Source organism: Sciurus carolinensis, unplaced genomic scaffold (genome assembly GCF_902686445.1).
Source record: "Sciurus carolinensis unplaced genomic scaffold, mSciCar1.2, whole genome shotgun sequence".
NCBI classification, from domain to species: Eukaryota; Metazoa; Chordata; class Mammalia; order Rodentia; family Sciuridae; genus Sciurus; species Sciurus carolinensis.
In genome coordinates, this window is record NW_025920210.1 from 212,212 (window position 1) to 471,548 (window position 259,337).

The 259,337-nt window shown below is 58.8% G+C and overlaps 9 protein-coding genes across 10 annotated transcripts; 6 read left to right on the forward strand and 3 right to left on the reverse strand.

The window, feature by feature from the left end:
• Positions 1 to 1,844: 1,844 nt before the first annotated feature.
• Rnf187 (ring finger protein 187) lies at positions 1,845 to 9,100 on the reverse strand. Its single transcript, XM_047537952.1, has 5 exons — positions 8,831 to 9,100; positions 7,920 to 8,345; positions 6,558 to 6,650; positions 3,398 to 3,619; positions 1,845 to 2,853 (listed from the first exon to the last, which is right to left on the reverse strand). The coding sequence occupies exons 1-5, from the start codon at positions 9,098 to 9,100 to the stop codon at positions 2,851 to 2,853; spliced, it is 1,014 nt and encodes a 337-aa protein (XP_047393908.1). The 3' UTR covers positions 1,845 to 2,850.
• A 10,087-nt stretch (positions 9,101 to 19,187) lies between these two features.
• LOC124975096 (H2B.U histone 2) lies at positions 19,188 to 24,544 on the forward strand. The gene is made up of 4 exons (XM_047537993.1): positions 19,188 to 20,468; positions 21,348 to 21,431; positions 21,765 to 21,896; positions 22,647 to 24,544. Exon 4 carries the CDS (start codon positions 24,082 to 24,084, stop codon positions 24,460 to 24,462), a length of 381 nt encoding a protein of 126 aa, XP_047393949.1. The 5' UTR covers positions 19,188 to 20,468; positions 21,348 to 21,431; positions 21,765 to 21,896; positions 22,647 to 24,081; the 3' UTR covers positions 24,463 to 24,544.
• A 2,423-nt stretch (positions 24,545 to 26,967) lies between these two features.
• LOC124975090 (histone H2B type 3-B) lies at positions 26,968 to 30,251 on the reverse strand. The gene has a single exon (XM_047537983.1). The coding sequence runs from the start codon at positions 29,402 to 29,404 to the stop codon at positions 29,024 to 29,026; it is 381 nt and encodes a 126-aa protein (XP_047393939.1). The 5' UTR covers positions 29,405 to 30,251; the 3' UTR covers positions 26,968 to 29,023.
• On the forward strand, positions 29,579 to 31,272 carry LOC124975089 (histone H2A type 3). The gene is made up of 2 exons (XM_047537982.1): positions 29,579 to 30,244; positions 31,140 to 31,272. The coding sequence occupies exon 1, from the start codon at positions 29,714 to 29,716 to the stop codon at positions 30,104 to 30,106; it is 393 nt and encodes a 130-aa protein (XP_047393938.1). The 5' UTR covers positions 29,579 to 29,713; the 3' UTR covers positions 30,107 to 30,244; positions 31,140 to 31,272.
• An 8,597-nt stretch (positions 31,273 to 39,869) lies between these two features.
• On the forward strand, positions 39,870 to 40,444 carry H3-4 (H3.4 histone, cluster member). The gene is given in 2 exon segments (XM_053743340.1): positions 39,870 to 40,220; positions 40,222 to 40,444. Coding segments are annotated over 2 exon segments (411 nt in total). The 3' UTR covers positions 40,282 to 40,444.
• Positions 40,445 to 45,059: 4,615 nt separating this feature from the next.
• Positions 45,060 to 51,397, forward strand: Trim17 (tripartite motif containing 17). The gene is given in 9 exon segments (XM_047537978.1): positions 45,060 to 45,105; positions 45,108 to 45,346; positions 45,348 to 45,498; positions 46,179 to 46,273; positions 47,714 to 47,944; positions 50,095 to 50,117; positions 50,212 to 50,315; positions 50,710 to 50,970; positions 50,973 to 51,397. Coding segments are annotated over 9 exon segments (1,437 nt in total). The 3' UTR covers positions 51,260 to 51,397.
• Positions 51,398 to 52,192: 795 nt separating this feature from the next.
• Trim11 (tripartite motif containing 11) lies at positions 52,193 to 60,595 on the forward strand. Of its 2 annotated transcripts, none has more exons than XM_047537979.1 (6): positions 52,193 to 52,686; positions 54,585 to 54,680; positions 55,256 to 55,486; positions 58,078 to 58,100; positions 58,192 to 58,292; positions 59,396 to 60,595. In XM_047537979.1, exons 1-6 carry the CDS (start codon positions 52,279 to 52,281, stop codon positions 59,941 to 59,943), a joined length of 1,407 nt encoding a protein of 468 aa, XP_047393935.1. In that variant the 5' UTR covers positions 52,193 to 52,278; the 3' UTR covers positions 59,944 to 60,595. The 2 variants fall into 2 exon arrangements, with proteins under 2 accessions (XP_047393935.1, XP_047393936.1); XM_047537980.1 differs by having other exon boundaries at positions 55,259 to 55,486.
• A 27,262-nt stretch (positions 60,596 to 87,857) lies between these two features.
• Positions 87,858 to 228,240, reverse strand: Obscn (obscurin, cytoskeletal calmodulin and titin-interacting RhoGEF). The gene is made up of 87 exons (XM_047537974.1): positions 228,110 to 228,240; positions 224,040 to 225,042; positions 223,149 to 223,418; positions 222,610 to 222,870; positions 222,018 to 222,326; positions 221,372 to 221,638; positions 220,648 to 220,926; positions 220,022 to 220,297; positions 218,605 to 218,880; positions 205,230 to 205,505; positions 202,057 to 202,332; positions 200,642 to 200,917; positions 199,183 to 199,458; positions 197,728 to 198,003; positions 196,008 to 196,283; positions 194,592 to 194,867; positions 186,208 to 186,483; positions 182,390 to 182,665; positions 176,925 to 177,200; positions 165,785 to 166,060; positions 163,693 to 163,968; positions 161,931 to 162,206; positions 160,345 to 160,629; positions 159,948 to 160,214; positions 159,532 to 159,801; positions 158,542 to 158,808; positions 158,022 to 158,288; positions 157,730 to 157,842; positions 157,487 to 157,640; positions 157,149 to 157,310; positions 156,961 to 157,065; positions 156,051 to 156,317; positions 155,544 to 155,813; positions 154,770 to 155,036; positions 154,356 to 154,622; positions 154,008 to 154,274; positions 152,746 to 153,018; positions 151,949 to 152,215; positions 151,530 to 151,796; positions 149,997 to 150,269; positions 149,350 to 149,616; positions 148,550 to 148,816; positions 148,192 to 148,455; positions 146,232 to 146,495; positions 145,294 to 145,557; positions 144,734 to 144,997; positions 142,893 to 143,156; positions 142,166 to 142,429; positions 141,618 to 141,881; positions 140,477 to 140,743; positions 139,576 to 139,842; positions 139,177 to 139,449; positions 138,345 to 138,617; positions 137,718 to 137,914; positions 137,458 to 137,533; positions 132,006 to 132,278; positions 131,083 to 131,358; positions 130,311 to 130,598; positions 129,899 to 130,177; positions 129,150 to 129,523; positions 127,897 to 128,767; positions 126,906 to 127,184; positions 125,056 to 125,134; positions 124,710 to 124,828; positions 124,240 to 124,437; positions 123,568 to 123,600; positions 123,288 to 123,386; positions 122,957 to 123,175; positions 122,525 to 122,585; positions 122,236 to 122,306; positions 121,609 to 121,731; positions 121,302 to 121,441; positions 120,634 to 120,834; positions 120,411 to 120,490; positions 119,861 to 120,034; positions 119,129 to 119,285; positions 118,646 to 118,762; positions 118,399 to 118,563; positions 118,138 to 118,296; positions 117,737 to 117,914; positions 117,159 to 117,272; positions 109,673 to 109,840; positions 109,367 to 109,469; positions 108,956 to 109,085; positions 97,538 to 97,649; positions 91,982 to 92,024; positions 87,858 to 89,488 (listed from the first exon to the last, which is right to left on the reverse strand). The coding sequence occupies exons 2-87, from the start codon at positions 225,019 to 225,021 to the stop codon at positions 88,333 to 88,335; spliced, it is 21,390 nt and encodes a 7,129-aa protein (XP_047393930.1). The 5' UTR covers positions 225,022 to 225,042; positions 228,110 to 228,240; the 3' UTR covers positions 87,858 to 88,332.
• Positions 228,241 to 228,685: 445 nt separating this feature from the next.
• On the forward strand, positions 228,686 to 230,275 carry LOC124975076 (basic proline-rich protein-like). Its single transcript, XM_047537953.1, has one exon. It carries the CDS (start codon positions 228,686 to 228,688, stop codon positions 230,273 to 230,275), a length of 1,590 nt encoding a protein of 529 aa, XP_047393909.1.
• Positions 230,276 to 259,337: the final 29,062 nt, after the last annotated feature.

Consider the following 259,337-nt stretch of genomic DNA (forward strand, 5'->3'; position numbering starts at 1 on the left):
AAAGGGCACCTGATGTCCACCCTGCCTAACTCAAACGAGTGCAGGGACATCCTTGTGGTCTGGCAGGGGATGTCTGTGTATGTAACACCAGGTGGGCTGGGACTGCTGGTCCTCAGGTCACTGTACCCTTCATCTAAGGGACACTGCTGGACACTGGGAGTGACATGCCCTCTGCACCCAGCAGCAAAGGCTGGAGGCTAGGCTGGGCTGGGCGGCCACTTCCTCATCTCCACCAACCCCCAGGGAGGAGCCATTGTGGGTGCACAATTTCTGTTGCTCAAAAACCTACAGGAAGGGCTGTGGTGTGGCTCAGTGATGGAGCACTTGCCTAGCATGTGTGAGGCACAGGGTTTGATTCTCAGCACCGCCTGTAAGTAAGTAAATAAAATAAAGGTCCGTCAACAACGAATAAAATTATTTTGTAAATAAAATGTACACGAGTTGAAGAACCCCTCTCCCTGGGAACCTGGGCTTTGGGGGCATTTGCTATGGACTGTCTGTGTCCCCACAAAACTTACACTAAAATCCTCTCCACCCTGAGATGGTGATGGGGGGTGGGGGGTTGGGAGTTAAGTCATGAGACTGGACCCTCATGATGGGAGCAGTGTCCCTATAAAGGGATCCAGGGAGCCCCTGCCCTCCACAATGTGAAGACACAGTGAGAAGGGCAACCATGAGCCAGAGCAGCCCTGGCCAGGTGGGAAGCTGTTCCAAGAGAGGAAGGAGGCCCATTCCCCAGCAGGGCATGGAGGACAAGCCTGCGAGGCAGGCAGGCTACAGCAGGGGCCAGCTCCTCCACAGTGCGTCCAGGGCCTGAGGCCCAGGGCTGGGAGGCGGGGACAGAGAGGCCGGCTTCGCGGGCCCAGGGCTCATGGAAACAGGACGTGAGCATGGAGTGCTTCTGCGAAACCTGCGCCTGGGACGAGGACAGATGCCCGTGTCCACCACACTGTGCAGAGCTGGCCTCAGGCTCAGGCTGATATGGGCGCAGCCTCAGGCCTGGCTGGCAGGTGGCAAGCTGGGGTGCGGGCTGGAGGCCTTCCCAGGATCCAGTCGGCCTTGCTGGAGACGGAGGCTTCAGGGGGGCCCCGGGACACCCAGTGCTGAGCGTGCACCCTAGGGGTCAGGGTTGTCCATTAGAGCTCTTTACCAAGGTCAGATGGTTCTCCTGGGCTATACTGAGGTCCTCAGGGTGAACCAGTCACTATCCGAGACACAAACAGGCAGCTTGTTCCAGTGGGCTCAGAATTCCTGCCACTTGTGAGGGAGAGGGAGGGGTTTCCACCCCACAGCTGACTTAAGAATCCCGACTTCCACATCCAGCCCACACACGCCATCTGACTTCAGAACCCCACAGGGGCGGGCTGCTTTCCCACTGCTCCTGCCCTCCCGGCTCTTCCTGACACCCATGGGCCTTGTGGCCCCCTCTCTGGGCTACAGGGAACCCCCACCCTCGATAAAGAGCCACCTGGCCATCTGACAGTTCCTCACCTCCACCATCCCCAGGTGATGTCTGGTCACTGGCCTGCCTGTAGCAAGAATCCTGTCAGCTGGGTCCAGCCAGAGCCCCTCACCTGTGTCTGCTCCCATCACCTTCCAGCCCTGGACCCTGCCTTGGCCATCAGTTCCCACTCACCCTCAAGTGCCTGGAGTGGAGCCCCATCTGTCTTCCCCGCAGGAGACCCTGCTGCAGTGAGCCACGCACCATCTCCAAGGTGCCAAGTGAAATCTTCTCTTTAACCAGCATGGACAAGTAACTTTTCTCCCACAGAGGAGACTGGCCAGGGGCAGGAGATGGGATCATGCGGACACACAGACCAGATGAGGGGCGCGAAGCAAACAGCTGGAGCAAATCCACTTTATTCGGCACCCAGAGCCTGGACCACACAGGCAGGCCAGGCTGTACCGCACCCAAGGCCAGGGACTTCATCCCCAACAGGCCCCGAGCACCGCAGCCTGCTACCCGACTCACGCACTGGGGCGGATCTCGTCGCTCCGCACCTGCACACCCTGACCTCGTTCCCACTCGCCTGGTCTGGGTTTTTGTCACAGGGACTAGTCTACACACAATGCCACGGGAAACCACACTACTGCTACGCCACAGGTTTTATGAATCCACCTACCGGAAGAGACAGGAAGCAAGAAGCCAGGATGAGCAAGGCGGGCTAGCAGAGAAGCCCCTGCACCAGGGAGAGGACCTTGCAGGGGTGAGGGGTCAGGAAGGTTCGGGCTCTGTCAGCACTAAGGGCCTCAGGCCAGAAGGGAAGGAAAGAGATGGGGAGGGGGCAGAGGACAGAGCTGCAGGACCCCAAGGGAGGAGGGAGGACCTAGGAAGGGTGGAGAGCACACCACTTACTTTCTCTTCCCAAGAGTTGCACCCTTGATGGTAACCCCAGTGTGACCTTCCTGGTGTGCCCAGGGCCCTGCCCAGGGGCATCCAGCCTCCGGAAGGCAAGGAGGTTCACAGACCAGCCCCCCCAAGCATGGGATGGTGCTGGCGCCCTTGATGCCAGAGGCCTGCACACCAGGCCCCAGACACAGCCAGCTGGAGAACAGGGGCCATGGGACACATTGGGGAGTTTTCCAGGACCAGCCTCTGCTAGGGACTGACGCGTCCCTGAATGCACTCCCGCCTCAGGGAACATGGAAATGACACTTGGGTGAGACTTGGAACCAGGTGCACACCAAAGGCATGGGCACCCACAATGCAGTCGGTGCCCGTGGAGGTGAGGGTCCGTCCAGGATTGAGGGTGATGCCAGGAGAGGGGGCCGGCGGGGCTGCTGCAGGTCAGCTGTGGAAGGTGGAGCCCTCTGCTCTCACTCTGGGGACCCAACGCCGGGCCAGCGCCATCACTGCAGGGAGAGGAGAAGGGAAGAGAGACAGAGTGAGATGCAGACAGAGACGGACGGCTACCGTCCTGGGCACAGCCCTCTCAGAACCTGTGACTGGCCACAGCTACACCAAGCCCAGCCCTGTCTCCCCAAGGCCACAGCCCATCACCAGGTCGCTGCAGCGGCTGGGCTCAGCCGCCTGAGTTCTGCTGGAGGTAAACCACGGCCTCACGGGGAGAGCTGCTGGCTCTGGCCTGGCGGGCCTCAGTGCAGAGGCCCAGAGGGGCTGCTGGGGGTCTTGAGTTAGTCCAGGCCTCAGGGCTGACACCAAGGGGTGTCCGGGCTGCTCCTGCATCAGAGCCCCAGGGCGGGGCCAGCCCTTGATGCTTCCACATCTGGGGTGCAAACACCCCACCCATGGGGGCCAGGGGAGCACTGGAGCAGCATCGAACTCCCTCGTCTTCCTTGCCCGCCTCCTCATCCTCGATGTCCAGCCCAGGAGGCCAGGCCTGGACGGCAGGCTGTGGCTCCGGGCCTCCTGCGGGCCCCGCCCCACAGCACACACCTGCAGCAGCATGCTGAGCCCCAGGTTCCGGTGCTTCTTCTCCAGCTCCGACACGGCCTGCAGCAGGGACCGGAACCGCTCAGCCGGGTCAGCCTGCTCGTCCTCCAGGGCTCCCTCGTCCTTCCCCGCCTCCTGCAGGAAGTGCTGCTCCTCCTCAGCAAAGAAGGCCCGCAGCTTCTTGTAGTCGGTCAGGGCCTTCTTCCTGCGGTCCATGACATGCCCCTGCAGGGTGGGCAGGTGGCAGAGGGGACCCATGTTCCAGGGCCCCCATGGGAACCTCGGCCCACCCCCCAGTGCCAGGAGAAACCTGTGCACTCTAAAAGGAATTGAGAACAGACACCTGAGGCAGGCTACCTGGGCATCACGGGCTAAAGGCACAGGTGTGAGACCGTCTGACCGCCACACCCTTCAGAGCAGAGGAAAATCCACAGGAAAGGCGCCCGCTGCCAGGGTCTGAGCTCGTCATTGTGGGAGGGTGAGGTGGGGGCCTCAGGAGCCCGCGAGGTCCCCGGGACCCTGGCCAGGCAGGCATCAGTGCTGCTCTCAGAACCCCAGTGGTTTCTGCGAGCAAGTGGTCACTGGAGGCAAGCCTGACCGAGCTTCCCCAGGGGTGTGCTGCCCACCACCAGGCCTCGCCAAGGCTGAAGAGATGGGGCTACTAGACCGAGGGCAGTCAGCCCCCAGAAAGGTGAGTTCAGTGAGCCTCTTCTCTTTGAGAAGTCCTTGGTGGGAGTGTCTTGTCAGACACTCTAACAGCAGCACACCCTCCCTTCAGCAAAGGACGACGGCTCGTCTGTGAGGACGACGTCAAGGCGGAGCGGGCTCGGACAGACCCGTCAAATCGCTCACCCCTGCCTGCTGACCACTCGGCTGCTTTCTCAACCTGCTCTTCTTCATCCACTTGGTACAGGACTGTCACGACTTTGCTTCCTGAGGTCTCCACGTCCTCACAAGGGCTCCGGGACACACAAGATGCACGCCAATGAGTAAGCATGCTCTTCTGAGATCCACCTTAAGTCAAATCCACTCCCGGGCCCAGCCTGGGGCCCCAGGAGAGAGCAGGGAGCCCTCTCTCTCAGTGTCCTGGGAGGAGCAGTTCCAAGATGCCCCCGAGGACCCTAGAACGTGCGGTCTCAAGGGTATTTGATGAAATGGCACTGTTTTTGCACATGACTCGTGTGCATCCTCAGATGTACTTCATAACACCTAGTACAGCCTCAATACTGTGAAGAGGTTATTCTGCATACCGCTCAGGAATCACGACCAGAAACCATTTGCATGCCGGATACAGGCGCACTTCTGCTCTGAGTTGGGCGGCATGCAGGGCTGCAGGTGCCCAGCACAGGGACAGCCGTGCTGTAAAGCACTGGACTGCATCTGAAGATGGGAGGACCCCAGAGGCAAGGGGCCCATGACCTGTGGGCATGTGACCCTCACTGACTCAGGACATGCACCACCTTCCCTGCTGCACTGCCTGGCACCAGGGGTGAAGGCCAGCGGCCACTCTTCAGTCACCACCTCACCTAGACACAGGAGCAAGGAAGCTACGCTGACCTCACTCAGCCACGTCTCCAACCTGCTCTGGACTCGCCACCCGGGCAGCTGTGGTTGCGAGGGGCAGATGCTTCTATGGCTGAGGACACAAAGGTCAGCAGGCCCCTGCTGGCCGGTCAGTGTGGTGAGCCACGAGCTCTTTCCTCTGAGTTCAGGATTCTCTCACGGCCCCTACCACCCTCTCCTCAGTCAGACAGAAGTCCCAGGCTGCCGACACTCGTGGGCCAAACCAATCCTTTGGGACGGCTGCAGGGTCACTGAGAACTCCCAAGAGCACTGCAGCTTGTCCTGATTAAAAGACGGAATCCAGAGTGACCCCAGAGTGGCGTGTGCTGCCGGAGATCCAGCAGGCACCATATGCCCAATGTCACCTCTCTGCACTGTCCAAGGGAGGCTGAGTCACGCTAGGAAGACACCCCATGGTGCCGGCCTGGAAGCAAAGTCGCTCTGGCCTCTTCTCTCACCCCTGCCTCCCGACAAGTCAAGGCATGGAAACAGAATTTCTCTTCCCAAGGCAGGTCCTAGAAACCAGAGCCCATCTTCCCCAGAGCAAGCCATACAGCCTGAGAATATCACCCTGCTCTTGCTGGTCACATCTCACGGGAGTCCCGCAGACCCGTCTCAGAGGGTCCTGCCCACCCTGGGAGGGAGGACAGCAGCCAGGCCTGCTGCTGCCCGTCCATCACAGCCAGCTACTCCCACTAGTCACACCCTTCCCGTCCAGTCCCATTTCTGCACTGCTGCCCCTGCTACATCACACCTGACCACAACGGGGAGTCCACCCTGGGCCTCTGAGTCTTCAAGCTCAGGGTTACCATGCCATGTGAAGCAAAGGCAGACCGACATGCCGCGCTGTCTGCTGGCCAGCGTGTCTCTCGATGCAGGAGTGCTGGCCATGGCTCTTTATGGTGGACAGAAAGGGGATCATCCCTGTGTCTCCACCTCTGGCTCCATGAAGGGAACAAGGGCAGAGCCAACCCAGGGCACCAAATGTCACCCATGGACAGGACAGGTGGCCTCTGCCTCAAGGGGCTGGTCATGTCCAAGAGCTTCAGAGCCTTTATAGCCTTCAGAAATTTTTTGTTTCTACATACTTAAAAAGTTGTGAAACCTGCAGAAAACGGTCATAGGTTTTAATACGTGTGAAGAAAAGTCACCTATGAGAGGTTAAGTTAACGTGCAGTTCTGCTGGAACCGAAAGAAACTACAGTGTAAGGTCACCTTGGGGACAACACTGTGTGGGCCCCGGAGGAAGGAGGCAAGTGCCACGGACCGAACGGTGTGTCTCCCAATTCCATGACTTCGGACTTCCAGCCTCTAGAACTGTGAGCAACGCATGTCTATTTCTCAGGCCCCCGAGTCTTTGGTACCTCACTTCAGTAGCCAGGACACGGCAAATCACTACACGTACAACATGGGGGAGAGTGAAACCCGGCTGGCCCTGGCTAGACTCCATTTGGAAAACACCCACGAGCATCCGAGAAAGCCACCTGGAATTCCTATGGTCCACTCAAAGGTTCGGCCAGCCAGGCAGAGCAGCTGCCTGGCCCGTTCGGGGCACCCAGGTCCACCAAGAACCCAAGCCCACCACCTGCCCCTGACTTGCCTTCCACACAGCAGCCGCCGACTCTGCCTGGCCATGCAGATCCCGGGCATCATTCAAGTCCTTCCTCATGATTTCCACGGACCCCTTGTTCTCCTAGGAGAGAGAAGCTGGTAACGTGGGGATGAGTGGAGTACTAGGAGCAGCAGCTCAGTGCTGGGACTTCACACCTGCCAGTGCCAACACGTCTCCCAGAGTTAACCCCCAAGCACACGGGCTCCAGCCAGACAGTGCTGAGGAAGGGGCTGCAGGCGCCAACGAGCAACAGCTGCCCGCACTGCACCCTCTCAACCCAACTGGCACCAGCCAAGGTAGCTCTGGGGGCCATCTTTGAACCCTGTGTTCTTGAATGGGGGCCCCTAGCCAAGTTGTGTCCATACCAACAGCCTGCCTGGCCTCTTCTATGTTCTGCTTGGCCCTTGCTGGGGTCACTCTGGCCAGGAAGGGGAAGCCAATAGCAAAACAGCCCAGCGTCACCACAGGACACCTACTCCTGGGGTTGAAGGGCAGCCATGGGCCTCACCTCCACCACTTCCACCGTGAATGGACAGTGACCCCAGACCCCAGGATCATGGTGCATGGTCCCCAGAGGGGCTGTCAGCAACACTCAGAATCCATGCCACGCTGGCCTGTCTCTTCTGTGCTGGGCAGGAACCAAGCAGTATTGTCTTGGTCCCCAGGGCCTTAGCTATCTATTCTCTCAGAAATAGCTCCAGGGCCTCAGGGCCCAGCTATGGACAGACTCTGGAGGTGAGTTTCTGCCCAATGGCAAGGGCCACAAGAGAACAAGTGGAGAAAGTTCCAGATCCAGGTTGATGGCAGGACCTCAGAGGTCTGCAGGATGGACAGTGGAAGAAAGGCCCAGTGCCCAGGACAGAAATTTAGGGCTCCATCAGCAAGGGGGTAGGGTCTGGTGCACTGATGTCACACAGCAGTGCAAGGAGGGGAGGGGTCCATCCACTGGTGCTCTGAGAGCAGGGCCGGCGGTGGGAGTAACGGGAGGACAAAGAGGATGGGGAAAGTTCCTGGCCTACAGGTGGAGAACAGCGCTGAGGCACTGCAGGGTGGGGAAGAGAGGGAAAATGAGCATCCTCTGGCGGGGGGGGGGGGGGGGGGGGGCACGGAGGGACAGGGAAGGGTGCAGTAGTGAAGCCAGCCAGGACTGGGGTAAGCACAGGGCTTCTCACGGACCCAGGAGGGCACGAAGCTCCACAGGGACCAGGGGGTAGAGAGGGTGCAGGGCACTGCAGGGACCCCTGGGGTGAGCAGAGCGCAGGGCGCCGGGAGGAGACGCTATAGTGGCCCGGGAAAAGGAGAAATTGGGGGAACCCAGGATGGGCAAGACACACGGTTCCCCCGCTGCACCTTGCCGCGCAGGGCCTTCCTCCAGCGCGGCTCCCACTCGGGTGGCTCGGGGCCGGCGGCCATGCGGCAGGCGGCGCACAGCGGGTCCCCGTCGGCGCGGCACAGCAGTTGCAGCGCGGCCTCGCTGGCCGGGCCGTCGCGCGCTGGCGCCGCGGCCGCTTCCTCCAGCGCCAGCAGGCGGCGGCTGAGCGGCGGGCGGCTGGGCTCCACTGCGCGCTGCCAGCAGTCGTCGGCGCACTCGGGGCACGGGAAGGGTCCGTCCTCCTCTGCCCAGAAGCGCACCACGCACGCCCGGCAGAAGCGGTGGCCGCAGTCGGCGCGCACGGGCTCCCGGGGCGCGCGCTGGCACAGGGCGCAGGCGGCCTCGGCGGGGCCGGCGGGGAGCGCCAGGGCTGCGGGCGGCGGGGCCGGCGAGGGCGCGGGCGGCTAGGGTGCGGGACGGCCGGGGAGCGGCCGGGTAGAGCAGGCGACAGCGGACGGCGGACGAGGACCCGGACCGGGACCGGAGGACGCTGACGACGCCAACGCCGGGGACGCGCGTGTGGGGCGGGTCCTGGCAGCCGCGCGCTCCTCCGTCCAGGTCCTGGCAGCGGTGCGCTTCAAGCCCAGGTCCTGGCAGCGGTGTGCTCCAAGTTCAGGTCCTGGCAGCCGCGCGCTCCTCCGTCCAGGTCCGGAGAGCGAAGAGCTTCAAATACAGGTCCTGACAGCGGAGAGCTCCAAGCCCAGGTCCTGGCAGCCGCGCGCTCCTCCGTCAAGGTCCTGACAGCCGTGCGCTCCAAGCCCAGGTCCTGACAGCGGTGTGCTCCAAGCCCAGGTCCTGGCAGCCGCGCGCTCCTCCGTCAGGGTCCTGACAGCGGTGTGCTCCAAGCCCAGGTCCTGGCAGCCGCGCGCTCCTCCGTCAGGGTCCTGACAGCCGTGCGCTCCAAGCCCAGGTCCTGGCAGCCGCGCGCTCCAAGCCCAGGTCCTCCGTCACGGTCCTGACCCCGGTGCGCTCTCCTCCAGCGGGGGCCCGGCAGCGGTGTATTCCATGTTAAGGATCCTGGCATCGGCGCGCTCCTGAACTTCACGAACAAGAGTCCCGATAACCGGAGGACCCCAAGCCAGGTCTTGGTAGAAGTGCGCCCTGAATCCCGGGTCCTGGCAGCGGTGCCCGCCACTGTCCAGCCCACAGGCTGGCCCATGTCCTCAAAATGTGAAATCTTAAGAGGACTGTCACTTTTCATAAATGAACAATGGGTAGAAGGGGAATGACACGTTATTGTTTGAAGTTCCATTTTTAAAAGCTGTTTTGTACGCTGCTAGAACCTGAGCCACGCCCTCGCTCCCGGGGCTCCACGCCCACGCGTGGGGGGCGCGGCCGGAGCGCGCGTGCTCCCGCCCCACTCCTCCAGCCACGCCCTGGGCGCTTTCTGCGCGTTCCCTCCTCGCCTGCACGAGCCGTGCGGGCTCTCGAAAGCCCCAGTCCTGCTCCGACCCACCCGAGCACAGCTGCCCCCGTGGATGTATCTTGAGAGGACATTTCCTGAAGGGCCCTCCTCCCGTGCACCGCCCTGCGTGCCCCTGCCCTGCGTGCGTCGCCCCGCGTGGACATGCCTCACTTGCCCCTTCCTGCCTAGACCTCCCCTGGGTGGGCCCTCCTCCCTTGCACCGGTTCTCCACAGGCCCATTTTTTGTGTATCGCCCCTTGTGGACGTGCCCTTCGAGGACTTTGCTTGGGCGGGCACTCCTTGTGTGGACACTCCTTGCCGAACAGCAAGTCCCGCGTGGACTTGCTCCCATCCTTCTTGGACACTTCCCCTGCATGGATGCGCCTTCCATACACCCGCTCTGCCTGGGACCTCCCTGCGTGGACCAGTCCTGCTTGGAATTCCTGGCGGAGCCTCTCATCTGACCCTTGGGGAGCCGACCTTGGTGACCACTGTCTGACCCCTGTCGTGGAGGACTCTGACCCAAGGAAGCTCTCTGATTCAAGAAGGAAGGGTGCCTTCTGACTTTTTTCAAAACATTAACTTAAGGGAAGCAACCTATTTTTCTTATTTTGAAAACAAACACGTAGTTTTTTTAAAGATGAAAATTAGAACTACATAGAATGACGCATGACCTATGTGATCCTACAATATGTACAATCAGAAATTACACTCCATTTATGTATGATTTATCAAAATGTATAAGTGCATTCTACTGTCAGGTACAACTAATTAGAGCAAATAAAAATTCTTAAAGTGAGTTTTTTATTCCACGTAAGTGCAAGTTATTCCAAGGTATCACTGTTTTTGTGGGGTGTGTTTTATGGTGTGTGTAGTTTTGGAAAGGCATTACCTGAGTAGTTGAAAATGTGAAGAGCAAACCCAAGTTAGTTTTGTGTAGGGTGGTTAGGAGGCTTCCAGCCCAGCCTGGTTTGTCCATTGAACCAGGAATGTCGTGGAGGGAGAATGAAACCAAGCAAATGCCTAAATAAATTTAGTTAAGCCAGAAAACTGACTAAAGTCAAATTCCCTACAATAACTGCCCCTGTAGTGAGCACGTACAGACTGTTTCCTGTCATTAGTCCCTAAACAATGCAACAGACAACTGTTTAACGACGTCTACATAGCATTAGGTGTAAAAGTCATCTAGGGATGGTTCAAGGTTCATCGATGGATTGTGTAGGTGGTATGCAAACACTGTGCCATTTGTGAGGGACTTGAGATCTGAGGGCGTGGGAGTCCTGGACCCACCTCCATGGATCCTGAGGTTCTACTGTACACAGAGTGGTTGCCTGTGGGTGATGGGAGGGAGTGAGGACAGTGGGCATAACCATGTGTCCATGTGTCCTGTCAGCCCTCAGTATTCAGGGTTTGTATCTGTGAAATCGATCAACCACAGATCAAGACTGTTGTGGTTTTTTAAATTGGGCCTGCACTGAACATGTACACACTTTGTTCTTTATTCCCTAAACGATACAGGAGAGCAACTATTTATGGAGCATTTACATTGTGTTGGATATTATAAGTCATCTGGAGATTTGAAGTATATGGAAGAATGTGCATGTTCTGTGCAAACATGAAATCTTACATGAAGATTGAGCATCCCCAAGTTTGGGTATCCTTAGTGGCCCTGGAACCATCCCCTGCAGATACTTGATGATCTCTACATACACATGCAAGATTTGAAATTTCTACCTGGTTTCTTAATCTGATTTGCATTTAGGCACTCCATAGGTTGCCTGAGTAACATGGACCACCATGGGCATATCCACACTGCTCTCAAACTGTCACCAAGGCTGGGAGTATAGCTCAGTGACAGAGCACTAGCATGCACGAGGCCCTGGGTTTGAGTCCCAACACCCCAAAAATAAATAAATAAATAAATCACTGCACCAGGCCCAAGTTCCCTACCACACAGAATGACAATCACTAACGAGTGTGGAGACAGGAGTCCACGTTTCTAGTCCACCTCCCTTAGGAGAAGACTTGGGATATTAATGGGATAGGGGAGCAGGGTGGTCCACAGGGTGGGGAAAGATGATGGGAGATGAAGTCATTGGTCTGCACACGAGCAGTCGACCTTCATGGGATGTGTGTTCAGAAACAGCCCTGTTAGTGTGATCTGAGGTGGAGATTTCAGCCTCCTGATATCAAGATTCCCATGGGACACCCATGGGAAGCCCCAGTGAAGAGCTGGGATTTCACCAAGGGTGGCCTCCAGGTCCCTGAAGAGTAACCTAGGCCACCCTCATCGTCGTGACACAAGGTCAGCAGTACCATCCACAGTGGGGGACTAACACTGCATCACGCAGCTGTGTGACCTCCGGAATTAATGGGCCGTTTTGTTTTTGTTTGGCACTGGGGATTGAACCACATTGGCACTGAACCACATCCCCAGTCCTTTTTATTTTTTAATTTGAGACTCACTAAAGTTATGGGGCACAACTTAAGAACAGACGGATCACCACTGAGAAGTTCAAATATGAGAGTCTTCATTAAGCTAGCCGGCTGACTGTCTCCCACAACCCCCAAAAATGGCTATCGGGAGAACAGTACCGATTATAGGGCTGCAGGGGTTTTTATGCCAGAAGTCAGTACATCAGTCATAGGTGTCTGTTGCTATGATTCAAAACAGCAAACTAACATCATGGGATCTAAAATCATTAGCAAAGGGGGAAGCAGGTCAAAGTGACCTTACTTAGGTACAAACTGAAGAGCGGTTACTAACACCTAGGCAACCACTGTTGACATCATTGTTAACACGGTACACTGTTTAGGAAACTGGGAATCAAAAAGAGAACAGTTTTTCACTGTACAAGAATTGCCATTTCATCATTTTGTATTGCCAACCATGTCATGCTAAGCACCTATTGGTGGGTACAGAGGCAGGGTTCCCATGGGAGAAGCATTTCCTACATAAAATGAAGTCTGTTTAGTCATTGCCCATATAGTCTGGCCTAGAGCAATTCCATAGAGTTAAATATGTCAACCCCTCACAACTAAGTTGCTGAGGCTGGCTTCAACTTGTGATCCTCCTACCTCAGCCTCCCAAGCTGTTGGGATTACAGGCATGGACCATAGTGCCCAGCCAGAATTAGTGATTTTTAAAGTCAACTAGAAGCAAGAAGGTACAAACAAATGAAGCTAGAGGGTTTATTCAGGTTTTCCAATGGTTTCAAAATCCAGAATGCAACACAAATGGGTTGATTGACACCAACTTCCAGATACGTCTCTTTCATATCTGAACAAAGTGGCCCAAATAACATTTCTAGGGAGTCAAACGTCTGCTTGCAGATGATGTGTCAAGACCACCTGGATGCAGGTGGTGGACACACACTGGAAACAGGAGCACATGGAAGAGCAGGCGGATTAGGCTCCTGAAACAGCAAGTGCAGCCCAAGACCTTCAGGCGATCTCCTCACACAGCGACACGCAACTCCTCCTCTTTCCAAGTTCTTCCTGAAGCTGGTTCCCACTCCCACAGTTGCTTCCCAAGAGGTACTGGCTATACGGACTTCCATTCACAGTCACCCCAGCAGAGCAAACAAGAGCTCCTCTCTTCTAAATGTCTGGACCAAAACTCCAGGGTAGGTGTTGTGCTGGCCACAGCAGTCATCTCCAGCAAACTGAGAACTCAGTGCCAGGTCTCCCATCCGGGGTGGGTAAGTGTGAGGCTGGGTGAGGCTCGGCTATGCAGACCTACACCACAGTGAGTTGTTTGTTTCATGTGGCTATGAAGACAATACCACAGACTGGGAAAGTTTTAAACAAATAAGGCCCATTTGGACCCAGAGTTTTGGTCCAAGGTTGAGAGGCTGCATTTGATGATGGACTTGCTGGTAGAATCCCAAGGCAACACAGGGTGTCGTACAGAGAGCACATGAGAGACACCACCAGAGTGGCATTTATTGAAGTCCCACTCCCAAGATGACTCATTAGTCTACTGTTTTAGTTCGATTTTCCATTACTTCCACCAAAAGACCCTACAAGAACAACATAGAGGAAGAAAAGTTTATTCGGGCTCATGGTTTCAGAGCTCTCAGTGCATAGACAGCTGGCTCCATTTCTCTGGGCCCAAGGGAGGAAGAACACCATGAACACCATGGTGGAGGGCGTGGAGGAGGAAAGCAGCTCAGAGCATGGCCAGCAAGTGGACAGCTCTGCTCACCAGGGACAAAATATAAACTCCAGTCACACCCCAAGTGACCCACCTCCTCCAGCCACCTCTCACCTGCCTACAAGTACTACCTGAATAATCCATATCAGTGGCTAAATCCACTGATTAGGTCACACATCTCATAATCTAATCACGTCACCTCTGAAAAGAATTGCACTGTCTAACACAAGTTTTGGTGGATCCCTCATACATAGACCGTAGCACCCACTACTCTATTGAAGGAAGGAATGGGTGAATCCAATCAAGAGATCAGACCACTCTCAATCTTAAAGGTCCCACCTTATAATATTCCTAATGGCGATTACATTCAACATGCTTTTCAGCGGGGAGAGCTCTTATTCAAACCACAGCAGGAATAGAGGGGAGAAGGAAAGGCTGGGAAGGATGTGAGGAGGCCTGAGAGCCCTTGAGGTCCAGGAGACAGCAGAGGGGACCTGCACCCCTGAGGCACATCCTGACTTTCTGGGAGCCCAGGCCACCCCACATGTCCCTGCCAGCATGGAACAGGAAACCACAAAACCACACTAAAAAGAGAGAAATGAATTTTTCAAAATAAATGACTAACTAAAAAAGGATGAATGATGAATGATGAGTGGATTTGAACAGTACATATAATGGATATCCCTAGCACAAATTCAACATTCAACTTTAAAAACTGTATCAAAGCAATTAGGAAAGTTTTCAATTTTAATTATTTCATTTCGTTTCATTTTCATTGGTCTCTTTTAAACACCAATTGATAAAATATTTCTGGTGTAAAAAAGATTTCCTTTCAATAAACTAAGAAAAAAAATTCACTATATACCTCTGGTGTTTCCAAACAGAAACAAATAAAATTAAAAAATTAAACAATTGAATCACTAGAATTGATGGCAACCCTATTAAAACAAAATGGAAGGAACAAATTAGAATTTCTCTCACAAGGTACTAAAGTAAAACGGTGAGAGGACTTAGAGAAAAGGACTGATGTCCCCAAGTGGAAGAACGGAAATAAGCTTGAGATGAAGAGAAGAGCGCGCCTAAGTAAGATGGCAGGTCCCTGTGGGGAAGCACTAGAGGAGCTGAGGGGAGGACTCACAGGAGGGGAGGACTCACAGGAACTGAGGGGGAGGACTCACAGGACCTGAGGGGGGAGGACTCACAGGAACTGAGGGGGAGGACTCACAGGACCTGAGGGGGAGGACTCACAGGAGGGGAGGACTCACAGGAACTGAGGGGGAGGACTCACAGGACCTGAGGGGGAGGACTCACAGGACCTGAGGGGAGGACTCACAGGACCCGAGGGGGAGGACTCACAGGACCTGAGGGGAAGGACTCACAGGACCTGAGGGGGAGAATTCACAGGACCTGAGGGGGAGGAGTCACAGGAACTGAGGGGGAGGGCTCACAGGACCTGAGGGGAGGACTCACAGGACCCGAGGGGGAGGACTCACAGGAGAGGAGGACTCACAGGACCTGAGGGGGAGGACTCACAGGAGGGGAGGACTCACAGGAACTGAGAGGGAGGACTCACAGGACCTGAGGGGGGAGGACTCACAGGACCTGAGGGGGAGAATTCACAGGACCTGGGGGGAGGACTCACAGGACCCGAGGGGGAGGACTCACAGGAGGGGAGGACTCACAGGACCTGAGGGGGAGGACTCACAGGACCGGAGGGGCAGGACTCATAGGAGGGGAGGACTCACAGGACCTGAGGGGAGGACTCACAGGACCCGAGGGGGAGGACTCACAGGAGGGGAGGACTCACAGGACCTGAGGGGGAGAATTCACAGGACCTGGGGGGAGGACTCACAGGACCCGAGGGGGAGGACTCACAGGAGGGGAGGACTCGCAGGACCTGAGGGGGAGGACTCACAGGACCTGAGGGGGAGGACTCATAGGAGGAGAGGACTCACAGGACCTGAGGGGGAGGACTCACAGGACCTGAGGGGGAGGACTCACAGGACCTGAGGGGGAGGACTCACAGGACCTGAGGGGGAGGACTCATAGAAGGGGAGGACTCACAGGACCTGAGGGGGAGGACTCATAGAAGGGGAGGACTCACAGGACCTGAGGGGGAGGACTCATAGAAGGGGAGGACTCACAGGACCTGAGGGGAAGGACTCACAGGAGGGGAGGACTCACAGGACCTGAGGGGAAGGACTCACAGGAGGGGAGGACTCACAGGACCTGAGGGGGAGGACTCACAGGACCTGAGAGGGAGGACTCACAGGACCTGAGGGGGAGGACTCACAGGACCTGAGCGGGAGGACTCACAGGACCTGAGGGGAGGACTGATTACCACCTTGCTCCTCAATTCCTCCTATAGTTGCTCTGTTTGCGTCCTGGTCTTCTCTTCTTAGGACTCCTGTCCCTGTTAAGGTCTGCCCTTCATTCCTCTCTAAGGTCACGCCTCCCAGCACAGGCTTCTTTTCAGGTGAGGGCGACAGCTCTCACACTGGTGAATTTCGGGGTGAACATCTGTGGGAGGCAGGGTGCCTCGGCTTTGGGTGCGGGGGCTGAAGGCCCTCGGACAAAGCCGTGCGGGCCCGGGAGCCCCGCGGGGCGGTGACCAGCTGCGGTCCGCCCACAGCGCCTCCCCGCCTGGCTCCCGCACCTCCAGCGGGGACCGCTCTCCGCGGTCGGCGCCACCGCGCCCCTGCCGCGCCGGTCTCTCCTCCCTGCGTCCGTCTGCCGGTCAGTCGGGCCCGCCGGCGCCGCGCTCGGCTCGCTGGTGGACACGCCTGTCCTGAAAAGGCGCGCGTTCTCGTGCGGTCTCCCGGGCCTCAGATGCACGCGTTGCCGGTTTCCATGTCTTCTCTCGTGCGGTCTCCCTGGCCTCAGATGCACGCGTTGCGGGTTTCCATGTCTTCTCCAAGTGCGGCCTGAGCAGGCGCGCGTTCTCGTGCGGTCTCCCTGGCCTCAGATGCACGCGTTGCCGGTTTCCATGTCTTCTCCAAGTGCTGCCTGAGCAGGCGCGCGTTCTCGTGCGGTCTCCCTGGGCCTCAGATGCACGCGTTGCCGGTTTCCATGTCTTCTCCAAGTGCTGCCTGAGCAGGCGCGCGTTCTCGTGCGGTCTCCCGGGCCTCAGATGCACGCGTTGCGGGCTTCCACGTCTTCTCTAGTGCATCTGGAGTGTGCAAGGTGGAAGGCGCAGGGGGCTGCTCTGAGAGCATCTGGAGTGTGCAAGGTGGAAGGCCCAGGGAGCTGCTCTGAGAGCATCTGGAGTGTGCAAGGTGGAAGGCCCAGGGGGCTGCTCTGAGAGCACTCTGGACTGTGCAAGGTGGAAGGCCCAGGGGGCTGCTCTGAGAGCACTCTGGACTGTGCAAGGTGGAAGGCCCAGGGGGCTGCTCTGAGAGCACTCTGGACTGTGCAAGGTGGAAGGCCCAGGGGGCTGCTCTGAGATCATCTGGACTGTGCAAGGTGGAAGGCCCAGGGGGCTGCTCTGAGAGCATCTGGACTGTGCAAGGTGGAAGGCCCAGGGGGCTGTCCTGAGAGCTTCTGGAGTGTGCAAGGTGGAAGGCCCAGGGGGCTGTCCTGAGAGCTTCTGGAGTGTGCAAGGTGGAAGGCCCAGGGAGCTGCTCTGAGAGCACTCTGGGATGTGCAAGGTGGAAGGTCCAGGGAGCTGCTCTGAGAGCATTCTGGGCTGTGCAAGGTGGAAGGTCCAGGGGGGTGCTCTGAGAGTATCTGGAGTGTGCAAAGTGGAAGGCCCAGGGGGCTGCTTGAGAGCATCTGGAGTGTGCAAGGTGGAAGGCCCAGGCGCCTGTCCTGAGAGCATCTGGAGTGTGCAAGGTGGAAGGTTCAGGGGGCTGCTCTGAGAGCATCTGGAGTGTGCAAGGTGGAAGGCCCAGGGGGCTGCTCTGAGAGCATCTGGAGTGTGCAAGGTGGAAGTTCCAGGGGGCTGCTCTGAGAGCACTCTGGAGTGTGCAAGGTGGAAGGCCCAGGGGGCTGCTCTGAGAGCATCTGGAGTGTGCAAGGTGGAAGTTCCAGGGGGCTGTCCTGAGAGCATCTGGAGTGTGCAAGGTGGAAGTTCCAGGGGGCTGTCCTGAGAGCATCTGGAGTGTGCAAGGTGGAAGGCCCAGGGGGCTGCTCTGAGAGCACTCTGGGCTGTGCAAGGTGGAAGGTCCAGGGGGCTGCTCTGAGAGTATCTGGAGTGTGCAAGGTGGAAGTTCCAGGGGGCTGCTCTGAGAGCATCTGGACTGTGCAAGGTGGAAGGCCCAGGCGCCTGTCCTGAGAGCATCTTGAGTGTGCAAGGTGGAAGGCCCAGGGGGCTGCTCTGAGAGTATCTGGGCTGTGCAAGGTGGAAGGCCCAGGGAGCTGCTCTGAGAGCACTCTGGGCTGTGCAAGGTGGAAGGCCCAGGGGGCTGCTCTGAGAGCACTCTGGACTGTGCAAGGTGGAAGGCCCAGGGGGCTGCTCTGAGAGCACTCTGGAGTGTGCAAGGTGGAAGGCCCAGGGGGCTGCTCTGAGAGCACTCTGGACTGTGCAAGGTGGAAGGCCCAGGGGGCTGCCCTGAGATCATCTGAACTGTGCAAGGTGGAAGGCCCAGGGGGCTGCTCTGAGAGCTTCTGGACTGTGCAAGGTGGAAGGCCCAGGGGGCTGCTCTGAGAGCACTCTGGACTGTGCAAGGTGGAAGGCCCAGGGGGCTGCCCTGAGATCATCTGGACTGTGCAAGGTGGAAGGCCCAGGGGGCTATCCTGAGAGGACTCTGGAGTGTGCAAGGTGGAAGGCCCAGGGGGCTACTCTGAGAGCATCTGGACTGTGCAAGGTGGAAGGCCCAGGGGGCTGCTCTGAGAGCATCTGGAGTGTGCAAGGTGGAAGGCCCAGGGGGCTGTCCTGAGAGCATCTGGAGTGTGCAAGGTGGAAGGCCCAGGGGGCTGTCCTGAGAGCTTCTGGAGTGTGCAAGGTGGAAGGCCCAGGGAGCTGCTCTGAGAGCACTCTGGGATGTGCAAGGTGGAAGGTCCAGGGAGCTGCTCTGAGAGCACTCTGGACTGTGCAAGGTGGAAGGTCCAGGGGGGTGCTCTGAGAGTATCTGGAGTGTGCAAAGTGGAAGGCCCAGGGGGCTGCTTGAGAGCATCTGGAGTGTGCAAGGTGGAAGGCCCAGGGGGCTGCTCTGAGAGCATCTGGAGTGTGCAAGGTGGAAGGCCCAGGGGGCTGCTCTGAGAGCACTCTGGACTGTGCAAGGTGGAAGGCCCAGGGGGCTGCTCTGAGAGCACTCTGGAGTGTGCAAGGTGGAAGGCCCAGGGGGCTGCTCTGAGAGTATCTGGAGTGTGCAAAGTGGAAGGCCCAGGGGGCTGCTTGAGAGCATCTGGAGTGTGCAAGGTGGAAGGCCCAGGGGGCTGCTCTGAGAGCATCTGGAGTGTGCAAGGTGGAAGGCCCAGGGGGCTGCTCTGAGAGCACTCTGGACTGTGCAAGGTGGAAGGCCCAGGGGGCTGCTCTGAGAGCACTCTGGACTGTGCAAGGTGGAAGGTCCAGGGGGGTGCTCTGAGAGTATCTGGAGTGTGCAAAGTGGAAGGCCCAGGGGGCTGCTTGAGAGCATCTGGAGTGTGCAAGGTGGAAGGCCCAGGGGGCTGCTCTGAGAGCATCTGGAGTGTGCAAGGTGGAAGGCCCAGGGGGCTGCTCTGAGAGCACTCTGGACTGTGCAAGGTGGAAGGCCCAGGGGGCTGCTCTGAGAGCACTCTGGAGTGTGCAAGGTGGAAGGCCCAGGGGGCTGCTCTGAGAGCATCTGGAGTGTGCAAGGTGGAAGGCCCAGGGGGTTGCTCTAAGAGCACTCTGGACTGTGCAAGGTGGAAGTTCCAGGGGGCTGTCCTGAGAGCATCTGGAGTGTGCAAGGTGGAAGTTCCAGGGGGCTGTCCTGAGAGCATCTGGATTGTGCAAGGTGGAAGGCCCAGGGGGCTGCTCTGAGAGCACTCTGGGCTGTGCAAGGTGGAAGGTCCAGGGGGCTGCTCTGAGAGTATCTGGAGTGTGCAAGGTGGAAGTTCCAGGGGGCTGCTCTGAGAGTATCTGGACTGTGCAAGGTGGAAGGCCCAGGCGCCTGTCCTGAGAGCATCTTGAGTGTGCAAGGTGGAAGGCCCAGGGGGCTGCTCTGAGAGTATCTGGGCTGTGCAAGGTGGAAGGCCTAGGGAGCTGCTCTGAGAGCACTCTGGGCTGTGCAAGGTGGAAGGCCCAGGGAGCTGCTCTGAGAGCACTCTGGGATGTGCAAGGTGGAAGGTCCAGGGGGGTGCTCTGAGAGTATCTGGAGTGTGCAAAGTGGAAGGCCCAGGGGGCTGCTTGAGAGCATCTGGAGTGTGCAAGGTGGAAGGCCCAGGCGCCTGTCCTGAGAGCATCTGGAGTGTGCAAGGTGGAAGTTCCAGGGGGCTGCTCTGAGAGCACTCTGGACTGTGCAAGGTGGAAGTTCCAGGGGGCTGCTCTGAGAGCACTCTGGAGTGTGCAAGGTGGAAGGCCCAGGGGGCTGCTCTGAGAGCATCTGGACTGTGCAAGGTGGAAGTTCCAGGGGGCTGTCCTGAGAGCTTCTAGATTGTGCAAGGTGGAAGGCCCAGGGGGCTGTCCTGAGAGCATCTGGAGTGTGCAAGGTGGAAGGTCCAGGGGGCTGCTCTGAGAGCTTCTAGATTGTGCAAGGTGGAAGGCCCAGGGGGCTGCTCTGAGAGCATCTGGACTGTGCAAGGTGGAAGGCCCAGGGGGCTGCTCTGATAGCATCTGGAGTGTGCAAGGTGGAAGGCCCAGGGGGCTGTCCTGAGAGCACTCTGGAATGTGCAAGGTCGTGGTCCCAGGGCCTGTCCTAGAACTCTGGGCGTGTGGAGGTGGTGGGCTCAGGAGGCTATTCTGAGAGCACTTGGAGATTTGGGGCCTATCATTTCTGTGCTTTACATCAATCTCATTAAAGAACTGATTCAGCCGTGGTAGACCTGAGTGATCTGGCAGATCTGTTGGTAAGCCCAGAAAGGTCACAGGAAGATTCAGCAGAACTTCTCACAGCTAATCCTGCCATGTATTGGGCTGGCCACTAGTGAGGAGGAATAGTACAACCAAATATATCACAGACCCTAAACATTTTCCAAAATATATAGAAATCATACAACTGAGTTTCCTGGATGCTCCCATGGCAAGCATGCACATCTCTAATCTTGACCTAAGAGCCAGTTAAAATGGAAACAACCATATGGTTCTGGTTGTTTATTCTCCTTATTATAAAAGCATACATGATGTGAATTTGTTCTAGAAAAGATGGAGGAAAATGTGAACGAAATGAAGACATCCAGTAACTCAACTGGATCTGAAGCAGTATTTCGATTTCAGATCTGAATTTATACTACTCGATCATTAAGTGTCTATAATATGCAGGAAAGAAAGGAAGCTTTGAGGGATGGAGGTAGGGGTTGGAAAAATAGCCTATTTCCCAAGAAAGATGGTTGGGGAAAAGCTGATAGATGGTGTGGGCAAGCTGTCCTTTAAGGCAATGCAAGTGTGCCTGACTTTGAGCTGCAAGCAGTACAATGTTTGCACTGAGGTCCAGCAACAAAGGAAGGCAGGGGAGGGAGCAGGTAGGAGTCCTGAGAATGGCCTGAGCTAGAGGCAGGAGGAGTGACTTGGAGCAGAAAGGGGCCTCGTGGAGGCAGAAGGGGCCCTTTCAGTTACGTCCTCTACCTTAACATTAGGGTTCCAGGGAGAAGCACGCAACACAGTTTTCCTTTCTGCTGTGTTTCACTTAATAGGTGTTATTACCCCATCATCAAATAGCCTTAAAAATGTTCGGTGAATAATGTGGGCTGTGATTCAGGGTTGTCAACTCTGTTTTTTTCTTATTATAGATGCTGTTGATGGAACTTTCTACCAGCTCTGTTCAAGCCATGTTTATTTCCTTACGAGACTGATGCTTGACAGTGGAATTTCTGGTAGGAAGTCTGTAATATGGACACATACTAGAATATATTGCCATCTTGTTTTTTTCTTTTAAGCAAATGTATGAAAGAAAGTGTATGCCTGCACTGTGTATTGTATTTTTTATTTTTCATCATTTTAATAGGTGAAAAGCAATATCTCATTTTTGTTTGTTTCTGTTTTTTTGGTAGCAGGGATTGAACCCATGGGTGCTTAACCCCTGAGCCACATCCCAGTCCATTTATTTTTATTTTGAGCCAGGGTCTCTGACGCCGTCCAGGGGAGTCAATTTGGAGCGGGAGACAAACGAATAGTGAGGCTTCTGAATTTGGATCGGTTTATTGTAGATTCAGGAAACCCGGGGACTGGAACCTCGAACCTCGCTCGAACCTGGAACCCCCAACTTCAAACCTGGGGCCTTGAACTTGAACCCCGGCGCTGGAGGAGAGCCAGCTTATATCCCCTCCAGGAGATGAAGGGTACGGCTGACGCCAATTATGCAAAGATTAGGCGAGGAGCTAGCTGCCCAATCATGGTAAAGGTCAAAACCAGCCGGCATGATCAGGAGCACTCGGGAACACCTGTGCACGCATTGTCTGGGGGACTTAATTGGATACGGCCAATGATAAATCACCTGGGTGTGTTTATGTTAATCAACCTCCTCACCACCGAAGTGATCAAAGCAACCTCTGGCTGGCTGCCAGGCGCCATCCCGGAGCCATCTGCACGGCATAGCCCCCAATCAGGTCTCCATAAGTTGCTTAGGACCTGGCTAAGTTGCTGAGGCTGGCCTTGAACTTGTGATCCCCCTGTCTCAGCCTCCTGAGCCACTGGTATTTCAGTGGTGCACCATCAAACTCAGCTATCATTTTAAATTTGCATCCCTTTGATATTAGTGAAGTTAATGTTTTTCATGTTGTCTTTTCATAATCTTTACTATTTTGTAAGTTGCTTTTACTTGCTGTTTTTATATTTTAAGAATATTAATATTTTGTTTGTCTCCTATTGCAAATAATTTTATCCCAAGCTTTGTGTGTGTGGAGAGCATATTTCTATAGTCTTAAAAATGCATTGAAAGCCTTTCCCCTAGCTGAGAACAATTAATTTTCTCCCAAGTAGTTAGTACTTTTTCTGTCACTATTTGGCCATTTTTCTCTCTGCTGAGTTGTGATGTTATCTTTATTATATATTAAATTCCTGGATTTTTGTTTTTGTTTTTGTTTTTTAAGAGGAAAAAAATATGCTGAGAATATCCACAGCAGCTCAAGAAACCCAAGATCTCAGGCTGCGCAGAGGACTCAGCCAACAGAACAGCCTACAGTAGAGGGCGCTGCCTGGCTAGCAGGATTATTCATTTCCCACGCTCTGACTGGCATCTGCCAGGTGCCATGCTGTGTTCCACCTGGAGATGCGGAGGTGAAAGGCCCAACTTTGTCCTGAGAATCCCAGCTTAGTCCGTGTTCCTGCGGGAAAGAGAAAGGCTCATGCTATATGCGAACGTGCTGGAGCGGAAAGAGGAGCTAGATGAGGCGGACCACGCGACTGCTGGCTGGCTGGGTCCTGAGAAGGAAAGAACCATTAAACACACTTGCTGCTTCCAGCACGTTAACTCACAGCACGCCTATCAGGTAGGCACTGATACCTCATTTTAAAGATGAAGAAATGGAGGTGGAAAAAGGTAAATACCTTGCCCAAGGTAGAGCAGCTAAATGACCTCCACTGCAGGACTTCTCGGGCTGTAATGCGCACAAGGTTCTTTCTAAAACGCAATCTGATTCACCCCGTTTGGGGTGTTGCCTAAGATTCTGCTTTTCTAGCCAGCTGTCCAGAAGATGTTGAAATAAGTGAGAAATGGGAATGGGTGACCCCCGTTTCTGTACTGGAAGGCACTGTGACAGGGGAGGCAGCCAGGGGTGGGGGCCTCAAGCCTGTATTCCGATGCGCAATCAACAGTAATCGTGCCTGCCCCTGGAGATGTTAGGACACCGGTGAGATCCCATGTATCAAGCACAGAGCAATCTGGCTGACATTTCAGAGCTTTCGTGGACATTAATAACAAAAGCAGCTTGAAAAACTGCCGTTTCATTCTTATCCTGGGTTAGAACTGCCGGGCTACGCACTTTTAATGGAAGTATCTAAGTGCATTCTTAGTATTTCCCAACGAAACGTCTGGATTTGCTCTTGAATTCTAAAAGGAGTGCATCTCTTTGATCTTAGGGGACGGCGATGATGGGAAATAAACAGTTACTGCAGTGGGAACTGCCATTTCCTCCGTCTTGGGGGAGGAAAGCATCAAGCTCTAGTTGTTGCCCGCGTATTTGCCTCATAGTCAGAGAAAACAGAGACCAGGGATTGTCATTTTCCTTTTAACCATGTCCAGAAGACACTCAGATCTCCCCCGGGTTTAAAACAAAGGGTTAGAACAAAGACGCACAACCAGAGCGCAGGCGGGCGGCCGACGCGCTTTTGGATTGGTTGAGATACCGTCCAATAAGAAAGAAGAACCGGCATCTCCTATTTACATAAATTCTTCTCCGCTCCCGCCGCGGCTCAGGCCGTCCAATCAGATGCTAGAGATTTGGAGCCTTCATTTGAATATAAAGATGACAAATAGCTCTACCCTCATTGCATTACCGTTTGTGTCCGCTCCGTCGCCACCTCGTTATGCCGGAGCCTTCCCGCTCGGCTCCGGCCCCCAAGAAGGGCTCCAAGAAAGCCATCACCAAGGCGCAGAAGAAGGACGGCAAGAAGCGCAAGCGCGGCCGCAAGGAGAGCTACTCCATCTACGTGTACAAGGTGCTCAAGCAGGTGCACCCCGACACCGGCATCTCGTCCAAGGCCATGGGCATCATGAACTCCTTCGTCAACGACATCTTCGAGCGCATCGCCAGTGAGGCCTCCCGCCTGGCGCACTACAACAAGCGCTCGACCATCACGTCCCGCGAGGTGCAGACGGCCGTGCGCCTGCTGCTGCCCGGCGAGCTGGCCAAGCACGCCGTGTCCGAGGGCACCAAGGCCGTCACCAAGTACACCAGCTCCAAGTGAGGCGGTCCCAGGCGCCCCAAACCCAAAGGCTCTTTTCAGAGCCACCTCTAAGCTCAAAGAGGAGCGTGCCACCTGCTGTTGTGACCTGTGATCCAGTGGGGGGTTGGGGGGAGGGTGGACTGCGCAATGGGGGACCCAACTCCTGAGATAAGATTGGACCTCTTGTTCGTCACGGTACTTTCTTTTCCTTCCTTTCTGTTGCTATTTTGCTTTAAAGCAAGTCAGCCTCGGCGATAGGAAGCTGGAGAGGGCACAGTACAGGCGAAGGCACCCGAGGAAATCAGGCTGCGTGGGGCGTGCACCGGGCTCCTCCAGCTCCCTCTGCCACCCCTCCCACACCGCGCGTGAAGCTGGAGGGTGTCTTGGGTGTCTACGCCGCCCTGGCGGGGGCGCTTGAAAACATCTTCCCTTGGTCTTCCTCCCTCCCTCCCTTGCCTGTATTAGGCACCGCGAACGTCCATGGGAAAGCACACTGCAGCAGCGTGTCACGTAATCGGTCCTTTAAGCCCCGCTTTCGGCTTGAAACATCAGATCTGGCGCATGGGCAGCCGCTTCACTCAACTAGAATTTCCCAGCAAGAGCTCCTGGTGTTCTTTCATGCACATATACACACAGATATTTCCCCATAGCAAACGGTGAAATTTTTCTTTTATTTTAACCTTCAAAATGTGTGTGTATGTATGTCTGTGAATTTGTATGTACCTTGCAAACATATCCAAGCCTAGCAAATGGTGAAATGCCCTTTTTAATAAAGCAGATTTGTACCTTTTTTATTTAAAAAAATTCAATACATTATACGCAAAGTAAGTATGGTGTCTACTTAATGGTATCAAGTAATAATTAAGGCATGCAAGCCTAACAGGGAGGGAGGTGTACTCCCTCTAATGCAGGTGAAACATTGGTGGCTCCTCAAACAAGAATACGCAGGAGCTATCCACGCTGGAGACCAGTTTCCACAAACGGATTTTTCAGCTGGGTTTTCACGCTGGACAATGGCCTGTCTTACTGCCACAACACTTCCAATGACAGCTGCACTCTGTCCATGTTTAAACTCCTTCTTCGCTTCCTTGTGTGTGTAATTTCTTCTTAAAGAAACAGTTCTTTGTCTCTCTCCAAATTCTTTGCTCTATTCCCTAATTAGCAAATTAGAATTGAAAGGTCTAGCTGAGGTGGGGGAAGGGCAGACTCGTCAATGCATTCCAGACTGGATGCCTGCAAAATCCCAAATATTTCTAGAACCCTGCTTTAAGCAATATTTTAAACTGTGTCAGATCTAGAGAATGCTTCATTAAGTCCTGGCTGTCTTAGCCTCTGAGGATTTTCACATATGTGATGAGCACAGCTTTAGTTGACCTGATTTTTTTTTTTTTTCTCTGTTATAACAATGTAAATACAGACATGGGTTCCATAAACAATCTCTCCCAATTTTCTTGATTACAAACATCTCAATAGCAGTTCTTTGGCTCTCCCTTAGCATTCCCAAACTAGAAAAGAGGGACAAATCCTGCCCATTCTGAGCCTGGGCCTGCCAGTGTAGCAAATAGAATCTGTCTATTACTTCACGTTTTAGCCAGAGCAATTAGAAACCTGAGAAATCACTCCATGTGCTGCATTACCCACAACCAAATGTATTCTTGTAGAATTATATTTGGAAATTATGATGCTGTGTTTCATTCATTGACTCTTTGGCACTAAACAGTGTCATCTACTGTTAACACAATCACTCTCTGCTGAGACAAGTTTCATTTTATTAAATCTATGCATTCAGCTCTTGAGGCAGAGAATTGCATGGAACTGTGGGCCTAGCTCTAGTGACTACAAATACTTTGAAACAACTCTGGGCTGGGGATGTAGTTCAGTGTTAGAACACTTGCCCAGCCCTGCAATAAATAAATTTGATTTTTTAAATTTTTATTGCCTTGACTCTCAGTTTGGGTTGTTACGAGGCTGAGGGTTGGAGGCCTCAGTCATCTGGCACCTGTTTCATAGTGGAAAGGACTGGATTCAGTAGTTTTGACTATAGATCTCATATCTTTTGGGAGAATTAAGACTGTTGACTGTTATGGGGCGCAACTTAAGAACAGACCCATCACCACTGAGAAGTCCAAATTTGAGAGTCTTTATTAAGCCGGCCAGCTGACTATCTCACACAATGCCCCAAAAATGGCTATTGGGAGAACAGCCCCAACCATAGGGTTGTAGGGGTTCTTATACCAAAAATCACATCAATCATTAAGTGTCTGTTGCTATGATTTGAAATTACAAACTAACATCATGAGATCATCAACAGAGGCGGAAGTGGGTCAAAACGACCCTTACCTAGGTACAAACTGAAGAATGATTACTAACATCCACACAATCACTGTTCACATGGTACATTGTTTAGGAGAAACAAGGGAATCAAGAGAGCAATTTTTCTTTACATAGGAATTGTCATTCTGTATTGTTAAACATGTCACACTAAGTAACTGATGATGGGGACAGAAGTGGGGTGTTCCCATGAGAGAAGCTTATTTCCTACATAACATGGAGTCTCAGAGCAAAATGGAGTCTGTTTAGTCATTTCCCTTAGAATCTGGCCTATAACATTCTCATGAAGCCAGATCTGTCAGCCCATCACATTGACAAGTCCTCCTTACTTTCAATGATGGATCACTGTTTTAAGCTTCAGATTATTACTAAAGGCAAAGAATTGAGTAAAATATCTACTGCAGAATTTCCATTTCATATATAGTGTTTGTGTGTGTGTGTGTGTGTGTGTGTGTGTGTGTGTGTGTGTGTTACTGGGGATTGAACCCAGAGGTGCTCTACAACTGAGTTACACCTCCATCCTTTTCATCTTTCATTTTCAGAGAGGGTCTCTAAGTTGCCCAAGTGACCTTGAGCTTGGGATCCTCCTGCCTCAGCCTTCCAAGTAGCTAAGATCACAAGTGTGTGCTATAAGACCCAGCGCAGGGTCACTTAACTGCTGAGTCACATCCCCAGCCCTTTTTTGTATTTCATTACAGACGGTCTCATTGAGTTGCTCATGGCCTCACTAAGTTGCTGAGGATGACTTTGAACTCCAGATCCTCCTGCCTCACCCTCCCGAGTTGCTGGCATTGCAGGTGCTCACTACTGGACCAGGCCTCTGCCCAGGTGTTTTTAAAACACAGAGTAATCTCGTTATATGAGGTATTTAAACTTCAGGTGACAGACTTTTTTTTGCAAGAAAGGTAATAGATAAATCATAATACCTATAATCACTGTAGGATAAAATCCCAATGCAGAAGGAAAATGGAAAAAAAAATCAGTTTGGGCAGAAATTAAGAATCTCCTGAAATATCCGGCTGATATAGAATTAGATCATGTATTTTATGAACTGATTATGGCATCAAATTGATGTTCCAATAGGTATATTTAAAAGACCGATGTGACCATTTTGCTTTTTAAAAGTTCTATGTTGGGATGTGCATCCTTGCAGCAATTTGAACTTTTTATAAAAACAGTGTAGATAACAACTTTAAAATGTGTGAAATTTCCCAGATCCTCTTATGTGGACCCAAGCAGAAAGGGGGAGACACAGCCATTGCAGGGAGGACATCTTGTGGTGACATTTCCTCCCCTTCCACCAGTCTTTCAGTCTGCCTCAGTTCAGACACATGACAGGCTCCCTGTGGAGACACTGGGTGATTAAAAAAAAAAAGTGTGTGTCTGTCTTCTACTGAATTTTATTTAAATTTTTTCCTTGCTGGAGACCATGATACAAACTCTCAATACTTCTAATTCTCACAACGGTTCAAAGAATCACTATGAATAAAAAAAGTCAAACCAAGAAAAAGATAAGCATTGTCCCTTCCAATACGAAGACTTCATGCCAAAATGCTTTTCCGGAAGCACAATGGCACTCCTTAAATAAATGACAAGAATGTGAAGAATCCAGTTACGAACACTTCACAGAAAATCGTGCGGCCAAAGGGGAGGCAGTTACATTTGTTCAAAACGAGGCAATTCTGTTCCTCTTAAACAACCTCCCCCACTGAGGGTTAAAGCTGCTGGCAGCTGTGGTCACTTTCCACACCCAGCTCGCCAGGCTCTGCAGTGGCCCGCCCGCTTCCACTTCTCTCTGCTTTCTCACGCTGCGCTGCCCATCTTGCCAGGCAGGCATCCTACAGGCTGCATCTGCTCGAGGGTAGATGTCTGGTCCCGGCAGGGACGGAACGGTGGGAAGGCAGCGTTACAACACCGAGGCCTCCCCAACCCGTGGTCTAGCGCACCTCTGGTCTCGCCAAGTGTGCAGGGGGAGAAGAGCGCCCCGAGAGCCTCGGGGGAGTGACCCTCACCTGCTCGCCCGCCTTTCCGCAAGGCCACGGTTTCCACCGTCCCTCTATAACGGGCTGCTACATCCACGTTCCGCTCACCGCCATACACGCACGACTGACAGGACGCCCAGGAACCGGGAACCGCGGTGGCGTAGAGGCCACACGTAGGGTTAACAACCCTCCGCCGTGTTCGAAACCCTTTCTCGAGTGTGTGGGTGGCTCTGAAAAGAGCCTTTGGGTTTGGGGCGCCTGGGACCGCCTCACTTGGAGCTGGTGTACTTGGTGACGGCCTTGGTGCCCTCGGACACGGCGTGCTTGGCCAGCTCGCCGGGCAGCAGCAGGCGCACGGCCGTCTGCACCTCGCGGGACGTGATGGTCGAGCGCTTGTTGTAGTGCGCCAGGCGGGAGGCCTCGCTGGCGATGCGCTCGAAGATGTCGTTGACGAAGGAGTTCATGATGCCCATGGCCTTGGACGAGATGCCGGTGTCGGGGTGCACCTGCTTGAGCACCTTGTACACGTAGATGGAGTAGCTCTCCTTGCGGCCGCGCTTGCGCTTCTTGCCGTCCTTCTTCTGCGCCTTGGTCACCGCCTTCTTGGAGCCCTTCTTGGGGGCCGGGGCGGACTTGGAAGGATCGGGCATGATGGCGGATCTCTGGTCGACTGCGGCGACGACCCCGCCGATTCTATTTGTACGTCTTGGATTCAAATGAAGGATCAGGAACTACTCACTTCTGGTTGGACAGAGCATCGCCTGACGTCATCGCTCGGAAAGGCGTAGCCAGTTAGAAGGAGATGCCGGTTTCCTTTTCTGATTGGCCACCGATGCCATCCTATCGGCCGGCGCCGTTCAGCTACCTCCGGATCTTATAAAAGGGCTCGCTGGGGCCTGCGGTGTGAGAGTCTCTGTCGGATTTTTCGAGTTTTCTGCTCTTCTGGGTTTGAGTCGGAGATGTCCGGGCGCGGCAAGCAGGGCGGCAAGGCGCGCGCCAAGGCCAAGTCCCGCTCCTCGCGCGCGGGGCTGCAGTTCCCGGTGGGCCGGGTGCACCGCCTGCTGCGCAAGGGCAACTACTCGGAGCGCGTGGGCGCCGGCGCGCCGGTCTACCTGGCGGCGGTGCTGGAGTACCTGACGGCCGAGATCCTGGAGCTGGCGGGCAACGCGGCCCGCGACAACAAGAAGACGCGCATCATCCCGCGCCACCTGCAGCTGGCCATCCGCAACGACGAGGAGCTCAACAAGCTGCTGGGCCGCGTGACCATCGCGCAGGGCGGTGTCCTGCCCAACATCCAGGCCGTGCTGCTGCCCAAGAAGACCGAGAGCCACCACAAGGCCAAGGGCAAGTGAGGCCCTGCCGCCCGTGCACGCCCCGTGGACACCAAAGGCTCTTTTCAGAGCCACCACCGATTCTGGGAAAGAGCCGCACTGAGCGCGCAGCCTGTTTTGGGCCTGAAGCCGGGTTCCCTTCGACCCCTCTGCGCATTAGTGCGTATTAGCCCACGCAAAGGGCGCAAATTGGGCCTGGGGAGGGACACGCGCGTGCATGAAGTGGGCTTTGGCTTTGGCTTGAGCAGGGGAAGTCGCCAGACCTGTCCACTTGTTTATAAATCCTACCCCATATTCGTGGGGTTTTAGCTCCTCCTTAAGCGTCCCAAGAATTACCAATGACCAGTACCTGGATTCCAAAAAGTCAGGATGGCATTTTTTTCTCCAGGGCCAATTGGGTTGGTTTATCTGGTATTAAAAAGTGTTTTTATTAAAATTTGCCGTTTGAAATTCTGATAGGTAAATCTTGGGGTTTCCACTTAGAATGAGAGTGACCAAGTTAAAATAGCTAAATTTTAACGAAACAAAGTGCACCAAAATCGGGATCTAATTGATTGAGCTGGGACTTCAAAAGGGCTTGACAAAGGATTTGTTTGCTAGAGGTACTCTCAATACTTGAAAAGAATCAAGTTGTTAGGTCTTAAAGGAAGTGTAAACATTTTTAAGATTTATTCGTGACTGGACTAATTAAAGGAAGTTTTTGTTTGTTTGTTTGTTTGTTTTGTGGTTCTGGGGATCAAACTCAGGGCCTTGTGCTTGAGAGGCAAGCACTCTACCGACTGAGTTATCTCCCCAGCCCTAGGAAGTTTTATTTTAAATTTGAGTTGGTCAAACATTGAAGATTCACTTAAATTGCTTAAGTTAGAAAACAAAATAATTTGTACACTGAATTAGGTGAAATTAGGTTTCTGAGTTTAGCACATTTAAGGTAAATTTGCATTTTAATACACTTTTAATAAACAGCAAATTACAACTGCTAGAGACAGATAAAGTCGTATTCCTGTGGATTTTTAGGAAGATTACTTCATTATCTCCACTTTTTGTTATAAAACAGGACTGACTGGAGAGCTCCAGGCAGATCTGACAGAAATGGCCTACAGTACTACTCGCACCTACCTACCTACGGGCCTGAGGAGCTCTGTCATGAACCATCATGATCCTTGGATGATGCCTGCCACAAAATCAGAGCTCAGTAAAGAGTACCCTTTCTTCCTTATTATTACCTGTACTGTTTTTATTAATTTTATTGTAACAAAAACATGAACCAGCAATATAATTCAGGAATATTATATAATATGGATATATAATATTGCACACAATATGTATTTATCCTACTAAAATTGAATCAACTCAAACCAGGGTTCCCTAGATACCATCTGTGGAGTTACCACAAATCTTCTTGCCTTTCCGAAATATCCCAGTGCTAAGAAACTATGTGCATAAAAACTGATAAGCAGCTGCTCTAACAGTGTGGGTTTCAGCAATACCATTCACAGAAAGTATGTCGTTCATGCAACATGTGCATACTCACCACTTCAGTGAGCAAGGCTGCCAAGACTGACCTAGAGAGTCCTCTTGTGTTTCTAGTGACAACCTGAAATTCTGTCTACATTTATGACTGTGGGTCTTTGTATCTGAAACCCTACAGTGGCATTTAAGAAGAAACTTTTTCAGGGATTGGGGTGTAGATGTTTCAAGCATCACCATGGATTTTCCATATTTACAAAAAAATTATTCAAGTGAGTTATTAAGAGGAAGGCAATAGGGGTGGTCTACTCAGGGTAGCTTTTCCCCTTTCACCTTTCTGAGACTGAGCCATCCAATACACAGCAACAAGCCACAAGGGCTATTTAATTTTCAATTAAGATGTAATATAAATGAGTAATTTCTCAAATGCCCTGGCTTTGCATGGTCAGTAGGTACCATGTTAGAAAGCAGAGATACAAGACGTTTCTGTCATCATGAAAAGCTCCAACTGGTCAGCTCCTAAGATCTGGGGATCTACCAGACTATCAGCTTCAGAAATGTGAAGAACTGTCTAAGAAAGCACTTATTAGGTTCTTGTTAAAGAAAGAAAGCGCCACACGACCAGCGATCCATTCCTAGGAATATGCCCAAGAGAAATGAAAATATGCATCCAACAAAAACTTGTAAGTAATGTTCATGGCAGCATTGTTCACAATATCTGAAAGGTGGAAATAACTGATGAATGGATAAACAAATTGTGGCCTTATCCACACTGCAGAATGTTACTCACCATTAAAAAGGAATGAAGCACTGATTCATGCTACAACATGGTTGAACCGCAAGAACGTCGCACCAAGTAAGTCAGACACAAAAACCCAATTGTAAAATTCCATGTACATGAAATGTCCAGAACAGGCAAATTCAGAGAGACAGCAGGCAAATTAGTTGCCTGGAGCTACAGGAAGGGAGAGAATAACAAGGACTTCCTAAGGGTACAGGATCCTTGGTGGTGATGAGAATGTTCTAGAACCAGGAGGAGATGATGGTTGCACAACACTGAATGTACTTCATTCCCCAGAATTGTTCACTTAAAAATGGTTCACCATGTGTCACGTGAATGTCACCTCAATTTTAAAAAATCTGATCCTAATAAATGAATGTGTATCAAATAATAAGCAGAACCAGGAGGACAGAAGAGAAAATCAGACAGAGGCGCCTGGAGGGGTGGGACAGGAGACCAGGTGTCTGGAAGGAGACAGGCCCGTTCCAGTGCTTTCTAGGGCACTGCTGCTCCAGGTGCACCATCCCTGGGAGACCACATAGAAGGAGGGACCTTGAGTTGTTCTGGGTGGTCACAGCAGTGCCTCTGGACCTGCCCACATGCAGCTCACTTCTGCTGGCTCCGCCCACTTCTGTGTCCTATAGGAGCAAGGAGGCCTTTCAAGGCCCACTTCACTGGCCCACGTCTGCATCAGGATTACCTCAGTCGCTCTGCAGCGCCCCCTGGGACAGGCATTCTATCAGTGAAGTTAAGGAAAGGTACAGGGTTCCAGAAGAAGCAGGCAGCCTGGCCAGCCTCAGAAGCACCCCAGGGACAGGGCTTGTGGTGCGTGGGCTCCAGCCTGCTTTGCTGGGTCTGTATTCCTCTCCGGGGGCTGGGTCCGTGCCCCTCCAGCCCTCATGTTTAGAGGGCTCTGTGGGTCTGTCCTCACAGGTTCATCCCACCTCAAGGATGAAGGACAGAGCCACCATGGGACAGCAGTTCCACTTCTGGGAAATGAAGTGTGTGTTCAGGAGACAGCTGCACTCAACAGCCAAGACAGGCGACCCTCCGTGTGCCCACCAGGGAGAGAACGACTCAGGAAACGTGATGTCCAGACAGTGGGACACCATGCAGCCTTTCAAAGGATGAAACCCTGATACCTTTGACCACATGGATGAACCTAGAGGACAATGCCCTTGTCCTCAGTACCCACAGGGGACTGACTTCAGGACCCTATGGATACCAAACTTCAAGGGTGCCCACATCCCTTATATGTGAAGTCATGCCATTTTTGTCTAACCTAAAAACTTACTTTAAATCATCTAGGATGACTTGTAGGATGACATAATACAATATAAATGCTACATAAGTAGTTGTTCTACTATACGGTTTAAGAAATCATGGCCAGAAAAAAGACTGTACATGTTTAGGACAGACACAATTTTTACCAATATTTTTGAAGCTGGGTTGGTGGAACGCGCAGGTGTGGAGGGCTAGCTGCACACAGTGAGAACTGCTCGGTCATAGAACGGGAGGGAATCCTCCCTCCTGACATGGATGCATCTGCCAGGGACAGAAGGATGGCTAACACGTGGTCTCTCCTGGACCCTGCAGCTGAGCCACCCCTGATCCTCCAGCTGTGGAAGGAAAAAGCCGAACACACAGAAGCTGAGCAGAGCTGTGCTGTGGGCTGGAGGGCCTCGTGCCAGGAAGAGTTAAAATCCCCCTCAAAAAGAAATCACTGCCCACCCGCCTCCTCCCAGTCTCCATGTCCCTGTGGACTCTGAGTTACAGCATCGCTTTAGCTGATACGGAGTCTCCAGACAGACAGGTCGGGCTGTGCTCACCTGGCATTGCCCCTTGGTGACTTGTCTGTCCTACAGCAGAGAATCCAAGTTGCCTCGGTCCCCGGAGGCCTCTGTGTCCTGGGTGTTGCTCAGTGAGCCTTGGGCCACACAGCAAGCAGGACTGCCCCAGCTCAGCAAGCGGTCCACAGCCACATTGGTGGTGCCTCCACCCATGCCCCCGTCCCTACAGGCACACACCTCTCACCGCCCGCTGCAGCTGCCTCTGCTCAGGTGGCTGAGGCCCCAGCTCCCTGCTGCTTAGCTCAGGCTCTGTCTGTGGAAGATGGGGGCTGCTTCTCCTGCTGCACTGCCCTCGGGCCCATGGGGCTTGGGCTCTGGCCTCAGCTTACCAGCCCAGGACAGGACTCCCCTCACCACCTGCCGTCAGAACTCCTCCAGTCAGTGGACAGACTGATGCTGGCTTATGGGCACTTGCTGCCCACTAGGGGAAGAACTGGAGGTCAGCAGTGGGTCAACTGGTGGGTCAAGTGTGGGTCTGCTAGACGGTCAGGAATGGTAAGCTAGAGGGTCAAGGATAGGTGGAATGGGGACTCAGGACGAGTCATTGGGTGTTTAAGGACGGGATTGGTCAGGAGGACTGGTCATGTGGAAGGTCAGGTAGAGGGTTAGGATGGGTCAGCTGGAGGGTCAGGGATGAGGCAGTGGTGACTTAGTAATTTGGGTTCACAGAGCCCCAAGGCCTCACCCGGAATTGCCACACTGTCCCTGTCCCTCATGGGACACTCCGGAGATCTTAACATCAGCCAGCTGGGCTGATGTCGGGAGCCACAGGCCTGGGGTAGGAGGACTGACAGGCATTGCTGCCACTCACCACAGGCTCTGGCTGTTCCTCCTGGGCCTCCTCTTTTCCTGTGATCTTATCCTGCTTGCTTTTGTAACAAAATACTGTAGGCTGGGTGATCTATAGTCAACAGAGTGCTTTGCTCAATGCTCTGGAGGGCTGAAAGTCCAAGATCAAGGTGTCGCAGACGTGGTGCCTGTGGGACTCTCCCCTCAGGATGGCGCCCTGCTGTGCCCTCCGTGGTGCTGCAGGGAGTCACTCAAGTTCTTATGAGGCACTGTTAGTCTGATTTCTGTTGCTATAACAAAATGGCACAGACGGGGTAACTTATAAAGAGTAGTTTACGTAGCTCACCATCCTGGAGACTGGGCCAGCCAAAACATGGTGCTGGCATCTACCTGGCATCAGGTGAGGGCTTCCTGCACACCATGAACTGGGGAGGGCCTCCCATGACCCTCACAGGTGTGCCAGAGAGCACACCTTCCTACAGAGCCACGCCCACCTTGACCCACTAATGCCCCGGTGACAGCTGGGCCCTCCTGACCCTGTCCCTCCACCAACACATGACCTTGGGGATTGAGTTTCCAACACAGGAGTTTCGAGGGTCGCCTTCGAACCAGAGCAGGCACTGATGCCAGCCTGCGGCTCCACCCTCATCTCCCCATCACCTCCCAAGGCCCTGCTTCCTAACATCATCACTGTGGGGTTAGGTTTCAACATGCAAATTTGGAGGGATCACAGACTTTCAGACCACAGAGGGTCCTGGCTCATCACCTTGCTAGCTGCTGCAGAGACCACCCGAAAGTCCTGCTGGAGCCAGCTCCAAACAGTCCAGGTGCATGTTTTCCTCTCCACTCAGCTGCTGCTGCCCTGTCTTGCATATTAACTGCACCGGCTGAAGGACAGCCTCCCAAAGGTACCTCCACATCCCAGTCCCCTCCCCGTGGCCGGGACCCTGGAAGAAGGTCTTTGCAAGTGTAATAAAGTAATAGACTTTTAAATGAGTAGATCGTCCTGGGTTAGCAAGCCAACGACATGTCTTCATAGAAATGCCCAGAACAAGAGACACAGACAGAAGAGGGGATGCCAGCTGACCAGCAGGGACTGGAGCCATGCAGCCACAAGACACAGAGGTCTGGAGCCTCCAGGAGCAGGAGGCAGGAGGGGTCCTCCCCAGAGCCTGCAGGGGGTCAGGCACAGCCCACACCTCCATTCCAACCTCTGGCCTCTAGAACCATGAAAGAATAATTCCTATGACTTGAGTCCATCCAGTTTGTGGTAATTTGCCACAAGAGCCCCAGAGTGTTGGGCGGCTTTCCATTGCTGTCATCTAAACTGAGACAAAAGTCCATGCCTGAGGCCCTGTCGCTTTGATCCTGAGGTGGTGCAGACGTCGTGTGGGAGCATCGCATGCCACCATTGTGGCAGGGGAGGTCAGCTCACCTCGTGGCAGCCAGGAGGTGAAGAAGAGACAGAGGAGGTCTGACCTCTCCAGGACATGCCCCAGTGACCTGGCTTCCTCCAACGAGGCTCCTGCTGCTGAAGGTCCACCGCCTGCTGTGGCACCACACAGTCAGTCGCAGAAGCAACTTATTTCAAGTCGACGCCTTCTGGGGCGTGTGGGATCCACAGTGTGATACCCAGGAAATGAACGTGTCCTCATTTCTTACCTGAGCTACTTCAGCAGGCTCCCTGCTAATCTCCTAGATTTCAATCCTTCCCTACTTCTCACTACAACACATGTGATATTCTCAGAAATGTAATTTCTCTGCTTGAGAATAAAATCTACCTTAAATCAATGAATGGAGGAAGCTAAAGAACACACACACACAGCTCAGCAGATACAGAAAAAGCAGCCGGCAAACTTCAACACCTATTCATTGTTTTTAAAAAATCGGCAAACCAGCAATAGAGAATTCCCTCAACCTGATGAAGCACACCACAGGAAACCTGCAGCTAAGGTGATAACAGCGACAGGTTACTCTCTCCCAATGATGAGGAACAAGAAGGAGTGTCCCTCTCACCACCATTCCACCAATAGTGTTGGAAATTTTAGCTAGTGCAGTAAGAGGGGAAAGGAAAAAAGAAGTAAAAGGCATCACGAATTGGAATAAAAAAAATCAAACCAATTTTCAGATGAATGATCGTGTCCACGGAACACCTCAAAGAATCTACAAGACAACTCTGAGAACTGGTAGGTGAATTCTGTAAGGCCGCAGGACACAGACAAGAGCCATACAGATGTCATTCTCATGGCTATCCATGGCAACAAGCATGTGAAAACTGGAACCAGAGCACGATACCTCTTAAAATCAACCCAAAGTCAATGAGACAGGCATTCATCAAATAGAATGCATGGAATGGACCATTAATGGACTTGCATGCTGGAAACTGCAAAGCAATGGAAAAAGAAGTAAAAGAAGGTGGTCGGTGCAGATGTGCACCTGGAGGGTGGGCTGAGGACCACACAGCAGACGTCAATCCTCCCAGCCCCGTGCACAGGTTTCATGCCATTCCTGCCACAGTCCCAGCAAGGACTTTTGTAGGCACAAGCAAGCTTGTTGTAAAGCTTCCTATGGGGTTAAAACAACCTTAAAGAGGAGGGCAGCAGTGAGAAGACTCCCTCTGTGGACATTATGGCTACAGAACCCTGTGCTATGGCTTCTGTGGAGAGGGTGCAGAAACCAGTGCACAGGACATGACACTCAGGAGCAGCTGCAGCCTGGTATGCACAGCTTGCACTGCACTCGTAAAAGCAGGCAGGCACGTCAGCAAATGGGGCCCAAACACTGAGCATCACATAGGGAGAGATAAACTTACACAAACATCAATTCAGAATGGACCGTGGACTTCAGTGAAAACAGAACTGCCAAAATAGCAGATAAAGAATACAGAAGGCAGGGGCTGAACAACACGCTCCTAAACATGACACCTAGCACATAATCCGTAAGGGAAGCACTGATCATTTGGACATAATCACAAAAAGAGTCAGGTGAAAGAAAAGGAGACTTCCTGCAGATCAGACAGCCGGAAGGCCTGGGCTCCAGAGCACCCGGAGAACCTCAGGCTTTCACAGTCAAAAGAGTGAAAAAGCACACTTGGTTTTTGAACAGGCCAAAGCCCTTTCATGTCCTCTTGCCTGACTACCCTGTTGGCATGAGGATGGAAGAATTCCCCAAGATGTGCTATGCAGAGAGAAGTAAGAAGAAGAGTGGGAGGGTCTCAGAGCAAAAGCAGGTGAGAAGTCCCAGGCACAGTGTGCCCAGGAGGCAGGGAGCAGACAGGAGGCTCATGACATGCAGTATCACTGAATATGACAGAGGCAGGCCCTAAATAGTCCTGATCACAAAACAGGCACAGGATATTCAGGATACCAGCATACAAGAGGCACTAAATATCTATGGTCACTAAGTATGCAGAGGTGCCAAATATCCAGGACCACTATTGTACAGTTATCTTCAGTTATCTTTTTAAATGAACAGTAAACTCTGAATAAAGTAACAACTGAAGCCAAGCATGATGGTGCATACCTAATTTAATCCTAGTGGCTCAAGAGGCTGAGGCATGAGGATCACAAGTTCCCGGCCAGCCTCAGCAACTTAGTGAGGCCCTAAGAAACTTAGGGAGATCCTGTCTCAAATAAAAATTAAAAGGGCTGGGGATGTGGTTCGGTGATTAAGTGCCCCTGGGTTCAATCCCCAGTACCAAAATAATAACAACTGACTGATCATTTCTCATCCTGATACAAGACCCCTCAAAACAAACAAAACCCTGCATCATATGTGATGACAAAATACATCATTCCCAAGTGGTAGCAAAATCCAGCTTGCCCTGGAGCAGAGGCCACTGGAGCCACCAACAGACAGGAACACTTCGGTGGTCATGTTGAAGAATGCTGGAGACAGAATGTGGACCAGATGGAGTGTAAGAAGTTCCAGGGGTCTCAGGAGTTTCAACTATTAATTTGTTCAATTTCTGGAAATTCCCCCTGGGTGAATGGCCCATGGGGAAGCAGGATGCAAGGGGGCTGAGGAACAAATACGAGAACACCTTACCCAAGATCAGCCTATTCCAGGAGGGCCCCAGAGGGAGGACTGAAGCTGACCAAAGCTGGGCAAACAAGCAACTTGCCCATCTTGTTTGATCCATCAGTGAGAAAAAGCAGTTCAGCTCATCATGGATGCAGCAAAGTGACTTGGGCTAGAGTCGTGAACTGGGTGGAGAAGTGAGCAGGCTGAAGTTCTTACACGCTAGGTTGGACAGAGTTGCAACTGTGGAGGAAAGTAACTAGGAGGTGGGGTTAGTTTCATAAGGTTTTTATACAGGTTGGTTGGCCTCTCAGACCTGGCAAAAGGTTACTTTCTAGTATAGTTTTTTTTTTTTTTTTTTTTGCTTTAAGTGCCCTTCCTTCATATTTTAACTCCACAGCATTGTCTCGTCTGGCCACATGGGGAAGGAGGTTCTTTGATGGTCATAAGGGATGGAAGATTCCTTTAAACTGTGGCTATTTTACGGGTTCCTGAACTCCCAGAAAAATTCAACTTTATCACATGTAAAACTGCAAAGTAGAGTGCTGGCTTCTAGAAGGTTCTTCCCGCCTTGACATGCGGGGAAGGGTAAGAACAGGGCTGAAGGAAGTGAAGGAATCCAGGAGAGGAGAGAGATACTGGCCACACACAACCTGACTGACACTCGACAAGCCGACGCTGCTTCTGGGAGCTGGGAGAAACTGGTGCGAATATAAGAGGCAGGCTGCCGACCGCAGAGCCCACGGACCAATCAGAGTGTAGTCTGCCATCACGCCATCCGGTGGCCAGCCAATGGGAACACAGGAGGTTCTATAAAGGTGGGCTGGCTCAGAACATTTGATAGTCGAAGACAGACAGAAGGAGCAGTACCAGAGCTATGGCTCGAACCAAGCAGACGGCTCGCAAGTCCACCGGAGGCAAGGCGCCGAGAAAACAGCTGGCCACCAAAGTGGCCCGCAAGAGTGCACCTGCAACCGGAGGTGTGAAGAAGCCACACCGCTACCGCCCGGGCACCGTGGCGCTGCGTGAGATCCGCCGCTACCAGAAGTCTACTGAGCTGCTGATCCGCAAGCTGCCCTTTCAGCGCCTGGTGCGCGAGGTCGCGCAGGATTTCAAGACCGACCTGCGCTTCCAGAGCTCTGCGGTGATGGCTCTGCAGGAAGCTTGCGAGTCCTACCTGGTGGGGCTCTTCGAGGACACCAACCTGTGCGCCATCCACGCCAAGCGCTGTCACCATCATGCCCAAAGACATCCAGCTGGCTCGCCGCATCCGCGGGGAGCGGGCCTAGGCTCCAGGGTCACCCACCATCGTTTGTTGTCACCCCAAGGCTCTTTTCAGAGCCACTCACTGAGTCGGAGAAAGCGGCTGTGCCACTCTAGTTCCTGGGCGACAGGTGTAGTTCGGCTAGTCAGGTGCAGGGGTAGTTCAGACTCCCCAGCCTGCCCACAGAGGAGTCAGAGTGTGTGCGCGTATCTTGTTTCCGGTGCTGTCCCTGAACCCACTCTTGCATGTTCCAGATGCTAGAGCCAGGAACTGGTCTGGGTCGCTGTTGCACAAAGCCCCAGGAAGTTGACTGAGATCAGGACATGCCACCCCAAAATATGCACTCACAGCAGAAGTTTTCTGTCATAAAAGAGTCTCTCCTGTACCAAAAAGAACTTATCCTTACAGATGGCACCAAGGTGGATCTACACAAACCATCCTTATTTACCATCAGTCACCCCAGTGCCTTTCCTAGTCACCTCCTCACAACTTAGGACAAAGACCCAATCCTGTCTAGTCACCTCCAAACTTACCACCCTGTTAAAGTGGTATAGAAGCTCCATGTCTAACCACCACTGTTTTCTGTGGAACCCCACATGCATGTAAAATGAACAAGATGAAATAAATGTATATGACTTGTGTTTAATCTGTGTTTTGTCAGTTTAGTTCACAGGCCCCAGGCACTGACCTAAGAGTACAGGAAAAACTTCGTTTTCTCTCCCATACAAGGTCGAAGATTGCACATAGTGTATCAGAAATAATATGAGTCGTGAGTCTCTGAGGTGTGGGTTTTGTAACAGAACAAAATCCTCAGAGATATGGCAGGGTCAGAGAAAGCTGTCAAATTGCCCAGTCCTATAAGATGGTGGCAGCCCTGTAATGCTAGGCCTGAAGAATCTCCCCTCTCCTCCGCACCCCCCAGTGGGTCATGGAATGAGGATTGGGGTGAGGTGTGGGGTTGATAGAGACTCCACTACTGGAAGGGCTACATCCCCTAGAAGATGATTTCTCTGCATTCTTTCAAAAGGTCAAACAGGGGTCTGATTTGGAAGCTGCAGGGCCCAGAGGCCATTTCTACCAAATTCCCACGTGGTCCAGCCAGATCTCCTTCAGCGGGCATGATCAGGGTGGTCGTCATCACCAGGGGCCTGAAGGAAGGACTCCACTTTGATAAGGCGAGCAGACCTTGCAACCTTAGAGGCTCTTCCACAGCCTAGATTCCATGGCTCATGGGAAGTGATACCAAAAAAGGATGCCACATGCAGTTCACTTTCCCCCACGTTGTATTCTGTAAATGCTGCCCTTAAGGTTTAAGGCACTGCCAGTTGTGCTGGGTAGGCAAGGCCTTTGCCATCACTTTGCTCTGGAAAGCCCTTCAAGCCAAGAGAAACCCCCCGGGCACAGTGCAGCAAGTGCAGCACGGTGCCAATCCAGCAGTGTGTGCCTGGCTGTGTTCTCTCGTTCTGGGTTGCCCTCTTGAATTTTTTAGTTGCTTTTCTAAAATTCTATGACTTTATTTCCTGTTTGGGTTTTTGTTTGGTTTTTGAGGGTTTTGTTTTGTTTGATTCTGGTGTGTTTTTTGCTGCTCTCTAAATGAACTAAACCCTCAGCCTGGAACCCTCTCCCTGACCTGAAGGACAGGTACGTGGAGGTCTGAGACTGGGGCCGAGTTACTCTTCGGTGCCTGCCAGGAGGAGTGCTGAGTGACAGACCTCAGCCTTGCAGCCAAGTGAGTGCAGGCCTGAAGCCCCTGCAGCCCCCTGGGCTCAGGGGAAGCCCTGTCTACGCCTGCAGTCCTCTAATCCAGAACCAAGCGATCCCCGCCCAGAACAGGCCGTCCACACCCCGAGCCAGGTTGTCTGCGCAGCCTGGAGGTGCCTGGCCTCACAGGCTCTGCTTCCTGCCCGCCCTACTTCCTCAGTGTAGCCCCAGCCTCAATTTCCTCATCTGACCCCTCCACCTCAGGACACGGATCCAGGCAGAGCCAGGGATCCAGGCAGGGCCAGGCGTGGTGAGTGTTTGTGGGCATGGCTTGAGGGTCAAAGCTCTCTGTGGGCCTGACAAAAACCTCTTCCCGCCCCTGCCCCGGCCCAGGGGACCCGCCCCTCCGCGCCTAAGCCAGAATCCCAACTCCTGCTCCACCTGCTCCCACCCTGCACCGCAGGTGAGGACACAGGAGAGCTGGGGTTCCCCTAGACCCCCTTCATCTCCTCCCCACTCCGAGCCCTGCTGCACACTCCCCCAAAAGCGCTCCCAACCCACTAGGCACGACTCCTTGCCTCTGCTGCCTGTTCTACTGACTCCCACCTTCCCCCAACAGGGAAGCTCTGGCAGCCTCAGGTCACCTCTTGCATGTCCTCCTAGTGGGGCGCCCGTGCCCTGCTGCCACCACCACCACAACCTGCAGCCGCCCTCCCCCAACTGAGGCGACCTCCTGCTCCCTTGCCCAGCACCCCGCCACCGCAAGCTCCAGCCCCTTTCCTAGCCCACCTCCCTCAGCCAGCAACTTTCCTCCCCCACAGCTATCTCTTCCCTGCCACCCCACCCCTCCCAGGCTTACTTCCCCTCTGGGATCCCCAATCCTGGCTAGCGAGGTCCCTGCGCTACTTCCTCCCCTTCCCTGCAAACCCTACCTGGGCCAGTGAGGCCCCGCTTCTGTCTCCTCCCCTTCCAGCAAGCCCCGCCCCAGAATGGAGAGGCCCGCCTCTGTCTCCCCCTCCCTGTAAGCCCCGCCCCACAGGTCACAGGCCCCGCCCCCGCGGCCCCTGCCTCTTGCTGCCTCGTTCGCCCTGCTGACGCCACAAAGCCCTTGTGCCGCCCTCCCGGGCGCCCCCAGGCCCGGCGGTCGCCCCATGGACTCCGCCGCGCAAACCCAACCTTTCCCAGCCGAGAGTGTGCGGGCTGGGCCGGGGCGCCGGGCACAGTGCAGGGCCCTCCTCTGTGAGTACCGGCTCCTCCAAGACCACCCTCCCGCGGTGTTTGGTCACGACTCACGGCCCACCCCGCCCTCCAGCCCCAGCCTTTCTGCCGCTGAGGAGGGTCACACGTGGGACCACGGGTCAGTCTGGACACACAGGTCCCTGGATGGAGCCCACATGGACAAAGGGACAGTAGTGTGACAGTAGTGCCCAGAGCCCTGGGGGCCGCCCCAGCCCAAGCCAGACACCCATGCTCACCTTTCCCCTGCCCAGCCGTGTCCCCCGAGGGCTCCGGAGGACTTGGAGGCCGGGAGCTAACGTCACCTGCTCTGCTTACAGAGGGCTCTTTTAAAATTAACGTGGCACCCACTCCAGAACATCCGTGGAATCCAGAGAGCCACTGCTTTAGGGACTGCAGAAGAGTGGAGCAGGAGGGAGCACTGGCAACTGGGGTTCAGATCCGTTCTCTCTGCCGGCCCCAACAAGGCCCCTGTGAGGTAGGAGGGGAAGGGTCTCCCCACTGTGAGTCCTGCGTGTGCAGCCTTGGAAAGATGCCTGTGTTTCCAGGTGCCCTGTGCATTCGCAGTACCTGTGCACCAGCACACGTGCACATGCATGCATACCTGTGGGCACACGTGCTTACGTGGACCCGTGTGTTTCAGTGTGCATATGTATGTGTGCCCGTGCAGTGCATGCACGTTTATGTGCCTGTGCCTGTGTGGTGTGATTGTAAATGTGCCCGTTATGGGGGTATTGCATGTTTGTGTGTGAGCACGTCTGCATACCTGTGTATACTTCGTGTTCGTGCGTGCACATGAGCACCTGTATTTGTGTGTGTGTGTGCACAGGCATGTACATGCTTGTCTTTTCCATACTGCACCTCGCTCCCTAGTGGAAAAGCTGTTTTTTTCTTCCTGAAGTTCTCCTTCCTTGTTGGACTGGGTTTTGTTAAAGGGAAAAAAAAAAAAACTTTATTCTGACAATGGTTAAAAGATCCTTTATTGGAAGCACTTGCAATGGGAGTGTTGTCCAAGGGGAGAAATGGGCTCACCTCCAAACAGCAAAGGCAGGCAGGGATGCACTAGCTCAGGGAACGGAATCCAAGTAAGGGGAAATCTGGAGGGAAGGGGGCTTCCAGCTAAACTGACCTAGCAGGGCACCCCTCCCAAAAGGCAGGTCAGGGTTGGACACGAAAGGAGGGGATGAGGACTTGACCAAGGATCCAGGTGGGGCTACTTAGCAGGATTCTCTGTGAAGACTGGGCTGGGCAAGCTGAAGATAACCCAGGACCAGGCTGGAGGATGGGCTGGAGGGACCCTGTGGCATTTGGCCAGAGAAGGTCTTCGTAATTTCCAGGAGGCATTTGTGGCTGTTATTAAGGAATCTAAAGATAACAGCTGCCAGGTGTGGTGGCACCTGTAATCTCAGCAATGGGGGAGGCTGAGTCAGGAGGACCGCAAGTTTGAGACCGATCTTAGCACCTTAGTTGAATCCCTCAGCAGCTTAGCAAGACCTTGCCTCAGAATAAAAAATAAAAAGGACTGGGGGTGGGGCTCAATGGTAAAGCGCCCCAAGTGTAGTCCCCAGACCGAAAATAAATTTTAAAATTCAATAAAATGAATCAAACAGCTGTCAACTCTCTAGTTGGTTCTCCTTCCTCTTCAGGAAGAACAAGGGGAGGACGGGGGTGGGGGTCTTGCAGCAGCACTTTTGCTTCTTTAGTCCCCTTAGCTCACATAGTTCTCATGTCACTGTTGTGTTTTGGGTGTCGGGCTCTTGTCCCCATCTATGACGGAGACTTCGGGAAGCTGGTCGATCGCCACGTCTGAGCCAAGCTGCTCCCCAGGGTCCTCACAGAAAGCCTGGCCTCCCCTCTCCAGGAGCCATGGACGCCGTGGAGCTAGCCAGGAAGCTGCAGGAGGAGGCCACGTGCTCATCTGCCTGGACTACTTCACAGACCCTGTGATGACCACCTGCGGCCACAACTTCTGCCGCGAGTGCATCCAGACCAGCTGGGAGAAGACTAAAGGCAAGAAGGGGAGGAAGAAGCAGAAGGGCTCCTTCCCCTGCCCGGAGTGCAGGGAGGTGTCCCCCCAGAGGAACCTGCGGCCCAACCGCCTGCTCACCAAGGTGGCCGAGATGGCGCGCCAGCACCCTGGGCTCCACAAGCGGGGACCTGTGCCAGGCGCACCAGGAGCCCCTCAAGCTGTTCTGCCAGGAGGACCAGATCCCCATCTGTGTGGTCTGCAGGGAGGCGCGGGAGCACCGGCTGCACAGGGTGCTGCCGGTGGAGGAGGCTGTGCAGGAGTACAAGGGGGCAGCGGGTGGGGAGGCCGCTGGGACGCAGGCGCCGTGGGCGGGGCTCCGGAGCCCACGGGCAGCCCTGCGGCGGACCGAGCGCGCAGGTGTCTTCCCGCTCCTGGGGCAAAAACAGGCTGGCCACACGGGCTGCGTTCGTCCCCTGGACACCGGCGGACAGCGCCCCTGATCTGAACAAAGAGGGGAATCGTGGCAGTTCAGAGGGGCAGCCTAGAGCCTCCCAGGCGGAGGGCGGCGGGAGGGGGCCAGCTGCACCGGCTGCCTGCGTGGCTGACTCTGGTCCCACCGCCCACCCTGCCAGGAGACCCCTGCTTTTCCTCCTGAGGCGGGGAGGGGTCTTCCACCGGGCGGTTCTCCTCCCTCTTCAGGAGGAACAGGGAGGACCAGGGGGGCCTGGAAACAGCACTTTTGTTCTTAGTTTCCTGAGCTCAAATATGCCTTAGGTCACAGTCGTGTGCTGGGGTCTCGGGCGCCAAGGTGGGGTGCTGGTGCTGTGCTCAGAGGTGTCGGGGTGTGGGCTCTGAACGTCACTGCCGGCTTGCCTGTCCTGGGGTGGTGTATCTGAACTCCACGCTCTTTCCTAGGAGGGTCTTTGGAGTCAATGCAGCTCTAGAGGCCACAAGTCCAGATTCTGGGCTGGGGGGGATCACTGACCCCAAGTTCTGTGGTCTTGTGCACTCCACAGTTGAAGTTAGAGGAGACATGGGGTACCTCCGGGAGGAGATGAGCAAGACAGAGAAGCTGCAAGCCCAGGAGGAACAGACCTTGGCTGAATGGCAGGTGGGTGCCCGTGCAGTGGGTCTGCAGCCCCTCTCCACTGCTCTGCACCTCAGGTCTCCACTCTTGCCCTTGCTTGAGGTGGGCGGTGCTGTGAAAGGCTTCCTGTCTCCACCGCAGGGGCTGCCGCATGAGAAAGGTCTCTTTCTGCCCCTCTGGTGTTGGCGCTGGTCCAGGAATTAATCTGACATGAGATAGGTGAACAGGAGGGGAAGAAGCAACTTTAATTGTGTAGACATGGGGAGGAGGAGCCTCACACAACAACGAGACTCAGACGGTGGAGCCTCTAGACCATTTGAAGCTTGTCAGAGGACATATCACAACACTTTAAAGATTTATTTAAAAAAAGATGGAGTTACACTATGTCAAAAAACAAATCTTGAAGCGTACTGTAATTCAGGCACTCCTGGGCTCAAGCCATCCTCCTGCCTCAGCCTCCCTGGGAGCTGGAACTTCAGGCTATACCACCAGGCCCAGCTGGTTTATTACTTGCATTTATTTCCATGGGGTTGAACCCAGGTCCTCACACACACTAAGCAGTTGCCCCCATTACTAAGCTTCATCCTGGCCCCTTTTTTTTTGATGCTACATTGCCCAAGTTCAAGGGTAGCAATCCTCCTACCTCAGCCTCCAGAGTAGCTGGAAATACAAACATGCATCACCACCCCCTGGCTAGGTTAAAGATCTTAATTGTCTTTATCTCTGATTCTAGAATCGGGCAACTCTTTGTTCCATAAAACAGGGTAAGCGTGGGCTGAGCCAAGAGGTTGGTTTTAAAGTCAGAAAAGGGTTAGTAAAGCAAGGAGAATAGCACAAGAAGTGGGTCATGGCTCGAAAGTCCTTTTCCTTGCTGGGCAGGAGGAGGTCAAACAGGAAAGTACCAGACTGGTCAACACCAATTCTGCTGCCTTTTTTGATTGTTTTTGAGGGGCGGGGTTGCACCCAGGCCTTGAGCAGGTTAAGCAGGTGCTTGGCTACTTAGCTACAGCCCAGCCTCTGGTTGCTTCTGTGTAAGGATCACCTCATGATCGAGCAGCCTGTTGGGAAGTTTGTGCAGTCTGTGTAACCCTGGTTTCTCAGGTCTGATAAACAGCCTTGGTGCTGAGGAACCTCAGCGTGGGTGACTGCATCTGACTTCCCAGCCTGCCTGTGGGGCCCAGTGCAGGAGGTGGTTCCTGTGATGTGTATGTGACATGCCTGAGTGAGCCACTTGGGGGCACTTGGAACCCTGAGCAGAGCACATGGATGTTTGGGTGTGGTCACTGCCCTCAGTCTCAGGGGCAATCCAGCGATGGTACAAGGGCCTCTAAGTCCCTGGTTCCCCACCTCCACCTGAGTTCAGTGGGTCACTAGGGAGCCGGGAGAGATGTGCACCCCCCAAGCAGGGCCATCCCGCCTGGGGCCACGTCTCATGGCTGAGTGTGGGGGATCCTGCACCTGTAGGACAGAGTGAAGGAGCGGAGACAGCGCATCGTGGTGGAGTTTGAGAAGGTGGCCCTCTTTCTGGTGGAAGAAGAGCGGAGACTCCTCCAGGCCCTGAAGGAGGAGGAAGAGGAGACAGCGGCCAGGCTGCAGGACAGCAAGGCCTGTCTGGACCAGCAGGGCCGCTCCCTGGACCTACTGCTGCTGCAGCTGGAGGACCGAAGCCAGCGGGAGCCCCTCCGGATGCTGCAGGTGAGGCCAGCAGGGTGGACACCTGAGCCACAGGATGGGGGTGTGAGGCTGTGAGCTCAGGTCAGGTGCTGCCTGATGGGCGGAAGGTGGAGAAGAGCTGAGCCAAGAAGGGCTGTGTGGCCCAGGCTGCCGTGGCAAGCACAGGTGGACCCTGGTGTCAGAAGTGCTGGGACCAGGACTGTCTCAGGCTCCAGGTCTCTTTGGATGTGGGATTACTTTCATAGACATAATGAGATATCACAGGGGACAGAACCCCTGTCTAGACAGGAAATGCATCTGTTTCACTAAAGGTGGTTCCATACAGTGTTTTTAGTGCACCTTAACTTTAACTGTGACCTAGCCCATGAGGGCACGCGTGGAATGTACCACTGTGGTGTCAGGTCAGTGCTCGGAAAGTTTAAGATTTGGGAATATTTCAAATTTTGGATTAGTGATGCTTAAACCTGTGCCACAGTGGCTTAAAAATAGAAGTCTATGCTCACAGTCCTAGAGGCTGAAGTCTGGAGCCAAGGTGTGTGGGGTGGGTTGGCGCCTCCTGAGGCCTCTCCCCTGGGCTTGCAGAGGGCCATCTGCTCCGTCGTCCTCTGGTCATCCTGTGTGTGTCTGTGTCATGACCTCTTATGAGCACACCAGTCACATTGGATCAGGGGCCACCCCAATGAACTGTCTCCAAATACAGATGACCCTGCTACAATGGTTCAGACTGGTGTTTCCATCTTATGGTGGTGCAAAAGCAACTGCATTTGGTAGAAATGGAGCTTTGAATTTCGAATCTGGGTCTTTCTTGGGGCCAGCAATATCATGCTTTGGTGAGCCGCAACTCCAGCCCCAAAAGGCCAAGAGTGAGTCAGGACAGTCTACAGCAATTTGCATTCTCAGCTGGGGTGCTGGTTGGTCAGGTGTGCTAACTGCATTCTCCTCTTACGGAATCTTCAACTTCTAATGGGTTTATCAGGCCATGGCCCCACGTCAGTACAGGATCATTCTGAGGTCCTGGGGCTAGGACTTCAACTTATGAAATGTGGGTAGAGCCCAGTTCATCCCCCACCAGGCTCCAACCCAGGAGAATGACCCAGGGAGTGGTCTGGGGCCCTTGGCATCCATGTGGGCAACTGGGGCAGGGACTCACTGTCGCCCTGTGGGAAAGGCACAGACTGTGCACTGGGACCAGCACAAGCACAGGGCTGTGGGCATGCACTGTGTGCTGTGGCCCTCCATGTGGCCAGTGGGTGATGTGTGCTATACATGGGTAACTGGCTGGCCAAGCACATGGAGTGACTGGACTCTGTGGCAACAATGTCTCTACAGGCCATGAGACACATGCACATGCACAGAACTAAGCCAGGATCATGCAGGGCGACTCCACGGTGCTGTCTAGGAGGCCCCAGTCGGCATCTGCGTGAGAGTCCCATGCCCAGTTAGGATGATGTTCTGGAAACTAAATTTATGTGTCTTAGTTCATTTTCTCTGCTGTTATAGAATACCTGAGACTGGGAAACTTGTACAGAAAGAGGTCTGTTGTGGCTCACGGCTCTAGTAACCTAAGGGCATGGTCCTGGCTCAGCTTCTGGTGAGGGCCTCATGGTGCAAGGTGCCCAGGAGCGAAGTGGCCAGGCCCCCCTCACGACACATGCTCACCCCACACGTGGGACCTGTGCTCACCCCTCGTGACCCCATGACCTACTCGCCTCTTAAAAGCTCCACCACCTCCTAACACCATGATGCAGGGAGCCGGCCGCCCCATGAGCCTTGGAGCGGATAGTGCTTGGATCTGCAGGTCCCAGAATCTCCTCTCCACCCTACCCTGCAACCAATCACACCTGCTGCCCCCGCTTCTCCACATCAGGGCTGTGTCCCAGATGGGTGCCCCATCCAGACCAGGAGGGGCAACGGCAGTGGTCCCCCCTGGCTCTGCATCCTGGACCCCAGGTGTCTGGCCGTGGGAGGAGGGGGTGTGTGAGGTTAGCTGAAGCAGAGGGTCTCCTTGTGGGAGGAGGAGGGAGGATGCCAAGGGGAGGGTGGAGCTTGATTTCCAACTGAAAATGACATCCTTGGTCTGTCCCAAAGAAGTGACCAAAGTGGCATCACCGTGACCTGAGGGTAGGCACGGCTGCAGCTGCCCACCCGGCTCTCCTCCTTGTTGTCTGCAGGACATGAAGGATGCCCTGGCCAGGTATGCAGTGTGGTGCAGTGCAGGTGGTGGCAGAGGTGGGCGAGGGAGGCCTCTGGTAGGCCCAGAGGGGACAGCGAGTCTGTGTTCACTGGAGGAAGAACAACCTGAGCATGCAGTACCCCGAGGTGGCCCTACCCATGGTGCTCAAGACTGTGTGCAGGGTTCCCGGGCAGATAGAGATCCTCAAAGGTTTCCAAGGTAAGGGGGCCCGGCCTGGACCCCAACCCCAACCCCAGTCTTGCCAGCAACGCCCCACCCCACTGTAGACCGCAGGCCCCAGGGCCAGAGCTGCCCACAGGGGCTTGGGCTGTACTGTGAGGTCAGGTGCAGTCCTGCCCTTCCACCTGGTCATCTTACTGGTGGTCATCTCTGGATTAAGCTTGTCCCTTTCACCCTCATTTACACACGGCCACAAGCCACATGGAGTGGGTGATGGGGCTGTTAGATGGCCCAGACTCGCGGCTGGACTCAGGAGGGGAGGCCTTTGGGGAGCCAGGGAGAAGCGGGGGCCACTCGGCCTCAGCCGCCAGCTGCCCCCCCACGCCTGGGCGAGTGCCCTCCCGCTTGACCTCCATCTGCCCACCGCCTGCAGAGGACGTACTGCCAGACCCCACCTCAGCATACCCGTACCTCCTCCTGTACGAGAGCCGGCAGAGACGCTACCTGAGCCACCCGCCAGAGAGCAGCGCACCCCAGGGCAAGGACCGGTTCATGGCCTACCCCTGTGCCGTGGGCCAGAAGAGCTTCTCCTCGGGGCGGCACTACTGGGAAGTGGGCATGAACCTCACCGGGGACGCGCTCTGGGCGCTCGGCGTGTGCAGAGACAACGTGAGCCGCAAGGACAGGGTGCCCAAGTCCCCGAAAACGGGTTCTGGGTGGTGCAGCTGTCCAAGGGGAAGAAGCCCCTGTCCACGGTGCCTCCCCCAGTCCCAGTCACACTGGTGGAGCCGCCCAGCTACATGGGCATCTTCCTGGACTTCGAGGCTGGGGAGGTGTCCTTCTACAGTGTGAGTGACGGGTCCCACCTGCACACCTACTCAGAGGTCACCTTCCCCGGACCCCTGCAGCCGTTCTTCTGCCTGGGGGCTCCCAAATCTGGTCAGATGGTCATCTCCACAGTGACTCTGTGGGTGAAAGGGTAGGCTCCAGCGTGGGTGGGGCAGAGGCCCTCGGGGCTACTGGTCTCCTCAGAAGGTGCCTTCCTGGCTTGCGGCCACCTGCCAGGCTCCTCCCTGACTCGGAGAGTCACCACTGTGCAATTCCTCAAAGTATAGCCACGATTAAAGGGGTCAAATGTTGAGACTGCACTGACAGATGCTTCCTGAGGGAACCATGGAAGGCGGGCGCTTCCTCCTGACCACTCTAAATACACTCCGGCACAACAGCCTCCCCGCGTGTGCAGCTCCGCCTCCGGCTTCACCCCAAATTTGCTAACTGCTTGTGTCCTGGCTTCCCAGTGCCCCCCTTCAGCTATGGGGTCCTCCATGGAAAATGGGAAGGGGCGTGGATTTAGGAAGGGCTGAGCCCCTAAAAAGCCTCAGTTGACCACCCCATCCTTCTGGTCCCCTGAAGATGCACATGAGGAACAAAATCCAAAGATGATAAGGATAACTTGGGGGGGGTCTCCTCTCCCCTTGGGCTAGCACCATTCCTAACACTCCCTCTCCGAGAGTCCCGCAGGCAACCCTGTCAGTCACCTGGTACTCCTGGCCTGGCGCAGGGGTGCCCTGGAACCACGCGCCTCAGGGTGGTTCCCACTGTGAGCATCTGGGTGCAGAAGCGAGAGGGTCGTGCACGACACACTCCTTCCACCCCCATCCCGACGCTCCCACAGTGACCCGCCCGCAGGGTGCGACAACACCGTCCCGGGGTGGGCGCCCGCGTTCCCCGGCCCCCAGGGGGCGCTGCGCACCCGGCTCCAGGCTCGGGGAACCGGCCGCAGCGCCAGGTCACCCGAGGGCACGCCCCGAGTCTGTCCGGGCGCGGGCCGCGTGACTGGCTGCCGCCAATCTGCACCCAAAGCGGGTGGTTCCAAAAAAAAAAAAAAAAAGTCCGCTTCCTGTTTCCGCCGCGGTTCCGCTTCCTGCCGACGGCCGGAGCCCCACAGCCCCAGCGGCGCGGCGCCCCGGCCCAGGCCGCCCGACGCGGCGGAGAGCGCGCCATGGCCGCCCCCGACCTGTCCACGAACCTCCAAGAGGAGGCCACCTGCGCCATCTGCCTCGATTACTTCACCGACCCGGTGATGACCGACTGCGGCCACAACTTCTGCCGCGAGTGCATCCGGCGCTGCTGGGGCCAGCCCGAAGGCCCGTACGCCTGCCCCGAGTGCCGCGAGCTGTCTCCGCAGAGGAACCTGCGGCCCAACCGCCCGCTGGCCAAGATGGCCGAGATGGCGCGGCGCCTGCACCCGCCGTCGCCCGTCCCGCAGGGCGTGTGCGCCGCGCACCGCGAGCCGCTGGCCGCCTTCTGCAGCGACGAGCTGCGCCTGCTGTGCGCGGCCTGCGAGCGCTCGGGGGAGCACTGGGCGCACCGCGTGCGCCCGCTGCAGGACGCGGCCGACGACCTCAAAGTGCGTTCCCGGTGCGAGGAGGGGCACGGCGTGGCGGGCCTGCGGGCGGGAGCGCGGCCCGCTGCGGGGCGGGGCAGCTCCGGGCGCACCGGTCCTGGCGGAGGAGAGCACCTTTGCCGGGGCTCGGAGCGCACCGCGGCTGGGGGATTGCGGGGAGGCGGGGCGGGGGAGGCAGTCGGGACCGCTAGGCGGCCCAGCTCATCCCGGTCCTTGGAGGAATTGGAGCGGCAGAGTTGCCCTGGGGTGGGGAACTCAGGCGGCCGCTGTTCAGTGCCTGTGCGGGTAGCAGGGTTCCGGTGGCCTCGAGGAGCCTCCTGTCCTTTGCAGGCCCCTTTGTAGGACTGAAGCACTGGGCACTAGTCCTGGGGGCTGTGTCTGTGGGATGTGGAGGTCCAGCGGGGAAGGTGGAAGGGCTCTTTGAAATGGAACAGGATAGGTGTGGGGTCAATGGCCAGGAAAGAGGCCAGAGCAAGGGAAAGCAGAAGAGGCGGTGTCGCTGGCGGGCTCAAAGTGTGGTGGGCAAGTGCAAAGATCGCCTTGGGGCTACTGCTGATTCCTGGGGAAGATGTGGGGACAGAGGCTTTGCTTGCCCCCAGTCCCTCCATGACTGCCCTGGGATTTCTGGGTGGAGTACTGGGGGCATTTTCCATCTGTCGATGGGCCTCACCCACCTTCTGTCTCCTTGTCTGTCTGCTTTAAACTGAACAGACCCATATTGAAGAGTCTCAGGGCTTCTGGCTTCCTGGGTATTGAAAAGTTTTTAAAGGTTTTATGCTGCCTTTAGAGATGCTAGGCAACCCGCACCCCAAGCCCTCAGGCTTCTTGACTACATCTGCTAACAAGTCCGTCAGGTCCACCTTGAGCTGACCTTAGTCAATACCCAGCCCCATGTCACCATCAGGGCAGGTGTGTTGATCGAAGTAAACACCTTTATGGAGACTTAGGACATCACAAGCTGGAGCCACCAAGTCACTTATTTATAGAACTTGCTGTTTGGTGGTGCATAGTACTGAGAAAAAGTGGAAATGGGAAGTTGGGGCCAAGCGAAGAGCAATACAATTGTACCCATCCCAGCTCCTTTTGATGAAGCTGAAGGCACAGGAAGATGCCGAGGGCTTGGAGGAAATGCCCTGGAAGTCAGGGGTCCTCGCTGTTGCAGGCTGCCTGAACAGGCGTGGCCGGGGCAGCTCAGGTACCACAGACACAGGCTGCTCCCAGTCTACGGGCTGACAGCCCAGGGTCACAGTGTGGCAGATTTCCACCCGGTAAGGGCTGCTTCTGGTCCATGGTCGCCCCGCTGTGTGTGCTCGCATGGTGGAGGGGCAGGGGCTCTCTGGGGTCCCTTTATAAGGACACTGATCCCATCATGAGGCTCCTATCTCATGACCTCATCACCTCCCAAAAACCCCACCTCCTGACACCATCTGGGGTGAGGATTCCAATCTCTGAATTGGGGGGGCGTACACATGCAGACCACAGCATCTGACTTATCACAAAGTCTTCAGGAACCAACGGGTTGTGCAGAGGAGGAAGAGAGGGTGGTGGAGAGCCAGCTTGGTAGAGGGGAGGGAAGGACACTGTCCTGTTCCAGGAAGCTGGACATGCAGAGTGGTCAGGGAGAAGCTGGGGTGGGGCAACCGCATTGAGAGCCAGGTGTCCAGCCCCATGTGAGGACAAAGCACCTCGGCCTTGATCATTGATGGATATGGGAAAAGGGGGTCTCAGCCTGGGTGGCCAGAGGAGGATGCTGCCCCCAGCATCACACCATTCTCTGGGCAGAGGTCAGTCTGCTCCCAGGAGGAACTTGGACGGGAGGTCAGGTGTGGAAGGGCGTGGGTCCTGCCTGGTGTGCCCGGTGCTGAGCTGTGGTCCATGGCTCTGCCTGCCTGTCTCCCCAGGGGAAGCTGGAGAAGTCCCTGGAGCACCTGCGGAAGCAAATGGAAGATGCCCTGCTGTCCCAGGCCCAGGCAGAGGAGACCTGCGCCCTGTGGCAGGCAGGTTCTGGGCTCTGGGCTCCTGGGAGAGGGGCCAGCAGGTGCGGGCAGAGGATCTGGTGGTCAGGCCGGGCTGGGTGAGGCAGGACTGACTCTGTAAGACAGGAGGAAGGCCTTCGTGGTAGAGGAGCCTCCCTCCGGGGGGCCTGGCACTCTTGGGGGTGGGAGGAGAGTCCCCAGGCCGTGTGTTTAGGGGTCAGGGATGGTGGTGTTGGGCCTTGAAGGTGGATTTGGGGTGAGGGTGGGTCCAGATGGTGGCTTTGGGATCCTGGTGGCTGTGGGGTCAGTTTGGGCTCTACCTGTAGCTTGAGACCTGGCTGGGCAGGGTGGGGACTTGATGGGATTCCAAGATGGGATTTGGGGTCTGGGCAGCCCCCACATGATGGGTTTGGGGTCTGGGCAGCCCCAAGTGGTATATTTTGTGTACCATCTGCTGGGATAGTGGGTTTGGGGTGCAAGCAGCCCTTGGTGTTGGGTGTGAGGTGTGGGCATTCCCGGGCAGCAGGACCAGGTGCACGTAGCCCTGGGTGGCAGTGGTCTGTACCCTCACTACCCTGCTCCCCCCACCCCCGCAGAAGATGGTGGAGAGCCAGCGGCAGAATGTGATGAGCGAGTTTGAGCGCCTGCGTCGCCTGCTGGCAGAGGAGGAGCAGCAGCTGCTGCAGAGACTGGAGGAGGAGGAGCTGGAGGTGCTGCCGCGTCTGCGTGAGGGCGCCGCCCGGCTGGGCCAGCAGAGCGCGCAGCTGGCCGCACTCATCACTGAGCTGGAGGGCCGCTGCCAGCTGCCGGCGCTGGGGCTGCTGCAGGTGAGCAGTGGGGCTGGGTGCGCGCGGCGTGAGGCCTGGATCATGGGGGGGTGGGGTGAGCACAGGCAGCGGCGGCAGAGGCGGCCCAGGATTGGGGCTGGTCTGGGGCTAGACCACCGGTCCTGCCTGTGAGATGTTGCAGGGCCAAGCCAGGTGCCCAGCTATTATGCCACCAAAACCAGGTGTAGAGAAGAGAAAGATTGGTTTTTCCTCCCTGCACCCAAACCGATGGCTCTCAGGTGTGGTCTCCCCTGGAACCTGGGAGACCAGCCTTGAGGGACTGCAGGCCCCCAGTTGTGTACCGTCAGTGCATGGTCCCCCGTGTGAGTGGCCTGGTGACACACAGCTCCTGCTGTGAGAAAGGCTGTGTGGGGCCCATCTGTTCAGGAAGTGCCTGTGTGCGTCCCCGCACAGACACGATCCGTTGCAACGTTCTCAACTCACCACTGTCAGATCTGCAGACGGAGCTGGTGCACAGGAGGGACCAGGTGTGCTCGGCAAGGACACACCTCTTACCTTCCGGTTTCCTCAGGCTGACGGGCAGGTTCTGCGTGGCCTCTGGAGGACATGCCTGCTCCTCCGCTGGCTGCCCTGGACCACCCGTGCCCACCTGAGCCTGGACTCCACGGGCTCCTGTGTTCTAAGCATGTGAGCATGCTCCTCACCCAGGGCACCTGAGTCTCCTGCTGCCTCAGTCTGTTTTCAGTTGCTGTAGCAGAGAACCTGAGATGGCAATTTATGAATGAGCTTATAAAGAGGTTTATTTTGGCTTGTGGTCTGGAGGCCGAGAGGTCCAAGGTCGGTGGCTGCGTCTGGTGGGGACCTTCCTCTGGTGTGGACTCTGCAGACACTTGAGGGTGTTTGAATCACAACTGGTGCTCTCGACCCTTTCTTCTCCCCTGTGTTTTGGGATAGTTGGCTCTTTCCTGAACCTGGCCTTCTCTTGCGTCCCCCAAACCAGAGCACTTGGTGCGCCCTTCCCCAGTCCTGGGGGCAGGACAGGTGACCCTAAAGGGCGTGACCCTCACTCTGGAACCTGCTCCTCTGCCACAGGCTCCAGGCCTCAGTCTCCCTGCTGTCAGGTAGTGGTGACGTGCCCCATGGGCATCCTGAACTGCCCTGTTCTGTGCCCAGCACTATGTAGACACAAGGGCTTGAGTCTGGGGACTCCAACTGCCCTGTAGGAGAGGCTCCAAGTAACTGGTGTGGTACCCACTTGGCTGCCACATGGGGTGCCAGACTGGGTGTCTTAAGTGACAGAAATGTGTTTTCTCACTCTTGGAGACTGGAAACCCGAGGTGTCAGCAGGTTTGACATGTTAACTCATTTTCTGTTGCTGTACAATTCCTGAGGCTTATGAAGAGCTTTGATTGCTTAGTTCATGGTTTTGAAGGCTGAAAGTCCACAGAGCATGACTCCGTGGGGCCCCTTGGTGTGACCCACCCCAGCAGAACGTCCGCACAGCAGGGGCAGAGACCCTGGGCGAGCAGGAAGCCAGGGTACGGGGAGGTTCCTGCCCCAGGGTCAGCACCCACCTTCTGGGTCCACTCCTGCCAGCGCCACACACAGCCCCGCCTGCGGCCCTCGGGAACACAGACCTCAGCTGCCCTGGGTCTCCGTGGTCATCCTGTGTGTGTGTGTCCTGATCTTTTCTCGCAGGGACACCAGTCCCGTTGGGTTGGGCCCACACTGATGACTTTGTTTTAATTTCATTTCCTCCTGAAAGTCTGTGTCAGGGCTGCACCTGGACTGTCCCCAGGGCACACTGTCCAGGGCCGGGCCCATGCGGCCAGTTCAGAGGTGGGGTCCTGGGAAGCACCTGGGTCACCAGGGCTCTGACTGCACCGTGGGTTGATGGGTTGGTGGGTTTGTAGCCACGGGATTCCAGGGAGGTGCGGGAGGCGTGGGAGGTGAGCCTGGCTGAGGGAGCCGGGCACTGGGGTTGTGCCTGGAAGGGCATTGCCGTCCCACCCTGCCCCACCCCATCTGTCTGTCTGTCTGTCCGTGTCTCCCAGCGGCCATAGCTGACTCCTTTCCTCCACCACCCACTTCCATCATGGTGTTCTCTCACCTCAGGCCCAAAGTCATGGAGCCACCCAGAGTGGCCCAGATCTGAAACGGAGCCAAAGGTGCTCTAGGTTGCTTAGTCGTCATGGTGGAAGGCAGCTAGCAGTCTGTCTGCAGGTGGCGCGTTCCGAGTCCCAGGGGTCAGGATTGCAGCATGTGGGTGTGAGGGCAGAGTTCTGTCCTGGCCTGTGCACGCTGTGAGACCCAGGCGGGAAGGGCATCCAGGAGCACAGTGGACTAGGACCCAGGGGCCAGCGGGGGCCTCAGAGCCGCTGAGGCCGCAGGGTGAGACCGCCTTGCACAGTGTCACCTGTTCCTGGAAACCTGGCACCGGGGACTGTCACGTGGGGCCTGGCGCCCTCCTTCCTGGCTCTCTGCTCCAGGCCTCCAGACCTCTGCTGAGCATCCCGAGCTTGCCCAGGGTGGGTTTCTGAGTCCACCGCTGCTGTTGCTGCTGCCCAGGACTCACGTGGCCTAGAGAGGTGTCAGGTGTTGTACTGAGCATGTTTTTCTCCTTCCTGCAGGACATTAAGGATGCCTTGCGCAGGTACGAGCCCTTGCTTCACCCAGGGCAGGTGGCAGGTGTGGGGTGGGGCCTAGCTGCTGGCCACTGTGGCAAAATGGGCTGTTCCCCACAGGGTCCAGGATGTGAAGCTGCAGCCCCCGGAGGTGGTGCCCATGGAGCTGAGGACCGTGTGCAGGGTCCCGGGGCTGGTGGAGACCCTGCGCAGGTTTCGAGGTGGGTGGTGACCCTGGCACGGGACCAGCGTGACACCAGTGGCAGGAGTCTCCACACCCAGCTGTCCCCAGCTTCGGCATGCCAGCTGGGCATCCAGGGGCCTAGCTCAGTTCTGACCCACCTCCCTGGAACGCGGGTTCGAGGTCACCCACTGACATGCAGGCGCAGCCCTGCCTCACGTTAGGTACTCTGCTGCAGGGCTCCCCACCAAGGGACGCTGGCCTACCTTGCTGTTAACTGTGAGGTGCAGGCGGACAGCAGCAGAGGGAGAGATGGGCGTGCAGGTGTGGGGAGGGGCGTGGGCCACCCCGCCAACACCATGCAGGTTCCAGCCGGAACTTCCCAGCCGCCTCAGGAGCCCTCCGGAGGCCCTTCCTGGCAGGGTGGATAAGCTGGCTGGTCACTGGTGGCGAGCTCGGCCCCAGCCCTCACCCTGCCTGGAGGTCAGTCAGTGGGCGGCCTGTACTTGGCGGCCCTCGGGTCCCAGGGCTCCCCGGGGCTGTCGAGGGCTGTCGAGGGCCCGCCTGGGCAGGCAGGGTGCACAGCTCAGGAGTGGTGAGGGACTCCTGTGGGGCAGTCGCTCCCCACCAGGGGCCAGGGTCACATCTGTCTCCTCCATGCCGGCTTCATCCAGGGCAGTGCTGTGCTGGGCCCTGGCTGGCCTGGAGATGGGCACTCAGAGGCCACCTGGGGCGTGGCCAGGGTGGGGGTGGCCGCCCTTCCCTCCCAGAGAGGGGTCTCTGGTGCTGAGGGCATGGCCGGGTCCAACGGAGCCCAGGGTGGAAGTTGGGCCAGAGCTCACGGACTTGGGTCTGGGATTAAAGAATGAGTGTAGAAAGCAACGAGGATTTCCTGCATCACCTGATGTAGAAGTGGGGACCAGTTTCTGGAACATTCTGAGTTGTGACCAGAAGTGGCTAGGTGAGTTTTTTCCAGGGAGGTCAGTGGCCTCCTGGGGACAGTTGCTCCCTGCAGCTGGCCATGAGGGTGGACAAACCTTGGGCAGACGGCACAGGTTGGCAGGCGGGTCTTGCCAGCAGGGCCTGAGCAGGGGTGCTGCCTCGGAGACGCCATGCCTGGTGACCTCCGGCTTCTCTCCACAGGGGATGTGACCCTGGACCCGGACACCGCCAACCCCGAGCTGGTCCTGTCTGAGGACCGGAGGAGCGTGCAGCGGGGTGACCTGCGGCAGGCGCTGCCCGACAGCCCCGAGCGCTTCGACCCCGGCCCCTGCGTGCTGGGCCGGGAGCGCTTCGCCTCGGGCCGCCACTACTGGGAGGTGGAGGTGGGGGACCGCTCCAGCTGGGCCCTGGGCGTGTGCAGAGAGAACGCCAACCGCAAGGAGGAGGGCGAGCTGTCGGCCGGCAACGGCTTCTGGATCCTGGTCTTCCTGGGCAGCTACTTCACCTCCACCGAGCCCGCCTTCTCTCCGCTGCGGGAGCCTCCCCGGCGCGTGGGCATCTTCCTGGACTACGAGGCGGGACACCTCTCCTTCTACAGCGTGACCGATGGGTCCCTGCTGTTCATCTTCCCCGAGACCTCCTTCTCGGGGACGCTCAGGCCCCTGTTCTCGCCTCTGTCCAGCAGCCCGACCCCTATGACCATCTGCCGGCTGAAAGGTGGGCCTGGGGACGGCCTGGCTCCCCAGTGACTGACCTCTCAGGGAGGTGCTTCACCTCTCCAGGACCCTCATCCTGGCGTCTGGGTTTCTCAGCCGTGCGGAGAACCTAGAAGAGGGGAGCGTGTCCCCAGCAGTGAGGAACACACAGTGCCTTCCGAGTGCCCGCGAGCCTGGAGTGGCTCTCCCTGCGGGCCCTCTGCAGGCCACTGGTCTCGAGTTCCAGGAGCCTGGTGAGCCCGGCAGCCCCAGGAGCTCCCCGCACCCCACCAGGGACGATGCTGGGCAAGGCCTCGGGCCTCCAGCCCCTCTCAGGGTTCGGCCTCCTGAGTGGGAGGCCGTAAGAGCCTGTCCTCACTGAGCAGGACGCGGGGCAGCAGACATCCCTCGGGGAGGAGCTGACCTGGGCAGCGGCTGTGCGGAGACGCCGTTTGGCTCCTGCGTGGACCTGGATGAGTGGACTCTGGGGGACGTTGCCTGGCCTCACCTCACGCCTCCCTGGCCTCGGTGGCTAGCGTGGCTCTGCAGCAGCACCTGGCCTCTCCAGGCTGCCTGGCTGCAGCCCATGGCAGTACCCCGAGCTCAGAATCCCCGTGGGTGCTCTTGTGTTGGGGCTGGGGTTTTATTCCTGTTTATTTATTCAACAGCAGTTTCCACTCTAAATAAACTTGGGTTGCTGTTGCTGCCTGCTTCTCCTGTGGATGAAGGATGGGAACCCAGCGGGCGCGGCAGGGACCGGGCTCCAGGGACCCGCACAGCCAGGGCTGAGCTGGGTCCTCCCCACGCCTCTCAGGAGTGTCTGTCTGGTCGTTGGTGAATGTTGGCCAAGTGCCTGGGACAGTCCTGGCCTTCTCCTGTCGGGGCTCCCTGGGGCTCGGGCTGAGCCAAGTCCCGGGCAGGCACTTGGGGGTGAGCGCAGCTGGAGCCTCCCACGTCGCAGCAGCCGCTCGACTGACCAGCCGCAGGACCCGCCGTGCTATGCCAACTCCCAGGGCAGGACGGCCACCAGGGGCCTTGGAGATGGCCAGCAGCCAGGTGGGACAACCAAGCCACAGAGACGTGGGTCCCGGGCTCACGGGGAGATAACCCTGAGGCTCCTGAAGCACACAGTCAGTTCTCCATCCTGCTGCCCTTACCGCTGGCCAGCAGGTTCCACAGGGGACATGCAGGCTCTGGCCAGGGCTGGTGGCGGGGCACACCCAGCTGGGCCCAGGGCTCCATCCAGGTCAGTGGGTTTGTCCATAGAGAGCAAAGTGTTGGAGACAACCCGGGTCCGGCTCTCGCTGTTTTTTCGGAGTTCACCCTCCTCTCACTCTTCCTGTGTCTCACCTGGAGCTACGTTTGCTCCTGCACTTTCTCAACGTCAGCTCCTTGGCCACAGACTCTAGGATGGTGTCCTTGTGCCGGCCCTTGGCAGCTGTGCTCCGCAGTTCCTGAGCAGCTGCCGCCCACTGCCCTCCTCCTTGTTTTTTGGTACAGGGGACAGAATCTAGGCACTTATCCACTGAGCCACATCCCAGCCCTTTCTGTGTTTTCATGTAGAGACAGTCTGAGCTGCTGAGGGCCTCACTAAGTTGCTGAGGCTGGCTTCGAACTCGTGATCCTCCCGCCTCAGCCCCAGGAGCGCCGGGATCACGGGGGTGCCCCAGCGCCTAGCACACTCAGCTTCCCGTCACTTTTGAAGTGCTGCTTTCCTGTTTCTCTAGCGTGGGTGCATCATGCTGATTCCTTCTTCCACTGTTCATAAGTCCACTGTTATTTCCGGTATTAACGGGTTCCCCGAATCCCTTCTCTCGTTGACTTGTCTCAGAACACACACTGCCAACACGGTAACGTGGGAATGGACTTCGTTTTATTTTTTTCAGTACTGGGAATTGAACCCAGGGCCTCCCAGGGCACGGGCTCTGCCCCTGAGCTGTATCCCCAGTACTTTCACGTTTGGTTCTGAGACGGCCCCACTAACGTGCCCAGGCTGTCCTCGAGCGTGTGGGCCTCCAGCTCTGCCCAGGCAGTTCTGAGAGGCTCTCGTGTGAGGATGACCGCATGGCACCCCTGGAAGAGAAGGGGGCAGGCCCCGTGAGCCAGGAGAGTCTACCAGTGTCTCACTGGGACCTCTCAAGAAGCAGGAAGGCCAGGGTCAGCGGCCAGAGCGGGCAGCGCCCAGCGACTCCAGGGGCCTCTGGAACAGGGCATGGTCCGGGTTGTTGGCACCTGGTGCTGCATGACCAGAGTGGGCCTGCCCTGCGCAGTGGGCGAGGGCTCTGGGCCTCTGCAGTGAGGCATGCAGCCTGGACAAGCCCGCTGCTCTCTAAGAAGTGGCCGGCCCCGAAGGCGGCAGTACGTCCCCGCTCGGAGCCACTGCAGCACTAGAGGACACCGCAGGGGCTCTGATGGAGGCGGCCAAGGACCATCTGCAGTGCAGGACAGGCTGTGGGCATCCGGCGTCTGCGTGGAGCCTGGCCGCCCGCCTGTGCAGCTGTGGGGGTCCTGCAGGAGGTGGGCCTGCGGAGGATCGGACACCCCCGGGTCAGTGCCCAGCACCACAGGGTGAGTGCCAGGCGGAAGCCAGGTCCCCGGGGAGCTGGGGACCACCTTCCTCTGCTTCCTGGTGAGCATGAGGTGAACGGAGCCCCTCTCCATGGTGCACTGTGTTGCCACCGCCCAGAGCAACAGGGCAAGTGACCAAAGCCCAGTTCAACCTTTCCTCTCTGAAGATGATCGTCTCACATGCTTGCTACAGTGAGGAAGGTGGCCGTCTCCTCAGTTCACCACCTTTTTATTCCGTCATTGTTGACACGGAGCCGTTGGAATCTTACCGTTGAATGGTCTGTTTTTCTCCTTGACTCCAGCGTCTTTGCCTTATGAATGCTGAGGCTCTTTCTGGTGTGCGTATGTCTATGACGGTCGTGCCTTCCGCATGCACGCATCTGTCACTGAAACGATTCCGTTGTTTCTTGGAAAAGTTTTCAGGTCACATTTTTGTGCACAGAACACAGCGTGTAAGCAACCGTTCCTGCCTCAGCACATTCACACAGCTGAGCACCGGGAAGCCAAGCCAGGAATGCAGCTCAGAGCCCCTGAGCTTGAGTGGCTGTGCTGAAGACAGGAGCTGCTCCTACGAGGCGCGCACACTGGGCTGGGGCGGGAGAGTGCAGCCCGGGGACCAGGGCCGAGCCCAGCCCGCGGGGACACGCACCCACCGAGAGCTGATCCCCATCGTCTTACATCCAACATCTTGGTCCACGGAGTTCAGTCTGAGGGTGGGCTTTCCACGTGTATCGTGTCCTTTTAACTACCACGCTGTGAGTGTCACTGCTGAGGTGTGTGCATCTTGTAGACACCACAGTGTGTCCTGTGTGTGTCATTGCTGAGGTGTGTGCATCTTGTAGACACCACAGTGTGTCCTGTGTGTGTCATCTACTGAGCTGTGTGCATCTTGTAGACACCACAGTGGGTCCTGTGTGTGGCATTGCTGAGGTATGTGCATCTTGTAGACACCACAGTGTGTCTTGTGTGTCATTGCTGAGGTGTGTGCATCTTGTAGACACCACAGTGGGTCCTGTGTGTGTCATTGCTGAGGTGTGTGCATCTTCTATACACCACAGTGTGTCCTGTGCGTGTCATTGCTGAGGTGTGTGCATCTTGTAGACACCACAGTGTGTCTTGTGTGTGTCATTGCTGAGGTGTGTGCATCTTGTAGTCACCACTGTGGGTGCTGTGTGTTCATTGCTGAGGTGTGTGCATCTTGTAGACACCACAGTGGGTCTCGTATGTGTCATCTACTGAGGTGTGTGCATCTTGTAGACACCACAGTGGGTCCTGTGTCTGTCATTGCTGAGGTGTGTGCATCTTGTAGACACCACAGTGTGTCCTGTGTGTGTCTTCTACTGAGGTGTGTGCATCTTGTAGACACCACAGTGTGTCCTGTGTCCTTCTTCTACTGAGGTGTGTGCACATTGTAGACACCACAATGTGTCCTGTGTGTGTCATCTGCTGAGGTGTGTGCATCTTGTAGACAGCACAGTGTGTCCTGTGTGTGTCATGGCTGAGGTGTGTGCATCTTGTAGACACCACAGTGGGTCCTGTGTGTGTCATTGCTGAGGTGTGCACATCTTGTAGACAGCACAGTGTGTCCTGTGTGTGTCATTGCTGAGGTGTGTGCATCTTGTAGACACCACAGTGTGTCCTGTGTGTGTCATTGCTGAGGTATGTGCATCTTGTAGACACCACAGTGTGTCCTGTGTGTGTCATTGCTGAGGTGTGTGCATCTGGTGGACACCACAGTGTGTCCTGTGTGTGTCATTGCTGTGGTGTGTGCATCTTGTATACACCACAGTGGGTCCTGTGTGTGTCATCTTCTGAGGTGTGTGCATCTTGTACACACCCCAGTGTGTCCTGTGTGTGTCCTCTACTGAGGTGTGTGCATCTTGTACACACCACAATGTGTCCTGTGTGTGTCATCTGCTGAGGTGTGTGCATCTTGTAGACACCACAGTAGGTCCTGTGTGTGTCATTGCTGATGTGTGTGCATCTTGTAGACACCACGGTGTGTCCTGTGTGTGCAATGTACTGAGGTGTGTGCATCTTGTAGACACCACAGTGGGTCCTGTGTGTCATTGCTGAGAGTGTGCATCTTGTAGACACCACAGTGTGTCCCGTGTGTGTCATTGCTGAGGTGTGTGCATCTTGTATACACCACAGTGGGTCCCATGTGTGTCATCTACTGAGGTGTGTGCATCTTGTAGACACCACAGTGGTTCCCGTGTGTGTCATCTACTGAGGTGTGTGCATCTTGTGGACACCACAGTGTGTCCTTTGTGTTTCATTGCTGAGGTGTGTGCATCTTGTAGACACCACAGTGTGTCTTGTGTGTGTCATTGCTGAGGTGTGTGCATCTTATAGACACCACAGTGGGTCCTGTGTGTGTCATCTGCTGAGGTGTGTGCATCTTGTAGACACCACAGTGTGTCCTGTGTGTGTCATCTACTGAGGTGTGTGCATCTTGTAGACACCACAGTGTGTCCTGTGTGTGTCTTTGCTGAGGTGTGTGCATCTTTTAGTAACCACAGTGTGTCCTGTGTGTGTCATTTCTGAGGTGTGTGCATCTTGTAGACACCACAGTGTGTCCTGTGTGTGTCATCTGCTGAGGTGTGTGCATCTTGTATACACCACAATGTGTCCTGTGTGTGTCATCTACTGAGGTGTGTGCATCTTGTAGACACCACAGTGGGTCCTGTGTGTGTCATCTACTGAGGTGTGTGCATCTTGTTTACACCACAGTGTGTCCTATGTGTGTCATTGCTGAGTTGTGTGCATCTTGTAGACAGCACAGTGTGTCCTGTGTGTGTCATTGCTGAGGTGTGTGCATCTTGTAGACACCACAGAGTGTCCTGTGTGTGTCATTGCTGAGGTGTGTGCATCTTTAGACACCACAGTGTGTCCTGTGTGTGTCATCTACTGAGGTGTGTGCATCTTTAGACACCACAGTGTGTCCTGTGTGTGTCATTTCTGAGGTGTGTGCATCTTGTAGACACCACAGTGTGTCCTGAGTGTGTCATTGCTCAGGTGTGTGCATCTTGTATACACCACAGTGTGTCCTGTGTGTGTCATTGCTGAGGTGTGTGCATCTTGTATACACCACAGTGTGTCCTGTGTGTGTCATTGCTGAGGTGTGTGCATCTTGTAGAAACCACAGTGTGTCCTGTGTGTGTCATTGCTGAGGTGTGTGCATCTTGTAGACACCACAGTGTGTCCTGTGTGTGTTCTCTACTGAGGTGTGTGCATCTTGTAGACACCACAGTGGGTCCTGTGTGTCATTGCTGAGGTGTGTGCATCTTGTAGACACCACAGTGTGTCCTGTGTGTGTCATTGCTGTGGTGTGTGTTTCTTGTAGACACCACAGTGTGTCCTGTGTGTGTCATTGCTGAGGTGTGTGCATCTTGTAGACAGCACAGTGTGTCCTGTTCTTTTCGTCAGTGCCAATCTCTGCCTTTAGGAATCACGTTTTTCACTGATCCCGTGGGCCGCCCCTCGCTGGCCTGAGCCGCCCTCCACTCCCTGGCACTTCGCTGGTGCCTGGACTTGACTCCACTCTCCGGGGCTTGTTTCGTGCTTCCCCCCTTCGCCACTTTTTTGCCTGAAGTAAATGCCGTCTGGCTCTCGCGGCCTTTTCCTGGTGACGGTCAGCGGTTGCTCTCAGGATGCAGTAGGAGCGAGGCGGGTTAGGACAGCAGAGGTAGCCAGGGCAGACGCAGCGAGGGGGGAGCCCGCACAGGGCCAGAGCGACAGGGCAGGCAGAGGGCCGCTGCCCAGCTCCGCTCCCTGCAGTGCGGTGCTGCTCCACACAGTAGGCCCGACAGACACTGCTGTTGTGCTGCCCCGTGTGGGCCGTAGACACCTGAGGCAGACGCAGGGACACGGGCACCATGGGTCATGCCGAGGAGAGCCTGGGCAGGGAGGATCAGGAGCGCAGGAAGAGCAGCGCAGACCCCTGTGCCCAGCCCGGGCCCTGGGCCCTTCTGCCCGGGCAGTCGGGCCGCCTTCCGGTGCGCCTCGGCTGGCCTGCTGCTGTGATCCTGACCCTAAGCTCTGTGCTGACCTCCGGAACCCAGCACCCAGGCGCATCTCCATCTGTCAGTTCCCCTCAGGTCGAGACCTCTCTTCACCTGAGCGTTGAGGTTTGTTCCGTTTTTCTTCCTCCTCCGTGTATCGGTCACCCCTCCGTGTCTGCTGGGACGTGTCCCTGTCCCCCGTGTGTACCGACTGCCCACACACCCTGTGCCCTCCTCCTGGACACTGTGGTGGACTCTGGATCTTGGGGACACAGCAGGACACAAGCTCCTTGACAGCTGTCCCACCGCGTTGCCGAGGGACAACCGTGGGAAGAATCGGGCCTGGACGGGTTGGGACAAGGCCACTTCTTCCAGATGCTTTAGAGCATGGCGGATGGAGTCCTCAGACGCAGAGCCCGTGGGTGAGACCGTCATGGCTGGTGGGCCTCTGGATCACCTCGGGCCTTTTCACGCCAGTGGGGCGGTGTCCCCAGGCACTCCTCCTGCTGTGGACCAGTTCCGCCTGGAGAGGCGGCCCTGTTCCTTTCTCCCGCCCAGCCGGCTCCCCTCTCTTCAGCCACACTGCACACATGGCAAGGGTCGCGTTAGACGCCGGCTCACAGTCCTGGCGCCGTGTCCGTGGTTGTCTAAACCCGTCAGATGAGAGGACTCCCGCCTCACTGCCCACTTCCATTCCTTCCTGCGGACGGGGCCAGGGCCTGGGGTCTGCTCCCTCCAGGTTTCAGCGCCTTTCTCCCCACATCTGACTCTGGCTGAGCCTGTGTCGGTGCGACAGGGCATCCCAGGCCTGGGTCTTCCTTTCCAGGCCGCAGCCTGGTTCTGGCCTGCAACCAAATACCTGACCCAGACAACTGGGCGGGTGTGGCCTGGCCATGGTGTCAGGGTTCGGTCCACAGCTGGCCATCGGCACTGCCCTGGGCCTGAGGAGAGGCCGAGCGTCGTGGAAGAAGGCCTCTCAGCTCACAGAAGCAGAGGCGGAGAGAGCGCGGCGTGCAGAGGACAAGCCCGAGACCCGCTCCTCCAGCAGGCCCTGCGCTCAGTCCCCGACTCTGCCACCCACGGACCCACGTGCCTTGAGGTCTCCGCTCCCACCACCCAGTGCTTCCTAAAGCCAGGCCTCTGCGCCCCGCAGACCAAGCCTCCAAGCCTGCGAGTCTCCAGGGCGTTCCGGGTGGAAACTATCAGCTCTTTTCCAGAGGACAGCAGAGTCCTCCCCTGAGGCCAGGGAGGCGGAAGTCGAGGCAGCCTTCACCTGTGCTGAAGGGAAAGCCGGAGCACTGAACTCTGCAGCCGAGAACCCACCTAGAGAGGAAGGCGGAGTCAAGACGTTCACCAAGGGACCCCAAGTGACTTCATTAGCAGAACCACCACCACCCTCAATAATGCCTGAAGAAAATCCTCAAAACAAAAAGAAAAGGGCGGGAGGACCGAGGGAAGCTCCTGGGGACCCGGGTGCCGCTGGGAGCGAGCGCCGGGAAGGACTTGAGAAGGTCACGGGGATGGGCGCCGATCCAGAGAACAGCGGAGCCCTCCCCAGGTCCAGAGCAGGGCCGCCCGGGCGCGGGGAGGTCGGCCCGTCAGCCCTGCACCCCGTCGGCCCCAGGCCGCTGGGCTCCTCCAGTGCGCGCGGGCCTGCCGCCAGGGGGCGCCCGGAGCGCGGCGAGCGGGCCGAGCGCTGGGTCCCTCATCCACCGCGGGCGTGTCTTTGTCGAGAAGTACCTGATTGAATCATTCACCCATTTCTAAAAACATTTTTTAGTCGTCGGTGGACCCGTATTCTACTTATTTACATGTGGTGCTGAGACTTCAGCCTCAACACATGCTAGGCAAGTGCTCCACCCCTGAACCACAGCCCCAGCCCGCCATTCACCCATTTTTAAATTGGATTTTTTGTTGTTAAATTTTTTGAGTTCCTTATATATTTACATCTTAAGATATTTATATATAAAGGTACATGTTTATATATTTTATATGTTTATGTATAAAGCTGTTCTTTAGAAATGAAGGAGCGATAAAGATATCCCAGACCAAAGAGGAGAGGATGTTTTACAAAAAATGCTAAAGAAATATCTTCCAACTAAAAGAGATGTTACTGTATAAGGAGAAAACATGGCAAATGTTATACAAAATATATGCAGAACTCAAAATTTTAACAACAAAAGAACAAATAATCCAATTTTAAAATGGGAGAATGATCTGAGTAGACACTTCTCATTGAAAATGCAAATGGCAAATAAATATATGAAAAATAATATCTATGCCTCAGCAAAATGCAAATCAAAACAACATGAGACAGCATTTCACACCAGTTGGAATAGCTATTATCAAAAAATAAAAGCAAGTATCTCATGCTAGCGAGGCCATGGAGAAGAGGGACTTCACACTGTCGGTGGAGTACACCAGTAGCCACCCAGGGGTGCGGAGGCTCCTCAAGGAGGTCAAAGTGAGGCCCGCATCCCAGGGCTCAGTGGGACCTCCTCTAGAGAACCTGCTCTCAGGCCGTCCACAGCACTGTCCTCAGGGCCAAGGTGAGTGGGGAGCCCGTCCATGGTGAGGGTAAAGAGGAAGGTGTGTGGCATCAGGAGCATCAGGTGCCACAGGAGTGGAATCTGTCATCTGCAGGAACGTGAGTGGGACGGAGGAGGTCATGAGATCGAAACAACCTCGGCACAGCTGTGTCAAGGGTGGACGCTGAAACCACATGCTGACCTGAAGGTAGACGAGTGACTCCCAGGGATCCTGAGGGACACAGGGCAGTGGCCAAGGGCAGCTGCTTCCCGAGCGCACTCTGCACGCTGGTGTTAAAGCACCACACTGAACCCAGCATTGTGTGCAATTGATAAATGCAGCACATTAAAAACTAAAGGAAACCATGGCAAGGTATAAAACTCACCAGTAAAAATTATCATATGAATAGGTTCAGAGTGTTCTGACATTGTCAGTGTGGTGCATAGACATTCCTGTAAATAGTACGAAGATTAAAAAACAACTCGCTTCAAATAAAGACAACGTGACTCTGCTAGAAATAGGTAAGATGAAAAGACCAGAATGGGACCTGTGGGAACCTGGGGGCAGGCATGGGGTCCAGTGGCCTCCTCTTTGCTCTTTCATTTTTACATTCTCTAGCCATCTTCATTCTCCTGTGGTCCACCATCTACCATGTCTGCACCATCTTCATTCACCTGTGGTCCACCATCTACCATCTCTGCACCATCTTCATTCTCCTGTGGTCCACCATCTACCATCTCTGCACCATCTTCATTCACCTGTGGTCCACCATCTACCATCTCTGCACCATCTTCATTCTCCTGTGGTCCACCATCTACCATCTCTGCACCATCTTCATTCTCCTGTGGTCCACCATCTACCATCTCTGCACCATCTTCATTCACCTGTGGTCCACCATCTACCATCTCTGCACCATCTTCATTCTCCTGTGGTCCACCATCTACCATGTCTGCACCATCTTCATTCACCTGTGGTCCACCATCTACCATCTCTGCACCATCTTCATTCTCCTGTGGTCCACCATCTACCATGTCTGCACCATCTTCATTCACCTGTGGTCCACCATCTACCATCTCTGCACCATCTTCATTCTCCTGTGGTCCACCATCTACCATCTCTGCACCATCTTCATTCTCCTGTGGTCCACCATCTACCATCTCTGCACCATCTTCATTCTTCTATCTATCACCTAACTGTCCTCTCTCATCTTTTTGTCTGTCAATCTCCCTACCTACTTGTCATCTTACTATTATAACTCTCAGCCCAGTTGACCCACTTCCAGCATCTCCATGTGTGGAACATGAGCACATCTCTTTTGAGGTTCGCTGACCGTTGATTACAGATCTTAGCCTCTCAGGAGAAGCTGAAGTGTTTGTATTCTCAGTTCTTTTTGTTTCTAAGGTCCACATCGTGACAACAATTTATGTGGTGACATTTTCAAACCTTGAGTCTGTTTTTGATGTTCTAGGCTTTGCCCTAATCTCATTTCTATTAGTTCAGTCCAGAAAACTGCATATTGCTAGAATCCGAGGTTTTCCCAACACTTCCCCTAGAATTCCTGGAGCTGGGGAGAGAACTTGGCTGCCAGACTCCTTGCTTCCTCCATAAGATGTGTCTTTAAAGTTAATTTTTAGTTTATTTTCCCATTCGACACAGGTACCATTTATGGTGTTCTCTAGAACTTCCAGGTGGTTAGCCTGCTGACTGTGTATTCTTTCACGGATAGCCACTGATGTCATTTTATAGTGGCCAGAACACGTCGTCTGCACCACCTCAGTTTTGGAGGATCATGACCCCTCTGGGATTCTGCATGTAGCACAAACTTCTTTCTGGTCATACTCCCTATCTGTCTATCACATAAGTATTTCAATGATTTTTGTCAGTATTTGTACAAATCCATTTATTTTTGATCTGCCTGAAACCCCTGGTAGGGTGGTAGATGGGTCAGGTTCTCCTTTTATTCTCTCCCCTGTGTCTTTCCTGGATACTGAGTTGGAGGCAGTGCAGTGGGGACCTACCCCTGCTGGTGAGGGGGGCAGTTGGAGGGGGCTCACTGCACCTCTAGCCACTGCCTGCCCGTGTGGGCTGCTGCAGTGCAGATCATTGCATGCCTAGACGGTCTCGTCAGGACATCTGGCCACCTCATGCTCCCCTCCCAGAGTCGGCCAATCTGACACCTGGACGGCCTGTGGCCCTGTTTGCTCTGGGTCTGCCAGCCTCGAGTGCTGTGCAGGGTTCGATGGTCCTCACCACGTCCATGCGTGGGTCCCAGGCTGTGCTGTGTCTGTCCTTCAGGGAGAGTTCGTGGAGTGACATGCAGACCTGATCTGCTCTGAGGCTCTGACCTCGTGCACCTCACCCAGCAACTCCGCGGACAGGCAGGAGTCCTCACTGCCAGGCTCTCTCCCTGTCCAGCCTGCTCTAGTTCCGGCAAGTTCTGTCTTTCCTCCTACTCTGCTTTGTGTTTTTGACTCAGAATATAATTTCTGAATGTGATTTACAACACCCAAATGTGCCCTCAGGGACTGCTCAGATGGAAGGCACCTGTAATAGCAGCAGTGGCGCCGGAGGCACCTTGTTAGGTGGATTCCACCACAACCAGACCACCAGTCAGCCACTCACCTCCCTAATGCTTTCCCGGGCGCTGCTGGGGCTCGGTAATCACGCCAAGGCTGTCTCAAAGTCTCCTTCAGTTCACACCATCCACTGTGGCCTGAGGAGGCCACATCCGTGGGGCCACGTTCACTGTGACCTGAGGAGGCCAGGGACCCTGAGCACAGGCCAGGTCCACAGGGCCTCATTCACTGTGGCCTGAGGCGGCCAGGGACCCTGAGCACAGGCCAGGTCCACAGGGCCACATCCACTGTGACCTGAGGAGGCCACGTCTGTGGGGCTACATTCACTGTGATCTGAGGAGGCCACGTCCGTGGGGCCACGTTCACTGTGACCTGAGGAGGCCAGGGACCCTGAGCACAGGCCAGGTCCACAGGGCCTCATTCACTGTGACCTGAGGAGGCCAGGGACCCTGAGCACAGGCCAGGTCCACAGGGCCACATTCACTGTGGCCTGAGGAGGCCAGGGACCCTGAGCACAGGCCAGGTCCACAGGGCCACATCCACTGTGACCTGAGGAGGCCACGTCTGTGGGGCTACATTCACTGTGATCTGAGGAGGCCACGTCCGTGGGGCCACGTTCACTGTGACCTGAGGAGGCCACGTCCGTGGGGCCACGTTCACTGTGACCTGAGGAGGCCAGGGACCCTGAGCACAGGCCAGGTCCACAGGGCCACATTCACTGTGGCCTGAGGAGGCCAGGGACCCTGAGCACAGGCCAGGTCCACAGGGCCACCAGGTCTTGGACTTGCAGTCTCCAAAGTTGTGAGCTACGTCAGTCTGCTGCTCACATGTGCCCCAGCCCAGGTGTAGTAAGGAAACAGACTCAGGGTCTAGGCATTGGTGGGAGTGGGAACACCAGGCGGGATGGAAGTAGGGCAGGGGTCGGGGCACTGTGACCTGGAGATAGGGAGGAGGAGGCAGGGGAAATGGTCACACTGGGATTGGCTGAGGACCAAGAGGCTGTCCATGCCCTCCAGCCCAGTGCCCCAGAAACAAAGCTGCCGTTTATCTTTGGTTGTGGCAAAGAAGAATGCCCTTCTCCACCCCAGGAACCTCAGGACGCTCAGGAAGCAGGTGTGCAAAGAACCAAGGGACTGGGGCTCAGCTGGTCATTCCAAAGGGCAGGTGAGGAGCTCAGATGTGCTTGGTTGGCTGTCAGAGGGCGAGCCATCCTGATGGTGCCTCCCACACTCACCCAGGTGGCCATGCAGCCAGTTGGCAGTGGCTGTTTTGGGCGGTAGTGCTGGGCCTGCTTCAACCGTGCTGATTCAGAAGTGGGAGGTGGCCTGGCTCTGTCTCAGAGGGACCTGGCCTCGGCTGGCATTGAGTTAGAGGTTTGCATGGGAGAGAAGGACCCCAGGCCAGTCCCAGGATGTCCCTGCTGTGCTCCTGCTAGAGGAGAGTGTTCAGAGTCCTACATGTTGGACTTGGTTCCAGGTGGTGCTGTTGGGAGGTGGTGGAGACTTCGGGCTGGGGGGAGGTCCTTAGGTCATTGGGGCATGCCCTCCAAGGGGACGGCGGGACCTCTGCTCCCTTCTCCTCCCCTTCTGTTTCCAGACTGATGACCTCAATGGTTTTTTCCACTGTGCTGTGGCCAACTGGTCATGGCCTGGATCCTCTAACACTGTGAGCCAACTACGTCTAATCTCCTCATACCTCAACTATCTCAGGCATTTTGTAGGGTTACTGGAAGCTGACTGATAAAAGTTTCCTTTCTCAGGAGGCAAGGCAATCCCTGAGAAAGAGCAGGAGGTAGCCCTTAGTGGACTCACCCTCTGCCCAGTAGTCCCCTGTATCCAAGGAGGGGCATCTTTGTCCATCCTTTTGGATGTCAGTCCAGTTTTTACTATGGCCTTGCGCCAGCAATAGCCACGCGCTTGGTAAAGACCTCACGGACTGGGCAGCAGTTCCTCCCCACCTCTTGGTATGTCGTCCAAGAACTGCCATTGAAGCAGTGTATAACGGGCGGAGTTGCGTGCATGGCAGGAAGGTCACAGGCAAGAGCGTGGGTTCGTGTGATGAAGCAGAACTAAGGCACTCTAGCAAAAACGCGCACAGGTGAGGGTGTGTGCACACGACCCCAGCAGGGCCGAAAGTGCTCAGGTTCCCAGGGAACTGTTCCCAAGCCCGCCTTCTATGGCAGGCGGGGCGGCGGCAAACACCGGGGTACAGGGAGGGACCTCAGGGAGGCAGAAGACACTCGGGTCGGATTTGCACTTTTATTGGTATGTCTGTGCGTTTGCAGCAAGTCTTGCTCGGCCGGCCGCTTGAGGGTGTAGCCCTCGGAGCGACCCCACACACAGCTTCTGCAGGGCTGGCGCTCAGCGCACCTGGGCCAGGTTGTGCCTCTTGTACAGCAGCGCTCGCCGCTTCTCGCGCTCGCGCACGAAGGCGCGCAGCCGTGCGGTGGGGAAGGTCACTGGCGCGGGCCGGGAGGCAGCTGGGCCCTCCTCGGTCAACCAGGGACACTGCAGGCAGCTGGAGGCGCAAGGCCGGCCCCTGGAGCAGAGGGAGGGTCGGTCAGCCGGCCAGGGGGCGGGGCGGGGCGGGGCGGGGCCGGGGGGCGGGGCGCTCCGTACCAGGGTTGCGCGCAGAGCGCGCTGCGCAGGAAGGCCACCGCGCCACCTGACAGGCCGGCGTAGCAGCGGCTCAGCAGGATGAGTCCCTTGCGCAGACCCTTCTGCAGGTCGCGTGTCCCCTCGCTGCTCACCGGGTACTCGGCGCTCAGCCTGAGTGGACAGGAAGCGCAGGGAGCTCTCAGTTACCCTCGATGGATTTGGGTGCAGGGACTCCACGGAGACCGGTGAAGGACGATGGGGCACAGGGACTCTGCGGTCACGTTTGGATGGCTCCGCAGGGATTCGTGGGGCTCTGAGATCGCCCTTAAACAGATGGGGCCCTGCCCTGCCCATCTCGCACCCTCTCCCCAGGCACACTGAAGGGCTCACATGATGAAGGCAGTCACACCAATGGCCCAGATGTCTGTCTGGGGAACAGCCCCATGGCCTTCCAGGAGCTCTGGAGCTGCGGAGGAGCATGGATGGGTGCACAGAGGGCGGGGCACAGGTGAGAGGTCAGGTAGGTGGGCACCACAGACCAGCATAGGTGGGTGGGCCCAGGTGTGAGGCTGGGGGTGGCAGTGGAGCTGGGGTGGGTGGCAGAGCGGTAGGGAAGGGCCTTCCTTCTGTCCCTCCCCAGGTCAGGTGCCCACGTCTGCCCCTCACAGTGGCCACACACGCACCCATGGTCTCCAGGTAGTCCTTGAAGTTCTCAGAGGGCAGCACCTTCTCCTGGCTGAGGCTCTGGGCATTGCCCAGGTCCACAACCTTGAGCAGGTTGTACTCAGTGACCATCATGTTTTCAGACCTCAGGTCCAGATGCAGGATGTGCTGGGCGTGCAGGTACTGGGTGGCACTCAGCATCTGCCACAGGTAATCCTTCACCTCGGACTCTGAGTAGGAGGTCCTGGGGGCAGAGGCGGCTCAGGAGGGGCCGGGGGCATGCATGCAGGGAGGAGCAGGTGGACGGGCCGGGGGCATGCATGCAGGGAGGAGCAGGTGCTGGGAAGGGCGTGGAGGTGGCTGCAGCCCACCTTCCCGCCCAGAACCCCACACCATCCACCCGCTGTCCGTCCACTGTCTGCCCCACCTCTCGGCCAGGCAGGGGAGCAGCTCAGGCCCCGCGCAGAGCTCCAGGATGAGCACCAGGTGCCGGGGGCTGAGGTAGGCGGCATGCAGCTGGGCCAGGTGCGGGTGGCGCAGCCTCTTGAGTGCCTCGTACTCCTGCAGCACCGCCGCCCTGTCCTCGGGCCTGTAGGGCACGATCTTGGCGGCCAGGGCCCGCCCGCTGGCCTTCTCCCTGCACTGCCGGACCACGCTGAAGCGGCCCCTGGGTGGGAGAGACACCCGCAGGACCTGAGTGGCCCCACACTCGGCCGCAGGGACCAAGCTCAGCAGGGCAGCAACCAGACCCCCGGGAAGAGCTCCAAGCATGGGCAGGGTGGGTGGGAGCGTGGAGAGCCAGCGGGGCAGGCAGAGGCACCGGCGCCACCCCCACTGTCCCCAGAGGCCCCTGCACCTCCGGATCTGCATCTGGAAGGCGAAGGTCTTGGTGCTGGGGAGGGGTGGGGCGGGCCTTCCCTGGCCGCTCTCCTCCTCAGAGGCTGTTGGGGAGGGGCAGGTGACGGGCTCAGGAGGGTCCCAACACCCAGCTCCCCTCCTCTTCCCGCACTTCTCCCCGGCACCAGACAGTGGCCCTCCTCCAGTTCCCACTCTAACCTCTTCTCCCTTGGGTCATTTTGCAGGAGAGAAGGGAACCTGGATTCAGGACAGGACAAGCAAAACCCTCATCACAAGTGAGCGGCAGGGACATTCCAGGACGGACCAGGGACAGCCACGGCATCAGGCCACCCTTTCTTGAGCCCATGGCAGACACTACTCATCAACCACACCACTCTTCCACCCAACCCAGACCCAGCTGGCAGGAAGTCACTGCGGACTCTGGGTGACACGGGTGGCTTGCCTGCTCCCCAGCTGGTGTGGAGCACACTGGGCGAGTGAAGGGAGCGGAAGGACAGGAGCTCCCTGTCCCCAGCACTAGAATGTTAGTGCAGGAGCAGTGGCCCCCACAGGGACTGTGGGCAGCAGTGTCTGTTCTGATCTGCTGCCGTCCATCCACTGGCTACCCAAGGGAAGCTCACCCAGGTGGCTGGGCCCTCCCAGGAGGACCTGCTCGGAGGGGCTGCTGTAGGGTCCCATTCCTGCCTTGCTGACACATGCCGTCCGGAAGGTGTACAAGCCTCCCCTGGACAGCTTGTTGGTGAGGTAGCAGCAGTCGAAGACGTCGGAGGCCAGCGTGGTCCAGGTACCGCCTGGGCGAGAGGCAGGGCGGGAGGGAGGAGGGGAGACCTTTCCCAGAGGCCACCCACAGGCACAGGGCAGCCTGGGTGCAAGGGCCCTCCGTGCTGGCCCTGGGGGCATGACCTGAGCCTCAGGGGCCCCAGGGAGGCGAGGGCAAGGGCCCTACCTTCTGTGCAGCACTGCACGATGTATGTCACAGGGCCACAGGACTCCACAGGCTTCCAGACCAGCAGCACCCCATCCCTGTACACCTCCCCGACGTCCGGGCGCGGGGAGGATGAGGGGCGCTCTGCCAGAGGCCACACACGGTCAGGGAGCGCGTCTGACCCCCAGGGCCGATTTCCAGCTGGCCCTGCTTCCCTCCCTCGCTTTCAGCAACCTCAGCCTGCCCTCTCCCAGTGCCACCGGTGGGCGAGGCCCTGGAAAGACACCTCTCCCAGTGGCAGGCAGAGTCTGCCCAGCCTCCCCACCAGGAGCCCTCCCGACCAGCCCTGCGCCCGTGTGTGCTCAGCGCTCGGCGCAGTGGCCCAGGCCCCGGTCGGGGGGACTTGCCCTGGTTGCTAGGCTTTGCTGAAAGCCCAGCACAGGGCCTGAGGTCAGGTTGGGAGTCCCAGCAGCAGTCCTGCTACCGGGCACAGACCAGGCACTTCACGCTGAGCTCCTGACTCGATGCGGAGGGAGACGCAGTAGGACGGGCCTCCTCCCTCCGGCCCTCCTGGAGGGCTGGGCTGGGGTGGTGTGCCATGCTGGGGGATGTCCCTGTGGTCATTTCCCGAGGGAGTGAAACGGTCCAGCTCATGGAGTGGGCTCTGGCACCCCCAACCCAGCCTGCCTGGCCGGGCAGAGACCTCCAGCAGAGCCCACGCACCTGCCTTCCTGAGGACGCCCGTGGTGGCCGCTGTGCCCAGAGGGTTGCTCACACGGCAGGTGTACGTGCCCAGGTCCTCAGCAGTCACCACCAGGATGGTCAGCAGCTGGAAGTTCTTCAGGGTGGAGGAGATGAGGAGGTGGCTGCTGCTCTCCAGAAGGGTCCCATCTGTGACAGCAGAGCCAGCCTCAGCTTCCCCCAGACAGTGAGGGCCCCTACTCACCTGCTTGGCCCCAACCCCTTACCTTTACTCCAGGTGGCCTGGGCAGCTGGCTGGGCGGACACCTGGCAAGCCAGGGTCACCGACTGCCCCAGGACCACGGTCTCATCTGAGAGCTCCCTCAGGAAGGTTGGTGCTGAGGAGGAGGCAAGAAGAGCCTTCAGGGGGAAACTCCGGGTCAGAGTGTGGGCGGGACTCAACACTGCCTCCTCCTGGAGGACCTCCAAGATTGCTCAGCCCCAGCCCGCCTCTGGGGTTGAGCCCTGTAGGTGGGTGAGGACCTGCCCCTCTGGCCTAGGCACGATGGCAGTGGGGCTGCTCACCTTGGTCCCTGCCCTTCAAACCTGACAGCCGTAAGGACGCCAGGCCTGCCTTCTTCCTGGGGGGCTCCTCCAGACCTGCAGGAAGGAGGAGTTGGAGGTCTCCGCAGGGCGGTCTGTGCCCTGGCGGCACCAGCTCGCGCACACTGGGAAGAGCCCTGCCTCCACTGCCAGCAGGCCTCTCCAGGTTTCAACAACAGGCGAAAGCCGGGGCGCCTGGGACCCCGGGCTGTGAAGACGGGTTGGACGTGGTGCCCACCTCCCTCGGCGGTGGGGCTGCTGGGGGCTCTAAGAGGCATTGCTGAGGCTCCTGGGTCAGAGGGTCTGGGGTCCTGGTAAACCCTCTCCCCAGAGGCCCACCCCTGCAGCTATCTCCAGGCTGGTCTCACATGCCCAGTAAGGTAGGTTCCGGTCAGCAGGTGTCCTGGGACTCAGGCAGAGGCCAGGGTGCCGTTGGGAGGTAGGGGCAGCAGCAGCAGGAGGGGAGCCCGCAGGATCCTTGGCATGAAAGGGTGAGCGACCCCAAGGAACAAGGGACACTTGGATGTGGGAGGAGGGGGGAGGTCACCTTCCGGCTTGCCCTTCAGGATCCGGGAGATGTGAGCCATGGAAGCCTTCACCCTCTGGCGCAGCCCCAGTTCCGGGGGTTCCTCCAGCGGCAGGCACCCGCCGGGGAACTGGAAGAAGCCGCGGGAGGGGGACCACTTGCGCTTCCTGCCGGCGGCAGCCTCCCCCAGCAGTGCCTCCAGGTCCTCCGGCTCCTCTGTGATCTCCAGGCCAGCTCGCAGGCCCAGCTCCCCGGGCCAGGGCCAGGAGGCCTCAGGGAACTCTGCCAGCTCCTCCCCAGCCTCGGCCTCAGGAGAGGGCGGCTCTGGCTGCTCCCAGGGCTTGGGGACCCTCCTGAAGATCATGAACTCGAATGGGAGGTACTTGATGTCGTACAGGTCAGAGAGGTTGAGGTAGGCAGGATCCACCTCAGAAATGTCTAAGGACACAGTGTCAGCAGCCTCGGCATCCCCTGACAGGTCCCGGATCTGCACCAGGGCCACCTGCCCATCTTCCTCCCACGGGGTCAGCTCCGGGGAAGCCCTCAGGGGAGCCGCTCTGGTCTCAGACCCTGGCCCCAACTTGGCCTGGGGTTGAGGGCTCCCCACCCCAGCCTCATCCTGCTCCTCTGAGGACTGGGACACGGCCCAGGCCATCCTGGCCCACAAGGGACCCTGTCCCAGCATGCCACCTGCATCCCCACCAAAGGCAAAGGTGCCATAGCCCGCCACCCCCGCATAGCCCCCGCGGGACCCCAGAGAGAACTTCCGGGTGGTGGCCTGCTCCTGAGGCCGTGGTAAGGGGGGTGTGGAGTCGGGGGAACACCCCGCCTCCTGGGACAAGCGGCTGGTGTCTGGGGCGGGGCTGGGCCCCATGCCCACGGGGCAGGTTCCATCCGGGCAGCTGGTGGAGCTGGTCCAGGGCCCCCCAGGGAGAGGGACGTTGTCAGGGTCCCTCTTGGAGCCTGGAAGGAGGCTTGCTTGGGCTGGGGATGGGGTGTCCAAGAACTCCTCCTTGACAGACCCTGGAGGCAGAGAGCCAGGAGCTCGTGGTGACCACGGGCCACAGCCCTTCTGCGGGACAGAACCCTGCTCAGGGGGACAGGAGGAGGCCTCCTGCTCTGGCCTGGATGACTCCTCTTGCTGAGCAGGCCCTGCGTCACCAACAGGAGATGGAAACAGCTTGGGCCTCCCGGGGGCCCTGGCAGAGGCCCCACCACCGCCCCCTGTGGAGGCTGTGGGAGGACACTGTCCTTCAGTGCAGGCCTCCCTGGAGGGGCTGGTGGCACTTGTAGGGTCATAGTCCAGGGAGTGGCTTCGGCCAGGGGCCTCGCGGGCACTGGCGCTGGGTAGGCGCAGGGCCGTCTCAAAGGAGGGCGTCCTGGTTATCAGCGCGGCCTGCTCCTCCCGGGCGGCCTCCTCCTCCAGCACGCGGTGCTCCATCAGCGGCTCGCGCAGACCCGGCAGGGCCCTGGCGAAGTACCCGCCCTTGAGCAGGTGCCGCCTCCTGGCCGCGTGCCGGCGGCCTCCGGGAGCCAGGACGCCCCGCTCGGAGCCCTCGCCCGCCTGCTGGTAGAACAGGCTGCTGATGACGCTGTGCCGCGGCACGCAGCCCGGGGCCGCCGGCGCAGCGCCCTGCGGGGAGGCCGGCGCGGCCTCCGCTGTGGGACCCGCGCAGGCCTCCGCCTCCTCCGGCAGGCTGGCGGAGGGCCGCAGGAAGCCCCGTGGGTGCAGCAGCGGGGAGTGGGTCACCGGCGAGGGTGGCAGCGACTTGGCCCTGGCAAAGGGGGCGAGCTCGTTGTCCGAGGAGGAGGAGCTGGAGGAGCCGCTGGCGTCTGCGCGCAGGTGCCGGGCCACTCCCAGCGAGGGGCTGTCGGGCGGGCCCTGCAGCAGCTCGGGGATGGAGCGCATCACCAGGATGGACTTGTAGCTCATGAGGGAGCGCTGCGGGCGGCAGGAGCGTCAGCGGCGGGCAGGCCCCCTTCAGGTTCCCAGGGGGCCAGCGGGGAGACCAGGGGCGGAGGCCTCTGCACCAGGGCCCTTGGCTCCTGCCAGCCACCCGGAGAGGCCTCTGCCCCAGCACACCACGCCCAGACCAGGATGAGGTGCGCAGGACTGGGGTGCAGACAGCAGGTCTGGGCCTGGTCACCCCGCCCTCGCCCCCTTCCACCGGGACGCTCACCTGCCAGCGGCTGCGGGCCAGCAGGAACTTGAGCTGCTTGGTGTTGATGAAGTGGGCCTCTGCCGCAGGCATGGACTTCTGGGTGAGGGAGTGGCCACGTTGAGGAGAGACCCCAGCACCCTGGCAGGACCCCTCCTGGGACGGAGGCCCAGCTGGGCAGGGGTGGTTGAACTTGCCCTCATCCCTGGGCCTCATCCTCTAACTCTGCCCAGACAGGGCAGGGCAAAGGCCAGGGGCCACAGGCCCGTATCCCTGACCCCCTGGCCTTTCTTCTGTGAGGGCCTCGGGACCTGCTGCCCGTCTGAAGGGACAACTGTCTGAGCGGGGCCAGGGCCTGGGTGCCCATGCTGCCCGAGGCCTGGGCGGGCCCTCGCGCCCCTGGCCTGGGCTTCCCTCCCGCAGGCCTGCGGTTGAGCCAGGCTGGGCCTACTCACCAGGAACCAGGGGTGGGCGAGGCACTGGGAGGCACTGGGCCGGGCCCTGGAGGGAGAGCAGAGCCCAGGTAGGCCGGCAGCCGGCGGGCCCTGGGCAGGGTTGGCTGCACCCTGGGCGGGCAAGAGAGGCATGCACTCACTCTGGGGCCCTCCGCAGCGTGGCCTTGAGGAAGTCCTTGGCGTCCTCGCTGAGGTGGGCAGCCACGGGGCTGACCCAGGACACCCGCCCCTCCAGCACGTTCAGGAGGGTGGCACGGTCACTCTCCCCCGCAAACGGGGAGGAGCAGGTCAGGCTGGAAACAGGCAGGGTCTTCCCTCAAACAAAGCCCCTGGGAAGGGCCAGCGCCACTCCCACCAGCAGGCGTCCTAGGTTTCCCCAGAGACCCCGGCTCGGCTTGGGCCAAGCCTCTGTGGTGTCGGGCTCAGACTAGGGTTAGGGTCCACTCAGGCGGGCAGGGGTCCAGGTTGGCCTAGGGCAGGCACCAGTTTGTCTGAGGCGGGGTCATTTCTTGGTCTGCAGAGGAGGTCAAGGCTCAGCCTGACCACCAGCATCATTATGAGTGGACTCTGGGCAGATCCCACAGACCCTGCGGGGAGGCGCTGCCTGGTGATGACAGGTGCTGAGAGGCACTAGCAGGAGCCTCTTATCAGGGTTGGCTGACCGCCTGTTCCCAAGATAGCTGCCCCGGGGCACTTGGGTCTCTGGTCTGGGGTGCGGCCAGCAGCACACGTGGCCCTTGGGATTCTGCAGGGAAGGGTTGGCTTTGGAGAGGCAGCTGACGAGGACAGGCTGTGCTCACCTGAGGTAGGAGATGACCCCCATGGCCCTGCAGAAGGAAGACCACTGTGAGCCCCCAGCTCTGACCCACAGCCAGAGGACCTGTGTGAGGAGGCCCGGGGCGCCCAGGGCTAGCCAGGAGGCACAAGTTCAGAGTGGACCCTCCGCTGGCTGCTGGGCGGCTAGGTGACTCCCATCCTGACCCAGTGTGACCACTCACCAGATGTCAGAAGCCTCGCTCACAGGCGTCTGCTCAATGATCTCAGGGGACACGAACTCCGGAGAGCCGTACTTGCTGTACTGTGGTTCTGAAGGGGTGATTTTTTGGGCAAAACCAAAGTCGCAGATTTTAATGTCTTCCCGAGCAGGATGCACCATCAGGATATTGGGGGGCTGTCAGAAAGTGTTGGGGAGCCTATGGAGGTCATGCCACCTGGAGTTTCCGGGTCTCGAGGAGTCATTCGGGGTCCACGAGGCCAGTGTGGGGCCCGGGGAGCCCCAGGTCCGGCTGGCAGGTGGAGGAGAGCCCCTGCTCCCGCAGAGCAGACCCAGAGGCCGGGTGCCGGGAAGTAGTGCGCTCCTGGTCCTCGCTGGGCAGCAAGCCCTGTTAGGAGGACTGTCCCTTCCCAGCCTGCAGGCCCAGGACTCCCCTGTTGCCACCCCAGGCTCTGGAGGTACCTTGATGTCCAGATGGAGGACCCCGTGGCTGTGCAGATACTGCAGTCCCTCCGCCAGCTGCTGGACGTAGACCTTGACCTGTGGAAAAGCCCCAGCTCAGGTCAGGCCCTCGGCCTCCACGCACGCTTCCTGCTAGAGTGCCCCGTCCAGCGCCCCGCACAGGCCCACAGGGCAGGTGGCATCCTGAGCCCTACATGCCCCAGAGCCAGGCAGACCCCAGAGACGAGGAAGGTGTGCGGGAGCTGCGCCTGGGCAGGGCAGGGCGTGCTGGGCGTGCAGCCCGGGAGCCACGGGGTCTGGGATCCAGGGCGGCTGGGTGGCCACGTCTGAGTGGGACTGGGACCGGCATGCACTCAGGCAGGGGCAGGCAGGCCCCGGTCACCTCTGCCTCCGTCACCACGCTCTTCTTGAAAAGGCGGTCCAGCAGCTCCTCGGACGAGCAGCTGGGGCGTGGTCAAGGAAAGCAGTCGAGGCCGGAACCCCCTCACAGAGAGGCGGCCAGCACAGGGCTCCTGCGGTCAGGGCTGGGGGTGCTGGCATGCAGGTTGAGGGGATGGGCACCCAGCCCTGAGGAGGGGAGCTGCAGGCAGACCCTGGGACTGAGGCCACTGGGCAGTGGTGGGGTGGGGGCATCCTGGGCTCTGCACAAATCCCTCCTCAGTGGGACGTCCAGGAGCACTGGAGCACAGGTCCAGCACACAGGCCCTCCACACTGAGACCCCAATCAGAGACCCAGAGTAACCTGTGTAGGACACTCCTCTCCTACGTCTAAGAGGTCACCCGTGGGAGGAGACCCCTGGTCATCTCCAGAGGACATCTGGACCCTCAGGACCAGCCCAGCGACTGACCCCATGGAAAATCCTCAGAGAGGAAGAACCCCCTGGCCAACACCATCGCAGAGGGAAGAACAGGGCTGCCTCTTACCCAGCATCAGCCACAGGCAGCCGGGCTGATACACCCAGCCAGGCCCGGGGAGCACACGACTCCTCTGGTCCCCCGCCCGGTGCCCACTGCACCCTTCCTCCAACCCCAGGGGGCCAGGGGAAGGATACAGTTCCAAAATGAGGATGAGGGTCTTCCGGGTCTCAAACTGGTCCAGCAGCCCAGTGACCAGCGGGTGGCTGAGTGTGGCCAGGACATCTCGCTCCTGGAACGCCTGGGCCCGAGTTCTGCTCCGCAGGGGGATGAACTTGGCAGCGCAGAACATCTTATTTCCTTTGTGCTGTACCCTTTTCACGAAGCCAAACACGCCCCTGGGGAGGAGGGAACAGGGGGACCAGGATGGACACGCTGTGCCGTGGGTCCTGGGCGTCTCCGGGGCCAGAGAGGGGCTGGGACGCACCTCCCGATCTCCTCCTTGACCTCGTAGAAGGAGTGCAGCTTCCTCCGATGGCTCTGCTCTTCGGAGTCTGGCTCACTGTCCCCTACAGTCAGTGCAGAAGTCGGTCAGTACGGCAGAGGCCACTGCCCTGCCCCTGCTCCCCAACGCTGCTGGGCTGGCAAGCGGTTCCCTGGGCCTGGGCCTGTGGCACCACGGGAACCCATGAGCCAGGTGTCCCCAAGAGGACCGAGGATGCCACGTGGAGACCCGGGCCCAGGCCTGGCGGGGCCTGTGACTCACCGCCCTGGACCAGCAGCTCCGCCTTGCAGAGCACCTGGCCGGCGGCGTTGCGGGCCAGGCAGGTGTAGACGCCGGCGTCTCGCTGGGCCACGCCCTTCAGCAGCAGGGAGTGGGTGGTGCCATCCTGCCGCTGGCTCAACCGGGCACTGTCCTCTAGCTGGACACTGTCCTGCAACACCGGCAGGCCAGGCCACCATCAGCCCATCCCGGCACCCGCCCACCAGCGGGTACCTGCCGCATGTCTGCCCCAGGTCCAGCCCCATGCCCAGCCCCAGGTCCAGCCCCATGCCCAGCCCCTGCCCAGCCCCAGGCCCAGCCCCAGGCCCAGCCCCAGGCCCAGCCCCTGCCCAGCCCCTGTCCAGCCCCAGGCCCAGCCACAGGCCCAGCCCCTGCCCAGCCCCTGTCCAGCCCCAGGCCCAGCCACAGGCCCAGCCCCAGGTCCAGCCCCAGGCCCACCCCGGGCAGGGATGGCGAGGTGGCTTCGCACTCACACGTGCACATAGGCACCTCCTGCTGGAGGCCCAGCCTGCCCCCCTGGGCCACTCCTACCTTGTACCATGTCACCGTGGGCGGGGGCTGCCCTTCAATGACCGCCTCAAACTGCGCCGTGCCACCCGCCTGAACCTGCACGTCCTCGATGGTGACCTGCATGGTTGGGGGCCCTGGGAAGAGGTGGGAGGGGGCCGTGGGGAGGGACTCCAGGCGGTATGGCCCACACATGTGGTCAGTGAGGCGACGGAGTCCCCTGACAACAGGGAAGTGCTTCCTTCCATCCAGCTGTGCTCCCTGCTTTGCCCTCAGCTGGCCGGCACAGGGCAGGACACCTGTCCGCAGCGCCCTCTCCTGGAGCCCCTCCTCACAGCAGCACAAGAGGGGTGGGGACCTGGGCCGGGCGGGGACCGGGGGCCCTCCACCCTCAGGGCGACCCTCCCGGGGCTCTTCACGGCCGGGTCACCGTGGGGCCCCCCTGCCCCCATACTTGTGGCGCTGGTGTCCGTGGGCTGGTATACGTAGGTCCTTCGTGTGGTCTCTGTGACCACACGGCTGTGGACGTCCCACAGCAGCTGTCCGGCACCTGCCCCTGGCCAGGCGGCGTCCTCCACCCTGGAATCACAGAGCAGGTGAGCCCGTGCTGGCCAGCGGTGACGAGCTGGAGTCCCGCGCTGTCCCCGCATGGGGTGGGACGCGCTGTGCAGAGCGGGGCCCTGTCCCTTGCTGCAGGGCTCCCGGCACTCTTGCCCTGAGCCTGGCCTTCCCCGCCCACGGGCCTGGCCTGGGGCAGTCAGGGAGTGTGCAGGAGGCCACAGGACCACCCTGCTCCCTCCACGCGGCACAGCCAGTGTGGAGGGCCCACCCTGCCCACCCGCGGATGTCCTTGGTAGGGCTGCCCATCCCATGACCCCGCTGGCTGGGGGAGGTTACCGGATGGGCACGGTCCGTTCCTGGGCCCCAGAGTGAGCCACCATCTCCTGCTCCTGGACTTCCCGGGGAAGAGGCTGGGGCACCTCTGCGGGTTCAGCTGCTGGGAGATAAGAAGCCTTGCTGGACGGAGCTGGACGGAGCTGGGCTGGGGCTCGGAGGACCCTCCCTGGCCCCGTGTGCTGCCCAGGAGGACGGGTCCCCACATCACCAGGCTAGGTAAGAAGTGCTCAGCAAGACCACAGCTGCAGGGACTTGGGACTCCGGGTGGGAACTGTCCCCAGGGCCCAGGTTCACCCCACACCTCCAGGTGCACACTGGAGTCCAGATGGCAGGCTCTGCCCAGCCAGGGCACCGACTTCAGTGTCCCTGCCCACCTGCTGGGCTGCTGTCCAGGGCACACCGAGACAGCCTGGGTCCCCTGACCCTGCTGGGAAGGTGGCTGTCCCCCTCACCCTGGGTGCCAAGGGCAGGAGAGATTGCAGGGGACACCACCCGCACTCCCAGCTGGGCGGCTCCTTTGGGGCTCTGCGGCTGGCATCTCAGGCAGTGGCCAGTGCTGGGGTGGGCGGGAGAGGCAGCGTGCTGAGCCTCTGAGTTCAGGGCTGGAGCAAGGCCGCGCGTTGGAGGGACACAGGCAGTAGTGGAGGGAGGCCACATGGTGACCACAGCCCCAGACAGGCCAAGCAACCCAGGGCTTTGTCCGCTCCGTCACCATGTTCGCCAGAACTCAGCGGGCCACTCTGGTCCAGCGCCCGTCCTACAGTGGCCGGGTGACAAAGGAGGCCAGGCTGCCCTCCCTGGTCTTTGTCCTCCCCTCCCTGTGGGCACCAGCCCATCACTGCTGGTGGTGGTGACAGATAAGAAGAAGCTGCCTTACTCCAGGGCCTGAGAGGGACCTTGGGACAGGCACCTCTGACCGTGCCGAGGGTGCTGGGGCAGCCATGTGCAAGCTCAGAGCCCGAGGACACGCCCTGGCCAGAGACAGGGTCAGCAGAGGACGGGTCCTTCAGCCAGTCCCCGCAGGGCTGACCTGGTGTGCCCGAGGCTTCTGGGCCTGGGGCCTGGGGGCCAGCCTCCTGAAGTGTCCGTGGCTCCCCAGAGCCGGGGCTGGCAAAGTCCCCTGCAGAAGGGCCCGGAGCCTCAGGGCCCAGCAGTCTCCACAGCACAGATGTGATTTCCTGGTCGGCGTCAAGGGAGGGGTGGGTGGAGACCTCCTGGGTGGCACCTGTGAAGAGGTGGGTCAGCAGCAGGCGGTAAGGCCCAGGGCTGGGCGGACCCCTCCCACCCGCTTCTCACTGTCCGGGGCGGAGGCTTGGCACCACAGGAGCCCCAGAACCCGCGCTGGGGTCAGCTGCTTCCTCCCCCAGGTGCCCATGGAGAACCTCTCCTAGGCCAGGGGACCTGGACACCCACCTGCACCCTCCATGCCAAGGCTGGCTGTCCCTCAAGGCTGGCTCTGGACCCCAGCTCCAAACCCGAGGGCAGCCAGACACCACGTCACGGGCCAGGGGAACCTTGGGGCTGGTGTCCTGGTGGCCAGAGCCACAGGCCCCCTTCCTGGGGACAGACCCGTCTCCCAGGGCAGCCCTGTCCTAGCCCCTGTCCCTCCACCTGCAGCCCAGTCCAGGCCACTCCCTTCCCCTTCCCTGGCCTCCCATCTGTCCCTGAAGAACTCCCCAGGCCCCGACTGAGTGTGGCCCTGCCCGTCCACCTGCCAACCCTATGCAGTCTCCCACGTGTGCCTGAGCATGCTGACCACTCCCCAGTCCCCCTCGAGCCCCTGCCACGAGGAGCTCTGCTGGACCCGGGACACCCAGGATGGAGAGGCAGCTCCAGGGGGCCATCCTCCCCTTCCCCACTCCACGAGGTCAGTGGGCCCTGGGAAGCCCGGGGGCTGGAGTCCAGCAGAGAGCTGTTCCCGTCCCTCTGACGGATGCTGAGTTGTCCTGGGTCACCCTAGCTGGGGACAACGGGGTAAACCCCTAGATGCCGAGAACTCGGGCCACAGGTGGCCGCCACATCACAGCCCCACACCACGTCTGTCCTGACCACAGCCTCAGCTGCCAGGTGGGCTGGAGGGACGATCATGGGCTGTTCTGGTCACAACATATGTCCATAGGACCAGCCCCACAGCCCCTGCCTGGGAGCCAGCTGGCCCTGTGCTGCCAGAAGCCCACCTGGGCACACGAGAGCCAATCGGGGGACCTGGGCAGCCCCAGCTGTGACCTCCTAGTGGAGGAGCAGGGGCGGTTGGTATGGGCCCACCCAGGCTACCGGTGGGGCCCTGAGCGGCGGGTGCAGCGGTAAGGAGAGAGGAGGCGCAGAGTTGGTGTACAGCCTTTATCAGCCAGTGCACAGCTCCCGGCCGGACCCACGCCCACCCCGCAAGCTGCTGTGAGCCACACGGGCCTTGGGGGTGGCCTTGGGGGCCTGTGCCCAGTGGAAGCAGGACACATGCCAAGTCCACATCCGTGTCCAGAGTTCCCGCAGGCCAGAAGGAACCACGCAGAGCTGGGGCCTCCGCGCTGCCCTGGCCAGGACGCTCTGGAAGGGCTTCAGCGCATCCAGCAATGCAGGCACCGTGGGCCTCCTTGCTGAGGACCAAAGTCCAGTGAGGTAGGAAGGGCCCAGGACAGAGAGCAGGGCAGGCTGACCCCAAGCCAGAAGAGCTGAGCACGGGCAGCCGAGGTGAGCAGGTTCCTGGGGCCAGGTGCTGGTGCCCAGCAGGGCGCGGGCCCCACGCGGCAAGGGCAGCGCAGGAAGAGGGCCCTGGCCTCTGAGTCTTCCAGGGAGTGTGGCCTCAGCCCTGGGAGGGGCCAGGGGCCTCGTCCCCATCCCGGCGGATGTGTAGCGTGACGGTCTCTCCCACAGTCCCCAAGGTGACCATCTGGGTGGAGACCTCTGTCTTGAAGCTGCTCTGGCTCCCATCCACAGAGTGCTGGACCCGGGTGCAGGAGGAGGTCCAGGGAGTGCTGCCCACAGGCCCAGCACAGGCCCCGCGCACGTGGAAGGACAGGCCCTCGGGGCTGTGGACCTGAGGTCCTGGCCTGAAGAAGCCAGGCACGCCTGCACGTCTCGGGGGGCGCCCCACATTGAGCAGGACAGGCCGCCCCACGGTGGGCTCACTGATCTCTCTCTGGAGCACGGACACCTCGCAGGGTGTGTGGTCAGCGGTGCTGGGCGACGGGCCACGGCAGCCAAAGGTCTCCCCCGCCTGGGGCACGTAGTCTTCCAGGTCGGCCAGGGTCAGCACACGACCATTGTGCGTGAGGATCTTGGGGTCACGGCTGCAAAGACCATCTGTATGCTGGGGCTCCTCAACCACAAAAGGGCCCCCTGCCTCGTCCTCTCTTCTTGCCTCCTCCATGCCACCATCTTGGGGGGAAGCCCCAGTCTCCTCTGGCTCAGGACTGACTACTCCGGAAGCAGCCCAGTCCACACTGCCCCCAGTGTCCACACAGAAGACCAGGGGCTCCCCAACATGAGCCACAGCTGGACCCTGGGCTTGGGGCTCCTGGACCAGCTGCTTATTGTTGGAGTTGTTGGCATTGGGGTCCCCTCCTGGGGTCCCACTGGGCAGTGTGAAGAGCAGCCCCCCAACGCCTCCAGGAGCCTCTCTGGCAGGAGACACAGGCCGAGACCCTGACTTCTTCACGCGAACTTCCACGGTCTCCTCGACCTCCACCCACTTGTGCTGGGGCCCTGCACCCCCTGGCAGGGCTCGGGAGGGGGCCTCGGCTTCTGTCACGTACAGCGCGGGCACAGTGGGCTTCCGGCCTGGCTCTGCCTCAGGCCTGCGTGGCTGGCTGGACCCCGGCGGGAACAGCAGGTCAGGGGTCAACAGGCCTGGCCTCTGCGGGCTGGTGGAGCGGCGGGAAGGCGAGCGGGAAGGGGACTTGCTGGGGGACCGTCGTGGGCCGCGGGGACTCTTCACCACAGTGGTGATGGTCTCCTCTCTGGCAGGGGAGAGGGCCCAAGAGGAAGTGGGCACAGAGTCCTGTAGCCTCACCAGCTCCATGCCATGAGCACATGCCAGAGGCCAAGTTAACGTACAAATGGGCAGGAGGGTGAGCGCGCAAACCCCTGCACATGCTCCTCAGCCCAACCTGCAGACCCCCAGCCAAAGGTCAAGGAAACAAAGCACAGTGCTTCATGTGGCCAAGCCCAAGCTCTGGTCTGCAGTCCCCAGGCGTATGGAGGCCCCTCCCTCCAGCAGGCTTCCTGCTCTGGACCTCAGGCAGGGTGCCCAGCCTGCTGCTAGGGAAGTGCCTGCATGCCTTGAAATCCTTGGTGAGTGACAGGCCCCTGGCCTGTGGCCTGTGCTCCTGGCCTCTGCATCTGAGGCCAATGAGGCCCCAGCAGGCCAAGCGGAGAGCCTGGCTGAACACTGAGCTCGATGGCCCCGTCCCCTCCCCGGCTGGCATCTCCCAAGGTGGGAGAGGCGGAACTCAAGGCCAATGGCACAGGAATGCACGTCGGGCCTGCCAGCGACTCAGCAGCTCTGGCCATGAGTGTGTTCTGATCCCCTTTACAGGCATGGACAGAGTGAGAGGCTCACCGCAGCCCAGATCCAAGGGTCAGCAACGCGGTGGCCAGCCCAGGTCCTCCCCTGGCTCCAGTGATCCTGACCCCACCGGGAGCTGAGATGAGGTGGGCCACAGGCAGGGAGCGGGCGCAGGCTGAGGGAGGCTGTGGCCAAGGCACTAGAGCTTGCTCTCTCTCTCAGCATTTTGTTGTTGTTGATGTTTAACTTGGGGTTCCAGGAAGAGTTGCTCCCAGAGACAGGCCCAGAGACATGTGGCCTCCCATCAGGGTGCACAGCAATAATGAACTCTACATTCCCTGACCCTTGTCCAACAGGAAGGGCATGTCCAACTCCAACTCCACTGGCTGGTAGGGAGGCTGAGGCTCCAGGGGACCTCCTTAAGGCCACATGCCTGCGTTCTCTCACCCAGACTGGGGCATTTGCTTGCAGTGGACTCAGAGCCTGCCCACCTCAGGGAACCCAGTCCAAGTTCATGCTGACCTCATGCTGCCCAATTTGCAGGGGTGCAGGACCAGGGCAGAGTGGGGTCAGGCAGCTGCTCACACCTCCCAAAGTCTCGCCATCACCAGCCTCACTGCTGCCTGCGAGTGGTACACGGGCAACCAAGGTGCACCAGATAACAGCACAGCTCCTAGAACCAAGGGCAGTAGACCTGCCTCCTTCTGGTGTCCCCTGGTCCCCCAGTGCCCTTCCCTGTGTGCTCTGCCTCTGGGGACCATGTTGTGTTTGGCAGCTGCCCCCTACTTTACCCAAGCTGAGGGGGCACAGCCTTCTCTGCAGGACGAAGGTGGCCACTTCCCAGAGCTGGGACCGAGTTGGACTTCAGGATGCTTCCGATCCCCAGTCCTGCCTGCCAAGGAATGGGTTGCCTCTGAAGCTTCCCAAATGGAATTTGGCTGTCTCTACAATGCTCCCCCTGTGGAGGGAAGGGAGCAGTAACCTGTGTGGGGCCCTAGCATTCCTGCTTGTCACCCCAACCCAGCCATTCCCATCTGTTGGGTGGCACAGTAGGAGAAGCCTACTTCAGGGGAGAAGGAGATCAAAGAAGGGCTAACCCAGGGCCTCATCAATTCCGATGATGGAATTCTTCAGCAGCACTTCAGGCCCCTCTGGCAGCTAGTCAGCCCCTGGGGAGTGGAGGTTTTCAACCCTGGAGTATCCCAGCCTGTAGCCTATAAAAACTGCAGGCTGTCCTGCCTCCAGCTCCCCTCACCACCTGCACGCCTCCGATGGAAGTCTCCAGGACTGCCCAGGCCATAAGCAAGCCTGGGTTCTGTGGGTTCACCCAGCTCTGATTGCCTCAGTCAGTTCACCAACATGTGTAGATGTTCTCTAGTGCAAGGGCACTGAAGGATTAAGAAAGACCCTATGGGCATGGCACCGGGGAAATGGGCTCTCAGCTGACTTCTGGCTGTGAGCAACCGACCTTCCTCGCTTCCCTGAACCTTGGTTAGGCTTGGGCTTGGAGACTGCTAAAATTCATTTATTCAGCTGCACCAGACACTTCATGTGCTCAACAGACACACGTGGCTAGTGGCTGCCGCGCTGGGCAGTGTAGAGAACATTCTCACCACCGTGGGAAGTTCTGTTGGATGACACTGTCCCCAGGGGTAGGAGTCTGTCTCTAGCCCTCTCAGGTAAGTGGCTCTGTTCCAACCCCACCCTAGCTGGTGGAACTCTGGTGAGACACTGTGCCATGTGCAGAGCCACAGAGCCGCGACGCGTGGAGGCACCTGAGGTCACAGCTACGTGAGGAATCTGCAAGGCACTGGTGGTCCGAGGTGGGCGAGGCTGTTAGTGCAGCCGCTGCAAGCAGTGGCCAGGCCACACAGCAAGGTTCAGGCAGTTAGTGGCATGCAGGGCACTACAGTCCGAGGACGGTCAGGAACACGCCTGCACTTACATGATGACGGTTTTCTTGGGGACTTTAGTCTCCTGCTCAGTGACTACAAAGAAAACAGTTGGAATAGCAAGGATTACAGAGCAGCCAGCGCTTGGGCTGTTCCCTGAGTGGCCACCTGCTGGCCTTAGGCACACTGGTCAGGCCCTGCTGGCCCTGTGTCCCCAGGCAGCCTGTCTCGGCTGGGAGCTCCACTTCCCTCAGCTGCAGTGCGGGGGTGAGAGCTGGGGTGTGACAACATGCACACCACTCTCCTTCCTGAGTGTGCAGGGGCTGTGAGGCAGTGCAGAGCTCGCCTCTGCTGCCCACTGAGGCCCCAGCCTTTTCCTCATGTGGACAGAAGCCTGTGAAGTCCTCACACATGAAGCCCGACTTCTCAGACACAGAATCTGAGGCCTAGAGAGAGGGAAGGGTGGCCCATGGCCACATAGCAGGCCAGCAGCCACACTGGGTCCAGGCTGGTGATGCCACCCCCACAGAAGGTGCGTAAGTCCAAGAGGTGTCTCCAGGGGGGAGGGACGCGGGGATCCTGCAGTGACACATCTGAGCCCGAGCATGCAGTGCAGGCCTGAGCTCGGGTGTGAAGGGCAGCAGTCCCCACCTCAGTGGCCTCTCCTGGTTTTCCCAGCCGATGCCCTTCCCAAAGCCAGCACATGGGGCCTACGGTTCCACCTCGCCACTGGGGACCAGAGTTCCAGGGTGGATGGAACTCAGCTGGAATAGGCAGCACCTACTTGCAACCACCTCAAGGCCTCTTCTCATGGAGGGGCAGGCCTGGGTTTGGCCACTGTAGCCGGCCTCTACTGCCCACCGGGAAGGTGGAGGAGGTGGCCAGTGAGGTCAAGTGGCCTGTCCTGGGACATGGTCCCACAGCTCCTGGGGACTTTCTGCTTCACTGCGCTGCCACATTGAGACAGGCTTCCCTTAGTCAACTGATGGCATTTCTAGTTTGTGTTGGATGAGGAACATGTGAATCAAACACACTGTGTGCTGTGCATTTCGAGGACATGCTGACTACATTTGTGTGCCTGCACTTGTGTGCACGTTGCATACATGTGTGCACACAGGTGTGCTTACATGCACCCACATACACATGTACACAAGTACATCACATGCATGTGCACATGTGCATGTGTGCACCGAGGCACGTGTGTGTTTCTATGTGTGCACTGTTTTCATGGGCTGCTCCTACAGGAAAGGGGCCCCAGGGATGGGGGACGGAAACCCAGTCAGGAAGCCATATGTGTTTAGACTCAGCTGGGCACATGGACAACCTGAATGCCACCTGCAGGCGAGACCTGTGCACAGAAGGACAGGAAAGCCAAGGGCCTGCTTCATGGTCCTCCTTGGCAGAGGCCCATCTTGCTGCTCCATCTTTCTGGGCCAGGACACCTTGGGCTAAGCTGGCACTTTCTTCATGGTCCCCAACTGCCCCTGACCAGCTCTGAGCCCCAGTGAGTCTGCAACTACAGGAGGGCTGCAGGCATGCAAAGCAGCATCCTGGCCTGGGGCAGACACCCAGGCCCGGTCAAGGCCACTGAGAGCAGCAGCCAGAGCCCCCTCTGAAGCAGCGGGAGAGGAGTTAGGAAGCAGGAGGCACAGGGCTCCGAGCCCATGGTGTTCGGAACCAGCCCTCGGCCTTGCGCCTGGCACCAGTGCACCCTGGGGGCCTGCTGCCCACACTCCACCCCTCCCAGAAGGAGGCCCGAATGACCAACGAGAGAACAACTGCAGAGGACACTCCTGCCCGGCGAGAAGGGCAGGGCCCCAGCCACGAGAGCGTCATGCACAGGAGTGGACGAGCCGGTGGCGGCAGAAGCAGGTACACATGGCACTGCTCTCCCCAGGTGTGGTGCCAGTGAGCGTCACAGGTCCCAGGGACACAGGCCAAACAAGGGACCTCGCTGCAGAGGGACTTGGCAGCGGCGGGTACCAAGGCTCACACAGGACGTGCCCCTGGAGCAAGTCGCAAGGCACAGTGGCCGCGAAGTCCTGGGCTGGGCTCTGGGTGTGGGGGTTCAATTCTCTGAAGGTCCAGGGGGACAGAGACCCTGTGTGACAGGCCCTGGGATGGACAGCCTGCTGGGCACGACAGAGGAGCCCAGGTTGAGGGCTTGAGGACACATTCCAACCAACCTCCTGTGGGCCCTGAGCTGCACCAGACAAGGGTCCAGCTCTGCTCCCAGGGCCCCAGGACGGGTCACCACGTCCAAACAGCCCTTCAATGGGCAGCTCACAGGAAGCCCAGAAAAAACACTGGGGGCCCTCCTTGTCCAGGCGGCTGTCCTGTCCACCCGCCAGGGGACCGTAGGAGGACCTGCTGGGACCACTAGATTTTGTGACTCCATTAAGCCTTATCCTGCAGGCTGGACCAGGGAGGAAGAGCCACGTGCTCTGGGCTCCCAAGGCCAGCTCTGCCTGTGGGAAAGGCAGGCCAAGGTCCACCTCTCCCATCAGTTCTGCCTCAGTGTGGACGCCGACCCCAGACGTCCCACGTCCCGTCCTCTGCCTCAGTGTGGACGCCCCTCCCCAGACGTCCTCACGTCCGGCCCTCTGCCTCAGTGTGGACGCCCCTCCCCAGACGTCCCCACGTCCCGCCCTCTGCCTCAGTGTGGACGCCCCTCCCCAGACGTCCCCACGTCCCGCCCTCTGCCTCAGTGTGGACGCCCCTCCCCAGACGTCCTCACGTCCGGCCCTCTGCCTCAGTGTGGACGCCCCTCCCCAGACGTCCCCACGTCCCGCCCTCTGCCTCAGTGTGGACGCCCCTCCCCAGACGTCCCCACGTCCCGCCCTCTGCCTCAGTGTGGACGCCCCTCCCCAGACGTCCCCACGGCCCGCCCTCTGCCTCAGTGTGGACGCCGACCCCAGACGTCCCCTCGTCCCGCCCTCTGCCTCAGTGTGGACGCCCCTCCCCAGACGTCCCCACGGCCCGCCCTCTGCCCTCAGTGTGGACGCCGACCCCAGACGTCCCCTCGTCCCGCCCTCTGCCTCAGTGTGGACGCCCCTCCCCAGACGTCCCCACGTCCCGTCCTCTGCCTCAGTGTGGACGCCCCTCCCCAGACGTCCCCACGTCCCGCCCTCTGCCTCAGTGTGGACGCCCCTCCCCAGACGTCCCCACGTCCCGCCCTCTGCCTCAGTGTGGACGCCCCTCCCCAGACGTCCCCACGTCCGGCCCTCTGCCTCAGTGTGGACGCCCCTCCCCAGACGTCCCCACGTCCCGTCCTCTGCCTCAGTGTGGACGCCCCTCCCCAGACGTCCCCACGTCCCGCCCTCTGCCTCAGTGTGGACGCCCCTCCCCAGACGTCCTCACGTCCCGCCCTCTGCCTCAGTGTGGACGCCGACCCCAGACGTCCCCACGTCCCGTCCTCTGCCTCAGTGTGGACGTCCCTCCCCAGACGTCCCCACGTCCCGCCCTCTGCCTCAGTGTGGACGCCCCTCCCCAGACGTCCCACGTCCCGCCCTCTGCCTCAGTGTGGACGCCCCTCCCCAGACGTCCCCACGTCCCGTCCTCTGCCTCAGTGTGGACGTCCCTCCCCAGACGTCCTCACGTCCGGCCCTCTGCCTCAGTGTGGACGCCCCTCCCCAGACGTCCCCACGTCCCGCCCTCTGCCTCAGTGTGGACGCCCCTCCCCAGACGTCCCCACGTCCCGTCCTCTGCCTCAGTGTGGACGCCGACCCCAGACGTCCCCACGTCCCGCCCTCTGCCTCAGTGTGGACGCCGACCCCAGACGTCCCCGCGTCCCGTCCTCTGCCTCAGTGTGGACGTCCCTCCCCAGACGTCCCCGCGTCCCGCCCTCTGCCTCAGTGTGGACGCCCCTCCCCAGACGTCCCCGCGTCCCGCCCTCTGCCTCAGTGTGGACGCCCCTCCCCAGACGTCCCCACGTCCCGTCCTCTGCCTCAGTGTGGACGCCCCTCCCCAGACGTCCCCACGTCCGGCCCTCTGCCTCAGTGTGGACGCCCCTCCCCAGACGTCCTCACGTCCGGCCCTCTGCCTCAGTGTGGACGCCCCTCCCCAGACGTCCCCACGTCCCGCCCTCTGCCTCAGTGTGGACGCCCCTCCCCAGACGTCCCCACGTCCCGTCCTCTGCCTCAGTGTGGACGCCGACCCCAGACGTCCCCACGTCCCGTCCTCTGCCTCAGTGTGGACGTCCCTCCCCAGACGTCCCCACGTCCCGCCCTCTGCCTCAGTGTGGACGCCCCTCCCCAGACGTCCCCACGTCCCGTCCTCTGCCTCAGTGTGGACGCCGACCCCAGACGTCCCCACGTCCCGCCCTCTGCCTCAGTGTGGACGCCGACCCCAGACGTCCCCGCGTCCCGTCCTCTGCCTCAGTGTGGACGTCCCTCCCCAGACGTCCCCGCGTCCCGCCCTCTGCCTCAGTGTGGACGCCCCTCCCCAGACGTCCCCACGTCCCGCCCTCTGCCTCAGTGTGGACGCCCCTCCCCAGACGTCCCCGCGTCCCGCCCTCTGCCTCAGTGTGGACGCCCCTCCCCAGACGTCCCCGCGTCCCGCCCTCTGCCTCAGTGTGGACGCCCCTCCCCAGACGTCCCCGCGTCCCGCCCTCTGCCTCAGTGTGGACGCCCCTCCCCAGACGTCCCCGCGTCCCGCCCTCTGCCTCAGTGTGGACGCCCCTCCCCAGACGTCCCCGCGTCCCGCCCTCTGCCTCAGTGTGGACGCCCCTCCCCAGACGTCCCCGCGTCCCGCCCTCTGCCTCAGTGTGGACGCCCCTCCCCAGACGTCCTCACGTCCCGTCCTCTGCCTCAGTGTGGACGCCCCTCCCCAGACGTCCCCACGTCCCGCCCTCTGCCTCAGTGTGGACGCCCCTCCCCAGACGTCCCCGCGTCCCGCCCTCTGCCTCAGTGTGGACGCCCCTCCCCAGACGTCCCCGCGTCCCGCCCTCTGCCTCAGTGTGGACGCCCCTCCCCAGACGTCCCCGCGTCCCGCCCTCTGCCTCAGTGTGGACGCCCCTCCCCAGACGTCCCCGCGTCCCGTCCTCTGCCTCAGTGTGGACGCCCCTCCCCAGACGTCCCCACGTCCCGTCCTCTGCCTCAGTGTGGACGCCCCTCCCCAGACGTCCCCGCGTCCCGTCCTCTGCCCTCAGTGTGGACGCCCCTCCCCAGACGTCCCTACTGTCCTGTCCTTTGCCCTCCATGTGGATGCTCCTCCCATAGAAGTTCTGTCCATCCTAGCTGCTGCCACTGGAGGCCAGCGTGACCCCTGTCCTGCAGCTGCCCAGGTCAGGTGTGACCGATGCTGTGGTTCCTGAAGGCCCTGGGCAGGGCCCACACCCTCCCCCTGGTGGAGCGGCCTGTCCAGTGCTCCCTCGGATTCCCGGCCACCCTCTGCCACCCTCAATGGTGCTGAGACCTGGTCCCCTGTAGCTCTGGGCTCCGCGTCCAGCTGGGGTCCCTGTCGAGATGCCTGGCAGCCCTCCTGCAATAGCACACCCCTGCAAGACCTGGGGACCCTCTGCCCTGAGTCCAGCCTGGCTTGGCAGCTCCAGCTGCAGCCTCTGGCCGTGGGGTGTCCCCCAGGCAGCGTGGGCAGCATGTGGCACCTACCTTCCACAGCAGCCACGGTCAGCTCCCCAGGGCGCTGCTCCCGGGCCCGCAGGGCAGGGCTCTGCATGTACAGCTCCCCTCCGCCGCGAGTGGAGCCCAGCCGGTTCACCAGCTGCAGAATGGACAGAGCCCATCAGGAGCTCGGCTCCCAGGGGCCTGCTGTCTCCGGCCCACTCTGCCGTTTGTAGTTTGAGGTCCCCACCCAGCTGTGACCCCCAGAGGGACAGGGCTCCTGCCCTGTGCAGTGTGGCTGCTGGCCATGTGAGGCTCAGGGCCCTGAAGTCCAGAGCCAGCTGGGCCTCCTTGCCTCCTGCAGCCTCCATGCCAGCCCACGGCAGAAGCCACGTAGAGGCGACTGACTCTGGGCAGGCTCAGGAAGAGGCAGGAGTCTGGGGTCTGTAGAAGGCCCACCTGCTGATAACGGTCACTGGGGTCAGGCCAGGCCTTGAGCACCAGAAACTCAGACGGGCCCTGCCCTCGAGCGCCGCAGCCTCTGGACAGTGAGCAGCAACCAGGGACGCAAGGGTGTGGCACCAAGAAAACAGTGACTAACACGACCCGTCTACACACGTGGACAGAGTGGAGTCAGCACCAGGGAAACAGTGACTGACACTACCTGTCTACACATGTGGATAGAGTGGAGTCAGCACCAGGGAAACAGTGACTAACACTACCTGTCTACACATGGATAGAGTGGAGTCAGCACCAGGGAAACAGTGACTAACACTACCTGTCTACACATGTGGATAGAGTGGACTCAGCACCAGGGAAACAGTGACTGACACTACCTGTCTACACATGTGGATAGAGTGGAGTCAGCACCAGGGAAACAGTGACTAACACTACCTGTCTACACATGTGGATAGAGTGGACTCAGCACCAGGGAAACAGTGACTGACACTACCTGTCTACACATGTGGATAGAGTGGAGTCAGCACCAGGGAAACAGTGACTGACACTACCTGTCTACACATGTGGATAGAGTGTAGTCAGCACCAGGGAAACAGTGACTGACACTACCTGTCTACACATGGATAGAGTGGACTCAGCACCAGGGAAACAGTGACTGACACTACCTGTCTACACACGTGTATGGAGTGGACTCAGCACCAGGGAAACAGTGACTGACACTACCTGTCTACACATGGATAGAGTGGACTCAGCACCAGGGAAACAGTGACTGACACTACCTGTCTACACATGGATAGAGTGGAGTCAGCACCAGGGAAACAGTGACTGACACTACCTGTCTACACATGTGGATAGAGTGGACTCAGCACCAGGGAAACAGTGACTGACACTACCTGTCTACACATGTGGATAGAGTGGACTCAGCACCAGGGAAACAGTGACTGACACTACCTGTCTACACATGTGGATAGAGTGGACTCAGCACCAGGGAAACAGTGACTGACACTACCTGTCTACACATGTGGATAGAGTGGAGTCAGCACCAGGGAAACAGTGACTAACACTACCTGTCTACACATGTATAGAGTGGACTCAGCACCAGGGAAACAGTGACTGACACTACCTGTCTACACACGTGTATGGAGTGGACTCAGCACCAGGGAAACAGTGACTGACACTACCTGTCTACACATGGATAGAGTGGACTCAGCACCAGGGAAACAGTGACTGACACTACCTGTCTACACATGTGGATAGAGTGGACTCAGCACCAGGGAAACAGTGACTGACACTACCTGTCTACACATGGATAGAGTGGACTCAGCACCAGGGAAACAGTGACTGACACTACCTGTCTACACATGGATAGAGTGGACTCAGCACCAGGGAAACAGTGACTGACACTACCTGTCTACACATGTGGATAGAGTGGACTCAGCACCAGGGAAACAGTGACTGACACTACCTGTCTACACATGTGGATAGAGTGGACTCAGCACCAGGGAAACAGTGACTGACACTACCTGTCTACACATGGATAGAGTGGACTCAGCACCAGGGAAACAGTGACTGACACTACCTGTCTACACATGGATAGAGTGGAGTCAGCACCAGGGAAACAGTGACTGACACTACCTGTCTACACATGTGGATAGAGTGGAGTCAGCACCAGGGAAACAGTGACTGACACTACCTGTCTACACATGTGGATAGAGTGGACTCAGCACCAGGGAAACAGTGACTGACACTACCTGTCTACACATGTGGATAGAGTGGACTCAGCACCAGGGAAACAGTGACTGACACTACCTGTCTACACATGTGGATAGAGTGGAGTCAGCACCAGGGAAACAGTGACTGACACTACCTGTCTACACATGTGGATAGAGTGGAGTCAGCACCAGGGAAACAGTGACTCACACTACCTGTCTACACATGTGGATAGAGTGGAGTCAGCACCAGGGAAACAGTGACTAACACTACCTGTCTACACATGTGGATAGAGTGGAGTCAGCACCAGGGAAACAGTGACTGACACTACCTGTCTACACATGGATAGAGTGGAGTCAGCACCAGGGAAACAGTGACTGACATTACCTGTCTACACATGTGGATAGAGTGGAGTCAGCACCAGGGAAACAGTGACTAACACTACCTGTCTACACATGTGGATAGAGTGGAGTCAGCACCAGGGAAACAGTGACTGACACTACCTGTCTACACATGTGGATAGAGTGGACTCAGCACCAGGGAAACAGTGACTGACACTACCTGTCTACACATGTGGATAGAGTGGACTCAGCACCAGGGAAACAGTGACTGACACTACCTGTCTACACATGTGGATAGAGTGGACTCAGCACCAGGGAAACAGTGACTGACACTACTTGTCTACACATGTGGATAGAGTGGACTCAGCACCAGGGAAACAGTGACTGACACTACCTGTCTACACATGTGGATAGAGTGGAGTCAGCACCAGGGAAACAGTGACTGACACTACCTGTCTACACATGTGGATAGAGTGGAGTCAGCACCAGGGAAACAGTGACTGACACTACCTGTCTACACATGTGGATAGAGTGGACTCAGCACCAGGGAAACAGTGACTGACACTACCTGTCTACACATGTGGATAGAGTGGACTCAGCACCAGGGAAACAGTGACTGACACTACCTGTCTACACATGTGGATAGAGTGGAGTCAGCACCAGGGAAACAGTGACTGACACTACCTGTCTACACATGTGGATAGAGTGGAGTCAGCACCAGGGAAACAGTGACTGACACTACCTGTCTACACATGTGGATAGAGTGGACTCAGCACCAGGGAAACAGTGACTGACACTACCTGTCTACACATGTGGATAGAGTGGACTCAGCACCAGGGAAACAGTGACTGACACTACCTGTCTACACATGTGGATAGAGTGGACTCAGCACCAGGGAAACAGTGACTGACACTACCTGTCTACACATGTGGATAGAGTGGAGTCAGCACCAGGGAAACAGTGACTGACACTACCTGTCTACACATGTGGATAGAGTGGACTCAGCACCAGGGAAACAGTGACTGACACTACCTGTCTACACATGTGGATAGAGTGGACTCAGCACCAGGGAAACAGTGACTGACACTACCTGTCTACACATGTGGATAGAGTGGACTCAGCACCAGGGAAACAGTGACTGACACTACCTGTCTACACATGTGGATAGAGTGGAGTCAGCACCAGGGAAACAGTGACTAACACTACCTGTCTACACATGTGGATAGAGTGGAGTCAGCACCAGGGAAACAGTGACTCACACTACCTGTCTACACACGTGGATGGTTGGACTCAGCACCAGGGAAACAGTGACTGACACTACCTGTCTACACATGTGGATAGAGTGGAGTCAGCACCAGGGAAACAGTGACTAACACTACCTGTCTACACATGTGGATAGAGTGGAGTCAGCACCAGGGAAACAGTGACTGACACTACCTGTCTACACATGTGGATAGAGTGGACTCAGCACCAGGGAAACAGTGACTGACACTACCTGTCTACACATGTGGATAGAGTGGACTCAGCACCAGGGAAACAGTGACTGACACTACCTGTCTACACATGGATAGAGTGGACTCAGCACCAGGGAAACAGTGACTCACACTACCTGTCTACACACGTGGATGGTTGGACTCAGCACCAGGGAAACAGTGACTGACACTACCTGTCTACACATGTGGATAGAGTGGACTCAGCACCAGGGAAACAGTGACTCACACTACCTGTCTACACACGTGGATAGAGTGGAGTCAGCACCAGGGAAACAGTGACTGACACTACCTGTCTACACATGTGGATAGAGTGGACTCAGCACCAGGGAAACAGTGACTCACACTACCTGTCTACACATGTGGATAGAGTGGAGTCAGCACCAGGGAAACAGTGACTGACACTACCTGTCTACACAGGTGGATAGAGTGGAGTCAGCACCAGGGAAACAGTGACTGACACTACCTGTCTACACATGTGGATAGAGTGGAGTCAGCACCAGGGAAACAGTGACTGACACTACCTGTCTACACATGTGGATAGAGTGGAGTCAGCACCAGGGAAACAGTGACTGACACTACCTGTCTACACATGTGGATAGAGTGGAGTCAGCACCAGGGAAACAGTGACTGACACTACCTGTCTACACATGTGGATAGAGTGGACTCAGCACCAGGGAAACAGTGACTGACACTACCTGTCTACACATGTGGATAGAGTGGACTCAGCACCAGGGAAACAGTGACTGACACTACCTGTCTACACATGTGGATAGAGTGGACTCAGCACCAGGGAAACAGTGACTGACACTACCTGTCTACACATGTGGATAGAGTGGAGTCAGCACCAGGGAAACAGTGACTAACACTACCTGTCTACACATGTGGATAGAGTGGAGTCAGCACCAGGGAAACAGTGACTCACACTACCTGTCTACACACGTGGATGGTTGGACTCAGCACCAGGGAAACAGTGACTGACACTACCTGTCTACACATGTGGATAGAGTGGAGTCAGCACCAGGGAAACAGTGACTAACACTACCTGTCTACACATGTGGATAGAGTGGAGTCAGCACCAGGGAAACAGTGACTGACACTACCTGTCTACACATGTGGATAGAGTGGACTCAGCACCAGGGAAACAGTGACTCACACTACCTGTCTACACATGGATAGAGTGGACTCAGCACCAGGGAAACAGTGACTCACACTACCTGTCTACACACGTGGATGGTTGGACTCAGCACCAGGGAAACAGTGACTGACACTACCTGTCTACACATGTGGATAGAGTGGACTCAGCACCAGGGAAACAGTGACTCACACTACCTGTCTACACACGTGGATAGAGTGGAGTCAGCACCAGGGAAACAGTGACTGACACTACCTGTCTACACATGTGGATAGAGTGGACTCAGCACCAGGGAAACAGTGACTCACACTACCTGTCTACACATGTGGATAGAGTGGAGTCAGCACCAGGGAAACAGTGACTGACACTACCTGTCTACACAGGTGGATAGAGTGGAGTCAGCACCAGGGAAACAGTGACTGACACTACCTGTCTACACATGTGGATAGAGTGGAGTCAGCACCAGGGAAACAGTGACTGACACTACCTGTCTACACATGTGGATAGAGTGGAGTCAGCACCAGGGAAACAGTGACTGACACTACCTGTCTACACATGTGGATAGAGTGGACTCAGCACCAGGGAAACAGTGACTGACACTACCTGTCTACACATGTGGATAGAGTGGACTCAGCACCAGGGAAACAGTGACTGACACTACCTGTCTACACATGTGGATAGAGTGGACTCAGCACCAGGGAAACAGTGACTGACACTACCTGTCTACACATGTGGATAGAGTGGAGTCAGCACCAGGGAAACAGTGACTGACACTACCTGTCTACACATGTGGATAGAGTGGAGTCAGCACCAGGGAAACAGTGACTGACACTACCTGTCTACACATGTGGATAGAGTGGACTCAGCACCAGGGAAACAGTGACTGACACTACCTGTCTACACATGTGGATAGAGTGGAGTCAGCACCAGGGAAACAGTGACTCACACTACCTGTCTACACATGTGGATAGAGTGGAGTCAGCACCAGGGAAACAGTGACTGACACTACCTGTCTACACATGTGGATAGAGTGGAGTCAGCACCAGGGAAACAGTGACTGACACTACCTGTCTACACATGTGGATAGAGTGGACTCAGCACCAGGGAAACAGTGACTGACACTACCTGTCTACACATGTGGATGGTTGGACTCAGCACCAGGGAAACAGTGACTGACACTACCTGTCTACACATGTGGATAGAGTGGACTCAGCACCAGGGAAACAGTGACTGACACTACCTGTCTACACATGTGGATAGAGTGGACTCAGCACCAGGGAAACAGTGACTGACACTACCTGTCTACACATGTGGATAGAGTGGACTCAGCACCAGGGAAACAGTGACTGACACTACCTGTCTACACATGTGGATAGAGTGGAGTCAGCACCAGGGAAACAGTGACTGACACTACCTGTCTACACATGTGGATAGAGTGGACTCAGCACCAGGGAAACAGTGACTGACACTACCTGTCTACACATGTGGATAGAGTGGACTCAGCACCAGGGAAACAGTGACTGACACTACCTGTCTACACATGGATAGAGTGGACTCAGCACCAGGGAAACAGTGACTCACACTACCTGTCTACACATGTGGATAGAGTGGACTCAGCACCAGGGAAACAGTGACTCACACTACCTGTCTACACATGTGGATAGAGTGGACTCAGCACCAGGGAAACAGTGACTGACACTACCTGTCTACACATGTGGATAGAGTGGACTCAGCACCAGGGAAACAGTGACTGACACTACCTGTCTACACATGTGGATAGAGTGGACTCAGCACCAGGGAAACAGTGACTGACACTACCTGTCTACACATGGATAGAGTGGACTCAGCACCAGGGAAACAGTGACTAACACTACCTGTCTACACATGTGGATAGAGTGGACTCAGCACCAGGGAAACAGTGACTCACACTACCTGTCTACACATGTGGATAGAGTGGACTCAGCACCAGGGAAACAGTGACTCACACTACCTGTCTACACATGGATAGAGTGGACTCAGCACCAGGGAAACAGTGACTGACACTACCTGTCTACACATGGATAGAGTGGAGTCAGCACCAGGGAAACAGTGACTGACACTACCTGTCTACACATGTGGATAGAGTGGACTCAGCACCAGGGAAACAGTGACTAACACTACCTGTCTACACATGTGGATAGAGTGGACTCAGCACCAGGGAAACAGTGACTCACACTACCTGTCTACACATGTGGATAGAGTGGACTCAGCACCAGGGAAACAGTGACTGACACTACCTGTCTACACATGGATAGAGTGGACTCAGCACCAGGGAAACAGTGACTGACACTACCTGTCTACACATGTGGATAGAGTGTACTCAGCACCAGGGAAACAGTGACTGACACTACCTGTCTACACATGGATAGAGTGGACTCAGCACCAGGGAAACAGTGACTGACACTACCTGTCTACACATGGATAGAGTGGACTCAGCACCAGGGAAACAGTGACTGACACTACCTGTCTACACATGGATAGAGTGGACTCAGCACCAGGGAAACAGTGACTAACACTACCTGTCTACACATGTGGATAGAGTGGAGTCAGCACCAGGGAAACAGTGACTGACACTACCTGTCTACACATGTGGATAGAGTGGACTCAGCACCAGGGAAACAGTGACTGACACTACCTGTCTACACATGTGGATAGAGTGGAGTCAGCACCAGGGAAACAGTGACTGACACTACCTGTCTACACATGGATAGAGTGGACTCAGCACCAGGGAAACAGTGACTGACACTACCTGTCTACACATGTGGATAGAGTGGACTCAGCACCAGGGAAACAGTGACTGACACTACCTGTCTACACATGTGGATAGAGTGGACTCAGCACCAGGGAAACAGTGACTGACACTACCTGTCTACACATGTGGATAGAGTGGACTCAGCACCAGGGAAACAGTGACTGACACTACCTGTCTACACATGGATAGAGTGGACTCAGCACCAGGGAAACAGTGACTGACACTACCTGTCTACACATGGATAGAGTGGACTCAGCACCAGGGAAACAGTGACTGACACTACCTGTCTACACATGTGGATAGAGTGGAGTCAGCACCAGGGAAACAGTGACTCACACTACCTGTCTACACATGTGGATAGAGTGGAGTCAGCACCAGGGAAACAGTGACTGACACTACCTGTCTACACATGTGGATAGAGTGGAGTCAGCACCAGGGAAACAGTGACTCACACTACCTGTCTACACATGTGGATAGAGTGGAGTCAGCACCAGGGAAACAGTGACTGACACTACCTGTCTACACATGTGGATAGAGTGGAGTCAGCACCAGGGAAACAGTGACTGACACTACCTGTCTACACATGTGGATAGAGTGGACTCAGCACCAGGGAAACAGTGACTGACACTACCTGTCTACACATGGATAGAGTGGACTCAGCACCAGGGAAACAGTGACTGACACTACCTGTCTACACATGTGGATAGAGTGGAGTCAGCACCAGGGAAACAGTGACTGACACTACCTGTCTACACATGTGGATAGAGTGGACTCAGCACCAGGGAAACAGTGACTGACACTACCTGTCTACACATGGATAGAGTGGACTCAGCACCAGGGAAACAGTGACTGACACTACCTGTCTACACATGGATAGAGTGGACTCAGCACCAGGGAAACAGTGACTGACACTACCTGTCTACACATGGATAGAGTGGACTCAGCACCAGGGAAACAGTGACTGACACTACCTGTCTACACATGGATAGAGTGGACTCAGCACCAGGGAAACAGTGACTGACACTACCTGTCTACACATGGATAGAGTGGACTCAGCACCAGGGAAACAGTGACTGACACTACCTGTCTACACATGTGGATAGAGTGGAGTCAGCACCAGGGAAACAGTGACTGACACTACCTGTCTACACATGTGGATAGAGTGGACTCAGCACCAGGGAAACAGTGACTGACACTACCTGTCTACACATGGATAGAGTGGACTCAGCACCAGGGAAACAGTGACTGACACTACCTGTCTACACATGGATAGAGTGGACTCAGCACCAGGGAAACAGTGACTGACACTACCTGTCTACACATGGATAGAGTGGACTCAGCACCAGGGAAACAGTGACTGACACTACCTGTCTACACATGGATAGAGTGGACTCAGCACCAGGGAAACAGTGACTGACACTACCTGTCTACACATGGATAGAGTGGACTCAGCACCAGGGAAACAGTGACTGACACTACCTGTCTACACATGTGGATAGAGTGGAGTCAGCACCAGGGAAACAGTGACTCACACTACCTGTCTACACATGTGGATAGAGTGGACTCAGCACCAGGGAAACAGTGACTGACACTACCTGTCTACACATGTGGATAGAGTGGACTCAGCACCAGGGAAACAGTGACTGACACTACCTGTCTACACATGGATAGAGTGGACTCAGCACCAGGGAAACAGTGACTGACACTACCTGTCTACACATGGATAGAGTGGACTCAGCACCAGGGAAACAGTGACTGACACTACCTGTCTACACATGGATAGAGTGGACTCAGCACCAGGGAAACAGTGACTGACACTACCTGTCTACACATGTGGATAGAGTGGACTCAGCACCAGGGAAACAGTGACTGACACTACCTGTCTACACATGTGGATAGAGTGGACTCAGCACCAGGGAAACAGTGACTGACACTACCTGTCTACACATGTGGATAGAGTGGAGTCAGCACCAGGGAAACAGTGACTCACACTACCTGTCTACACATGTGGATAGAGTGGAGTCAGCACCAGGGAAACAGTGACTGACACTACCTGTCTACACATGTGGATAGAGTGGACTCAGCACCAGGGAAACAGTGACTCACACTACCTGTCTACACATGGATAGAGTGGACTCAGCACCAGGGAAACAGTGACTGACACTACCTGTCTACACATGTGGATAGAGTGGACTCAGCACCAGGGAAACAGTGACTCACACTACCTGTCTACACATGTGGATAGAGTGGACTCAGCACCAGGGAAACAGTGACTGACACTACCTGTCTACACATGTGGATAGAGTGGACTCAGCACCAGGGAAACAGTGACTGACACTACCTGTCTACACATGTGGATAGAGTGGAGTCAGCACCAGGGAAACAGTGACTGACACTACCTGTCTACACATGTGGATAGAGTGGAGTCAGCACCAGGGAAACAGTGACTCACACTACCTGTCTACACATGTGGATAGAGTGGAGTCAGCACCAGGGAAACAGTGACTGACACTACCTGTCTACACATGTGGATAGAGTGGAGTCAGCACCAGGGAAACAGTGACTGACACTACCTGTCTACACAGGTGGATGGTTGGACTCAGCACCAGGGAAACAGTGACTCACACTACCTGTCTACACAGGTGGATGGTTGGACTCAGCACCAGGGAAACAGTGACTGACACTACCTGTCTACACATGTGGATAGAGTGGAGTCAGCACCAGGGAAACAGTGACTCACACTACCTGTCTACACATGTGGATAGAGTGGAGTCAGCACCAGGGAAACAGTGACTGACACTACCTGTCTACACATGTGGATAGAGTGGAGTCAGCACCAGGGAAACAGTGACTGACACTACCTGTCTACACAGGTGGATGGTTGGACTCAGCACCAGGGAAACAGTGACTCACACTACCTGTCTACACACGTGGATGGTTGGACTCAGCACCAGGGAAACAGTGACTGACACTACCTGTCTACACATGTGGATAGAGTGGACTCAGCACCAGGGAAACAGTGACTGACACTACCTGTCTACACATGTGGATAGAGTGGAGTCAGCACCAGGGAAACAGTGACTAACACTACCTGTCTACACATGTGGATAGAGTGGAGTCAGCACCAGGGAAACAGTGACTCACACTACCTGTCTACACATGTGGATAGAGTGGAGTCAGCACCAGGGAAACAGTGACTGACACTACCTGTCTACACACGTGGATGGTTGGACTCAGCACCAGGGAAACAGTGACTCACACTACCTGTCTACACACGTGGATGGTTGGACTCAGCACCAGGTCCTCACAAGGGAAACCCACAGGCCTCTCTCTGCGATGGTGTCGGTGGCCAGTGGCCGGGCTCAGCCCCGTGTGGAGCAGGAGCAAGGCAGACGTGGGGTGCTGGGTTGGGGTGATGGTGACAGGCCCTGGTGTCCCCTGGCTGTGCTCAGGGCTCCCATCCTGATGGCAATCCCAGGCCCTTCCCGTGTCCAGCCCCAGGGGACAGCTGGCCGTGAGGTCCCTTGCCCACCGCCTCACCTCGCACTCGTAGTGTCCCAGGTCCTCCTTGCCGGCCGCGCTGACCACAAGCACCAGCAGGCCGCTGCGGGGCTCACTCAGCATCCGGTACTTGCCGCCTGCAGTCAGCAGGGCCCCGTCCTTGTACCACCTGGAATCCACACCAGGGGCCCATGAGGCGGGTCAAGGCCTGCTCTGCCCACCTGACGTCCAGGTGCCCCTGCTGCAGAGCCCTGCCCTGGCCCAGGTTCCACAGTCCTGCACTGCCCCTGGCCGCAGAGGCCCATGCCAGCATGTCCCACCCCCACCATGCCCACCATGCCCACTTTTCGGTGGTCAGAGGGTGGCTCGGCCCTGCCCACCCAGGCGCACGGCCCTCATGACGCAGATGGGCGCCTGGAGCGGCTGCCCTGCCCCCCGCGTCCTGCCCACCTGATCTGCGGGTGCGGGGCGCCTTCGATGGTGCAGCTGAGCTGGGCATCCTCTCCCTCCACGAAGGGTGAGGCCCGTAGCTTGTTCACAAACCGAGGAGGCACTGCAGAGTGGAGCGGACGGGAGCGCTGACGGGTGGCCGGTGTCCCGGCCCGTCCTTCCCAAGGCCCTGCTCGTGTGGAACACCTCCCCTCCGGCCTGCCTGTCCTCTGGCCCTCACTGGCCCACGCCCGTGGCACCCCATGCCCGTGCGCCCCATGCCCGTGGCCTTGGAGGGTCCCCTCGCCCCGAGGCCTGCAGGCTCACCCTGCACCAGGATCTTCCCCAGCGTGCTGGCACTGCCGGCAGCACTGGCCGCAAAGCACATGTACTGTCCAGAGTCCACTCCGGTCAGGTTGTCCAGGATGAGGGTGCAGGAGCCATCTGGGTCTTCAATGAGGATGTGGTGAGGGTCCACCTCCACTGGCTTCCCATCTAGAAAGGAGGGGTGAGGGCTGTCACGGGAGGCAGGACCCTGCACGCCTGCCCTTGGTGGGCGAGAGGCTGGGCGGCCTGCCTCCGTGTCTGTGCGTCTGTCTCTGGTTCTGCCTCCGTGTCTGTGCGTCTGTCTGTCTCCGGTTCTGCCTCCGTGTCTGTGTGTCTGTCTCTGGTTCTGCCTCCGTGTCTGTGCGTCTGTCTCTGGTTCTGCCTCCGTGTCTGTGCGTCTGTCTCTGGTTCTGCCTCCGTGTCTGTGCGTCTGTCTGTCTCCGGTTCTGCCTCCGTGTCTGTGCGTCTGTCTCTGGTTCTGCCTCCGTGTCTGTGCGTCTGTCTCTGGTTCTGCCTCCGTGTCTGTGCGTCTGTCTCTGGTTCTGCCTCCGTGTCTGTGCGTCTGTCTCTGGTTCTGCCTCCGTGTCTGTGCGTCTGTCTGTCTCCGGTTCTGCCTCCGTGTCTGTGTGTCTGTCTCTGGTTCTGCCTCCGTGTCTGTGCGTCTGTCTCTGGTTCTGCCTCCGTGTCTGTGCGTCTGTCTCTGGTTCTGCCTCCGTGTCTGTGCGTCTGTCTCTGGTTCTGCCTCCGTGTCTGTGCGTCTGTCTCTGGTTCTGCCTCCGTGTCTGTGCGTCTGTCTCTGGTTCTGCCTCCGTGTCTGTGCGTCTGTCTGTCTCCGGTTCTGCCTCCGTGTCTGTGCGTCTGTCTCTGGTTCTGCCTCCGTGTCTGTGCGTCTGTCTCTGGTTCTGCCTCCGTGTCTGTGTGTCTGTCTCTGGTTCTGCCTCCGTGTCTGTGCGTCTGTCTGTCTCCGGTTCTGCCTCCGTGTCTGTGCGTCTGTCTCTGGTTCTGCCCCCGTGTCTGTGCGTCTGTCTATCTCCGGTTCTGCTTCCGTGTCTGTGCGTCTGTCTCTGGTTCTGCCTCCGTGTCTGTGTGTCTGTCTGTCTCCGGTTCTGCCTCCGTGTTTGTGCGTCTGTCTCTGGTTCTGCCTCCGTGTCTGTGCGTCTGTCTCTGGTTCTGCCTCCGTGTCTGTGTGTCTGTCTGTCTCCGGTTCTGCCTCCGTGTCTGTGCGTCTGTCTCTGGTTCTGCCTCCGTGTCTGTGTGTCTGTCTCTGGTTCTGCCTCCGTGTCTGTGCGTCTGTCTGTCTCCGGTTCTGCCTCCGTGTCTGTGCGTCTGTCTCTGGTTCTGCCTCCGTGTCTGTGCGTCTGTCTCTGGTTCTGCCTCCGTGTCTGTGTGTCTGTCTCTGGTTCTGCCTCCGTGTCTGTGCGTCTGTCTGTCTCCGGTTCTGCCTCCGTGTCTGTGCGTCTGTCTCTGGTTCTGCCCCCGTGTCTGTGCGTCTGTCTATCTCCGGTTCTGCCTCCGTGTCTGTGCGTCTGTCTCTGGTTCTGCCTCCGTGTCTGTGTGTCTGTCTGTCTCCGGTTCTGCCTCCGTGTCTGTGCGTCTGTCTCCGGTTCTGCCTCCGTGTCTGTGCGTCTGTCTCTGGTTCTGCCTCCGTGTCTGTGTGTCTGTCTGTCTCCGGTTCTGCCTCCGTGTCTGTGCGTCTGTCTCTGGTTCTGCCTCCGTGTCTGTGCGTCTGTCTCTGGTTCTGCCTCCGTGTCTGTGTGTCTGTCTGTCTCCGGTTCTGCCTCCGTGTCTGTGCGTCTGTCTCTGGTTCTGCCTCCGTGTCTGTGCGTCTGTCTCTGGTTCTGCCTCCGTGTCTGTGTGTCTGTCTGTCTCCGGTTCTGCCTCCGTGTCTGTGCGTCTGTCTCTGGTTCTGCCTCCGTGTCTGTGCGTCTGTCTCTGGTTCTGCCTCCGTGTCTGTGTGTCTGTCTCTGGTTCTGCCTCCGTGTCTGTGCGTCTGTCTGTCTCCGGTTCTGCCTCCGTGTCTGTGCGTCTGTCTCTGGTTCTGCCTCCGTGTCTGTGCGTCTGTCTGTCTCCGGTTCTGCCTCCGTGTTTGTGCGTCTGTCTCTGGTTCTGCCTCCGTGTCTGTGCGTCTGTCTGTCTCCGGTTCTGCCTCCGTGTCTGTGCGTCTGTCTCTGGTTCTGCCTCCGTGTCTGTGTGTCTGTCTCTGGTTCTGCCTCCGTGTCTGTGCGTCTGTCTGTCTCCGGTTCTGCCTCCGTGTCTGTGCGTCTGTCTCTGGTTCTGCCTCCGTGTCTGTGCGTCTGTCTCTGGTTCTGCCTCCGTGTCTGTGTGTCTGTCTCTGGTTCTGCCTCCGTGTCTGTGCGTCTGTCTGTCTCCGGTTCTGCCTCCGTGTCTGTGCGTCTGTCTCTGGTTCTGCCCCCGTGTCTGTGCGTCTGTCTATCTCCGGTTCTGCTTCCGTGTCTGTGCGTCTGTCTCTGGTTCTGCCTCCGTGTCTGTGTGTCTGTCTGTCTCCGGTTCTGCCTCCGTGTCTGTGCGTCTGTCTCTGGTTCTGCCTCCGTGTCTGTGTGTCTGTCTCTGGTTCTGCCTCCGTGTCTGTGTGTCTGTCTGTCTCCGGTTCTGCCTCCGTGTCTGTGCGTCTGTCTCTGGTTCTGCCTCCGTGTCTGTGCGTCTGTCTCTGGTTCTGCCTCCGTGTCTGTGTGTCTGTCTGTCTCCGGTTCTGCCTCCGTGTCTGTGCGTCTGTCTCTGGTTCTGCCTCCGTGTCTGTGCGTCTGTCTCTGGTTCTGCCTCCGTGTCTGTGTGTCTGTCTGTCTCCGGTTCTGCCTCCGTGTCTGTGCGTCTGTCTCTGGTTCTGCCTCCGTGTCTGTGCGTCTGTCTCTGGTTCTGCCTCCGTGTCTGTGCGTCTGTCTCCGGTTCTGCCTCCGTGTCTGTGCGTCTGTCTCTGGTTCTGCCTCCGTGTCTGTGCGTCTGTCTGTCTCCGGTTCTCTCACACCCTCTACCCCTCTCTCCACAAAGGGTGTGACCCGACCTCTGTCTGTGTCTCTCTGTCCATCTTGGACATTAGCTAGAGGCAGGGCCAGGTGGAACTACCTGAACCTGACAGAGGACATCCCCGTGGACAGCTAGCTCCTTGGTCACTCCCTGCCCCCCAGGCTGACCCTGCCCAGCTCCCCACTGTGGGCCCACCCTCCCTCGGTCCTGCCCAGCCTACAGCCTGCGTGAACCACTGCCTAACACCCTTCGCTCCCAGCCACGTGGGCCCTTCTCAACACAGCTGACGGAGGGACGGAGGGCCCTGCTGCCCATCCGATCCACAGGGGCCTGGAGAAAGAACTGACTTCCATGGCTCTGCTGTCATGGCACCAGGTCACCCAGTTGTGGGAGGCACCTGGGTGCCATGGCGGTGACTCTGCATCTGAACCCTGAGCTCATACATGCTGGAGGCTCAGCAGCAGGCCCTTGCTCAGTGGGAGCCAGGTGTCCTGCTGCCGGCCCGAGGCCACTCTTCTGGCTAGTGCCATGTGCCCGTGCGGTCACAGAAGCTGTTGCAAGGGGCCTGGTCATTTGGCTTCACTCTTCAGCAACCACACCTGGAGCATCCCCATGCAAAGAGCTGGCGGCAGAGGGCACACACCACACCACACCCAGCTTCCTGGACCTCGCCCGGCTGGCAGAGGAAGTGCCGGGCCTTGCTGATGACCCAGAAGCAGCCCAGGTACTGATGGCCTTGTATGGCCAGCAGAAATAACCAAAGGGAGCTGGCCACCAGCTCTGTCCACTTGTTGACCCCATGGCCCCAGCTGATGGGCACATACACCTAGCAAGACCAGCAGCTCTGGACAGGGTCCCTGGGAGCCCTCACCTCCCCGAGAGGCGGGCCTGGCAGAAGTGAATTAGGTCACTAAGGGCACTGACCCTGGTCTCCAGGAGTCAGCAGGCTGCTATGAAAACCCAGCCTGGCCCTGAACACCCCGTTCTTCCCGTTTCACTGCAACTGCTCCTTCCCCCGGCAATACTCCCACGATGCCATGAGGCCACCAAGGGGAACTGCACCAGATGGCACCCGGCCCTTTGGACTTTCAATCTCCAAACAACCTCTTCACTTTATAAATAACCCAGGCTCAGGTATTTTGTTGGCACATCAGGAAATGGACCAAGACAAGTACCACGCTCCTGAGACTGTTTTGCAACCAGAATCTCTGATGAGCGAAGCCTCCCCTGGGGCCCGGGACTTGTTCTCTCCAAGTCACAGCTGCCAGACACGCCACTCCTAAAATCAGCTCTCAGCCCGCAGTGGGGCTTTGGAGAAAACCAGACACCCAACCCAGCAAGGCCTCGGGATCTTCCCCTCAGGGACGGGCCAGTGCGGACTCTATGAGAAGAAGAGCAGCAGGACCGTCTGGCCACATTCATCAAACAGAAGAGGGCTTCGTATGGGGGCGGGTGGGCTCCACTCTCCATCCGCTCCCTGACAGGGCGGCTGACTCCATGAGGGCCCGGATCCCCGGGGTTCCATAGGGGGCCTGGCTTGGGTCCTCATGGTCCAGCTACACTGAAGCCCAGTGGTGCACACGCCACTGCAGCTGTCCAGCCTCCGCACCCAGCAAGGGGAGCTGGGCTGACTCACTGTTTCTGGGGCTGGCCAGAGCTCTGGGCACTCTTGGTCCCTCTCCGCCTGGCCACCCTGCCTCACTGGCTTCCAGGATGGGAGTCCCTCCCATCTTGCCGGCTCACCTTCCCCTTCACTCACGTGCCTCACCTCTCAGACTACATGGCAGGGTCCCAGGCCATGAAGCTGGACCTCACCTCTCCACATTCATTCCACATCCAAACTGACCAGCGGTCTCTCTCTCTCTCTCTCTTTCTCCCTTTGCAGCAGGGATTGAACCCAGGGGCACTTAACCACTGAGCACATGCCAGCCCTTTCTACATTTCATTTAGAGCAGGGTCTTGCTAAATTGCGTAGGAGCTCACTGAGTTGCTTAGGGCCTTGCCAAGTTGCCGAGGCTGGCTTTGAACTTGCATCCTCCTGCCTCAGCCTCCTGAGCTGCTGGCATCATAGGCCTGCTGCTGGGCCTGACCCACAGTTTCAGATGCACTGTGCGCCAAGCACCTACCTGTCCTCGAGCAGACCTCGAGCAGACCTCTCTCCTGAGCTCTAGATTCATTTCAAGCCATACCCTCCACAACCACCCGGAGCCTCATGGCACCTGGATTCTTCAAGACCTTGCAACCTGGATTTCTCTCCTCCCAGGATGCACAAGCCTGCCTCTCCGTGGGCCTGCCCCACCCTGTGAACAGGACCAGCAGCCCCGGGCCACACACAGCCCACTGCGCCGCACCCTGGATCTGATCTCCCTTCCACACCAGGATCCAGCAGCCCCGGGCCACACACAGCCCACTGCGCCGCACCCTGGATCTGATCTCCCTTCCACACCAGGATCCAGCAGCCCCGGGCCACACACACAGCCCACTGTGCCGCACCCTGGATCTGATCTCCCTTCCACACCAGGATCCAGCCGTGGCCACGGTCTGCACCACGCCATGTCCCCAAGAGGTTCTCGTGTCCCTCAGGCACCCGCAGACTCCTGGCACTGCAGCCAAGAGGACAGGGCAGACCCGAGCCCTGCCCCTCTGCCCGCAGCACATGTGGTCTCCGCGCAGTCAAGCCTCCGTGTTGCCCAGAGGCACCTGCCAGGTGCCACTGGACCCTAGGACAGGCTGCTGGGGAAGGGCTCAGGCTCTCTGGGGCCTTGGCCACAACAGGCCTTCCAGGCTGGGAGGTATGGCAGAGGCTCAGGCCAACTGGACACTCCAAGGTGGCACTCAGGAAGGGGGCTCTGGACCACGCTGGCGCCTGTGCCAACGACGAGATCCCGGGGGAGCTAATGATGAGATCACAGTGGGTTCCAGGCCATCCACCTGCCTTCAGGGAAGGCCGGAGCCTGAGGTCACCAGGCGAGTGGTCAGCTGTGCCACCTGACAGAGCCCCAGTGACAAGCACGGACACCAGGCCCCAGTGCGCCTCCCTGTGCGTGCTGCTGTGTCACCGGGAGGAGCTGCTCTTCCTCACCCGGGAGGGGCAGCTGGCAGCTCACTCGGTGACCCGGGACCTCGCCAGGAGCTCTTCCTCTTCCTCGGGGGCTGCAGCCATGCTCCTTCGGCTGCAGGGAGCGCGGACCCTGAGCATCACAGTTTTGAACCCCACGGGGTCATCTAGCGAAGCACTGAGGCTGAAGGTGATCTTGGGGACCCCTGAGCTTGGCATCAGAAGTGAGGGTGGTCTTGGGACCCCCAGCCTGCGGCAGTGTCCAGTGGGACTGGCCCCAGGGACGCCGGGCCCCTGACCTTGCCAGCTCCCACTGCTGAGTCTCGGAAGGCCTGTGCTCCGTGACCAAGACTGCAGCGGGTCGCCACCTCCCGGCCCGCGGAGCTCATGGGCCCTCGGGTGCCGCTCCCGCACCCCGCAGCCCGCCCCTGGAGCTCACGGGCCCTCGGGTGCCGCTCCCGCACCCCGCCCCTGGAGCTCACGGGCCCTCGGGTGCCGCTCCCGCACCCCGCAACCCCCCCGCGGAGCTCACGGGTCCTCAGGTGCCGCTCCCGCACCCCGCAGCCCGCCCCTGGAGCTCACGGGCCCTCGGGTGCCGCTCCCGCACCCCGCGGCCCCCCCGCGGAGCTCACGGGCCCTCGGGTGCTGCTCCCGCACCCCGCAACCCCCCCGCGGAGCTCACGGGTCCTCAGGTGCCGCTCCCGCACCCCGCAGCCCGCCCCTGGAACTCACGGGCCCTCGGGTGCCGCTCCCGCACCCCGCAGCCCCCCCGCGGAGCTCACGGGTCCTCAGGTGCCGCTCCCGCACCCCGCAGCCCGCCCCTGGAGCTCACGGGCCCTCGGGTGCCGCTCCCGCACCCCGCAACCCCCCCGCGGAGCTCACGGGTCCTCAGGTGCCGCTCCCGCACCCCGCAGCCCGCCCCTGGAGCTCACGGGCCCTCGGGTGCCGCTCCCGCACCCCGCAGCCCCCCCGCGGAGCTCACGGGTCCTCAGGTGCCGCTCCCGCACCCCGCAGCCCGCCCCTGGAGCTCACGGGCCCTCGGGTGCCGCTCCCGCACCCCGCAGCCCCCCCGCGGAGCTCACTGGCCCTCAGGTGCCGCTCCCGCACCCCGCAGCCCGCCCCTGGAGCTCACCGGTCCTGGGTGCTGCTCCCGCACCCCGCAGCCCGTGGCCCCTCGGCTCACGGTGGCCCCTCAGCACCTCTGCCTCAGTCCTGTCCTGACTCCCACCTGTGAGCTCCCCTGGTGGCCACGGCCCACCTGACTTACCCGCTTCGCCATCCATCCCTGGGATGTCCACCATCCCTGGGATGTCCACCCCTTGAACAGGCCTGGACTGTCTCCTGTCCCTCGTGTCCAGCCCACTGACCAGACCCCATGCTTTCCTCAGCCCGTGCAGCCTTCCGGTTCGCTCCCTGTTGAGCTCAGCCCGCCTGCCCCAGCAGTACCTTTGTACCAGCTGACGATGGGTCTGGGTGTGCCGGTCACACGGCAGGCCAGCTTGACCGTCTCGCCCAGCTCAGCCGTGCAGTCAGCCAGTTCCTCTTCAAAGTCCGGAGGACCTGAGGACGCAGGCAGGGTCTGAGGGCTCTGGCGGGACGTCAGGCCTGGGACCTGGTGCACCCGACAGGCTGTCCCCACATCCACGGCCTGGCTGCTGCCCTCCAAGGCCCTGGCCCAGTCACAGGAGCAAGCCAGGCTGGGTGCGGCAGGGCAGGGGCAGGGACGACCAGGGGAGACCACCACGCTGAGACGTGGGCTGGAAGACGCCTGGGCTGAGCCACACCGCCTCTCCCCACCAGCTCCCTCCAGGTCCCCTATTTGGATCAGGGCCAGCTCAACACTTGCTCCAGGGCTGCCTGGGAGCCCATAGCCACTGCCCCCCTAGCCAGACCTGACCAAGGGGAGAGCCCAGCCACCTGTCCAGTGAGCAGGAGGCTCAGGGCCCTGCGGCCTGGGTGCAGCCCAGCTGAGCAGCTGAGTGATGGGTCAGGTTCCATCCCAGAGCTGCACCAGGGACACTCACGCCACACAGGCAGGGCCAGGCGCTGCTGGATGCCGCTGATCTCCTTCACCCAGGAGTTCTTGATGATGACCGTCCGCGCCTGCAGCAGGTACTTGCGCACGGAGTCCTCTCGCTCATGCCACACCTCGAAGGCACGGTCGTCCCCTTCCACCTGGTCGTTAAGGTCGATGCTGCTCAGCTGTTGGGAGAGGGACGTTAGTGGGAGGACAGACGTGGGTCCAGCAGGGCCATGCCCAGGTCGCCCCAGAGCAGTGGCCAGTCCTGCTCCAGGGGCCACATGAAGCCCAGGAGCAAGGAAGCTTCCACCCTGCGGACCCTGCGGACCCTGTGGACCCTGCGGACCCTGCGGACCCTGTGGACCCTGCGGACCCTGTGGACCCTGTGGACCTGGCACCACAGACCTTCATCATGTTCCGGAACACGTAGCTGAAGGTGTCGGTGCGAGAGTCTCGCCGGGGCTTGCAGATCACCAGGTGGTTCCGGAACAGGAAGACGTGGCGGTTGTGGCCCTTCCAGGGCATCCGGGCCCCTGGTGCACCCTCCCACACGATGAAGTGGCCCTGGGGGTGAGCAGGCTGTGGTTGGTCCGTGGGTGCCTGGACACCCCCAGGGTGCAGACCCTCAGTCACCCGAGCCCGGCGCCCACCAGAGCCACGCCCCACCTGGCGGATGGGCTCCCCCAGGGCCTCCAGAGTGCCCGGGTAGTTCTCCATGAGGGACACGTGCAGCCTGTTCTCGGCCCGCTGCGGCAGCGCCGACACCACGGCGTAGGCCCGCTCCAGGAGGGCGCAGTTCTGCCGGTTCCGGGCCTTGTTGCGGATCAGCTCCTGAGGAGGACCAGCATCAGGACCCGCCCCAGCCCGCGGTCGGCCTGGACAGGCAGAGCAGGGGCAGGGGTGGGCTGCGCACCTTCAGCAGAGCCTGGTACTTCTGCACCCGCTCCACGGGCTGTTCCAGATAGTGCTGCAGAGGGGGTGGGGGTGGCTGCGTGGGGTCCCCGGCAGACAGCGTCTCCTCCGCGTACTTCTGCAGGCACCGCAGGGGTTTCAGGCAGGAGTGCTGGCCCCATGAGGACCCCCGACAGCAGAGGCAGCCCAGGGTGCCCTCACACTGGCCCTGACCCTGGGCAAGCCTGCATCGCCATCGCCAGGTGGCAAGCATGGGGCTCGGGCGGCAAAGTGGCCAGCCCAGGAGCTCAGAGCCGCGGCCCCGGCTGTGTCTCTACCGAGTCACGGCTCAGGGGCCCTGGCTGTGGGGAGAGGCTCAGTGAAGATGCGCTAAGCTGCAGGGGACATTCAAGCCAGCGAATCTTCTGAGGGGAGTCCAGGCCAGCACGAGGGCCGGGAGTGCCGAGGAGGGCTGCTGACCAACCACAGAGCCAGGCAAGAGCACCTTGTAGAACTCCTGGACCGGCGTGCTGACGACCACAGACTCCGCCTGCACACGGCCCACCAGGAACTCCAGGTACTTCTCAAAGGCTTCCTGGTTCTTGATGAAGCACATGGCCACGTCGTCGTCTGTGTCACAGCGCTGCAGCTCCTGCAGAAAGCTGCATGGAGCGGGGCAGGTCAGGACCACAGCCCAGCCAGTCCTGGGCCTCCGGCTGGGGATGGTCCTGGGGCCTGTGAGGCAGCATGTGCTGAGCTTGGTGTGCCCGCGTGTGTGCAGATGTGTAGTGTGAGTCTGAGGGGACACGTGTATGAAGGGTGTGCATGTGTGGGTGCATGTGGTGCAGGTATGACCTGCACATGTGCGGCACACGTATGTGCATAACGTGTGTGTGCCAGCGTGCATGTGTGTGCACACATCTGTATGTGCAGTGTGCCTGCACCTCTGTGTGCAGGGTTTGCATGTGTCTGCGTGCGTGTGTGTGCCGTGCACACGGGGGTACACTGTGTGGAGGCTGCACGTGTGCCCCTGTGTCCGAGTCCAGGCCTGTGGGTGCGTGCGGCCTGTGGAGAGTCCAGCCTTCCCACCCAGCCGGCAGGTGTCTTGCTGCGGGCATCACACAGATGTGACGTGCCCGTGGGAAACCCAGCTTCACGGGCCCTCCTCCCTCAGATGCTGCCGCCCTCTGCGGGGCTGACCCATGGCTCTGCGTGCACGTGTGTGGCCCCTGCCCACCTGCTGTGGAAGCGGCCGATGTCCTGCACGTTGCGGAAGATGACTGCCTTCTGGCTGGCCACGGCTGCTGGCACGCGGGGACAGCGGTCCAGGTGCTGGATGTGGTGGCTCTGGAGGAACTGCAGCTCGCCCACGAAGGCCTGCTCCGAGCTCAGCAGCTCCTGGAGGACGGAGCTGGGCAGGAGGGTAGCATGAGGGGAGGCGCAGGAGCTGCCCACGTGGGGACAGGGGACGCATGGAGCAGTGGAGCTTGCGCCCTGGTGGCTGCTGCCCCTCAGCTGCTGAACAGCACCTGTGAGCAGGAGCTGCCACCCAGCTTCAGAAAGGGGGTGGGTGGTGGAGCAAGGGCACTGCCTTCTCCCCCAGGACGTGCCCCCACACTGGCTCTGGGGAGGGCACAGGTGCAGAAGCCAGGGGCAGGACAGGGACCTAAGAAGGTCCTTGCAGAGTCAGCAAGCATGGTCCCCCATGAAGAAGCAGGCCGAACCCCAGCTGGCCTTGAGGCCCAGCAGCCAGCTCCAGCTCCAGCCGGACCCTGCCGGACACTCACCTCAGCCTGGTCTTGTACTCGTCCTCAGACACAGCCTCGGGGAACTCGGGGGCCTCGCTGGGCCCCCACTCAGGGGACAGCTGTTGAGAAGCAGGAGACTGTCCCAGGACACCAGCGCTCTGGCCTCCCCTGCGGCCGTCAGGCTCCTGACCCTCACTTCCAGGGTCCTCTGGCCAAGGCCAGGGTCCCGGGCCCCCAGCACCCCAGCTCCAGACCTCCATACCTTGAGCCTCTTGTCCAGGTAGGCCGGCGACACCCAACCCTGCCTGGAAGGGCTGGACTTGGTGGGCTTGGTGCGCACCAGCCAGCGCAGCGGGTGGGCTGAGTCCAGCACCTCCACATACTGGCCTTCCCGCAGCGTGACAGCATCCGGCTCAGCCCCCAGGGGCAGGTAGTCGGCTGTGGCCACGTAGATGTCGAAGATCTGATGAAGAGCAGGGCCCTGAGTCGGGGGCTGGACAAGTGGAGCCAAGCCTGCCCAGGGCCCCTGCAGCCCCCAACTCTGAGAAGGGGCGGGTCTCCCAAGCCCCCAACCCCCAAGAGCAGAGAGGAGGGTGCTGAGTCCAGGGGCTGGGGAGGTGGCCAGTGCAGGGACACAGGACGGGAGCCCCCAGGGCCACGGCACAGGTGCTGGCTCCTGCCCCTGCAGCTGGGCTTCTGGACTCTGGCTGCTCGCCGTGCCTCTCTGCCCCTCCCTGAACCTAACAGGTGCTGGAGGCCAATTCTCCACAGAGGGCAGCAAGAGTGACCGCCCGAGGCAGCGTTCTGCAGGAACCCGTGTGCGGGGAACCCTGCCTCTGCTCCAGCCTGTGCTGGCCCCACACTGCCTCTTCAGGCCAGGCCCCTCCCCACCTGCTCCCCACCTGCCCCCGAGGGTCCCAGCCCACCCACCTCGCCTCGGGAATCCCCGTCCTCCGACTCCGAGGATGACTCCTGGACGCTGGAGGATGGCCGGGACCGGCCGTGCCGGGGGGAGGCAGATGGAGTCTTGGACTCCTCGTCACTGTCACCTCCAGGCACCTGCAGCTTGGCTGGGTGGACACAGGGTCGTGACGCCCCTGGAGGGCTGTCCCCCCACTGCCTACCACCCAATCGGTCTCCAGGGCTCACGGGCACAGAGGCCCTGGCTTGGACCCACATGAGGACACTGGCGTGCCGCCTCCCCTGGGGACCCTGGATGCCCATCCTGGCTCCTCACCCTGTGTGATCTTGGCTGACACCATCTCAGTGATCTGGGAGGTGAGTTTCTGCAGGAACTCCTCCGTGCCCACCTCGGCAAGGGACAGGTGGCCGTGGGCCTCCTCAGCCACCAGGGCCTCCCCTGGGGAGCAAACACAACCCCGTGTGGCGTTCCCAAAGGTTCACCACACTCTCCCGAGGCTGTGGGCCAGCAGGGGACCAGGCCTGGCAGGAGACCACCAGGTGGCACCAGCAGACCCGTGGGAGTCACGGGAGGCAGAGCCAGGCCCAGGAACGGGAGGCCGCAGGGTCTGGAGGGAAGAGGCAGTGGGAGGCCAGAGCACAGGGCGCGGGGCTGAGGGGCAGCAGGTGGCAGGCAGGGCTGCAGGGCGGGTGGCGAGAGGCCAGGACAGGGCTGGGCAGGGCTGTGAGGGCCGAGATGAGATTGTGTCTCTTAACGTCTGGTACCCAAACCTCCACACAACCCGCTGGACGCGGGTCCCTGACCATGCAGCACCCACTGGACGCGGGTCCCTGACCATGGAGGTCAGAAACGGCTCTGACTTCAACCAGAGCCGGGAACCTGCCGTGAAAGGGCAGGGATTGGCTTAGCGCCCAAGCCGCCAGGCATCCACCCTGCGCATACCTTTCCTCTGCCCAGCAAGTCCGGTGGAACCAGCAGACTCTGACATCTGAGCCGAGATGGCCTGGGGGGTCCTGAGGGGAGGAGGGGTGACCTGCAAGCCTGGCCTAGCCCCTACCCCCCTGCTCCCCTCAGAGAGGAGGTCTGGGGGCCAGGACACCCCAACTGGGGCTCCACACCAAAAGGGGCCTGAAAAGCCTCATTTTACATGTGGAGAAACTGCACAGGGAGGGGCTGGCCACGCCACAAGGCCACGTGCCCACCCCACTCGGTGGCTGGGGTGCCCACTCACCCCTGCAGGAAGGTAGAGATGAGAGCCGCCTTCACCTTCTCCTGCTCCTCCTCCTTGGGCACTGTCCAGAGAGCCAGGGGAGCCATCAGGTCCAGCCCTGCACCCCACCTGACCCAAGATGTCCAGGCTGCCCTGGGGCCCTGCCTTCACTGTCCCTCAGAAGCCCTGGCAAGGGCCTGTGCCTGAGCCATCTCCCCGTCCCACGTTCAGCCCTGGGCACGCCGTGGGGCTGGGCTGATCTGCCCTCCAAGCACCCTCCTCGGACGGGTCTGGACAGGGCCGGCAGGCCGGTGTGCACATGGGCACAGGGCTGAGGCTCTAGGCCAAGCTGGCCGGCACCACTGGGCCCGGACTTCTCCTGGGCTCTGCAGGAGGACAGGTGGGTAAGGCCACACCCCAAGCTGACCCCACCCCAGCCGGCTCCCCACTCACGGCCTGAGACGTGCAGGCTGGCGGAGCAGAGCGCCTGGCCGGCGGCATTGGTGGCGATGCAGGTGTAGGTGCCCTGGTGCTGCCGGCCCACGTCCAGCAGGACCAGGCTGTGCTGCTGGGCAGAGCTGGCCACGGTGTAGCCTGGGGTGCTGGGGCCTATCCACAGCACGCCTCTCTCGGCCTCCTCCTTGAGCCAGTGCAGGGTGGGGGCCGGGCGTCCTGTGGGCAGGAGAGCTCAGAGGGCACAGCCTGTGGCCCGGGTGGAGTGAGGGGCAGGGCAGGAGGCCGCCAGAGGCACGGGCCGCGGAGGGCCTGCAGCGCGGACACCCACCTTCCACCTTCACCGAGAACGTGACGCTGGAGCCCCTCTTCACTCTCTTGGGGGTGAACCTCTCCACGATGCGGGGCGGCACCAGCTGCTCACACACGCCTGGAGGGAAGGACGCATGGGAGCACCTGTGCTGGAAGCCGGGCAGGGCTCCCAGCCTGTGCCCGCGGCCCCGAGGGCCCTCTAACTGCACCTCCACCCCTGCAAGGCCCAGGGCAGGTCCACTCTGGCCTCAGCGGCCTCGGTCCCTCACCCTCTGTCTGCCCGCCAGGGGCCATCTCACCTGAGGCTGGCTTCTCCTCGGGTTCATCTGGGCCTGAAAAATGCAGAGGGGTCAGATGTCCAGCAGGCAGAGTGTCCTGCTTCCCCACAGATGGGGCAGGTCCTGGTCCTGCTCTCCAGGCAGGGAACCAGGGCATGGCCCCACCCCCTGGGCAACGGTCCCCAACCCTGCCTGAAACCTCGGCCAGGCAGCCGAGGGACTCACTCCAGTGTGACCAGACATGTGACCCCTGCCCTCCCCGTGCCCACCGGGAGTCTGGGGCCCCGCCTGGAACCACAGGACACTGGGGCAGCTGGGGCTGCACCCAGAGGTGCAGGAGAGGCCCAACAAAGGGGTCTCTCCCAGGACCGGTGTGGGTGGAACTGGGGGCTGACTCAGAACACTCTGGAAAACAGCACATTGAGCTTTTCCTGCCAGGGCGACCCCTGGGCTGTGTGTGGCTCTGGGGGCCAGCGCTGGTCTGCTTCCTTGGGTCTGCTTCACCCAGGAGCCGGCCCATCACTCAGGGCAGGGGAGTCCCAACCCCACCTGGGCATGGCTCCTGTGGGGCGTCTCCACCACCTGTGACGCTGTGCACAGGGATGGTGCAGCTGGGCCCTGGGCCTGAGGGCCGGGGCATGCGGTGGACGTGGCCCTGGCCTGCAGCACTGTCCACTCCCTCGGAGCACACACCTCGGACCAGCAGCCGGGCGGACGAGTAGGCAGCACCAACAGCATTGCTGATATAGGCCGCATATTGGCCAGCGTCCTCCCGAGTGACAGAGACAATCTCCAGGGCGTGCAGGGTCTTCTTGTCAGCCATGCGGATGTGGGCAGAGGCAGACAGGGGCTGGCCGTCTTTGAACCAGTACAACCTTGGGGCTGGGTAGCCTGAGGCCACAAAGGCGAGTGGTCAGCACAGGGCCATTCTCAGTGGGCACTATGCTCTCCGATGGGAGACAGACAAAGACCCAGAAAAGAGGTCACTTGGAGGCTGGCATGCCTCTGACGGTGGGGGCGGGAGCGGCAGCCTCCTGCTGCCCACAAGCAGGTGCACGTGACCGCCTGACCTCCACTATCCAGGCCCCTCCCAAGCGAGACCAGTGGGAGGCAGCTCTGCAGCCTCCATCCCTCTGTGGTGGCCTCACTCCCCAGTCCCTTACCTTTCACCTTGAGCTGGAATTTGGCCAGGCGTGTGCCAGGGGCCACCTGGAGGTCCCTCAGCTCCTCTACCACCTGGGGCAGCTGCCCTTCATCTGACTCAGTTCCCTCTTGCTCCCGGCTGGCAAGAAAGACAAATAAGGGGGCAGTCAGCAAAGTGGACGAGGGTCCAGGGTGGGAGCGGCCTGTGGGGGTGTCAGAGGCGGATGGGTTTTGAGGGTCCCTGCCTGCTGAGTGGAGGGGCAGAGGGACAGAAATGGCCAGGGCTGGACGGAGGCTACAGGATTTGGACAGCCAGTACTAACCACCCAGCCCAGACCACCACTCCCCAGAGGCCCTGGGCCCCACCTGGACAGGTATCCCTGGGCACTGAAGTAGGACGAGGTCTCCGTGGCATCTGCAGCAGTGTCGTAGTCTGTGCTGGTCACTGGGGGGGAGGGTGAGTGGAAGGAGGCTAGGATTTCAGAGTTTCGGGGGGCGTGTCCTCCTGGGCCTGTCCACCCCCTGTTTCCAGCTCCATTCTTCCTCGCCCCTCACTGACCCAGCAAACCATGACTACCACAGGATTCTGAGTCCCCGTGAGTCAGACAGGGATGTGGCAGAACATTCTGGTTCCATCCCACCAGGGAACAAGGGGTTGGAGGCAAGGGAGTCAAAACCCAGAGCTGGAGACCTGGACTTCCGGCCAGGAGGAGGGACAGGCCCGGACTTCCCCCAGTGCCCACCTTGAGATGCTAACCCAGCGGGACAGCTGGGAGGTGCGGCCCTGGGGCCAGCAGGAGCTGACTGGGCACGGTGCCTTAGCAAGGGACCCAGGAGCCTGGCCCCTCAGCCACGTTCTCCATGTTGTTCAGAGAAAATGAGGGGATTTTACGAGATTTCTAACAATGAAGTGGAAGAAAATGGTCTTTCCAATAGGTGGTGTGAAGCAAGAGTGACCTGGGCCTTGCCTCCCTCTCCATGCCAAACGCCTCCAGGCAGAGCAAAGACCTCAGCTCAAGAGCTACTATGGAACTCCCAGAGGGAAGCAGCCAGTGGGTCTTTGTGACGGGGCTCAGGCGCCCTGCGTAAACGCGACCAGGCACAAGCCGTCGAGAACGAGCAGAGACCAGCCCTCGTGGGACCAGACCTGGTGCCCCGAGAGCACTGCCCCGAAGGGCCTCCGATGCGCCTGGAACCCGGCAGGGGCGCGTGCAGACCAGCCTCCACACAGAGCCAGCAACGGCTGGGGCCGCCGTCCACCCACGGGAGGCTGCCGGACCCACAGGTAGGAGGCCTCCTGCACACCCAGCAGCTCTGCCACAGGAAAGGCCAGCTGGGTGTCCTCCCACCCTACTCAGCTCTGACCACGGCTGCCTGGGGAGAGGCAGACCCCAGGGGAGAGCTCAGGCCCAAGACATGCTGCTTCAGGGAGAGGCAGACCCCAGGGGAGAGCTCAGGCCCAAGACATGCTGCTTCAGGTGCCAGGCCCAGCCCAGGCTCCCACAGGGTGGACCCACTGGCTGTGAATCAGGGTCCGCTGCCCCCTCGGCTGGACAAGCCTGCCCAAGCAGCTCACAGAAGCCAGGAGAGGGCCGCGCTCACTAGGCTGGCTTACTGCACATGACACCGCGGGAGCAGCGGATGCGGCACGTCCACAAGGCATGGGGGACACGCCCCTGCCAGCACCTGCTTCTGTCAGGCAGAAGGTCCCCAAGGCCCACAGCCCGGGGACCCAGCTGCAGCTCTGTCACATGCCCGAGGACAGGGTGGGGCCCATTTCAGGCTTTCCAACAAGGCCTGGTCTTCCTGGCCAGCACCCCTTCCCAAGCTACGGGGACCTTCAAGGGTCACCTCATGAGAACGACACCCAGGAGACCCCGAGGTCCGATGTTGGGACCGCAGATGAAGAGCAGAGGGTCCGGCCCTCCGTGGCGGCAGCCCCCCACAGGCCCTGAGCGGCTCCTGGGAGCCAGGCTCCCTGGCCGCCACAGCCCCTCCTCCAGCCTTCCCGGCCTCCCCAGCCCGATGCCTCCACCCTCCGCCGTGGGGGCTCCTTGGGGAGCTGCGGCCTTGAGGGGGGCTCCCGGGACGTCTTCACCAGCCTGAGACACGGAGGCCCCGAATCCCGCCTCATCTGGGACCAGGCCCTTGGCGTGCTCTCCAGCCCACTCAGGAGAGCCCCCTCCAGGGACACGGACCCCCAGACCCACACTCACGCTCCACTCGGAGCTCAGCCTTGGTGGAGGAGACGCCCACACTGTTCTCCGCCAGGCAGCGGTAGACACCCATGTCCGCGGGCACCACGGCCGTGATGATGAGCTGGTGGCCACCCTGCTGGTCCTCGTTGATCATGTAGTGGTCATCCTCCTCCAGCAGCTTCCCATCCTTGAACCAGCGCACGCTGGGCACGGGCTGGCCTGTCACCACGCAGTCAAAGCTCACGGGATACCCATCCTGCACCTCCTGGTTCTGCAGCTCCGTCAGGAACGTCGGGGCTGGGCAGCAGGTGGGGCAGGTGGCAAGTCAGCCGGGCACGCCACGCACGCCCACAGCCACAAGCGTCCAGTCACCTCAGCCGGGGGTCTGACGCGGGATCTGACAGCACTGGCCACGGGGAGCGGGCCTGACACCTGCCTGCAGGGCCTCGCCCCTGCCCTGTGCTCTGAACACCTCTGCTGCTCCCCAGGCCAGCAGGAGGCCAGGGGACGGGAGCTGGGCAGGGGCGGGAGGAGTGAGGGAGGGCCGAGGGCTGGCGAGGATCTGGCGTGTGGGAGGGCTCAAAGCTGGAGAGCAGGCTCCCGGCACGCGAGGACACTGACTGCGGCCACCCTGCTGTCCCTACGGAGGGCAGGGAGCAGTGGCGTGGTTGGAAACCGCTTGGGGGTGAAACAGGAAGTGAGTGCATCGCGGATCTCGGGGACGCCTGTGCTGTGTGGCTTACGTCTCCGAGACTCGCTGGCAAGAAATGAACCCTCCAGAAAGCCAGCATTCACTTTTGCACATGTGAAAGTTGGGCTCAGGGACGCTTGGGGCTTCCCCAAGAGCACACAGCTCGGAAGAGGCAGAGCTGGGGCTCGAATTCAGCTCCACTTAATGAGGCTGCACTTTAACGAGGCTGACCAGCTGGGGCTGGTCACTGCTGGCCTCACCCCTCCTCCAGCCCTGGGACTGCAGCTCCGACGGGCTCCGGAGCGCTGCTGGACTCACCGGCATCAGAAGCCAGCCGGCGGCGTCCTGGCTCCGGAGGCGCTGCAGGGGCAGGGGCCGCCTTGCTGATGCGCAGCTCCACCGCCCGGGGCCCCTGCTCCACCAGGCTGACCTCCACCCCGAAGCCCATGGTGGTGAACATCTCTCGGAAGCAGGTGGCCGCCCTCTGAGCTTCAGCCAGGGCCTCGAAACGGATGCAGACGAAGTTCTCGTCCTCGCGGTAGGTGTGCCAGTCGGCAGGCTCCTCCGGTGCCCTGGGACCCTCGTCGGCGCTGAGGAACAGCTCCTCGTCAGACACCTCGGCGGGGCCCTTGGTGCGGAAGAGCCGGTGCAGGCGCCGGGCGGCTCGGCGGAAGGCGTCGTCCAGCTCGCCGCCAGAGGAGCTCTCAGCCTCGCTCTCCGTGCCGCTGACCACCACGCAGGCGCTGTGGCTCACGCAGCCAAACTTGTTGCTCGCCTGACAGGTGTAGCGACCAGTGTCCGCGCGGCCCAGGCCGGTGACCAGCAGGGAGCACGTACCATCCCCCAGCTGGTCGATGTGGTGGTGCCGCCCGTCCAGCAGCTCCACTCCGTCCTTCAGCCAGCGTGCCCACACGTCTGCCTTGCTGGCCACCACACACTCCAGCCTCAGGGCGTCCCCAACCTGCGCTTCAGTGTCCTCAAACGTGCGGGAGAACGTGGGTCCTTCCTGCTGCTTCATCTCCTTCCGCACCTTGTAGCCCTTAAAGGCGGCCTGGATCTTCACGGCCGCCTTGTCCATGGAGGGATCGCCCAGACCCTCGGCACTCGGACCTCCCAGGGCTGGCTGCACCAGGGTTGGGTGCTCCTGCCGCTTCTGTGGTCCCACAGAGGGGGCAGCCGGGGCCCCGGCCTGTGGGCACAGAGCACAATGCCCAGTGAGACAGGGGCCCTGAGGCCAGACACGAGAGCGGGCCCAGTGGGTCCAGCTCTCCACGCTGCCTCTCGCCCCTGGCAACCGCGCTGGCTGCCTGGAGTCTGGGGTGCCCGCTGGCTGCTGCTATCAGGAAGCAAGCCCACCTCCCGGAAGCCCCTACAGTCACCATGGGGACAGAAAGGTCGTGAGAAACACCAGAGAGACTGGCTCCAGCTTTGCAGGAGAAAGTTTCAAGAGTAGATGGATGGACTGAGGGATAGATGGACAGATGGACGATGGGCAAACTGGTGAAGGGAAGGGAGCACCTGGTGGCAAGCGGAGGCCAGGGCCTCTCCTTGCAGACCAAGTGGGGGCTCACCATGCTGGCCAGGGGTGAGACCCCGGGCCGCCCAGCCTTCTTGAGGTAAGTCACCAGGGAAGGAGTGCCTGCCCGGGACTCATCGTCAGAGCTGGTGTGGGAGAGGTCAGCCTCTCCAGTGCGGGCCAGCTCATCGGCCGTGGAGTAGCCCTCAGAGAGGTCAGGGGCTGCCTCCTCTGCCTCCTGCCGTGGGTGACGCGTGCGGCCATCCTCCTCCGGAAGCTCGCTGATGGAGTCCAGCGTGGGTTCACGGCTCATGCGGCGTCTCCGGGCCAGGGCCTCCCACAGCAGGTGGAGGTCACCCTCCTGGGCTGCCTCGGGGGGCAGGCTGGGCTGTGTGGGAGCCTTGTTCCCAGAGCCAGGGGCCAGCACCACTGAGGAGAGCAGGAGACGGTCACTGGAGCCGTGTCCCAAGCCCATCTCGGCTGAGGCCAGCAGGTGGCCTTGGCTGTGGCTCTCCGGACCTCTATTCCTGGCACCAGGACTTTCACCAGGTCTAAAAGCTGAGCCTCAGCTGACCCTCCCCACGTCAGTCCACCCCTCCCCAGCCATGTGGTGACCAGACAGAAAGCAGCTCTGCACAGCGAACCTGGGCCCAGCTTCAGTGTCAGCCCCTGGGCAGGGGTGGGACACATGCACAGCGTGCGCTTGGATCAGGCTCAGAGGCGGGCACAGCCCCCCAGGAGCAGGTGAGGGAGGGCAGGCCAGCCCCTGCACAGCACGGTCCCCACCCCAGGAGCCAGACTTACCCTGGATGGCAGCAGCCTCTGTGGAGGCCAGCGCGTGGGCCGGGCCACAGCGGTACTCGCCCTGGTCTTCTGCCCTGAAGCCCTTGATCACCAGTGTCTGCTGCCGACCCCGAGAAAGGACTTCAAAGTGGCCACCAGGTTGGATGCGCTCTGTCCCCTTGTGCCAGGTGACCTCACCAGCCTCAGCTGCCACCTGCACCTCCAGGTGGACATCCTCTCCGGCTACCACCTGCCGGCTCACAGGGGCAGGGGCTGGGGGAGGTACAGGCTCCACTGGCTCTGGGGGAACAGTGTCCACATAGGACAGGCCACATCAGGTGGGAGGCATTCCGGGGTCCAGGTCTCACCCTGCCCGCTCCTCCCTCCACCTTGGAGAAGCTGGGCATTGTCCAGGACCAAGGACAGTACTCACCCAGCCTGACCATCTGGGGCAGGTGCACTGGCTCTCCGGCACCTGCAGGGCCCACGGCAGCCACTCGGAAGCGGTAGGTTTCCCCAGGGGTCAATCCGTCCACCACACACTCAGGCCCAGGCACCAGCTCATGGCACAAACGCCACTGGCCCTTGGACCCCTCTTTCATCTCTACCCGATAGCCGCATAGACCCCCTCCACCGTCACTTGTGGGAGCCACCCAGGACAGCGTCACCGAGTGGCCACTGCGACCCACCACCTCGGCATCCTCTGGGGGGTCCGGGAGGCCTGCAGGGAAGAAGGTAGGTCAGTCGTTCACCGGGCCTGCAGGCCCCGCAGCAGCCCCGGGGATCTGTGGGGCAGGAAGTAGGCACTGGGGCAGGTCACCTCCCCCGAGTCCTGGGAGAAGGGATGCGGGTATGTTTCTGCTCCCTGGGGTCCAGGGGAAGCCCCAGCCCATATGGAGTGGAGACCTCATTCCTCCTGCCCAAACCTTCAGGGCCAGTTTGGATCTGTCCTGGGCACAGAGCGGCAGGTGGTGGGGCAGGGTCTGGGGCCCTGGCCTCAGGGAGTCCACAGGGTTGAGCCAGGACACAACTGGTCAACAGCAGTCCTCTGAGATTTCAGTGACCTGGCCCACACACCTGCAGGAGCCGCCCAGGAGTGGAGGGACCACCCTTAGACTCTCAGGACCCAGCCCAGGATAGTCATCCACTCTGGCGTCAGGGAAGTGACCCAACCCGCAGGGAAGGGGACCCAGTCAACCACCAACCCAGCACTGAGAGCCGAGCTGAGGCCACAGCGTCGCGGGCAGCAAAGGTGACTTCCCCAGCATGGTGCAGCTGGGCATTGCGTAGCAGCAGGGTGTGGTGGCTGCCATCAACGGTGACCATGCAGTCACTGTCCTCGGGCTGTATCGCAGTGCCATTGATGTACCAGGTGGCTTCACCCACGGGCACAGCCTCGCTGAGCGTGCAGGTGAAGCGAGCCTGCGAGCCAGCTCGCACCGCTGCATCCTGCGGGGGCTCCAGGACTTCCAAGCGCCAGCCTGCAGGTCAGGGGTGGAGTGAGTGCAGGGGGCAGGGGGCCCAAGGGGCAAAGGTAAGCCCAGCACGGCCGACCAGGTCTCCCGCAACCCAGCCTCGAGTGGGAGAGCCAGAGACCGCCATCTCTCACCAACTCTTCCTGCCAGCAGACCGTCCCTCATCTGAAGCTGCACTCCCCATCCTAGGAGAGCTGCCCAACCCCTGGAGGAGGGGTCTTGGAGACCCGCTTTGTGTCCCCATTTCCCAGTGCTTTGGCTCTGCTGCAGACCCAGGGGTCCAGCGGTCTGTACAAAGGGTCTCAAAGACTGACGCCTCGCAGCCCCGCCTCTCCAGGCCCCGCCTAGTCCCCGGTGGGCGGGGCCCCGGAGTCCACGCCCACTCCCGGCCCAGCCCCAGAGCTCTCCCTGAGGCTACACCCGCGGAGGTGAGGGCTCTCCGCAGGCCGCCCCCTCAGGCCCCGTGCTTGGTCCCACTGAGTGAGCAGCCCAGACTCCTGTTTCTGGAGGTGGGGAGGGGGTTCCCAGAGACCAGCTTCCCTCCTGGTGGGCGTGAGTCCTGGAGGCCACCTGGTGCTGCCTCCTCCACCCTCGCTCAGCTCGTGGCCCAGCCTCCTGTGGAAGGGGTCTCCCCGCCCCCTCATCACAGTCACCTCTGACGGTGAGGAACGCAGACGTGACCACGTCCCCAGCCAGGAACGTCACCCGACAGCTGTGCTCGGGCCGCAGGTTTTTGAGCAGCAGTAGGTGCCGCAGCCCGTTCTCAAAGTAGACCACCTCTGCGTCCTCTGAGGTGTGCACAGGCTCGTCGTCCAGCAGCCAGGCGTGGGCGGCCACCTCGGGCCGGGACAGCTGGCACTCAAACAACGCCTCGCCGCCCTCTGGCGCGTCCACGTTCTCCAGGCCCCGGACCACCGTGTTCTTGGCTGCGGGGAGAGCACGGCTCAGGGCCTGCTAACCACACTGTCCCTTGGGGGAGCCCCCCAAACTACAAAGGGCAAACAGAAGGTCACCAGCGGCTTCGGGAGGTGGAAACCAGGGCCTGTGGTGTTTCCGCCACACCCTGCCCACCTTTGGGCACCTCACACCCACAGTGGGCTCCTGACCACAGGGGACCCACTGCACAGCTGAGAGAACTCACACCTCCTAACCACTCAGTCACAGGGATGGACAGCACGCTGTGCACATGCCCCAGCAGCGCTGCAGGACCTGCGACAGCTCAGGCACAACCCCACGCTGCCTGCCCACCAGGCCTCCGTGTCCTCGGTCCTCTGTCCTCCCCTCTCTGGGACTCCTGACCTCGGTTCCTCCCAGCAGCACAAGCTCAGCAGCGCATGCCCTGATCCAGCCCCTGTGCGGGGCCGGGCGGTGGCCTGCCCTCCCAGGCCTGTCCCCAGCTGCACGGTCACCTGCCGTGGCCTGCCACTCCACCACTGCTGCGTGGCCAGAGCCATGCCACGCCGTGCTGGACCTGGGCTGCCTGCCAGGTGGCCTCACCTTGCACTTGTAGCAGTGCCACCACACGAGTGCCTGCGGCCTCACAAGAATAGATGCCACTGTCACAGGGCAGGGCCGGCCTGAAGGTCAGCCTGGCCACGGTCCAGTCCTGCTCTATGATGACACGGTGCCCATCTGCGTGTACCTCCCGCTCGTCCATCTTCCATGTGGCCTGCACGGGCCGCGAGTATTGGCAGAGGAGTTCGGCCGAGCCGCCCTCCTCCACTGCCAGGTCCTGCATGGCACTGACCACCTCCACCGTGGGATCTGTCGGCCAACACGCCGGACACGCGTCAGCCCCAAGGAAGAGCGCCACCATGGCCCACCCCCCGCTGAGTGTTAGTGGCTTCAGCGGCTGCAGGCATGGAGCTTCATGGCCACGGCTGAGCAGTGGGAACATGTGGGAACCCACACGGCAGCCCAGAGCCCTCCACGTCAGACAGGCTGCACCCCACCAGTGTCCAGGCTTCACATTGTCCAGGCAGGGCTCCTCTGGTCCCTCACACCTACACCTGCTGCCCACCAGAAACACACCCCACTGGAAAGGCTCCTCTGGGTGCCCTGGGGCTTGCCCCAGAGTCCAGAGCCCCAGCCCAGCTCACCCTCTCTGGGGGCCTTGCTGCCCACCCCAGCCCCCACCCATTTCCATTTGCTGAAATCTGAACACAGTCCCGGGATCTGCTGCCAGAGGCACCAGGCGGAGCTCTGGGAAGGGCTGGGGAGCCCCTGGCAGCCTGCTGCTCTCCCTATCTGGCCAGCTCCTCCTCGGAAGGGCACAGATTCCAACTGAGCCCCCAGCAGGGCAGCAAGTATGAGCAGGGACAGGTGGGCCAGGGCCAACAGCATGGGCCTCTCCTCAGGAGCCCAGCAAGGTCCCCAAGGGGCTGGCCATCGGTTGGGGATGTGCGGCCAACTAGGTGGTGGGCAGCGAAGCTGGCAACAATGCCCTGGACCTACGTGGCAGGTGGGAGTGGACCCTCACCAAGCCTAGACTCCCACTCAGGAAGAGAGGCAGGGGCTGCCCACGGTGCCTGTGGGGCACTGCCCTGGGAGGTGGCACGCCTGGAGTGACGCCTGGCCTCTGGCTCTGGGCACAGCCCCACCCCGGTCGCCCCCAGGAGTCTGCAGGAAGCACATGGCAGCAGGGCAGAAGCACCAGCATGGGCAGTCCCCAGTGGTCAATACCTTTGACCAACAACTTGGCTGTGGAGACCAGGGGCCCTGAGCGGAAGGTGACGGTGCCCGAGTCGGCCACCCCCAGGTCTGAGAGTGTGAGGGAGTGGAAGGTCCCATCGCGCACAGTGATGGCACTCTGGGGGCTGTCCTGCAGCAAGGTGCCATCCAGCCACCAGCGGGCCTCTGGCCCACCCGCACGAGACACCTCACAGGAGAACGTGGCCACCTCCCCCGCGAAGACGTCCACACTCTGCAAGCCACGGACCAGGCTGGGCGCTGCCTCTGCACAGAGGGCAAGAAGGAGGGCTGGGTCCATCCCCCAGGGGCACTGGGGCTTGCTGCAGGAGCGTGGCATGGCAGTAGATTTGGTCTGTGCCCATTCCTGGCCCAGAGCTCCCAGCCCTGCAGAATTTCCTAAATGATGCAAGTGCCTTGTTATACGAAACAGGCTTTTTTTTCCCAATCACACCTGAGATTATGTCAGGGAGGTGACTCAGGCCGGACCCTGAGACAGCTTCAGGAAGGGGCTGCTCACCAGGAAGATCAAGTGATTATAGGGTTACAAGGTCCAGCCCCATCCTCTGAGAAAGCAGGGCGATTGGACATCATCCTCCATAAAATAATCTCTTAAAAAGACCAGATGAGCTTCCACAGTGGTGAACCTGGGTGTGGAGGGCGGCCTAGAGAGGGCATGGAATCTGGGTCCTTTCCCCATGCACGTCCTCCATCAGGCTGACCCTGAGCGGGATCCTCTGTGACAAGCTAGTCAGGGTGAGTGGGTCCCTGACTTCTGTGAGCTGTCCTAACAAACTGGTCAAGGCTGAGGAGGGGCAGTGGGAGGCCCCACGAGGAGCCACTTAGAATTTGGGTAGCAACCTGAGCTTTGGGATTGGCTTCTGAAGCCGGGGAAGCCTGTGGGACTGAGCCCTTAGCCGGCAGGGTCTGTGCTAACTCTGGGTGGATAGCGTCACCCAGAGTTACAGGACACCCAGTGGGCGTCCACTGGAGAGCTGCTTACGTGTGGCGAGTGTCTGGTCAAGTGTTCTGGGTTGAGCGAGCACAGGACAGTGAGTGTTCTGCAGAACGCTGTCAGAAATGGGATGTGCTGGCCCAGTGCTGGCATTCACTGGTGAGGCCACCCTGGGGCCTACTGGCACCATTCAGACCCAGAGCACGACCTGAGCCCTCACCACAGGAGGAGACAGGCCACCACAGCCAGCCCGGCTCACGCCCCGCCAGAACATTCCGGGTTTCACCCACAGGGGGCCATGCCACAAGAACGGACAAGCCCAAGCCCATGATGGGGCTCTTCCTGTGATGGCGCCTCATCTGACCCAGGGTGGGGCAGGAAGGAGAGGCCCCAGGGCCTGCTTCTCCCAGAGGGCAATGGATCTCTCCATCCCTGGGGGAGGAAGCAAATGCTTCTTCCCTCCCAAGAGAGCACTTCGTCCAGTTAGTTGTCCTCTGAGGTCCCTGCAGCCTCAGGGTTCAGGGCCCTGATGCGGATCCGACTGTCCTTATCCCTGCCCCATGGAAGCTCAAGCCCAGGGCCTTCCCAGTGAATCATGGCTGCTGCCCGCCAGTACCCTCCGCGTAGGCACCATCCCATCCACCTCTCAGATGGACACTCAGGGTGGCCAGAGGGAGAGGAACGGAGAGCACGCCCAGGCCACCAGTGCCCACAGCTGATCCTCCCATGCCCCGCAGGCCAGAGGGCAGGGCGCAACCAGAGACTTCCTGCACCGCCTGCTGCCCGGGGCCAGGCAGGAGGAGGCCGACCACCCCAGCACTTTTCACAAGCCATCCTGGGGCTGCCTCATGAGGACATGGACGCTGCCAGCTTGATAAGAGGCCTCTTCCCATCGCGTGGGGCCACGAGGGAGCAGGCAGGCACCATTTGCAGAGGCAGCAGGACCCATCGGGACAGTGCCATGCAGGGCAGCCCCGGCCCGCCCCGTGCCCACCCCAGCAGACCCTCTTCCAGAGCCTCTCCACACTCTTCCTCACGGGCACACCAGTACCCGCTCGCATCTGCCCTCAACCGCCTTCCCCAAATGCACTGCCTGGCCAGCTCCTGGGCCTTGCTTCCATTACCAGCCCCCGAGCCCGGACCTCCATTCACACACCCAGCCCAGGGCCCCCCGAGGCCACAGTGAGGTATGCACACAGAAGCCATGGTCCCCAGGCTGGGGACACAGAGCCCCTCTGTGCCACCCTCAGACCCATCACCCCAGGAACTCACAGGCCCTTCCTGCACTGCTCCCACAAAGGACACCCATGACACTTCTCATCACTCAACCAAAGGCCCTCGTAGCTTTTCCCATCCCCCCAGTCTGCAGAACTGACCATGTCTGTCCATTCTTGAGGTGTTGGGGGAGGAGAGCATGGGATTCAGAATTCACTGTCTCCATGTCCAGCTCCTCCAAGCAGACTGGGGAATCCTCGAGGGCAAAGCTACCTGTGGCCCTCTTCGAGGTCCAAGACTTGACCAAGGGTAGGGATTTGTTCAATGGTGAATTGATGAATGGTTTGATGGTGGTTGGTAGATGGTAGAGGGTAGATAGATGGATAGTTAATGGGTTAGTGGATGGACAGATGGATGACGAATGGGTGGTCAACGGATGAATGTATGATAAATGGATGGACAGAAACAATGAGTAGAAAGGTGCACGGATAGCTAGATGCAGGAGGTAGGCAATAGATAAATGGAAGGTGGAGGGATAGATGGATGACAGTGAATGGACAGTGGATGGGGGAGGTAGTAAATGGATGAATGGTTGATGGATGATGATTGACGAATGTATGAATAGAGAAGAATGGATGGTAGAAGGATGGATAGGTGGCTGATGAGTGGATGGATGAATGAATGATTGGTGTGGAGTGACTGGTCTGAGAACCAGGAATAGGGCAGCGAGGGAAGGCACTCAAGGGTGACCAGTTCTGGAATCAAGGCACAATCCAAGTTGAAGATTCCTAAAATCCTGTTTACGTTCTGGGGCCATGTACACCATGCCTGAATCCACACAGATGTCATGGGTAAGCTCTTGCATCCACACCTCTGAGCCTGTTTGGCATGCCAAGGGCATATTAACGTGGATATGTGTGCAGACACATAGCCCATTTCAGAGTGGCAGGCATTGGAAGGTGAGTCCAGAAGGCCTGTCTCCACCTCAGGGCCAAGCCCGTGGCAGCCAGGCTCTCCCACAGACAGCACCAACCCTGGCTTGTGGCTCCCGACACCCAACATTTCTCAAGATCTTCACCAGCCTACCTCAGCCTATGACGTACACGATCAGAAACTGGAAACTGCTAAATCTGGGGTTTCTGTCCACACACACACACACACCAGCTGCCAATATGTAAAATGCTGTGGTGCCCAGGAAACAGAGGTATCCACAAGTGAGGGCCTGGGTATGGGAGGGAGCTGCCCACCTGTGACCTTCAGCTGGGCTTCTGAGCTACATGAGCCCACTTGGAAACTGATGGTTCCCGCATCTTCAAGGGTCACCTGAGGACACAGGGAGGAAGACATTCAGCCCTGGTCACCTCATCCTGACCAGAAAGGGCTAATCCACCTAGCCAGTCCCTAGGGATGGGGCTCATCAGCTGCCCGACCCAATCCCCTACGGCAGGGTCTTTCTGAATGGAGTTGGAACCTTCCCATCCAGGTGGGCCAGGTCCTAGAGCCCCACCTTGTGCAGAGTGAGCCGGTGAAGGGTGCCCTGCTCCACAGTGATGTCGTTCATCTCGTTGGCCTGCAGGGGCACCCCTCCCAAAGCCCAGCGGGCCTCCTGGCCTGAGGCCCTGGACAGCCGGCACTGGAAGTGGGCATCCTGGCCTTCACTCAGCTGCATGTCCTGCAGGGGCTCCAGGATGGTCACCTCTGGGACTGGACACAGGGTGGGCACGGGTGTCAGTCCCTGTGCCCAGAATGCCTGCTCCTTCAGCAGAGCTTCCGCGTCCCGCCCCAATTCCTGAAGACGGCACGTGGGGTGTGTTGTCAGTTCCTTCCTCGAGCCAGGGCTCTGACCCATGGAGATGCCAAGATGGCTGAGGAGTGGGCATGGGCCTCGGTCTGCCGCGCCCTTCATGAGGCGTAGGCGATGGAACCTGAGTTCTCACCTGACGGACCTCTGGGTGTCCACCACTGCCTCCCACCAGCATAACTCAGCCGTCAGCCCGGACCCCTGCACCCCGACTGCGGCGCCCCTCCCTGTCACACTCAGCACCCTTGCTGTCCATCTCTGTCCCCAGTAGGGCCCGGGCTGGGACTTCCTCCCAGGGGTAGTGACAGGATAGGCCCACCCAGAGCTGGCTACCTCTGACAGTGAGCTGAGCAGAAGAGGTGTGGCTGCCCACGTGGAAGGACACAGTACCGGCGTCCTCGAGTGTCACGCCCTTCAACTGGAGTGTGTGGGTGCAGCCATCCCGGACAGCCACCTCTGTCACCTCGTTGCTCTGCAGTGGCAGGCCCTGGAGGCGCCACTGCACCTCAGTGGCCCCCGCCCGGGACAGCTCACAGCTGAACTCCACGTCCTCGTCAGCCTGCACCTCAGCATCCACCAGGCCCCTCACAATGGTAACCTCGGGCTCTGGGGGTGGCAAGAGGGGTCCCTTTGCACCTGCACCAGGCTGCCATGCCCCTCTAGAAAGCCTTCCTGGCCACCTAGGCTCTCCTGCCTTGTGTGGCATTTGCCAGCTGCTTCACTCAAGGAGTCCAGAAATGGCTGGGGGCACCTGCCCCTCTAGGCCAAGGGTACAGCTCTTGCAGGACAGTGTATGGAGGCTCTGTTCAGCCCCAATACTGCTGCAGGCCCTATCCTGGCCAGGCCTCCAGGAAAATAAGCCCTTCAGAAAGAGCAAATAGGTGCTCAGAAAGGGCCACCCAGGCCAGGTCAGGCCAGCCCGCTGACAGCTGGGGGACAGGAAGGACACAGCCTCTGGGGCTGAGGGCTTCGTGCCCACCCCCAAAAACCATCTCCTGGAGGATCTGCATGGGGGATGGTGTAGGGAGAAGAGCACCTGTAACCTGTGGGACCTCCACCACCTGAGCTGCACCTGTTACAGCCAGGTGTGCCCCTAGGGGAGCTATCAGGGAGTGGCCGTGGCAGGGAGGGTTCACCCTCCACTCAGGAGTCCTGGTTGGCTCACCTTTGACCCTGAGGGAGGCCAGGGTTTTCTGGCCACCCACCACACAGGCGTACTCTCCCGTGTCCTTGACCTCCAGCCCGTGGACCAACAGCTCGCAAGTGGCCCCTTGGCAGCGCATCTCATACTTGGGGCCCATGGGCAGCTCCACGCCCTCCTTTAGCCACTGCACTGAGGCCCCTGGTTCGGCCTCACTCAGCTGGCAACACAGCCGAGCCACACCACCTGCCTCCTGCTCCACGCTCTGCAGCCGGGTCTTGAACTTGGGCTTGGGGGCTGGGGGATCAGAAAGGACAGCTCAGGACTAAGGTTCCCAGCCTCAGGCTTGCCCTGAGCAAGGCGCTGCCCGCCCCATGAGGTATGAGGCTGCTGGGGAAGCACAGGAGCCTGTGGGCAGCTCACAGCGAACGGAAAGGGAGGCTGTGGTCTGCGCCTGACCCGCGTCGCAGGTGTAGTCGCCGGCATCCTCCTGCTCCGCCCCACGCACAAGCAGCTCGGCGACGGAGCCCTCCTGCACCATCTGGTACTTGGCGCAGGGGAAGAGCTGCAGGGAGCCCTTGCGCCACTCCAAGCTCGCGCCCGCCTGGCTCAGCTCGCAGCGCAGGTGCGCTGTAGCTCCCTCATCCACCTCTAAGGCCTGCAGCTCCCGGAGGAACCGCACCGGCGCAGCTGCGGGGCAGGAGAAAGATGGTGAAAGCGAGTCCCTAAGACCGCGAACCTGGTAGGCAGAAAACCACGTCCGGCAAATCTAGAGTCGGACCCACAAGGCACACCATGGGGAACAACTGGGCAACCGCATGGGGCAGAGGAGAGACCGCGCTGGCGAAACTACTGCCCCCGGAGGTCTCTCCTCTCCCCAGGTAAGGGAGGTCCTGGCGCGGATATGGAGGGGTGGAGCACACCCGAGCGGCTTCGCATAGAGGCAGGACCTCAGGAGCGCAGCTGCGCCCGACGGCTGGAAATGAACAGGAGGCGCAGTTCTGGGGGAGCGGGGCGGGATCAGGGCACAGCCAGCAGAACGACTGCGGAACTGCGTAGGAAGAGGGGCCTCCCGGGAAGGGAGAGAGAACGATCGGCCTCCGCGAAATTGCGCGGCCAAGGAACCCAGGGACGCCCCGTGGGCGCAGGAAGCAACTGGGCGGGCAGAGCCGCGAGGTGGGAGGGGCAGGCGGAGCTTTAGGGCAGGTCCGCCCCGCCCCGCCGAGCCGGGTCCTCTACGCCGGGACCCCCAGGTGGGGCTGAAGTCTGAGGGTAGCACGGAATCTGCGCCCACCCCGTCCTTCGCCATGCCTGGGTCGCCCACCTGTGACCGTGAGGGTGGCGCTGGTGGCCTGGGAGCCGCAGGCACAACTGTACTCGCCCGCGTCCTCGCGGCGCAGGTCCCGCAGCAGCAGCTCCGCGGTGCAGCCCCGCCGCCGCAGCTCCCGGCGCCCGTCGGCTTGCAGCTCCAGGCCGCTCTTGCTCCACACCACGGTGGCGGTGGGCAGGGACAGCTCGCACCGCAGGCTGGCTGTGGAGCCCTCCTCTGCCTGCAGGCACTGGAGTGGCTCCCGGAATACAGCCTGTGGAGCTGCGGGTGGGAGGCAGGGTCAAGGCGCACGCGGCTGGCGAGCCAGGGTGCGCTTCCCTTCCCTGCAGCCCCTGGGCCTCCCTCCACAGGAGGTCTGGGTGGCACCCAAGGGCCGGGGGAAGGTGAGGGTGCTGGGAGCCGATCTAGCACCCACCCAGGTTTTCCTAATGCCAGCCTCCCTCTCAGAAACTCCAGCCCTACCTCGGGGCTGTGTCCCCCTGGGGCCACCCAGGGCAGGGCCAAGTCCAGTCACATGGTCATATGGCCAGGGCAAGGCCTTGTTGCCCCACTCCCACCAGGGAGGGGTCATTTCCCCAAGACCACAGAAGAGGGCAATAGCCACCCCAGACCAGAGGGTAAGACAAGGCCTATTCCTCCCAACCCCAGGACAGGGACGTGACACAGGGCAGGGCGTGTGTCTCCCAGGCCAGACCCTAGGGCACAGCTGCATCTCCTCAGTCCCCAGGGAAGGGCCGCGACTCCCCACCGCAGGCCAGGCTGTCCCTGTGACCCCAGGGCAGGACCGTTCCCCACGCCCCTGAGATGCCGAGCCGTGCCTGGGGAACCCTCCCTGGGCATCAGAATGCCTGGCCCCCCAAAAGAGAATTGGGGTGTACACAGCACACAGAGACTCAGACGAGGAATGACAGAACGCGGCTGGAGAACAGGTGGGGATTCTGTCGCTCCGTGACAAGTGGCCATGTGAGGTCACTGGGGGGACACTGGGCAGTGCTGTGACCGAACACCAAGCAGGACAGAGAAACAGCACAAGACAGAGGGAAAGAGCACCCTCCCTCTGGGGCAGCACGGCCAGGGCTGGACACAGAGCAAGGGCAGGAACCCAAGAAGACACACAGTCACGGGAGGTCTTTACCCCTGACGGCCAGCGTGGCCGAGGTCCTCTCCTGCCCACACACGCACGCGTACTCCCCAGCGTCCTCCACAGCCAGGCCCCGAATCTGCAGCTCACACACGGCCCCCTCCTGCCTCAGCCTGTGCCGGTCCCCGTCTCTGAGGGTCTCAGACCCCTTCCTCCACTCCACGGGGGCCGCCTTGCTGAGTTCACACCGCAGCGTGGCCGTGGTCCCTTCTGTGACTTCTTGGCTTCTCAGGTCTTCTGTGAATCTGGCAGGCAGGGCTGGGGAGGGCCAAGCGGTCACTGAGAACATGGGGCCACACACTGTCAGAGGACCGCGGTGTGGACAGGTGGGTCATGGGCACAGATGTGGAAAGAAGCAAGTAACCATGGAGGAACAGAGTGGGCAGTGAGGTGGATGTGAGCCTCAGCAGGAGAGGTGAGAGAAGCCCAGAGGAGGAGTGGACAGGTGGCCACAGAGCTGGGCCATGTGGATGCAGGCGGCGGAGGCAGAGACAGTGTGCACACACCAGCTGGAGGTTCACACGGCCACACGAGGTCTTTACCCCTGACGGCCAGCGAGGCCGAGGTCCTCTCCTGCCCACACACACACAGGTACTCCCCGGCGTCCTCCACGGTCAGGCCCTGGATCTGCAGCTCACACACGGCCCCCTCCTGCCTCAGCCTGTGCCGGTCCCCGTCTCTGAGGGTCTTCGCTCCCTTCCTCCACTCCACGGGGGCCTCTCTGCTCAGCACACACCGCAGCGTGGCCGTGGCCCCTTCCACGGCCTCCTCATTCCTCAGACCCTCTGTGAACCTGGCGGGCAGGGCTGGGGGCCAGAAAGACATGGATGCAGTCATGCCCTCCAAGCATGTGGGAGGATGGACGTGGACAACAGAAAGGACATGAAACAACTGGACACAAGCCCCCCGCTGCGTGTGCTGGGCGCCGTGACCTGAGGCTTCCCTCTGCAACCTGAGCGCTCATGGCCCTGGCCTTCCTGCAGCCTCCTCAGGCCTCTTTCCATATGAACCCGACATGCAGGGCCAGAGGGGTCTGAAACACTGAAGAGCCTCGATGTGCTGGGACTCTGGGGACAGGACATGACGAGGACGAGGACAGGCGGACGGGACGGACACTGGGGGCTGAGGGGTGGGCGCTGGCTGCAGTCCCAGGCAGGGATGAGAAGGGGTGTCACAGGCCCCGGAAGAGAAGGTGGACTGAGCGGACGGGAGGCCGAGGTCAGCGCGAGGGCAGCAGAACACAGATCTGCTCGACCACGTGGTCTTTACCCAGCACGGTCAGCGTGGCCGAGGTCCTCTCCTCCCTGCACACGCACGCGTACTCCCCAGCATCCGCCATGGCCAGGCCCCGGATCTGCAGCTCACACACGGCCCCCTCCTGCCTCAGGCGGACTCTGTCCCCACCGGTCAGGGTCTTCGCTCCCTTCCTCCACTCCACGGGGGCCTCTCTGCTGAGCGTACACCTCAGTGTGGCCGTGGCCCCTTCCACGGCCTCCGTGGGCTTCAGATCCTCAGTGAATTGTGCAGGCAGGGCTAGGAAGGATCAGATGGACAGGCACCATCAAACCTTGGTCAAGACCCGAACGTCCAGAAGGAAAATGAAGCAGGGAAGCTGGAGGGTCATGGAGCTGGCGGGACCCCGAGGTCTGAGTGAGGTCCCGCGTTGTGCCCGCCCGTGCGCAGTGGCTGGAGTGGGGCTCCGTTCAGGTTCATCTTCTCCAAGGGCACCTCGTCCCACCCACGGCTTCTCATCGCTGGGAGGCGTGCCGGGGCCTCCAGCTCTGAGTCCGCAGGTCTGTGCGGTGAGGCGACACCTCTCCCGGGGTCCCCGTGTGAGGCGGCTCCCAGTGAGTCTCCCTGCTTCACAGACGGGATTCCCCTCCCGGTTCCAACCACACTGTCGTCAGAGCCCGTGAGTGGGGTGCTGCTATGAAACCTCAAAACTAGAGCAGGCCTTGGAACCGGGGTGATGGCCAGAGTCTGGAGGACTTTGGAGGTTATGCTAGAAGAAGCCCAGGCGGCCATGAAGCGCCTGACTGGAAATGCAGACCGTTAGCACGGTGCTTCTGGCCGGGAATGGGATGGAAATGGGGACACGCTCCTGGGAAGGGAAGAAGGTGCCCTGGCTGGGAGGTGGCCCAGAACTGGGCCAGATTGTGCTCCAGGCTCCAGGGGCAGCACTGGGAAAGAGCAAGGCCGGACGTCCAGCTGGCGAGAGCGCTGGCCAAGTGTGGGAGGTGTGGCCTGGAGTCTCCCTACGGCTCAGAGGAGCGTGAGCAGACAGACAGAAACGGAGGAAAGGACTGTCGGCGGCACGGAGCCAGCACGGAGCCTGAGGAACACCTGCATCCCACACTGCAGGGGCTGAGCCGAGCGCAGACGTGGCTCCGCCCGCCCCGGCCGGAGGTCGCGGGGCTCCTGACCAGCAGCACTCCCAGGAGCCAGGACAGCAGGGGACAGGAATGCCTGGGGCCACCTGCCAGGGGCTTGACACCCACGAACCGCAAGCCAGAACAGGGTCCGAGACACCTGTGCGCTCGGCGCTGGTGGCTGAGCCCCGGGCGCGCCACTGCTTAGGCCAGGGCCTCGCTCGGTTGCTGAGATTGGCCTCAAACTCTCGTCCCCCTGCCTCGGGTTCCTGAGTCGCTCGGATGAGACGCGTGTCACCATGCCTGGCTGAGAATTCCACAGAGCAGGAATGTGGCCTCAGTCTCCAGAGGAAGGGAACTGCTAGGCCTCGGGCCCCCGCAGGGTGACCGCCACACACGAGCCTCCCCGGGAGCAGAGGACGGCCACGAAGGCCGTCAGAAGGGCAGGGTGCCACTGCCCTAGGCCTGGACAAGCATGCGCCTGTCCCCTGCTCGGCTTCAGAGGGCCCGGCCACCTCCACTCAGGCCACGGGACAGACCGCAACCTTGGAAGGTTTGCAAGACACAGCACCAAGTTCAAGCAGAGTGCCGTCCAGCCTTGGCGTCTAGCGGGCCTGGTCCTGAGGGCTAGACTCTAGAGGGCCAGCAGAGGACGAGGACAACAGGGAGAGACACAGGGACAGAGACTGCAGGCAGAGGACAGGAGACAGGTGTCCCTGGGGAGGCCACAGTGGTCATTACCCTTCACGGCCAGCGTGGCCGAGGTCCTCTCCTGCCCACACACGCAGGCGTACTCCCCAGCGTCCTCCACAGCCAGGCCCCGAATCTGCAGCTCACACACGGCCCCCTCCTGCCTCAGCCTGTGCCGGTCCCCGTCTCTGAGGGTCTCAGACCCCTTCCTCCACTCCACGGGGGCCTCTCTGCTCAGCACACACCGCAGCGTGGCCGTGGCCCCTTCTGTGACTTCTTGGCTTCTCAGGTCTTCTGTGAATCTGGTGGGCAGGGCTGGGGAGAGCCGAGCGGTCACTGAGAACATGGGCTGTCTGGAAACACTGAGCCACAGAGGCCACGCAATGCCAAAGGACCCCCATGCGAACAAGGGAGTGGCTGGACAGAAGGGAGGGAGCAAGGGTCCCTCAGGAAGAGAGGATGGAGGAGGGGTGGGCACACAGATCCCGATGAGAACTGAGAATGGACAGGTGGCCGCGGGGCTGCCACAGAGCTGGGCCGTGTGGATGCAGGCGGCGGAGGCAGAGACAGCGTGCACACTGGAGGTTCACACGGCCACACGAGGTCTTTACCCCTGACGGCCAGCGTGGCCGAGGTCCTCTCCTGCCCACACACGCACACGTACTCCCCAGCGTCCTCCACGGTCAGGCCCCGAATCTGCAGCTCACACACGGCCCCCTCCTGCCTCACGCTCAGCCTGTCCCCGTCTCTGAGGGGCTCTGACCCCTTCCTCCACTCCACGGGGGCCGCCTTGCTCAGCTCACAGCGCAGCGTGGCCGTGGCCCCTTCCGTGACTTCTTGGCCTCTCAGGTCTCCTGTGAACCTGGCGGGCAGGGCTGGGGAGGGCCAAGCGGTCACTGAGAACACGTGCAGTCTGGAGGATTCCGGTGGCAAAGGTGACCCACACGGAGCCACGCGCACACTGCCACAGGACCACGGCGTGAGAAAGGTGACCCACACGGAGCCACACGCACACTGCCACAGGACCACGGCGTGAGAAAGGTGACCCACACGGATCCACGCGCACACTGCCACAGGACCACGGCGTGAGAAAGGTGACCCACACGGAGCCACGCGCACACTGCCACAGGACCACGGCGTGAGAAAGGTGACCCACACGGAGCCACGCGCACACAGCCACAGGACCACGGCGTGAGAAAGGTGACCCACACGGAGCCACGCGCACACAGCCACAGGACCACGGCGTGAGAAAGGGACCCACACGGAGCCACGCGCACACAGCCACAGGACCACGGCGTGAGAAAGGTGACCCACACGGAGCCACACGCACACAGCCACAGGACCACGGCGTGAGTGATGAACCAACACACAGACAGGAAAAGAAGCGAGAAGCCAGCAGGAAGACAACACAGTGCACAGACAAGAACAGGAGGACCCAGGCAGAGGACAGGGCCACAGACCACCCGGGAGTCGTGCCAAGAGGAGGCAGAGGTGGCAGTGGACCACATGAAGACACCAAGCCACAAGCCCATGAGGACACGGTCCTTACCCCTGACGGCCAGCGAGGCCGAGGTCCTCTCCTGCCCACACACACACGCGTACTCCCCGGCGTCCTCCACGGTCAGGCCCCGAATCTGCAGCTCACACACGGCCCCCTCCTGCCTCAGCCTGTGCCGGTCCCCGTCTCTGAGGGTCTTCGTCCCCTTCCTCCACTCCACGGGGGCCTCTCTGCTCAGCACACACCGCAGCGTGGCCGTGGTCCCTTCCACGGCCTCCTCATTCCTCAGACCCTCTGTGAACCTGGCGGGCAGGGCTGGGGGCCAGAAAGACACCAACACAACTATGCTGAGTATGTGGAGGAGACAAGCCACAGACAGCCCAGAGAGGACATGGCCCAGCTCCCCAGGGTCCAGCCCATGCACCACCCGGCCATTCCATTCCAGGCTTCCGTGACCACATGCCTGGCCTGAACTGGACAGGCCCAAGGAGACCACAAAGAACATCAGGATCATGGGCGGGGCAGGACAGGACACTCAACAATGAAAACCACTCCAGAAACAGGAATGGAAGCTTGTATGCAGGGACACGGGACAGCAGCCAGTGGGTCAGATGGCAGACCGATCCACTCATGTGCAGGCCAGCACAGATGTGGAGGAGGACCGCAGCATGAGGAGAGGCCCACAGAAAGTCACGGGGCCCAACAGACGGGCGGGAACAGAGGCTGAGCGTCGGCTCCCCGGCCCAGCCTCCTCCACGGCAGCTCTGACTGTGCTGAGCAGCAGACTCAGGGCCTCGCCTGGCCAGAGGCTCCATTCAGACCACACCCGGCTGGGGCCCCTTCTGAGGTTCCATCACAGCTGTTTAATGCTCTTGACGGATGGTTGGGGACATCAAATAGGCTGCTTGAAACCTTCCCGTGAAGTCATACCCTCCACCTTCCAGGGCAGACCAGGCAAAGGATACCCTGGCCAGGGAGAGAAGCCACCACTCTCCCCCTGGGACCGTCACCTGAAGCATGCAGCCACAGGGCAGCCAGCAAGCTCCCCTGAGCAAAGGGGAGTTGATGACAAAACCCACAACTAAACAAATGGCCCAGCCCCAGGCAGCAGAGGGTGGCAGCCACAGAGGAGGGAGGCCCGCTCGGCTCCTTTGCACTGAGGCTGGGACCCTCCGCCACCAGCCAGAACCTGGGGCTCCTGGAGGGCCCAGTGCGTCTGCCCAGGGGCCTTGAGGCAATAGTGTCTCGGGCATCTGGGCGACTTTAGAAAGTGCAGCGCTCTCCAGAAGGGCCCGGGCAGGCTGTCCTTCCTGGCCATGCCCAGCTCTGGAAGCAGCTCTCAGGTGGTCAGCAAAGCCCCACTTCTCAGCCACAGGCAGCGTCTCCCAGAGCGGAGGGAGGGAGCAGCTTCCCCTGGGCCCCTCCCCAGCGTCCTGCAGTCACAGGACGGGCTGTGTGCACAGGTGCCTCTGCCCCCCGGTAGCGCCTGTGCTGGATGGTGCTCCGCCCACGCTCGTGAGGGGCCTCTCCACACGGTCTCCGACTCCCGTGCAGATGGAGGGAGCCACCAGAACACGCCACCGCCCCAGGAGTCCCCCCCTGACCCCGAGGTGGGAGCGGAGACAGCAGCACCCTGGGAGAGGCCCTGCGCAGCTGGGGAGATCCTCCAGCCACCCGGACACACCCCCGGTCCGTGCCCACCACAGGGCGGCCCCCACGGCAGCTGCCTGGCGGCCGTGCCCTCCGCTGCTCCTCCATCTCCCGCTGCCCCTTCCCTGGCATGCAGGCCCTGGAGCCTCCTCCTGTGTCGCTTGGTGCTTTGGCTTCACCCAAATCCCCATCCCCAGCTGTGACCCCTGGGATGGGAGTGGCCCACGCTGCTGCTCTGGTCAGCCAGGCCCACAGGGCATGGGAGACGCCTGTGAGGAGCAGAGTGCACAGCAGCACGCGGGGACCTGAGACTATCCCCAGACACTCAGCAGCCTGTGCCCGAGGCCACACCAGTCCTTACCCCTGACGGCCAGCGTGGCCGAGGTCCTCTCCTGCCCACACATGCACAGGTACTCCCCGGCGTCCTCCTCGGCCAGGTCCCGGATCTGCAGCTCACACACGGCCCCCTCCTGCCTCAGGCTTAGCCGGTCCCCGTCTCTGAGGGGCTCTGTCCCCTTCCTCCACTCCACGGGGGCCGCCTTGCTCAGCTCACAGCGCAGCGTGGCCGTGGCCCCTTCCGTGGCCTCCTTGTTCCTTAGTTTCCCTATGAACTGGGCAGGCAGTGCTGCGGAGGACCAGAAGACACAGAGAACGTCACCCCTGTCCCGCAAACGCCAAGCAGCCAGTCCAGCCCGTGGGCGGGCAGCAGGGATGCTCACCCTTCACAGAGAGCGTGGCCGAGGTTGTCTGGTCCCCAAAGGAGCACGAATACCTGCCGCCGTCCTGGGGCCGCAGGTCCCGGATGACCAGCTCCAGCACGGCACCCTCCTGGCGCAGGCAGTACTTGCCGCCGGACCTCAGGACCTCTTCCCCACGGCGCCACTCCACGGGTGCAGCCACGGAGGACAGCACACAGCGCAGCGTGGCAGCACCGCCCTCCGGCAGCTCCAGGTCCCGCAGCGCCTCCCGGAACCTCACCGGCCGAGCTGCGGAGAGAGGCGCTCTGCTCACCTCCCTGAGAGAAGCCCACCCGCCACGGGGTTCTCAGCCAGGGTGGGCGTGGTCCCAGTGGGCTGGCGCTCCTGACGGGCAAGCGGAGGCGGCCCAGGAGCAGCCGCGGCAGGCGCGCGGCAGACCAGCATGCCCTGAGAAGCAGGCGCTGCGGCCTGGCCCAGGGCTCCAGACCGCGGGGACGGCAGGTCCCAGTCAGGTGGGCCCTAATTCCAGACGCACAGCCAGCCGCACAGGAGGCAGCGGGGGCTTCAGAGGGGGCCAGTCCGGCAGCACCATGACCTCTGACCCCAAGCCTCCAGGGTTGGGAGCCGAGCCTCCTGTTTTCATCCCCCCTGGGCTGGGGTGACCCAGGCAACCTAACGGAGGCCGGGCAACTGCTCCAGAAAGCCAGGGGTGCCGGGAGCCAGCAGGAGGAGACTGCTCCACAGGTCAGGGGCAGAGGGGGACCGTGCAGCCCGGCCTCCACCCGCCTGCCGGGGGACTGGGAGACTGGGCGCTGGCTCACCATGGACCCTGACGATGGAGCTGCTCCAGGCCCCTCCAGCCTCACACTTGTATCGCCCACCATCCTGCGGGGTGGCACCTGTGATGACCAGCTGGGCACAGCAGCCCTCATAGTTCAGCTGGCACCGGGCGGACGGCCGCAGCGTCTTCCCGTCCTTGGTCCAGCGCACAGGGGTGCCGGGAGCAGTGGTCTCACACGTGAGAGTCAGGTCCTCGCCTTCTGTGACCGTGGCGTCTGTGAGCTCCCGCGAGAAGATGCTGGGCTTCTCTGGGGGACAGAGAGAGGAGCCAAGGTCTGGGGTTGGGGCCCAGCTGCAGATGGCCGATGCCCGTCAGTGTCTGCCAGCTCCCTCAGGCTGCAGCCACAGATGGGGACGTGGAGGGGACAGGGCAGGCTCTGCGCAGCTCTCACCCTGGCAGGAGCAGGCCAACAGCAGATATGGTGACCACGCTTCTGAGCATTCCCAGCGGGTGCCTCCTCGACCCCCCCGGACAGCTGATCTGCTGCAGCTGTGAGCCTGCACCTATGCTCAGCCCGCGGCCCGCGGCCCGCGAGCTGCTCTGCCTCCTCAAAGCTGCACCCTGCACAGCATGAGCCAGGTGACACTCCCACCTGGGATGGCCCTGGCCTTGAGGCACAACACCTACCAGTGACCCGAAGGGTGGCCGAGGTCCTCTGGTCACCAGCCTCGAAGTAGATGGTGCCAGAGTCCTTGAGCGCCAGCTGCCGCAGCGTGAGCACATGGTATCCCCCAGGCTGGACCTCAATCTCATTGAGCTCGTTGGCATGCAAGGGGGTCTCATCCAGGAACCAGCGCGCGGGCTCGTGGTCAGCAGGGGCGACGCGGCAACAGAACGTGGCCGAGGAGCCCTCATGCACCTCCACGTCCTGCAGCTGTTCCGTGATGAGCACCCTCTGCCCTGTGGGGCACAGGCAGCCATCAGGGCCCGCTGCCCAGGGAAGTCTGGCTCTCCCCAGACCCAGGGAGGGCTCTCGGCAGCACGCCAGGGACCGCTCAACCAGTCTGTGTTGACAAAACCCAGACAACAGTGCACGTCGGGGCCAAGCAGTCCCAAATCCACTCCTCCCGCTCAGGTCCTCTGAAAGGCTCTCGAATGCCCACCTCTGCCATTCCCTGAGGACAGACCCAGAAAGGACTTCCAGCAAACTCGGCCCTGGATGCCAGCCCAGGACGGGCCAGGTGAGGGCATGGTTAGAAGGGCTGGGCTGCCCTTGTCCCAGTGCTGGGGGACATCCCACAACCCCAGGCCACCACAGACCTGCTTAGTTCCAATTTCCCTGTCTACAAAGAAAAATGGTTGCCCTCACCCACGACACCAGACGCAAACTGCCATTCACACGTGGAGGTGAGGAGTGAGGGCAGTTACGTCCCCACAACCAGTGCGAGAGGCCAGGATCCGGGAAGAAAGCTCCTTGTCAGACCCAGGCAAGATCAGAGCTGGACCTTCCGCTGGGCAAGGCTCCGCCCGCCCCTCTGAGATGGGCACGTTCTCCAGCCTTCGCGGCTCCCGCCCGCCCCGCGCCTGGCAGCTCGGGACAGGAGTCGCTGTCTTCTTCAGCCCACAGCAGCGCAGACCAGACCTCTGGACAGAGCAGCTGCACAGCGATGACCCCGCCAGCCCTCGCCAACGCCTGCCGGGTCTCCAAGACCACCAGGTCCGCGCCAGGCGGCTCAGGCAACCTCCCCTGTGCCTTTCCAGCCTTCCCTAGCCTCGGCCTCCCTGGCAGCGCGTAGTTCACGCAGCCCTGCCATGCTCTGCTGGTCCTGCGCGACACCGTTACCCTGGAGACTCCTGACCCACCAAGAGTCACGCGAGGGCTCCACCCTGGAACACCTGGGCTCCCTGCCGTCAGCATCTGGGCCAGGCTGCCCTTCCAGGGTGAGAGGGACAAAGGTGGGCCAGCGCACAGAGCCGAGGCTGGACAGGCCTGGGCCCTGGGGAGCGTGCAGCAGGCCAGGCCTGCACAGAACGGACACTGCTGCCTCACTCACAGGAAGGCACGCGGGGCGCAGGAGGCCCCCAGCTCAGCTCCTGCACCTCAGAGACAGAGAGGCTGGGGCGGGCCAAGCGGAGCCTCCGGGGTCAATTTCGGTCAGGCCCACCGGCGTCCCCGTGCCGAGGGCCCCATGCGGGGCACCGTGGCCGCCAGCCCCTCACCCTGCACCAGGAGCCGGGCCTGGGTCTGCGCCTGCCCGATGTCACAGGTGTAGGTGTCGCTGTCTGCCCTCTCCAGGGGGTGGATGGTGAGCCGCAGGGCCAGGCCCTCCTGGCTCAAGGTGTGCCTCCCCGAGGCCCGCAGCTCCCGAGGGCCCTTGCGCCACGTCACGCTGGAGGCCGGCAGCTCCGTCCTGCAGGAGAGCACGGCTGTGCCCTTCTCCTCCACCTGCAGGTCCACCAGCTCCTCTGTAAAGCGGTTTGCCTTCTCTGGGGGAGAAGACAGAACGGGCGGGCGTGAGGCTCGCACACGCCGGGCAGCCCACCTCCCCAGGGCCTGGCCACGGAAGCAGAGGCCCCGGCTGAGGCAGGGCGGCCGCGGGGACACGGGAGGGAGGGCTGCCCAGGGGCCGGGGCCTCACCCTCCACTCGGAGTCTGGCCGTGCTCCTGGACGCGTCCGTCTCACACGAATACTCGCCGGAGTCCTTGAGAGAGGCCGCGCGGACCACCAGCCCCGCCCGCGTGCCTTGGCGGAGGAGGTCGTACTTCTGACTCTTGCGGATGGCCTTCCCGTCCTTCAGCCAGCGCACCGGGGTGCCTGCCCTCGAAAGCTCGCAGCTCAGCACCACGTCCTCCCCCAGCGTGGCCCGCTGGTCTTCCAGGGGCTTCACGATGTCCACTGGCCTCTCTGGAGGGAACAAAGGTGTCTACTCAACAAGCACAGACATGCCCAGCCAGGGGCAGGGGCAGGTGCTGGACCAACACCACAGAACCTACCACCTGGGACCCCAGGCCCCAGGCGGCCTCCCACGCTCCTCCAGGGGAGGCACACAGCCCAGCAGCCCAGGCCACTGGAGTCTCGCACACTGAGCCCGGGTCTGCACCAGGCGAGCACATCCAGAGCACAGGTCCGAATGTGGAGGAACCTCCCAGCCGGGCGTAGGCCCTGTGGCCACGGCAAAAGCGTCGTGGGACTGGCAGGTGACCCGTGCGCACTGGGAATCACCAGCCATGTGGGCAGTCACGGATCAGAGACCAGAATCCCGGGCTTGGCCCAAAGACACTCACACAAGAGTGACCCCTCAGATGACCAGAACCTCTCCCGGAACCCAGCAGGTGCCTCTGTGCCCCGTCCCCCGGGTCAGCCCCTCGAAGCACCTCCTGGCCGCCTGGCGAGGGCTCAGGCTCAGCAGCCGGGGCCTGGCTCACCACACCCACCTCTGACAAGAAGGGACGCCTTGCAGGTGAGGTCCCGCACGGAAAAGACCACCTCCCCAGCGTCGCTGAGCGCGGCGTCTCGGACCGTCAGGGTGTACTTGCGGCCCTGGCGTGTGGCCTGGAAGTGGCCAGAGCTGCCCACCGTCTTCCCGCCAACAGTCCACACGGCCAAGTCAGCCGTGCTCTCGTGGGACAGGATGCACTCGAAGCTGCAGCTGTCCCCCTCCAGCACCTCCACCGTCTTCAGCCTCTTGGTGATGCCCACGTGCAGATCTGCAGGCCGTGGAGACACGTCAGGCTGGTCAGTCAGACGCCAGCCCAGGAGAACAGCAGCATTGCCCACGCCAGACCCAGGAAGGGCTGGACCCGGCAGGCCCGCTTGCCCCCTGCCCTAGGCCCAGGACCATGCAGGGCATGATCACCAAATCGCAGACACCCCCTTGGTGGAGGCTGGCCATGCCCTGGTACCTGGGTGGCCAGCGGCTGTGAGCTCCAGTGAAGGGGCAGCAAGTACCACGCACGTTCCCCCCACTCACAAACCCCATGCAGGGAGGACAGGAGCCCCAGGAGAAGAGCCCTCAGATAGCACGAGCCACCCTGTGGCAAACACTCCACCCCTCCTCTCCCGTCTGGTCAGAACCAAGGTCAACCTGGGCGGCCACAAGGTCAGGAATAAGCAGGCCTGCCATCCACACACCCAGGAAACAAAATGCGTTAGGGACTGAGACAGGACGGCGGACGCTGGGCTGTCAGGAGAGCGGGTGCTGGCCCTGCAGGTGGGAACCCAGCCCTGGCAGAGAGGGAGGTGCCCAAGGGACCAGGCCTTGGGCGGGGCCGGGCTGCGCCTGGCTCCACGGCAGGGCGACTCCGAGGCGCCACAGGAAGGGAAGCGTGTGACCTCATGCAGTCGCCCTCACGGCCGGACCAGGCTTCCCTCGCCTGGGAGCCCTTCCTGGGCAGCCTGCCCATACCCTGGGTGCCCCCACCCAGCCGTCCTGCTCAGAAACCTGCTCCCGCAGCACACGCGATGTCCCCACCCGCCTCAGGCTACTGGGCACGTCCAGAGAGCCTCCCATCCTGCTCCTGGCCCACCATGCCCTTGCCCGCCCACCCTGGGACTCACAGGAGCACCACCAGCACGGGCCGCCACAGGGGCTCCGGCCTCTCCTGGGCCCTGGGGAGCAGCACGGGCCTCCTGGGAGGCAGGAAGACCACCCTGTGCCGCCCCCTCCTGCGCCCCTCGGCCGGCGCTGGCCACGCACCGTGCACACTGACCCGGGCCCGGGTCTCCTGGCTGCCCACATGGCAGGTGTACTGGCCAGCATCCTCGCGACTCAGGTCGTGCACCACCAGGCCCCGCGTGCCCGCCGTCTGCAGGAAGTCGTACTTGCTGCTGGGACCCAGTTCCACACCATCTTTGCGCCAAACCACAGGCACCCGGGGGTCTGACACCTCGCACTGCAGGGCCAGCGTGCCGCGCTCCTCCACGGACACGTCATCCAGCGCCTTCAGGAACACCACTGGCTTCGCTGCAGGGAGGACCGGCCGGTGAGGGAGCCCGGTGGCCGTCGTGGGTGGGGAGACCCACAGACCCCACGTGTGCGGCTCACCTCGGACCAGCAGGCTGGCCGCTGTGGACACCTTGGGGGAGCTGGCGCGCACCGTGCCTGCGTCCGCCCGCCGGACGCTCTTCAGCACCAGCGTGTGGCGCTGGCCCTCGTGGCTGATCTCGTGGAAGCTGTCGTTGTACAGGGGCACGCCATCGAGTGACCACTCCACCTCCTCGTCCTCCAGGGACAGCTCGCACCAGAGGCACACCCGCTCCTCCTCAACGGCCTCCACGTCCTGCAGCGGCCGCGTCACGGCCACCTCCCGAGCTGCGAGGTACGCGGGCCTCAGAGACGCCGTGGCCACGGCCGGCCCCAGGCCCCCCGCAGCCCGTCCACCCCGCCCACCTCACCGCCCGCCTCACCGCCGGCCTCACCGCCCACCCCGCCCACCTCACCGCCCACCTCACCGCCCACCTTCCACGGTGACCTCGGCGCTGCTCTGGGCGTTGCCCGCCTGGCACCGGTAGGTGCCCGCGTCGGCAGGGGTGAGCCGGAGGACGCGCAGCTCTGCCATCTGGCCCTCCAGGGTCATCCTGTATTTGTCCGACGGGGCCAGCGGCGTGTCCTCCTTGTACCACTGCACAGCCTTGGGGGGCGGTCTGAAGTCACAGGACAGGACCACAGACTGCAGCTCACGCCCGGCCTTGGGCTCCAGCGCCCGGGTCAGCACCACCGGGATGTCTACGGGGAGGGCAAGGCAGGGCTGGGGGCCGCAGGACCTGGCCACCCACCCGGCCTGCCCTGGACCTGACCCTGCAGTTTTCTGCCCACACCTCTGAGTCCACGTTCTGCCCTGTGCACCTCTGACCGCCCGCCTCCTGCCCCACTCTGCTCCCTGTGCCCTCCCTGTCCCCAGGGCACCACGTGCCGCCCACACACCTCCCCATGCACGCCCTGGCACCACTCACTCCCGAGAGCCTGCACCCTGCTCCGCAGGCCTCTGGCCGCTGGTCCCCTCCCTGCACAAGCTCCAGCCCCACCCTTCCCCCAGCAAACCGCTGAGCCTGTCCAGGCCCAGGCACCTGTCCCCGCCTCCTGCCCTCCCCTGGGCCCTCCCCGACCCACAAGCACCATGGCATGGCCAGCCCTCACCCCCGCTTGCTGCCCACCTAGTCCTGTGTATCCCCCACACACCCACACCTGCTGCGCCCAGGGCCAGGCCCACCCTCAGCTCCACCCAGGGCTCACCTGAGACCACCAGGCGGGCAGAGGAGCGGGACTTGCCGATGGTGAAGTGCACGGGCCCGGTCATGGTGGAGCAGGTCCTCCGCAGCGACAGCCGGTGCACCGTGCCCTCCTGCTCCAGGCCAACGTGCGGCCCCGCCTGCAGCACTGTCTTGCCCAAGAGCCACTTGGGCGGCCTCACAGACGGAATGGAGGTCTCACACTCAAACCAGGCAGGGGCAGGCTCCATGACCGTCACGTCCTGCAGCCCCCGCACGATGGTGATGGACTGCTCTGTGGGAGAGGAGCTGGTCACAGTGGACCTGAGGGCAGGGCCTGCCCACGCCCCACAGGCTCTGGGTCCCTTCCTGAGCACAAACCCTCCCGACAGTGCGCCCACACCCTGCCCCGCCACCTGGATGACCCCCACCGGGCCCTCTCCAGAGTTGACCACCTCAGGACTGCCAGTACGAACACAGGAACCCCAGCCGCCCCCAGAAACTGGAGAGCAGCCGCCAGCCCGGAACACACCTTCCACGAAGAACTGGGCGCTGGTCTTGACGTCACCCGCGTCGCAGGTGTAGGAGTCCTCGTCCTCCGGCTGCACGTCGTTGATGACCAGCTTGCGGTAGAGGCCGTCGCTGACCATCTCATACTTGGGCCCAGGCTGCAGCTCCTTGCCACCCTTGAACCACCGCACCTGCGCACTGGCCCTGGACACCTGGCACTCGAGCACTCCGCGGTGCTTCTCCATGGCGATCTTGTCCCTCAGCGGGCGGAGGAGGGACACAGGCAGCTCTGCGGGGTGAGGCCCGGTCAGCTCAGAACCAGCCACGAGCATGTCGAGCAGCAAGCTCCCGCGGCAGGGCTGCTGAAGGCCTGGATGACGCCCCACAGCAGCCCTGCCCTCGCACCCAAGGGAGCGGGTGGTCAGACCAAGTGTCCCCAGCGGGGCTGGCCTAGGGCCGGCTGCGTGCCACTGACCACTGGCCTCTCGCATCCCACGTCTAATGCGTACCACGTGCGCACGTCCAGCTGCACAGGCCAGTCCCAGTGCCCAAGCCCCATCCCTCGTGCCTCACCCTGCCCCACCTCTCCTCCCCACCGGCCACTCCATCACTGCCCGAGTGCTGGCTGCAGCCCAGGGAGGGAGGACCCGGGACCCTGAGGCCCCACACCCCAGGTTGCTCCTCTGTCTTCTCCCTCCATCCTCCTGACCACTGCCGTCCCAGAGCCGGAGGGTGGTCTGGTCCAGGACCCACTGCCGTCCCAGAGCCGGAGGGTGGTCTGGTGCAGGACCCACAGCCGTCCCAGAGCCGGAGGGTGGTCTGGTCCAGGACCCACAGCCGTCCCAGAGCCGGAGGGTGGTCTGGTGCAGGACGGCCGTGCATCGCACACCTGCACACACTCACGCCAGGTCCTTCCCCTCCCACTCCCTCACCTTTCACTCGGAGGTGGGCTCGCGATTCTGCATTTTCTGCTACGAACTTTATCTCCCCCGCATCTTCTGCCAGGACCCTCCGGTAGATGAGAGTGTATGTCCTTCCTGTGGACGAAGGCCACCCAGCCCTGAAGTGAGGGAGCAGCCCGCGGGCAGGAACGCCCACCGGCAGGCGGCCGCCCACGCACCTTCCTGTCGGATGCGCACAGTGTCAGTGGGCCGCAGCTTACTCCCCTCCCGGAACCACTGGCCAGGCACTTCGTCGTGGGAGACCTCGCAGGAGAAACTGGCACCCTCCTTCTCCATCACCTCCACGTCCTCCAGGGGCCGCACAATCTGGACACTGCGTCCTGGGGAGGAGCAAGACCAGCCATGCCTGTGGGCACAGGGCCCGTCCTGGTGCTCCCACCCAGGGCTCCCGCTTGCCATGGGCCATGGGCACAGGCATGCAAGCGCTGCCGCAGGCTGCAGGTGCACAGGGAGGCACCCGCAGCCCTGGGCCCGCCCGTCCCCCTGCCCAGCTCACCTTGCACCTTCAGAGAGGCAGAGCTCTGAGCCTCGCCGGTGTCACACACGTAGACGCCCTGGTCCCCTACCTCACACCGGTAGATAACGAGGCTTCTACAGGTACCCTGGGTCACTATGCCCATGGTCTTGCCTGACCGCAGCTCCACACCATCCTGTGGAGCCAAGAGGCCTGGTCAGATGCTGGTGGAGGGCAGCTGACCCTGGCGAGATGTGGGGGCATACAGGAGTGGGGGAGAAGCACCTTCAGCCAGCGCACGTCAGCGTTGGGACGGGACAGCTCGCACTCCAGGGTCACCTTCTCTTTCTGGGTAGCCACCACATCCTGCAGTGGGCGGCTGAAGCTCACGGGCAGCTCTGGAAAGACAGGAGGAGGTGGCCAGTGGTCTAGGAGCTCCTTTCCAGGCCGGGTGTTCTGGTTGTTCCAAGTCACACAAGGGAATTCCACACCCTGGTCCTCACTGTCCCCACTGTCTCCCAAGCCACCTTGGGGAAGGAGGCAGTCCTCTCTGCAGTGGGTCCTGCCCCCCACTCACCAGTGACCACCAGCTGGGCAGATGTGTGCACGCCCTCTGCCTTGAAGGCCACTAGTCCACTGTCCTGGGGTCGCAGCTCGGAGAGCGTGAGAGTGTGTGTGGGCCCATGCGCGGCTACATGGCACGTAGGCCCTGGCTGCAGACGCAGTCCGTCGCGTGTCCAGGTGCCCTCCACTTCTGCATGCGACAGCTCCACCTCCATGGTAGCTGTGCCCTGTTCTCTCACCTCCACTGCCTGCAAGCCCCGAACCAGCCGGACCTGGCGCACTGTGGGACACACCGGAGCGCCAGTGCTCAGCAGCACCCAGAGCCCTGCCCTTCCTCCAGCCGGCATTGGGACCCAAGCACGGCCAGCTTCCCCGAGCTCGGCAGCTCTCCGAGGCCCCGCCCCTCCCCGCGCCCCGCCCCAGGGCCCGCCCCCGACCCCGCCCCCGACCCCGACCCCGCCCCGGGCGTGGGGGAGGCTGCTCCGCCCTCCTCCCCAGGCCCCAGCCCGCACGCCCGCAGGCCCTCCGCTCACTCTCCACTGTGAGCTTGGCCTGCGTCTTGTCGTCCGGCGTCTCGCAGCCGAAGAAGCCGCGGTCGGCGAAGCCCACGCTACGCAGCACCAGGCGGTGTTGCGTGCCCGCGGCCTGGATCTCCACGTTCTCCCCCGGCACCAGGACCGCGGCGTTCCGCGTCCACTTCACCTCGGGCCATGGACGCGTCAACTCCACCTCCAGCGTCACAGAACTCCGCTCCTCCACCGTCTGCGGCTCCAGCTTCTTCTTGAACAGCACCGGCGCCTCTGGGATGGCGGGAGAGACGAGGTCATCCTAGATGTCCAGGACCAGCGCACCCCCACCGCAGCCGGAGCCCAGACTGCCGCGCTGCCCCCACCAGGACCCCACGTTGCCCCAGCCTCCCAGCTCTGAACAACTGTGCCCTACCCCACTGCCTGAGCTCCCCACTGTGGCCCGAGACCAGCAGTATCAGTCTCCAGCAACTGGGAGGTACCCATCCGAACCACCAGAACCGCCCGCCGCTCTTTACTACCCAGGACTCAGGGCTTGTGTTAAGAAATGGAAAGTCAACTCCAGAGGGCTTCCCGGCCCCAGGCTGCTCCGAGTGTCCCAGGTGCCTCTGTCCCCACCACTCCCTCATTCAAGAACCTGCCTTAGCTCCCATTCATTTCAGGTACAGTTCTCTCTAAGCTCATCCACTTCTCCTGCCTCTGCCTGCCCCAGCTGCCACCTGATCAGCCTGGGCCCCGACTCCTCCAGAAAGTCTCCCTGGAATGCCTCAACCTCAGTTGGCCCTTCCCCACCAGATGCATCTGCAGGATTGTATCTTCACTCCCAGGGAGAAGGCACCCAGCTCCTCATGCTACCGAGTCCCCTCCTCTTCTGCTGACAGGTTTTGAGTCCCCTGAGGTCAGCCAGACTAGCTGGACACAGGACAACACAGCTCCTCTGAACCAGCCTGCAGGGGAGTTTGCTGCAGCCCCAGAGGTCCTGCTTCCCCAGCTCACCTCTGACCCGGAGGGCAGCAGATGAGGAGGCGCCCTCAGACTCCACTGTGATCTGGCCTGCATCCTCTAGTGCCACACCAGAGATGGTCAGGCTGTGGCTGGCACCGCTCTGTGACATGAGGAACTTCTCGCTGGGCTGCAGCTGGGTGCCATCCAGGCGCCAGGTGACCGCTGCATCACTGGGGGACACCACGCACTGGAAGGTGGCCTCGCAGCCCTCCTCCACAACCACTGCGCTCAGCCCAGATGTGAACTTGACCACTCGGGGCACTGCGGGGGAAGCTCGCTTGAGGAGGCAGGAGTGTCTCTGCAGAGATCTCCACCCCCTGCCCGCCTTCCCAGGGAAGCTGCTGGAAGGCGGCCCACTGCCCCGTCCCCATACATCCCCTGCTCCTGCCCCCCACCACGTAGCCTACCGCGGACGCTGAGCTGTGCACTGGTGCGGTCATCCCGGCTCTCGCACACGTACTCTCCCGCATCCTCCTCCCGCAGGCTGGACACGGTGAGCGTGCGCAGGGGGCCCTCGGCGGCCATCTGGAAGCGCTTGCCCGCCCGCAGCTGCGTGCTACCACAGCGCCACACCACCTCCGCCTGCGGCGGGCTCAGCTCGCAGGCCAGCGTCACCGTGCCACCCAGGTCCCCCGTGACAGTCTCCAGGGGCCTGGAGAACTTGGCGACCACCTCTGCAAGCACGAGGGCGTCAGTCAGGCACTGTGCACCTGAGCTCCAAGGGGCCCTGCTGTGGGCGGCCACGTCAGGTTGGTGCAGCAGACCCAGCGGTCCCAGAGGACATCCCCTGCGGGACCTGCTCACCTTCCACTTGCACTGGGAAGTCCTGACTCTCCGTGCCGACTCGGCAGCTGTAGACGGCGCTGTCAACCACCTGGGCTCCTCTGACCGTCAGGGTGTGCGTGTCCCCCAGGCTAGTGGTCTGGTGCCGCTTGCTACGCCGAATCTCCACACCATCCTTGAGCCAAGTCACTGCCGCCACAGAAGATGTGGCCAGCGTGGCGGTCAGGACGATGTCCTGGTGTTCCATGACCACCAGAGGCTCCCTGCGGCCAGGTCTCTCCAGGACCTGGGACTCAGGCGCTGGCTCTGGGGAGGAGAGCTGGCATGAGGGACAGGACTCTCCAACGCCAGCCCTAGCTGCTGCCTCTGTGGTACATCACCTGAGGGCCACCATGTAGGGCCCCAGGGTCATGCAGAGTGGCCAGAAGAAGCTGCTCCCAGGTTACCATCACCTAAGGGCCACCATGTAGGGCCCCAGGGTCAGGCAGAGTGGCCAGAAGAAGCTGCTCCCAGGTTGGGGGCTGCCACCCTGTACCAAGAGCTGAGAGCCCAAGGGCCCTGCCCTTCAGAGAGGTGTCCACCCACAAATAGATACTGCAGGAGAGGGGCAGCTAACAGTCCAGATCAGGCCACCCCAGCCTGCGGGGAGGGTGGCACCTCAAAGGCAGCCTGAGGAAACTGTGGGGTGTTGGGACCCCAGGGGCAGAGACTGACAAGTGGGCATTTGGAGGCACAGAGAGAGCTCCAGAGGACGGACGGCCAATGGAGGCCGGGGAGGCCCTGAAGGCCCTCCCAGTCCTGCTTGGGAAGACAGCACTGGCTACAGAGGGCATGGCTGGTCAGGGAGCACAGCCCACGACAGTGGTGACCACCAGGAGAAGCCTGTGGTGTGGCACGTTCAGGATCACCTCTGCTGGCTGCCCTCTGGGAGGGTATCAGCCGGCGGGGACACTGACAGCCTCTTGCCAGCCTTCCCGACGGAGGTGCCGTGTGCCCAATAAATACCAAGCTCACAGGAGTGCGGAGAGGACCGAGCAGGGTAGGTGGGGCTACAGAAGAAAGGGAAGGGGGCTGGGAGGGAGGCTGCGGGGAGTCGGCAGGGCCCACCCCACAGGGCCAACCCAGAGGAGCTGGGCTGTCAGGACCCCAAGGACAGAGGCAGGAGCCCAGAGCTGCGGAGCACAACATCCAAGGCCAGAGGCCACGGGGGCAGACTTCTGACAGCCAGGATGGAATCGCAGCAGCACAGGGGGCCTTAGCATGAACAGAGACTCTGCCCACCCACTCCAGCTGGGGAAGGGCTCTTCCACCGACCTTGGGTCTTAACAGCTTTCTGCACCTCCCATGCCCCAGCCTCAATCACAGGACTCATGCTGAGGCTGTGGCAGACGGGTGCAGGAGACCCAGATATGTGTTGGAAGGGCTATGTGCTCTGAACCGAGGACCTTGGACAGCAGTGGACAGTCCAGCAGGTCCTCTCAGGAGAGAGCTCCAGGAGGGAACCCCTCATGGGCCCAACACACACAAGGCCAGAGAGGCCTGCAGGTAAATCCTGGTTGCCCTAGTTGGTCAGGCAAGCATCTGCCCTGACCAGCCCTGGCACCCACCTGTGACGTCCAGGCGGAAGGACACCCTCTGGCCCCCGGCCTCACAGCTGTACTCCCCGGAGTCCGCCTGGCCCGCCTGCCGCACCACCAGCTGCCGCTTGCAGCCCTTGGCCTCCACGTGCACCTGGGAGCTCGGGCTCAGCTTCTTCCCGTCCTTGAACCACGTCACCTCCGTCTGGGCCTGGGCCACCTCGCAGCTCAGAGTGGCACTGGCCCCCGCCTGGGCCTTCACCTCGCTGCGTGCCGGCTGCTCCTTGGCAAACACCACCTTGGGCTCTGGGGACACAGGGGAGGGACACACAGGTCAGAGGCTCCAGAACAGACCCACCCCATCTCAGAGCCTGAGCTCACCCTGAACCCAGGGATGGCCGAGGCAGAGTGTCCATCGTTAGCAGAGCACCACATAGCCACACACAGAGCTCTACCCTACACGTGACCCAAGCTGCAAACTCCAAGGCTGGTGTGTGGACGGCTGGGCAGACGTCCTCATCAGAGCCCTGAGCACTTCCTGATCCACCCGGATCCTGAAGGGAACCGGCCATGACCCTTCTCCTCAGGGACCCCACGCCATTGTGGCTTGCTGGCTGTCTCCAACTATGCAAGGGGCATAAAAGCAGGAGGAGGTGGACTCAGGAGGGAAGTCCACCCTGAGCACCAAACCAGAAACCCACTTCTTTGTTGGCCACAGGTACCAAAGGAACAGAGGAGAGCAGACTGCAAGTGCGGCCAATCACCAGAGAGCTCAGAGCAGCCAATCAGCAGAGAGCTCAGTGCCACTGTAGGCCAATCAGTAGAGAGCTCAGCTCCAGTGTGGGCCAATCAATGGAGAGCCAAGTGCCAGCCAATCAACATAGAGCTCTATATCAGTTTGGGTCAATCATCATAAAGCTTGGTACCACTGTGAGCCAATTAGCTCAGAGCTCAGTGCCATTTTGTGTCAATCATCAGAGAACCCAGTGCCAGTGTGGACCAATCAGGAAAGAATGGCCTCAGGCCAATCAGCAGAGAGCTCAGCATCAGTGTGGGCCAATCAACAGAGAGCTCAGAGCAGCCAATCAGCAGAGAGCTCAGTGCCAGTGTGGGCCAATCAGGAAAGAACCCAGTATAGGCAGGGTAAATCAGGAGAGAGCCCAGCATCAGGCAGGTCATCAGAAGAGGGCCCAGTACCAGGCAGGTCATCAGGAGAGAGCCCAGCACCAGGCAGGCCATCAGGAGAGAGCCCAGCACCAGGCAGGCCCTCAGGAGAGAGCCCAGCACCAGGCAGGCCCTCAGGAGAGAGCCCAGCACCAGGCAGACCATCAGAAGAGGGCCCAGCACCAGGAAGGCCCTCAGGAGAGGGTCCAGCACCAGGCAGGCCCTCAGGAGAGAGCCCAGCACCAGGCAGGCCATCAGGAGAGAGCCCAGCACCAGGCAGGCCATCAGGAGAGAGCCCAGCACCAGGAAGGCCATCAGGAGAGAGCCCAGCACCAGGCAGGTCATTAGGACAGACGGACACTCAGGATTCCAAAGGGCCCAAGAAGGGCTACTGGAGCTCTGGGCCCAGCACATGGACAGGGCAGGCAGAGGGAGCCCCGGCCACCTGCAGGACACACTCTCCAGTCACAGGCAACCCAGTGCCCACACCACCCAGAGCTGGGCCACGGGTGCTGAGCCCCAGGTCAGGAAGGACACAGGGCCTCACAGATCCCAGGCTGCCAAGGTGCCTGGAGCATCCCACCAACCTGTCCCTCCCTCCATTCACAGCAGGCCCGGCAGCACCCACCTGTGACGTCCAGGCGGAAGGACACCCTCTGGCCCCCGGCCTCACAGCTGTACTCCCCGGAGTCCGCCTGGCCCGCCTGCCGCACCACCAGCTGCCGCCTGCAGCCCTTGGCCTCCACGTGCACCTGGGAGCTCGGGCTCAGCTTCTTCCCGTCCTTGAACCACGTCACCTCCGTCTGGGCCTGGGCCACCTCGCAGCTCAGAGTGGCACTGGCCCCCGCCTGGGCCTTCACCTCGCTGCGTGCCGGCTGCTCCTTGGCAAACACCGCCTTGGGCTCTGGGGACACAGGGGAGGGACGCACAGGTCAGAGGTTCCAGAACAGACCCACCCCGTCTCAGAGCCTGAGCTCACCCTGAACCCAGGGATGGCCGAGGCAGAGTGTCCATCGTTAGCAGAGCACCACATGGCCACACACAGAGCTCTACCCTACACGTGACCCAAGCTGCAAACTCCAAGGCTGGTGTGTGGACGGCTGGGCAGACGTCCTCATCAGAGCCCTGAGCACTTCCTGATCCACCCGGATCCTGAAGGGAACCGGCCATGACCCTTCTCCTCAGGGACCCCACGCCATTGTGGCTTGCTGGCTGTCTCCAACTATGCAAGGGGCATAAAAGCAGGAGGAGGTGGACTCAGGAGGGAAGTCCACCCTGAGCACCAAACCAGAAACCCACTTCTTTGTTGGCCACAGGTACCAAAGGAACAGAGGAGAGCAGACTGCAAGTGCGGCCAATCACCAGAGAGCTCAGAGCAGCCAATCAGCAGAGAGCTCAGTGCCACTGTAGGCCAATCAGTAGAGAGCTCAGCTCCAGTGTGGGCCAATCAATGGAGAGCCAAGTGCCAGCCAATCAACATAGAGCTCTATATCAGTTTGGGTCAATCATCATAAAGCTTGGTACCACTGTGAGCCAATTAGCTCAGAGCTCAGTGCCATTTTGTGTCAATCATCAGAGAACCCAGTGCCAGTGTGGACCAATCAGGAAAGAATGGCCTCAGGCCAATCAGCAGAGAGCTCAGCATCAGTGTGGGCCAATCAACAGAGAGCTCAGAGCAGCCAATCAGCAGAGAGCTCAGTGCCAGTGTGGGCCAATCAGGAAAGAACCCAGTATAGGCAGGGTAAATCAGGAGAGAGCCCAGCATCAGGCAGGTCATCAGAAGAGGGCCCAGTACCAGGCAGGTCATCAGGAGAGAGCCCAGCACCAGGCAGGCCATCAGGAGAGAGCCCAGCACCAGGCAGGCCCTCAGGAGAGAGCCCAGCACCAGGCAGGCCCTCAGGAGAGAGCCCAGCACCAGGCAGACCATCAGAAGAGGGCCCAGCACCAGGAAGGCCCTCAGGAGAGAGCCCAGCACCAGGCAGGCCCTCAGGAGAGAGCCCAGCACCAGGCAGGCCCTCAGGAGAGAGCCCAGCACCAGGCAGGCCATCAGGAGAGAGTCCAGCACCAGGCAGGCCCTCAGGAGAGAGCCCAGCACCAGGCAGGCCATCAGGAGAGGGCCCAGCACCAGGAAGGCCCTCAGGAGAGGGTCCAGCACCAGGCAGGCCATCAGGAGAGAGTCCAGCACCAGGCAGGCCCTCAGGAGAGAGCCCAGCACCAGGCAGGCCCTCAGGAGAGAGCCCAGCACCAGGCAGACCATCAGAAGAGGGCCCAGCACCAGGAAGGCCCTCAGGAGAGGGTCCAGCACCAGGCAGGCCCTCAGGAGAGAGCCCAGCACCAGGCAGGCCATCAGGAGAGAGCCCAGCACCAGGCAGGCCATCAGGAGAGAGCCCAGCACCAGGAAGGCCATCAGGAGAGAGCCCAGCACCAGGCAGGTCATTAGGACAGACGGACACTCAGGATTCCAAAGGGCCCAAGAAGGGCTACTGGAGCTCTGGGCCCAGCACATGGACAGGGCAGGCAGAGGGAGCCCCGGCCACCTGCAGGACACACTCTCCAGTCACAGGCAACCCAGTGCCCACACCACCCAGAGCTGGGCCACGGGTGCTGAGCCCCAGGTCAGGAAGGACACAGGGCCTCACAGATCCCAGGCTGCCAAGGTGCCTGGAGCATCCCACCAACCTGTCCCTCCCTCCATTCACAGCAGGCCCGGCAGCACCCACCTGTGACGTCCAGGCGGAAGGACACCCTCTGGCCCCCGGCCTCACAGCTGTACTCCCCAGAGTCCGCCTGGCCCGCCTGCCGCACCACCAGCTGCCGCCTGCAGCCCTTGGCCTCCACGTGCACCTGGGAGCTCGGGCTCAGCTTCTTCCCGTCCTTGAACCACGTCACCTCCGTCTGGGCCTGGGCCACCTCGCAGCTCAGAGTGGCACTGGCCCCCGCCTGGGCCTTCACCTCGCTGTGTGCCGGCTGCTCCTTGGCAAACACCACCTTGGGCTCTGGGGACACAGGGGAGGGACACATGGGTCAGAGACTGTCCAGGGCAGGAAGCCGCCTGGGCGAGGACCCCTGGCTGGGCGGTGAGGACAGACCCTTCTGCAGGCTGGGCCCGCTGTGTGCCCTGGAGAAGCCCCAGTGTCCTCAGCACAAGGGACCTTGGTGTGTGGACACAGCCTGCCCCTGCTGCATGGGCTGTTCCAAGTGGGGACACTGTGACAGCCTCCCTGCACAGGCTCCTCCAGGGAGGGCCTGCAGGGCCTGACGCTGCACCTGCCCCTCAGTGACCAGGTAGGGCCCCCCAGGACTGTGCAGGGCATGGCTCTTGGCAGGGCCTGGGAGGGCCCAGCTCCTGCTGCCCTGAGCTTGGGCTTCTCCTCTGGGAGGCTGGGCCACTCCTGGCTCCTCTGCCCTGTGCCTGTGCTCCCGGGGCTGAGCTTTTCCTTTCCAGCCACTAGTGTGCGCTCATCTGAGCTGCCGCTCAGGCCCTGGGGACTGTCTGCCTGCCACACTTCAGCCCCTCTGCACAAGGAACATGGAGATCTGACATCGCTGAGATGTGAACACCACTCCATCTTTCCACAGTGTCTAGAGTCTTCCAGTGAGTCAGTACCGTAGGGTCTAATGTGACCAAATATATCGACCCTGCTCTGGGGCGAGTGCATTCGGCTCTACACAGGGAAGCTTTTCCTTCCTGGGTCCCTACTAGTGCACGCCATCATCTCAGATGTTCATGGTCTGACTTTTTGCACTGAAGTCTCTGACCCACCTGGAGTTGTTCCTATGTGCTGAGTTACTGGTCTGCTTCCTCCATGCGGTTAAACGTTCAAAGCACCCCTTGTGACAGCGAGGCAGATAGAAATGGGGACCTCAGAGGGTGGGTGCTCCACCCCAGATGCAAGCCCTCGGCCGGAGCTGGTCGTGGGTTCTGTCTTGTGTGCTGCTGACTGGAAGGCCCCCCTCATGCCCGGGGCCCACACACCCTGCTGCTGCCCTGGCGCCCTGACTGCCCCAACATCGGTCAACCCAAGGAGCTGCTCGAGACCCAAGCAATTCTTCTGTTTTAAGGAACAAGAACAAGACAAACTCAGGTTTGTGTCTCAAACACACCACACCATCCCATCGTGGGAATAAGAAATCAAAATTGCACCCTTTCAATTGAGTCAGAGGAAGAGAACGATCGAGGGGACTCTCCTCATCAAAGCCGTGTGAAGACCCTGGACAGAGCTGTGGGGGTTCCCGGGAACCCCAGCCTTGGGCGTGGTCAAGATGGCGCCTGACGCTGAGCCAAAAGCGGCCAGCTATACAGAAAACAACCAGCGAATTCCAATGATTGGCTAGTTAACGATGTGACTAGAGCATGCCCCCTCGTGTACCCATCCTGCGCCTGCAGCTGTCCGCGTTTATCTCGTGTACTCTCCCCTGATTGATTGAAGTGTATATAAGCCTGGTGGGTGGGAGAGCGAGGGGGAACGGAACGAACGGGGGAACGGAACGGACGGAGCGGAAGCGGCGGCGGCGGCAGCAACGGCGGCAGCAGCAGCAGCAGCGGGAGCTGAGCTGGAAGGAGGGAGTACGCGGGAGTGGAAGAAGCTGGGAAAAGGGGAGCTGGGAGTGCGCAGAAGCTAGGGGTAAGAGAAGCGTAGGAAAGGAACTGTGCACAATAAACTTCCAAAGCTTCAGACATTTGTCGTGTCTCTCTCTGCGGCCAGAGGGGACCCGATAACTGGTGCCGAAACCCGGGAAGATGAAGGCCTTATAAAAGAAAACAAGGTAAGATATTTGAAAGAATTTTTTTTTGTATACAAGTTTAACCGGTTATAAAAAAAAAAGGGTGTCAGGATGCGCCATTGGCGGTCCTGGGGACACGCGGAGTGCGGTCCGGTTGAAAGGTATCAGGAGTCCTGACGCGTGGAACGCGGGTTGAAAGGTATTGGGGTCCTGACGCGTGGAATGCGGGTATCAGGACGCGCCATTAGCGGTCCTGACGCGTGGAACTCGGGTTGAGGAGTACCGGGATCCTAACGCGTAGAACGCGGGTCGGGGGGGTATCGGGACACGCCATCAGCAGTCCTGGCGCGTGGAACGCGGTCTAATTGAAGTGAAAGAAGAAACACGTTTGGAGCGGTCCAATTAGGTAGTACGTGAAAAGCCGCTATAAAAATTTTAATGCGCACTTGATAGTTTTCCCTTCAGTAATCTCGTTGCTCCTGGCAGCTAGGCCACTGTTTGTTATTGTAACTACCAAAACTAAAGCTATTCAAATTAGCAACAATAGGGTCTGAATGCAGCAACCCCTCAGGGAACCATTAAAAAACAATGGGACGCCATTGAGGGGAAAAAACAGCTAAGTAAGAAAAGCTGCTTAGTGTGCCATAAGGGGGATCATCTTCATGAACAGGATCTAATAGTAACAGAAAAGAACGCTTAAAAAGAATAAAGTGAGGAAAAATTGAGTGGTGGTGACCTAGAAAATAATTGCTCAAAAAATCTAAGAACAAGGGAAAAAAGGGAACTAAGTCTAACACAAAGAACCCCCAAAAAGGAATAACCAAGTGGTAGTGAAAACTTAAGAACAAGGGAAAAAGGTAGGAGAAACCTAAGCCTAATAAAAAGAGCTTCAAAATTTGTAGAACCTGCCCGTATTTGAGGAGCAAATGGAGATACCATCAACCATTAGAAAAACTTTAAAGAGGCAGTTAAGACTATTGGAGACAGCTATGCAGAGCAGTGTTATCTGGAGAACAATGGCTAATTGGGGAAGCTCAGTGGCAAGAAATAGCTGTTGAAACTGCTTGCAGAAACATAGTGGCAAGGTTTCCCGATAGAAATGTTAATAGGAGAAGGCCAATACGTTTCAATAGATGCACAAAATCAGCAGCAAGGAGATAATGCCCTAACAAAAGATAAGAGATAGCTATAGTAAAATCTGTTACACCTTATGCCCCAGGGCTGTGTCCAAGATGCAGAAGAGGAAGTCATCGGAATAGTGCCTGTCAGCCTATTAGAGATAGGGAGGATAATTTCCTAGGGTCGAATCCTGAACTTCAAAAAAACGGGAGACAGGGCCCTCCCTGGGGCCCGCAACAAATATACGGGGTAATTCAACAAGTTCCCCGACGGTGGTATCCTCCCACAGAGAAGGGGAGCGCAGGGCCACCTCAGGAAGTGCCGGATTGGACATCTGTGCCACCTCCAGACTCATACTAACCCCAGATATGGGGGTGCAGATGATTGATACTGATTGGCATGAAAAAATCCCACAGAACAGTGTAGGACTATTACTAGGTAGAGGTTCCTCAACACTAAAAGGACTTATAGTACACCCAGGGGTTATTGATCCTGATTTCACTGGACAAATAAAAGCCTTGGTCTCTTCACCAAAAGGAATTACGGTCATCTCTCCAGGGGATCGCATTGCACAAATGCTTATATTGCCCAGTCGACATTCCTTGTGGCCCAGTGAAAATACAAATAAAAGACAAGGAGGTTTTGGATCAACAGGAACCACTTTAATAAACCTTACTATGGATTTGGAACAGAGGCCCCTCCTGAAATTAAAAGTGGGAAATATGGAATTTACAGGTTTATTAGATACGGGAGCAGACAAAAGTATTATCAGTGCAATGGTCTGGCCAAAGCACTGGCCATTGATCACAGCAGCTCAGAGCTTGAGAGGCTTAGGAGTAGCAGAGAGCCCCAATCAAAGTGCTTCCTCATTATCGTGGAAAGATACAGAGGGACACACAGGAATATTTCAGCCATATGTCTGTAATGTTCCTATTAGCCTATGGGGACGAGACGTCCTGCAGCAAATGGATATGAAACTCACCACTGACCAGATTTACCAAGGGAATCCTGTAAGAAATGTTACAAAATATGAATTATGATGATAAAAAAGGATTAGGAAGACATAGCCAAGGATCTACCCAACCACTGCCTTTACTTCCACCAAAAAATGATTCTCATGGATTGGGTTTTTCCTAGGGGCCACTGATAAACCATCAATCCCTATAATATGGAAAGATGATAAGCCTCGCTGGATTCCACAGTGGCCCCTAACAAAAGAAAAACTAGAGGCAGCTCATAAGTTAGTACAAGAGCAGGTACAAGCAGGTCATTTACAACATTCTACCTCTCCTTGGAATACTCCAATATTCTTAACAAAGAAAAAATCAGGAAAATGGAGGTTATTACATGATTTAAGAGCTATAAACGAACAAATGTACCCTATGGGACCCGTCCAATGTGGACTCCCTCTTGTTACTGCACTACCAAAAAATTGGCCTACTATTATTCTGGATTTAAAAGATTGCTTTTTCTCTATACCCTTACACAAAAATGATTGTTGGAGATTTGCCTTTACTTTGCCCTCTCTTAATCACACTCAGCCTGACCAGAGATTCGAATGGACTGTGTTGCCTCAAGGTATGGCTAACAGTCCTACTATATGTCAAATATACGTAGATAAAGCGTTAACAACTACTAGACAAAAGTTTAAGAGATTGTTGATTTATCACTATATGGACGACATACTTATTTGCCATCCAGAAAAAGAATTTTGTTAGAAGCATTACAATTTATAACTCAAGCATTAGAAAAGAGAGGACTAACGATAGCCCCTGAAAAATTACAATTAGAGGAGATCCAAGAATATCTGGGTACAAGGCTCACTGCTACTACAGTCAGACCAATAAGGTTGACCATCAGGACAGATCAATTGAATACCTTGAACGATTTTCAGAAACTCTTAGGTGACATTAACTGGATCAGATCCTATTTAAAATTATCCACAGGGGAATTAAAACCTTTATTCGATATATTAAAAGGTAATCCTGACTTGAATTCCCCTAGGAAACTTACTCCTGAAGCACGGATATCCTTACAGCTAGTAGAGAATAGACTTCAGCAGTGTTACATTGATCGTTGTGATCCTACTCAACCATTAAGTTTAATCATAATCTCGGAGAAACATACCCCTTTTGGCATAGTTTGGCAAGGAGGACCTCTGCAAAGTATAAATCTCCCTAGCTCTCCAGCTAAAACATTGCAATCATATCCCCAAGCTATTGCTCAGGTAATATTCAAGGGAATAGAATCTTGCATTACTGTTTTTGGAATCCATCCGTCTATTATTATAACTCCTTATTCCACTCAGCAAATTAAATGGTTAATTAATAATGATGATGATTGGTCAGTATTATATTGTTCCACTTCAGCTCAGTTCGATAACCATTACCCCCAACATCCCTGGATTCAATTCTGTAAAAATACTCCCATAGTTTTTTCCAAAAGTGACTAGTGTCCAGCCTCTTAAAGACTGTGTAACCATTTTTACTGATGGCTCCAAAAATGGAGTAGGTGCAGTACTTATCAGTAAACAACTTCACACCATAATAGTTCCGCCCAACTCCGCACAGGTTACTGAACTTGCAGCTGTAATATTAGCCTTTAAATTAGCAGATAATCAGCCATTCAATCTTCTATCTGATAGCTTATATATCGTTAACGCTTTACAGGTTCTTGAAACGGTACCTTATATTTCTTCCATGTCCACGGTAGCTTCTTATTTTACTACGCTACAAAACCTTATCCTACAGCGTAAACATCTATTCTATGTAGGACATATTAGAGCTCATTCTAATTTACCAGGACCTTTGGCCAATGCTAATGACTTGGTAGATATGGCCACCAAATCAATTTTTGTTTTTTCCATAGAGGAACAGGCAAAACTCTTTCATGAAAATTTCATGTAAATTCCACTACTTTGAGCAGAAAATTTCCTATATCTAAATGTATGGCTCGACAAATAGTAAAAAATTGTCAACATTGTGCTCCTTTAATCCCAGTACAATCCTTTGGAGTTAACCCTAGGGGACTGCTGCCTGGTCATATTTGGCAGATGGATGTAACCCATATTTCTGAATTTGGTACTGTTAAGTATGTACATGTGTCAGTAGACACTGCTTCAGGGGTCATTATGGCTTCCGCTCATTCTGGAGAAAAGGTAAAAGATGTCATTCAACACTGCCTACAAGCATTTGCTGGCTGGGGCATACCTAAAGTTATTAAAACAGATAATGGTCCTGCTTATACTTCCAAAAGCTTCCGGTTGTTTTTACAAACATTTAACATCCAATCAGTCACTAGCATCCCCTATAATCCTCAGGGACAGGGCATTGTGGAAAGAGCACATCTTACTTTAAAAAATTGTTTAAATAAACAAAAAGGGGGAATAGGAGCCTCCTACAAGTGTCCTAAAGATAAACTTAATTTAGTTCTTTTCATTCTAAATTTCTCAACTCTGGATAGGGATGGCCATTCTGCAGCTGATCGACATTATAATCCCCATAATACTCCTCAAGTATGGGCAAAATGGAAAGATATCCTGACAGGTTGTTGGAAAGGACCGGATCCAGTCCTTCGTTGGGTCCGAGGGTCTGTTTGTATTTTCCCACAGGATCAACAGACTCCAGTCTGGATTCCAGAAAGGCTAATCAGAGTTTTACAGCATGCAAGTGATGCTGCTCCTCCTCACAATGGCGAGTCTGAGCCTTCCTCCAATAACGAAAACTCAAACGGAAAGGCAAACCCGGAACCTATGGGCCATTGTTAGCCTGGCCATATTTTCCATTTCTGACTAACATATTTTTTTTTATCCTTCCTTTTCTTGCTTTTCATCAGTTTCTTTGCAAGCCTGTCAATTCTACTGATGATTTTTCAGGTCGTGCTGTTTTTGGTGACAAGGATATTTCTAGCCTTTCTTTGCTTTAACAGGAGGAATTTCTGCACTTTGCCGTTGGAATCATACTACAAATCAGACCCAGAGTAGAGCAACTTGTTCTGCTGACCCTAGCTGTGATATTGCTTTTCCTCCTACGTCAGCTTGTGTATTTCCTCTCTTTTATGTTTCTACCAACTAACATTTCTAATAATACCTCTTAATTGTTCACTAACTGTGTGCTATCTTTCACAATACTGGAATGATTCTTTTGTCATCCGTGCAATTTGCACATTTCTATCTTCCTACCAGTCCTAGTTTCTGTTGCAGATATAGAATTGCCAGTGCTATTATCAAGAAACAGAAGAGGCTTTGACATTGCAACAGCCGTGATCATTGTCATCACAGTCCTTGCAGTAGCAGCATTGACACAACCACAACGACGATCATTCGGCCGAGAATGCAGTTGCAGCCTTACAGACCATAGAGACTCTATCAGAGAGTGGACTTACTATGAGAACAAGTGGATACCTTGCAAGAACTTTTGGGACTGGGATGCGTTTATTCCCTGAGAGCTGCTTTGTTACCCGTATTGTAACTCCATTGGGATGTATATTATTTCTGTATTCAATATGGCTATATGGTTCTTCTTCTGTTTATAGATTTGTCAAACAGTGGGCAAGCTTAGGAGCTATGGTGGTACCCCTCTGCCTTGGCCTTCTTCTCTTCATTCGTTTTGGCATGCATCTACGAGCTAGCCAATAGAGATCAAATTACTTTCATCAGGCCATGACCGCCCTAAAGGCCGACAGCCCCCCATTAGTATGGCTCTTGATGCTGGATCGGTAGTCAAAGACGGGTAATGAAGGAGGTGGCTGTGTACCGACCTAAGACAGGAGCTGCAGCATGCTCTGCAGGCTCTGATGACGGGTAAGGACATATGCTGACCACTCAGCCTAAGACAGACACGGTCCCGAGCCTTAGTTTAATATTAAAGAAGGGGGATCTGTGGGGGTTCCCGGGAACCCCAGCCTTGGGCGTGGTCAAGATGGCGCCTGACGCTGAGCCAAAAGCGGCCAGCTATACAGTAAACAACCAGCGAATTCCAATGATTGGCTAGTTAACGATGTGACTAGAGCATGCCCCCTCGTGTACCCATCCTGCGCCTGCAGCTGTCCGCGTTTATCTCGTGTACTTTCCCCTGATTGATTGAAGTGTATATAAGCCTGGTGGGTGGGAGAGCGAGGGGGAACGGAATGGACGGAGTGGAAGCGGCGGCGGCGGCAGCAACGGCGGCAGCAGCAGCAGCAGCGGGAGCTGAGCTGGAAGGAGGGAGTACGCGGGAGTGGAAGAAGCTGGGAAAAGGGAAGCTGGGAGTGCGCAGAAGCTAGGGGTAAGAGAAGCGTAGGAGAGGAACTGTGCACAATAAACTTCCAAAGCTTCAGACATTTGTCGTGTCTCTCTCTGCGGCCAGAGGGGACCCGATAAGAGCCACCCACGGCGCCCTGGGGACCCTCCCGAGGCTCTGCAGACCTGCTACTGAGCTCTCGCCCTGTGTCTCTGCGCACTTCGTTCTCAGGAGTGTGAGACAGGAGCCTTCCAACACTCACACGACCCTGTGTTACACAAGCACCATCCTTCCTTCACACTGGTAGGGTGGGGACACAGTCTGTTTGAGAGCTCACCACCATGTCCCTGTCCCAGAGCCACTTGCTTGGATGCTGATGGGACCAGCAGCTCTGCTCCATGTTTGTGTCCATTTACATACATCTTTGACATCTCTCAAAAAAGTCCCCGGGGCCCTGAGGTCTTTTGTCCCGCCTGAAACCACAACGGCACCAGGAGCTCAGCAGGACTCTGCAGCTGCCCTCCCGAGTCACTTGCTGCTACTCCGCGGTGGCACACGGGCTTGGTGTCGGTTTCACATGTGCCAGTCATTGTCTCTGGATGGATCACGCCACCTGTGAATCCCACCTCTCCCTGATTTCACGCCTCCCATTCCCTCCTCCCTGACCACTGCACACGGCGGGCCTCCTGGGGTTCCCGCTCCCGAGGACACACTCTCAGGGTTTCCCCTTGTGAATTTGTGCCATACTGTTTACCAAGTTGAGAAACCACCTTTTACTGACATTTTCACAATGTCTTACAAGTCTTAAGACAAAAGAATTTTATGGCATAACTGGTGATACATTTTGTCAGACATTTCTTCCAAATTCACAGTGTTAAATTTTTATCAGATACTTTATTCTGCATTTATTTCAATTTATTCTGCATTTATTCTGCATTTTTTTAATAAGCTATAATAATGCTTCATGTTGATTTTCTGGTAATGTTAAGCAGACTTGTATCCCTGACTAAGAATTTCATTTGCATTCTGATTCCTCTTAAAATATTACCTAATTCAGCTTGCTAAATGTTTGATCAACAAATTGGCTTTGATACTGACAATAGATTGACCTAAAATATGAATTCCTCCAATTATTTGGTCTGACTTTAGAACCAACGTCACTACCTCTGTAAATGGAACTGAAAAGTGCACCCCTTTCTATTCCCCAGGGGAAGCTCCATGAACACAGGAGAGTTCACATCCAGCACATCTGCGGACTTCTCCACTGGAGCCACGTGGCCTCTACTGCTCCTTGAGGAATAGCTTTCCTCCTGACTCCCCTGTTTAACAGGCCTGAGCACTACGTAAGTTCTCTCTTTCTTCTTGGGTCAGTTTTAATTTGGCCTTAAGAAATCAGAAAGTTTGTCAGCACTTTTCAAATATAGTTGCCTAAAACAATGTATACTCTTATTAAAATAATGTGTCAAAAAAGATATTATGGGATTATAGACTAACCAACTAACCATTACATACAGGTTGAGAATCCCTTTTCTAAAATGCCTGGGCCAAAAGTGCTTTGGATTTTGTTTTTTGGGTTTTTAAGATTTTGGGATCTTTGCATACAAATGTTGAGCTTTCTTGGGGATAAGACCCAATGCTAACCACAAAATTCATTTACGTTTCATGTATACCTTAAACACTGAGCCTGAAGGTAATTCTACACAACGTTTTAAATAAGTTCACGCATGAAGTAAAGCTTCGCAGTGTGGAACCCTGATATGCAGTGTCATGTCAGCACAAAGTCTCTGACTTGGGAGCATTTTGGGTTCCTGGTGTGGGATGCTCAGCAGCACTGACACAGCGACATGCCCAGGCTGACAGGAAGCTCAACTCTCCAGACAAGCAGGTTCCATGAATCCGCAGGGAACCACAGACAATCCCCTGGGGAAAGTGCTGCCTGGCCAGATGGTGACCTGGTCTCACCAACTGTGCCGAAGCACTATGATCTACTTGTAAGATCTACCTCTGAATCCCTAAGTTGAACTCCAAGGGGAATTCTGGTGCAGAGTATCTGAACGGGGGTGGGAAGGCAGCACAGAACAGAGCACTTGTCTATCAAGTGGAAAGCCCTGGGTTCCCCAGCACCACAAAAGAGAGAGGGGGGAGAGAGAGAGATGGCGGGGGGAGAACAACAGAACACAAAAGCGAAACATGAATTGCTTTGAAAACAGAATTCCAGCCTCTCTTGTGAGCAGCACAGCACGAGTCCACACTGGGCAGCTCTGTGTTACCACAAACGTCGGCACACAGGCATCTAGATTATACTATGGAGGGGGCAGGCAGCACATCCGAATCCTTGGAAAGGAGGGAAGGGTGTTTCAGAACACCTACATGACTGACCTGCCATAACCCACGCCCATGTTGGTCAAACCAATCTGTTGCAATGGCTAGAATTTCCCCTTAGTCTGGTTCAAGGGCTCAAGTATCTCTTGGCAGGAAGAGTGGTGTGGGGCTGGGTGACTCCCTGGGGGAACCTCCTCGGCTCAGCACTGGGCACCAGGGAAGAGCAAGTCCAGGAAAGAGGAATGCTGGCAGGTAAGGACAGGTTCTGGAAGCATGAGACGGACATCAAGGGCGGGCACACCATGAGCAGTACACAGCACAGCCTCATAGCACACTCCACTCGTGGCCAGCAGCCAGCCACGATGTGAGCACAAGAGGATGCAGTCATGACATCACAGGACACACCGAGTTGGTCTGGACACTGGCCAGCCCCCTCCTCACCCTGAAACAGTGAAGGTAGAACCACAGGACTCACCTGTGACGTCCAGGCGGAAGGACACCCTCTGGCCCCCGGCCTCACAGCTGTACTCCCCGGAGTCCGCCTGGCCCGCCTGCCGCACCACCAGCTGCCGCCTGCAGCCCTTGGCCTCCACGTGCACCTGGGAGCTCGGGCTCAGCTTCTTCCCGTCCTTGAACCACGTCACCTCCGTCTGGGCCTGGGCCACCTCGCAGCTCAGAGTGGCACTGGCCCCCGCCTGGGCCTTCACCTCGCTGTGTGCCGGCTGCTCCTTGGCAAACACGGCCTTGGGCTCTGGGGACACAGGGGAGGGACGCACAGGTCAGAGGTTCCAGAACAGACCCACCCCGTCTCAGAGCCTGAGCTCACCCTGAACCCAGGGATGGCCGAGGCAGAGTGTCCATCGTTAGCAGAGCACCACATGGCCACACACAGAGCTCTACCCTACACGTGACCCAAGCTGCAAACTCCAAGGCTGGTGTGTGGACGGCTGGGCAGACGTCCTCATCAGAGGCCTGAGCACTTCCTGATCCACCCGGATCCTGAAGGGAACTGGACTTCAAGGCCCATGAGGCCACTGCAGTCAGGCCTGCCTCCTGATGCCACCACTGTCCCGACCTTTGGGAACAGACTATGACCCTTCTCCTCAGGGACCCCAGGCCATTGGTGGCTTCCTGGCTGTCTCCCACCATGCAGGGGCACAAAAGCAGGAGGAGGGGGACTCAGGAGGGATCCCACCATGAGCTCCATATTGTTGGCCACAGCTACCAAAGGAATGCAGAAGAGCAGACGGACAGTGCAGCCAATCAGCATAGGGCTCAGTATCATTTTGGGTCAATCAGCAGAGAGCTCAGAGCCAGCCCATCAGCAGACTGTTCAGTGCCAGTTGAACCAATCAGCAGAACTCAGTGCCAGCCAATCAGCACAGAGTTCAGTACTGGTTTCAGCCAATCAGCAGAGAGCTCAGTGCAAGTACAGTTAATCAGCAGAGAGCTCAGTGCCTGTGTGGGCCAATCAGGAGAGAGTCCAGCACCAGGCAGGCCATCAGGAGAGGGCCCAGCACCAGGCAGGCCATCAGGAGAGAGCCCAGCACCAGGCAGGCCCTCAGGAGAGAGCCCAGCACCAGGCAGGCCATCAGGAGACGGGCTCTGAGCAGTGTGTGGCCCCCTTCCCAGGCTCAGGGACAGGTCACAGTGGGCAGGGGAGGAGATGAGGAGGGAGGACAGATGGACACTCAGGATTCCCAAGGGCCCAAGCAAGGGCTACTGGAGCCTGGGCCCAGCACATGGACAGGGCAGGCAGAGGGAGCCCCAGCCACCTGCAGGACACACTCTCCAGTCACAGGCAACCCAGTGCCCACATCACCCAGAGCTGGGCCACGGGTGCTGAGCCCAAGGTCAGGAAGGACACAGGGCCTCACAGAGCCCAGGTTGCCAAGGTGCCCTGGAGCGTCCCACCAACCTGTCCCTCCCTCCATTCACAGCAGGCCCGGCAGCACCCACCTGTGACGTCCAGGCGGAAGGACACCCTCTGGCCCCCGGCCTCACAGCTGTACTCCCCGGAGTCCGCCTGGCCCGCCTGCCGCACCACCAGCTGCCTCCTGCAGCCCTTGGCCTCCACGTGCACCTGGGAGCTCGGGCTCAGCTTCTTCCCGTCCTTGAACCACGTCACCTCCGTCTGGGCCTGGGCCACCTCGCAGCTCAGAGTGGCACTGGCCCCCGCCTGGGCCTTCACCTCGCTGCGTGCCGGCTGCTCCTTGGCAAACACCACCTTGGACTCTGGGGACACAGAGGAGGGACGCACAGGTCAGAGACTGTCCAGGGCAGGAAGCGGCCTGGGCGAGGACCCCTGGCTGGGCGGTGAGGACAGACCCTTCTGCAGGCTGGGCCAGCTGTGTGCCCTGGAGAAGCCCCAGTGTCCTCAGCACAAGGGACCTTGGTGTGTGGACACAGCCTGCCCCTGCTGCATGGGCTGTTCCAGGTGGGGACACTGTGACAGCCTCCCTGCACAGGCTCCTCCAGGGAGGGCCTGCAGGGCCTGACGCTGCACCCGCCCCTCAGTGACCAGGTAGGGCCCCCCAGGACTGTGCAGGGCATGGCTCTTCGCAGAGCCTGACAGGGCCCAGCTCCTGCTGCCCTGAGCTTGGGCTTCTCCTCTGGGAGGCTGGGCCACTCCTGGCTCCTCTGCCCTGTGCCTGTGCTCCCGGGGCTGAGCTTTTCCTTTCCAGCCACTTGTGCTTGGTCTTCTATGCTGAGACTCTCACTCAGCCATCCGAGGGTGAGTGTCCTTGGTGTGTGTCTGGGTCTCTTTACACAGTTCCATACTGAGCACTGACTGCTGTGTGGGGCATCTCTCTTCTGCCTTTTCTCTTTTCTATGCTGCTTTCCAGTGACACAGAGTTCTTCGTTTCAGGTCTGCCCCTTGTGGGCAGCGCCTTCCTGTCCTGTTCGGTAGGCACCTGTTACCCTGGGGTCATACACGATCTGCACCATCGGCTAAGAGCTGACTGACTCCACATGGAGTCTCTGATGCACCTGGTTGATGACGTGTGCGGACAGGGAGACCTCACTTCATTCAGCTCCATCAGCTCTGAGCAGACCCACGCTGCAGAGTCAGCACTACTGACCTGGCCATCCTCCTCTACACCTCACGCTCTTGCCATGGCCAAAGGAGGTCTGATGATGCTTGGGTCTCTTTGGCCTCCAGGTGCTGTTTTTCTGGCCCTTTCTCTATGCCAGTGGGCACCCAGCTGTCTTCCTTACTGTGGCTGTACAGTATGTCAGGTTCCTGGCAGATTAAATGTCCTCTGTCTGCTCAGGGGTACTGTCTCCGCCTGGCCCTTGGTCTCAACTTCACAACTTTCACTACCCCTGGAAAAGAACTGTGAGGATCTTCAGGAGCAGATGTCTTTGTATCTTCTATGTGTTTCTCAACGTGATTCTCACAGCCTCCGTGTCTCCCTAAGATACTTACTGAATTGCCCTCCAAGGCCTTAAACATGCTTCCTTCGCGGGCAGTCACAACGGAGGACGGGGCTGCGATGGCGGTTCGTACAGATGGTGTTCTGACCCTCTGCGGCCCATCTACACACAGAAGTGGAATCCACTCTCACTTTACCCAAGCTGTGAGCCTCTATTTGCCGTTCCTCCTCAGTGTCTGCACCAGGCTGACATGAGGTGTCACATGGCTCTGTCCCTAACAGGGAAAGTGCTCAGAATCATGTTCAAGGGTGGCATCTGCTGCATCCTCCGTGGTGCCCCTCCGCAGAGGGCTCGGGAAGGGTCCTCCTCTTACCAGGGCAGGGGCTTGACAGGGCCTCACCATGTGCCACACCCCAGCCCAAGAACGTTTAAACACAAGAGGAGGCTACACTGCGAGTCTTGCAGTAAGAAGTAGAACTTCTGCAGAGGCGCATTCCTTCCTGTGGGGTTTCTTTCTACCTCTGTCATCGCTGCAGGCTGCTGCTTCTGCTGCCAGCATCAAGCTGCTCAGCTGCGGCGGCAGGAACCAGAGCTGCCTGGGGGTAGGGGAGGGATCAAGGCTGCTTGCTTAAGAAAATCTCGACCCAGACGTCCATCTGGCCTAACACTGAGAACGAAGGGTGGAGCTCAGCCTCTGGAGAAGACTGCTGAGCCACGCCGGAGCAGAATGAACCTTGCTCCTCCCCATCTCCGAGCGCGGCGTGTGTCTTTCCAGTGCCGTGATTCCCGTATTTTTTCGTTTTTTCCGTAACACGGTCAAGCACTCCTTCCTCGTCTTCTGAAGGATCCATGCCTTTTCTCTCATGGCCTCTAGAAGTCACGGTCGTATTGATTCGTTGATGTTCTCATGTTGAAACAACCTTGAATCCTGGATCACGCCTTCGCCCCGTGCACTGTGCTCTGGAATGTCGCCCCGCAGCTGCTCTGGAATGTCGCCCCGCAGCTGCTCTGGAATGTCGCCCCGCAGCTGCTCTGGAATGTCGCCCCGCAGCTTGCCAGTATTCTGCAGAGGATTTTGTCCCTGGTGTCCATGCGAGACAGCCTGTGATGTCAAAGTTGAAAGCATTCTTCACCAGATTTGGGTGTCAGTAGTATATCATCCACACAGCATGAGCCGGAGGACACGTACCCCCTTTCTGTTCTCTAGAAGGATGATCATGAACACGGAGTGGTTTATTTCAAGAAATTTGGTATGATTTACCCATGACGACTGAACTTAGCTCTTCTGAGAGATTTTTTAAATTAGACACCATTTCTTTAAAAGGCTACAGGACTGTTTGAGTTTTCTGCTTTTTCTTGTAAGTTCTGATGTAGTTTTCCAGGAACTAGCTACTTGGTCAAAATTTTTCGAAATTACTTGCATGAAATCATATAATGTCACAAAGACCTTGGCAATAAGACACACGGTGAGCCTGCGCTTGTGCCCGTGTCAACAACTGCGCACACGGCGCACAGGACCAAGCGTCGCACAGCAGCTCGGGCTCCCGCAGAATGCAGCCTGCCCCCGGGTGCACCCCAACACAGGGCACCACGTCAGTCCTCAGGGCGCTCGGTGGGCACAGCAGCTCGGGCTCCCGCAGAATGCAGCCTGCCCCCGGGTGCACCCCAACACAGGGCACCACGTCAGTCCTCAGGGCGCTCGGTGGGCACAGCAGCTCAGGCTCCCGCAGAATGCAGCCTGCCCCCGGGTGCGCCCCAACACAGGGCACCACGTCAGTCCTCAGGGCGCTCGGTGGGCACAGCAGCGAGGCGTGGACACAGGAATCACCACAGACATGCTGGAACGCTGCATGGCCAGTCAGGTCGCTGCAGCAGTGACGCGTGGCTAACAAAACCCCAGCGGTGCCGGACTGCTCATCCACTCCACGCCACACTCAGAAATCAGACTCCAAGGGGCACCTGAGGCAGTGCTCACTCAGATCAAAGAGAGCTCTAGAGAGGAGACTCCAAACCTCAGGGCTTGCCAAGGAACGTATCGGCCAGTCCTCTGCTGCTGGCTTGTGCAGCAAGGCGTTACCGCAGAACGTGGGTAACATGATGCCGTGGTGGAGCGCTTCCAGGAGAGCAGCAGCCAGACACCAAGATGCTGCCAACGCGAGGTCGACCCTGAACAACTCCAAGGCCCTGAGCACGATGCCCCTCATCAGGATCCAAGACACTGCAGCTTCCTGACGGGGAAGCCACAGGCTGCAGGACGTGGGCCTCTGAGCTGCTGGACCCTCCAGCTCAGGCACAGCCAAACCCGAGAGAGCAACACTGCCTACCTAGACGACAGAGCCCACTGGACGCAGAGGGAGGTCAGGATGACACTGAGCAGGGGCCAGGCACCACGAGCTCCTGCAGGAGCCTCCGAGGCACAGAGGCCCTCCCCCCGAGTCTCCCCTTCCAGAGCCCCTGGCAGGGGTGAGCAGGAAGTCAGGTGGAAAGACTACTGGGTCATTCATGGGTACGAGCCAGTCGTCACCTCCAAGCAAGCCACCTGAGTGTCCCCGAAGAACTCACCAGTGACGTCCAGGCGGAAGGACACCCTCTGGCCCCCGGCCTCACAGCTGTACTCCCCAGAGTCCGCCTGGCCCGCCTGCCGCACCACCAGCTGCCGCCTGCAGCCCTTGGCCTCCACGTGCACCTGGGAGCTCGGGCTCAGCTTCTTCCCGTCCTTGAACCACGTCACCTCCGTCTGGGCCTGGGCCACCTCGCAGCTCAGAGTGGCACTGGCCCCCGCCTGGGCCTTCACCTCGCTGTGTGCCGGCTGCTCCTTGGCAAACACGGCCTTGGGCTCTGGGGACACAGGGGAGGGACGCACAGGTCAGAGACTGTCCAGGGCAGGAAGCCGCCTGGGCGAGGACCCCTGGCTGGGCGGCTGAGGACAGACCCTTCTGCAGGCTGGGCCCGCTGTGTGCCCTGGAGAAGCCCCAGTGTCCTCAGCACAAGGGACCTTGGTGTGTGGACACAGCCTGCCCCTGCTGCATGGGCTGTTCCAGGTGGGGACGCTGTGACAGCCTCCCTGCACAGGCTCCTCCAGGGAGGGCCTGCAGGGCCTGACACTGCACCCGCCCCTCAGTGACCAGGTAGGGCCCCCCAGGACTGTGCAGGGCATGGCTCTTGGCAGGGCCTGGGAGGGCCCAGCTCCTGCTGCCCTGAGCTTGGGCTTCTCCTCTGGGAGGCTGGGCCTGTGCTCAGTCCTGAGGGTGGACACGTCTTGTGTTTTTGGCCATCAGCAGGTGCTCCTTGGTGGTCCAACATTCATGCCTGATGTGCACTTTCAGTAGATGGTCTTTTTTCAAATTTAATTCTCTTTACATGAGAAAGGACTTCTGTGCCCCACAGGATGGCTGCAGCTTCCCTCTGGCTGGGCTGTGGCTTGGATGTGCTGCCCCCCAAGACCCCTGTGCTGGAACTGGGCTCCACGTGCAGTGTGGAGGTCGTGGGACACTGTGGAGGGGCCAGTGGAAGCTGATGAGCTTGGGGCTCCACCCTCACATGTAAATTGAGGTCTGCATGGAGACTGGCTCTTGCAGGTGTGGGTCAGGTCTCACAAGAGCAGGTTGTCACAGACCTCCACGTGCTGGCCCTCTGCACGTGGCTGGTCCTGTTCTGCCTCTCTGTGTGCTGCAGCGGGGCCCTCACCAGGAAAGGGGTCCCATGCTGTGTGGACCTTCAGCCACCAAAATTGTAAGCCAAATAGCCCTGTTGGATTGTCGCCCAGCCTGTTATTTTGTTGTAGCGACAATGAGCACCGTGAGGCAGACATCTTCTACAGCGTCAGCTTTGTGTTCCAGCAGGAAGGTCTGTCTTCTCCCCAGCGATCATTTCTTCTTCTGGTAGAACTGTTTCCTCGCCACCAAGTCTTTCAGCATCCGTGACATCATCTAAGACCACCACAGCTCTCCCGGACCCTGAGTCTCTGATCCCCTGCCTGGCTTTGTACGTGGTGTGAAGCACCAGGCAACTGTGTCTCCATGTGGCTTCAGGTCCGACGAACGTTCCTGCCGGTGCTGCCAGTGGGGCTGAAAGGGCCAGGGGACCGTGCGGAGTCCCTCAGGCAGGGCGGGCTGTGCTCCTGCTCCTCCCACACTGGACGCTTCAACAGCTCCAGCAGCAGGGCAGAGGCCCAGCGGGCCCGTCAGCCTGTGGGGCAGCTTGCTCTGCACTCTGCTGGTGTGAGGTCAGCCCGGCCTGCTCCAGGGTGCCAATTCTGCAGGCTGAGCACGGCCTGATTCTTCCACCCCCTTGTATCCACCTGCTCTGACATTACTTCATGTCTCTCAGAAAAGTCCGATTTCTCCCTGAAGAGCCCTTAAATGTCTTGCTTTACACTTAGCATCAGAAAGGTGCTTCTCGTGTAAATACAGGGTGAGCCTCCTAATCCAAAACCCAAAATGCTGCAAAATCCAAACTGTTCAGCAATTGACGTTCCAAGTGGAAAACCCTACACCACGAGTCTCGTTTCATGCACAAAATTGTTTTTAAAAACTACTGTGCAAAATCACCTGTAAGCTATGTGTGGAATGTGTATGAAACAAATGAATTTCACATTTACACTCAGGTCTCATCCCACAGATATCTCATTATGGGTATGCAAATATCCCCAAATCCAACAAAATCTAAACTCCCAAGCACCTGGCCTTAGCATTCTGGAGAAGAGGCCTTCACCCTGTGCTCTGAGTTCTCATTTCCCGCTGCTTACTGCTAGTCCATCACACAGAGTGGACCCAGGTGTGCCCGGGGCTCCTTGGCCAAGCCTCTAACTCCGTCTGATCACATATCTTGGATTTCCAGGACAAGCCACAGAATTTTCCACTGAACCCCAACTTAGGATTCCACCTCCCTCTTCCGCACTGTGCCCTGCCCCCCAGGGTCTGTTCTGCGCTCCACATTAGCGGTGCTCCTACGGTCCACTCGTCCACTTGCTGGTGCGTGCAGGGACCTGTGGCTGGGCTGTTGCCGTCATCGCCGCTGCTCTTCGGATTCCCCAGGGTTCTGGACACTGGGCCGGGCCGCCTTCCTGAATGCTGCCCTGGTGGTGCATGGTCCCTCCCAGCCTGCTGCTCCGTCACTTTCACTCTGTGCTGCTGAAGTTCCTGGCCTGACATCGCAGGAGATGTAGTTTCTGTCCTCCATACTTTCCCGGTGGACCGTGCTGTCCACGTAAAACAGGATCAAGAGTGCTTCTTCCTGCTTTGTTCTCTGGAAGACTCTCCAGGAAGGCGGAGTCAGTTCTTTCCAGAACATTCATTAAAAGAGCCCCTGGACTCACATCCTTCTCTATGATATTCTTTCTTCTTTAGGACATTTCTTTTAAAGTTATAGGACACTTTGAGATGTCTATTACTTCTTGTGTGACTTCTTCATATAGTTTCCTAAGAATCTGTCAATTTCTCAAGACTTTCCAAGTTTCTCACCATAAAAATATCAAAAAACAACACATTAGATCTCTTAAAATAACATCTTAAAAAGACGTGCAAGGGGCGTTTGGGTGCCCACACGCCATCGCGGACCACGTCTGCTGCTGTGCCACACATTCTTTGGGGCACCTGCTGCTCGGTGTTAAGAACCCCCAGTGAACGAGAAGTAAACCGGGACCTGAGACTTCCCTGCGAGTCAGTCGAGGAGGCAGACAGGAGTCACCAGGAAGTCCTACGGAACCAGCTGCTTCACCGACTGGTGGCTCCGCCTCAGCGACCCGGGAGCGCTGCTCTAGCTCCCACCTCAGACTCCTCTGCAGTTCTAAAGCGGTAAATCACACTCCAAGGCAAGATTCTGACAGAACACGCTGACTGGAGGCAAAGAGAAAACTAGGTTTCCCTCCAGGGCGCACCCCTGACCTTCAGGGCTGTGCGGGCACAGCTGCCAACTCGGCCCCTGGCCTGGGCAGGCTGGAGGTTGCCCAGTGGCGCACGGAGAGCTCTGCCGTGGGAAGGATCGAAGAGCATCCCCGACACCTAAGGTCAGACTTGAGACAACACCAAAACAGACTGAGCCCAAAATGTCCCCTGACACTGCCTGACACCAACTAGACTGCCCCCACCAGCACGTGCCATGTGGTGCTGAGGCAGCATCCAGGGGCAGCAGGTCACAGGAAAAGGGGGCCGTTCAATGGTTCCCTGGGGAGCTATGGTGTCTACCAGGGGTCCCAGGTCAGAGGGAGACCAGACAGGAGGGCAGAGCACACCAGCAGGGCCGGGCAGGAGCGCCCAGGCTCAGGGCGGGCCAGCCACAGTGAACATGGCAGGTGGCAAGAGTGCAGGGCTGAGAGCAGAGGTCTAGCAGGGAGAGCCGGGCCGGTCACCAAACACGGCTAAGGTGTGGCAAGGACCCACCTGTGACGTCCAGGCAGAAGGACACCCTCTGGCCCCCGGCCTCACAGCTGTACTCCCCGGAGTCCGCCTGGCCCGCCTGCCGCACCACCAGCTGCCGCCTGCAGCCCTTGGCCTCCACGTGCACCTGGGAGCTCGGGCTCAGCTTCTTCCCGTCCTTGAACCACGTCACCTCCGTCTGGGCCTGGGCCACCTCGCAGCTCAGAGTGGCACTGGCCCCCGCCTGGGCCTTCACCTCGCTGTGTGCCGGCTGCTCCTTGGCAAACACGGCCTTGGGCTCTGGGGACACAGGGGAGGGACACATGGGTCAGAGACTGTCCAGGGCAGGAAGCCACCTGGGCGAGGACCCCTGGCTGGGCGGCTGAGGACAGACCCTTCTGCGGGCTGGGCCCGCTGTGTGCCCTGGAGAAGCCCCAGTGTCCTCAGCACAAGGGACCTTGGTGTGTGGACACAGCCTGCCCCTGCTGCATGTGCTGTTCCAGGTGGGGACACTGTGACAGCCTCCCTGCACAGGCTCCTCCAGGGAGGGCCTGCAGGGCCTGACGCTGCACCTGCCCCTCAGTGACCAGGAAGGGCCCCCCAGGACTGTGCAGGGCAGGAAGCCACCTGTCCTCAGCTGAGGACAGACCCTTCTGCGGGCTGGCCAGCTGTGTGCCCTGGAGAAGCCCCAGCACAAATGGAGTCGTCCCCTTTCCTGCTCAGCACACGGCCCAGGCCCACAACAGATGCCTGGACACGGGCACCCCGAGCCCCGAGTGACTGTTTTCCTGTACGTGCGCAGCATGTGAAGTTCGTCGCATGAATCAGGCAGCACGACTTTAAAACAGTGTCCGGTCACAGAAGCCATCAATCCCAAGAACTTTGGCAGAGCCTGTGCCGTGGGGCCACCGTCAGCTAGAGGAGGGTTGCCTGGACATGGACTGTGACACCTGTCCATGCGCCCAGGGACTGGCCCGCAGACGGGGCCTCGCACAGCATGAGCACACTGGGCAAAGGGGTGGCCCGTCTGTGGGAGGCAGCAGGAGGCCTGGCTACCTGGAATGGCCGTGCAGCGTGACACCTGAGGATCGTCCATTGCTGGAGTTTCCCACTTGGCCTTCTGGCGGTGGTGCCTGGGTCACGTGGAGCGTGGTAAGGGAGGCACCCCTCTGCGTGCTCCCTGAGACCTCGCGAGGCCACTCCCGGCACTCTCACTCGCAGCTCTGCAGGACTCCTTCCCTCAGTCTGCTTCCCCAGCACGGCGGGGACTGCAGTGTCTGGGTCGTGTGTTTCCAGAGAGCCAGAGGAGAGCGTGTTAGGTGCTGGTCACCCCACCCCTGTCACAGCACGGTGCACACGCACAACAGGTGACCACCGAACCCCAAAATACTGCAGTTAGGACGTGTCCATCAAAATCACAACGTTCTCAAAGCTCATTCCTTAGAGTGCAGGCACCGGGAATGACCAGTGTTCACCTTAAAGTTTCCGGTTTCTTTTCCCAGCCCAGGTCTCCAACCAACTGGAAGGCTGGTGTGGTGTGAGCTAGCATCCAGTTGCTTTCTCACAGTTAACTGTTCCAAGATCCTTTACGAAAAGATCGTGTCCTGTCCACTCCTTCCATGAGTCCAACAGTAAAGACAGAAAGGAAGGAAAGGAGGGAGAGCGGGAGAGAAAGGAAGGGAAAGAAACAGAGAAAGGGAGGGAGGGAGAGAAAGAGAGGGGGAGGGAGAGGGAGGGAGGGAGAGAGACAGAGGGGAGGGAGAGGGAGGGAGGGAGGGAGGGAGAGGGAGGGAGGGAGAGAAGAGAGGGGGAGGGAGAGGGAGGGAGAGGAAGAGGGGAGGGAGAGGGAGGGAGGGAGGGAAGAGGGAGGGAGAGGGAGGGAGAGGGAGGGAGGGAGGGAGAGAAAGAGAGGGGGAGGGAGAGGGAGGGAGGGGGAGAGAGGACAGAGGGGGAGGGAGAGGGAGGGAGGGAGGAAGAGGGAGGGAGAGGGAGGGAGGGAGGGAGAGGGAGGGAGGGAGAGAAAGAGAGGGGGAGGGAGAGGGAGGGAGAGAGGACAGAGGGGGAGGGAGAGGGAGGGAGGGAGGAAGAGGGAGGGAGAGGGAGGGAGAGGGAGGGAGGGAGGGAGAGAAAGAGAGGGGGAGGGAGAGGGAGGGAGGGAGAGAAAGAGAGGGGGAGGGAGAGGGAGGGAGAGAGACAGAGGGGGAGGGGAGGGAGGGAGGGAGGAAGAGGGAGGGAGAGGGAGGGAGGGAGGGAGAGAGACAGAGGGGGAGGGAGAGGGAGGGAGGGAGGAAGAGGGCGGGAGAGGGAGGGAGGGAGGGAGAGAGACAGAGGGGGAGGGAGAGGGAGGGAGGGAGGAGGAGGGAGGGGGAGGGAGGGAGGGAGGGAGGGAGAGAAAGAGACGGGGAGGGAGAGGGAGGGAGAGAGAGAAAGAGAGGGGAGGGGGAGGGAGGGAGGGAGGGAGAGGGAGGGAGAGGGAGGGGAGGGAGGGAGGAGGGAGAAAGAGAGGGGGAGGGAGAGGGAGGGAGGGAGAGAGACAGAGGGGGAGGGAGAGGGGGAGGGAGGAAGAGGAGGAGGAGGGAGGGGGGAGAGGGGGGGAGAGGCGGAGAGAGGGAGGGAGGGAGGGGAGGGAGGGAGAGAAAGAGAGGGGGAGAGAGGGAGGAGGGAGAGAGACAGAGGGGGAGGGAGAGGGAGGGAGGGAGGAAGAGGGAGGGAGAGGGAGGGAGGGAGGGAGGGGAGGGAGGGAGGGAGGGGAGGGAGGGAGAGGGAGGGAGGGAGAGAGAGGGGGAGGGGAGGAGGGAGAGAGACAGAGGGGAGGCGAGGGAGGGAGGGAGGAGGGGAGGGAGGGAGGAGGGAGGGGAGAGAGAGGGGGAGGGAGAGGAGGGAGAGGGGGGGAGGGGGGGAGAGGGGGGAGGAGGGAGGAGGGGGGGGGGGGGGAGGAGGGGAGGGGGGAGGGGGAGGAGGAGAGAGAGGGGGGGAGGGGAGGGAGGGGGGGGGAGAGGGAGGGAGAGGGGGGGGGGAGGGGGGGGGAGGAGAGAGAGGGGAGGGAGAGGGGAGGGAGGGAGGGAGAGGAGGCAGAGGGGGAGGGAGGAGAGGGAGGGAGGGAGAGAAAGAGGGGGGGGAGAGGGAGGGAGGGAGAGAGACAGAGGGGGAGGGAGGGAGAGGGAGGAGAAGGAGGGGAGGGAGGGAGGGAGAGAGACAGGGGGAGGGAGAGGGAGGGAGGGCGGAGAGGGAGGGAGAGGGAGGGAGGGAGAGGGAGGGGAAGGAGGGAGAGGGAGGGAGGGAGAGGGAGGGAGGGAGGAAAGAGAGGGGGAGGGAGAGGGAGGGAGGGAGGGAGCGAGACAGAGGGGGAGGGAGAGGGAGGGAGGGAGGAAGAGGGAGGGAGAGGGAGGGAGGGAGGGAGGGAGAGGGAGGGAGGGAGAGAAAGAGAGGGGGAGGGAGCGGGAGGGAGGGAGGAAAGAGAGGGGGAGGGAGGGAGGGAGAGAGACAGAGGGGGAGGGAGAGGGAGGGAGGGAGGAAGAGGGAGGGAGAGGGAGGGAGGGAGGGAGGGAGAGGGAGGGAGGGAGAGAAAGAGAGGGGGAGGGGAGAGGGAGGGAGGGAGAGAAAGAGAGGGGGAGGGAGAGGGAGGGAGGGAGAGAGACAGAGGGGGAGGGAGAGGGAGGGAGGGAGAAGAGGGAGGGAGAGGGAGGGAGGGAGGGAGGGAGAGGGAGGGAGGGAGAGAAAGAGAGGGGGAGGGAGAGGGAGGGAGAGAGACAGAGGGGGAGGGAGAGGGAGGGAGGAAGAGGGAGGGAGAGGGAGGGAGGGAGAGGGAGGGAGGGAGAGAAAGAGAGGGGGAGGGAGGAGGGAGGGAGGGAGAGAGACAGAGGGGGAGGGAGAGGGAGGGAGAGAGGAAGAGGGAGGGAGAGGGAGGGAGAGAGGGAGGGAGAGGGAGGGAGGGAGGAGAAAGAGAGGGGGAGGGAGAGGGAGGGAGAGAGACAGAGGGGAGGGAGAGGGAGGGAGGGAGGAAGAGGGAGGGAGAGGGAGGGAGGGAGGGAGAGAGACAGAGGGGGAGGGAGAGGGAGGGAGGGAGGAAGAGGGAGGGAGAGGGAGGGAGGGAGGGAGAGAGACAGAGGGGGAGGGAGAGGGAGGGAGGGAGGGAGGAAGAGGGAGGGAGAGGGAGGGAGGGAGGGAGGGAGAGAAAGAGACGGGGAGGGAGAGGGAGGGAGAGAGACAGAGGGGGAGGGAGAGGGAGGGAGGGAGGAAGAGGGAGGGAGAGGGAGGGAGGGAGGGAGAGAGACAGAGGGGGACGGAGAGGGAGGAGGGAGGAAGAGGGAGGGAGAGGGAGGGAGGGAGGGAGGAGAGAAAGAGACGGGGAGGGAGAGGGAGGGAGGGAGAGAGACAGAGGGGGAGGGAGAGGGAGGGAGACGAAGAGGGAGGGAGAGAAAGAAATGAAGAGGAGGGAGAGGGAGGGACAGAAAGAGAGGGGGAGGGAAGGAGAGGGAGGGAGAGGGAGGAGGGAAGGAGAGGGAGGGAGAGGGAGGAGGGAAGGAGAGGGAGGGAGAGGGAGGAGGGAAGGAGAGGGAGGGAGAGGGAGGAGGGAAGGAGAGGGAGGAGGGAGGGGGAGGGGGGAGGAGGGGGGAGGGCCCTCTGCCGGCTCCCCTGCAGTCGCTCAGCTCTGCTGCTGAGTCTGACTGTCTCTCTGATGACAGTGGCATCTGAGTCCCACCTTTGAGGCTCTCAGGCTCTCACACTTCATGGGTTTCCTCCTGGCTTCCTGGTGCTGTGTCTGCCAGAGGGTCTGCTGCAGACTCAACCCTCCCCTTGTGCTCCTCACCGGCCAGAAGTGTTGTGCCACTAAGAAGCTGAACTCAAGGGACACCCTGCTGACCGCGCCCTGCTGACCGCCCTGTGCTGGTGTCCGCCCCCTGCACCGGGAGGTGGCTGTGTCTCCTGCTGTTCTGTGCAGGGGCACAAGGGGGCAGCACAGCAGGCGGCCTGGGGTTTCACCCCACGTCCCTCCTCAGAGCAGGCGTGGCCGAGGCTTCCCCAGTCAGCAGCTCTCCCTGCTCCTGGGAGGATCTGCAGGAGGGGTGGTCCATGCGACCACCTGGGGTAGCCGCTCTGTCCACCCAGGTGAGGTCACGAGAGTCTTGAGTTGCCTGTTTCTTCTATTACTATTCCTTCCTGAGGATTCGGCCAAATTTCAAACCGCTTCTATTCAGTACTATGAAACACATTGCCACATTTTCTTAAAATAACACTTTTACACAGTGGGTGTGGGGCACCGTAAACCCAGGAGTCCCTGCGAGCGGCTCCAGCCCGAGGGGCTGGGATGGCGCCAGGGTGCAGGGCAGGGGTCCGGCCGTGGCTGGGGTGCAGCTGTCCCCAAGGCTCAGGTGCTGGAAGCGTGGTCCCCACCGGCAACGTGGCGGGAGGAATGGCGTCTAATGTGCTACAGTCAGTGGGGCGGCCACGGCCAACAACAGCAGGGTGAGCCCAACGGCAGCGGAGAGGACCATGATGCTCCCAGGATAAGACAGGATCCACGAGTGAAGTGACTTCGATCTGACCTGTACCCACTGCATCGTGTGCTGAAATGTCACACTGTGCCCCAAAACATGAGCAATTACGAGGTGTCCATTAAAAACTGAATAAGGTGCGGCCTGTCGGGAGCTGGTCAGGCACAGGGCATGCCCTGGGAAGGGTCAGGCAGCTCCTGGGGACCTGCGAGTTCTCAACCAGCTATTACAGAGAGCGAGCCCGGCCCCTCCACTCCCTCTGGCCTCACTACTGTGACCTCTCACCATGCTGCCACACAGCCACGGGGTCCTCACCAGAGCCAGGGCCATGGTGTTCCAACACACAGGCTCCAGAACTGAACAGGGAGCTAAATCATTTACCCTTTGCTTTGTAAAGTCTTCAGCTTCAGGTATTTTGTTGTAGCAATGAAAAATGAACTAATACAACTCTTTTTAAAAATTGTTTTAGTTGTAGATGAACACAATACCTTTATTTAATTTTGTGCGGTGCCAAGGATCAAATCCAGTGCCTCGCACCTACTAGTCAAGCGCTCTACCACTGAGGAACAGTCACAGTCCAACTAATACAACTCTCTTAACGAGAAAAAAAATACTTTGTTTCCAGCTTCTCTGAACCACCAGGAAGGATGGGAAATGTCTCTGAGGAAACGTACTGCGTGGAGGAACTCGGTGTCGCAGCGCACAGTGACGTGCACAACCCTTACCCTTTCCCTGGCTAAGGTTGTGAGTCAAACTCCACGGGCGATTCTAACACAGAACACCCTCCTAAAGACCAGAGGGAAACAACAGCTGCCTTGAAAAGACATTTCCGAGCTCCTTGGTGCAGACCTAGCCCCACGGCTGTGGGATTTCTCTGCATAGGCAGCAACAGAGCGCAGTCAGACATCCACTCCTGTTGAGGGTTGCCCACCACGTTGGGTCACAGACCATGGCCACACCACGCACGGGAAGGGGAAGCTGCCCAGAACACTAGAACTTCAACGTGCCACAGGTGCCGTGAGATGATTCCACACGCCCGCGTGGATGAAGTACACCCACACCCAGTCAGGTGAAATCAGACATCTCTCACTAGTGAGAACTAGCCAGTGGTGCAGAGTGGGTGGACCCTGAGGCCACCAGAGCATCCAACAGAAGGAAACACAGAGGACTCAGGCAGGACACCTGGTCCACTCAACCACGAGAGAGCCAGGGTCCTGGACACCAAGGAGAACCTGGAGGCTCTGGGTAGACACGGTGCTGTGACTGAGCACTGCAGAGTGGAAACACCACAGAGCTCAGAAGGAGCCTCACTCTATGCACCCTGAGCCAGCAAGCCGCTGTCCTGCTTTAGGAAGACGGAACGTACAGAAGAAATCTACAGAGGAACATTGACAAGACGGTCCGTGTGGGCCAATGGAGGCTCATCACCTCCAAACAAGAACCGCAGGACTCACCAGTAACATCCAGGCAGAAGGACACCCTCTGGCCCCCGGCCTCACAGCTGTACTCCCCGGAGTCCGCCTGGCCCGCCTGCCGCACCACCAGCTGCCGCCTGCAGCCCTTGGCCTCCACGTGCACCTGGGAGCTCGGGCTCAGCTTCTTCCCGTCCTTGAACCACGTCACCTCCGTCTGGGCCTGGGCCACCTCGCAGCTCAGAGTGGCACTGGCACCCGCCTGGGCCTTCACCTCACTGCGTGCCGGCTGCTCCTTGGCAAACACGGCCTTGGGCTCTGGGGACACAGGGGAGGGACACACAGGTGAGAGGCTCCAGAACAGACCCACCCTGTCTCAGAGCCTGAGCTCACCCTGAACCCAGGGATGGCCGAGGCAGAGTGTCCATCGTTAGCAGAGCACCACATGGCCACACACAGAGCTCTACCCTACACGTGACCCAAGCTGCAAACTCCAAGGCTGGTGTGTGGACGGCTGGGCAGACGTCCTCATCAGAGCCCTGAGCACTTCCTGATCCACCCGGATCCTGAAGGGAACCGGCCATGACCCTTCTCCTCAGGAACCCAGGCCATTGTGGCTTGCTGGCTGTCTCCCACTATGGGAGGGGCACAAAAGCAGGAGGAGGTGGACTCAGGAGGGAAGTTCACCCTGAGCGCCAAACCAAAAACCCACATCTTTGTTGGCCACAGGTACCAAAGGAACAGAGGAGAGCAGACTGCAAGTGCGGCCAATCAGCAGAGAACTCAGAGCAGCCAATCAGCAGAGAGCTCACAGCCAGTGTAGGTCAATCAGCAGAGAGCTCAGCGCCAGTGTGGACCAATCAGCAGAGAGCTCAGTGCCAGGTAGGCCAATCAGCAGAGAGCTCACTGCCTGTGTGGGCCAATCAGCAGAGAGCTCAGTGCCAGTGTGGGCCTATCAAAAAGAGCTCAATACCAGTGTGGGCCAAACAACAGAGAGCTCAGAGCAGTCAATCAGCAGAGAGCTCAGTGCCACTTCTGGCCCATCAGGAGAGAGTCCAGCACCAGGCAGGCCATCAGGAGAGAGCCCAGCACCAGGCAGGCCCTCAGGAGAGAGCCCAGCACCAGGCAGGCCATCAGGAGACGGGCTCTGAGCAGTGTGTGGCCCCCTTCCCAGGTTCAGGGACAGGTCACAGAGGGCAGGGGAGGAGATGAGGAGGGAGGACAGATGGACACTCAAGATTCCAAAGGGCCCAAGTGAGGGCTACTGGAGCTCTGGGCCAGCATGTAGGCAGGGCAGGCAGAGGGAGCCCCGGCCACCTGCAGGACACACTCTCCAGTCACAGGCAAACCCACTGCCCACACCACCCAGAGCTGGGCCACGGGTGCTGAGCCCAAGGTCAGGAAGGACAAAGAGCCTCACAGATCCCAGGCTGCCAAGGTGCCTGGAGCATCCCACCAACCTGTCCCTCCCTCCATTCACAGCAGGCCCAGCAGCACCCACCTGTGACGTCCAGGCGGAAGGACACCCTCTGGCCCCCGGCCTCACAGCTGTACTCCCCAGAGTCCGCCTGGCCTGCCTGCCGCACCACCAGCTGCCGCCTGCAGCCCTTGGCCTCCACGTGCACCTGGGAGCTCGGGCTCAGCTTCTTCCCGTCCTTGAACCACGTCACCTCCGTCTGGGCCTGGGCCACCTCGCAGCTCAGAGTGGCACTGGCCCCCGCCTGGGCCTTCACCTCACTGCGTGCTGGCTGCTCCTTGGCAAACACGGCCTTGGGCTCTGGGGACACAGGGGAGGGACACACAGGTCAGAGGCTCCAGAACAGACCCACCCCGTCTCAGAGCCTGAGCTCACCCTGAACCCAGGGATGGCCGAGGCAGAGTGTCCATCGTTAGCAGAGCACCACATGGCCACACACAGAGCTCTACCCTACACGTGACCCAAGCTGCAAACTCCAAGGCTGGTGTGTGGACGGCTGGGCAGACGTCCTCATCAGAGCCCTGACACTTCCTGATCCACCCGGATCCTGAAGGGAACCGGCCATGACCCTTCTCCTCGGACCCAGGCCATTGTGACTTCCTGGCTGTCTCCCACTATGGGAGGGGCACAAAAGCAGGAGGAGGTGGACTCAGGAGGGAAGTTCACCTTGAGCGCCAAATCAAAAACCCACATCTTTGTGGCCACAGGTACCAAAGGAACAGAGGAGAGCAGACTGCAAGTGCGGCCTATCAGCAGAGAACTCAGAGCAGCCAATCAGCAGAGAGCTGAGAGCCAGTGTAGGTCAATCAGCAGAGAGCTCTCTGCCTGTGTGGGCCAATCAGCAGAGAGCTCAGTGCCAGTGCCAGAAAAGAGCTCAATACCAGTGTGGGCCAAACAACAGAGAGCTCAGAGCAGTCAATCAGCAGAGAGCTCAGTGCCACTTCCGGCCCATCAGGAGAGAGCCCAGCACCAGGCAGGCCATCAGGAGAGAGCCCAGCACCAGGCAGGCCATCAGGAGAGAGCCCAGCACCAGGCAGGCAATCAGGAGAGAGCCCAGCACCAGGCAGGCCATCAGGAGAGGGGCTCTGAGCAGTGTGTGGCCCCCTTCCCAGGTTCAGGGACAGGTCACAGAGGGCAGGGGAGGAGATGAGGAGGGAGGACAGATGGACACTCAAGATTCTAAAGGGCCCAAGCGAGGGCTACTGGAGCTCTGGGCCAGCATGTAGGCAGGGCAGGCAGAGGGAGCCCCGGCCATCTGCAGGACACACTCTCCAGTCACAAGCAAACCCACTGCCCACACCACCCAGAGGTGGGCCACGGGTGCTGAGCCCAAGGTCAGGAAGGACACAGAGCCTCACAGATCCCAGGCTGCCAAGGTCCCCTGGAGCATCCCACCAACCTGTCCCTCCCTCCATTCACAGCAGGCCCGGCAGCACCCACCTGTGACGTCCAGGCGGAAGGACACCCTCTGGCCCCCGGCCTCACAGCTGTACTCCCCAGAGTCCGCCTGGCCTGCCTGCCGCACCACCAGCTGCCGCCTGCAGCCCTTGGCCTCCACGTGCACCTGGGAGCTCGGGCTCAGCTTCTTCCCGTCCTTGAACCACGTCACCTCCATCTGGGCCTGGGCCACCTCGCAGCTCAGAGTGGCACTGGCCCCCACCTGGGCCTTCACCTCACTGCGTGCCGGCTGCTCCTTGGCAAACACCACCTTGGGCTCTGGGGACACAGGGGAGGGACACATGGGTCAGAGGTTCCAGAACAGACCCACCCCGTCTCAGAGCCTGAGCTCACTCTGAGCTCATCCAGGGATGGCCAAGGCAGAGTGTCCATCATTACAGAGCACCGCATGGCCACACAGAGCTCTATCCTACACGTGACCCAAGCTGCAAACTCCAAGGCTGGTGTGTGGACGGCTGGGCAGACGTCCTCATCAGAGCCCTGAGCACTTCCTGATCCACCCGGATCCTGAAGGGAACCGGCCATGACCCTTCTCCTCCGGAACCCAAGCCATTGTGGCTTGCTGGCTGTCTCCCACTATGGGAGGGGCACAAAAGCAGGAGGAGGTGGACTCAGGAGGTAAGTCCACCCTGAGCGCCAAACCAAAAACCCACATCTTTGTTGGCCACAGGTACCAAAGGAATAGAGGAGAGCAGACTGCAAGTGCGGCCAATCAGCAGAGAGCTCAGAGCAGTCAATAGGCAGAGAGCTCAGTGTCACTGTAGGCCAATCAGTAGAGAGCTCAGCGCCAGTGTAGGCCAATCAGCAGAGAGCTCAGTGCCTGTGTGGGCCAGTCAGCAGAGAGCTCAGGGCCAGTGTGGTCCATTCAGCAGAGAGCTCAGTGCCAGTGTGGGCCAATCAGCAGAGAGCTCAGTGCGAGCTAGGCCAATCAGCAGAGAGCTCATTGCCTGTGTAGGCCAATCAGGAGAGAGCTCAGTGACAGTGTGGGTCAATCAGCAGAGAGCTCAGTGCGAGCTAGGCCAATCAGCAGAGAGCTCATTGCCTGTGTAGGCCAATCAGGAGAGAGCTCAGTGCCAGTGTGGGTCAATCAGCAGAGAGCTCAGTGCCAGTGTGGGCCAATCAGCAGAGAGCTCACTGCCAGGTAGGCCAATCAGCAGAGATCTCACTGACTGTGTAGGCCAATCAGCAGAGAGCTCAGGGCCAGTGTGGGCCAATCAGCAGAGAGCTCAATACCAGTGTGGGCCAATCAACAGAGAGCTCAGAGCAGTCAATCAGCAGAGAGCTCAGTGCCACTTCGGGTCCATCAGGAGAGAGACAAACACCAGGAAGGCCATCAGGAGAGAGGCTCTGAGCAGTGTGTGGCCCCCTTCCCAGGTTCAGGGACAGGTCACAGTGGGCAGGGGAGGAGATGAGGAGGGAGGACAGATGGACACTCAAGATTCCAAAGGGCCCAAGCGAGGGCTACTGGAGCTCTGGGCCAGCATGTAGGCAGGGCAGGCAGAGGGAGCCCCGGCCACCTGCAGGACACACTCTCCAGTCACAGGCAAACCCACTGCCCACACCACCCAGAGCTGGGCCACGGGTGCTGAGCCCAAGGTCAGGAAGGACACAGGGCCTCACAGAGCCCAGGCTGCCAAGGTGCCCTAGAGCGTCCCACCAACCTGTCCCTCCCTCCATTCACAGCAGGCCCAGCAGCACCCACCTGTGACGTCCAGGCGGAAGGACACCCTCTGGCCCCCGGCCTCACAGCTGTACTCCCCAGAGTCCGCCTGGCCTGCCTGCCGCACCACCAGCTGCCGCCTGCAGCCCTTGGCCTCCACGTGCACCTGGGAGCTCGGGCTCAGCTTCTTCCCGTCCTTGAACCACGTCACCTCCGTCTGGGCCTGGGCCACCTCGCAGCTCAGAGTGGCACTGGCCCCCGCCTGGGCCTTCACCTCGCTGCGTGCCGGCTGCTCCTTGGCAAACACCACCTTGGGCTCTGGGGACACAGGGGAGGGACGCACAGGTCAGAGGTTCCAGAACAGACCCACCCCATCTCAGAGCCTGAGCTCACCCTGAACCCAGGGATGGCCGAGGCAGAGTGTCCATCGTTAGCAGAGCACCACATGGCCACACACAGAGCTCTACCCTACACGTGACCCAAGCTGCAAACTCCAAGGCTGGTGTGTGGACGGCTGGGCAGACGTCCTCATCAGAGCCCTGAGCACTTCCTGATCCACCCGGATCCTGAAGGGAACTGGACTTCAAGGCCCATGAGGCCACTGCAGTCAGGCCTGCCTCCTGATGCCACCACTGTCCCGACCTTTGGGAACAGACTATGACCCTTCTCCTCAGGGACCCCAGGCCATTGGTGGCTTCCTGGCTGTCTCCCACCATGCAGGGGCACAAAAGCAGGAGGAGGGGGACTCAGGAGGGATCCCACCATGAGCTCCATATTGTTGGCCACAGCTACCAAAGGAATGCAGAAGAGCAGACGGACAGTGCAGCCAATCAGCATAGGGCTCAGTATCATTTTGGGTCAATCAGCAGAGAGCTCAGAGCCAGCCCATCAGCAGACTGTTCAGTGCCAGTTGAACCAATCAGCAGAACTCAGTGCCAGCCAATCAGCACAGAGTTCAGTACTGGTTTCAGCTAATCAGCAGAGAGCTCAGTGCCTGTGTGGGCCAATCAGCAGAGAGCACAGTGCCAGTATAGTCAATCAGCAGAGAGTTCAGTGCCTGTGTGGGCCAATCAGGAGAGAGTCCAGCACCAGGCAAGCCATCAGGAGAGAGCCCAGCACCAAGAAGGCCATCAGGAGACGGGCTCTGAGCAGTGTGTGGCCCCCTTCCCAGGCTCAGGGACAGGTCACAGTGGGTAGGGGAGGAGATGAGGAGGGAGGACAGATGGACACTCAGGATTCCCAAGGGCCCAAGAAGGGCTACTGGAGCTCTGGGCCAGCATGTAGGCAGGGCAGGCACAGGGAGCCCTGGCCATCTGCAGGACACACTCTCCAGTCACAGGCAACCCACTGCCCACACCACCCAGAGCTGGGCCATGGGTGCTGAGCCCAAGGTCAGGAAGGACACAGAGCCTCACAGAGCCCAGGTTGCCAAGGTGCCCTGGAGCGTCCCACCAACCTGTCCCTCCCTCCATTCACAGCAGGCCCGGCAGCACCCACCTGTGACGTCCAGGCGGAAGGACACCCTCTGGCCCCCGGCCTCACAGCTGTACTCCCCAGAGTCCGCCTGGCCCGCCTGCCGCACCACCAGCTGCCGCCTGCAGCCCTTGGCCTCCACGTGCACCTGGGAGCTCGGGCTCAGCTTCTTCCCGTCCTTGAACCACGTCACCTCCGTCTGGGCCTGGGCCACCTCGCAGCTCAGAGTGGCACTGGCACCCGCCTGGGCCTTCACCTCACTGCGTGCCGGCTGCTCCTTGGCAAACACGGCCTTGGGCTCTGGGGACACAGGGGAGGGACACACAGGTGAGAGGCTCCAGAACAGACCCACCCTGTCTCAGAGCCTGAGCTCACCCTGAACCCAGGGATGGCCGAGGCAGAGTGTCCATCGTTAGCAGAGCACCACATGGCCACACACAGAGCTCTACCCTACACGTGACCCAAGCTGCAAACTCCAAGGCTGGTGTGTGGACGGCTGGGCAGACGTCCTCATCAGAGCCCTGAGCACTTCCTGATCCACCCGGATCCTGAAGGGAACCGGCCATGACCCTTCTCCTCAGGAACCCAGGCCATTGTGGCTTGCTGGCTGTCTCCCACTATGGGAGGGGCACAAAAGCAGGAGGAGGTGGACTCAGGAGGGAAGTTCACCCTGAGCGCCAAACCAAAAACCCACATCTTTGTTGGCCACAGGTACCAAAGGAACAGAGGAGAGCAGACTGCAAGTGCGGCCAATCAGCAGAGAACTCAGAGCAGCCAATCAGCAGAGAGCTCACAGCCAGTGTAGGTCAATCAGCAGAGAGCTCAGCGCCAGTGTGGACCAATCAGCAGAGAGCTCAGTGCCAGGTAGGCCAATCAGCAGAGAGCTCACTGCCTGTGTGGGCCAATCAGCAGAGAGCTCAGTGCCAGTGTGGGCCTATCAAAAAGAGCTCAATACCAGTGTGGGCCAAACAACAGAGAGCTCAGAGCAGTCAATCAGCAGAGAGCTCAGTGCCACTTCTGGCCCATCAGGAGAGAGTCCAGCACCAGGCAGGCCATCAGGAGAGAGCCCAGCACCAGGCAGGCCCTCAGGAGAGAGCCCAGCACCAGGCAGGCCATCAGGAGACGGGCTCTGAGCAGTGTGTGGCCCCCTTCCCAGGTTCAGGGACAGGTCACAGAGGGCAGGGGAGGAGATGAGGAGGGAGGACAGATGGACACTCAAGATTCCAAAGGGCCCAAGTGAGGGCTACTGGAGCTCTGGGCCAGCATGTAGGCAGGGCAGGCAGAGGGAGCCCCGGCCACCTGCAGGACACACTCTCCAGTCACAGGCAAACCCACTGCCCACACCACCCAGAGCTGGGCCACGGGTGCTGAGCCCAAGGTCAGGAAGGACAAAGAGCCTCACAGATCCCAGGCTGCCAAGGTGCCTGGAGCATCCCACCAACCTGTCCCTCCCTCCATTCACAGCAGGCCCAGCAGCACCCACCTGTGACGTCCAGGCGGAAGGACACCCTCTGGCCCCCGGCCTCACAGCTGTACTCCCCAGAGTCCGCCTGGCCTGCCTGCCGCACCACCAGCTGCCGCCTGCAGCCCTTGGCCTCCACGTGCACCTGGGAGCTCGGGCTCAGCTTCTTCCCGTCCTTGAACCACGTCACCTCCGTCTGGGCCTGGGCCACCTCGCAGCTCAGAGTGGCACTGGCCCCCGCCTGGGCCTTCACCTCACTGCGTGCTGGCTGCTCCTTGGCAAACACGGCCTTGGGCTCTGGGGACACAGGGGAGGGACACACAGGTCAGAGGCTCCAGAACAGACCCACCCCGTCTCAGAGCCTGAGCTCACCCTGAACCCAGGGATGGCCGAGGCAGAGTGTCCATCGTTAGCAGAGCACCACATGGCCACACACAGAGCTCTACCCTACACGTGACCCAAGCTGCAAACTCCAAGGCTGGTGTGTGGACGGCTGGGCAGACGTCCTCATCAGAGCCCTGACACTTCCTGATCCACCCGGATCCTGAAGGGAACCGGCCATGACCCTTCTCCTCGGACCCAGGCCATTGTGACTTCCTGGCTGTCTCCCACTATGGGAGGGGCACAAAAGCAGGAGGAGGTGGACTCAGGAGGGAAGTTCACCTTGAGCGCCAAATCAAAAACCCACATCTTTGTGGCCACAGGTACCAAAGGAACAGAGGAGAGCAGACTGCAAGTGCGGCCTATCAGCAGAGAACTCAGAGCAGCCAATCAGCAGAGAGCTGAGAGCCAGTGTAGGTCAATCAGCAGAGAGCTCTCTGCCTGTGTGGGCCAATCAGCAGAGAGCTCAGTGCCAGTGCCAGAAAAGAGCTCAATACCAGTGTGGGCCAAACAACAGAGAGCTCAGAGCAGTCAATCAGCAGAGAGCTCAGTGCCACTTCCGGCCCATCAGGAGAGAGCCCAGCACCAGGCAGGCCATCAGGAGAGAGCCCAGCACCAGGCAGGCCATCAGGAGAGAGCCCAGCACCAGGCAGGCAATCAGGAGAGAGCCCAGCACCAGGCAGGCCATCAGGAGAGGGGCTCTGAGCAGTGTGTGGCCCCCTTCCCAGGTTCAGGGACAGGTCACAGAGGGCAGGGGAGGAGATGAGGAGGGAGGACAGATGGACACTCAAGATTCTAAAGGGCCCAAGCGAGGGCTACTGGAGCTCTGGCCAGCATGTAGGCAGGGCAGGCAGAGGGAGCCCCGGCCATCTGCAGGACACACTCTCCAGTCACAAGCAAACCCACTGCCCACACCACCCAGAGGTGGGCCACGGGTGCTGAGCCCAAGGTCAGGAAGGACACAGAGCCTCACAGAGCCCAGGCTGCCAAGGTCCCCTGGAGCATCCCACCAACCTGTCCCTCCCTCCATTCACAGCAGGCCCGGCAGCACCCACCTGTGACGTCCAGGCGGAAGGACACCCTCTGGCCCCCGGCCTCACAGCTGTACTCCCCAGAGTCCGCCTGGCCTGCCTGCCGCACCACCAGCTGCCGCCTGCAGCCCTTGGCCTCCACGTGCACCTGGGAGCTCGGGCTCAGCTTCTTCCCGTCCTTGAACCACGTCACCTCCATCTGGGCCTGGGCCACCTCGCAGCTCAGAGTGGCACTGGCCCCCACCTGGGCCTTCACCTCACTGCGTGCCGGCTGCTCCTTGGCAAACACCACCTTGGGCTCTGGGGACACAGGGGAGGGACACATGGGTCAGAGGTTCCAGAACAGACCCACCCGTCTCAGAGCCTGAGCTCACTCTGAGCTCATCCAGGGATGGCCAAGGCAGAGTGTCCATCATTACAGAGCACCGCATGGCCACACAGAGCTCTATCCTACACGTGACCCAAGCTGCAAACTCCAAGGCTGGTGTGTGGACGGCTGGGCAGACGTCCTCATCAGAGCCCTGAGCACTTCCTGATCCACCCGGATCCTGAAGGGAACCGGCCATGACCCTTCTCCTCCGGAACCCAAGCCATTGTGGCTTGCTGGCTGTCTCCCACTATGGGAGGGGCACAAAAGCAGGAGGAGGTGGACTCAGGAGGTAAGTCCACCCTGAGCGCCAAACCAAAAACCCACATCTTTGTTGGCCACAGGTACCAAAGGAATAGAGGAGAGCAGACTGCAAGTGCGGCCAATCAGCAGAGAGCTCAGAGCAGTCAATAGGCAGAGAGCTCAGTGTCACTGTAGGCCAATCAGTAGAGAGCTCAGCGCCAGTGTAGGCCAATCAGCAGAGAGCTCAGTGCCTGTGTGGGCCAGTCAGCAGAGAGCTCAGGGCCAGTGTGGTCCATTCAGCAGAGAGCTCAGTGCCAGTGTGGGCCAATCAGCAGAGAGCTCAGTGCGAGCTAGGCCAATCAGCAGAGAGCTCATTGCCTGTGTAGGCCAATCAGGAGAGAGCTCAGTGACAGTGTGGGTCAATCAGCAGAGAGCTCAGTGCGAGCTAGGCCAATCAGCAGAGAGCTCATTGCCTGTGTAGGCCAATCAGGAGAGAGCTCAGTGCCAGTGTGGGTCAATCAGCAGAGAGCTCAGTGCCAGTGTGGGCCAATCAGCAGAGAGCTCACTGCCAGGTAGGCCAATCAGCAGAGATCTCACTGACTGTGTAGGCCAATCAGCAGAGAGCTCAGGGCCAGTGTGGGCCAATCAGCAGAGAGCTCAATACCAGTGTGGGCCAATCAACAGAGAGCTCAGAGCAGTCAATCAGCAGAGAGCTCAGTGCCACTTCGGGTCCATCAGGAGAGAGACAAACACCAGGAAGGCCATCAGGAGAGAGGCTCTGAGCAGTGTGTGGCCCCCTTCCCAGGTTCAGGGACAGGTCACAGTGGGCAGGGGAGGAGATGAGGAGGGAGGACAGATGGACACTCAAGATTCCAAAGGGCCCAAGCGAGGGCTACTGGAGCTCTGGGCCAGCATGTAGGCAGGGCAGGCAGAGGGAGCCCCGGCCACCTGCAGGACACACTCTCCAGTCACAGGCAAACCCACTGCCCACACCACCCAGAGCTGGGCCACGGGTGCTGAGCCCAAGGTCAGGAAGGACACAGGGCCTCACAGAGCCCAGGCTGCCAAGGTGCCCTAGAGCGTCCCACCAACCTGTCCCTCCCTCCATTCACAGCAGGCCCAGCAGCACCCACCTGTGACGTCCAGGCGGAAGGACACCCTCTGGCCCCCGGCCTCACAGCTGTACTCCCCAGAGTCCGCCTGGCCTGCCTGCCGCACCACCAGCTGCCGCCTGCAGCCCTTGGCCTCCACGTGCACCTGGGAGCTCGGGCTCAGCTTCTTCCCGTCCTTGAACCACGTCACCTCCGTCTGGGCCTGGGCCACCTCGCAGCTCAGAGTGGCACTGGCCCCGCCTGGGCCTTCACCTCGCTGCGTGCCGGCTGCTCCTTGGCAAACACCACCTTGGGCTCTGGGGACACAGGGGAGGGACGCACAGGTCAGAGGTTCCAGAACAGACCCACCCCATCTCAGAGCCTGAGCTCACCCTGAACCCAGGGATGGCCGAGGCAGAGTGTCCATCGTTAGCAGAGCACCACATGGCCACACACAGAGCTCTACCCTACACGTGACCCAAGCTGCAAACTCCAAGGCTGGTGTGTGGACGGCTGGGCAGACGTCCTCATCAGAGCCCTGAGCACTTCCTGATCCACCCGGATCCTGAAGGGAACTGGACTTCAAGGCCCATGAGGCCACTGCAGTCAGGCCTGCCTCCTGATGCCACCACTGTCCCGACCTTTGGGAACAGACTATGACCCTTCTCCTCAGGGACCCCAGGCCATTGGTGGCTTCCTGGCTGTCTCCCACCATGCAGGGGCACAAAAGCAGGAGGAGGGGGACTCAGGAGGGATCCCACCATGAGCTCCATATTGTTGGCCACAGCTACCAAAGGAATGCAGAAGAGCAGACGGACAGTGCAGCCAATCAGCATAGGGCTCAGTATCATTTTGGGTCAATCAGCAGAGAGCTCAGAGCCAGCCCATCAGCAGACTGTTCAGTGCCAGTTGAACCAATCAGCAGAACTCAGTGCCAGCCAATCAGCACAGAGTTCAGTACTGGTTTCAGCTAATCAGCAGAGAGCTCAGTGCCTGTGTGGGCCAATCAGCAGAGAGCACAGTGCCAGTATAGTCAATCAGCAGAGAGTTCAGTGCCTGTGTGGGCCAATCAGGAGAGAGTCCAGCACCAGGCAAGCCATCAGGAGAGAGCCCAGCACCAAGAAGGCCATCAGGAGACGGGCTCTGAGCAGTGTGTGGCCCCCTTCCCAGGCTCAGGGACAGGTCACAGTGGGTAGGGGAGGAGATGAGGAGGGAGGACAGATGGACACTCAGGATTCCCAAGGGCCCAAGAAGGGCTACTGGAGCTCTGGGCCAGCATGTAGGCAGGGCAGGCACAGGGAGCCCTGGCCATCTGCAGGACACACTCTCCAGTCACAGGCAACCCACTGCCCACACCACCCAGAGCTGGGCCATGGGTGCTGAGCCCAAGGTCAGGAAGGACACAGAGCCTCACAGAGCCCAGGTTGCCAAGGTGCCCTGGAGCGTCCCACCAACCTGTCCCTCCCTCCATTCACAGCAGGCCCGGCAGCACCCACCTGTGACGTCCAGGCGGAAGGACACCCTCTGGCCCCCGGCCTCACAGCTGTACTCCCCAGAGTCCGCCTGGCCCGCCTGCCGCACCACCAGCTGCCGCCTGCAGCCCTTGGCCTCCACGTGCACCTGGGAGCTCGGGCTCAGCTTCTTCCCGTCCTTGAACCACGTCACCTCCGTCTGGGCCTGGGCCACCTCGCAGCTCAGAGTGGCACTGGCCCCCGCCTGGGCCTTCACCTCGCTGTGTGCCGGCTGCTCCTTGGCAAACACGGCCTTGGGCTCTGGGGACACAGGGGAGGGACTGGGTCAGAGGCAGGATGCTGGTGTCACCCTACATGACAGGACGGAGCTCAAGCTCCATGCACTGTAGCCTCATCGGAGAGTGGGACTTCCTGTGTCTCTACATCAGGCCGCGTCACACGGCATCCCCTCTCTCCGGGGTCAGCTGCTTATGTGCGATGGCCTGAGCCTGGTGGGATCTGAAGGAGGCTGTTCTCCGACTCCTTGTCCTCGGCTCACTTGCCACACTGCTCATCACCTCCCCAGAGCTGGCACGCCTTTGTCCTCTACAAACCACATCCTGTCTCTTACTTCAGCTCACATCCAGGTCTCGGCTCATCGACTTCAGGTATTCCTATTTCCACCCAACCAGAACACCTCAACTCACTTCCCAGCGGCCCATGCACAGAGCAGACCTGGGCAGCCGCTGCTCTGACCTCTGTAACATGCTGCCCTGGCCTGGCCTCCGATTTCTCAAGGACAAAGTCAGCTTGTGCCACGCTGCAGGCTGCACAGGGCGGTGGTGCCCCGGACCTCACAGGCCCAACAGCCCTGTCTGAGCGCAATGCTTCAGTGCAGGGTGGGGCAGTCTCTCATCCAGCACAGGGTCTGTGAGAGCCGCCCGGCTGTCGCTCAGGCGCAGACTGCTCTCCTGGTCTGGGGGTACTAGCGCCACCAGCGATTCCCTTACTCTGTGGCTGGATGGGGATTGTTCCAGGCTGGGGATACAACGAGCAAGGCTGCTGTGGATGTCCATGGTGGCAAAGGGCTGTGCGTGGCCTGACAGACCTCTCCAAATAGGCACCAAGTGCATGCTCAGCAGGGCGACTTCCCACACCCTGTCCTCCAGCTTCTCAAAGTGTGCGTGTCCCGCTCAAGTAACAGTGAGAGGTAGAGCACGAGTCTCCATCCCAGCCCCTTTCTGCATGCACAGGAGGCTTCCACTTCAAATTCCTTTTAAAAATTTGTCTTTACTGACTTTTTAAGTTGGAATGTAATTTAATTACATTAGAATTTAATATTTAATCAAACACTAATACAACTTACAGAGGCAAGCTACAATTTTGGCCACTGGTTTAAAATACTCAAGCACATTAAAATGCTGAAAACGTCAAATGCACATAAATATGAAAATGAGATTCCACACTGTGGATGCAGTCCTTCAGTGACTCACTCGCCTCCCGAACTAACAACCCTCAGGACCCAGAGCGGCAGACACCGCAGACAGCGGCCAAAACGGCCCCAGTCAGATGGTGTGTTCCCACAGCACTTCCAAAACAAGGACACAAAGACAGACAGACAATGGACACCAGGGCCTACGCTCCGTGAGGTCAGTCAGGGAGCCATGCTGGAGGAGCAGACTGAGCAGGAGGAACCAGGCTCTGTGAGGTCAGTCAGGTGGCCATGCTGGAGGAGCAGACTGAGCAGGAGGAACCAGGCTCTGTGAGGTCAGTCAGGGAGCCATGCTGGAGGAGGAGACTGAGCAGGAGGACCCAGGCTCTGTGAGGTCAGTCAGGGAGCCATGCTGGAAAGCAGACTGAGCAGGAGGAACCAGGCGCTGTGAGGTCACTCAGGGAGCCATGCTGGAGGAGCAGACTGAGCAGGAGGAACCAGGCGCTGTGAGGTCACTCAGGGAGCCATGCTGGAGGAGGAGACTAGGCAGGAGGACCCAGGCTCTGTGAGGTCAGTCAGGGAGCCATGCTGGAGGAGGAGACTGAGCAGGAGGATCCAGGCGCTGTGAGGTCAGTCAGGGAGCCATGCTGGAGGAGGAGACTGAGCAGGAGGACCCAGGCTCTGTGAGGTCAGTCAGGGAGCCATGCTGGAGGAGCAGACTGAGCAGGAGGAACCAGGCGCTGTGAGGTCACTCAGGGAGCCATGCTGGAGGAGCAGACTGAGCAGGAGGAACCAGGCGCTGTGAGGTCACTCAGGGAGCCATGCTGGAGGAGCAGACTGAGCAGGAGGAACCAGGCGCTGTGAGGTCAGTCAGGGAGCCATGCTGGAGGAGGAGACTAGGCAGGAGGACCCAGGCTCTGTGAGGTCAGTCAGGGAGCCATGCTGGAAAACAGACTGAGCAGGAGGACCCAGGCTCTGTGAGGTCAGTCAGGGAGCCATGCTGGAGGAGGAGACTGAGCAGGAGGACCCAGGCTCTGTGAGGTCAGTCAGGGAGCCATGCTGGAGGAGGAGACTGAGCAGGAGGAACCAGGCGCTGTGAGGTCAGTCAGGGAGCCATGCTGGAGGAGGAGACTAGGCAGGAGGACCCAGGCTCTGTGAGGTCAGTCAGGGAGCCATGCTGGAGGAGGAGACTGAGCAGGAGGATCCAGGCGCTGTGAGGTCAGTCAGGGAGCCATGCTGGAGGAGGAGACTGAGCAGGAGGAACCAGGCGCTGTGAGGTCAGTCAGGGAGCCATGCTGGAGGAGGAGACTAGGCAGGAGGACCCAGGCTCTGTGAGGTCAGTCAGGGAGCCATGCTGGAGGAGGAGACTGAGCAGGAGGACCCAGGCTCTGTGAGGTCAGTCAGGGAGCCATGCTGGAGGAGGAGACTGAGCAGGAGGAACCAGGCGCTGTGAGGTCAGTCAGGGAGCCATGCTGGAGGAGCAGACTGAGCAGGAGGAACCAGGCGCTGTGAGGTCAGTCAGGGAGCCATGCTGGAGAAGCAGACTGAGCAGGAGGAACCAGGCGCTGTGAGGTCAGTCACGGAGCCATGCTGGAGGAGGAGACTAGGCAGGAGGACCCAGGCTCTGTGAGGTCAGTCAGGGAGCCATGCTGGAGGAGGAGACTGAGCAGGAGGACCCAGGCTCTGTGAGGTCAGTCAGGGAGCCATGCTGGAGGAGCAGACTGAGCAGGAGGAACTAGGCGCTGTGAGGTCAGTCAGGGAGCCATGCTGGAGGAGGAGACTAGGCAGGAGGACCCAGGCTCTGTGAGGTCAGTCAGGGAGCCATGCTGGAGGAGGAGACTGAGCAGGAGGACCCAGGCTCTGTGAGGTCAGTCAGGGAGCCATGCTGGAGGAGGAGACTGAGCAGGAGGACCCAGGCTCTGTGAGGTCAGTCAGGGAGCCATGCTGGAGGAGGAGACTGAGCAGGAGGATCAGGCTCTGTGAGGTCAGTCAGGGAGCCATGTTGGAGAAGGAGACTGAGCAGGAGGATTCAGGCTCTGTGAGGTCAGTCAGGGAGCCATGCTGGAGGAGGAGACTGAGCAGGAGGAACCAGGCTCTGTGAGGTCAGTCAGGGAGCCATGCTGGAGGAGGAGACTGAGCAGGAGGAACCAGGCGCTGTGAGGTCAGTCAGGGAGCCATGCTGGAGGAGGAGACTAGGCAGGAGGACCCAGGCTCTGTGAGGTCAGTCAGGGAGCCATGCTGGAGGAGGAGACTGAGCAGGAGGATCCAGGCGCTGTGAGGTCAGTCAGGGAGCCATGCTGGAGGAGGAGACTGAGCAGGAGGACCCAGGCACTGTGAGGTCAGTCAGGGAGCCATGCTGGAGGAGCAGACTGAGCAGGAGGAACCAGGCGCTGTGAGGTCAGTCAGGGAGCCATGCTGGAGGAGGAGACTAGGCAGGAGGACCCAGGCGCTGTGAGGTCAGTCACGGAGCCATGCTGGAGGAGGAGACTAGGCAGGAGGACCCAGGCTCTGTGAGGTCAGTCAGGGAGCCATGCTGGAGGAGCAGACTGAGCAGGAGGACCCAGGCTCTGTGAGGTCACTCAGGGAGCCATGCTGGAGGAGGAGACTGAGCAGGAGGACCCAGGCTCTGTGAGGTCAGTCAGGGAGCCATGCTGGAGGAGCAGACTGAGCAGGAGGAACCAGGCGCTGTGAGGTCAGTCAGGGAGCCATGCTGGAGGAGGAGACTAGGCAGGAGGACCCAGGCTCTGTGAGGTCAGTCAGGGAGCCATGCTGGAAAACAGACTGAGCAGGAGGACCCAGGCTCTGTGAGGTCAGTCAGGGAGCCATGCTGGAGGAGGAGACTGAGCAGGAGGACCCAGGCTCTGTGAGGTCAGTCAGGGAGCCATGCTGGAGGAGGAGACTGAGCAGGAGGATCAGGCTCTGTGAGGTCAGTCAGGGAGCCATGTTGGAGAAGGAGACTGAGCAGGAGGATTCAGGCTCTGTGAGGTCAGTCAGGGAGCCATGCTGGAGGAGGAGACTGAGCAGGAGGAACCAGGCTCTGTGAGGTCAGTCAGGGAGCCATGCTGGAGGAGGAGACTAGGCAGGAGGACCCAGGCTCTGTGAGGTCAGTCAGGGAGCCATGCTGGAGGAGGAGACTGAGCAGGAGGACCCAGGCTCTGTGAGGTCAGTCAGGGAGCCATGCTGGAAAGCAGACTGAGCAGGAGGAACCAGGCTCTGAGGTCAGTCAGGGAGCCATGCTGGAAAGCAGACTGAGCAGGAGGACCCAGGCTCTGTGAGGTCAGTCAGGGAGCCATGCTGGAGGAGGAGACTGAGCAGGAGGACCCAGGCACTGTGAGGTCAGTCAGGGAGCCATGCTGGAGGAGCAGACTGAGCAGGAGGAACCAGGCGCTGTGAGGTCAGTCAGGGAGCCATGCTGGAGGAGCAGACTGAGCAGGAGGAACCAGGCGCTGTGAGGTCAGTCACGGAGCCATGCTGGAGGAGGAGACTAGGCAGGAGGACCCAGGCTCTGTGAGGTCAGTCAGGGAGCCATGCTGGAGGAGGAGACTGAGCAGGAGGACCCAGGCTCTGTGAGGTCAGTCAGGGAGCCATGCTGGAGGAGCAGACTGAGCAGGAGGAACCAGGTGCTGTGAGGTCAGTCAGGGAGCCATGCTGGAGGAGGAGACTAGGCAGGAGGACCCAGGCTCTGTGAGGTCAGTCAGGGAGCCATGCTGGAGGAGGAGACTGAGCAGGAGGACCCAGGCTCTGTGAGGTCAGTCAGGGAGCCATGCTGGAGGAGGAGACTAGGCAGGAGGACCCAGGATCTGTGAGGTCAGTCAGGGAGCCATGCTGGAGGAGGAGACTGAGCAGGAGGACCCAGGCTCTGTGAGGTCAGTCAGGGAGCCATGTTGGAGAAGGAGACTGAGCAGGAGGATTCAGGCTCTGTGAGGTCAGTCAGGGAGCCATGCTGGAGGAGGAGACTGAGCAGGAGGAACCAGGCTCTGTGAGGTCAGTCAGGGAGCCATGCTGGAGGAGGAGACTGAGCAGGAGGAACCAGGCGCTGTGAGGTCAGTCAGGGAGCCATGCTGGAGGAGGAGACTAGGCAGGAGGACCCAGGCTCTGTGAGGTCAGTCAGGGAGCCATGCTGGAGGAGGAGACTGAGCAGGAGGACCCAGGCACTGTGAGGTCAGTCAGGGAGCCATGCTGGAGGAGGAGAATGAGCAGGAGGACCCAGGCTCTGTGAGGTCAGTCAGGGAGCCATGCTGGAGGAGGAGACTGAGCAGGAGGACCCAGGCTCTGTGAGGTCAGTCAGGGAGCCATGCTGGAGGAGGAGACTGAGCAGGAGGATCCAGGCTCTGTGAGGTCAGTCAGGGAGCCATGCTGGAGGAGGAGACTGAGCAGGAGGATCAGGCTCTGTGAGGTTGCAGACTCAGAGTCAGGGAAGAACTTGGTCAGAGTAATATACAGGGACCCTCAGCCCTGGTGAGTCCTAAGGACTACGTGCAGGATAGGAATCACATAAGCAGAAAGATGAACGAGTGCTTTAGAGAAGCCTGGCATTCTGGTGTGGGAGGCAAGGTCCTGAGAGAGGGATCCATCAGAGGTTGGTCACACAGGGCCCCTGTTTGTCCTTGCTGCTATGACAGAAGAGTGAAAACCCATGCTAAGGTCCAGGCACACCGCAGCTATTAGAAATAAAGAAGCCAACGATGCAGGACTTCTCACACAAGCAGGAATGAATCTGAGATTGGAGTCAAGCCCCCAAGGAAACAGAGCAGTAGAGAATGAAGCTCATGCTTGCATCATTTCTACCCCAGACTTGAGATTGAGGCTGCATAGGGCAGGAGGCTACAGAGCTGTGTGGTTCCTTTTGTGCTCCTATAATTATGAGGCCAGGTATTATAAAGGGAGGTTATATAGCTCAGACCTGGAGGTGCAAGGGCATGGGGTGGCACTGCCTTGGCGCTGGGGAGGCCTCATGGCAGCACAGTGGAAAGAGCATGTGATACGCATGAGGAACCAGGAGCCTAAAAACAACCCATTCTCCAGGGACTAATGCTTCCCAAAGGTCTCCACCAACACCTGCAAGTGAGTAATGATCAGCCCACAAAAGTGAACACCACAACCTGACCTCAGGGTTCATCCACCGTGAGGATGGAGTCCAAGACCCAATCTCCCCACTAAAGACAGTGTTTGCTGGAATCAGATCTGCCATCATCCTCCCTCCCACACCACTTTACAACCCAGATTGTCAGTCTGTGAACATCCTAGCCAGTCATTGGTCCCCTCTTCAGCCTGTGAACATTCTCGGCAGTCATGGGTCCAGATTGTCAGCCTGTGAATATTCTCAGCAGTCACTAGTCTATTATGAGCCCGCAAACTAATTAAGAATAGATCCCCCGCAATTTTGTCTCTCTCTCTATACTCAATTTCATGCTCTCTCCTCCTGGCTTTCACTCTCTCTCTTGTGTGTGCTCTCCCTCTGTCCCTTTTCCTCCCATGTTTTCTCTCTCACCCTGCAGGGAGAAACTCTGCCTGTTTGCTTAATAAAATCTGTTGCGTGAGTTCGAATATACAAAGTGGTTTCTGGGTGCTCGAAGTGTTCAGCATTCACGAGGGTGGAGCCCAAGACCTCACTCCCTCCCTCAGAGAGTCTTCATCTATTCTTGAGGGTTGAACTCAATACCTGAACTCCTCCACAAGACAGTGTTCATCATTCATGAGGTGGAGCCCAGGACCTCACTCCCTCACTCAGTCTTAATCTACTCTTGAGGGTTGAACTCAATACCTGAACTCCTCCACAAGACAGTGTTCATCATTCATGAGGTGGAGCCCAGGACCTCACTACCTCACTCAGACAGTCTTCATCTATTCTTGAGGGTTGAACCCAATACCTGAACTCCTCCACAAGACAGTGTTCATCATTCATGAGGTGGAGCCCAGGACCTCACTCCCTCACTCAGACAGTCTTCATCTATTCTTGAGGGTTGAACCCAATACCTGAACTCCTCCACAAGACAGTGTTCATCATTCCTGAGGTGGAGCCCAGGACCTCACTACCTCACTCAGACAGTCTTCATCTATTCTTGAGGGTTGAACTCAATACCTGAACTCCTCCACACGACAGTGTTCATCATTCATGAGGTGGAGTCCAGGACCTCACTCCCTCACTCAGACAGTCTTCATCTATTCTTGAGGGTTGAACCCAATACCTGAACTCCTCCACAAGACACTGTTCATCATTCATGAGGTGGAGCCCAGGACCTCACTCCCTCACTCAGACAGTCTTCATCTATTCTTTAGGGTTGAACTCAATACCTGAACTCCTCCCCAAGACAGTGTTCATCATTCATGAGGTGGAGCCCAGGACCTCACTTCCTCACTCAGACAGTCTTCATCTATTCTTGAGGGTTGAACCCAATACCTGAACCCCTCCCAAGACAGTGTTCATCATTCATGAGGTGGAGCCCAGGACCTCACTCCCTCACTCAGTCTTCATCTACTCTTGAGGGTTGAACCCAATACCTGAACCCCTCCCAAGACAGTGTTCATCAATCATGAGGTGGAGGCCAGGACCTCACTCCCTCACTCAGTCTTCATCTACTCTTGAGGGTTGAACTCAATACCTGAACTCCTCCCCAAGACAGTGTTCATCATTCATGAGGTGGAGCCCAGGACCTCACTACCTCACTCAGACAGTCTTCATCTATTCTTAAGGGCTGAACGCAATACCTGAACCCCTCCCAAGACAGTGTTCATCAATCATGAGGTGGAGGCCAGGACCTCACTCCCTCACTCAGTCTTCATCTATTCTTGAGGGCTGAACCCAATACCTGAACTCCTCCCCAAGACAGTGTTCATCATTCATGAGGCGGAGCCCAGGACCTCACTCCCTCACTCAGTGTTCATCTATTCTTGAGGGTTGAACCCAATACCTGAACTCCTCCCCAAGACAGTGTTCATCATTCATGAGGTGGAGCCCAGGACCTCACTCCCTCACTCAGACAGTCTTCATCTATTCTTGAGGGTTGAACTCAATACCTGAACTCCTCCACAAGACAGTGTTCATCATTCCTGAGGTGGAGCCCAGGACCTCACTCCCTCACTCAGACAGTCTTCATCTATTCTTGAGTGTTGAACCCAATACCTGAACTCCTCCCCAAGACAGTGTTCATCATTCATGAGGTGGAGCCCAGGACCTCACTCCCTCACTCAGACAGTCTTCATCTATTCTTGAGGGTTGAACTCAATACCTGAACTCCTCCACAAGACAGTGTCCATCATTCATGAGGTGGAGCCCACGACCTCACTCCCTACTCAGACAGTCTTCATCTATTCTTGAGGGTTGAACCCAATACCTGAACTCCTCCACAAGACAGTGTTCATCATTCATGAGGTGGAGTCCAGGACCTCACTACCTCACTCAAGACCGTCTTCATCCATTCTTGAGGGTTGAACCCAATACCTGAACTCCTCCCTAAGACAATGTTCATCATTCATGAGGTGGAGCCCAGAACCTCACTCCCTCACTCAGACAGTCTTCATCTATTCTTGAGGGTTGAACCCAATACCTGAACTGCTCCACAAGACAGTGTTCATCATTCATGAGGTGGAGCCCAGGACCTCACTCCCTTACTCAGACATCTTCATCTATTCTTGAGTGTTGAACCCAATACCTGAACTCGTCCACAAGACAGTGTTCATCATTCATGAGGTGGAGGCCAGGACCTCACTCCCTCACTCAGACAGTCTTCATCTATTCTTGAGTGTTGAACTCAATACCTGAACTGCTCCACAAGACAGTGTTCATCATTCATGAGGTGGAGCCCAGAACCTCACTCCCTCACTCAGACAGTCTTCATCTATTCTTGAGGGTTGAACCCAATACCTGAACTGCTCCACAAGACAGTGTTCATCATTCATGAGGTGGAGCCCAGGACCTCACTCCCTTACTCAGACATCTTCATCTATTCTTGAGTGTTGAACCCAATACCTGAACTCGTCCACAAGACAGTGTTCATCATTCATGAAGTGGAGGCCAGGACCTCACTTCCTCCCTCAGACAGTCTTCATCTATTCTTGAGGGTTGAACCCAATACCTGAACTCCTCCCCAAGACAGTGTTCATCATTCATGAGGTGGAGCCCAGGACCTCACTCCCTCACTCAGACAGTCTTCATCTATTCTTGAGGGTTGAACCCAATACCTGAACTGCTCCACAAGACAGTGTTCATCATTCATGAGGTGGAGCCCAGGACCTCACTCCCTTACTCAGACATCTTCATCTATTCTTGAGTGTTGAACCCAATACCTGAACTCGTCCACAAGACAGTGTTCATCATTCATGAAGTGGAGGCCAGGACCTCAACTCCTCCCTCAGACAGTCTTCATCTATTCTTGAGGGTTGAACTCAATACCTGAACTCCTCCCCAAGACAGTGTTCATCATTCATGAGGTGGAGCCCAGGACCTCACTCCCTCACTCGTACAGTCTTCATCTATTCTTGAGGGTTGAACTCAAAACCTGAACTGCTCCACAAGACAGTGTTCATCATTCCTGAGGTGGAGCCCAGGACCTCACTACCTCACTCAGACAGTCTTCATCTATTCTTGAGGGTTGAACCCAATACCTGAACTCCTCTCCAAGACAGTGTTCATCATTCATGAGGTGGAGCCCAGGACCTCACTCCCTCACTCAGACAGTCTTCATCTATTCTTGAGGGTTGAACCCAATACCTGAACTGCTCCACACGACAGTGTTCATCATTCATGAGGTGGAGCCCAGGACCTCACTGCCTCCACTCAAGAGTCTTCTTCCATTCATGAGTCCAAGACCTGACTTTGTTCCACTAGGCCCCACCTCCCAAAAGTCCCACCACCTCAAAACACCAGGACACTAGGCATCAGGCCCAGCACATATACATCGGGGTCACAACACTTCTGAATCACAGCAGAGGTGAAACAGAAAGCCTCTGACTACTCGTGGGAGCATTTCAGCAGCTTTCTTTCCTAAAGAATCCATTGTTAATGCTGATGGTGTGTTAGGAAAGGGCCACGACTACACTCCAATTTCTGTAGTAATCCTTGAAGGATTACACCCAGGATCCGGGCAAACCAGAGCTGGATGATCCTGATTAAACTGCAGCACAGCTTCAAGTCAGGGGATTCCTGGAATATGTCCAAATACTTAGTAATTCTCCACCTGCCACAAAAGCAAAGAGGAATCCTTTCTCTGGAGCAAGACAACATCATCCATATTCACCATCTTTTCTCACACAATGACAGTTAATTGAAATTTATTTGACATGCCAGGGATAGGCATAAATATTAGCAAACCACCCCCACAAAAAAATGCAATGCTACAGGAAATGTCATCTCAGTTATTACAGCTATATGACCAGCATATAACCATGCCTAGTAGTACTAAAAAAATAACGAAAATTAATCAAATATGGCAATGTGCTGGAGATAGAGTTTAGTGGTAGAGTGTGTGCTTAACATGTACAAGACCCAGAAATTATATGGTAACTTTTACTACAGAATCTCAAATCCATAGAATCCATAAAAAAAATTAATCAAGTGCAAATTATGAAGCTTGAAAATGCAATAACTCACTTTCGGTGGGACTGACAGTCAATTAGATATAGCAGGACACAACATTAGTAAATTAGAAAACAGGTCAAAAGAAAATATCCAGACCAAAGCAAAGAAATAAGAAAGGATTATGAGGTAGAGAAGGATACATATGATACATATGTTAAAAACATGAAAATGTCTAACAGAGCAAAACAGGAGTCTTGAAAGGGGACACAGGTGGAACAGCAGAGCAAAGACCAAGTATACCAACAACTGATGAAAGATATGAACCCACAGATCTAAGATGCCCAGCAACCCCACTGGGATGAGTACAAAGGAAACCACATAAGGCTCATCAAGGTAATGCTGCAGAAAATCAAAACCGAAAAGAAAAAGTCAAGAGAAACAGGATGAAAAATATGCATGACTCTCAAAGCAACCATAATACTTCTGAGGCAGAACATTTCAAAGCAAAATATAGAAACCAGAAGACAATGGAATGAGGCTGGGGAGGTAGCTCAGATGGTAGAGTGCTTGCCTCTCAAGCACAAGGCCCTGGGTTCAATCCCCAGCACCGCAAAAAAAAAAAAAAAAAAAAAAAAAAAAAAAAAAGGACAATGGAATGCCCTGTTCAAATAGGAGAAAAAGTAACTGCTAAGCTCAATTCAAAATATCTAGATTATGGAACCAACCTAGGAGCCCTTCAACAGATGACTAGATAATGAAACTGTGGTACATATACATAATGGAATATTAGCCTTAAAGAAGATGAAAATATGGCATTTTCTGGTAAGTGGATGGAAATGGAGAATATTATGCTAGGCAAAATAAGCCAATCCCAAAGGACCAAATGTTTTCTCTGATAAGCAGATGCTAATTCACAATAAGGTGCAAGGAGAATAGAGGTACTTTGGACTAGACAGAGGAGAATGACAGGAGGGGAGGGGATGGGGGTAGAAATGATAGAATGGATTGGACATTATTACCTGTTGGGGGCTATGCCCTACAGACTACGCCAAGATGGCGCCTGGCAGCCAGCCAGAAGTTGTTTTGATCACATCAGTGGTGAGGAAGTCGGTTAGCAAAAGCACAACCAGGTGTTTTGTCATTGGCCATATTCAATTAAGTCCACGCACACCACGCATGCACAGGTGTTCCCGAGTGCTCCTGATCGTGCCTGCTGTTTTGACCTTTACCGTGATTGGATGGCTAGCTCCTCGCCTAATAATTGGTGTCAGTCCTACCCTCTGCCTCCTGGAGGGGATATAAGCGGGCTGTAGGCAGAAGGCACAAAGCAGTAAGCAGTAAGCAGAAGCAGCAGCAGCAGCAGTAAGCAGCAGGCAGAAGGCAGATGGCAGATCGCAGAACAGAGGACTAAGAACACACCTCTAGGTCGCAGATCACAGACCGCAGTACGCGGGACGCACTACTAAGAAGCACCTCTGATAGACAGCACCTTTAGCACGCACCTCTAACACACACCTTTAGTTTGCAGGATGCAGGACGCACCTCTAAGAAGAAGCAGCAGAACTCTAAAAAGAAATAGATCTCTGAAAGCGTAGCAAAGTCTCTTTTCCTCTAAGCAAAGTCCTTCTTCCTCTCAAAGCCTTTCTTCCTCTAAAATCAAGCAATCCTCTTTTCCTCTATAAGCTAGAGAATAAGCAAGCAAGCAAGGAAGCAGCTCAGGAATAGAAGTAGTTTATTTCCAGTCCACCTCCGATAAATACCCGCGAGACTGTCGCTGCAGGCGGTAACAAATATCCTCAGGATTGTTGCTGCGGGCGGCAACAATTACCCAATGTGCATATATGATTACACCACCTATGTAGTTCTTCATCATGTACAACCAGAAGAATGAAAAGTTATACTCCATTTATGTATGATGTGTCAAAATGCATTCTACTGCATAATTTGAACAAATGTGTAATTAGAACAAATTAAAAAATGCTGTCATCACAATAAAAAATATGAATAAGTGTGTGTTTAAAAAAAAGTAACAGCTGAACTATGATTCAATACCCAGAGAAAAGATCCCTCTGCACTGACAAGTGAGATCATGTTTTCATACAAGCAAAATGTAGAGACTGTACGTCAGGAGCAGGCTGCTAAAATAGACAGGAAGCCAGAGTTCTGCAGCACCCGCAATCCTGACCGCACCCAGTCCTTCCTGGGAAGATCGTAGCCACTTACAGAGCTCACGGGCCTCGTTTTAAAACAGGAATGATCACGATCCTTCCTCACAGTTGTTGTGAGTTTAAGCAAGTAAAAACACAAAAAACAACAACAAAAAACATTTTGCAAACTCCAGGTGTTCAGATGTAATGAACAGATGCTAGCCATGCTTGTAGGGGAAACTGAAGAGAGAGGCCACCACGTAGCATCTAACCCTGACTTCTGATGCCTACCCCAGGCAACATGAGAAGACCACAAGGACTCACCAGTGATGTCCAGGCGGAAGGACACCCTCTGGCCCCCGGCCTCACAGCTGTACTCCCCAGAGTCCGCCTGGCCCGCCTGCCGCACCACCAGCTGCCGCCTGCAGCCCTTGGCCTCCACGTGCACCTGGGAGCTCGGGCTCAGCTTCTTCCCGTCCTTGAACCACGTCACCTCCGTCTGGGCCTGGGCCACCTCGCAGCTCAGAGTGGCACTGGCCCCCGCCTGGGCCTTCACCTCGCTGCGTGCCGGCTGCTCCTTGGCAAACACGGCCTTGGGCTCTGGGGACACAGGGGAGGGAGTTTTGGTTGGGAGCCCCACCCAAGCCTTGTTCTGATTTACAGGCTCTGGATCCGGGGCTCCCTGGGGTGCCATGGGGATCCCCTGTGGGCCCAGAGCTCAGGATGCCTTCCCCACACACAGTGGGTGAGGTGTCCCATCCCTTTCCCCCGAGGACCCTGGTGTGCCCAGGAGAGCAGCAGCACAGACCTTGTAGAAATTGTCAAGATGTCCCTTAGGGACCCAGAGAACCTCTCCCTTGTCCCCAGCCCCCCCAGCGACTCCTACAGAGCAGGACTTCCAGGCTCACAGTGGCCCTCTCCACTTGCTCCAGCATGGAAGCCAGACAGCAGGGCCCTCAGCCCTGCACACAGCCAGCCAGCCCCGGGCAGCGACGGGGAGACCCGTGTGGGGCAGCTTGTCCCTCCAAGCGCCCACAGGCTTGCCCCTGGAGGTGACAGTCTGGCGGTGCAGGGTCTTCCTGTCACTGGGTCTGCGAGCTGCACTGGCCTCGGGGTGGGACCCGAGCCCCACCTGCTCGCACCTGAGCAGGCCCAGGGGACTCACCGCAGCCCCACAGAGGCCTGCGAATCCCTCCGGCACTTGCCCTTGACCTTCCCATCCACATCTCTGAGCCCTGGGAGCTTCGAGAGAGGGCAGGGCCTTGGTCAGACCCACCCAGACTCAAATCTCATGCTGCGAGGACACTGGAAACCCCCGGGGCACCATTCAGCCTCAGTCCCCTGGGTTCGAGTGGAACAGGAGGGCTTCAGAATCCTGTGAGCACCAGCCCAGCCCAGCGCACAGGCCCGCAGTGTGCAGAAGGCTCTCAGGAGCCCGGGGCGGGCCCAGGGGCAGGGGAGGCTCGGGCAGGGAACACGCTCCCCAAGCCGGGGTAGACCAGCATGTGCGACCCTCCTCAGTTTCCTCCCTGTACCTTCTTTTCCACATTTGGACCCTTCAGCCTTCTAAGCATTTGTTTGGCAGTTTATTTATTTTCCCAAACAGGGAAGAAGCCGCCCCAGCCACTGGCTCAACAAAGAAGAGTGGAGAAGGTCAGCCTCGTTGTGCTGGGCGTAGCAGGACCTGCTCTCCACCCATGACCCACGGGAAGCAGGGCGCACGTGTACACCAGGTGCTCACCGGAGACCCGGAGGTGGAAGTCCATGGAGTCCTCACCCACACGGCAGGAGTAGGTGCCCTCGTCCTGCCTGCTGACCGAGGCCAGCACCAGCCGATGCCGGGTCCCCACGTCCTCCTGTGAATAGCGCGGGCAGGAGCCGCCCAGCTCCTTGCCATCCTTGAACCAGCGCACAGGGACGTGGGCCTCCGTGGTCTCGCACTCAAATTGAGCCAGGGCCCCCACCACGGCATCCACGCAGCCGCCTGCTGTGTCTTTGCGCAAGAAGGACGTGAGGCCTGCAGGGTGTGGCAGAGGTGGTCAGGGACATGGGGCTCCTGACCACGCACTGGCCCAGAGGCTGCAGGCTGCAGGGCCCAGGCTCACAGACCACACAGGACACAGATCCTCACCCAGACCTGAGGCACCTTGGCCAGCGAGGGGCCAGGTCAGCTTGAGGAATCCCGACCACGGGACCCACTGCCCACCAAGTGACCACCCACAGTTACCAATCCCTCCTACGGAGCTAAGCCTGCCCCCATGCTACCCTGCTGCACAGCACCCCTCTCCAGAGCCTGGGGACAGGATGTATGTCCAGCACCATGGTAGGGCCAGGAAGGACGTGGCCCGGCCCCCCGAAGGCCCTCACCTTGCACAGACAGCTGGTAGGCAATGCGGCTCCCGCGGCTGACACACTCGTAGAGGCCAGCATCGTCCTGCACCACATCTCGCACCAGCAGTGCCCGCTGCCCAGCAGACGCCTGCACCTGGTACTTGGGGCCGGCGGGCAGCGCGCGGCCGTCCTTCAGCCAGGTCACAGCCGCAGCCTGGTCCGACAGCTCGGCCAGCAGCTGAGCCTCTTCGTGCAGCCGGGCCAGCACCTCACGAGCGGCCACTGCTGGTGGCTTTTGGGCAGTCAGCCCAGGGGCTGCGTGGGGCCAGGGATGGGTGGACAGAAGGGACCAGGGACAAAGGAGGGGATGAAAGAGACAGAGATACAGGTGGAGAGAAATAAGGGGAAAGACAGGGAAGGAGAGGGGGGTGAGAGACAAAGAAGGGCCCAGCCAGCCCACAGGAATGGGAGCCAAGAGGCGGGGACACGGCGGGGACTCGGCGGGGACAGAAACAGAAAGGTGGGCATGAGAGAGAGGACCAGGGACGGAAAGGAGGGCGGGGCAAGGAGAGGTGGAGAGGCGAGGTCCCGCTGTGGACCACTGTCCAGACACTCTGCCTGGCCACACTGGCCAGCCTGCCCCCGGCCCACCGCCCGGCCTGCTTCATCCTGCTGCTGCAGGCTGCTCTGGCAGGGGCAGCTCTCCCAGGACCCCTGCGCTGACGCCCCAGCGGAATCAGGCTCCTGGACTCAGGCCTACCTTGGACCTCCACCCGGACGCTGCTTTCGATGCCGTCAGCCACGAACTTGAGCTGCGCCCCGTGCAGGCTGGCGGGCACCTCTCGGATGGTGAGCGTGTGCCGGGTGCCATCCCAGCGGATCACGTACACGCTGCTGGCCTTCAGGGCCACCCCATCCAGGAACCACTCCCCGGCAGAGGCCACGGTGAGGTCCACAGAGAAGGTGGCTTCTCCGCCCTCCACTGCCGACACGGCCTTGAGGGGCGTCCTCACAGCCAGCTGGGGGGCTGCGGTGCAGGCAGGTTAGGGGCGCCAGGGCGGGCCAGGCCCCGCTTCCCCTTCCCCTTCCTCCAGAGGCCGGGCCAAATGCCCCGCAGCTGTCTTTCCAGGCACCAGGTAGCCGTGAGCAGGAGTCCGCTCACCACAGGGGACGAGCAGCGCCCCCAGCAACACCCCGACCCCAGACCTCTGCGGAAGGCACTCCGGAGACGGGCAGGCTCCAGGGGCCTGAGTCCTGCCTTGGGGTCCCCTCCCTCCCAACTAAGAAGGCCCAATGCCCCCACCCTCCTGCAGAGTCTGCAAGGCCTCACTGGAGCCTGTGTCCACTTCAGGCAGGTGGCAGCCCCCGGTGCCAGGGGTCACTCCTTTCCAGGAGGCCCCACTTACCCAGGTGGATGGTCCCTGGGAACTCCAGGTAGGGACTCTGGCCAAAGCTGTTGACCGCTGACACCCTGAACTGGAAGTCACCCTCCTCAGTCACACCAGCGACAGTGAGCTCAGGTGTGGCCACCCACTCAGTCTCGTGGCACCGACTCCAGGCATAGGTGCCCAGCCGCTTCTTCTCCACCAGGTAGCCATCAATGGTCACAGGGCGGTCCCCATGGGGCGGTGGGTACCAGCCAAGGGTCACAGAACTCTCCGTTCTGGCCTTCACCACAGGGTCCACAGGGGGGTGCAGGGGTGGCCTCCTGGGGGCTAGTGAGAGATGGGCCAAGGTCACCAACTGAGGCCCAGAAAAGGAATCACAGAACCCCAGCCCTCCAAAAGACTGGACCACCAGCCATCAGGGAGTGTGGACTCAGGACCCCTACCCCCAGACCTGCAGCTCTGGTTGCTGAGGAAAAGGCCCCACCTGGAAGGAGGAGCTCGACCCTCACTCCCCCCACCCTGATCAAGGATGGGGCTGCTGGCGTGTGCAGGGGACTGAGGCAGAGTCCTGGAGAAAAGCTGTCCTTCCAGTGCCCCTCCCGGGCCGTACCAGACACGCAGAACTGGGTGGAGGTGCGCGAGTCTCCAGCCATGAAGACCACCTCGCCCATGTCTTCCAGGCTGCACTGAAAGATGGTCAGCGTGTGGCACGTGCCTTCTGCTGCGATGGCCACTCGGCCCCCAGCCACCACCTCCTCCTGGTTCCGCAGCCAGCGCACAGGTCCCTCAGGCACTGCCAGCTCCACGCAAAAGATGGCAGTGTCCCCCGCGCGCACTGCTGTCTTCCGAGGCAGTTTCCGCGTCAAGTTCCCTGGGGGGGAAGAGCCCGGGCTGGTCGGCCCTGCCCCTAGCCAGCGCCGGAGCTAGTCCACCCGGGTCGCGTTCGCCCATTCTTGCACCTGACTTGGCCCGGCCCACCACCTCCGGGCCCATCCTCCGGCCGCGCCCCGGCCGTCCCGCCCCTCGCTCCCACCCGACTCCGTCCCGCCCCCGCCCGCTCCATCCCCTGCCCGACCCCAGCCTCGCGGCCTCTGTGTGCCTGCCGCGCCCCTTGGCGGTCCATCTGCGTCCCCGCCCTCCCCCGCCTGCCTTGGACAGCGAGCTCCGCCACCGTGCGGCTGCCCTCCGTGGTCTCGCAGATGTACACCGCGTCGTCGTCGGCGGAGACGTTGCGCACGGTCAGCCGGCGCTCGGTGCCCTCCTCCTCGATGCCGTACTTGGCGCTCGCCCACAGCCGCGTCTCCTCCTTGAACCACGCGGCCTCGGTGGTGGGCTGCTGCACCTCGCACTGGAACGTGGCGGACTCCTTCTCCCGGACCTCCAGGTCCCGCAGCCGCCTCTTGAAGGGCACGGTCGGCTCTGTGGGGACCGGCTGGTGAGAGGGGCCGGGGAGGACGCCCGGATGCCGGAGCCGGGGTCTGGGAGTGGGGAAGCGGGACCCGAATACGGAAGAAGAAGAAGGTGGGGGAGGTGGGAAGGGTGGAGAGGGTGTAGGAGATGAGGTGGTGGCAGGGGGCCAGGCGGTGGGGACCAGAAAGGAGGAAGAGGCAGTGTCCTAAGGGTGGGGAAGTGGGGCTTGGGGAGGGAAACGTGGTAAGGGAAGGACAGGCGGACAAAGTAGGAAGGTCCGGGAAATGGCGAGATTTGGAGGGGTCCCCGCAGGGTAGGGGTCAGTGGGGTGGGGAGGTGCAGGGACTTGGCGGGTCGCGCAGCAGGGTGGGAAGCGGGTCCTTAAATTCATAGCACAGGCGGAGGATCATTGCCCTGCATTTTGCAAACCAGAAACAAAAACCTGAGAAAGGTGAGAGCCACCCAGACCTCCAACTCTGGATTCCACGACCCGACATTCGCCGTTGAGCTACTATGGCGTTGGCCCCTAGGGCCAAAGGACGTGAGTACAGGGACCAGGGAGGACCCTTGCCCGCGCGCTGCAGGCAGCTACTTTGCACTGCGCCTGCGCGCCTGGCACCAAGCCCTCACCTCGCACAACGACCAGCACGGAACTGTAAGTCTGGCCCACGAGGTTGGATGCCGTGCAGGTGTAGAGGCCGCGGTCCGACTGCTTGCAGAACAGGATCTTCAACACGAAGTTCTCTTGAGCGTCCTCGTACACCACATGTCGCCGGCCTTCGGTCACCAGCTGCCCGTCCTTCTTCCACACTGTCTCAGGCTTGGGCTCACCCGTCACGTAGCAGCTGAGGCGCGCGTGCTTGCCCTCTGTCACCGTGCAGGTGCGCGTGCCGGCGCTGGGTGGTGAGGCGGGGACGCCCTCGGCGCGCATAGCCTCCCGTCGTTGCTGCAGGTGCGCCAGAAGCGCGGCCGTTGAGGCCCCAGGTGGGCTGGCAGCCTCGGTATCTGAGTCCACCACGAGTGCGGCAGCAGCGCTGGCGGCACCCAGCGGGTTCTCGGCCCGCACCTCGTAGGTGCCACCGTCCCGCGGTCGCGCCGCCCGGATGCGCAGTGCGCTCGCCTCGCCTTGCTCCTCCACGCGCACACGGGGGGCGTCGGGCGCGCCCAGGCGCCGCCCGTCCTTGGACCAGCTCACCGCCGGTGGTGGCGAGCCACGCACGCGGCAGCTGAAGGTGGCGTCGGCGCCCTCGCGCACGCGGATGGACGTAGGCCGTAGCAGAAAGTGGGGCGCCTGCTCGGCGCACGCGGCCTCAGCGTCCACTTGCAGGCCCACAGCCGCAAAGGCTTCGCCGATGGCGTTGCGCGCGCGGCACACATACTGCCCGCTGTCACCAAGCGCTAGGTCCAGGATAGTGAGGCGGTATATGTCGCCGTCCTGGGCCAGGCGGAAGCGTGCGCCCGCCTCCACCGGCTGCCGGTCCTTCTCCCAGCTTACATGTGGCCTAGGGTTGCCCACGATCTGGCAGCTCAGTGTGGCGTCCTTACCCACAGACACGACGAAAGCCTTGGGCCGGGTCAGGAAGCGCGGCGCACCACTGAAGGAGTGATCCATGGTGGTGGCAAAGCTGGGGACCTGTGGCCAAGTGGAAAGAAGGTCAACGGTAGTGTTGGAATGGACCCCTCGCCTGTGCCCCACCCGGCCCCTCCCTACTTCAGTGCCACCGGCAGAACCAGTTCAGTGCGGGCTGCTTCCCGCAGTAGTCCCCTCTCCCGCACTCTACCCTACCAGCCAGCCTCAGGGATGGAGCCCTGGCCCAGCAGTGCAGATTTCTTTGGGGTCTGGCACTTGAAAAGAACTCTTTAAATGTGAGGGCATCTCTCCCGCTTCGGTCCTCCTCCTCCGAGGTCCTCCAGCTGCCAGGCAGGCCTGCTTCTCCAGCAGCCTGGCGCTTGGCCTCCCTTCGGACAGCTCTCCCCACAGACCTGCCCAGTACACCCGCCACTCTGCCTGTGGGTGCCATCTCCTGCCACATACTGCTGCTAGCAGGGGTCTAAAACTCCAATTTGACTGTTTCCCTGGTACTAAGAGGGAGAGGTCTGTCACATAACTAATTAGAACAAATTAAAAATAAATAATAACTAATAAAAATTTTACGAAGAGGGGAGGCTTATTGAGCCCAGACAGGTGGGGCTCTAAGGCCCCTGAGCACCTCCGCTGTGGTACGCATGGTAAGCCACCCCTTCTCTACACAGCCAGCTCTGCCCCACCTCCTCCAGGGGCACCCACATCCTTTACCCTCTCCTCCTCCCTGCCTCCGGCTCCCCAGCCTGTGCTGTCTGCAGCTGCCCTGGGCCAAGGCTGGCCTGGCCTTTTCTGCAAGGCCCACACGTCTGTCCCCTTAGCCCCAGAGCACCAGCACATTCTTCAGCAGCAGCAGGGAAGGAAAGGAAATCCCCCGGCCAGCCAGGCTCCTCTTAGCCGCACAAGCACCCAAGCCCACTCAGCTGCTCCAGCCCCCACACCCTGGCTTAGAGTGCCCGCCTGCTGCCTGCCCTCCTCGTACTAGTACCCTGGCCCAGATGGGAACAGGGAGATTGGAGGGGGGGACCGTGCACAGTCAGTCCTGCCAGCTCTGGGCAGGGAACAGGTCAGAAGGCTCAGTCCTACTGAGCACCGTCGCTGCCCAAGCCCCTGGCGATGCTCTGTCAACCTGAGGCTGAGCCCCTGCCAGCCCCCAGCTACTGGGGGAGAGGAGATGGTGCCTGCCTGCATTGGGTCTGACCTAAGAATGATGGGGGGAAGCACTGCTGCCCACCCCGGGACTCCACTGCAGAGATCATCGCCACGCAGCCTGCGTCCAGTAGAGCCCTGGCCTCTGGTCCAGGCTGCCCACGATGGCTGAACTGGGCCAAGTTCCCAGCAGCCCTCCAGCTCCCAGTGCTGATTCGGGTACCTAATCTCCCTTAATCCCCTTCCAGGAGGCTGAGCCTGGACCAGGCGGGCTGGGCTGTCTGCTGACTCACTGTGCAGTCAGCACCTCTGCTTCCCCTCTGCGGCCAGGCCCCATCTCTCGGGGCCTCTGGAGGATTTGGGTAGGAGTGGGGGTCACCACGAGCACAGACCAGGACCCCGGTCTAGGACCTGCGGGGGCGCCTTTCTGTGCAAGTACTACTTTGACATCAGCATCCAAAGACCCGAAGCTCCAGGTCTTAAAAGGGCTCCCTGAAATTATATGGTCAGTCCGTGGGTCCCAGAAGCAGGACAGGGCACCCTTCTACCCCAGCCCCACCACGCCCAGCCTGAGCTGCCCAGCAGAGCGGCATGACCCAGCGTGAGCAGGCAGCCTGTCACCGCAGGCTTACGAGGCCCTGGACCCAGCCCTGGCAGGTACACAGGCTGGCTCTGGCCTGGCAAGAGTGGTGGAGACCCCAGAGGACTTGTAGGCCTGGGGGACAGTGCCTCGCCCCACGGTCTGCTCAGGACCTGCATTCCCCGCACCGGTACTTCCAGGTGGCGGCTTGCCCCAGTACTGGCCATGGGACCCAGGGTTCGTCCAGATGTGACAGCCTCAGGGGACCTCAGCGCCCTTCAAGTGGACATTCCCACTGGTCAGCAGGACTGAGCCCCGAGCGAGGCTGCTGCATGCACACGCTGCAGGACTGGGGAGCTGCTCCCTTCCCGGGCACCCATTTGACAGAGGAGGAAACAGGCTCCCAAGAAATCCATCCAGGGACACATGCAGAAGCACTCTCCTCCCGCCCTGATCCGGACTGGTGCCTTATGAACGTGCCTCCTCACAACCACAGCAGAAGCTTCCTCAGCAGGGAGCAGGCCCGTGCCTCTCCTCAGACTCTGCCTGGGAAGGCGGCTAGTGGACCACTGGGCTCCTCAGCCCTTGGAGGGCTCCTCCAGGCCTGCAGGGCTCTTGGCTGCCTCTCCCACCCAGGCTGCCCCCAGGAGCCCCTGCACCTGGCCTCAGCCCCACCCAGGGTCCTCACCCCAGCCCACTAGGAGCCCTTCATGTGAACTTGCACAGAACTTTGCCACTTTCTGGTCCTTGCAGGGTTGGGCCTGTTTTCCAGATGGACCCAGAGTGGGAGGTGGCTCAGGGACCTCACCACCGCACCTCACCCCATTCCCGGGAGCCCCACCTGCAGGCCCACCCCCCAAGATGGAGTCCCGAGACCTGTGGCCCCTGCGTCCTTTCAGAATGCACGTCCAAGGGCAGCTCCTGAGCTGCGCCTCACCTCAGACCCCGGGCCTGCCCACCTCCCCCACTCCAGGGGAAATTCTTTCCTGGAATCAAGTGTCAGTGCCCCTCTGGCTGTCCCCTCCGCTGAGCCAACGGGCCCAAAATAGCCCCAGCTGTCAGCAGGCATCTATCTCAGTACAGCTGGGGGCAGGGCCAGCCGGACCCCAGGCAGCTCTGTAGTTGGGGACAGTCCCGGGGGGCAGTGGGTGCGTCCTGCTGACCCCAGACTTCCCAGGCCCCAGTGGGACAGGCTGCCCCTTCCCCATTCGAGGGACTGGCACTGGGTTACCAGAGGGCTGGGGACTGGAAACCACCCGCTCCCTGCTGAGCAAGGGACTCGGCCCTGCTCGATCCCAGAGTCCAGCAGTTGCGCAGAACTTCGACCTCCACGCAGGACTGCAGGGACCCAGGCTGGCCACTGTTCTGCGCCAGCCTCTGCCTCCTCACCTGTCTACCGTGAGCTCGGTGGCACCCAGGCGGGGGCACAGATGGTGCGTCAGGGGCTGCGGGTCTTGCCTCCTTCCTAGGGCCCAGGACCGACGTGGTTCCCACCCAGCAGCCCACACTCCAGCCGGTCCTCACACTGGACAGGGACGAAAGGACAGGCAAACACAGTCAGCTGGAGAAGGCTGGGCCCGCCCCCATCCCACCCCCACCACAGAGAGGCCAGCCCAGCTCCAAAATAGCCCTGGTGTCACTGCCCGATTCAGTTTCCACCTCGGCCCCAGGGAGGCAAAGGGGAGGTGGCCAGGAGCACGACCAGCAGGAACATGCCTGTGTCCTCCAGCAATGGTATGGACTGGGGGCTGGCACAGCGGCCTGATCCCTCCCCAGAGCAGTTTCTGCAGCCCAGGGGGAAGGAGCCTGGCACCAGGACAGCTCCAGGAGTCAAGTGGTCCACTCTGGACCAAGCCTAGCACTGAGAATTAGAGAGACCCATCACAACTCTAAGAAAGGACCCAGGACCACGCAGGGACCCAGGACCACCTCAAGAGGACCCTGTACCACACAGGGACCAGGACCATGGCAAGTGAACCCAGCACCACCCCAGGGGACACAGGACCACCTCAGCTGCACCCAGCACCATCCCCAGGGGACACAGGATCACCTCAGGTGGAGCCAGCACCACCACCTGGGGACACAGGACCACCTCAGGTGGAGCCAGCACCACCCCCAGGGGACGCAGCACCACCTGACGTGGAGCCAGCCCCACCCCCAGGGGACACAGCACCACCTCAGGTGGAGCCATCACCACCCACAGGGGACACAGGACCACCTCAGGTGGACCCAGCACCACCCCCAGGGGACACAGGATCACCTAAGGTGGAGCCAGCACCACCCCCAGGGGACACAGGACCACCTCAGGCGGAGCCAGCCCCACCCCCAGGGGACACAGGATCACCTCAGGTGGACCCAGCACCACCCCCAGGGGACACAGGATCACCTCAGGTGGAGCCAGCCCCACCCCCAGGGGACACAGGACCACCTCAGGTGGAGCCATCACCACCCCCAGGGGACACAGGACCACCTCAGGTGGAGCCATCACCACCCCCAGGGGACACAGGACCACCTCAGGTGGACCCAGCACCACCCCCAGGGGACACAGGATCACCTCAGGTGGAGCCATCACCACCCCCAGGGAACACACGACCACCTCAGGTGGAGCCAGCACCATCCCCAGGGGACACAGGACCACCTCAGGTGGACCCAGCACCACCCCCAGGGGACACAGGATCACCTCAGGTGGACCCAGCACCATCCCCAGGGGACACAGGACCACCTCAGGTGGACCCAGCACCACCCCCAGGGGACACAGGATCACCTCAGGTGGAGCCATCACCACCCCCAGGGGACACAGGACCACCTCAGGTGGAGCCATCACCACCCCCAGGGGACACAGGACCACCTCAGGTGGAGCCATCACCACCCCCAGGGGACACAGGACCACCTCAGGTGGACCCAGCACCACCCCCAGGGGACACAGGATCACCTCAGGTGGAGCCAGCACCACCCCCAGGGGACACAGGACCACCTCAGGTAGACTCAGCACCATCCCCAGGGGACACAGGACCACCTCAGGTGGACCCAGCACCACCCCCAGGGGACACAGGACCACCTCAGGTAGACTCAGCACCACCCCCAGGGGACACAGGACCACCTCAGGTAGACTCAGCACCATCCCCAGGGGACACAGGACCACCTCAGGTGGAGCCAGCACCACCCCCAGGGGACACAGGACCACCTCAGGTGGATCCAGCACCATCCCCATGGGATACAGCACCACCTCAGGTGGAGCCAGCACCACCCCCAGGGGACACAGGACCACCTCAGGTGGAGCCAGCACCACCCCCAGGGGACACAGGACCACCTCAGGTGGATCCAGCACCATCCCCAGGGGACACAGCACCACCTCAGGTGGAGCCAGCACCACCCCCAGGGGACACAGGACCACCTCAGGTGGAGCCAGCACCACCCCCAGGGGACACAGGACCACCTCAGGTGGATCCAGCACCATCCCCATGGGATACAGCACCACCTCAGGTGGAGCGAGCACCACCCCCAGGGGACACAGGACCATCACAAGGGACTGTAGGTCTCCCCAAATGGACCTAAACCACCCCATGAGGAACAGGATCACTTGGCTGGTCACCACGGGAACTTCCTAGGTGCTGGCAGTGGAAGAGTGCAGTGGGGAGTAGGCACAGGTCTGTCGGCCATATCTGCCCTGCCTTGGCCACACCTCTGACCCAGCCCAGCTCTTTTATCCTCCCTGCTGTGCCCAACCTGGCTTCAGGAGCCTGTTTCACTGGAAGGAGGTTGTGTGAGACCCCCAGGCTGCCCAGGGCTGAGGACCCCGCGCAGAGCAGGGGTGCATGCTGTGGGCACACACTGCCTCATAGCCCGGGGGACTGTGCGCACCACCCTCCCACACTCAGTGACAGGACGAGTTTTACCTGGTGGCAGGGGACCCAGTAGGAGCCAGGGGCCCAGCTGGAGGGAGACCTGGGCCCTTCCCCAAGGAGCAGAACCGCCCCGCACCTGGTTCTGAGGAAAGCGGCAAGGTGGTTCCTGCAGGTCCCGCCGAGGATGTGAGACCCAGGACAGATGCCACGGCAGGAGCCCTGTGGCCCATGCTGCACCTCTGGTGAGGGGCCTGCACCACGGGCACCAGAGAAGGGCTGGCAGGAGCGGTCTGGGGCTGGGCGTGGTGGGGTGCTCAGGCCGCTGGAGGAGAACTCCCACCAAGTCCACAGGCTGGGGGTCAGGGCAGGGAAGGGGGTGGCCACCAAGAGCCAGGCCACCAAGAGCCAGGCCACCAAGAGCCAGGCGGGGGCTGATCCGCACCGCCAGGCTTCTTCCCCGCCCAATGCCAGTGCCAAGGTCTCTGTTAGGTGGCGCAACTCAACAACAGACCGAAAAAAAAAAAAAAAAAAAAAAAAAAAAAAAAAAAAACAGACCGGTCACCACTGAGGAGTCCAGATCTGAGAGTCTTTATTAACTGGCCGCTGACTGTCTCACACCCCCAAAATGGCTATTGGGAGAACAGCCCCGACCATAGGGCTGCAGGGGCTTTTATTCCAGAAGCCAGTACATCAGTCTTAAGTGTCTGTTGCTATGATTCAAAATTACAGACTGACATCATGGGATCTGACATCGTTAGCAGAGGGGGAAGCAGGTCAAAATGACCTTACTTAGGTACAAATTGAAGAGCGGTTACTAACACCTAGACAACCACTGTTGACATCATCGTTAACACGGTACACTGTTTAGGAAACTGGGAATCAAAAAGAGAACAGTTTTTCACTGTACAAGAATTGCCATTTTGCCATTTTGTGTTGCCAACCGTGTCATGCTAAGCACCTGTTGGCGGGTACAGAGGCGGGGTTCCCATGGGAGAAGCATTTCCTGCATGACAGGGAGTCTCAGGGTAAAGTGGAGTCTGTGTAGTCATTGTCCACATAGCCTGGCCTGTGACATTTCCATGGAGCCAAATCGGTCAGCCCATCGCAGTCTCACGTACTGGCCCACAGCTTCTGGTGAGGAGCTTCTTCCAGGCTGCAGACAACTCGCCTTTCACGTCCTCACAGGGCGAAAGGAGAGAGAGCTCCCTGGGCTCCTGACAGTCCCCCTGCGAGGCTCCAGCCCACAACCGAGCACCACAAAGCCTGCTCCTTACACCACCCCTGGCAGGGAGGCAGTCGGCACAGCGCCGGCAGGTGCATGACTTGCAGTGCACAGCACCAGCGAGGGGAAAGAACTTGGAGATGCCAGCCAGGAGCATGATCCCGGCGAACCGCAGTCGCTGCATAAGTATGGATGCATGCATGTGGCTGCAGGTGTGCACAAGCATTCGCACGGCATGCACAGGATTGCCTGCATGTCTGCGTGCAGTGTGCTGTGTACCCTCATGTGTCCACAGGCACGCATTAGTGACCACTGTGCATTGTGAGTAGCTGCATGTGGATATGCATATGTGCCCGTGTGTGCCTGTGGGTGTGTGTGTGGGCACACCTGTTGAGTGGAGGCAAGCATGTAAGCGTGCCCCGCACCTTCCTAACACAGGGCCATGGGCGGCCAGCGAGGAAGTCCATACTGAAGGGCAAGGACCGCCCCAACCCCAGGAACTGCCGTGGCTCCTTGTCCCGACCCGCGGGACATCAACGCAGGACGGCGAACCTAAGAGAGAAGGAATGAAGGGACAAGAGACACAGGGAGTGACAGCAAGACAGGAATTCTGATCAAGCTGCAAATGTTTATTGTTCTCACGGGTATTTATGCTGAGGGATTGAGGGGTATGACGAGACACAGGCTGGTTGGCTGTGTTCTTCTATTGGGCTCCTGATAAGGTGCAAGTTCACGCCGGCGGGAAGGTGAAATCCCGGAAGAGAAGCGGGGGCCGGCCACAGGCAGAACTATCAGCCGGGAGTGGGGAGGGGGCGCTCCGGGAATCGTCAGCCTTCAGCTGCAGGGTGCCTGAGTCAGCTGCAGGGTGTTTGCAGGGGAGGCAACCGCAAAATGCTCCCTGGGCTGCTGCTTATCATAAAGGTCAGAACGTCCTCAGAATGAGAACTTCTTCTTGGTCCCTGACATTTCCCCTTTCTTATATAAAATTATTGACCATATTCTGAGAGCCATATTTTAAGGGGGTGATAGAGGCTATGTGGCGAGGCGGGGGCGCGGCTTGCCCGAACAGGTACAGCGCTGGAGTGACAATCCCTCGGGAACTGCGCCTGTCTTAGGTTGTCCGTGGCAGAGCAACATCCTTACCCATCATTGGATAATGAGGCTCTAGCCCTCATTTCCTGTCTTAGGTTGGTATGAGCTCTCACGAATCTTACCCGTCATTGGCTGTCCAGTTCAGCTCACAGGGGTGATGGTCTTTTAAGATCACCATCGCGATCCATCATCTCCAGTCGATGGTAATGAACCTGAATAGGTTTCGCCTGTATAGCCTCAATTTGAGCTCTAAGAAAAGCCATGATCTTGTTGAATATCAAAGGACCTATAGATACAATAAGCAGCAAGCAAAGGAGGGGACCTAGGAAGGGAAGGAGATAGGGAAGGAGTCCACTGAATCCAGTCCATAGTGGATTATCAGCCAGTGCTCGTTGGCATTTTTCTCTAAGTCTTCCTGCAGCTGTTTGATCTTGTCCTTAACAATTCCTGACTTGTTGGCATAGAAACAGCATTTTTCCTGCAAAGCCAGACAAATGCCTCCCTGTTCGGCAGTTAGAAGGTCTAAACCTCTCCTATTTTGTAGGACCACTTCTGCTAAGGAATCCACCTGATCTTGAAGATCTTGTATGGTGCTTGAGAGTATCTGTACATCAGAAATCAATTGTCTGGATAATTTTGTATATTGAGTAAGAGAGACCCCCAGGCCAGCAGTACCTGAGGCCACTGCTGTAGTTATTCCAAGTCCTGCAAGTAAAGGGATAAAGGTGACAGCACGTTTAGCTCATCCTGCAATGTGATCAATTGTTGGTATAGGAACAGGCTCATCTCCTGGAATAATATCTACGTCTGGGAGCAAGGCGGCTAGGACACATAGTCCAGTCCAGTTGGTTGGCAGTTGAGTGAAAGCCTTATTACCTCCACAGACAAATACGGTGCCATTAGGGGGCACAATGGCTGTGAAAATTTGAATGTCTGGGAGCAATCACTTAATGTCATAATCCCTACATTTAAATCCCAGGTATTATTCTAGCCAGGTGAGAAAAAGCAGGTAATATTGGAAAACATGAATGGTTGCCCTACTAAGTCTGCAGGACATAAGGCAACACTTAATTTTCCAGGGGTATTAGACCAATCCCCTCCAGTTGATCCTGGATGGGATCTTAATAAGGTGGTAGTAAAATAGATTTTACTCCCTGAGGAACAGGTTTGAGCTGAGGAATAACAAGAACTATGGAAGGAAGTGTGAAAAGTTGTGCAAGAACAGGGTGCAGGTTTGCCATTAACTGGGGGAATAATTTGTGGTTTTGCGATACAATACCACTGACTATGTGTCTCCCAAAATGCGATGTGACTGCCGCAATCTATCTCTTGGTGTTGTTTCGGGAGATTACCAACGTATGATAGCTTGTGATCTGCCTCATCAGTACTCAATATAAATCTTCCCTCACACTTACATGGTTTGTTTCTGAGCTCCAGTAAATACTCACAAGCCTTAGCAGGTCCTCAAATCCTGCATGGCTGTGGGAGAGCAGTGAACAGGCAGCCATTATCCAGAGAAGCAATGGTGTGCAGTCACAGGGTTTGCCATTCAGGGGATTTTTCACATAGATTGTCGGCTGCATCTGTAAGAGAGGAAGATTCATCCTCAGGGGGAAGGTTTCCATCCCTGGGTTGTGGTAAATCATTGACCTGTTTGACCAGGCGTTCTGGTAACCATCTTGGGGCTGCTTGTTCTTGATCTAAAATGCAAGCTGAGCCTCGTCCCCAAATGAGGACAGGATCTGGGCCTTTCCATTTATTTGTTAAAGGATCACGCCACATAACAGAAGGGCGAGCAGAATTAGAAGAGGGATGCCAATGTCTGTCTGTGGCCGAATGTCCTTCATTGTCTAGGGTAAGAAAGTTAAGAGCAAATAATGCATGATTAAGGCGATCCCTGGGAGTGGTAAATGCAAGGGAAGAGGCCTTAAGGCGGGTAAGCCAGGTTTTTAAGGTGAGGTGTGCGCGCCACAATGCCTTGACCTTGAGGGTTATATGGAATCCCAGTATTATGAGAGATTTGAAGAGTGGCACAAAACTGTTTGAACTTGGTACTGGTATATGCAGGGCCATTATCTGTCTTAATATGTGCTGGCTTTCCCATTATGGAAAAGGCTGAGACAAGATGAGAAAGGACATCCTTGGTAGCTTCTCTGGAATGCGGTGATGCAAAAATAAAGCCACTAAAGGTATCTATGGAAACATGTATGTACTTTGTTTTGCCAAATTCGGGAAAGTGAGTAACATCCATCTGCCGAATCTGACTGGGCAGCAATCCTCGAGGGTTAACACCCAGATGTTGAATAGGAAGGGAGACAACGCAAGCAGGACACGCTTTTACAATTTCCCTTGCTTGTTGCCTGGTAATTTTACAGAGTAACCGAAGGCTCTGAGAATTTAAGTGGTGAAGGTTATGTAAATCTGTGGCCTCTTGGATGGATCCAATAAGAACTGGGAAAAGGGACCGAGTGGCCGCATCAGCCTGAGCATTACCCTGTGATAGGGGACTGGGAAGATCAGAATGTGCTCTAATGTGTCCTAAGAAAAATGGATGTTTTCTAGCCTGAATTAGTTGTTGAAGCTGGTTAAACAAAAAGGCTGCATTGGAGGAAGCCTTAATGGCGGGTGAAATCTCCAATAGGGGCACAGAATGGGCAATGTAAGCACTGTCTGTATAAATATTAACAGGTTTATCAAAAAATGTCATAAAGACTTGTGTTATAGCAAACAATTCTGCAAGCTGTGCTGATGGATAAGCAGTGTCAAAGGTGGTAGGCTGATTATCAACAACAAAGGCTGCACGGCCGTTGCTGGAGCCATCTGTAAAAACTGTAAGGGCTTGTGGAATAGGAGCCTTCCGAGTAACCCGAGGAAAAATAAATGGATGTAATTGAGCAAAATGCAAAAGGGGGTCATTGGGAAGGTGGTTATCAATTGTTCCCAAAAAGTCTGATAGGGCAATGCCCCATTCATCCCTTGTCTGTAGTAAAAATTGGGTCTGAGCCTTAGTGTATGGAATCAGAATGCTATCAGGGTCTTTGCCAAAATGTTGTCGAGAAAGCAGGCGACCTTTAATAATGATAGAAGCTACCTGAGCAGGATAGACAGCAATAACTTTAGAGGATGTGGCGGGCAAATGAACCCAGAGCAAGGGGCAACCCTTATTTTTAAAATGTGGATCCCGCTGCCAGAATAGTCCCGTGGGTGTATGAGGGGTGTGTAATATAACCAAAACCAAAGGAAGGTTATAAGATGTTTGAGTAACAAATTGTTGAGCGATGGCTTCTGTGACTTGAATTAATGCTTGCCGTGCCTCGGGAGTAAGCTCTCGAGGAGAAGAAGGATCAGAATCGCCCCTTAAAATATCATTAAGAGGCAAAAGCACATAGGTAGGTAGTTTAAATATGGTCTTAGCCATTGGATATCCCCTAGTAATTTTTGGAAATCGTTAAGAGTGTGGAGATGGTCCACACGCAATTGTATATTAGGGATTTGAATTTGATTAGTTTGAAGTTTGAGGCCCAAGTAGGTGTAGGGGTCCTGTGTCTGAACCTTATCAGGGGCTATCTGAAGTCCCAAGGCAGTGAGGGCCTTATAGAGATCCAAATAACAATTGTTAAGATCATAGGTATTAGGTGCAGCGATTAACAAATCATCCATATAATGTAATATATAAACTTGTGGCCACCGCTCTCTCACAGGGTCTACTGCTTGAGCAACATATTTTTGGCAAAGACTAGGGCTGTTAGCCATACCCTGGGGAAGGACCTTCCAGTGAAATCTTTGCATAGGGCCCTGAAAATTGATGCGGGGGAGGCTGAAAGCAAAATAGGGTCTGTCCTCAGGATGTAAAGGAATAGTAAAAAAGCAATCTTTTAAGTCGATGACCATTTTATAATAGTCCCTAGGAATAGCTACCAGTGTAGGGATGCCTGGCTGTAATGCCCCCATCGGGTGCATAACCTTATTGATAGCGCGCAAATCCTGTAAAAGGCGCCATTTGCCTGATTTCTTCTTAATAACAAAAATAGGAGTGTTCCAGGGTGAGGTTGAGGGTTCCACATGGCCGGCTGTCAACTGTTCCTGTACTAACATGGAGGTAGCCTCTAATTTTTCTTGGGTAAGGGTCCACTGATCCACCCACACAGGAGTTTGAGTTTCCCAAATAATTTTGTCTGCATGGGGTACAGGAGGGTCAGGGACCGACACTAAAAATCCAAATACCCAAGTCCAAATTTGTCTGTTTTTTGTATGGGCTGTACAGGCTCAACCTGTCCATGTCCTAGCCTCCCAAGGCCTGTACCAGGGATAAAGCCCATACGAAGCATTTGATGAGTGACTAAAGAGTCAGGACTAGCAAGAATAACTTTCATTTGGCTTAGAATGTCTCGTCCCCAAAGGTTGACAGGGAGATCAGGAACAACGAAGGGGGTAACGGTTCCTTTATTCCCTGTGTTATCTTTTGTGTCAGCACAATTGAGCGCCCTGGAGCTTACTAAGGGGTTTTTTGATTGCCCTATTCCTTTAAGGTCAGTTAGTGATGAGGTGAGGGGCCATTCTGATGGCTAATATTTTTGAGAAATAACTGTGGCTTCCACACCAGTATCTAGGATCCCTTGGAATTTCTTTCCTTCAATAAATAAAGTAAGAGTGGGTCTTTTGTGGGTGATAAGTTGGACCCAATACACATCAGAGGAACCTAAAGAGGCCGTGTTTCGTGATGAATTTTGGGCAGCGGGAGTGTTTCCTGAATTGAGGGGAAGGAGTATTAATTGTGCAATTCTTGTTCCTGCAGGGATGGCCACTCTTCCGTTAATAGCTGTGGCCAGTATTTTAATTTCTCCAGTGTAATCATTATCAATGATGCCAGGGAAGACCTGAACACCTTGTAAGGTGGTAGAAGCTCTCCCAAGAATAAGAGCACACATATGAGGTGGAGGGGGGCCTACAACCCCAGTGGGTATTATTTGGGGTCCTTGCATAGAGTCTAATATTGTATCGGTGGAGGCACAGAGGTCCAATCCTGCGCTGCCTGGGGTAGCACGTTGGAGGGAGGTGATTGTGGAGAAGGACAGGGGGACTGGATTGGGTTGGGAGTCCGAGAGGGAACAAACCTTATTGCCCCTGGGTTTGTTCTGGGGGCGGTCGGGGCCAGGGGCTGGCCCCGAGAGGAGTACCCGAGAAGTTAGAGGGAATAGGCTGTCCAAGGACATTGGTCTTGGATCTACACTCCTTGGACCAGTGGCAACCTTTACCACATTTAGGGCAAAGGGTGAGCGGAAGTGGTTTAGCCCCTGTTTGAGGAGATATGGGTCCTTGACCCAGTCTCCCTGTTGGGCACTCTTGCGCAAAATGGCCAGGTTGTTTGCAAGTAAAGCAAGTACGTGGGCCAGGGTTGTGAAGGGCCTTGGTGAAGGCGGCACCAATGGCGAGACCCATGGCATGGGCTGTTCCTACCCCGGCACACAGCCTAATGAAGTCAGAAAGGTCCCCTTTATCTTTATGGGGCCGAAGAACATCTTGACATATCGGGTTGGCATTTTCAAAGGCAAGATATTTTACAAAGGAGCTCTCGCTTTCACTTGGTCCAAGTAAGCGCTCCACAGCTAGATTAAGCCGGGCAACAAAGTCACTTAAGGCTCGTCAGGACCCTGACGAATTTTTGCTAGGGAGGTGGTGGCCGAGTCCTTTTGAGGGAGTTGTCTCCAAGCGTGCAAACCAGCAGTTTGAACCTGTGCTAGGAACCCAGTAGGAAAGCGTGCCTGTTTAGGGTTAGTATCAAATGGCGCATTACCCACTAGCTTAACATAGGTCCAGGATTTAGAGGAAGCCTTGGATGAATTTTTTTGGGCAGTTTCCCAACAATATTCCTTAAAATCTGCATTCCATAACAGGAAATCACCCGCACTGAGGGTGGCTCGGACCAAAAATTTCCAATCATTAGGGGTGAGCCACTGTGTACTATGGTTCTCTAGCAAGGCCAGTGTATAAGGTGCAGTGGGGCCATACTGAGCACAAGCCTTTTTAAGTCTTTCAAGAAAACGGAGGCTCAGCCTTTTGTAAGAACCAAGGGCTCCACTCTGTCCAGAGGTGGGCTCCTCCTCATCCCCTGATTCCTGGTCCTCCTCTTGTTCTCCCTCTGGTTCTACCTCTTGTTCCTCCCCTGATTCCTCTTCCTGACCTCCTTCTAGACCCTCTGCTTTAGTCTGTGCGAGCTGATCTGCTTGACTGCGAGTGACTGGAAAGGCAAGAACAGGCTGACCACGTGGCTTCACCTTACGAGTATTAAGGGGTCTTGGGCCAGTTTGTGTTAACTCCGTGCCCAAGGCCAGTGAGCGAAGTTCGGCATCAAGGGCTTTTAGTTCTTTTAAAAGTTGGATTTGTTCCTGCCTATGTTGGAGAGACTCGCGTAAAGGGGTTAGATTAGGCAAGGGAAGCGGGGAAAAATGTCTGGGGGGGCAGTAGGTCCCTGAAGGGCCGGAGCACAAAAGGCAGGGGGTATATAAGAGGGAGGTGGATTTTTAAGAGGTGGCAGGTCTGGAGAATGGTATCGAGCCGCTGCCTCCTCCAGGGTAGCCTCATCCTCTGGGGTCAACTCATCATGGGGATTTAAAACCGGATAAATCCTAGGGGGATTTTTAGGGGACTCTTTTGGTAAGGTGGGGTCTGGGAGGGTCCCGGGGTCTGGGAGGGTCCCGGGGTCCTGAGAAGGCTGAGTAGGGGGCATATGAATACTAACCGAAGGGCATGCCGATGGGGGGCAAGAGGTGGATGGCATTGCTTGCTCCCCAATTTTTACAAGTTTTAAAGTACCACTGTCAAAGGGTGAACTTTTAAGAATCTCATTAATTAAATTCCAATAAGAAAAGGCGGTGACTGGCACCTTTTGAGGACCAAAAGTCTCAAAATAACCTTTGAGGCCGTCTCCTACTCCGAGCCACCTTTTACCATCAATCGACCCCTCGAGGGGAAACCAAGGACACAAATCCTCTATGTATGAAAAGAATGATCTTAAATCCTTTTTCTTAACACGCGCTCCCCGAGTCTTGAGGGCCTCCTTGAGACCCGTCAGAAACAAATCATGTGACGAAACTGCTCGTCCCATGGTGTGTCACTCACCTTGCGCCGGCCTCACTCTCCTCCTGGATCTGACTCCCGGTCGCGTTTACCGAGGCGATCCCGAATCCCGCTTGGCCAAGGCTTCCCCGGAGGGTGGCGTTCGCTTCTCAGACAAAGGCTCGAGTCAACCACGTTGGGCGCCAACTGTCCCGACCCGCGGGACATCAACGCAGGACGGCGAACCTAAGAGAGAAGGAATGAAGGGACAAGAGACACAGGGAGTGACAGCAAGACAGGAAATTCTGATCAAGCTGCAAACTTTTATTGTTCTCAAGGGTATTTATGCTGAGGGATTGAGGGGTATGACGAGACACAGGCTGGTTGGCTGTGTTTTTCTTTTGGGCTCCTGATAAGGTGCAAGTTCACGCTGGCGGGAAGGTGAAATCCCGGAAGAGAAGCGGGGGCGGGCCACAGGCAGAACTATCAGCCGGGAGTGGGGAGGGGGCGCTCCGGGAATCGTCAGCCTTCAGCTGCAGGGTGCCTGAGTCAGCTGCAGGGTGTTTGCAGGGGAGGCAACCGCAAAATGCTCCCTGGGCTGCTGCTTATCGTAAAGGTCAGAACGTCCTCAGAATGAGAACTTCTTCTTGGTCCCTGGCCGTCCCCCCAGCTGTTCCCACTCAGCTCTCTGGCCTTTGCCCTGCTCACCACCTTCCAGGGTAGAGGCCTCTCCTTTTGTTACATGTTTCCTGGCCATGAATTCCTGTTGTTTTTGCTTAAGTTGTTATTTTAACTGATACATAAAAACTATTATTATGTTGGCATCAAAACAGATAAAACCAATGGAATAGAATAAAAGACACGGAGATGGAGACAAACCCACATACTTACAGCCACCTGATACTTAACAAAGGTGCCAACACACATTTTGGAAAAAAGACAGCCTTTTTAACAAATGATGCTGGGGAAACTGGAAATCTATAATGGAAGTAGATTCCCATCTTTCACCTACCACAAAAGTCAAATCAAAGTGGATCAAAGGCTTAGGAATTAGGCCAGAAACTGCAACTGCTAGGAGAAAACAGGGTCAACACGCCATTATATAGGTGCAGGCTCAACAGATAAAACCAAGACTCAATAAGTGGTGTGCTGTCACATTGCAAATACTCTGCACAGCAAAGGCATGATTAAGAGCATGAAGAGGGAGTCTACAGAGCAGGAGATCTTTGCCACCTGCTTCTCAAATAGGGCATAAACATCCAGAATATATAAAGAACTCCAACCCAAATGCTAAAAAATTCACTCAATAAATAAATGGGCAAAAGAACTAAACATAAGTTTTTAAAAAGAAGAAACACAAAATGGGCAGCAAATACACGAAAAAAATGTTCAGCATTTTGGCAACTGGAGAAATGCAGATGGAAACCACGCTGAGCTGGTGTGGGGCCTGCCTGTGATCCCAGAGGCTGCAGAGGCCGAGGCAGGAGGATCGTGAGCTCAAAGTCAGCCTCAGCAACTGAGTGAGGTTCTAAGCAACTGAGTGAGACCACGTCTCTAGAAGGGGTGGAGGATGCAGCTCAGTGGTCACGTGCCTGTTTCATCCCCATGCCAAAAAGGACTACACAAAGGTGTCAGCTCGCGCCAGTCAGAAGGGCAAGTATCAAGAATATGAATCACAGGGCTGGGGAGATGGCTCAGTTGGTAGAGTGCTCGCCTCGCAAGCACAAGGCCTTGGGTTCGATCCCCAGCACTGAAAAAAAAAAAGAATATGAATAAATGCTGTTGAGGATGTGGGCAAAAGGCACACTCATTCATTGTTGGTGGGATCGCAAATTAGTGCAAACACTCTGGAAAGCAGTGTGGAGATTCCTCAAAAAGTTCCTCAGAAAGCTAGGAATGGAACCTCCATATGACCCAGCTATTCCACCCCTTGGTATTTATCCCAAAGAACTAAAATCAGCATACTATCGTGATACAGGCACATTAATGTTTATAGCAGCTCAATTCACAATACCCAAGTTATGGAATCAACCCCGATGCCTGTCAATAGATGAAGAAGATCGAGAAAATGTGGTATATATGCAGAACAGAGTTGAAGTGAGCCATAAAGAAGAAGGAAATGACAGCATTCACCTGTAAATGGGTGGAAATGGAGACTCAGAAAATCAAGGCTGGGCTCTTTTCTTTAGTGTGTGGAAGCTGGAGCGAATGAAGGAAAGGTGGTTGGGGAGGGGTTGGATGTCGCGAAGATGCAGGCAAGAGCAGCGGACAGGAGAACGGGAGGGAGGGAGGCTGGGAAGGGGAGCAGACACGGCCAGGAGTCAGCGAAACAGGCCGTGTTCACACGTGGATGCGCGAGGGGCCTCACCTGTGCGCACACACAGAAAGTGCCAGTCAAACACGGAGGAAGAGAGAGCAGCAGAGCGAGGAGAGAGGCTGGGAGGCAGGAGGGCGGCACCCGACCTGAATCAATACCTTGCATGCACGACCTGGTCACAGGAACCCAGCTACCATGCACGACTATGATGCTCCAGTGAAGAGCGCTGAAGCCGACAGAAGATGTAAGGCTCTGAAGGAAATCGTGACTCACACCTGGAAGGAGAACTCCGTGGCGTCTGCGCCATTCTTCTTGGGAAGCAGTACTTGTCCCCCAGAGCTCTGGTGTCACTTGCCATGGTACCTGGGATGAGGTTCTCACCTGGACTCAGTGCTGGCCGGGGTCCTTCCACACACTCGTGGGCACCCTTCGCCAGACACCACCACTGGGCCACACCTGGCCAGCAGGGGCAGATGGGTCTGCCCTTTACACGCGGTTCTCACAAGCAGGCACCGTGAGGGGCTTCCAAGCTTGGTGTGCTGGACACGCTGGTTTAGCTCGTGGAGATGGCGCTCACCACACACCCGACAAGGCTGAAGGGCCATGGTGCCTGCTCCTAGTGCCGGGAGGCAGGGGTGGAGCCTGGCTCCACAGGGCCCCAGGGGCCACACAGGGAGAGCAACACCCTACCCCTGGCCTAGGAGAGAGAGAAGCTGAAGCAGAAGCAGGCAGGGCAGACCGGAGCTGTGTGGACGATGCTGGAGGTCACCAGACCAGGGTGGGCAGGACCATGCAGTAAGGCTCCAACCCCGACACAGCCCACCTCCTTCTCCGTGCTCCTCCAGGTGTGAGCCCTCCTCCATGCTCTGTGTGGGCCCTCCTCTGTGCTCCTCCATGAGTCCTCCTCTGTGCTCCTCCATGCATGAGTCCTCCTCCATGCTCTGTGTGGGCCCTCCTCTGTGCTCCTCCATGAGTCCTCCTCTGTGCTCCTCCATGAGTCCTCCTCTGTGCTCCTCCATGCATGAGTCCTCCTCCATGCTCTGTGTGGGCCCTCCTCTGTGCTCTTCCATGCATGAGTCCTCCTCCATGCTCTGTGTGGGCCCTCCTCTGTGCTCCTCCATGAGTCCTCCTCTGTGCTCCTCCATGCATGAGTCCTCCTCCGTGCTCTGTGTGGGCCCTCCTCTGTGCTCCTCCATGCATGAGTCCTCCTCCATGCTCTGTGTGGGCCCTCTTCTGTGCTCCTCCATGAGTCCTCCTCTGTGCTCTTCCATGCATGAGTCCTCCTCCATGCTCTGTGTGGGCCCTCCTCCGTGCTCTGTGTGAGTCCTCCTCTGTGCTCCTCCATGCATGAGTCCTCCTCCATGCTCTGTGTGGGCCCTCCTCTGTGCTCCTCCATGAGTCCTCCTCTGTGCTCCTCCATGAGTCCTCCTCCATGCTCTGTGTGGGCCCTCCTATGTGCTCCTCCATGAGTCCTCCTCTGTGCTCCTCCATGCATGAGTCCTCCTCCATGCTCTGTGTGGGCCCTCCTCTGTGCTCCTCCATGAGTCCTCCTCTGTGCTCCTCCATGAGTCCTCCTCCATGCTCTGTGTGGGCCCTCTTCTGTGCTCCTCCATGAGTCCTCCTCTGTGCTCCTCCATGCATGAGTCCTCTTCCATGCTCTGTGTGGGCCCTCCTCTGTGCTCCTCCATGAGTCCTCCTCTGTGCTCCTCCATGAGTCCTCCTCTGTGCTCCTCCATGCATGAGTCCTCCTCTGTGCTCCTCCATGCATAAGTCCTCCTCCATGCTCTGTGTGGGCCCTCCTATGTGCTCCTCCATGCATAAGTCCTCCTCCATGCTCTGTGTGGGCCCTCCTTTGTGCTCCTCCATGAGTCCTCCTCTGTGCTCTTCCATGCATGAGTCCTCCTCCGTGCTCTGTGTGGGCCCTCCTCTGTGCTCCTCCATGAGTCCTCCTCTGTGCTCCTCTAGGAGTGAGTTCTCTGTGCTCCTCCACACCTGAATCCTCCTGCTCCACAGTCCACCTTCCTCTGTGCTCTGTGTGAGTCCTCCTGCTCCACAGTCCCCTCCTCCTTCATGCTCCTCCATGTGTGAGTCCTCCTCCATGCTCTGTATGAGTCCTCCTTAGTGCTCCTACATGAGTCCTCCTTAGTGCTCCTCCATGAGTCCTCCGTGCTCCTCCAGGCATGAGTCCTCCTACTCTACAGTCCCCACAGTTCCAGGTGTCCATATGGAGCAGGGCAGGGGCAAGCATGGCCAGGTGATGAGGCACAGGAGGAAGGCAGGGCTCCAGGCACACCCTGCCCCAGGTGTCAGCCTCGCTCGCCAGGCTGAACGACGCTGAGGGAGGACAGAATCTCTGGTTGCTAACCCTGCGCAGAATGCATCCCTGAGCCCCCAGTGATGTGCAGGGAAACTGGGGCCCCGGGGTTCAGGGAGAGATGTCGGCAGAGATACCAGGGGGGATTCTCAGGGTAACGGTGTCGCGCAGGACCAGCAGAGCGTGGCAGGGCCGCGTGAACTACGCGCTGCCAGGGAGGCCGAGGCTAGGGAAGGCTGGAAAGGCACAGGGGAGGTTGCCTGAGCCGCCTGGCGCGGACCTGGTGGTCTTGGAGACCCGGCAGGCGTTGGCGAGGGCTGGCGGGGTCATCGCTGTGCAGCTGCTCTGTCCAGAGGTCTGGTCTGCGCTGCTGTGGGCTAAAGAAGACAGCGACTCCTGTCCGGAGCTGCCAGGCGCAGGGCGGGCGGGAGCCGTGAAGGCTGGAGAACGTGCCCATCTCAGAGGGGCGGGCGGAGCCTTGCCCAGCGGAAGGTCCAGCTCTGATCTTGCCTGGGTCTGACAAGGAGCTTTCTTCCCGGATCCTGGCCTCTCGCAGGCATGAGGAGGGAGCCCAGGGCACATATGTCCCAGGGAGAGACAGACCAAGCTGAGGAAAGTGCCCAGAGTAGTGGGCACGCAGCAAGCCAGACTCAGGGGAAGCGGCCAGGGGCGGTCAGGCGCCACCAGGCCAGGGGCGGGGTGGGGCATCGGGCCACGCCCAACGCTGCGGGAGGAGAGGCAGCCTGGGAGCAGCGGTGGCACCTGGGCAGAAGGGAACGGAGCCAGGAGGCCACCAGGTGAGCCCTGGTCCACGCAAGGACAGACCTGGCCGCAGGAGGGGAGCTGGGCACCTCCAGCTGGCTCCAGCCTCTGACAGGACCAGCAGATGCTGCCCGTCCTCAGACCCCCGGGGACCGTCATCCCAAAGGGAGAAAGCAGCGTCCCCACCCGCCTCGGCCACACTGAAGGCCGGCAGCAGGACGCGGCAGGCGTGGCCAGTCTACAGAAAGCGAGCCCTCCTCCAGCAATGCCCGCTGGCCTGGGGACTCATTCCAGGCTCCTCGGACACCAGGACTCGACGCTCCAGTCCCACGGTGGACCGGGCAGTGCCTGCACCCCACATGCCCTCTGGCGCCCAGGGCACCTGAGCAGCCTTCAGCCCCGGCTCAGGAGGTGGGCGGAGCCAAGCCTGCGCTCCGCGGCTCGGACTCCTCAGGGCAGACTCCACATCTGAAGGAGGGCGTCCCTGTGTCAAGGGACCCGATGACGGGGCGACTGCAGCCTGTGTGCAACGGCCTGGGAGGGCCCGCAGCCGCCCTGCGCTGACCAGCAGGCCAGGAGAAGGGGACCTGACCCAGAGCACGGCCGCCAGCCCAGGGAGCAGAGCCCGGCAGCAGGACGGTGACTCCCTGAGGCCACGTCACCCTCCAGCACACAGGAAGCTCCTCCTGCGGCCGCTCCTTCCCTCCTGACCCCCAGAGCCGGTGCTGGTCAGCACTGCTCACACACGTGCTCCTGACCAGCCAGAGGCGCCGGCCCTCCGGTGCCCGGGCTGAGCGCCTCCGGGGCTCGGCTCCCAGCCGGGCGAGTCTCGGAAGGGGCGGGCGCTCCGAGCTGACATCCCTGTACTTCGCGAGCTGGGCAGTGCCAGGAGCTTGGGACCAGAAGTGTTTCCTGCTGCAGAATCTGCACAGTCAGACTGAGCCGTCCTGGGTGGACCGCGTCCGGGTGAAAGCCACTTCTAGTTCACGTGGCTCACGCGCGGCCTCCACAGGTGCCTGGACAGCTCTGAGTGCAGTTTTGACTAGAGCCCGTCCCGTGGGGTCAGGAGGATGTTCCACTGTGGCACAAGGCTGGCCACAGTGAGGTGCGGACTGGAGCTGGCACGGGCTCAGGGACGGAGTCACAGGAAACGGACACTTCAGTGGTAGAGTGGGCATGTGGCTGTCCGGGCAAGCCGAAGGAGCAGGTGGCACGAGTCCCTGTGGCAGCGCAGCTCAGCGCCACACGCGCGGCACTGCCTGTCTGCAACCAAGGTCAAGCGCCGAGTCGCCCGCTGCAGCCCTGCGACTGAACACCTGGCACAGGCTGACTTCGTGAGGAAGGAGGCTTTCTGAGCTCCCGTCCGAGGCTACGGGCGCCGGGATCCGTGGGAAGAGGGAAGCACAGCAGCACGGGGTTTGGGACTATCTGCAGTTTCAGGGCCCTGGGGCCTTGGAACACCCCCAAGCTATGGGGTCACTATGGTGGGCAAAGGAGGAAGGAGTGCTTGCTCAAGAAAGCCAGCTCACCCCGAGGCCCCTAGCCAGCCCTGACCACATCCCTGGCCAGCTGGCATGCTCCTCCCGGCTCCCGGCTGGGTGTGGCCAAGCGACGACCACGAGCCCAGGGTCCCAGCTCCAGCCGGCGGAGGAGGCTGGCTCCTGGCCAGTGCGAGCCGTCCAGCGCCCCTCCTGCAGGCTGCCCAGTCTGCCCGAGAGCCTGACCGAGGAGAGCCAAAGCTCTCCAGGAAGCGGCTGGACGAGGTCTGCGCGTCCCAAGGGTCCTGCTCACGTTGACACAAAGGCAACGCGCGGCCCCACGAGGTGTCCAGAGGGTGGAAAGTGAAGGGCAGTGGTGTTCAGAGGTGGGCCATGGGAGCCATGGGGTTAGACATGGCCATCAGGGCGATGCCCCAGGAGGAGCCCACGTGGCCTTGGACGCAGGGAGAGAGAGCAGAGAGGACAGGGAGCCACACACACGCTCCCTGTCTCCTGGCCCGCGAGGCACGCCAGCAGGAGGCCCTCACCAGAGGCGGCCCCTCACCCTTGAACCACATGCCAAAATAAACCTCTTTCCTTTTAAAGTTGCATAGCCTCAGCTATTTTATCATAGTAACAGAAACAGACAAATACAAGCTCCTTTTGTCCAGGTCAACAAGCTCAACCACAGGCAGCTGATTTACCAGAGAACCACAGAGATATGCTGGGAAAACCTCCTGGGTCAGAACTGACCTCCAAGGCTAGCTCAAAATACATGTCAAGAGATGCCAGAGCAACTCATGCTCTAGGGCACTGCTGAACACAGTAAATCAATCATTCAACAATTAATGGAGTCTTCCAACTGTGTACAATAACCACCAGAGGGATCAAGAGAATCTCCTGGAAACCACAGTCCTCCCTCCTAGGTAACAACAAATTCCTTGAGTAAGTCATCCTCTCTCTAAAACAGCAACCAAAGAAAGAATCCTTCAAATTGCTAAGTCAGAACATTGAAACAGGAGCACTTAAAATTGTCATTATTATCCAGATTAGGAAGGATTATCACAATGATCTACACTCCTGAGGGATGCTTTAAACAGCCTGCTGTGGGCAGTGTGGTGTTCCGGGTTGAAACCCTCCTGACGGACCTGGGGACAGGGACCTGGAGGCCCAGCATGGTGTCAGTTCATGGAAAAACTCCTGACGGTCCTGAAGACAGGATCCTGGAGGCCCAGCATGGCGTCAGCTCATGGAAACCCTCTGATGGTCCTGGGACAGGCTCCTGGAGATCCAGCATGGTGTCAGCTCATGGAAACCCTCCTGACGTTCCTGGGGACAGGATCCTGGAGGCCCAGCATGGTGTCAGCTCATGGAAACCCTCCTGACGGTCCTGGGGATAGGCTCCTGGAAGCCCAGCATAGTGTCAGCTCATGGAAACCCTCTGATGGTCCTGGGGACAGGTTCCTGGAGGCCCAGCATAGTGTCAGCTCATGGAAACCCTCCTGACGGTCCTGGGGATAGGCTCCTGGAGGCCCAGCATGGTGTCAGTTCATGGAAACCCTCCTGACGGTCCTGGGGACAGGATCCTGAAGGCCCAGCATGGTGTCAGCTCATGGAAACCCTCCTGACGGTCCTGGGGACAGGATCCTGAAGGCCCAGCATAGTGTCAGCTCATTGAAACCCTCCTGACGGTCCTGGGGACAGGCTCCTGGAGGCCCAGCATGGTGTCAGCTCATGGAAACCCTCCTGACGGTCCTGGGGACAGGATCCTGAAGGCCCAGCATGGTGTCAGCTCATGGAAACCCTCCTGACGGTCCTGGGGACAGGATCCTGAAGGCCCAGCATGGTGTCAGCTCATGGAAACCCTCCTGACGGTCCTGGGGACAGGATCCTGAAGGCCCAGCATGGTGTCAGCTCATGGAAACCCTCCTGACGGTCCTGGGGACAGGATCCTGGAGGCCCAGCATAGTGTCAGCTCATGGAAACCCTCCTGACGGTCCTGGGGACAGGATCCTGGAGGCCCAGCATAGTGTCAGCTCATGGAAACCCTCCTGACGGTCCTGGGGACAGGATCCTGGAGACCCAGCATGGCGTCAGTTCATGGAAACCCTCCTGACGGTCCTGGGGACAGGATCCTGGAGGCCCAGCATGGAGTCAGCTCATTGAAACCCTCCTGACGGTCCTGGGGACAGGCTCCTGGAGGCCCAGCATGGAGTCAGCTCATGGATACCCTCCTGACGATCCTGGGGACAGGGACCTGGAGGCCCAGCATAGTGTCAGCTCATGGAAACCCATGTGACGGTCCTGGAGACCCAGCATGGTGTCAACTCATGGAAACCCTCCTGACGGTCCTGGGGACAGGGACCTGGAGGCCCAGCATGGTTGTGAGCTCATGAAACCCTCCTGACGGTCCTGGGGACAGGGACCTGGAGGTCTAGCATAGTGTCAGCTCATGGAAACCCTCCTGACGGTCCCGGGGACAGGTTCCTGGAGGCCCAGCATAGTGTCAGCTCATGGAAACCCTCCTGATGGTCCTGAGGACAGGCTCCTGGCGGCCCAGCATGGTGTCAGCTCATGGAAACCCTCCTGATGGTCCTGAGGACAGGATCCTGGAGACCCAGCATGGTGTCAACTCATGGAAACGCTCCTGACGGTCCTGGGGACAGGGACATGGAGGCCCAGCATAGTGTCAACTCATGGAAACCCTCCTGACGGTCCTGGGGATAGGCTCCTGGAGACCCAGCATGGTGTCAGCTCATGGAAACCCTCCTGACGGTCCTGGGGACAGGCTCCTGGAGGCCCAGCATAGTGTCAGCTCATGGAAACCCTCCTGACAGTCCTGGGAACAGGCTCCTGGAGGCCCAGCATAGTGTCAGCTCATGGAAACCCTCCTGACGGTCCTGGGAACAGGCTCCTGGAGGCCCAGCATGGCGTCAGCTCATGGAAACCCTCCTGACGGTCCTGGGGATAGGCTCCTGGAGGCCCAGCATAGTGTCAGCTCATGGAAACCCTCCTGACGGTCCTGGGGATAGGCTCCTGGAGGCCCAGCATAGTGTCAGCTCATGGAAACCCTCCTGACGGTCCTGGGGACAGGATCCTGGAGGCCCAGCATAGTGTCAGCTCATGGAAACCCTCCTGACGGTCCTGGGGACAGGATCCTGAAGGCCCAGCATGGTGTCAGCTCATGGAAACCCTCCTGACGGTCCTGGGGATAGGCTCCTGGAGGCCCAGCATGGTGTCAGCTCATGGAAACCCTCCTGACGGTCCTGGGGACAGGCTCCTGGAGGCCCAGCATGGGGTCAGCTCATGGAAACCCTCCTGACGGTCCTGGGGACAGGCTCCTGGAGGCCCAGCATGGGGTCAGCTCATGGAAACCCTCCTGACGGTCCTGGGGACAGGCTCCTGGAGGCCCAGCATAGTGTCAGCTCATGGAAACCCTCCTGACGGTCCTGGGGATAGGCTCCTAGAGGCCCAGCATAGTGTCAGCTCATGGAAACCCTCCTGACGGTCCTGGGGACAGGCTCCTGGAGGCCCAGCATGGGTGTGAGCTCATGGAAACCCTCCTGATGGTCCTGCGGACAGGCTCCTGGAGGCCCAGCATGGGTGTGAGCCTTCCTCTCCCTGTCATAATTTAAAATCAGAGATGATGGGGTCGTGAAGCCACCGTGGAATGGAGGGGCCACCTCCTCCTGACAGCAGCCCTCTCTCCTTGGAGAGGCTGAGATTAAGGCTGCATAGAGTCTCAGAGCCCAAACGAAGGGCCACTACTACCAGCGTGACCTAACTGGCAGTGGGGTCTGTCATGGCTGGAAAGAGGCCCTCTCAACTTATGCCTCTGCCAGAGTGGCTCGGAGCAACCCACGTGCACCGTCTCCCTTGGACACGAACTCTCTCTGTCCATTCTGGACAGCAACCCGCCAGCATCCTGCCCCTGTCTTCGTGCCTCGGCTGTGCTGGAAGTCATTCTGGGAGAGTCACAGGTGGGTTGCAGCACAAAGCTTCCCAGGACCTCCATGAGCCACTGCTGGCTCTTCAGTGGCCAGGACCAGGACTGGCTCACTGGGGAGCCAGGAGGACAGGTCCAACCGAGGTCAGCATGCAGAGAAAGCCATTCACACAAGCAACAGCCAGTGCTGCTGACCACTGCCAGCCTGGGTAGCAGTCAGAGAGGAGCGCCAACTGCCGGGACCAGCAGAGCACCGCAGTGGGAGCTGCACCAGGTGAGCCACGTGTGATCTGGGAGGCTGAGCAGAGCGAGCTGAGTGGCCTTGGGTACTGACATGCTGAGCCCATCGCCCTTCACCAAGGCTCCTCAACAAGGTGGCCTCTGCCTGAGTGCCAGCACAGTTGCTGGGCACACTTCATCCAGGAAGCACCTTCTGTGCCGGCTCCGTATGAGGTGTGGCCCCAGCCGCCCTATAGATGGGCCGCACTCTCAGGCCCTGTGATGAAAACCCTCCGTGGCCTCGCCTCTCTGCCTTTGTCTTCTCTGCCAACTCACAGCGAGCACTGGAGTCTGCCAACAACTCAGGAGTCTGCCGTGAGTCCCAAAATAAACTTTTCCTCCTCTACAATTGCTCTGGTCTTTTAGTCACAGAACAAAACAAAGAGAAGTGATGGATACACATAGAGGGGACAGGCTGGGTGAGTGAGCACAGACACAGGGGATGGTGGGCAGATGGTAGGTCACAGATGCAGCATAGGCAAAGGGTAGATATGCTGATGGAGACGGGATGGATCTGACGACATGGAGAGATCCCGACAGCACACATGAACCATCAGAGACCCACAGGGAGATGTCCATAGACAAGAGATACACAGATAGGACGGACAAAATACTGAGTCATAGGCAGATGACGTATGGTAGAGATGTGATAGATCTATGTCTGAATGCACAGACATGGCCAAAAACGAGCACAGATATTGCCTGTGGTGACATTTTTGAGGATGGAAATGGTAACCAAGTTTTTCCTCTAGGTTCTACAATATAGTCAAATTCTATTCAATTAAAAAATAATAGAGGGCTGGGGTTGTAGCTCAGTGGTAGAGCACTTGCCTAGCATGTGTAAGGCACTGGGTTCAATCCTCAGCACCACATACAAATAAATGAATAAATAAAGGTATTGTGTCCATCTACAACTAAAAATATTTAAAAAATAATAATAATAGATGCTAGCTACACTGAGCATTCCCTGAAATTAATCTTGAACAGAGTCCAAACACAGAAAGCAGATCCAAACAGCAATGCTGGGAACTATCACAGCATGAGCACAAAATAACACGAGAACCTGGGAACCTATCAAGAGACCACAGAGCTGTGTGTACCATCCATCCCCTCCATGAGTGTGAGTCCTCCAGAGGCTACAGGACCCCAGGGCAGAATCCACCATCCCCTCCATGAGTGTGAGTCCTCCAGAGGCTACAGGACCCCAGGGCAGACTCCACCATCCCCTCCATGAGTGTGAGTCCTCCAGAGGCTACAGGACCCCAGGGCAGAGTCCACCATCCCCTCCATGAGTGTGGAGTCCTCCAGAGGCTACAGGACCCCAGGACAGAGTCCACCATCCCCTCCATGAGTGTGAGTCCTCCAGAGGCTACAGGACCCCAGGGCAGACTCCACCATCCCCTCCATGAGTGTGAGTCCTCCAGAGGCTACAGGACCCCAGGGCAGAGTCCACCATCCCCTCCATGAGTGTGGAGTCCTCCAGAGGCTACAGGACCCCAGGACGGAGTCCACCATCCCCTCCATGAGTGTGGAGTCCTCCAGAGGCTACAGGACCCCAGGACAGAGTCCACCATCCCCTCCATGAGTGTGAGTCCTCCAGAGGCTACAGGACCCCAGGGCAGAGTCCACCATCCCCTCCATGAGTGTGAGTCCTCCAGAGGCTACAGGACCCCAGGACGGAGTCCACCATCCCCTCCATGAGTGTGAGTCCTCCAGAGGCTACAGGACCCCAGGACAGAGTCCACTATCCCCTCCATGAGTGTGAGTCCTCCAGTGGCTACAGGACCCCAGGGCAGAGTCCACCATCCCCTCCATGAGTGTGAGTCCTCCAGAGGCTACAGGACCCCAGGGCAGAGTCCACCATCCCCTCCATGAGTGTGAGTCCTCCAGAGGCTACAGGACCCCAGGACGGAGTCCACCATCCCCTCCATGAGTGTGAGTCCTCCAGAGGCTACAGGACCCCAGGGCAGAGTCCACTATCCCCTCCATGAGTGTGAGTCCTCCAGTGGCTACAGGACCCCAGGGCAGAGTCCACCATCCCCTCCATGAGTGTGAGTCCTCCAGAGGTTACAGGACCCCAGGGCAGAGTCCACCATCCCCTCCATGAGTGTGGAGTCCTCCAGAGGCTACAGGACCCCAGGACGGAGTCCACCATCCCCTCCATGAGTGTGAGTCCTACAGAGGCTACAGGACCCCAGGGCAGAATCCACCATCCCCTCCATGAGTGTGGAGTCCTCCCGAGGCTACAGGACCCCAGGGCAGAGTCCACCATCCCCTCTCTGAGTGTGAGTCCTCCCGAGGCTACAGGACCCCAGGACGGAGTCCACCATCCCCTCCATGAGTGTGAGTCCTCCAGAGGCTACAGGACCCCAGGACGGAGTCCACCATCCCCTCCATGAGTGTGAGTCCTCCAGAGGCTACAGGACCCCAGGACGGAGTCCACCATCCCCTCCATGAGTGTGAGTCCTCCAGAGGCTACAGGACCCCAGGACGGAGTCCACCATCCCCTCCATGAGTGTGAGTCCTCCCGAGGCTTCAGGACCCCAGGACGGAGTCCACCATCCCCTCCATGAGTGTGAGTCCTCCAGAGGCTACAGGACCCCAGGACGGAGTCCACCATCCCCTCCATGAGTGTGAGTCCTCCAGAGGCTACAGGACCCCAGGACGGAGTCCACCATCCCCTCCATGAGTGTGAGTCCTCCAGAGGCTACAGGACCCCAGGGCAGAGTCCACCATCCCCTCCATGAGTGTGAGTCCTCCAGAGGCTACAGGACCCCAGGGCAGACTCCACCATCCCCTCCATGAGTGTGAGTCCTCCAGAGGCTACAGGACTCCAGGACGGCGTCCACCATCCCCTCCATGAGTGTGAGTCCTACAGAGGCTACAGGACCCTGGGGCAGAGTCCACCATCCCCTCCATGAGTGTGAACCTCCAGAGGCTACAGGACCCCAGGGCAGAGTCCACCATCCCCTCCATGAGTGTGAGTCCTCCCGAGGCTTCAGGACCCCAGGACGGAGTCCACCATCCCCTCCATGAGTGTGAGTCCTCCAGAGGCTACAGGACCCTGGGGCAGAGTCCACCATCCCCTCCATGAGTGTGAACCTCCAGAGGCTACAGGACCCCAGGGCAGAGTCCACCATCCCCTCCATGAGTGTGAGTCCTCCCGAGGCTACAGGACTCCAGGACGGAGTCCACCATCCCCTCCATGAGTGTGAGTCCTCCAGAGGCTACAGGACCCCAGGGCAGAGTCCACCATCCCCTCCATGAGTGTGAACCTCCAGAGGCTACAGGACCCCAGGGCAGAGTCCACCATCCCCTCCATGAGTGTGAGTCCTCCAGAGGCTACAGGACCCCAGGACGGAGTGCACTCCGAGCTGCTGCGAGACCACTCGCCCCACGCACAGCCGCTGGAGTGCTGGAGACGAGGGCATCTCTGTTCTGGCCCAGGTGAAAGCGCTGGGGCGGGAGACCTGGGCTGGGTGTGAGGCGTCCCTCACAAGCTCAGAGAGGACTCTGCAGTCAGGGCTCCCAGGGGCTCACCGAGTGGCGCTGGGGTGGGTTGGCTGAGGGGGGCCTGCGAGCCGGGGTCTCTCCCTCTGCTGCCGGTCACTCTCCCCCCTGGTGCTCAGCCTCACTCCCGCCTGAGGAATGGAGGCTGCTCTCTGTGGACTGAGACCTGAAACCCTGAACCCACAACAAACTTCTCCTGCCCTAGGGGTGCTCGTCAGGTCCTTCAGTCGCAGCATGAGAAGGTGAGACAGGTAGGAAATAGAAACCCACGTGTCACCTCTCCTTAGAGACACCCCAGCAAAGCTACGGGCGCAGCGCAGGGAGACAGGGAAGCTGCTCTGCCACCTCATCACTGCACAGCACGGACTCTGCGGAGACACAGCAGGCGCTCCAGCGGTCACTTAGAAAGGTCTGCTTGCCAGGAGGCCACAGCACTCTGAAGCCGTGCGCAGGACTTACGCCCTTCGTGAGCGTCAGGGCACACGGGCTCCACGGCAGAGCCCACACCAGCTCGAGGAGCTACCAAGAATCCCGCGAGACTCACCAAACAGCATTGGTATCGAAAGTCAGGTAAGAAAGAAAAATTTGGTAGGACCCACTTCACGAGTATGCCACTTGCCACAGGACAGAAGTCACTTTTTCCTCGTGTAAATCACATTCTATATTTATACAAAACAACTGTTTTTTTTTTAATCTAACAAACTGTACATATTAAAAACATTAAAAAAATCTGGTTGGGGAGAGCTCAGTTGGTAGAGTGCTTGCCTCACAAGCACAAGGCCCTGGGTTCAATCCCCAGTACTGCAAAAAAAAAAAAAAAGAAAAAAAGAAAAAAATCCATTCTAATCTCTGTATCATTCCAATTTTAGAAGTATCTGTGCTGCCGAAAGTGAGCACCCAGAATTTTTATTACTATAGTTATCATTATTATTTTGACACCAGGGATCAAACCCAGGTGCACTTAACCACTGAGTCATGACATCCCCAGCCCTCTGTTTATTTTTAAATTTAAGACAGGGTCTTGCTAAGTTGCTGAGGGCCTCTCTAAGTTGCTGAGACTGGCCTTGAATTTATGATCCTCCTGACTCAGCCTCCCGCGTCGCTGTGATTACAGGCCTGTGCCACCACACCCAAAATCATTTTATTTCATTTTTAAAATATTTTTTGTTGTAGATGGACACGATCCTTTATTTTATTTATTTATTTTTATGTGGTGCTGAGGATCGAACTCGGTGCCTCACACGTGCTAGGCGAGCGCTGCCCCTCTGAACCACAAACCCAGCCCCCAAAATCATTTTAAATGAGTAAGTGTAACATGTAGCGTAACAAGCACTTTAGAAGGATGAGTGGACTTTATGAACTTAAGTAGGCCCAGATAAGTGGAGGGTGAGGCCAGGGTCACGAGACAACCCAGCGGGCACACTAGCTCTGGCTGGCGCCAGCCTGGACTCCAGGAGGACGGGCAGGAGCCCCCTGGCAGACTGGAAAGTCTGGCTCCAACGCACACACGGAGAAGCAAGGGGCCAAGGGCAGCCGGGACACCGTGACCAGAATCGGCCTCGGGGACCAAGAGACCCGGCGGGCAGGACTGGAGGCAGAGCCCACCCCTGGGGTGCCCGAGGGGTGAGCAAGCCAGTCCTGCGGGTCAGGAGGGACAGACGGCGTGGCGCAGGGCCCCAGGACGCCGGGTGTCTCAGGAGGAAACACTGGCCTTCCCTGGGGCGACACACCGCACCAGCCCAGGGGGCCGGGAAGGCCGGTGTGAAGGTCACGGCCACGGCAGTCCTAGAGGCTGGCCTGGGGTCACAGCCTGCGCAGGCTGCAGGAACCAGGATGGGGTCACCCGGACAGAACAGGGGAAGCCGGGAGCTGGGGCAGGGCCTCGGCCTGCGCGGGGGGCCACTGGAGCCCTGCGGGGCGGCCCTGTGCGAGGCCACGGCCCTCCACAGACGCTCCTGCTAGCCGGCCCGCGTCGCCTGGCACTGATCCTTGCCGCCAAGGACTGGAGCCAGCAGGCCTAGCAGGGTCCTCCCCATCTTGCCTTTGAAAACCGCCCCTCGGCAGCTCCTGAGGCACTGCGCCTGGTTCAGTGTCCACCCTAAAGGAAGGAGGGGCCTCACTCGGACCCCTGCAGCGTCTGCACCGCCCTGACAGAGGCCCAGCCTTCTCAGCCTTCCTCCACGGGCTTGGCCTGACCATCCAGTCACTGATCCCTGTGGCCAGAGATTATTGTTTCAAGAACCTGTGTGTAGCCAGGCACCAGGGCCACACCTGTAACCCAGCCACCTGGGAGGCCAAGGCAGGAGGATCACAAGTTAGAGGCCAGCCTGAGCAACTTAGCAAGACTGGGGCTGTAGCTCAGTGGTGGAGCGCCCGGGTCCAATCCCTGATACATGTATACGTGCGCACAGTCCTCCTCTTTTTGCCTCGACCTCTATGAATTTGCCCACAGGAGTGTATCTCTGACCTCAGTCTTCACAGGCAGAAGTGCATCTCTGAGAGTGGAAGGGGTCAGCCACCCTGGAAAGCAACTGGACCATGTTTTATGAAACAAAGCGTACGAGAGTCAGGGCACCAGACACGGCACTCCTGGGCATTCACCCGAGGTGAACGTGCATGTTCACGCCCAAATCTGCACATGGACGCCTGTAGCGTTTTCTGTGGAACAGCCTCAAACTGCAACAACCCCAAGGTTCAGCCGTGTCTCCATCTGCTCCGTTGCCTTAACAAAGCACCACAGACCCAGCAACCTGAACACAACTGTGCTCTCCGACCTCGCGGAGGCGGGAAGTCCAAGGTCAGGGTGGGCAGGGTGGACTCCCCTGGCCTCTGCCTGGGCTTGCCAGCCACTCCTGCGGTCTGCAACCTGGTCTCCTCGCAGGTACTGGTCACATAGGACCAGGACCCACCTGGTGGCCTCATTTTACCTTAACCGCCTCCTCGGGGCCCCACCTCAAGCCCAGTCCTGTTCTGAGGTCCTGGGGCCAGGACATCAGTGTGACTTTGGGGGCACGAGTCAGTCTCATCAAACGGTGGACAGTTCAGCAGACTGTGCATGCAGCCCAGGAGGTGCCACTCGGAAGCTGACAGGACCGAACTGTCCCTGGGGCGTGCCCTGCGTGGACTTGAGGGGGTTAGAGGGGAGGGGCTGGGGAGCAGCCCCCGTGGTGAGGGGCGTGGTGTGCATTGGGGGACCAGCCTCCACCTGGGACACAAGCGCACCATTCTGTCCTTCACGTCAGCTGCTCAGAAACCCTCGATGCCACACGGTGAGGGTCACCTACTGAGCAGCAGCACACAAGAGCTCCCTCCCTGCCCGGCCACAGCACCGCCCACTGACCTGATGGGGTCACAAGCACCATATACACACGGTCCTCCATAAGTGTGTACTACCATCCTGTGTCAATCACGAGAACACCCCCAGAGGCCGTTTAAGATGCGCAGGGCTGGGGCGTAGCTCGGCCGTACCGCACAGGTGCAGGATCAGGCCCTGGGTCAATCCCCAGCACCAAAGGTCAAGTAGCGATAATAAAAAAATCCATGGAAACAAGCACAAGTCAGTCAGGGGGTCTGAATAAGAAGCATGGCTTGTACCCACTTCCACATCCTGGCCAGTACGGTCAGCATTCTGCAGAGTCCCCCTGGGGAAACCGAGGTGAAGGGCACAGGTCCCTTGTCATCCCCACCACTGCGGTGGCACTAAGAATCTGCATTAGGAGCAGCACCGGGCGCCCTGCGGCCTGAGGCGGCGCTGGAGGCGGCTCTGCAGGGGCGTCCTGCTTCCGCGCCTGCTTCCTGGCGCTCGCCCAGGTGTCTTGGCCCCCACACCTGTGGGCACCCGAGTGCAGAGCCGTGGCTCCAGAGCCCAAGGCCCAGCACACAGCTGGCCTCGCACACGGCCTGCCCCACCCCAGGCCCCACGCACACTCACGGGGGACCGAGCGGTCCAGGGGCACGCTCAGGTCAGGGGCTGGCAGCGGCTGTGGTCGGCCCGCCTGGCGCTCCCTCCTGCTGCTCTGAAATGCACAAGTCCCCCCGCTGGGTCTGCTGCTCCTGCCCACCCACTCTCCACGCCTGCCACCCACAGGTCCTGGCCTTTCCTTCTCCCCTGACATCAAACACACTCAACCACCACTAGTGCTCACCAGCACCAGGGGTCCAGCGCCTCAGGGAAAGCAGGTAGGGGCTGCGGAGGAGGGAGGGCGCCCTGCCCACACAGCAGCGGCCAGCAGGGCTCCGCCTCAGGGACGTGGCCCGGGTCTCCAGTGCCCACCAAGCCAGGCCTTCACCACACCAGCCAGAACAGAGGCCGGGAGCGGACGCAGCTCCGGCCTGGCATGTGCGATGGTTCCGCACGCCCACAGCCTGGTGAGGAGGCAGCCGCCCTGAGCACAACAGGCTGCTTCCGCGCTTGTGGGGACTGCAGACCAACGGTCGCACGCAGTAGGCCAGTCACCCCATGTGGCTGCCCCTCGCGGATGCACTCAGCTTCGTTCACAAACCCAAGCACCCACTTTAAAAATTAAAAGTTTCCCGACACGCCACAGGGTTCCCGGGAGGGCAGAAAGCCAGCCCAGGAGGGACAAGACTGGCCCACTCTCCAAGTGGCTGGGAGACCACAGCGGGGCTGCCCTGCCCAGCCCGTGTCTGCTGGCCGAGGAGCCGCCTCTCGCCGGCCCCAACCTCACACTCGCTGAGTGACCGCTCATGAGCCAAGGGCCTGGGCCACCAGAGGAGACTTGCTGTCACCAGGAGAGGCCAGGGCAGGACGACCGCATGGCGCCTCACTGACTGCG

Coding starts and splice junctions, on each gene's coding strand:
- Rnf187 (XM_047537952.1), bottom strand. CDS start 9,100: ATGGGCCAGCCTGTGGGCTGGACAGTGGCGGGCACCGCTGCCAGGACC. Junction 6,651..7,919: donor GGAAGGCCCTGCGCGGCAAG/GTGCAGCGGGGG, acceptor TCTCTCTCCTAG/GAGAACAAGGGGTCCGTGGA. Junction 3,620..6,557: donor CGGCGGCTGCTGTGTGGAAG/GCAAGTCAGGGG, acceptor CCCACCCTGCAG/GGGCATGTCATGGACCGCAG.
- LOC124975096 (XM_047537993.1), top strand. CDS start 24,082: ATGCCGGAGCCTTCCCGCTCGGCTCCGGCCCCCAAGAAGGGCTCCAAG.
- LOC124975090 (XM_047537983.1), bottom strand. CDS start 29,404: ATGCCCGATCCTTCCAAGTCCGCCCCGGCCCCCAAGAAGGGCTCCAAG.
- LOC124975089 (XM_047537982.1), top strand. CDS start 29,714: ATGTCCGGGCGCGGCAAGCAGGGCGGCAAGGCGCGCGCCAAGGCCAAG.
- Trim11 (XM_047537979.1), top strand. CDS start 52,279: ATGGCCGCCCCCGACCTGTCCACGAACCTCCAAGAGGAGGCCACCTGC. Junction 54,681..55,255: donor AGACCTGCGCCCTGTGGCAG/GCAGGTTCTGGG, acceptor CCACCCCCGCAG/AAGATGGTGGAGAGCCAGCG. Junction 58,101..58,191: donor ATTAAGGATGCCTTGCGCAG/GTACGAGCCCTT, acceptor TGTTCCCCACAG/GGTCCAGGATGTGAAGCTGC.
- Obscn (XM_047537974.1), bottom strand. CDS start 225,021: ATGGATCACTCCTTCAGTGGTGCGCCGCGCTTCCTGACCCGGCCCAAG. Junction 205,506..218,604: donor CTTCCGCCTGGACATCACTG/GTGAGTCCTTGT, acceptor CTGTGTCCCCAG/AGCCCAAGGCCGTGTTTGCC. Junction 130,599..131,082: donor AGCTCGGCTCTCAGTGCTGG/GTTGGTGGTTGA, acceptor TCTTCCCTGCAG/GCCTCCCGGACCCCCCAGAG.
- LOC124975076 (XM_047537953.1), top strand. CDS start 228,686: ATGGCAAGTGAACCCAGCACCACCCCAGGGGACACAGGACCACCTCAG.